This window comes from Dasypus novemcinctus, chromosome 7 (genome assembly GCF_030445035.2).
Source record: "Dasypus novemcinctus isolate mDasNov1 chromosome 7, mDasNov1.1.hap2, whole genome shotgun sequence".
Taxonomy (NCBI): domain Eukaryota; kingdom Metazoa; phylum Chordata; class Mammalia; order Cingulata; family Dasypodidae; genus Dasypus; species Dasypus novemcinctus.
In genome coordinates this window covers 91,720,103-92,008,460 of record NC_080679.1, presented here as the reverse complement: position 1 = coordinate 92,008,460, position 288,358 = coordinate 91,720,103, and the positions used below count along the sequence as shown (strand labels likewise).

Below are 288,358 nucleotides of genomic sequence, written 5' to 3'. Positions count from 1 at the left end.
CTAGACTGAATTAAACACCACATGACCTGGATTGGCTTCTTTCTAAGAAATACCAAACTTTTGAAGGAACAGTGTCGGCGCCTTGAACTCTTCAGGGCCCAATATAATTAATGATGCTCAGTGATGGTAACAGATGCAATGGTACCTGAACCTGGACGCACACATGCCATTTCAAATTCTCCATTTCTCTCTTTTCTCTCTTCAGGAAGTTTGTAAGCACGATCTAGAAAGGCCTCAAGAATCTCAGGAATTTAGGAAGGAAGTTGGAAACATAATTGACAGTCTCTTCCTGCTAAGTTGAACAAACAATGGGCTCATGAAGTTAATTTAAATATTGAAAAGTGATATGGTATTCTTTGTTCTCTATGGTGATAAAGCAGGTCTAACTGATTAAATTCAGAATAGGGAAAAATGTAAAATATTTATAGGCCTGAGGGAAGAAAGTCATAGTAAGCTAAAAAAAATGTATGATAGATGGTAAAAACATGGGTTCTCTTTAGTCACTGCCTTTCCACAGAAACAGGAGCAAGGAGAAAGGGTAGAAATCACTATGGGGTTGGGAAGTGGGGAACTCCTTTCCGGTGGCTTCCATTTCAGTGGAGTAGGAAGCAGGGTCACCTGCTAAAGGCAAGGGGCTGATTGGAAGTGGAAACAATGACGATTTCACACAGCAACCATGGGAAATATAACAGGAAGTTATTAGGAGGTAGCTTTCTTCTGAAGACACTGTTTCTCCCACTTTTTATCATTTTTTTTATTCTCCTTTCCTTACCATTCACAGTTCCAAACCTTTGGCTACCAAAGAAATAATAAACTTCTGTAGTAGTATTTTCAAAGCATAGTTTCTTAGCTACCTGTGGGAGAAGTCCATGGAGTGCTTGTTTAAAATGCAGGTTTCTGAATCTTACCCAGACATGCTCAACAGAATCTCTGGGGCCTAGTGCCTGGGAAGCTGCATTTTAGCAAGTTCCCCAGATGATTCTTCTGCAACAAGGCCAGCATTTGTCTGAAGATTGCTGATTGGGAACCACTAGCTTAGCTCATGTCTAGTCCAGAGAGTCTTACGCGTAACTATTCACCCACATCCTGTTTTTAATCAGTGGTTCTGTCTATAGTTTAAAACTCAAAAGTGTCACACACTGTAGTGAGGAAATGAAAACTGTGTCTTCAAATACAGCTAGTTATAATCAGACCCTTGCTATTATCATCTTCTATTTTTTAATGCATTTTAAAAATTGACTTACGTGTCACTTATTGATGACAAAAAATGATATAGTTAAAATAATTAATCCGTTTTTAGAATAACATGCTTCATTGTCTAGTCAATTGATTTCTTTCTCATTTTTTTCTTTAATTAAAACACTGAAGAGATTTGGAGATATATTGACCCATTAGCTTAAATCTGGCCATTTGAAGACAAGTCTGGACATGTGAAGATAAGGCAAAGTATTTCATCTTCCAAACAGTGCATGTAAAAAAAAAAGAAAGAAAGAAAAACAAGTAGTGCACATACTAACCCTTTTCTTCTTCTCCTCTGACATCACTGGTTCATTAATCTTTAGAGATCTAGGTAAGAAACCGATGTGGCAAGAATGGAAGACATTCTCTTCAACTGATGGTTGGGAAAGTGGGAACCATCTGATCTTGCCTGCTCCTCAATCTGACAACAGGACATTTTCACTAGTAATGTATTAGTAATTAATAATGAATTAGTAATGTGACCAAAATGCTCTAGGGTCACAATCATCAAACTGGCACTGTTGTAGAGAAGAGAAAAGCTTTATTTAAATCCAAGTGATTTCCTGAGATTGACGATTTTATGATTCCCCTTAACATACGTCAGATTTAATTGTCATAACGTAAGTGAAATTCCATGCACTTTTCCCCAGAATGGTTTATGTACAATAATGATCACATTTGTAACTCCAATCTGAGTTAGGTTTTTGTTATATAGACTTTTAAAAGTATTTACATTAGAGTTTATCATACTATAAATATCTGTCTTCTGATTAGATCCTAAATATTGAGCTGAGGGGCTATCTGTTTTAATTGTCTTAAGTTTCTAAAGTAATTTCCACTAATTAGAATTGGCTCTAAAATTGTTCATTAACTTGTTGGATGATTGAATGAAAAAAATGGAGATTGAACACATGGACTATTTTACTAATCAAAAGTCTAGTCCTTTAGTGATTATTTTCTTCATCTTGTAATTGCAGACATAAAAGAAAGAAAAAAAATGATTCTTGTGAAAAAAAGTGGTGAGTTAAAACTATCACAAGGTGGCATTCATTATCATGGGGAACTAACTAGTGCCTAGGTTTCCCCATTGATGTTACAGGTTTAAAACCTTGATTCTATTAACATAATTATTGTTTCTTGTAATCTGTCTTTTCTCTTCGGTTACTTTTAAGATTTTCTCATTAAATTTAGTGTTCCATGGTTCCACCACAATGTGTGAATACGGGTTTATTTTTATTTACCTTACCAAGACTTAAGTTTCTCTGACTCTGAAGATTCATGGGTTTTTATCAGTTTTGGTGATTTGTCAAACATCAGCCCTTTAAATATTTCTTTTCTCTATTTTTATCCTTCCGGAATGCCCATTAAATGTTGTTTGGACTTTTTTTCGGTCCACCATGATTTTAACCTTTTTTTAATACTTTAAATCTCTTTATATCTCTTTCCATTAAGGGTTATTTCCTCCATCTTTCAGTACACAAATTATCGCATTAGCTGTATGGTATATACTGTTTTACCCACCATGAGTAATTACTCTCAATGACAATGTTTAAGAATAAAAATGTGTTTTTATTTTTTAATCTCAATTAATGTTACTAGTTTATTATTTGCTATGGTTTCTATTATTTCTTTTTATTCTCTTTAAAAAACTTAAATTTACTTATTTTTAATAAATTTTATTTTTAAGACAGCTTCAGAATTACCAAAAAACTGTGAAAACAGTGCAGAGAATATCTCCATATCTCACATCCAGTTTACCCTACTGTATTGGTACGGTATATGTATTACAACTAATGAACCAACATTAATACATTATTATTAACTAAAGTCTGCACTTTATTCTTATTTCCTTAGTTTTTATCTAATGTCTTTTTCTGCTCCATGATCCCATCCAGAATACAACGTTACACCTAGTCTTCATGTCTCTTTATGCTCCTCTTGCCTGTGACAGTTTCTCATACTGGCCTTGTTTTTAATGACCTTGACAGTCTTATGGAGTACTGGTGATGTATTTTGTAGAATGTTCCTAGTTTGGGTTTGTCTGATGTTTTTCTCATGATTAGCCTGAAGTTATGGGTTTGGTGGAGGAAGAGCTGAGGTGTAATGTCTAAAATTAAGATAAAATATTAAGTGCTGCCTTGACATTGGGTAAAATCAGGAGGGCCTCAAATAGCCTAATTTCAAGTTCCCATCTCCCTCTGTTCCTGAGGATAAGGTCTGCTAGCCAAACAACCCTCCTTATCACAGGGACCAGATGCAGTGCCTGTTTATCCCTATGTAGTAGGCTCCAGTTCCCTGCCAGCCCATGGAATTATTCAAACAAACTGAGCACTCACCCTCTTGTTACCAAAAAGCCTGCCTCCCATAGCCCCAGCTTGTGCACTCTGCTCCTGATTGCAGCCCACAAGTGGTGCTGCATGACATGCAGTGTCTTGCCCCCAAGTATTGATAAACTGCTGTCAATCTCATCTGTTCAGATGCAACGAACAGATTGGGTGTCATGTGTTTTGCCATCTCTATAACCCCAGAGTAGAAATCCCACACTTATCGTGGGGTGAAGAGGAGGCAAACAAAACAAGACGACAGAGGTACAGTGCCATTCTCATCACATCATATTAAGGGTGCATAGCATCAACATGACTTATCACTGTTGATGTTAGTTGATCACCTGGCTGACATTGTGCTTGTCACATTTCTCCACTGTAAATTTACTTTTTTCCCTCTCTTTCCATACTGTACTCTTAGAAGGAAGTCACTATGCATAGCACATGGTTAAGAAGTGGGGGTTTATGCTCTACTTCCTTGAGGGTGCACAATCTACATAAATTATTTGGAATTCTTATGTACAGGAGAGTTGTCACGTCATCCCATTTATTAAATCATATGTTTATATAAATATGGACTCATGTATGGATATTTATTCTAGACTTTGGATTATTTCTTATATTGTTCCACCTTTGGCTTTCAAGAACTCTAGTCATTTGGCACTTGTGACTCTTTGACATATCCCCATCATTATGGAATACTTTTTAATGCCTCTGCCAATCTCTACCTTCTCCTCCAGCCTTGCTTTCTCCTAAAGCTCAGCTTTGGGTGATCAGGCATATGGCTCGTCCCTCCCCTCTCCCCTGGACTTCATCTCTTTTAACCTCTCAGGGGCCTCTTTCTATGCCTCTGTGCTACTTGGATTCCAACCTTTGGTCTCTGAGACCTCTCTCTCAGCTTCTTAGGGTTCCTCTGTCTCTGCCACTTTTTTCGTGTGTCTCAGGTTTTTATTCCTCCATTTTATAAAGGACTCCAGTAAAGGGATGAAGACCCACCTTGGGTCATGTTCTACTGGGATAATCTAATCATAAGGTCCCACCTAAAAAAAGTTTACATGCACAAGAATGGATTAGCTCTAAGGACATGGTCTTCTAGGGTCCACTTAGCTTCAAACTGCCACATAGCACCCACTGGACTCCAGAAAGACATGGGAAAAACTAGATAAAGAAGAGCAAATGACACCCAATGTTAGCAGAAGGAAGTAAATAACAAAAATTAGAGATAAATGAAATAGAAAACAAATAAACAAACAAAAACAAGGGAAAGAATCAACAAAACCAAAAGTTGGTTCTTTGAAAAGATTAATAATATTGACAAATCTTTAACTAGACTGATGAAGAAAAAAAGAGATGGTACACTAATGATGAAAATCAGAAATGAAAAGGGGGATATTACTACTGACCCCACAGAAATAAATAAGAGGGTACTATGATCAATTGTACACCAACAAGTTAGATAATCTAGATGAAATGGAAAAATTCCTAGACACACACAAACTTTCTACTGACTCATAAAGAAATACATGATCTCAAGTTATTGATAACTAGTAAAGAGATTAAATCAGTGATTAAAAACCTCCCAACAAAGAAAATCCCTGGAACAGTTGACTTCACAAGGGGGATTATACCAAATATTCCAAGAAGAATTGACACCAATCCTGCTCAAGCTCTTCCAAAAAATTGAAGAAGGGGATCACTCCCTAATTCATTCTATGGGGCCAACATCATCCTTATACCAAAGGCAGATAAAAATACCACAAGTAAAGAAAATTACAGAACAAAATCTCCTTTGAATGTAGATGCAAAAACCCTCAGCAAAATACTAGCAAACTCAATCCAACAGCACATTAGAAGAATTATACACCACGATCAAGTTGGATTTATCCCATTTAGGCAACAGTGGCTCAACACAAGAAAATCAATTAATGTAATACAACACACTAACAGAAGGAATGAAAACAAAACAAAAAAACATAATCATCTCAATTGATGCAGAAAAGGCATTTGACAAAATCCAACACACTTTCTTGATAAAAACACTTAGAAAACTGGAAATAGAAGGAAGATTCCTCTATAGGATGAAGGGCACATAAAAAACCCACAGTTAATATCCTCCTTATAGGTGAAAGAATGAAAGCTTTCTTTCTAAGATCAGGAACAGGACAAAGATATCCACTGTGGCAGTTTGAAGCTGGGTGGACCCCAGAAGATCATATCCTTCAATCTAATCCATTCCTGTGTGTGTAAAACCTATTGTAGATGGGACCTTTTTATTAGATCACTTCAGTAGGGCATGACCTGCTAATACATTTCTATGGGTATGGGGCCCTGTAGCAGTTTGATATTATTGATGAATTCCAAAAAGAAATATTGGATTATGTTTATAAACTGATCTTTTCTTCTGGGTATAGTACATTATATTGGATTCAGAGGTTTACTTGATTAAGGGATCAGGTAAACCTCTTGTGCCAGTAGGGCATTCAGTTCCCACCACTTGGTGGGTGGGGACTCATAGATAAAAGGTATGGCAAAGGACAGAGTTGGGGCTTTTGATGCTGGAGTTTTGATGTTTGATGCTGAAACCTTAAGCTGGAGCCCCAGGAAGTAAGCACACAGAGGAGAGAGAAGCAAGACCCTGGAAGGGAGGAACCCAGGAAATCTGAACTCTCATAGACATCAGCAACTATCTTGTTCCAACACATGAAAATAGACTTTGGTGAGGGAAGTAACTTATGCTTTATGGCCTGGTATCTGTAAGCTCCTACCCCAAATAAATACCTTTATAAAAACCAACCAATTTCTGGTATTTTGCATCAGCACTCTTTGACTGACTAATATAGGCCCTTTAATTGCATTAAATTCAGTTAAGGACCCTTTGGTTAGATCACTTGATTAGATTCACTGAGGTATGACCCAGGTTAGGTCTCTACCATCTTACCAGGTCTTGTGAAAACTGAGAGTACACAGAGAGAAAGACATACAGAGAAGGGATTTTTGCCATTTTTGACCTAGCCATGTGAGAGAGGAAATTACAGGTTAGCATTCAGCTGCAGAAAGACAGAGAAATTCCAAGAAGTTCAAAGAGATGAGGCCCAGGGAGAGATGCTGAGCTCCAGGAGAAAGTAGGGAGAGACTGGGAGACCCGCCATCTTGTCTCACCATACAGCAGGATTCCAGGATCTGCTAGCAGCCAACCTTTGGTAAGACAGCATCTCTAATGATGCCTTGATTTGGACATTTTTGCAGCCTCAGAACTGTAAGCTCTTACCCCAAATAAATCCCCTTATTAAAAGCAAGCCCATTTCTGGTATTTTTGCATTGATGGCCTTTAGCAAACTAAAACAATGTCCTAGAGGCATCCTAATGCAGAACTTCCTTCTGCTGTTTGTTATTTATTCTTTGTAAGTCTTATGTCTTTTTTGTCCCTCAATTCTTCTGTTAATGCCTGAATTAATATTTCTTTATTTTTGTGTTGTAACATAGAATCACTTCTCATTTCTATTTGGATGTATTTTTTGTGTATTTTCTTTAGAGTTACTATGGGGTCCTAACATCCAATAAATATACCAATCATATAGATTTGATACCAACTTGACTTCAATAGCATACACTATTATTAAAGCCCTCTGTCCCCCCACATTTTCTGCACTGTTACAATTACATCTTTGTACATTGCAGGTCCAAAACCATACGTTTATCATTACTTTTTATGCATTTGCATTTATCACCTGTAGAAAGTAGAAGTGGAGTTACATACTAATAAATACAGTACAATAGTCATGGCATGTATAATTATCCATATAGTCAACTTTACTGGAGGTCTTCATTTATTTATTTATTCCACTTTGAACCACTTTCCAGTGTCCTTTGCTTTCAGTCTGAAGAAGCCCCTTTAGTATTGTTTTTTAGGGCAGTTCTAGAGGTAATGAACTCCCTCAGATTTTGTTTCTCTGGGAATATCTTAATCTCTCCTTCATTTTTGACACAACACCTCACTAGATATAAAATTCTTGGTTGCTGTTCGTTTTCTCTTAGTGCCTAAATAAGTTCAACCCACTGCTTTCTTTCCTCCATAGTTTCTGATGAAAAATCAGCACTTATTCTAATTGAGATTCCCTTGTACATTACCTTGTACATTGCTTGTCTTTTTCAGCTTTTAGAACTCTCTCCTGTCCTTTGCATTTGACAGATCATCATGTGATGGGGCATATTTCTCTTCAAGTTTATCCTGTTTGGTGTTTTCTGGCCTATTTGGGTACACATAAGTTTGGGAAGTTTTCTGTTATTTCTTAGACTATTCCTTCTTCCCCTTTCTTTCTTCCCTTCTGAGACTCTCATCATGCATATATTGGTATGTTTGATGGTGCACACATTTTTTAGGCTATTTTCACTTTTGATAATTCTTTTTTCTTTCTGCTCCTTAGCCAGGCTCATTACTATTGTCTTTTCTTTGAATTTTCTGATTCTTTCTTCTGCCAGCTGCAGTCTGCTGTGGAAACCCTCCTGGGAATTTTTCATTTTAGTTATTGTGGTCTTCAACTCCAGTAATTATGTTTGTTTCCTTTTTAAAATTTCTATATCTTTATTGCAATTCTCATATTGTTCATTCATTGTTTTCCTGATATCCTTAGTTCTTTCGCTGAATTTTCTTTCATTTCTTGAGCATTTTGTAAATTTTTTTGTAAAAAGTCTTTGGTATATCCGGTCTTTCCTTCTTTGCTGATACTTTCTGGATTTCATCCTCATTCTTTGGATGGGCCATCATTTCCTGTTTCTTGTTTGTCTGGTAATCTTTTGTTGCACTCTATACATTTCAGTATTTTTAAATGTTACCTCTGGAATTTATTCCCTAAGATGTCTGTTTCTTAAGTTGGTATCCAGCTAGAAATAGGACAGAAATTGAGTGTCAGGAGCTAACAAACCCGAACAAAGCTAAATAAAATCTTTTATCATCTTTGCAAATTGTCTGCTTTGTTTGGTGCTCTCCCTAAGAAATCAGTCCTCCTAACAGTAAAGTCAGCCCAAGGTGAGTGCAAAGTACAGCGTCCTCCTTGTCGTATCTGGGTCTGGGTCTAGTCCTGGACTTGTGTTTGCTTGTGACTTTTGGAGTTCCTCTGTTTACAGGAGTTTGAAGGTCAGCTCTACTTCCCAGGAAACAGATCTCTCTCTCTCCTAGGTGTTCTGCTGTAGAACTTCAAGCAGGCCACCTGCATCAGCTTTTTCTTACTGTGCTTTCATTGTCTCAAGCTGCTTTGCCCACAGGGTAACCTGGGGATGGTGGTGGGGGGTGGTGGCAGTTCTTGCCCATGTCAGAGGAGAATTTCCAAAGTCAGTCTTTTCCAGCCAGCACAGAACTAGAAGCCCACAAAGGGTGTGCAAGTCACCTCCAAATTGTCCTGGGGAGGGGGGGTGATATAGGAGCCAGGAAGGACACCAGGAGCTCCTTCCTTAGCTCCCCAAAACTGCACTTCCTTGACTGTGCACCTAATATAACCCTTCAACTGTCCTCTGCAGTTCTGAGGAAGTGTTCTGCCTATAAGTCTCTTCTACTACTTCCTTTGTCCAGGGTGGGTTGGAACAATGGCCTTCCTCAAAGCCCAGCCCCCAGCCATGTGAAGTAGCTAATCAAAAGCGGATTTGGCTCAACTGATAGAGCATTTGCTTACCACATGGGAGGTCCACGGTTCAAACCCAGGACCTCCTGACCCCTGTGGTGAGCTGGTCCACATGCAGTGCTGACGCACGCAAAGAGTGCTGTGCCACACAGGGGGCGTCCCCCATGGAGGGGAGACCTGCGCATAAGGAGTGCACCCCATAAGAAGAGACACCCCATGCAAAAAAAGTGCAGCCTGCCCAGGAATGGCACCCCACACACTGAGAGCTGATGCCGCAAGATGATACAACAAAAAGAGACACAGATTCCCGGTGCCACTGACAAGAATGCAAGCAGACACAGAAGAACACACAGCAAATAGACACAGAGAACAGACAACGGCGGGGGGGGGGGGGGCGGCGGGGGGAAGGGAAGAGAAACAAATAAAAATTAAATCTTAAAAAAAAAGCAGCAGTTATCAGTGATTGGAAACCCCCTCCTCAGATCTTGGGGCCACCAAATTTTATGTCCTTCTCTGGCACCAGCAAGCTATACCAGGGGCTGGTCTCCACTGCTGCTGTGAGTATGGGGGATGCCACCATAACTATTGTGCAGAGAGAGCAATTCACTTTTATGTAGCACAATTTACTAGCCTTTTCCTCCTGCTTTTGCCTGGATGCTATGCAGGGTTCTCCTGGACTTCAAGGTTTCAAAATATTTTATTCAGAAATAGTTCCTACTAGTTTAACACTTGTTCTATGGAGGGACTGATTCCTGGAACTTCCTACTCCCCATTTTCCCACAATTTCTGGATACCTATTACTTTTAAGGATTTCAAAACAAGAAGTATCAAGAAGTCACCTAAGGTTTTAAAAGTCCACTTTTGAAAAACCATTTGACTTAGATAGGTAGGTAGATAGGTGGGTAGATAGATACAGAGTTAGAGAGACAGAAAATAAACAGATGAACACTGAAAACTATCATTCTTTATTTCAGGAATGGTTTAAACTTTGATTTTATAGCCTTAGTCCTCTGAGGAAAATTGACGTAAAGTAACAACACATTTGTGATCTGACGGCTCAATATAGTTGTTTGTATTGTTTATTACACTTAGATTTTATACATCCACAACTATTTATATTTTAATGATCAGGACACAAAAACCATGTCTAAGTTTTAATTTTCTAGTCATATTGGTACTTTCCATATTGTTTGTTTCATACAATGAAGATATAAAAGCATTGGAAAGTAGCAAATGATAAATAAAATTTCATTTCAAAAAATAAAATTCCAGCCTGCTTGACATGGTGTGGCTGCTTCTGCCACATGACAGGATAATTCTCCCATATGTTTGATTTAAATTTGGTATAGCAAGTGCCATTCTAGAAAAAATGCATTTTCATAACAAATTGTCAATTAACACAATTTACCATATTGCATGTTTGATAACTTTGGGTTAAAAAAGAACCACTTCATTTTTGTTCAATTCTTTTCCCAGTAAATTACATCAGAATGAGTCACTGTGACAGAAGATTAGAGAAATGAAATCTTTTAAAACCCCAAGGTCAGACTCAGTCTGAAACACCAAAGTTGCTTGAAACTTACCCATTTCCACTTTACAATAGCAAGAGTTTGTACAGCTTGTGAACACATAAAACATGGCATGCCCTTTCTTCCTGTACCTTGGTTAACCAGTGCTCTTCTTTTCTTTTTCCCACCTATCTAACTAGTTTCTAACTCTTCTTATCACAGACTAAAGTGAGACTTACTATGTCCCTTCCTTGCCCTTATTGCAGCTTTCACCTTTACTGTCATTCTTAAGTAACTGATACACCATTTAGAAATAAAAGTGAGGCTTTTTCATCATCTACGTTATTCTGGAATTAGATACTTCTACATAGTAACAGGGAACATTCCAAAAATTAATTCCTTTCCAAAGAAATGCAAATATACACAGTTTCTTCCTAGATAGACAATGAAGGATCGAGTCTACATTTGTTTTATCAGTTCACTTAATATGTTCTTGTAATGTATTTTACCTGTATACTTCCTCTCCTGAGTGCACAATGGTGGAAAGATGCCTCACTTTGAACTAAATGCACTATGTTTAACACTTAAACCCACAAGAAAAACAAATGACCTATAGTCTGCTTTCTCAGAAAACCTATAGTAGTTCTCAAAGCATTTTTTACACTGTAAAGTCATCTTTCCTCAAAAAATATGATATTTCTTTCCCCAGGACTTTGGAGAAACAGGATTAACAGGGAATGTTGCATTCATATAAAGCAGGTGTTTAACATAATAATTCTAATCTATGATGAGAAATAAGCAAAACCAGTAGAATCACAACTGGTTTGAAAACCCTAGTTGAAAACAAATGGGTATCTAGCCATGCATTTGTTAATGCGCCTATATCTATAAATTAGCTAGTGCAGGCCAGGAAGAAAAAAGTTTTCCTATTTAACAAAGACAAGATACCTATCCATGTAGTACATACCATTGTGCATTTTAAGTCTTCCTATTGAGGAAAAAAAAGTTCTGTGGTCAAAACTACAGAGTACCAGTAAAAAAGTTATATCTAGAGAAATGAATAAGAGAAAAAGCTAGAGCCAGGAGACTGGCGTCTGTTTATAGCTCTACCACTACCTGTGTGCCTTTAGGAACTGTGGGTTCCTGCTTTCTTATCTATGCACAAATATCTCTACCTACAGGGTTATTGTGGGGATAGCATGTAAAGAACCTTTAACTTACTATACATTCAGTAAGTGAGAGACATAATTGCTGATGTTCCTGTGAGAGGCACTTCCACTACCTTTCATTTAGATAACTCTCAGAGCCCACTGGATATTTCTGAGTCCAAAGAATTAACAGAAAGTAGGTCCCAATTTTAAACTTTTCACCCTTTATTTCCTATATCATAAGCTTCCTCACCCTACCTTCTATGAAAACTATGGATTTTTCCCTCAAAATAAGTAATTCTTTAGAGTACTCCAAAGTGTACTTAAGTATAGCAGTTCCACTCGAAGTCAATAGCCTCTCCTCCCAACCATAAACACACACACGGCTAAAATCAGTACAGATTATTTATTGCATAGTCCAAATTATCTACTCTCAGGCTTAGGTAATGAGCAGCTACATCACTAGAATGGAGAAATTGGTTTTAATGAATACTGAAAAAAAATATGATTTAAAGTGTAGAAGTAATGTGAAACAACTAACAGCAAAAGAAAGCCGAGGCAATAACTATTTAAATTATATAATACAAAGTGGAGTGATGTGAAAAAAAAAAAATTACAGAAGGAAAATCATTTTCCAAACTAACTTTTCAGATATTAGGTATTTGTGGCAAAAAAATAATAATAATAAATTAAAAAAGAAAACAAAACTGTAAGACTCTGAGAGGTCCTCTAGACTTGTCATCAATGTTCAGGCAGGAGAAAAGTTGAATCAGACAAGAAAAATGAGATTCTCACCGATTTTGTTTGGACCACTTATTAAATAAAACTTATTACAATCTCCCTTAGCACCCATGTATTAGGTTGGTACAAAAGGAACTGTGGTTTCAGACTGTGAATTTTAAATCATTATAACTAGGCTCGAAAACATCTTTATTAATCAAAATAGGAACCATTACAATCAACACATTTTTGCCAATGAGAAATAACTTTATTCCTGTAGAATAAAAATCCGTGCTTTGGGATTCAATGAACTCATGGAAAGCATTTTCTGCATCCTGCTGGTTGTAGAAGCTTTTTCCCTACAAAAAGTTATTGAGATGCTTGAAGAAGTGGTCGTCAGTTGGTGAGAGGTCAGGTGAATATGGCGGATGAGGCAAAACTTCATAGCCCAATTCATTCAACCATTGAAGCATTGGTTGTGCAAAATGCAGTCGGGCATTGTTGTGAAGAAGAATTGGGCCCTTTCTGTTGATCAGTGCCGGCTGCAGGCACTGCAGTTTTCAGTGCAACTCATCGATTTGCTGAGCATCCTTCTCAGATGTAATGGTTTTGCTGGAATTCAGAAAGCTATAGTGGATTAAACTGGCAGCAGACCACCAAACAGTGACCGTGACCTTTTTTCGGTGCAAGTTTGGCTTTGGGAAGTGTTTGGAGCTTCTTCTTAGTCCAACCATTAAGCTGGCCATCACTGGTTGTCATATAAAATATACTTTTCATCACACGTCACAATCCGATTGAGAAATTGTTCATTGTTGTGTAGAATAAGAGAAGATGACAATTCAAAATGACGATTATTTTTTATTTTGGGTCAGCTCATGAGGGACCCACTTATCGAGCTTTTTCACCTTTCCAATTTGCTTCAAATGGCAAATGACCATAGAATGGTCGCCACTGACTTCTTCAGCAACCTCTCAGGTAGTTTTAAGAGGATCAGCTTCGATGATTGCTCTCAGTTGTTCATTGTCAACTTCTGAAGGCCGGCTATACGCTCCTCATCTTCAAGGCTCTTGTCTCCTTCACAAAACTTCTTGAACCACCACTGCGCTGTACATTAGTTAGCAGTTCCTGTGCCAAATACGTTGTCAATGTCGCTAGTTGTCTGCTGCTTTACAACTCATTTTGAACTCATATAAGAAAATAGCTCAAATTTGCTTTTTGTCTAACATCATTTCCATAGTCTAAAACAAATATAAAATAAGCAGCAAGTAATAAGTCATTAGCAAAAAAACATAAAGCAAGAAATGCACATTAAAATGATGTATAACATAACCACTTTTATTTAAGACTGTGTGCCAGTATCAAAAGGCAAATTACAATAATGCAAAACCGTAATTACTTTCGCACCAACTTAGTAAGACCATCCAGTTTCCACAGCTCTCATGAAGCACAGACCCTCACAATAAATCTGACTCTCCCTCCTTTCCTGTCACCTGTGGGTGTAGGAAATGGCCGACGGCCATCATTGCTTTTACCCTTTCATAGATTTGACCAAGGATATTCAAAATTGCATATTCTAAAGCCTCCGCCAAACTACCGAGCTTAAGCAAGCGAGAGCCTTTGTAAGCTACCAATTACCCCATGGAAGATATTCCAAATAGTTACATCCTTTCAGTTCCTTCTTCACATTTGACTCCAAAAAGTTCTGTTTTCACATGGATAACCTAGAAAATAAATATGACCCTTGCCTTCACAGGCAGCGTTCGGAAGGGCAGGCACTTGTGTTTTTATATTATCTAACAATTACGAATTACCCTAATATCTGCTTAGAACTTCAGCTGTTCTGGGTGAAAATGATTTAAGAAGCAAAACCAAAGGTACAAAAATTTAAATAAATGTCACTAGTGCTGCGAAATGGGATGTCAGATTCCCAATCCAACTGCCCTTTCCCACATAGCCGGGTGGAGTTCATCGAGAAAAGTCTAGAAGTATTTGAGAGATATGCTAATACAATAGGGCACCACAACCCCTCAAAAGCGACTTTCTTCCTCTTCTACCGGACGATGAAGGCCAGGGATGAATTTCAAGAGTTGTTTCCGGACACTTCCCCTTCTGCTCTTCCGGGGCAGGGTCCCAAACATGCTGGAGAAGTTGCTCTCGCACAAAGGAGACATGGACCCGCTGCTGGTGGTGCTGACGCTCCGGTTCCTCCACCTCAGAAACTCGTCCCCGTCCTTGGGGACGAAGCACTCATCATCGGTGCTGGTCTGCCGGCTGAGGGCGCCCCTGCCGGAGTCCTCAGAGGCGCATATCTGGTAGCAGTCCTCGCTGTCGACGGTCATGGAGCTCAGCCAGCTCTTACAGCTGCTCGCGCTGGATAATCGAGTGCGGTCGGTGAGGGCAGGACCTGGCCCAGGCAGTGCGCCCAACAAAGAGGATTCATCCATGTCCATGTTTTCCAAACTCAGGCAGTTAGCAGCATCACCTAGAGGGCAGAAAAGAGAGAAGTCTACTGCGGAGAGAACTCTACTGTGGAAAGCACCCTCAAAGTAAGTACACACAATTTCTTTTAGGTTACCTGGAAGAGTAGAATGAATAGTATTTTTCACTCAGCTTTTACTTACATGAATAAGTGACTGTTTGAAGCCATTTGATATACTTTATAGTAAGATTTCCCAAACTATTTTTTAGGACCTGACTTCCATGTAAAAGGGTTCTGCCGTCAAGAGAATTATATTGCTAGAAACTGACTTAAGTAAATTTAAACAAGGATCTTCATGTGAATAGTTCACCCTAATCCACAGTATGCCAATATGACTTGTGAATCTCCAAAAGGATCATTTCCCAACTTAAGTGACTTTTATTAGAATGTGCATGGAAATGGGATTCCAAAGACTCTACCTTGGGGTGTCCTGCCTTATGGATTTTTTCCATTCAATTCCTCTGATTCTTAGTTATTGTCCTTTAAAATAATCATAAAATTCTTTTTTAAAAAATGATTCGACATGTATGGGAAACACAGTCCTAAAACCTGCAGCTATAGACCAATTATAGAATTTAAAGATGTTTAAAACTGAAAGGATTTATGAATTCAGGTATATCTTTCAGCCTAAATATTCCAAGTTTCATCAATATATAAATATCTGGAAGGTTACTGTACCCAGAAAACATCCCTGCTCTCATGTAAGTAGTAATGTACTTTGTGTAAATTGGATTTTATCCACTTGGCTGAATTTTTCATAAACCTTTCATAACCTACATCTGGACTCTCCAAACTCAAATTTTAATTGCACGCCAACTTCCTGTCCATATCCTACCTGTTTCTGTGCACTGGGTGGTTGATATGCTGCTTAAATAAAGGAAACTAACTGTAATCCCAGCCCAGGAAAATATAATTAGAAGGTGACTCTGATTCAGGAAAAGTAATAGAACACTGTACGCTCAAAACTGTTTTTTAGCTTATGCTAATTATCTCTATTGCTTCTCCCCTTTGTCTTGGTTCACAATATAAAAAGAGACTGTTTGCTTTTCCATCTGATCTGCAAGACTGAATATGATCAGCCCTGCAGTGACTAATTATATTCCTTTTTATTAATACATCCTACTTTATTTCATCTTGCAATAAGCTGATGAATTTCTTTTGATTGGAGAAAAATTGCCTTGTAGAATACCATGCTTTGGATGCTTAGACTAGATGTAGAAAAAGTAGACCAAAGAAGAGCTCTCCCAATCTCGAAAAAAGAAAAAGGTATAAAGTAGTGGCTTTACGATCAGCCAGTCCTCCTTGGTCCTGACCTAAGGGTTAGTGTGTAGACAAAGTGATTCCCATAAAACCCAAGGACTGCCTCAGGTCACACCTCATCTCCATTCCAGACTGTGCCGAAAGTGGAGGCATACGCTCCCCAAACACCCTTATGTTTACAGAAATCCAGTAGGTAGCTGGGAAAGAGAGACTGCAAAGTTTTTATATCTCTGTTACACTTACAAACTTCAGGCCCAAACAAAATCTAGTATGAATTAAATGTATGTGTATATATAGACTAAAACAAATAAAAAAGAGAAGCAACTAATATATAAATTTCCAGCACTTCTTTTTTTCATTTTTTACAAAACAGAACTTCAAAACAAACCTCTAAGCCATAAATTAGTGGCTCATTAAGGATTAAATTGCATATTTTTCTGTAAACAAGTGGATTATCAGTTTTAACAGATATCCTAGGTTATAAATAAACACTTTAGCACTGCGTTATGTGAAGAAGATAGAACCTATATTTCACACCCACATAACTGATGGTATCAGGGAATCATTTTTACATGGAAGTTCATTCCTCAGGTTATGCCAGTCACATAGTAAATGTCAAATCAGAATTTTAAACTCAATCCTTCCCTTCAGAGTGTACACAGTGGCAAGAGTCATGCTTTTGTTGTGCTCATGATCTTATTATACCTTTCTGCTTTGGTCACGGGGGCCATGAAGAAAGATTTCTCTGGCTAAAGGTAATTTACACAATTTGAATAAATGTTAACAGCTCTACCCAAGCAGTAAGTTCACAATCATTCCATCCACAATAGCTTACGAAAACAGCATAGCTCGTAGTGTCACAAGTTTTTTCAGGAATTTAACTCATCCACTGTAGCAGTAGGAAGGCCACGCAATTTTTCGTCCTGCTCTTCTAAAATCTCTAGGTGAGCATGTGCCTCTTGTAAGCATGTGCAAGCATGTACGTGAGTGTGTCTGTTCACAGCATAGGTGTTACAGTTACAGGAGGGAGCGTGGCTGAGCTCACCCCTCTTCCAACTACACAGGTTCCTCCAAAAGTCATGCCAAAGAAACAGACTATTATCTTTGATCAGCACTTGACCAATTTTTCTTGTAATGATGAAAATCTTAAAACAATTTAGAGGTAGAAATATAAAAGGGTGAAATGCTACTGTGGTTTTTCAGCAGGAAATCGCATTTACCGTGAAGCAGGCGCTGTTCCTGTAACTGCAGAGATCTGAACTCCACCCATTTTTTCTTCAAAGTTTGCTGCAATTAAGAAGAAAAAAATGGTATCATTTAGGAAATCTGAGTAAAGATAGCAATTTACTTTTAGGTTTTGAGATTTGTCATTACTTTTATCCCCCCTTTTTCTAGCACTAACAACCCTACTCCAATGATTTGAAAGATTTTTGCTATACAAAAGCAGAGTATTGTGAATATTACTTTCTCCAGAAATAATCTAGTAGCCTCTATACGTTTTCTTTTTAAAAAACAATATCAACAATTAGATATTTTTATTTTTATTTTTTTTAATACTATAGACCCGATTGTTTAGCTTCAAAACCACTTGCTGGCTGTTTAGGCAAGTATTTACACTCTAGGTTTCCCTAACCTGTAGGATGAAGATAATAACAGAAACTAAACTGCGAGATTGTCTTGATGGTTAAATGGGTTAAATGGATTAATACATGTTATATGTTTAGAAGGGGGGCTAGCACCTAGTAAATGTTAAATAAATATCATCATCAATCTATGTGCTGAGGCACTAAAATATTTTTTCTGCAAAACATTTATTTATTTTCCATATCAGAAAGGGGAAGGAGACGTGTTATGAATTCTTCCTTGGAAGGCTAACTTAGAACACTTTCAAGCATGCTGACTTCTCTGCTTCCATCCTTGACTGCCCCACACATGAAAGCAGGGATCCAGGGTGGGAATGAGGTGGCTGCCGGAGCATTTAAGACTGCATGGCCCGGCCTAGGCTGTGGGAGGCAGGGAGCGGGGACAGAGAAGGTGGAAGCCTGAAGGAAAGGAAATGGAAAACAAACCAGGCAGCAGGCATCTGGCAAGGTACAGTCAGGGCCCATTCTCCTGCCTGGTCCTTGTCCTTGTCTCCCTGCCTTCCTTTGTCATTTCAGGTCCCAGGGCAAGCCCAGGAGACTGGTACAGCTGAGATTTGCCTGTAGACACTCATCCCAAAGAGACAACCTAATTGTAAACAAGCAGTCCTTTACACAGAGTAATCTGGAAAGGGGTAGATGAGGGTTAAAAAGAAAGAAAAGTACATTTGTAAGAGGAAGGTCTAACAGAAAGGAAATAGTAAAACTACAAGAACGTCATTAAATGAACACGGCTCATTCCTCAGTCTACAACGACTGAACAATCACTGGGCAGGATTTTCCAGCTCTGATAACAGTCATATTTAGTGGCAATTTTGGGGGTTGCCAAGAAAATTTGCAAATGATAAATCAAAGGAATAAGCTAGCTGACTGAGTTACTTTCTTTTTCGTTCTGGACTCTAATAAAGGTTGTAACCCTGCTGAGCTGCCTCAATCACAGCTCTTGTTACCTGAGCAAACCTGAAGTCAAGTGAAGGTCAGAGTCAGAGGCTGAGGGAGCATAGGACTAACAAGGAGCTGCCATATATATCAACCCTTTTCTCCTTTCTTAAAGAGGTTTATCTCCTGCAAGAAAATATAGAGTCCAGCAAGGGAGCACTTTCTATATTCAGTCACAGATTCCCATGCCGCTGACAACAGAAGCAGACAAAGACGCAGCAAATAGACACAGAGAACAGACAACTGGGGTAGGGGGGGGAAGGAGAGAGAAATAAATAAATAAATCTTTAAAAACAAACAAACAAACAAACAAAAAAACTATATCTAAAAAGAAGAGGAAGTTGTATTTCTGCATTTACTGTTCAGAAACACAGTCAGGTCTTGCCAAGTAGTTATTTTGTGTGTGAAAATAAAGGTTTTAAACTACCTTATCTGTTGATTTGGTCCAATAATCCACAAATGTCATCACTTAAACCAAGAAAATACCAGTGTAAAGAGCAGATGTGTCAAAGTGACTTAGACTTTTTAGCCAGTTGCTAAGGTTCTATAACTAAGCTTTCCTATTTTCCTCAGAGTGTTTCTGCCTGGTTCTATAACTAAGCTTTCCTCTTTTCCTCAGAGTGTTTCTGCCTGTACTATTGACATCACAACTGTATTTTTGGATCACATCTGAACTCTCGCAATTAGAATAGAATGAAAGTAAATGTGAGTTCCAACCTCATTGTGTCTAGCTCAATGCCTGGCACATAACAGCTGCTCAATAAATGCCGACTGAATGAATACATGAAAGAATGGCTTACTGAAACGACACTCAACTATCACATTGGAGTGGTTTCCAATACATTTTCAATGTTTTCAATCCACATGAGAAATACAACTAAACACATTCAGGGTAATTTACTGCTTTTGTACAGTTTTCACAGATAATATGTTATTGAATTTTCATAACAGCACTGAGAAGTCACAGATTAGAAAATAAATGTTCAAAGTAAAAGAGTATTTCCCAAAGGCTACAATCCTAGTAAATAGCAGAGCTAGATTAAAATCTAGCTCCCCCAGCTAGTCCATCGAATGTGCTGTTTTCATGTAAAAGATCTAAATTATAGGTCAGGAGAAAGGGAATTCCTGAAATCATGACTCAGAAGGGACCATTGTTTCTAAAGAATACTTGTGAGTCCTTGAGGACACACAAAGTAAATGCCGCGGTCTGGAGGGGAATCCAACCTGACCCTAGCTATAGGTCACACCCAGACATTTCTGACTCAAGATGAACTGGAAATCTCATAATTTCAAGAACAGAAATGGGACAGAAATGTAAAAAGGTAGGCAGAACTGAACCCAAAGGCATTTGGGACCTGTAGAAGCAGGAAGTGGTAGCCAAGAATTTTGATCTTAGTGCAAAATATGGCTTAAATACACCTCTCTGAAGCACAAGACAGAGCCAGGCTTAGGACTTGAAACAAGAACTTGGGTTGAAGCTCCACCACTGGTCAAAGGAGGCTCAGGAAAGCATCTTCTTTTTTAAAGATTTATTTATTTATTTATTTATTTATTTATTTATTTATTTCCCCTTCCCCCCCTCCAGTTGTCTGCTCTCTGTCTATTTGCTGCATCTTCTTCTTTGTCCACTTCTGTTGTTGTCAGCAGCACGGGAATCTGTATTTCTTTTTGTTGTGTCATCTTGTGTCAGCTCTCCGTGTGTGCGGAGCCATTCTTGGGCAGGCTGAACTTTCTTTCACACTGGGCAGCTCTCCTTACGGGGCGCATTCCTTGCACGTGGGGCTCCCCTACGCGGGGGACACCCCTGCGTGGCATGGTACTCCTTGCGTGCATCAGCACTGCGCATGGGCCAGCTCCACACCGGTCAAGGAGGCCCGGGGTTTGAACCGTGAACCTCGCATGTGGTAGACAGACGCCCTAACCACTGGGCCTAGTCTGCCGCCAGAAAGCTTATTCTGATTACAGTAGCTCATGTAGGGCTTATACCCACAGAGGCAACAGTAAACAAACACAAACTCACGACCTGAGCCAAGCAGCACACTGACTCCAGCACAGGCCTCCACGTGGCCAGAACCGACTCTGGATTTGAATCACCAAAATGCTGAGACAAGGCAACCGTCCAGCTACCACAGCAAGCTGAAGAGAGGGGCTACTATTCAAGGTCGGAAGGCAAATCAAAATTCCAAAACACCCAATAAGTTTAATAGTAAGAGAGACAATAAAATTGACAATAAGTACATGGGTTTTCTCCAAAAAATATATTAAAATATAAAAGTATCTAAAGAAGACTTTAAAATAAGAATGTTTATAATCCTCAGAGGGATAAACGTCAGATCTATGTTCATAAGAACCAGAAATTTGAAACAAAGACAGAAATAGTTATGGAAAAAGAACTGTTTGAAAATAAAAATATATGAATTAATTTTCAAAACTCAATAGAAAGATATTCTATATAGAACACAGACAACAAGAAAATTACTGAAGATATTATCAAGAAATTTAAAAGAATGATAAAAGAAAAAGTGATATAAAATATGAAAGAGCAGTTAGAAAAGAAGGAAGATAACTGAGAGACTCAAAAACATGTCTAAAAGGATTTCAGAAGATAATACAAAGAGTGGTAAGAAACTATACTCAAAGAAGTCAAAGCTAATTTTCAAAACCAAAGAAATTCCAAAAATCCTTAGATTGAAAGGGCACTGCAAGTTCTAAGCAGTTAAATTTTAAAATGAATCCAGATGTAATCACATTGTGGCAAAAGAACATCTTAAAAACAGCCAGAAAAAGATCTTTTTTAAAAAAATTACTACAAATCCAAATACTGGCTTTTGAAAAGACTCAAAAAAAGAAAATTCTCTAGAGAAAATATTAGTATAAATAAAAAAAGAGGACATAATCACTATTATTACATTAAAAACATGAGAATAGAATTATGATAACATTTATGCCAGTAATTTGAAATTTTGAAGACTTTATAACCAAAACATAACTCATCAAAACTGTCTCAAAAAAACCTGAACAGTCTTACAACTAAGAAACTGATACTATAGTTTAAAAGTCTTCCCACAAAAAACCACCAAGCCCAGATGATTAAGATTATTTTAAAAGAGTTCTAACAGGCCCTTATATATTTTGTCATAGCCTATAAAATTGTGTGGGGCAGAGTGTAACCTGTAATGTAAACTGTAGTCCACGGTTAGTAGCAATGCTTCTATGTGTTCATCAATTGTAACAGATGTACCACACTAGTGAAAGATGTTGTTAATGGGGAAAAGTGTGGGAGGGGTAGGAATGAGGCATATGGGATTCCCCTACATTTTTAATGTAACATTTATGTAAACTAAAGCTTCTATAAAAATTTAAAAAAAATAAAAATAAAGAGTTCTAACAAAAATGAGTGGCAAGGTTTAAAGGAGATACTCCCCAGCTCATGTTAAGATTCCAGTAAATCTGATACCAAAACTAAATAAAGACAGTCTGAGAAAGGACAACTACCAACCAATCTAACTCATGAAGCTACCTTCAAATATCCTAAATAAAATGACTTTAAATTGTCACCAGATTGGGTTTATCCTAGGAATGCAAGGGTTGTTTTGCATTACAAAATCTTTAAATGTTACCCATTATATTGACAGATAAAAAGTAAATAAACCAGAAGATCATCTTAACTGATGCAGAAAAAAATATTTGATAAAATTCAATACACAAGTACTAAACACCACTGGCAAACTTTGAAAAGAAAGGTGTATTCTTAATCTCAAAAGTACATTCATAAAGGCACCTCATTGGAAGGATTCCCTTTAGAATCATGAACAAAAAAAATGCCTACTATTCGTCTACTCATGATTGCATTGGAGGTCCCAGCAGGTGTAGTAAAGCAAGAAAAAGACCTGCATATAAAGGATTGAAACAGTGAAATAAAATTCCCATTATTCACAGATACTTATTATCTTCATAGAAAACCCAAAAGAGCCTACAGTTTATTAGAAATTATAAGACAGTTTTGCAAGGTATTTGAATAAAATATAAGTATAGAAAAAATTGATCTTAGGGACTTAGGGATCTATATAGTAACCTCAATCAAAACATGTCATTTTAATAAAGAAACTATAATAGGAACAAAACTTATAAGACAAAAGGGGCAAAATATGTACATGTCTGCATAAAAATTATAAAACTTTATTGAAAGACAGTTCATTTCTTTATTGAAAATAATTTAAAGTAGTGAGATAGCCCAATATAAGAAAATTTATATTATAATAATGCTGAGTTTCTTCAGACTGCTCTATATATACAAAATGTGATCTCAATCAAAACCCCAACATACCTTTATGGAACTTGACAATCTGATTATAAAATTATATAAACTATCAAAGAGGGGAGTGGTTATAGCTCAGTGGTTGAGAGCCTGCTTCACATGTACAAGGTCCCAGGTTCAATTCCCAGTACCTCCAAAAAAAAAAAAAAAAAAAATCAAAGGATCAGAAAATTACCAAGGGAAGCAGACTTGGCCCAGTGCATCCATCTACCACATGGTTAGGGCAGCCATCTACCACATGGGAAGTCCACGGTTCAAACCCCAGGCCTCCTTGACCCATGTGGAGCTGGCCCATGCACAGAGCTGATGCGCACAAGGAGTGCCGTGCCATGCAGGGGTGTCCCGGTGCAGGGAAGCACCACACACAAGGAGTGCGCCCCATAAGGAGAGCTGCCCAGCGCAAAAGAAAGTGCAGCCTGCCCAGGTATGGCACCGCACACACAGACACAACAAGATGACGCAACAAAAAGAAACACAAATTCCTGTGCTGCTGACAACAACAGAAGCGGACAAAGAACATGCAGCAAATGGACACAGAGAACAGACAACTGGGGCAGGGGGAGAAGGGGAGAGAAATAAATAAATAAATCTTAAAAAAAAAACAAAACCTGAAAGGCCTGACCAAGATTTATAATAAAGGTATGTTAACTGAGCTTAAAATATACAAATTAACCAATGGATCAGAATAGGGAGTTTGGAGTCAATCCATGTATATATGAAACTTGTTTAAAAACAGAGGTTTCACTGCAGGTCATGTGGGTAGAAAAAGAACTATAAAATAAATAGTGCTGGGATAATTGGGTATTGATAAGAAAGAAATAAAATTGGAAACTTATCTTCCATATACACAAAAATTAATTCCAGATGAATTAATTAATTAAGGAGTTAAGAAAGAAAAAGAAAAGCCTTAAAACTTCTAGAAGAATGTCCAGAAAATACAGATTACATATAAAGGCTAAACAATTAAGAGCTCTCTCATCAACAGAAAAATCAAGGGAATGCTATGTTCAAAGAGCTAAGGTAACAAAACATCAACTTAGAATAATTAAATTACCTACCAAAACTGTTTTTCAAAAATAAGGGTGAAATAAAGACATGTTTAGACAAAGAATGATCTACTTACTCTCACTGAAGGATGTACATCAGCAAGAAGAAAAAGTAAACTCAGAGCTAAGGAGCCGAATGCAAGAAATCAACAGTAAGCACATCAATTCAACAGGTTGGTATATTTGTTCACTATCACCTATTTGGAACAGAAATCCAGATTTTGTGATTTTTTAAAACTGGTGAAACTCCCTAATGTAGACGATAATAAGGAAGATAGGGTATTAAATAGACATCTGCAGCATGTTAAAGTCATTATCATGTTAAGGAAGAGGATAGAGACAATTGAAAATTTTATACATTGTTCGAAAAAATAATAAAGTATGTAATTTGAAAGTCCAAGAGAAAACATTTGAACTGAAGAAAGTGTTTTGAGCCTGAAATATATTTGTTCAATATAGCACTTTATTCCACTTATCTTTCACTTATCTTTCTGTGCCCCTTTCCTTTACTACAAAAGGCTAAAAAGCCAGTTTACTGTTCTTTTATGATGTTTACCAAGACTCCACACCTCCTTTTGCAAAAGAAAATTAACTTTTGAAAGTTAAAAAAAAAATTAACATAACATGAAACTCTGTTTACTTTTTCATTAAAAGGTAATGATAAAATATTAGAATCATTCCCTTTAAAGCCAAGAATAAGACAAGATGTCCACTTCATTTATGTGCAACACCATACTGCTGGTCCTAGCCAATGCTTTAAAAGAAGAAAAATTAATTAGCTGGATAATTGGGGTAAAACTCTCATTATCTGAAGATGATATGAAACCAGAGAGAAAAACTGAGAGAATCTGCATACAAATTATTAGAATAAGGAAGTTCATCAAGACTTCTGAATTTACAAATCATGGCAAAAATCAGTAGCCATAAGCAGTTGAAAATTTTAAAGATATTTATTATAGTAAGAAAATAGAGAAGGTCTATAAGAGTAAATCTAATAAAAGATATGGAAAAATGTATATAGAAAATCACAAAATGTTTCTGAAGTACATAAAGATCTGAATAAAAAGAGACAGTTCAAAGTGAGAAAAATGAAAAGTATAAAAATGTCAGTTGATCTCATTTATTTTATAAATTAAATTCAAATCCAATAAAAATCTGAACAGAGGATACTTTTCAAGGAATTTGACACAGGGATAAGCAACAAGATGATAGGGAGCAAAAAAATCACAGAGATAAGCAAAGTGACAAGAGTATCAAAACTAATGTTGACAAAGAAAATAGAGATTTTTAAAACCCTCAAAGAACCTTCCGGGGAAATTTTCACTGAATACCCTGCATTATGTAGTATCTCTTAGAAACTCCAATTTTTTCTCCTTCAAAGCTGATGGTCCATTTGCCAAGGGAAGAAGATTCCAGTAGAGGGAGATGGTCTTTTCCGGTAAGAATGAGGCAGAAGAGAAGGACACAAAGAAAGACCCTGGAAAGGCAAAAATCCCCGGCACTCGAACACACACATTCAGTACTTGGGAAAAAAATAACAAAAAAAGACCAGCTCCTCCTTTTTTTCCCAACCGAAATGTAAATTGAGGGAGATGTCAGGTGCATGAAAAATTCTTCGTGTGATGTGCTTTCCTGTTGGCTTTTTGAGCCTCCTTGATACAAGTATGAAGGAAGGAAGTGATTTGCAGTGGATTGAGGAATGTGATATTCCTGTAGAGGTAATTGTGTGGCTCTTGACAATTCAGCAGCCTAGACTCATCGCTGCATTTCATCGTCAAGGGCTTCCCCAACTCCTCAAACAGATTTTCATTCTACCACTCACACATTCAAGGATGAAAAATGTGCCTTTCTGTATTAAATTAAATTACCTTTAAAACCTGCAGCTTTGCTTCAAGTTCATTTCTTCTGAGAATCATTGTTCCATTAAGAGTCTCTATCCTGTTTTAAGAAAAAAGAGGGGGTAGGAATAGTGTTAGTGATTCTTTTAAACAAGTACCCTCCTTCTGGAGCACTACACTTTGAGCACAGACTATGCTGAAAAAAGCAACGGAAATGTTACATTTCTCATAGCACATCAAGTATCTGGACCTATGCCAAATCTGACAAAATTCAAAGAAAGAAAATGGGAAGGAAAAAAAAAAACACAACTCCCTTTGAGAGGGTAGCTGAAGAAAAGTTCTGGTTAATTTGTGAACTTCAGCTCATTTGACAGAAACCACCATATGGCAATGATGATCGTTCTCTGCTGGAATCTACTACATGGAGACTGGTTGAAACACCTCATTCACTTGGTGAATGTTTATTGGCCATCCACTATAAATCCACTAGACCTATGTAGATACTCTGCTAAACATGGGGAATACAGCAATGGAAAACAGGTGCCAGAGATTTTCAAAACAGTGGAATCAACATGCTGCTACTTGAAACACAGAGAAATCCTTTTCTCCTAGAGATCTTAGACTCTCTAGGATTCTAAGAGCCTTTAACTCTGTGAATTGCATTAATTATATAATAGAATTAGAACCAGAACCACTATAATAACCTTCATATGACTCTTGCATCTCAAAACCTTTTAGGTTTACAAACTTTAATCCTAGAATTATCCATTTAAAAGTGCTCTTTTCTTCCTACCCCAATGACTTTCTAAAAATAAAAAGACCTGTCTCTCCTGAGTGATCTGATTTGTTTCGTGGGCTCTTTCAGGCCTTTATTTTTACTACTAAGCCATCCATCTGCATAAGATAAATTTCATTTGTGCATCATATACCTAAGCACTTTAAAAGTATTACTTCAAATCCCTTATAATAAATAACCTGTGACTCTATTTATAGAGATGCTAGAAATTTTTTATGGCATAATAAATAGCCTTAAATTAATACCGTCATGTCCTAGATAATGAGATTATAGAAAACCAAGGAGTTGTCAGTTTTTTCTTACTAGGGTGGTCTTGACTCTCTGGGCAAGGGCAGAAGGCCCTATAAATCTCTTAGTTGGGTTTCTTCATGCTGTCCTGACCTGCCCCCGCAGGCAAAACCTCAGGTATCAGCTACTCTCTTCAGTATTTGTACAAACTGTCTTCCATTTTCCTGATCTCTGGATTTCCAACTATCGTCTCAACGCTTTACCTCTTAACTTTGGGCCAGCCCACTTCAACCTGTTGAAAGAGGTTAATTTTCTGACTCTAACAACCAGCATTTTCTCTAGATCCAGGACTTCTCTGAGCATGGGTGCCCCTAATTGTTACCCTGAACTCACAGGACCCACACAGAGCTGGACTCAGTCCTCTACCACAGTCAAGTTTCAGCACTCCTCCCACACACGCCCGAAACATCCCTTCTAGTTTTAGACTAGAAATCACTGAAGCACATCCAGAGGATTTCAGCTGGCAGCTTGCAATGAGCAGCTGTGGTGTAGCTGAGAACAGTTCCTAGCATCCAGAGCACATGGCTCAAATCCCAGCCCTGTCACTTACTTGCTGGGTGACCTTAACTAAGCCCTCATTTAAGACTCAGTTACTTCATCCATAAAAAGGAGGGAAAAAAACCCCTAATCTCACGAGGTGACTGTGAAGAACTAATGAGATAACATAGGCTCCTCCACAGTCAGAATAAAACCTTAACTCTTTGTCATGGCTGAGGAAACCCAGGGTGTGCCCCTTCTCTGACTACATTTCTCTATCATACTTCCCCCTCACGCACCGACCTCCAGTCCACTGGTGGTGTCTCATTTTGAGAGCGTGGAGTCCTCTCTCTATCTGAAAGGTTCTTACCAGGTTTTCCCATGCCTGTCCTGTCTCTTCAAATTTCTCAGCTCAAATTTCACCTCCTCAGAGCGGACCTCCTTGCACACCTAAGCTAAAGTAGCAGCCCTCTTACTCAATTTTCTATCCCATTGCCCTGTTTTATTTTCTTCATAGCAGTTATTGATAATTGAAATATTATAATTACTTATTTGTACAAGCCCTTCTTATACATTTCCTTCAATTATTAGAGCACTGGGAGAGTCTTTATCTTTATTGTCCCCCAGCCTATCACAGAGCTGGAAACATAGTATTTGCTAAATAAACATCATTTTAATTAATGGGTGAATTCCATCTTTAACTACTTATGAGGGTCTCATCAGATACTGGGAATATTATGGTGAGTCAGTCAGATCTCCAGTTGAGGAGACCAATGTTCTAGTAACGAGTTGAGGATATGAACAGGCATGAGTGTGCACTGGGGAAAGGGGGTGAGAAAACACTAGAAGAGAAAAACAATTGGCTTGTGGCATAAAAGGAAAAACTCAGTCCTTCTGACCTTTTATTTTTTCTAGACACAAGATTATATCAACCATGCAAACTGAATTCATCCAAAGAGAATGTGTGCCAGGTTAATTAAATTTGACATAAAAATAGATTTTTAAATGTTATCCCTCCCACAGAGACATTTGAGCTATTGATATCTTCTGACTTCAGATGCTGACAATACATTCAAGTTTGAGGAAACCTTGAGAAACAAAGGAACTGATAAAAATGTCCAAACCCAATCACAAAACTGTAGTACGCTGCCTCCCTTTTTGTGATCCTTGAACAAAAAGCCTCTTCGTTCACTCAAAGGCATTATGAGAGACCGTAACATTTTTGAAGCCCCAGGAAAATAAAAAGGATAGTTACGTTAGCAGGTTTCCTGACGATCTGATCAGGTCAACCACTTGTTTGTGCGTAAAGCCTTCTGTGCTTACACCATTGATATTTGCAAGGACATCACCTGGGAGATGCCAAGAAAAATGAGTGTTACAGTAGTTAAATAATCCATCCTGATTTGTGCTGCCAATGAAACAAAACAAACAAGCCCCAAAACTTAGCAACATAAAGGAGCTAAGGACATTCAAAGCAACAGTCACATCCTGACCTTCACTATCAAAAAGTGTTCCTCTCTTGCTATTTAAATGATTCCTAACAAGAGTGAAGTTATAAGTTACCGGTTTTCAGGCCAGCCTGGTGAGCTGGGCTGTCCTCCTGTATTTTGCAGATCAGGGTGCACATGTCTGAGGAGTAGGCATTCTGGTTCAGAAGCTTGTAGGTCTGGGAGAATTGAGGTGATACATAGTTACTATTCAAAAAACTCAAAATCTATTTGTCAAAAAGTAGACTTGTGGCACTTATCTTAAATGTTATAGTAGGTAAATGAAAAGAATAATTTGGAAGGACTTCCCTGCCTTTAAACTGAATCATTGGTATCAATTTTGCAATTCTTCCAGGCAAGCGGCAGCTAACCCCATTCACACACACAACAAAAATGGCTTAGAAAAGAAAATGGGTGAAGAGTAGTTCAAGATTTTAGACTTTCAGAAACCACTTGATGCTATCATCATTGCCAATTTATTAAGAAAAATAATGTTTCTCATTTCCCGATGGAATAAAACAATGGTGGCCAAGTGCAAAGAGAAAAATCCCTCTGTGGCTCTTTTCATTTATTACAGGAAAGTATGAAACAGTACACATCCTGGAAGGGAGATATGCCAACAATGATTATTTTAAATCAGAGTTTGGCAAATAATGACAATATGCCCTGCATTTATTCAAAAGCAGTATAATTGACTCAATCGTCTTCATTTCTGAGCACTCTTTCACATGCCTGCTCAGAATATTCACCAGTTCATTAGCCACCCAACTAAATTAGAGGTTGTGCTTCACTGCTTGCCTCAATTTGACAAAAATAGTGGTATCTATTTGTTTTTTTCCCCAAAATTTTCACGAACACTGAATAATGTTTTGCTAGATATAGATTTCCAATGTCCTATAATAAGCATGTTTTTCTTTTTCACACATGTGAGTTATGAAGTCTACTTTCAATTAGAACCAAAATCAGCATTTTAAGTTAAATCTTCTGAACATCTGATTCTTAAAATTAAGGCACATCACAATACGACTTGATGGAGATAAGGTCTAGCATTCATTCCTCCTTACTTAATAATCCATTAGGCACCACAAGTCAGTTATTTGTAAGCAACTTCTAGAAACTGGGGTTTATCAGTTTTTCTATTTATTCAATTTTTATTTAATGTATAAAGTACTTAGAATCTCCAAATTCTAAACATGAAAGGGACTTTAAAAGATTAATACACTTCCCATCTATGTCAGAAATCCCTTAAACAGCTTTATTACCAGAGAGTCTTCTGACTATAGCCCCACTCTTCCAGAGATGGATAGTTTAGTTCATATGGCATGTGAACAAAAGAGATAGCTGACATATTTTTTTAAGATCACTATGCTAACAATTCTCATTAGCAGTGAGAATCTATCCTTAATCCCCAGTGATCTAAGTAGGTTCAGAAGGAGGGAAAGATGTTCACTTATGTAGTCAGCACCTGCTTACATCTTCATAGCAGGTATCAAACTTGGGATCAGAGATAGGGAAAAGCAGAAGTCCAGAAGTATGGGAAGAAATAATTAGTTACTTCTCTCTCTTTTTACCCAGTCTTTTAGCTCCCATATTTAGGGCCAGTGACAGAATGGACACCTGTACTTCTTTGAGACAGACAGGTCACATTGCCCCTTCTCAGACCCAAGGATCTCCATTCCAACACCGGTGCTTTGCTGAGCTTCCGCTGACACCTTGTAATTAAGAACTTCATGTGTCTTCTTTCACTTAAAACCTCTAAGAACCCCATCAGGCAGGTATCAAGAAAATTTGAATCCATATGAGCATGAGTCTAAAGCCTGTGTTCTTTTTTTTTTTTAAGATTTATTTTTTATTTATTTCTCTTCCCTCCCTCCAACCCCAGTTGTTTGCTCTCTGTGTCCAATCGCTGTGTGTTCTTCTGTGACCGCTTCTATCCTTATCAGCAGCACAGGGGATCTGTGTTTCTTCTTGTTGCATCATCTTGCTGTGTCAGCTCTCCGTGTGTGCGGTGCCATTCCTGGGCAGGCTGCACTTTCTTGCGCGCTGGGCGGCTCTTCTTACAGGGCGCACTCCTTGCGCGTGGGGCTCCCCTACGCGGGGGACACCCCTGTGCGGGGGACACCCCTGCATGGCAGGGCACTCCTTGCATGCATCAGCACTGCGCGTGGGCCAGCTGCACATGGGTCAAGGAGGCCCGGGGTTTGAACCTTGGACCTCCCATGTGGTAGGCAAATGCCCTAACCACTGGGCTAAGTCCACTTCCCTAAAGCCTGTGTTCTTATACCGCAGCAGATTCTCATTAACAGGGAAAGACCAGAGAGGAGGGGAGACCTGTTGTCTTCCACAGTGTCTTTCACCTGGGAAGCCAGCACACACACGTGTTCACAGCAGGCGCACAGTAGAGGTGAGGGGTATATCTGGTCTTCAGAGACTTCCCGGAAGCACTTCTATTTGTTCACTGCAGCAAATTATATGAGGCCTAGAGAGTAGATTACAGTATGGAGCTTGCGTACACAAGAAGGAAATTTGGGGGGAGTGGGTATCTGTATCACTGAGGTAATACATCCCTGTTGCAGCCCAGAGTTAAGGCCATCAGCTCATGGTGATCTAGGAAGTGGTGAGCTTACGGCAGTATCAGTGGTGCTCTAGCCCATTGTCTACTTATGGCAGTTTTGACTCTGTGGAATAAATGTTTATAAAATGGGAGGAAACGTAGGGAAACAAGGACATTTGGGATAGTAGAATGAGAACATATGTAAACATTTTTGTAGTTTTCAGTAGCAATTGCTGCACATCCTTGTGGATAATTCTTATTTCAAAGAAGCAGTCACACAAAGCAGTGTTTCTTCAACAGAATAGGGAGTGTTTTATGTGACCGGGAAATAAGAGAGGGCATTATGCTTTAAAAACCTCCTGTAAGAAACATGGTGCCTTCTTTTCTACTGTAGCCTTCTCCTGTTCATTGCAGCTAGAGTTCCACTTTATTTCTTTACACATAAAATGTGTTTTGCTTAGCAGCTTTCTGCTCCTAATCTTAAAATATGCACTGACTTTCCAATTCTAGGGCTGATATTTAGTTGTCCAAGCTTATTCTTAAAGCACTATCAAAGCTAAGACCAAAAATTTGATGTGTAGTGTAAGAGTATAATTATACAGAACATATCTAAAAGAAATGCAAAGTGCTATGGAAAAGAATTTGCAATGCATAAGCTACGACTGCTGTACTTAATTGGGCTACGTTTAATTTGACCTAAGTTATCAAATTTACAAATATGGCCATTACAAAGCAGACAGAAAATTAGAAATTAAATTCTTGGGCAATTTCATTGAAACCTATACAGACTGTTTATTTTCTACAGCATGAGACAGTCTACAAGTAGAGGCAAACCTTCTTAAGTGTTTCAAAAAATAATTATAAACTATTGTGATCAGTCAAAATAAAAGTACAAATTTTTCATTATACATAATATGAACTCCTTAGTATTTTCAAAATGTAACAGGAACTATACATGAACATATGAATTATATATACATATACATAATCTTTCATCTATTTCTTGAATACCAAATTGAAGATTTAAAATACAATACATAGTATGAGCATGATTATGCAAAAAAAATCAAAATTGAAAATATATACATATCAATATCATCTATAAAAAATACTTCACTCTTTTATCTAAAACCTGTGATATGAAGCATTCTTGATCAACCTCTAATTTACAGGAAAACAGAAGCAGCTAAGAACAAAGACCAAGTACGTCTCACAGGTTTCATTCCCTCTGCTTCAGTGTTTTCCTTCCTTGGTGGTACACAATACGCAACTACCAAAAACAATCACACGCCAAATAAAAGTCACAGTTCCCATCATTCTCTGATCCTAACTTCATTCTTTCTTTGCAAATATCATGGCGTTTATCAGTGTCATTTTCTTCCTTAAAATTCTGGAAAATTTGAAAATTGCTCACCTGAATTTCGAATCCAAACATTCCATTATCCTGCTTTTCCACAGTAAGCAACTTTCTGTAATTAAAAAAAAAAAAAAACTACACATGAAGACCACAGCAACACAGTTGACACATATTTATCATTAAAAATAACTGTCACAATTAAAATGGCTGACCTTTACCCTTTACCCAAATTGTTGTATGTATGAGTGTGTGTGTCTGTGTTAACAGTCTGGAGAGCTGGAGAGCTGTGTTACTAAATATCTCTATAAGAGAACAAAAAAATAAATGTCTTTACCTCTGAGGCCAAGAAAATTCACCTAGAGAACTTGATCTGGTCAAAGCAAGCTGAAAAATAAAATAATAATAGTAATAAACATAATTATCTAAAATCCTTAAAACACATCTGTGAAATGTTCTAAATCACAAAAAACTTTGTTCTTTATCACCTTCTTTGGCCTAGCTTCTAGGAAATTGTTACCTAAGGCAATTCGGTTCTCTAGTGATAACAAAGGGAGCTAGGAAACAGGAGTTTTAAAGATTCTGTTTAAAAGATTAAGTGAGGCTTCAAAAACAACAACCGAGTAAAAGAATTAATGTAATGTAGCAAACTCCAAAGCTTCCAAAATGAACTTCCTATCTGATCTCTAAAATAGTCTCTGAAAGATTAGCCATAACACCAGTCTCGAAGCCAAACTCAGCATGTAAATGCAATGCCTTCCCCCCAGCGTGGGACATGACACCCGGGGATGAGCCTCCCTGGCACCGAGGGACCACTATCAACTACCAACTGATGATGCAACTGGAAAATGACCTTATACGGAAGGTTCAATGCGAATCAGCAGAATATCCCTGTCTACATAAAATAACATGACTTTAAAATGCTGTTTGACCTAAAGTAAGGGGGAAATGGAAAGGAGAAATGAGTTTATATGGCTACGAGTCTCTAAAAAAGAGTCTGGAGGCTGGCAGAAGGATTGCCCTCATGCACAACTGAGCAGAGTCAGAGAGACAGATAAAGCAGATACAACCCCCAGATATTGGTTCCTTTGAGGGCTAAAGAGACCCATGGGAGTTATGGTCATGGCTGATGGGGTTAACTACCAGGTCAGATGGCCCCTCTTTGGAAATGGTGTTTATGTGTGATGAATCTGGACTCAGATGGGATCTTCCTTCATAAGACTTTCATGCTAATGTGCTGGAGGTGCAGTTAATGTTGGGGTTTAAGATATATTTAGGGGATTTGAATCTCTGGACTGACAATGTGATAGCCAGGTCCTGAGCCTCAACAGACTCCAGCACCTACAATCTGATTTATTGGACTTACCACACTCAGCTAAGATGGAGTTGAAGAAGGACAACCACCACACCATGGAGCCTAGAGTGATTACAACTGAAAGTGGGAGGATTGCATCCAGCATCCCTGTGGAATCTGAACCTCCTCTTGACATAGAGGTGCAATGGACACAACCAATCCAATGTCCACATAGAAGAGGTGGCATTGGATTGGGAAAAGTGGACATGGTGGATGATGGGTATGGGGAAAGGCAGGAAGAGATCAGAGGTGGAGGCGTCTTTGGGACATGGAGCTGCCCTGGATGGTGCTTCAGAGGCAATCACTGGACATTGTAAATCCTCACAGGGCCCACTGGATGGAATGGAGGAGAGTATGGGCCATGATGTGGACCATTGACTATGAGGTGCAGAGGTGCCCAAAGATGTACTTACCAAATCCAATGGATGTGTCATGATGATGGGAACGAGGGTTGCTGGTGGGGGGGAGAGGTGGGGTGGGGTGGTGGGGTTGAATGGGACCTCACATATATATTTTTAATGTAATATTATTACAAAGTCAATAAAAAAAAATAAAATTAAAAAAAAAAAAAAAGATTAGCCATAACAATTTATAGTCACACTGACATCCAAAGTAAAATGATACCCATAGAACAGCACATGAAATCTAAATACTTGATAGATTTTGGCAATGTTGATGAAAGGACTGTATTTATTCTAACAGATCAATATGAGTTACTGCTTTTAACAGGATAAAATAATCTCTAAAGGACTAACTCGTATACAGAGACACAATTCAGATAAAACCAGAGACTCAGATCCTCAATTATCTTTACGATTTATTTTTGCAATAGTTTTAGAAGAATGCAGTGAGATTTCCAGCCAAGAAAGTAAAGGAAACCTCAGAATAGTATAAATGATATAAATAACATCACCTTCACTCCTCTGCACATTTTGAGAAAAGAGCATATAAATTTAGGTGCCAAGATACATTCAACCATTGTAAACAGAGGAATAGTCAGCAAAAGGTAGCACCTTATTTTTTACAGGATTGCAATTTTTGTTCGCTAATTTGCTTTAGGAATTACTAAACATTGATTAGCCTTTTCAGAAGTGTTGGCCCCAGGGCCCAAAACATAAGTTTATGTTATTAGGTAACTCATGATGTTTAATTGTCAACCTGATATAGTCATCATACAGCAGTGATTACATAACCTATCAGGAGATCAATGTATAGTCAGTGCAAACCAATAAAAATTAAAATAAAATATATAAAAGATGAAAATGAGAGGGAGAATAAAACATAGATGAAATTAATGCACATGGGACAAGTTACAGACAAATGAAGTTCTAATTAGGGCATTCTTCAGGACAGGAGATTACATCATTGTGAGGAATTTGAATTACCAAATACCAAAGGCCAGAATTCTCACAAATATTCCAGAATGGCTCAATATTCAGAGTTTGGCTAGCAGTCAATAAAATTAATGTAATGGAAAGGTGATCTCTTGATACTGATTTGGTGTGAACAAATTACATTTTCCTGTCTTGTCAAATTCTGGATCTCAACTCACATCATCCTAAATACAAAAATGAGAAGGCTCAAATCCAAAAAAAATCTGTAGATTTGATAAATATTATCTATTTTCTACTTAGAATGCAATGCTTACAATAGTTTGTATCATATGATATAGCCTAATTTTATACCTGTTTCAAATCATTAACAAAGATAGGGAACATTCAGCTATGTAGTAGGCTGTCTTTTTATGGAAGACCACAATACTACTCATCAGATTATTCATACACATATATATATATAAGATTGGTGTATATTCACTGGTTCATACATACATAAAGAGGATGTAATCAAATGCATTGAACTCCTTTATGTGTATTACTGCAATTGACATTTTTCACATTTGATAATTTATACAATTTTTATGTCTTGGAGCAAAAAAAGGGGTGGGGGACCCAGCAAGGCTTAGGAATTAGGGGGATATGTACTCCGCAGCAGAAAATTCATTTCTGAGTTCCAAAAACTTCTTCTTTGACCTCATGATTTCCAAATGAAGAGGTATTAACATGCCCAAATAATATGTCAAGATGGATTTCAATCCATCTAGTTCTGACATAAAGGCTGTGATTTGAAATAAAATATTTAGGTCTAGAGCAGGTTGGGGAATAAAGACATAAATTTTGTTTTCTTCCATTCCCCAAACCTAAGGAATATATATTTTACTTCTTTGAAGGAGAGAAAGAGAAAAAAATGGTTTAGGGTGCAAAGGAAATTTTAATTGACCTTAAGAGAATCAAAAAATAGTTGTTTTTTTCCATCATGCTTCATTATATTGACCTAACATGCCCCAAATCATCATTTTTCAAATTTTTATGAAGTATATACTGGCTCAAATGTCTCACTTCTACAATAATTATCTATATGCTTTGGGCCTCTTGGGGACTGTATTTGTTTGATTTTTTGTCCCAAAGCAGTTTTGGAATATATGGAAACTTAAAAGTAGAGAATTAGACAAAGAAATAAACAACAAGATAACAGTACAAGCAAGTATTTGGTGGTGAGAGATCCAAATTACTGTATTCTAAAATGTCTTACATTGTTCAAGAGAAACATGTTAAGGTAGTCATCAACTTTGTCCTTCTTTAACTTAAATATTCAGGGAAAAACTCAAGAGTAATCACTAATAATATATAAATAAGGTATGTAAGACCTGAACATGTAGCAAAATTAAAAATAAAAGAAAATGAACAAGAAGGACAAAAATCTTAGTCCAAAAAAAGCATAAAAGGACTAATGGAAAACAAAGTAAAATTGTAATATCTCAATACATAATTGCTGAATAAATAAATGAAGGTGAGAATTAATGAATTATTAAAATTCCAAGTCTTTCTTTGGTAATTTTAAATGCCCTTTTGCCAAACAATCACAGCATTAATGGGAACCTCAAGATTTCATCTGGTCTACCCCTACCAGCCTTCTAAATCAAAAATCATTCTGGATAGATTCAGACCTAAAATACTTTAAGTCCATAAGACAGATCCTAGACATTGAGAGAGAAGGAAATTTCCCCACTTAGCTCCTATTAATCATTCTTTCTAGTTGATTGAGTGCTTGAAAATATTTGCCTAGCACAAGGTGAGATGCGTACCAAATACTCAATTCCTATGGACTGACTGATTTGGTTTACAAGTGACACACACAAAAAATCAGACTAAGTCAAACTGTAAAATAATTCTATTCTGGGTTAGCAATGGGCCTGTCCTAGGCGCCTAATATTTAACTAAAACACAATTTAAATAAATTAGGCAACATCAAATTCCCTGACACAAAGCCTACATGTTTTTTATCTGGGCTGTCAGACTAAGGCAATATGGAAAGGACTGTTCTCAAGGTTCAACCTTGTTTGTTCCTGAAACTATCTGCCTAAATGAAATGAAGTGTGTCTAAGGTCTTTTCAAAGGTCTTATGCTTTGGAAAAAGTTTCCTTTACAGCCCACTCCCACATGGGAGCAGCCCTATTCTGGGATCGAAGCCGTTGGATTCCTAGGCTCCCCAGCCTGCCCTCGCCAGCCAGAGTGTTTTCTCGGGGTTGTAGCTATGGCATCAGCAGTCATGGACGAGGAATTGGTGTGCAGGGCCCAGCATATGCTGGCAACAGCTGTCTGTTATTACACATTATCTAATATGAGAAATCCAGGCTTAGCAATTTGGCAGGCCTGCAAACTACACATTCAATCACCACAGTTGAACACGCGAAGCTCCTTAACTCCTTGCAGGCTGCTAGTATCATTCTTTTGTTTTAAATCAGATAACTTAAATGATCAGGTATCAATATTCAAACTGGCATTTTTTGCTCCTGTGCAGTGATCCCTCTTAACCGGGAAACCAAAACCAAACATTTTGGCTGTCGGTTTGCAAAAGATATGGGGAATCTGCAGCTCAGCCAAACAGGTAGCAGGCCTCCTCGGAGGAGCTCAAAGTTCAGTGATGGAGCCGCTTCTGCCGCTAAGTTACAGACTGTAACTTCCTGGTCTGCCCTCTGGGTTCTCATTTCCTGAAAGTGTTGGAGGGGGTGGGGGAAGGATACTTATTCACGGTGGTTTTTTATTTGTTTGTTTGCTGTTGCTTATTTCAAAAGTCCCACAGTTATGAGGTCTGCTCCCTTTCCAGCCTCCTGCCTCAGTCCCCAGTTCTTCCAGGAACATAGCCGTTTTTTTACCTTTTAAATTAAGAGCAGCAGGATATCAGGGCTCTGCAGACTAGCCAAAGACATGAACGTAATGGAGCTGCACTCAATTTCCTAAGTTCTAAATGCCTTCTAGGACCTAAATACAATGTTGCAGCCTCCCAAGAAGGTCTGACTGTGGGCTCCTGGGCCACTTTTTCAAGTAAAATGGTCAGATGTTGACTCCAGGCATGTCACAATATGGATCAAGAATATGTTCAAATCCTTTTGTAGTGAAATTCATACAGTTTTCTATCTAAAAGTATTCACTTAAATGATCAAATTCCTTGGTGCAGCTAGAAACACTTGGGAGTTGGAAGAAGGGATGGGTGTGTTGCCAGGAATAATGTGAAAGCTCCTGAAATATATGCAACCCAGAAATAGCCATACTACAGAGTTTAGCACAATATTCCATATCTGAACTTGTAAGTGAAATCACCATCCCAGAAGCTGCCTAATTAGGAAGAGTTCGATAAGCTGAAAGAATTTTAGGCAAAGATGGCCCGTTGGGGTACCACAAATGCACATTTAAGCTTTTTGCCTCTTTGTCAGGTCCACTTTCTCACAACAGCATTTGTGAAAATTGCCTTTCAAAGGCAATCTACAGAATTTGGAGAGTGGGTAAAAATGGACAACCAGTACACCTCTGGCATTGCCACATTTATTAAAATTATCCTGTTTCCTCCTATCTCCTTCTAACAGAGTTCTCCAATGCAGGAATTTTTTTTTTCCCTAAAACAATGTACAGAAGTAGGAGTCACACTGAGGTGTCTGACACCTCCTGCAAGTATAGGTATTGAGATAAATGCATGCACAGAAATCTATTTTAAACAATTCTGAGTGATTCTAAAGATTAATCTGAAACTACAGGGTAACCGGATACAGCTTTGCAGAAACCAAAGCCAACAATAACAAGAAGTATGAATTGTTGACGTCAGCCCTGAAAGTGTTGGAGATAACATGGGCAGAGAAACACCTGCTCATTTTAAGGCCTCACAAGGATCTTGTTGCCTGCAATTCAGTCAGTGCCAAATTAGTGATTATCTCTTTAAAAACAGTGCAAGGGAATGACCATCCATTTTGGTAAATTCTGAAATTCAATGATAAATTTGCATCAGGTCCCACCAATGGCAATTGCATAGGATCAGAAGTATCATGTATGAGGTTTTCTTTTGCTTTTTTTTTTTAAAGCAATTTCGTAACGATAAGAAAAAGCTGTTTGGACAGTGGAAGTCTGCCACTGGAAAGAAAATTTAAAAGCAAATTTTAAATTTCTTTTAAAGAAAATTTAAAAGGTCAGAACATATGGATAAACTGATCAGGATGTGTGTGTATGCATTTTCTATGCATTTCACACACCTAAATCTCTCTCATTAGCTTTGTCTTTCTCCTATAACCAGGCTTTCTGGCTGAGTGCCTTTTTTCAGTTCATGCTATCTTTACTCAGGCTTAAAACTAGAGATTCCCTCATTTTCTCTTTCCCCAGTTAATACAAGAGTTGCTTTTGCCATTAGTCTCCACCCATGGACTTTTCTAGAACAAGGTCCTTCAGTCTCTCCACTGCTCAAAATCCTTCAGTGACGTGCTATGATGGCCAAACTACTACTTCCTCGGGGCAAGTGTTCAAGAGTTCTGTGAGGCAGCCTGGCTCCAAAGCCTCCCCTACCTCCCACACAGACCCAGGCAGAAAGCTCCTGACACACAATAGCTTGCTGTTACCCAAACATGCCAAAAGTCCCTGGGATCTGTGCCTCAGCATTAATTCTTCTCTGCCTTTGGATTACCCTCCAATGTCTGGAATACCGATCCTTCTAGGTTGTATTCAAAGACCAGTACTTGGATTAGACCACTGACTTTGTTTTACTTTGTATAATGCCTTTTCGTTCTGCTTACTGAATTGTAAACCCTTTAAGGGCAGGAAACACCCTCCTTTGTACCTCCTACCCTCAGCATCATGTCCATCCTCTAGTAAGTACTCAGAAGCTCTCTGTTGCCAGGAAATACCTTGACATGGGCTGAAGAGAAGATAAGACAATTGAGACTGCAGATGTGGAGGACATGAAGAGTGAAAAGTTCCGACTCTAACTAAAAAAATTGCTGTTATTGTTTAGCAATAAATATTCTACCAAAAAGTGAAATCAAAGCCTTGCCAAGTGAACTATATTTTGTCTAATAGATGTGTGGCAAACAGAAAGGACAACAGAATGCTCTGAATACTGAATAAAGATGTTGGTACTTGCCTCAGTTGCTTTCTTTTCAAACAGGATATAAATTGATAGAAATGTTCATAATCACAGTAAACTTGATATCATAAAAGCACTTTGGATTGAGAACAACCAATAACCCAAACCATGGCAAATTATGTCCTTATCTTTGTTTTGAAAGCACTAAGGACATCACCCAAAAATACCATGACTCTCCCATCATATTGTACCTTTCTAATCCTGCAGTTAGAAGGCATATGATGTAGATGCAAGATTTAAGTGCAAAAATTCATGCAATAAAGTCGTTCTAAATATTTTCTCTGTGAGTGCTATGTCTAAGTTCAAGCCGGTACTTGGAGCCTTACAGCAAGTTCTGTAACCAAAACCTGAAGGGGTGTAATGCTTAATTTTTTTTTACATTTCTAAGTTGGAAAATGAAAAAAATAATCAGATTAAATTCAGTTGGACATGTATTTTTCCAAATGAGTTTTCACCCCTAGAGTAATACTTTGCAGTAAAAATAGTAGTGTCAGTCATTGAGTTAAGCACTGAACATTTCCTCCCTTAAGCAGCATGAGAGACCAATACAGGGATATTATTTATAATATATCTTGATTTTATAAAATAGAAAACTGTGGTTTAGAAAGGCAAAGGGCTTGCTCAGGATCCCGCTAGTGAGAGGTGGCACTGGTGTTCTACCTCGCACTCACTAAGCTGTCTCGTGTCTCTTACCCAAGGAAAGTCCTAATTCCTCACAGCATGAGGCACGTGGCAGCACCCCAGAGCTGAAGAAAATATATTTAGCCAACAAAACTTGTTTTCACAAAAAAAGTATTCCCGTTTGATTATGAACCGAAATGACTATCCAAGGCTGGGAGTGAGGACGGGAGGGAAAGATCAATAACTCTCATACTGGTTTTGTCTGTATAACCTCCAAGTTTGACCTGCTTACTGATTTTCATTTTCATTTTTTCTGAACATCTCTTCAAATGAGAGAAACAATCTGCTTTTCTGTTTTGCCTTGAAAAAACCATTTTGATTTTGCCTGGTCCACTATTCAACCTTTTGACTGGTCCACTAGTTCACTGAGCTCCTTGCCTCCTTCCTCCCTCATGCTCTTCGTCACTAATTCCAAAGCCTCTAAGATATCATTCTACTCTCAAGAGCACATGGCACTTTCAAAGTACAAAATAGCCATCATACCTGCTTTCGTCCCCGAGGCAAAGTAGCCACAGTGTCTGCCAGCATTTGTAGCCTTCTATTATCATCCACCTGCAGGTTGTCTGGAAGTGGAGAGTAAGAGCCATACGCTGGACCAATACAGCAGTCCCCCAAATTGCCATTGCTGCTCTGTTGCATGAGCCTCCGTAAAGACATCGTGAATAAAAATTAGTCCAGCTAGTACATGGTTGAGTGGCCTTACAGGATGGGGGAAGCTAAAAGTATAACCTTCTGACAAGTAATCAAAAGTAGCAAAGCAGAAAGAGCCCATGTGACTTCTGTGGTTTGAGGTACTTGTTACACAAACCCTATCTTGAAGTTCACTCCCATTTCTCTTTTTTTTTTTTCCCTTTAAGCCCCTGGGAGAACTTAAAGCTAGCTTTCACAATGAAAGAAAATCAGTTTATTCTTTTTTCCATCAAACAGCCAGAACTCTTAAGCTTTCATGTTCTATGGCAAGTTGTGTTCAAAACACCATCTGCCAACTTTTTTTAAAGAGGAAAGAAAAACTTCCCCAAGTTCTGCCATTTGTTTTTCCTCCATTCTCTTAATATTAGCAGTGCAATGTAAAAGTCACTGTGCAGACATTCAGTTCTTATGAGCATAAGCAAGGATTTCAGGTTCCGGTCATAACGTCTCTCACAAAGCATTTGTAATGTATCTTCCCTGAAGTACACCATATCTCGTTAATGTTCATTGAAGACACATTATATGTGCCACTTGGGTTGTAACCATTTAGCATTCTTCTGGTTTCCCTGCTACTCTGACCTGATTAAAGTTAACCATGACTTCAACAAGGTGCAATGGGAAGGGAAGGCCAGCACAATTAGGGCACAAATTTGACCAGATGGTCATCTGGACTTTGCTGCAACCTCAGCAAGTTGTCCTGGAAAAGGAATGGAGCCAGCAGGGAGGGGAACAGGCAAACCACGGTGGCACAATGATGTCAACAGTGGGTCACCACCTGCACATATGGGCCAAGGGTGCCATCAAAACTCCCTCAAGGGTAGCGGCTGTGGCTCAATCGGTTGGGCAACTGGCTACCACACAGGATGTCCTGGATTCAGATCCCAGTGCCTCCTAAAAGAAGATGAGCAGACACCACCCCTGCCACAACAAGCAGATGCCACAAGCCAGCAGACACCACAGCCCGCGGGGAGCGGATGTGGCTCAGGCCCATGGGCAGTCTCTCATGTGGGAGGCCCTGGGTTTGGTCCCTGGTGCCTCAGACGAGAGGCCCTTCTGGGTGGGGAATAAAGAAAAATAAAGGTAAATAAACAAATCTTTTTTTAAGAAAAAGCGTTCAAGACCACGGAGTTTGTTCATACAGGCTTTGTTCAGGGGAGAAGGAAGAAGTAGGGTGTTTTGAGAGAATCAGTTTCAGGGGAGGGCCAGGGGAGGCAAGTAACAGGAAGAATCAAAGCAAAAATCAAAAAGAGAAGTTTGATGTAGCACGAAAAGTCAAGTATGATGTTCAAATTCATTTTGAAGGTCAACAGTGGAATTTTAAAAAGAATTAGAAAGTCTTTGAGCTAAAATGGAATGTGAGTGCATTGGAAGTCAAGGTGAATTCAACTGAAGTAGAGCTTGCCAAACCTAAGTAGAAAAATCTTCTCAAGTTAACAGTTCTTCAAAGGATGGAGCCAATTCAGAAATTTTTAAAACCCTGCCACACCATAGCTCATTATTTCTGAACTGGATTATGACACGGCAAAATGACGTTCCCCAAAACATACGAAGATCTGAATCAGGGATTACAAACATATATGCCTTCAGGAGCTAGATGGGTAACATATATGTGTAAGACAATGGGAAGACTTTGGCAATGAATAATACGCCAATTATAAAAACATCTATATACAATTCATAGATTAGATAGTACTTAAATCAATTAAGCCCTTTTACTTGAAGACAGCCGTCCTCTGTCACCTAAGGAATTTTATAAAGTTAAGTAAATATGTTTAATGCTTTAAAATACCAAATGGAAATTATACATTTGCCTAATATAAGGTAGCATAGGCCAATGGATGCATCACATTTTATACACGGAGCTAAAATTATGTCAATTTTGTGTGTCATGCTGGCTTTAAGATGATGTTAAAGAAATCTATCATTAAATTAAGAAATTGGAAAACAAATTATTTATGATTTATTTTATGAAATGTGTGCAGCAAGTATGATCTTTCAAATCATGGGATCCATGGGGGGAAAACAGAGCCTAAGTCAAGACTCACATTCAACCAGAACATACTAGATGGTCACACCTGTTGATTATATATTTATACCCTGGTCTATGTTGATTGATCAGTTCTCTGTTCTGATTGTCATGCCTCTGCTAGACCAGTTATTAAATATTTTGAATAACATCCCTGCTCCAAAGCATCATTTGTGACAAAATATGGGGAAAAAACCTATCTTTCAGTCTGAATGTGGCTTCTGATCTTGACTGACAATGGTGTTCTACTATTTTCAAATTCTCCTTATGATTTGTCTTAGGAAAATTACAGGAGCTGTAGTGTCTTCATTCCCCTTCATCCTCCCCATTGCTTCAGAAAACTGATTCTGGAAAGAGTCAGATCAAGCCGTGCTGTTTTCAATCTGAATGTGACTTCTGAACCTCAAACCCTTGACTTACAATGGAGTTCTATTGTTTTCAATTTCTTGTGATTTGTCTTAGGAAAATTATGACACCTGGACAGTTTTTATATCACCTCTTTCAGAAAGGTGCTTCTGGAAATGAATCAGATCAAGCCATGCTCCCTACTCAAAAGATTCAGAAATACTTCACTATCCAGAAAATGAAATTAAATCAAATGAATTCTAGGTTCTTTTTGGAGGGCTTTATTATCTGAAATATCATAGAACTTGATTCAGAGTTCTCTTTTAAGAGTTAACACATTATACTCAGATTTACAGCTATTTGTATACAAGTCTGTTTCTCCACTAATGTCTAATTTCCTCTAATTTCCTTGAGAGCAAGGGTCATCTCTTATCTTATTATGTCCTACATATCATGTCCTACTTATAGAAAATTTTCAATAAATGTTTAATAAAAAGGAAAAGAGCTAAACATATGATAAAATAAATTAAACATTATTGTTCTGAAGCATCAAAGAAGAAAAACTAAACTGGCAAGAAACATACAAACTACAAACCATAGTCAAAAGTGCTACAACCTTCCTTCTGGGTTAGTGTGAGAAGGTTGACAGAATCTCTTTCTAAATAGGTCTGCAACCTGCTCCAAAGACTGACATTCCATTTTTGGGGGTGGGAGGGGGTGGAGGGGAGGCATTCTTTTTATTTGGGCTCTTTTGTTCGTAAATATGCAAATGCCCTAGGAAGGAATTGATCTTTACTAGCAGTGAGATGAAACTTCAGGCTCAGGAACACGGGGATGATTTGTTAGAAGGTGAAAGGTGCATGTCCAAATAATGGACCATAGAAATAAAGGTAGGAAGGCCTGAAAAACAAACTTAAGCCAATTTACCGATGTTCTGACACTGCCAGGCAGCCTCTAAGCAGGTAAAATAGTCCATGCAGAGTGAATGGTACAAAGTAAGTTATTACTATAGAATTTTAAGTAATAAGAATTCAAAAGGAAAAAGCTTCAAAGAAACCCAGTTTAATTCCATACGCATTGCCCTACCCATTACCAAATGCTCATAAATGCAGCAAGAATGCCCTCGGCACTTTCTCTTTCAGCTGTAAGGTTTGTTGATGAAACATTTGTATAACTAAAAGTTCCGAGACAATCTACTGAAAAATAGACTTAATTAAATAGTTCTCCTAGGTATCGGATTCAAAAATGCAATGCAAAAGTAACTTTCTTAGGCAGCAGCAGTGAATGATAAGGACTCGTACTAATAGAAGATACACTATCAAACCAACAAATCATCAAACAGGAATGAGCTAGCAAGCATTTTCTTAAAGATTTTTTGAAAAAAATTACAAAGTCCTGACTAAGGGAAAGGAATACGATGTTCCTAGATGAGAAGAGTCCTTCTTTCATAGATGTTGATTATCCCAAATTTTCTAAAATATTCAATGCACTGCAAATCGAAACCCTGGCAAGTTCCATTTATTTGTTTGTTAGCACATTTTCACACTCATCAAAAATGAATAGAGAATCCTGGAACATTGTCATGCATATATGGAAATTTAATACATTATTGAGTTATTTCATTTCATTAGCAAAAGACTAGATCTTCCAATAAATGGGTTTAGGGCCCTTTCGGGGGAAAAAAAAGGTCACAGACTTTTATTACAATTAAAAATAAATTCCAGATGGATTAAAAAGCTAACCGTAAAAATAATATTAAAAACATAAAAATAGAGATGAAAATATAGTCTACTTGAATAATATGTTAGGAATAGCTTTTCTAATCAGTACAAAAAACCCAAAGAGCATTAGTGACATAAGATTGGGAACTTCTGTTTAATGAAAGCTTAAATGTACGTGGGTCGGGAAAGCTAAGTGACAGATCGCAAGAAATTATTTATGATAGACAATTGGTTAATGGCCATACTGTATAAAGAGTGCTTAAAATTATACTTCCCAGAAAGTCATCTTTAAATGAGCAAAGTCTATGAACAGATAATGTCGAGAAGAAATACAAATGGTCAGTCCATTTATTAAAGAATGCTCAACCTCATTATTAATAAGGAAAGTGAAAATTGAAACAATAGTCGGATACTGATCTTTGTTCTTCAGATGAACAAAACGTAAAGATTGGTGATATCCAGTCAATGGTGATGTTCAGCATTTACTTGCAATTGGTGAAGTTGCAAGTAATTGGGTACTTAAACACTTCTGAAAGGAATATATATTGATAAACTTATTAATAAGGCAATTAGCAGTATCAAAACTCAAAAGATACAAGCCAGTAATTCTACTTTTAAGAATTTACCCAGTAGAAATACTCAGCGTGTACAGAAGGTTAGTAAAATAATGTTTTTTGCAGCACTGTTTGTAATTGTGCAAAGTAGAAGTTTTAAATGTATAGCAATGGAATGGAAAAGTGACTAATTTATGGTAATTTAACTCAGTGGAATGCTCTCACACATTCAAAGTATAAGATAAGCATTAACACACTGACAGGGATCTTCAAGACAAACAAAATGGGGGAAAAGTAGAAGAAAAATTCCTGTGGTGTGATTCCATTTATGCCTTTTTCTTAAGGAAAGATCACATATGCATATGTATATGTATATTAACGATATGTATGTATATATACCAACCTGTTAGTGGATACATCTAGAGTAGTTGTAGGGGAAAGTAGGGGAGGAAGGTGAAGAAGAATTTTCATAATTTATTCTACCATTTGAATCTCTACAGTAAGTATGCCTCCATATAGTATTAGATCAACTGTGAAAAAAACAATAATTCAGAAAGAGTTTTATAAAGCCGTTCATATTTCGTTAATAATATCTTAGGGTTTTACAGATTTTCATACTTCTGTTTGTGTTTACTGTTGAGAATTATTGGTACATATCAACTGGGTGTTCATTCAGGATTTATTGACAGGATACGAGTTCATTTTGTTTAATGGGACTTCTTTTTTAGCTTTATGGATAATTCCTTCATATTTCTCTCTCATTTTCTTCTAACCAAATAAAATTTCTTCTCAAAAACTCTGCTGAAGTCTCCACAAAATAGTGTAGTGAAGGAAGGTAGCACAATCACAGGCCACCAATATTTATGGAAGCAAGAGCATTGCGTTTTGTTTGGTTTGGTTTGGTCTGTTGAAATCCATTGTTCCTAAGGTCACAGTTTTCTCCTGCCTAATACATTTCTCATTAGTCATTTATGACTCATATGCTTTCTCCTCACATACCACACCCAGTTCCATTTCAAAATTGAATCTTTTATCCAACTGCAAAGTAAACAAGTAACAGTGTTCGGTCTTCTTCCCTTAGCTAACACCCGCACAGCCCTCTGTGCTCAACTTCTGCATAATCTAACCCTTCCCACTGGGTGTGGGCAATCAACCCTACAGAATTGGGAAGGGCTTCAAGACTTTAGAATGTAACTTCTTGGAAAGCAAGAAATCTGTTTGGGCACTCGAATTTTGTGTAATACCTAAACTAACAAAAGACGCACACAACATCTAGAATAGATGATTTCTCTTTGGCCTTTGAGTAAAAACCAAACTCCTTAGCCCAGCCAGCGAGACCGGGCACGTTCTAGGAGCTGCTATGGCCTTGTGCCATACTACACTCTCTGCCACACTGGCCTTCCTTCCATCCCTGCAACAGAAAGCAGCTCCTCCTCGTGGCTTTTGCACTCAATATTCCCTTGCCTTGTTCCCCCCTCTCACCATTCAAATCCTAGCTCAAATATTATGATGAGAAAGGCCTTCTCTGGCCATCTCAGTTAAAGTAGCCCCTCTTTCTGTTCCGTTGCCTGGTTTCATTTTCTTAATAGCACTTAACTATGGCTAGTATTAGTCTGTTTACATATTTGCTTGCTTGTTGTCTGACCTTCCCCACTGGCGCATAGAATCCACGAGAACAGAGAACTGTTCATCTGAATCCTTAGCTCTAGAATAGTGCCCAAACCTCAGTAAATAATGAATGAATTTGCTGAGTGTTAAATGAGGTGCAGGCAAGAAAAAGGCATCAGTGAACATTCCTAAATTTTACTTAATTAAATTAATAAAGTTACACAGATAACAAAATATCTCTCCTTGGTAAATTGGTGTGTTTGCTAAAAACTTCAAGTTAGAATTGTCTATACAAAGAGCATATATTGAGCATATAATCATAATAACAGAGAGACAATGTGCTAAACATGTTCAATCTCAGACAATCCATGATAATGGTATTATATTTATCATTCTATTTTTCCAGATAAGGATTTTACCTAAGATCACATAGCTAGTATCTAGGACAGCCAAGCTTAGAATCCACAGCATTCTTTCAAGTGTCAACAAGGCTCACCACTCTGCAGTACTCTTTCCCATGACTGTGCTAACAGTGTGGGGGTGTAAAAGTGAGCCACATGGTCTCAAAGAGATCAGAATGCAGTAAGGAAGATAGAGTTAAATAAATGACTGAGGGAATGAGTGAATGAAGTCTCAGCATGATAGCAGTTAAAACAATGATTCTAACACATACAGTGAATTTACCAAAGAGGAATAAAGTATTTCCTGTACAATATCTCAGTCCATATCCCTAAATCATTTACAATATTATATGCATATAAAGAACCATAATACAAGGAAGAGTGTCAATTACTGGTTACTAACCATTCTTCCTTACATTTAAGATATTTAAGGCAATTGTAAAAAGTAGAAGGTGCTACTAATTCCAGGAACAGGTGGCTACCCAGAACCTCCTTGGGTTGGTCATTGACTCGAAACACAATGGAGGCCTGTGACATAGCAAGTATTGAACTGTATACAGGTGTATGACAAAGAATTGTGCTGAATTCAGAAACAGTGGTACTTTCTCTTTAGCCAAGCATTGTGAACATTCTGTTACTAAAATCTCAGGGGCAAGAAGGTGGGGGATGAAGGATTTAATCTAAGATGGTTGGATAAGTGAACTAGTTCCCAAAACCAAAGCCTGTGAAAATTGCCACAAAGTCCATACACTGGGTTTCCAGGGGCAGCTAGCTAGGACTGCTTCCTCCTCACTGATGGAAAAGTACAGAAGCTAGTCCTTCCCCTGTGCTGGCCTGAGCACATCCATTTCTCCTGTCTGGTAAAGATACTATCTATTCCTTGGGGGCATTGATTTCTACTGTTGAGCAAATCTATCTACTACTATGTGTATGTCCATTTCCACCTCTGATTTTAAAGAGGGAGTTGGTGAGATTAAGCCAGGCAATACAAGAGAAACAGTAGAATATAGCAGCAATTGTCTAGGCTCCAGAAGATTTTGTTTCCTTCCTGGCTCTACCACCTGCCAGCCATAGGGCTTTGACAAAGTTCATGCCAGTTTGGGATATGTTTCCCATATACCTATCACCGATTAAAATACAACAGTAGCCAGCAAATAGTAATTGCTCATTAAATGCTTCCTACAATCATTATTACTATTATTCCTAGTTTGCATTCCAGGTTCCCTGTTCTGTGTTCCCTGAACACACATGGTTCTTTCCAACTTCTCACCTTTGTTCACAACACATTGTTCACCTGAATTTCCATACTCCACCTCTACCATTCTCCAAGGCCCAAATTAAATGCCACATCTTTCAAGAAGCCTTGCCAAATATTCCCAAACAGATCTGAGCATCTCCTCCTCAGAGCACCCAAAGCTCACCTGGGGAAGCTCTCTTATGATTAATTACATTTTGTCTTGTTAAAATTATGTATACTTGTCTTTTCATCCCTAATAAGTTGTGTGCTCTGCGTGCCCCCTGCCCCATAGCAGAGTCCATATCTCATTAATCTTTATATCCCTCTGGCATGTAGAAGAGTGACTTTCTTACAAGAGCTGCTCAGTAAGCATTTGATGAATACCTACATAATCTGCCCAAAGCTCTGGCAGTTGATTTATTTTTCCAGTGTGATTCTTTACTTTGGGCAATGGAGGTGTGTGATGAATAATATTCAGTGTGCTTTTAATATTTAAACATAATTTATGTTTACTGGGTTGTTTGACTTAATTGCAGTATGAAATACTTTAGAAGTTTGAAGGAAAACCGAATACAGTAATAATATACATTTTACACTTTATTTTTTTGATGATAAAGAAATAATCATCAACAAAGAATAATGCACCAGTGATTTATAACTGCTTATCAAGAGAAAGCTCTGCACTAAATGTACCCGTAAATGGTAAGAAGCATCCTGATTTCAGAAATGTAAAGTGTGGAGAAGCTGTACCTCAGAACTGAAGAAGTGTAGTTTGGGCTCTGATCTCCCAGCATCGCTCCCTCCACGCCCCAACATGTACACGCATTAATCTAGGGAAAAAACAAGACTTCGGCTCTCCTGAACCTATCTCGCAGGGCAGAAGACAGCCTTTCTTCTCAGTTGTCTCAGACTCCTCCTCTTTCTGTTTACTTGGGCCTCACGTTCTGTCAGAACTTCTGGACGGTCTGATCTCTGTCTACTCCTTTCAGCCGTCCATCTACTTAGTTCAAGCCTGGGGTTCAGTCCTCAACACTTAACAACACGAAAGCCTGCGGCTGGTCCCCGACACACGGTCTGCCCGGTGGAGTTGCTCAGTCATAGCACATGCCCAGCCTTACTGAATTAACTTTAAATTTCTTCCCCTCGCATTCAAAAACACCCAATCTAATTCCTACTTAAATTTCCAGTCGTAACTTTTTTTTATGTAAATAAACTAACTGCCTCGTGATGCCTTTCTCCCTGACAATATACCTAGCATTGTCTTACCTCGGTATCTTTGTTTAAACTATACTATCTTCCTAAAATTCCCTCCCCATTTCTACTCATTGAAATTCCACCCACTGTTAAGAGCTGAGCTCAAATGCTACCTCCTCGGTGAAGCGTCCCCTGATGACAGCAGCGAGCTCTTTTATGGCTGCTACTGAACTCCTATAATATGTCGTATTTGTCCCACTCACACAGCCCACTCAATACATTCTCATATATCACAGATATTTATCTGCATGCCATGCTCTTATTAGGATAAGAACATCATTTTACGTATATTTACAACACCCCTGGTCTAAAATAATATTTTGGTTTAGTGAGAAAAAAAAAGAACGAATTTATGTCAAATGAATAAATAAGAATTTTGGAGCAGAGAATTTGTGTGATTGAATGTCAGCATGGAGGTTTGGTGGTCACATGGCAGGAGTCAGAGCAGATGAAAATAACTGAGAAGAAAAGAAAATCATTTCAAGCACTCTCACATCTCACATCCTGATTTGGTAGGAGACTCATACGCTTGGTGGGAGAGGAGCGGGCATGTTGAAGGACACACTAAGATATGAAAGAGACATTATCTTATCCCTGACCAATTTTCTCTGTTTAGACCATGTAGAGCAAGTGCAAAGTGGAAATGATGAAATGCTAAATATTCTTTTTTTTAATATAAAGGATATTTATTTGTGGTAGAAGCTTACAGTTACTCCGCCATAAAGCATAAGTTACTTTCTTTACCAAAGTTTGTTGCCACATGTTGAAGCTGATGTCTACAAGTGTTCAGGCTTCCTCTTCCTCTTGAAGTTAGGGAGGAAGGGATAGTAGAGTATCTGCAATGACCAAAATACCTGCTTTTTCTATTAGCGGTGTCATTTAAAGGTGTCATTATCCATAGGACCAGGAAAAGAGAATGAAGTATCATTTGTTTTCCTGCTGGTACAACTTCAGCCTATAAACTCTTTAACACAGAATTACAGCAACATCCTTCTCCATAATACTGGAGAAGAATGAAAATTAAGTCTATATAAGAGATGCATCTGGAGAGAGACAATAATTACTGCCCAGGACTGATTAAAATTCTTACTAGAACCTCAAAGAAGTACACTTATTGTGGTTAAGCGAAGAAAGGGAAACATAACAACTGCTTACCAGAGCAGGTGTGCGGTGAGGAACAAAGACAGCAAAATATACCACTGGCTTCTAGCCACGAACTAAGACATGGCATGAAGGAAAAGCCAGATTGTATCGATCTGTTGCTCATATCTATGATGATACTCAATTCCTTAATCAGCGTGTGGAACAATAATTTCACTCATTGGTAAGCAGATTGTCAGTATTGCTAGTTTTTCTGATGCTGCTATATTTCATCTTCCTAAATAATAACTGTCTTAAAGGAAAAGGGCATTTGTATCACATACTTTGTCCCATTCATAACACCAAGAATGAAATTCTGTATACGATATACCCAGTTTCAAAACTAAATAGGGACTGATTCCTTCCTTTTTTGCTCTGGGAAACAGACCTGAGGTTTGAGCCTCAGAATCAGGCTATTTACCCCCGACTTTCTCTGGCATAGAGAGTCATTTTGCTAGCTAGCTTTTGCAGAAGATTTTTAAATATATTAATAGATGCTTTTGAAATATTCTTTCTAAAATGCAAGGTTAACATGAGAAATGGTGTTCCCTATAATGAGTTTTGATTTGTTTTCCAATTACTGCTATCTGATGACTTTATTATACTTATGGCTTTGGAATTTTTCTAAGGGGAAACTTTAATCAATACTTCACAAGTACTTACCATTATAGATTTTTTACTGTCTACTGTAGCCCTCTCTTAACTGTTTGCTATTATTATTGTAATACCTTAGCTTGTAGAATATGGTTCAGTCTTCCAGGCAAATCATGTAAACTGGTGACCTCTCCAGAAAAACATACATAGAGTACTAGGGGTGTTTAGGGACACACTCAGAGGTAAAATAACTTTTGTCATTTTTCAAGTAAGCACTTTGGCTTCGTCTAGATTTCGCTTTTTCCCTGAGGAGAGGGATCTTGTCATGGAAACTTTGAACTTCTTGTGACTTTGAAGATCATCTAGTCCTTGCTCAACAAACCCTGAGGCCCACTTTGCCATTCTCCAGTGAGTAGTGGTTAATTATTTATTCCAGTCCATGTGCTCCTGAAGGACTTGGGAGCAGAGGGGGATACAACTCTCTGTTATTTAGCTTTTAAGTACTGGTAGTCTTGTGGTTTTACTTAGTATTGCTATTGTTCTGTCCACCACTACCACCCCCTTTTTTTCCCCTCTTTTTTTTTCTGTTTTGTTTTCCTAACTTATTTGCAAAAACTCTAACAAGGATTGCACAGAAACACACCAAATGGTCAAGGAAGGTAGGTGTGATAAAAAGTAGGGTAGGCTAAGAGGAAAACAGCAGATTCCCCAGGAGAAAGTGTACTTGTGTGAATTTTTCTATTTCCAGTCTTTTTCTTTTCTTTTTTGAGACAATAGGTTTTGCAAAGAAAAGGAAAAGGAGTCAAGCATTTAATTCAAATGCCACCTTTATAGATTCAATAAAATCCCCGAAATTCTATGAATATGTAGAAAACTTGCTGTGTTTTTTGTTTTTGTTTTTTCGTAATGAGGCTAACTCCTTACACACTGCTCATTTTCTCTTGTTATATGCTGCTGATAAATGGGAAGCTATTATAAAGTTCGAGTTGGGAGACAATTTAAAAATCACGCATTGCAATGCCCTCATTTTACTGATATGGACAATTTGACACAAAGAGCTGAAGCACCTTACCTTCACTTGGAAATGCTAAAGAATCCTCATGGGCCTCCTATTCCCACGGGAAGATCGTCACTGGCACCCACTTTGCCCTCCCCTCACCTTTCTTCACCACCTTTCAAACTTTCAATCATTTTTTTATACTCTTTCAATTAAACTCTAAGATTTCAACATGGCACAAGATAACAGGTAACTTTTCAGTAAAATATAGAATGATCAGTTCCTTTGTTCCTAATAGTATTGAAAGTTCCAGCTCTCTAATCTTACTATTTTTCAATTCCCCTAGTAAAAATAATTCTTTGCTATTTTCTGATTTAAAACAAAATTCTCATGCATATTTCTGATTTTGCTCTTTTCCTACTCCTTTTCTTGTGCTGCCGAGCAGATCGCTAAATTTCTGAAGCCTGACACAGGAATCGTTTAGTACTCAATCCTGCTGCCTACTGCCTGTCATCCATCCATCAATTAAAACATGAATATGTACGAATGCATTTCTTAGTCTTGGCAGTGCATTAAAAAAAAAAAAGACTGATTGATTTTACAGAATCATCAACTTTCTAGAAATCTACTCTGACCAAAAAATAAAAAATAAAAAAAATTAAAAAAAACCTCAATTCTAAAACATAAAAAATAAAAAACTCAATTCTAAAACATAATTATAGGAAAGAAAAAAAACGTTTTACTCCTCAGACACCTAGAAAAAGTCTGAAAGGAAAAAGTATGAAATGAAATATTTTCTTTTTCTTTTCTTTTTTTGCATTAAAGAAATCTGAAACCCGTTCTTGCTGTTGCTAGTTTGGGGTGGGAGCAGGAAAAGGAAGAAGATAGGATATAGAGTCAATCATGGCACCTGTGTTTTCATTGGAAAATAAAATAAATATATCAAAGCAATAAAAATCCATTTTACTAAATGTCTACATTGAATTAACATCCTTTTTCATGAGGAAGAATCATTATAGCATATAGAAGAGATCTCACATTTTAATAAATATTTTTTCACCTGTATTCTTGTTGTCTGAGGTGGGAAACTGAGGAAATGCAAGTTTACTTAAAAATAGTAAAGTTAAGAAAACACATGTGGCCTTTGCCACAGTTTATTTCTGCTCACCATTAGTCTATTTAAAAGGAGGAATTTAGGAAAGACATTAGGAACATTTCCTAAGTATGCCACCTAATAAGAATATAACTTTTTTATTCCAGAAGATTAAAAAGAAAAGGAAGGAAAAGAAAGAAGAGCATTGAGGAGAGGGAGGAGGAAAAAGAAAGAAGAAAAAAATGAGAAAAAAATATATAGAAGGTTAAAGGTTCTAAATAAGTTCAAATGAAGACTCTTCTCAAAGGGAGAAAATGATCCAATATGACTCCCAGGTCATTTTTAATGCCATAACTCATATCTTTGTGTCCAACTGTCCCTTCCTAATCATCTTTCTATCCACACTATGTTCATCTAGAATCATACACGTAACTATGTATATACACATATATATATGATTATAATTAGAAATATCCTTAGGGACAATCATCTTCCTCTGCTTCATTTCACAGATGAGAAAATTTAGGAAAAACAGATTATTCAATTTGCCCAAGAATGCATAGAAAATTATTCAAATGATATAGAAAACATAAATTGACTCCAAAACAAAATTACTCTGAGGAAAAAAAAATCAGTTCAGTTTAACAGTAATTTAGAACTGAGTATTTAGAAAACGTTTATAGTCTGTCTTCAAGTATTCAAACCCTTGCATTCAAACCCATTCACCTGAGTTGGGGGAATAAGAATTTCCACTTTTTAAAAGCTGTTACAGAAGTATCTCTTCCAGATACTTGAGTTCCTTTACTTAAAAAAAGCATACTTCCACTACTGAATGTATTTCATGTAGGAGAAACATAAAGTATGGAAAATAATTTTAGAGCTAAAGAAAGCTCAAATTTTAGCCCTTCATAGGTTGCAATGACATGGAAGAAGATTCAGAGAAGAACTCAAGAAGAAGCTATGACATGAATTACAGGGTCTGGGTAAAGCATGCGACTGAGCAAATGTTATTCTTTAGATTATTTGAAGGAAGACATGACTGACTTGGCTCTCCTGAGAAGTCCAAACAAGAAAAAACAGATCATATATAATCATGTCAGTACCTTAGGTTGGACTTTCTTAAAAGAGATGTCCATTCAACATTGGCATGGGTTGTAAAAGAAGTTTGTGAAATGTCTTTTTCCAAAGTTTTGTAAGGTTAGACAAGACATTCAGGGAAGAGGGTTGGATGAAATCCAGTGACTGCATATAAAAACTGACTGTATCATCAAGCATACTTCTAGAGCTAACAAGTCTAGTTAAGGATCAAAAAAGTGAAGAAAAGAAAATACAACATACTCCCTTTTTTAAAAAGGGCATGTGTGTAGGGGGGATAAGAACTTCAAATTGACCAAGAGAGTGGCATAAGACACTTCAGGGTTTCTTCCTCCCCCAAATTTTTGAACAGCCAGCAAAAACTGTCAAAGTAATCTTCCTTAGAGCTCTGAAAAACAGTTAAAGGATTCAGTAACTGGGTGAGTACTGAATCAAGAATATGCAACTTAAAAACAGTAGAACCTTTTCCTTAGTCCAAAAGAAAAAATCACACACCCCCTATTATTGACCCTTAGTGCTGATATAGTACCTTCTTTGACATTGATGCAAGAATATTACAATATTGCTGTTAACAATAGTCCGTAAGTTACATTAATTGTATTTTTTCCCATACATCATGATATTCTTACCTCCTTGTAATAGTTATGTACATTTGTTCTGGTTCATAAAAGAACATTCTTGTATTTGCACTGGGACGATGATGACACAACTTCATGACAGAAGTGAGAGCCACTAAATGTACTCTCTGGATAGAATGTACAAGGCATGTGACTGTATTACACAGTGAACCATGTGGCAGAAGATGGACTGTGGTTAACAGTACAAATATGAGAGTATTCTCTCATGAACTGTAGCAAACGTACAATACTACGTTAATAATAGGGGGTGTATGGCAACAATATACCAAGTGTACACTATGGACCATGGTTAGTGGTAATAGTCTGATCATATTCTTTTGGTTTTGGTGGAGGGGCAATGTACGGGAATTCTGCGCATTATACATGATTGTTTTGTGGGTGCACAACTTCTCTAATTTAAAAAAATGAAAAAAAATACATACAAAATTCAAAATTCAAATAAAACAGAAATAAGTAAGCAGAAAAAAACAAAAACAGAAACAGAAGAAGCTCATGGCACACTTGCTAGGCCCCTCCTCCATCCTCTGCCCAAGCCAGTTTTGCAGCAGCCATTGCTCTCATTTTGGTTCCTGGCCTTATTCCAGAGGAAGCAGCAGGACCTCTATGCACGTACTGGGTTGCCCGTGTGCCAGTGCCAGTCTATCAGGTGGCAGCTTGAAAGACTGAAGCAGGGCACTTGTCTCTGGCTTGCCATCTCAGAGCTTGCCACACACAAAAGCATAAATATTGTGTGATCTTACTTGTATAAAATAATTATAATATACAAATTTATAGAGTTAGCAACTGTAGTACAGGTTACCAGGGACTGTGGTAGTAGTGGGGAATAATTGGTACAGAGTTTCATCGAATGTAATGATGTCAAATATTCCATAAACCCAAGGAGAGAAAATGTAGCTCTTACTTTTGCTACTTTTTGTTTGTTTGTTTGTTTGTTTTTTCTGTGCCTCAGGATGGAGTTATTTAAAACCAGGACTTTATACATATATATTTTTTAAAGAACTCAGCAGCTTCTCAGCTGAAGCCTTGATGTGATTTTGGATCCCCAGTTCCAGTCCCACTCTTTGCACTTGGGATGGATCTCAAGGATTCAGTACATTGCCTTGGGTGCCTGCCTTTTACAGAATCTCCCCAAGGACATTAGAAACCAGTCTGTCTTCTTTCACCTCAGGGGACCCCTCCCTCGTTCCCTAGAGTGGCAGAGGGCTACCTACACTGGGAACAGCTATCGTGTCACCCAACTTGCACCGCTGCCACGCCAGAGACCAGAAGTATGGTTAATATGTCACCTGTCTTTGATACACATTTTCAAAAATGATGAATTCTTGCTGACAACTTGTAACTTGTCATATTTTATATTAATGGCCTTTAATAAAGCCATGTAAAAGTTTTTAAAATGAAATGTTATAATGTAGAAAACTGTGTATGTGTTGTGTGTGTGAGAGGGGAAGTACATTGGAACTCTGTACTTTATACATGACTTTTCTGTAAACCTAAAAATGTGTTAATAAAAAAAGGAGCCAAAAAAAGAAACTGCCTTAGTCTATCTCCCAGCCTTTGCAAAAGATAGCATGTTGTATATATCTGGAGAACTGAAAGACTATAAAAAAATCATCAGTTTGTGGGTTACAGTTCCTGCCAGAATAACCTAATTGTCTTTGAGTCACTTCTAATCTGGGTGGATGTGGTGAGAAGAGCTGATGTAGCTTAATAGCATTTAGTCTTGATGTTAAATATAGAAAATTTACAAAAAGATTCTTATCTTCAGAGAAGTGGGAAACTTTGTTACATGGTGATGGAAGAGTCGGCAAGAGGAAGGCAGGAAATGCCTGTTCCCCCTTCTTGCCACCTATTTTATCTGTGCACAAAGATCCTTCAAAGGAAGAGCAGAGCCCAGAAGAAACGGCCAAGTGTGTGGGGACTAAAAAACAGACCCATTCTGAATAGCATGACCAAAAGAAAAACTATATATTACTAGAAGTTTTGGTGGAAAAATGACAGGTTATTCAAAACTGAAAATAGGATAACTAAAATATTATTACAAGGTGCAAAGAGAATCAATTCTGAATCAGAGTAATTACAGGCCTCAACTAAATAAGTTAAAACATCTTCAGAAGTTATACAAAGCCTTCAAATCCATGTTACCCATGTAACAAATATCTTTTGTTAACAGAAAGCACCCAAAATTTTTCTACGAAGCAGTTAGCTAATTATGAATTATTGTTACTTTCTTCTTCTTTCATTATAATACATTGGTGCAATGTTCTTAATCTAGCAACTCTATACTCCTTACTCAATGGAAAAGCTTGCCATGACTGGGTTTCTGTTATAAAGATACAACAAATTAAGAGAGAGTTTTTCTTTAAAAATACCAGTTTTATGACTTAACACAATTTTCTACAATCTTAGTTTTCAGACCGGCTTGCACATCAGTTAGTTCTTGTTATGGCAGAAGACAGAAAAAAAAAAACATGGGTGTCTCTGTTTCATGAACATATCACAAGCTAGAGCTCCCCTCTAAAAAGAGATGAATAAAATAAAGGCTTAAGATGTATACACCAAAATATCTGAAGGTTTCCTACACCAGGATATTGGGTAAACAGTCATTGGCATGACTATATATAAGAGAGCTCTTGATAAACTCTAATACAGAAGAGCAGTCATCATATGTCCAAATTTTAAGGAATCAGCCCTATTGTCATTTGACATAGCTATATCTTCTAAACATCATTTAAGCTATGTTGTAATTTTTTTGACATAGAAAATATAATCACAGTAATTAGAGGGCAAATCAATCATATATTTTGATCACTTGCTTTACACATTTTATATACAGAAAAACATGAGTTGATGTTCTGTACTAAACGTAACTTTTTACCAGAGAGAAATCTGTAAAAATTAGATTCACTACCACAACATTTAGCAAAAGCCCATTGTGTGTCTGGCACTAAGCTAGGGGAAGAGGTGCTGAGGTTTGTGAGGCCTGATCTCTTCCCTGTAGGAGCATAACACCTTGTAAAAGGGACCAACTCACCCTCTGTAGTGTCAAAAAAAAAAAAAAAAAAAAACAGAAATGACACAAAACACTTTAGGAGGTCAGGGAGAGAGAGATTTCTTCTTGGGATGGGGGCTAGTGTTGCCTCTAAATGAGAAAGAAAAATGTAATGAATCAATATAATTTCAACAGTTAGAGATGGTGGCTAGAGAAGAACCAGCTTTTTACATTTGAATGAGAGAATAAAAAGTGTCATCAAACACAGAGAGAGAACTAACCAGAAATCAGTAAGGGAATTGTGTGCCAGGAGCATGGGCTTCTTGGTAGGAGATAACTACCAAGCACCACATCAGGATTTGATAGGGGAAGGCCCTCATGTACTACACTAAACACTTTAGACTTGATTCGATAATCAAAGGGAAATCACTAGTTTTTTTAGGTAAGGCCTAAGTTGGCCAAATAGAAATTTTAGGAAAAATAACTTGTCAATGGATTATGAGGTAACTGGAGAGGAGAGCTGCAGACCAGTTCAATTACCACCATAATCTTAGAAACAGGCAATGCAGGCTTGAGCCAGAGCAGTGTCCATGGGGAGAGGAGAGAGTAGAAGCAAGCAGCATTGCAGGGGAATGAGCAATAGGACCTTGTGGCCCTTAAGCATAAGGAGCAATGGGCAAGGGGCTTGAGGATTCCGAACCATCCTGAGGAACAGAAAGGATGATGATATCACGAACAGCGATGGCAGGGAGCTGCATCTGACCCTGGTTTCACTTCCACTGCTGCAGTCAAGCTCCAGCAAGCCGTGCTCAACCTCTGATATCCATAAATTAATCATGAAAGCCTTCCCACATTGGGAAATGTTATCCACACTATGGATAACATTTACAGTAGAAGGTAGCAAGTATGAAGATTCTGCAGCTTTCCCAAAAGCAATAATTGGAGAAGACACACTAAATACACTCCTTGAACTTAACTAGATAAGCAAGTCGCTGACCATCTGTTAAGACCAATGCCCTGTCAGGCATCCGACGCACATCAAAAAGCAGTCATGAAATCCATGTTTCAGTTGACCCCTCTTCCTATGCCAGACAATTTCCGTTGTTTACCATGAAGTTACACTCCAAGGCTGGAGCTAATTGGAAAAAGAAGCACATGGACAGGGTTTAGTAGTGGATAGGCAGCTGCAGGTTGGCCTTCAAGGACCTACTAAAAGTAATGGTGGGGAGCAGATGTGGCTCAGGCAGTTGAGTGCCTGCCTCCCACATGGGAGGTCCCAGGAACAGTTCCCCGTGCTTCCTGGGGGAAAAAAACACAAAAACAATAAACTAGCAAAACAAATGAAAAGTCAACTCAGGGGACCTGATGTGGCTCAGTGCTTGAGTGCCAGTTTCCCACATAATGGGTCTTGAGCTCAATTCCCAGTACCCAGTACCTAAAAAAAAAAAAAGTAATGATTAGTTTAGGGAAGTGGCCCAGTGGTTAGGGTTTCTGTCTACCACATGGGAGGTCTGGGGTTCAAACCCCGGGCCTCCTTGACCCGTGTGGAGCTGGCCCATGTGCAGTGCTGATGCGCGCAAGGAGTGCTGTGCCACGCAGGGGTGTCCCCCACAGAGGGGATCCCCACGCGCAAGGAGTGCGCCCCGTAAGGAGAGCCACCCAGCACAAAAGAAAGTTCAGCCTGCCCAGGAATGGCTCCACCCACACGGAGAGCTGACACAACAAGATGACTCAACAAAAAGAAACACAGACCCTGTGCCGCTGACAACAACAGAAGCGGACAAAGAAGAACACACAGCAAATAGACGCAGAGAACAGACAACCAGGGTGAGGGGGGAAGGGGAGAGAAATAAATAAATAAATCTAAAAAAAAATAAAGTAGTTTAAAGTTTTAAAATGACATTAAATTAAATTAAATGGAAAATTGAGTCAGTCAATTACTGCAGATAAGATATCCACTTGAGTGGAGATACTAGTATAGGCAGCATGATAGTTCCTAGAGGCAGCCAAAAATATTTATCCAAAAATATTGACCTTGTCTCCTTGATAGATGTTTTCCAAATACACTTAAATACAAGTAAATCATGCCCTTTTTCAATGGTATCACTGAATTTAAGACCTCATAATCACATTATCACACAACATTAATGATTATTTGCTCTCATTTAATTGGGGCCAAACTGGGAAGCAGAGCAGAACCTTTAGATCTTGACAGCCCAAGTCAAGATCCCTGTGAGGAAAACTCTAAGTATTGGTGTGTGGACACGGACGTGTGTGTGTGTGTGTGTGTGTGTGTGTGTTTGGTGGTAGTGAGGGTTCCCAGGAACCAAGTTTGCCTGATTCAGGGTTGTCAGTTCAGGCAATGTGATACGAGGACAGAACAAACAAGTGTATGTCTAGATAGCAGGGCGGGTTAAGGACTGACTGAGGACACTGGGTGGGAGGGTATGAGTGACAGTGCAGGAGAGAAGACAAAGAAACAAAAGGTAATGAATAAGACATCAGGGATGGGTTCTGGAACAGATTCTTTGAAAACCACCTTCTACCCTATCCCCACATTACTTATTCACAGCTTCCATTTCTTTGTTTGGTCAGATGTACTCTCAAATACCAGACCTGAGCTTGTGTTAACAGACTTACCTAGTCCCACTACCAGAGGACCAACATAGTTATTACCAGTTGCTCAGGCCCTGCCCTGCTAGGTGACTATAGTGTTTACCCACATCAAATCTAAGAACAAACAAGACACACCCTTCACACTCAGCCCTCATCTCATGTACCGAATGTTTCACTGCCGTGCTAGTTTACTGCTCACCAAACATGCGAGGCCGCCGAGCCGTTCAGGTGAGCTTCGCTGGAGGTGGGCAGGGCTTCACACATTGACCATAGTTCCTAGAGCAGGGGTTCTTAACAAGGGGTCCATGAGCTTGAGTTTGAATTTTAAAAAGACGTTATAACAGTATACTTGTGGGGACATGTTGGTGCAGGTGTGATATATTTATTAAATAACACACAGTACAGTGTGGACTTAGTAAGGGGTACGTGTTTTTCACCTGACTGGCAAAGGGGTCTGTGGAACAAAACAGGCTAAGAAGCCCTGTCCTAGATTGCGTAGTTTTACTCTGCTGGATCGCAGGAAGGGCAGAAAAGCACTAGCTCCCATTTCCCCTTCATCATCAAAATAGCCCAGCTGGGCAATGTCCTGAATAAGAAAGGAGCTCAGAGAAATCCTCTAGTCACCCCTGGGAATCATTTCAATCCCCAGAAACTGCCACTTGTGGGATTTTATACCCTGGATCCAAATCTTGGGATAATGGGTAGGAGCCACCACCTCCATTTCCTTGTCAGCCCTAGTTCAGTGTAGAGAGCTGCCTCCTCTGTAATCGTGATTCAACAATTCACTTTCACGGACATTAATTGAATGTATACAAAGCTGTGAGATAAAGGTTGGGCAGCAGGAAGAAGGGGCCTAAGATGAAACGATACCTATGGTACATTGTATTTTCCAAAGATGGCCTCACCCATCCAACACATTCTTCTTAACAAGGTGATTGTTGAGAGGTGGGGTCTGTACTCCCTCCTCTTGGTTATAGATAAGCCTGTGACCATGGAAGAAATGATGCTATGTGACTTCCAAGTTGAAGCTATAAAAGGCAATTTAGCATCTGCCTGGTTCTTTTGGATACTTGCCCTTGGAAGCCAGTTCCCATGCTATGAGGACACCAAGCCACTACATGAAAAGGCCACGTGAAGGTGTTCATCCACCATTTCAGTCAAGTTCCTGAGAACCAGCATCAGATACCAACATGTGTGAACACAACTGAGCCTTCAGGTGGTTCCAGCAACCCCAGTGAAGGCCGAGTGGAGCCGCTTGAGCTGCTCTCACTGAACCCTGCCCAAAATGGTGATTAGTGAGCAGAATAAATGTTGTTGTTGGTTTAAGGCACTAAGTCATGGGCCATTTGATAATTAGAATAACATACAGACAATACCCTCAGAGAACTTACATTCAATCCAGGTTGACAAGCATGTTCACAAATGACCATATGCCGAGCCATAACACAAGTACCTGAAGAGAAATACAAACACAAATGGATGTGTGTGTGTGTGTGTATGTGTGTATATCCTAGTTTATGCATACAAAATGTCTAAATACAAGGGGAGACTTCTTTGTGTTTCTATATCCTCTGTATTCTTACATTATACATGAGCGTAATTACTGTTGTAATTTAAAAACCAGTTTAAAATTTTTAAATAACAATTTAATAAATTAAGGGGGAAAAAGTTAACAAGTGCTGCAGGTACCCCATGAGGACTGCACTGCAACTGAGCTATTGAAAACAGTTGCATTTTATCTCTCTGTCCCTCAGTTTTCACACCTGTATAAAAATAGTACCAACTTCAGGGATTGTGTGGAAAAGTACTATAGCGGTACCTGCGAAGAGTAAGCACTCAGTAAATATTAGTGAAAATATCTCAGAAACCCTGAGCTGCTGAGCACTGGCCTGCAGAATTAGACTGTTGATTAAGGAAGAAAGACATTCTTTCTATCTTATATCAGAAGAAGAAGAAGAAAAAAAAAAAAGGAACCCGCATCCTTATGCACTATTGCAAGGCAAGGGTATATGACAGCTTTGACAACAATGTGATAATTTCTGCAAATGCCACATTTACTCACACTTTCCAAAATGTTAAAAGAGGCCAGTAAATTAAAACCTCCCATCCCACTTCTCCATTCTGCTTCCCCTCCTTCACAGAGCTCATTGGGTGTGACAAGTTGTCTGCGTAATTCAGATGACTGTCATCCACAGGTCGAGGAGATTCATGTTTACGATAGTTTTGCATCTAACTTTTAGGTCCTTGTACTTTGAGAAACTAGATATTGTTTCAATTTTAAAAGGAGCACCGATCTTTCCATGTGTTTTCATATGTAGTTTTTCTATTCAAGTTATATGCGAGAGGGGGGGGGATAGGACACCCAAAAGATCAAGTGGAATAAATTTTTAAAAGTTTGTTACAGCACGATCTTGTTCCAGAGGTATGAAGTGTTGCAGTCATTTAAGAGGATTGAAGAAGGTGGAGTTGCCCCTTAGAAGACATGATGCAAGAGCATTATCATGGTGTTTTCAAAATTGACAGTGAGTTATCTTACAAGTTTATAGATTTCAGGGTAATGGCATCATCATTCTGCTCGCAAAGGCAAATGAGTAATGAGTAGTTCCTCTCTGACTCAGGAACTTCGGTTGTTGTTTCCTGTTTGGTTTAACTTACCCAATTATCTTAGAAACAGAAGAAATGTTATTTCAACTCCTTACAAGAGGCATGGCTTGACTTTTCCCCCCCTATGAACCACGTATTTCAACTCATTCAAAATGTGGGCATTTCCTTTCTTTAACTTACAACAGATACCACCTACTCAAATTGCAAGAAACTCTCTACACCAACAATGAATTTTTTAAAAAGTAAACCTTTCCAAAGAATAGAGAAATCTCACAGAAATCTGTGTGGTCATGAGCCAACCCATTAGATTTTACTAATTTAGCCACTTTAAATCCCACTAGATATAAAGTGAGGTGAGATTAAATAAACCAAGAAATCGGTTACTTAGGTTGACTTTACTTTAAAACAACCAGAAATACAGCCCCAGTAACTCACAGTCTGTTGTTAAGCACAAATAACACATCTTCTACCCTTAACCTCACAAGCTATATATGTTTCTCTATCACTGAAAGAGCCCTTTCAATAATCTGATCAGAACCAATGTGATAACTGTTCTAAACTTTATCTCCTCTAAGGTAAGGAATTTCTACACTATCTTAGCCATGCCACAAAACATGCTGGGATCTGCATATGCATGCACATACGCATACACACACACAGCCCCACACCTAGTACAGAGAGTAAGCATTCAAACCTGGCTGGTATGTGTTTGTTTTACTTGTCTATATGGTTATCAGTTAGTCTACTTTCTAGAGCCTGGGATGCAGTGGAAAGTTTGAGCTGTCTCTAACTTGCTTTCCATAACAGTATCTACCCACACAATAGGAGCTTATTAGTGCCTGAAAACAAAGTTTATTCAGAATCCAAACAGTTAGAACAATAAAATGAGCAATTCTAGTTTTATGGCAAAGAGGGAAACTATAAGTAAAAAAAAATTTTTTTCATAAAAAAAGTTTGTTTTGAATGCCAAAGGGTCAGTATATTCGCAGGCTACAGAAGTGATACCTGATGTTAATAATGTCTGATGTTTGAATGTTGGCCCCATAATCCAGGCACCTCTCTCCCTACCCCTAAGAGGGATGGTTTCAACCACAGTACTTCAGAAATTTTATTGCCAAGAATTAACAGCTGTAAGCCAAAAACACCCAAAATGCCATAGGCAGGTACAAACGAAAACAAAAAGTAAACAAAGCAACAGAGAAAGCCAGTACCTAGTGACATCTCTGCCCTCCGAAGGAGTTCACGTGTCCTCACTGCACCCTGACTCTGGAGTCTGACAAACTATTTTTCCTCTAGTAGTGCCCCCTTGCCCTCAAGAAGACCCTTTGCTTGCCTTGATCTTATCTGCACCGCCAGGCCCATCTGGCTATTCCGGTTGTGCTGCTTCCAGTGCTCCCTGTACCAGGAAGCACTGCTGGAATTCAAGAGACTTTCAAATCAAGGGACTTGTAAACAGCACTCAGTAGCCATTTGGCTTTGAATATTGTATATTAATTTTAATGTGTAAGACAGGCTGAGAAAAATAATCAAAGAATCAAAGTCTCTTAAATTCTTTGAGCCTCAGTAACCTCACCTGCAAAATGAAGATAATACTTTTTTCAGGGTTGTCCTGAAAATATGAAAAAATGCCCAGTGCTGTGCCTAGCATATAGTAACTTAAAGAAGAAAAAAAGAAGCCCAGTTGCTTTAGTAGTAGTAGTAATAATAGTAGGAGTAATAGCTGTAATAGGAAGAGTAATGGTAGCACTAACTTTAATAAAGAGATTTGGAATGCTATGAGAACAAACAGTGGTGAGAAGGACACCCAGCACATCATGGGCTGATCCAGCTAAAGAGCACTTGTGGCAAACACTGGGATCCCAAAGTTCAAGAAGTCTGAGTCAGTGAAGTCTGCACCCTAGCACAGCAAGATGAACCTGCAAAGGCATCCTGGAGAAATGGCAGCCTCGCCTCAGCCTTATCCGTGCAGGTCTTCTTTAATGAGGCTATCCACAGGTGGGATCCATTCCATGAGGTCTCTCTATGAACCTCAAACCAAGCTCTAGAGAAGTTGGCCCTGCAGCCAGACCCCAGATGAGGCCTTGGATCCAGCAACAGACACCCAAGGCTTTTGTTCAGGAAAAAAAATCGTTTATAGATTTTTCTTTTGAACATATGTTAGATAACACTGAGAAAAGACCGCAAAATTTAAAGAGGCCATCATCACCATAAATAAACAGAGAATAAAGTGTTTCATTTTCCCATTGCTTCCCAGAACCTGGCCAAGCTTGGCTCAGAGGATTTACTGCTCGGTCATCCTGGTACTTCTGGAATCCCAGTGTGTATCTGACCCATGCATCGTAACACATGTGTCCACGGGACTGGGCAGCCTCAGCCATACACAGCTTTGGCCTCTCTCTCCTTCAGGCTCTAAACCACTGCTCTAGGCTAATCTGAGTGCCCTTTCTGTGTACTATGTTATGCCCTGTACAACAACCAGAATTTTTCTCCCCCCACCATATTGTAACTGCCCTTTCTCATCAATATTTTTCATGAGACTGTGTGGCAGTTTGAAATTATTTTATGAATCCCTGAAAGAAGAAAATTATGTTTGTGGACTGGTCTATTCTGATGGGTGTGAGACCTTTTCAATTGGACTACAGCAGTGAGTTTACCACATAGATAGGTGGCTGACCTCTAGGATCAACCAGGGAGACTGCCATCAGCAATGAGCGATGTTTTATCTAATCAGTTGAATGCCTTAAAAGGGAAGTGATTTTAGCATTCAGAGAGAATTTCCCAGCTTGTCTTTGTACAGCCAGCATCTCCCGGAAACTCATCCAGGACCTTCATTGGACTTTCATTGGAGTACCTGGTTTGCTACCTGTCTGCAGAAGCTGGACTTGTGCATCCCCATGGTCATGTGAGAGACTCTTATAAAATCTCATACTGTTTACAGATACCTCCTGTTGATTCTGTTCCCTAGAGGACCCAGACTAATACAGTTACATTACATTTTCCCCATGTATATCCATATTCTTAACCTTGTAATAGAGGAACCATCTTGTATTGGTACTATTGACCACCACTGAAATCACTGTAATACAGTCCCCGGATTTCCCTCTAGTCTTCTTTCAATTGACATTAACCTCATTGGACTACAATCACATGTATAAATCAGCAATGTTGATTATGTGATTATGCTCACTATAATGTGTTACCATCAACTCTAACCATTTCCCCATATGTACAATCCCCCTTATTAAGCATTAAACATACATTCAGCATCAGCTCCCCCTTTCCAACCCCCATTCTATCTCCTAATAACCTGTACTTTATATAGTTTAATTTCATGAGTTTACTCATCATATTTAGTTCATATATATACACTGAATTTTTTAACCCAGGTAGCCAATTTCAGCAAATAACGTTATAAAACAACCCATTTCATTAATTATGGTGCCTCATTTATATTAATCTTTTCTATATTCTAGTTTCCATTTCCAGCTTTTTTTAAAAGATTTATTTTATTTATTTATTTCTGCCACCCCCTTGTTGTTTACACTTGTAACAACAAGTGTCTGTTGTCTTACTTGTCTCTTTAGGAGGCACCAGGAATTGAACCCAGGACCTCCACTGTGGGAGAGAGGTACCTAATCACTTGAGCCACCTTTGTTCCCTGCTGTGTTGTATCTCTCATTATGTTTTTTCTTCTTGTGTCTCTTGTTGCATCAGCTCACTGCACCTGCCCATCATGTCAGTTCGCTGTCTTGCTCATTTTCTTTAGGAAGCACCAGGAACCTCTGTTCCCTGCTTTGTTGTGTCCCTCATTATGTTTTTATTCTTGTGTCTCTTGTTGCGTCATCTTGTTCTGTCAGCTTGCCGTGCCTGCCCATCATGCCAGCTTCCTGTCTTCTTTAGGAGGCACCAGGAACTGAACCGCAACCTCCCATGTGGTAGGCAGGAGTGCAATCACTTGATCCACATCTGTTTCCTTTATTTATTTTTATTATATAATAGCTCTGATCTTTAACCAGTACTATAATAGTTATTAATATTGTTGTTTTTTTTTCATTTTTAGCAGATTTATGGAGCTATAATTCACATACCATACAATTCACACTTTTAAGGTATACAACAAAATGATTTTTAGTATATTGACAAGGTTTTACATCTATCACCATAATCAATTTTAGTACATTTCACTACCCAAAAAAGCCCACTCTCTTAGCCATCAACCCCCAATTTCCCCATCCTCCCAGTGCCTGCATATCAGTGGGATCATACAATATTTGTCCTTTCGTGTCTGGCTTCTTTCACACAACATGATGTCTTCAATGTTTGCCCATGTTGTAGCATGTGTCAGAAATGCATTCCTTTTTATGGCCAAATAGTATGCCATTGTATGGCTATAACACAAATTGTTTATCCATTCATCAGTTGATGGACATCTGGGGACCTTTTGGCTATTGCAAATGGGCCTGCTTTTTTAAGTTGACAGTGGGTGGCCTGCCAGCACCCTTAGGCTTATCCCTTTCCTTTCACAGGGCATGTTCCTTCTCATCACCACATTTACAAACTATTTTCTCCACAAGGGTCTGTCTGACAAGAGGGCTTTGTGAAAGGACTGCTTCCAGGAGGGCTCTTTGCTTATGGCCCTGGCATACTTAATTCCATAACCAATGGGATGCTTTTTCCTCACTTGAGCCTCCTGTTAGGCCACATTGAGACTTCATGGAAAGCAGTCTCTGCCTCTCTGAGCCTTCTGGATTCCCCCCTGAACTCCCATTCTCATTCCTGGCTGTACCCCACCTCCTCAACTCCCTGGATTCATTTGCTTATTGTATGGATAAGTTAGGATGCTTGAGGCTGTATCAGCAAAACTTATTAGCAATGGCTTAAGTGACAAAGATGCTTATTACTCTTATATACTGAGTTTGGAGATTGGCAGTTCTAAGTTTGCTGCCGAAGATCACCAACATTGTAAGGAGCTGAGCCCTTTCTGTCTGTCTACTTCCTGGTATACTTGCCGTTCACTCTATGTATAGGACCTCATAGTTGCAAGACAGCTTCCATGGTCCAGGCAGCACAAACTCACCCCACCACATTCAAGGCAGGAACAAGGGGCAAGTTCCTTGCTGATGCCTTATTTATTATGGTGCAGTATCCATCCGAGACACCTCCTCCCCTTATGATCCATGGGCCAGAAGTGGTCACATGGCCTCACCTCCTAAACCAATTACTAGACGAGGGGAATAGGCTCACCGTGTTTGGCTAAGACATAGGAGGTTTATCCCAGAAGGTGGCTGAAAGTCCCACCTTCCTAGAGCAAACTGGGTCTCAGCAAAAGCAGCACTGGGAAGTTGAGCTCACCACGAACTTTCCCCTCTGTCTCTTGTCCCTGCCTCTCTCTATTTCAGTTTCATTCTCTTACCAAAGATGGGCTTTCTGACACATGGTGAGCTTCTGGGTTTTTACATTTATTTCTTCTATCACCATAGAGGGGTCTAAACTTCTCTCTCTCTTTTATTGTCTTTTATTAGAGAGGTTGTAGGTTTACAGAGAAATCACACAGAAAATAGAGTTTCCATCTACCACTCCACCTCCCAATTATTAACACTTTATATTAGTGTGGTATCAGCCTGTTATTAACACCTTGCATTTGGTGTGGTATATTTGTTACAATTGATGAAGGAATATTTTTATAATTGTGCTATTAACTATAGTTCATAGTTTACCTTAGGGTTAACTGTTTATGTTAAACATGCTTAAAGATTTTTTTAAAAATTTTATTCCAGTAACATATGCAACCTAAAATGTCCTCTTTTAACTGTATCTCATATATATATATGCAACACAATTAGAATGCTTAAAAACACAACTCTGGAGCTAAAGTGCTTATACTCAGATTTCAACTCTACCATTTACCAGCTTTTAACTAGTGGGCTAGCTATAACTGCTCTGTGACTCAGTTTTCTTACATGTAAAATGGGTGTGCTATTATGATATCCCTCATAGGGTTGTTAAGATTAGTTAATAAAATTAATAACTTAGAGTAGTGTCTGACATATGGAAAGTGCTACAGAAGTGTTGGCTGCTGTCGTTACTCTATGTTAGTAGAGCAAGTCCTTGTAACCCTTATATTTCAAACACCTAGCTAGGAAATGTCCAAATATTAGCTTTCCTTCACTTCATTAATGGTACAAAATGTCTTATTTTGAAAGAGGGATATTTGAAAGACCAGGGCACAAAATTGGTGTCTGTAGGTAAAGGTGACAGAAAAGCACAACAGGTTGCTGCCAGTTTTGTCAAAGTGGTTACATTTCTGAGAACTATACCATGTCTACCTTGCCAGCTTCAATTTTGTCTTTCTCTGCTTCTTATTACCTGATATAAAGACTAACTAATACTGTGAACACATAAAAGAGTGTTCTAAGAATACAGAATCCCCCAACTTTTTGGACTGCTGGTTTTCTAGGTAATAAAGAGTCACTATAGAATTATACCATTCAGAACAATAACTATGATGCCAATTTCTGTGCAGTATTTGAAGTAGATTCACCATCAAGGAGAATTGGTGTTGCTCCCTAAACATCACAGGATATGGGTATCAAATGCAGAGAAGGGGTGGAAAGACTGAGCTGCATCTATGGCTTGTTAGTCATTCTCTGTTCAAGGGATGGAGTCATGTAGTAAATTATCACTCTCTCAATTTTAGTTTCCTTGATTGTTCAAGCAAATGCCAGCAAAAGGTGTTGGATTAAATGGGAATTTATTGGATCACGGTTTAGGGGCTGTTTTTCTGGGGCTGGCTGCTGGTGATCCTTGATCCTTGGCACCTCTGTCACATGGTAAAGCACATGGAGGCCTCTCCCGGTCACTCTGTCTTCTTTCAGGTTCTGTTGAATTTTGGCTTCTTGTTTCTGTGGCTTTCAGTCCATCTGTCTGAATTTCATTCCACTTATAAAGAACTCGAGTAATAAGATTAAGACCCATCCTAATTGAGGTGAGCCACATCTTAACTGCAGTAACCTCATCAAAAAAGTCCTACTGAACATCTTTCAAGATCTTGTGGTAGGTGCTAGTTTCTGAAACGTTATACCCAAAACACAAGCAACAAAAGAAAAAATAGATAAATGGGACCTCTTCAAAATTAAACACTTTTGCACCTCAAAGGACTTTGTCAAAAGGCTGAAATGGCAGCCAACTCAAAGAGAGAAAATACTTGGCAAGCACATATCCAATAAGAGTATAGCAGTTTGATATTATTGATGATTCCAAAAAGAAATATTGGATTATGTTTGTAAACTGATCTTTTTCTCTGGGCATATTAGATTACATTGGATTCAGAGGTTTACTTGATAAAGTAATTATTGTAAACCTCTTTTGCCAGTAGGTTGTTGAGTCCCCACCCACCAAAGGGTAGAAGGCATGGCAAAGGACAGAGCTGGGGTTTTTGATGTTGGAGTTTTGATGTTGGAGTTTGATGCTGAAGGCCCAGGAAGAGAGGAACCCTGAACCCAGAGAGATGGAGAACCCTAGAAGGGAGGAACCCAGGAAGCCTGAACCCTTGCAGATGTCAGCAGCCATCTTGCTCCAACATGTGAAAACAGACTCTGATGAGGGAAGTAACTTGTGCTTTATGGCCTGGTATCTGTAAGCTCCCACCCCAAATATATACCCATTATAAAAACCAACCAATTTTTGGTATTTTGCATCAGCACCCCTTTGGTTGACTTATACAAAGGGCTATTACCCATGATATACAGAAAGATCATATAACTCAACAATAAAAAGACAAACTACTCAATTTAAAAATGGGCAAAAGACTTGAAAAGACAAGTGTCCAAAGAAGCAATAAAAATGGTGAAGAAGTACATGAAAAAATGTTCAACATCACAAGCGATTAGGGAAATGCAAATCAAAATGACAAAGAGATATCATTTCATACCTTTTAAAGTGGCCACTATTAAAAAGTTGGAAAACCGTAAATGTTGGAAAGGATGTGGAGAGATAGGAGTGCATATTCAATGTTGGTGGGAATGTAGATTGGTATAGCCACTGTAGAGGACCGTTTAGCAGTTCCTAAAGAAGTCAAATATAGACTTGCTATGTGACCCAGCATACTGTAACTAGGTATATATCCAGAGCAGTGACATTAACAGACATCTGTACACTGATGTTCATAGCGCATTATTCATGATTGCCAAAAGTTGGAAACAACCCAGGTGTCCATCAACTGATGAATGGATAAACAAATTGTGGTATGTACACATGATGGAATTTTATTCAGCTGTAAGAAGAAATTAAGTCATGAAGCTTATGACAACATGGATGCACCTGGAAGACATTATGTTAAGTGAAACAAGCCAGACACAAAAGACACGATATGATTGTGCTATTACGAATTAAATATATTGTGTAAACTCATGGAATTAATACTTAGAATATAGGTTACCAGAAAATAGGATGGTAGAGAATGGAAAGCTAAAGGTTAATCTGTGCAGAATTGGTAAAAAAGGTTGTTTATAAATCTTTGGAAATGAATAGAAATGGTTAAAGTATATCATGTTGTTTGTAACTAGCAATGCTATTGTTTGAGTATGACAGTGATTGAAAGAGAAAGTGTAAGGTCATGTATATAACTAGAAGAAAAGCTAAAATCTGTAACATAGGACTGTGTAAAATAGTAAAACCTCATGTAAAACATGGATCGGAGGAATATTGCACATATAAGACTGATTTTACAAAATATAAATACAAATATACTAGAAAGAAGGAAAAAGAATAGCAGCTATGTACAGCAGGCGAGGCATAGAGAGAGAGGTGATGAATTTTGTTTGTTGGTTGGTTATTACTATTATTGGAATAATGAAAGTGCTCTGGGAATGATTGGGGTGATGAATACACAAATATGTGATTACACTGAATATCATTGATTGTACTCTTTGGGTGGAGTTATGCTTTATTAATTTGTAACAATAAAATGGACCTGTTAAAAAAAAAATCCTACTTAAAATCCACACCTACGGGAATGGATTAAGTTTAAGAATATGTTTTCCTGGAGTATATACAGCTCCCAAACCACCATACTGCCCCTGCAAAGTGAAGAAGTAATCTGCCACCCATTTAGAAAGATTTCCCTGCTTTCATTACCTGTGACTCTTTATAATAATATTTTACTATCAATTAATTAATATAAATTAGTTTTGCCCCCAAAAGTTCCCAAGTGCAAGTTTTCCTATTACCCAGAATTGGCAATTAGGGCCCCTACATCAGGAAAAAGGCTGGAGAACTGATAACACCTGGAGCCAGTCACCCCATTCAGAGCTAAGGGACAGATAAATGGCTCTGCTGCTGCCAACTGATACCCTAAATCGTACCTCTCCCTGTTAAGTCTAAAGGGAAGACTGGGGTGGGGCAAGAGAAGGTGGGAATCACCATGGTTGTAAGGTGGCCTTAGTAGAGGTGGGAAGGAAATGATGCAGCCATTTTTCCCAACCATTTCCCCGAAAGCATGCCTCTCACCACTAAGCCAAGTGCAGGCACAGCCAACAGTGTCCTTCTTAAAGCGGGGGAGGTTATGCCTGCTGGAGAGGAGTCGGCACTTCATTTCTAGGTTGGACATCTGCCCAAGCAGTCTCCTTGCCAATCTGCTCTCTGTACCCATTTGAACTGAGGCAGAAAGTGATTTGGAGAAGAGAGAGGGCACAGCCCTGGGGGAACCCACAGGCCTGCATTCACAGGCCAACTGGACTTGGGAGAAGCAGCCTCAAGCGTGTTCTCTGCCGTGCTGCATCCTAGCGGGCTGAAGAGGGCGCTGCCAACAGCAGCTGACTGGGGGCTGTTTACATGGCTTATTGCAGGGAGATCTCCCATATCAAAGGCTGTGCAGTTGGGGCCCTCTGGAGACTCACGTGTGGGCGCCTACCACACAAATGGCCTTAGCCTGTTGCTTGTCTGCATTAATGAGAGAAATGGAAAAAAAAAAAAAATTTACATGAAGGAAGGACCACCACTGTACTTGTCCTTTTCTCCTTCCTCCCCACCCAGATGACCAAAGATGTAGAAGTCCAGAAGAGAGAGAAGGAGATGGGCTCCCAGAGGCAGACCATATCCCTTTTCTTCTGATCCCCAAACCTTATGGCTGATCTGTGAGATTGGTTGGAGGGTATGCTTTTAAATAGAATTCAGGTCAATGCTTTGTAACACTAAATTGTTGGGAGCGGTGGTGTTTTCTTTTAATAGACAAAACTGACGAAAAAATTATCTCTGCCCAAGGAAAAAGAAAATTTGACAGAGCTGGAGTAAAGAGACAAAGAAAAAAGTATTACTTTCATATATATGACTGAGGCAAGTTCAGAGTATTCAGGAACCCCACTGCTCAAAGTAAACAAAAAAATATATGATATGGCCGTTAGGACCAGAGCGGTCCACTAACGTGGTCACCTGTTAAAAGAGAGGTGGTGGGGCACTAAATATACAACCCAGGTTGTATTTCTGAATAATATTTAGGAAACTCTGAATCAAAGAGTAAACTATCAATTAGGCCAGTACTAAATATGGTAGACTTATAGTTTATTATAGGAACGGAAACAAGAGTTTTAAAATTAGAAAGACCTATATTCAAATACCGATGTTGCCAGATGCTACCTGTGAGACATCTCTGAACTCCTGTAGAAAATGGGCACAAAAACACTTCCTAGAGGGATTATTGTAAAACTTAAGGATGAAATGTGACAGGCGCAACCCCTGGCAGATGACCGGAACTCGAAAAGTGATAGCTACTGTTATCAGCATTTTTGTCTCCATCATTTGTTTATCATCATCATTTCTTTCCAAGATTAATTATTGAGAAAGCACCAATAATATCTAGAGAAGTAGCAGCACTGGTCCAAAAAAAAATTTTAGCTGAAATTTTGACTTACTGAAATATCACCATAAGAATTATAGTTGAGTGCAGTAAAGTCCTCAAAATTGCAAGCAAAACTTAAGACACCCTGGTTTGTGAATACTGTCTGGATAAGAAAAATATAAAGTGTTGGGATTCACCCACCATCTATGCCTTGTCACTTTATATCAGGACTAGAAGGGCCCTTAAAGAGGAAACTAAGGTCCAAAGAAGCTAAATTGTTTAAGATTTGCCCAGAAACAATCTGATGACACCCTCAGCCCCACCCACCCTTCTTATGCCCCATCTATTAATTTGTCATCTCTGTTTCATACGTGTTTCAGTAATCTCTTACATTTAGGTGCCACCAAATTTCATCTTTTCTCTAAGAAAAGCTCCTAACTAAGATACCAGCACTGTTGCCTCTACTTGCGGTGCTGCATTCTGGGGAGCGTGCCTGGCTTGAGCGCATACCAGCCAGTGCAACCGGACATGGCCCTGTATTACCGGATAGGTATCTGATTTAATTAGAGTCGATTTGATTTGTGACCTCAGTTCTCTTCCTCCCCTGGGAAGTTTTCTGTTCATTCATTACTCCTTCAGTGCAGGGTGCATGTCAGATACAAACAAATCATAGAATTTGATCCATTTGACATTGTCCGTTTTAGAAGTTCTGATAAAAGTTTTCCTGAGGGAACTCAATTAAACTATTGGCTTAAACACTGTTTGGGGATCGATTATAAATCTGGGTTGCTCCTTAGCACCATTGGGAAAAATTTGTGAAGGTGAGAAAGTTTGCCTTCCACCCCCACCCTTATGCATCTTCCTGTCTGGGATCTGCCTTCACACAGTCCACACTCCCCAGAATCTGAGAACTTGCCTCCTGGTGGGTCATACGCTTAGCTCTGTCTGCTCCAAACCATTTTCCTAGAGACAAAGGGCTTATCATGACATTCATCTTCTCTCCCCACCCCAAGAGCTAACATTTACTGATTGCTTTATTATGCGCTAGTCACTCCTCTAAGGGCTTTACATGCATTATGTTTTTTAATTGCATGAGGTAAATCATATTACTCTCCTCTTTTAAAGAGGAAGAACATGGGTGTCAAAAAAAGAAAATCACCTTGCCCAAAGCCAGAGGGGATTCAAACGCGGGTCTGCGTGACTCCGGCACCGCCTTTTCATCAAAGCTGCTCTGAGTGCCTTGCAGACAATAGTGTGGGAGAAATGTTTTTGTCCGTGAGGAGAACAAGCTACAGAAACCCCAGGAAGTCTTCTTAAAAGTGAGATCCTCCAACACTTGCATCTTTTACAAAATAAAGATTTTGGGGGCCCCCTCCCACACTTTCTGATTCAAAATCACTGGAGGCAAGACCAGAAACCAATACTTAAACCTTCACTGGGTTGTTGTTTTTCCGTTTTGTTTTAATATATATAAAAGTTTGCGACCCACTGCTCTGTGTCTTTCTCCTTAGACACCGAAGTGTACTTTAACAAAGACAGGGCCCTGACCCCTGGTGGTCTGACGTAAAAGTGTGACTCTAACGTGCCGGGGACTTGAGGAAATACTGTGTGAAATGCTCAGAGAGCTCACCTTGTGGCTGGTTACTGATCTGGTTAAGTTTCAGCTGCCTCTGACTTGGCTCTAATTGAGACTTATGAAAGAGAAGGCACATAAAAGTAACTAGTATGCTGACCTTTTGGTAGTAGCTTCAAAAAGAGATACCCCAATTTTATCAATAAACGTTTATTGGTTGTCTATTTTTTGTTGATGATAAAAAGCTGAAAGGATAGCGTTCCTGCCCCCAGAAAGGCTAGGCTGCTGCTGGATACGGCTTTTTAAAAATAATAATAAATTAGGTCTCTCTCTCTCTCTCTCTCTGTCTCTTTCTCTCTCTCATACACACACACACACACACAGAAACACTGGGTAAATTTCCATGAGCTGTCTTCATAGTGCTTAACCAGTTTAAACTTAGCCTCTCACCAGCTCCCTCTTTTCTTTTCTTAATAAGAACTTTCAACTTTCTAGTCCAGTTTCTTTAATCTTTCTCTTTTCCTTGAAATGAAGTCGTACTCCTGTATTTATTGGACATTCCCGGCTATTACCAAAAATTATCAAGATTTCACAAACTCAGTATTTGCCTTGGTAGAATACATCCTCATTGCAAAAACTACTGACCCTATGGTGAAAGAAAGAACAAGAAGAGACCAACCTAGCAACGACAAGCAGAATTCCAAAATATTTAGAAAAGAAACCCCCCATGAGTCAACCAGCTTACTCATTAAACACTTGGATTAAAATTCCCAGCACTAAATCCCTCACTATTTTGTGGGTCTAAATCATAAAAACTTTATTAAATCTTGTTCAATGCCTTCTCCCAAAGCAAAGAAAATAGTGCATAATTAGTATCAGCCCACACTTAAAAGTCAAAACGGTTAATTTATCATAGAAATTTAGTTAGCAAATCTCAGTCCAGTGATTCCTCCTAGTCTCCAAGCCAGAGCAAATGAGTTTCATCTACTCTGCTCTACATAAATCTATAGCCCCCTGCAACGCAACAGGACACTAACATATTGTAAAGGAAATACCCTTACCCTAATTTATAACGGCCACCTTATCTTTCCTAAAGCAAATTCTCATCTATTTATTACCTGACATGGACAGACTGTCTAGTATCAAATAGCTTACAATTAAAGAGAGAAACAGCAGCATAACTGATTCTTAAGCCAAGTATAAATGAAAAATCAGTGTTCTTCATTTTATAATGAATCAAGTAAAGAAATAAACTATTTATCTGTAGTCACTGCCAAACAAATGTTTCACATGTGGCTGTTTAAGAGACCCTCATCTTCCAGCATTTAAATGCTACTTCTAAAATCTAACTACAAATTTTACTTTACTTGCTTTTATTTTTAGGTTAACAATGAGTGTAATGTAATTATAAACAAGGTACCTTCTGTAATTTTTTTTTAAGAACAGAACTTAAGCCATACTTTTGGTTAACTTACTTTGGCTCTGCAAAGAAAAAACTTACCTGAGTTTTTTCTTTGAAGGAGAACAGACATTTACATGGACTATTCTTTTTAACAGAAAACCATGTTAGTTTTTGTCCATACGACATTCACTTACAGTCCCTAGAAACAATTTATAGAGGTAGTAAATTTGCTACATGCACAGCAACTAGCACATAATGTCATATCATGGAAATTTTCCACACACAGATATAGCCTCGTGATATGGTTTGGAAAACCAATTACTTTCGAGTTGTGGAAAATAGAACCTGTTCTTGCCTTTAAGGCATGATCTTCCACCTATAGTCATTGACGTTATCCTGAACCTTTACCCACTCTCCCTAGATTACTTTGAGTTATTTATTATGCATGATCAGTTGAAAGTTAATATGTTGTAACCTCATAAAGAAAAAAAAACTTTTTCTTGAATTTGTTCTTTCTTAATGGCAAATGCCGCTTTTGTTTACCAAATCACATTTGAACTATTTAATTACTGAGCTACTAAAAATAAAGGCGATTTTTATAATAACAAACATGTTGGAAAACATTGCAGCCTTGACCAACCATATGTGAGATAGCTGTCATCAAATATAAAACAATTATAGGGAAAGAAATGGTAACAGTTGAAAATTTCACCCACCCCTGTAAAAGAAATCAAGTTTGTCTTACAGGTTGCCTCTAACAGAACTATCATGTTTTCCTGCCCATTCCTAGTCAAAGCTTTGTAGTTTGTGTATAAAAGGATACATCATTAAGAAACCGCCACTTTAGCACATACTCCCAATCCCCTGTCTGAAACCCTCTATCTCCTCTTAGGAATCCAGCTTAATGTGTGTCCTCATAGCTCAGTCTGTCTGCTCCAATGGCTTCTTCCCAGGCTGGTTAAGAGGTGCATTCCTCTACCCAAATTGTTCTAAAAGGCTTCAGGATCAAACCAACCTTTGGCTCAGGGTCTCCTGAGAGACCTCAATGCAATCTTGCCCCCTTTGCTCTACCCCTACCTTTCCTGTAGTGCTGGGACTGGCTGGAGGAAGGCAGTAAAGGCAGCGCGCTGCACTGGGGGAGATCCGGGCCGGGCACATAGCCTGGGGAGCGGCACTGAGTGAGCAGCTGGAAGAAGAGAAAGAGTAACTCATGTGCCTCTGCAAACATGATATGGTGCCAACAAAAACATCATTCTTTTTTTCCCAAGAAGTTCAAAGTGCTTTGCAAATATTAACTCATGAGCTCAAGTAGTCAAGGAGCAATGATTCCATTTTCATACCCTTAAAATAATCCCCTGCTAGCAAAGTCACAAGGGCATTCCATTCATTGCTTAGTTTTCCTGAAATATTTATGGAGCACCTACTATATACTAGGCACTGGAGACAGGAACAGACAGACCAGTTCGGAGCTCCTATGGGACTCTTTCGAGTCCATGGCCCAGTCTGTACACCAAGGACCCAGCCACACTGCTTACTACGCTGAATACACTTTATTTTGACCCAAATTGTTTAATGGATTGTGCTCCATTTCTCAGCATGACTATAATGTGCTAAGTGCTGAGCAAACACTAAAAGAAACTTTTTAAGTGACCTGTAAATCTCATTATGATTATAGGAACTCGGAAATATCAATTCAAAGTACTTTCTTTTAAGATGCCATAAACAACTCTTTACAGTGAGCAATCCTTGTCTCTTTTAATGTTCGTGGAATTGCTAAAGGGGGACAAGGAATTAAGGTCAGTAATATGCCAAGCAGTTTACATAAATAAACTACATTTTTGAAATGATTAATCAGATGAGCAAGCATAGTTGGTGAATCAGAGTGCCTTTATCCATAGGTTTTCTTCTGACTCTCTTTTGATTTTATGCAACAAAATGTCAGGTTGGCTGTAGAGAGGGATTGATGCCCTTCTTAAATGCGTCTTCTTAAGCAATGAATTCCAGATATTTGAGAGTATAGATTATCTAAAAAGAAGGCATGGCTACTTTTTAAAAATACGTGGATTTCTGATGAATCAGAAGGGATTCAAGCTGTTGTCCTTTAAAGATGCTAGGTAAGCTTACTAGTGTGTTCAGGGAGTCACTAACCCAAGCCAGGTCGTGTTCTTTAGGCTGAACATAATGTTGTTGCAGCTATCACTCAGAAACTTACGCATGTTAATAGTCAGAGGCTATTATAACACCACTTAAAACACAACTCCCCTCCCTAATAAATGCATCCCTGACTAAACAGAACATAATCAAGGTGCGATATTGATCCACCATTCCAGTGTATTAGTTAACACATGCCCAGTGGAATTCAATCTCCACATTTTCACAGTTAAATACCATCTACATTTGGCCCCAAATTACCCTTCCAGCTTCACTTCCATCCTCCCTATTCTCTCTGCATAACCCTAGTATGTATTTTCATAATATTGTACTTGCTTATCTGGTTCCCTTTGCCTTAAAGCCTACTTACCATACCTTAATATACACATCTCCACACATACATACACTTGGCCCACCTGGAAACACAGACATCCTTCTGTCTTTCCCATTTTCTTACAATCAGCTTATAGTGTATTTATTTACCTATATTCACACTTAAAGCCTGAATACATTTTGTATATGGATCACATCTTATTCCTTTTTATCTTCAGCAATTAGTGATTAAATCCTTTGTTGAATTTGAATTTCCTATCACATATCAATAGAGCACTTACTGAGCCTGCCAAGGTGATCAATTACACTTGGGTTTACTCTTCAGCTGGAAGCACAAATGGGATTTTAAAAAACCTTTTATTAGGGAGAGCTGATAATAAAGAAAATAAAATCAATTAAATAAATTAAGTTAAAAGCAGAGCTAGTATTTTCAGTTAGAGAGCAAGTGCACTGATATCAACACCACTGTCACTCAGTTTTTCACTTCTTGGATGGTCAACAACTTAAGAGCTGGGACTATGCTCTACTCCGTTTATGATAAAAGCATCGAATGGAAAGCAGTAGATTCGGTGGGCACTCAGAGGCGGCTAACTACTTGTGACAATAACAGTGCTAGCTGAAGCTACTTGTTTCTAGTTTCAAATAAAACAGGAGGAGAGCAGAAGGGAGGGGTAGAGAAAGGTCCAGAATGAAAAGAATAAAATGAAAAGGAGGGATTGGATTGCTGTAAAAGATTATCCATTGAATTAATTTTTTGCCATTTTTTTCCTCTTCATTAAAATGAGAAATACAGACATTCTCATACAAAACTTAATGATAGGCACTCAAAGATAAATACTGCTTAGTGAAAAAGTTTCTATCTCTAGAGCTCCTTAAAAATTATTTTGAGGGCCTCCTAACTTCTTTCAATATATTTGGAAAGGTTCCTTCATTCCCTATATTTGAAACATTAATATCTGTCTTCCAATTTTTTCCAAAATAAATTTCAAGAACTCAATAATTTAACGATGTTGCTAACTTGTAATAGTTTGTACTCCTGTGTGAGGCTGTGAATAACATGTATGTTTAAAGCCTCACACTTTTAATGGGAACCGTAAAGTGCTCTTAAATGCATCATTAGCTCCTTCCTATCCTCACAGCAACCTTTTAAGGTCCATAGGACGTCTTTTTATGGACGAAGATACTGAGTATCAGAGAAGTTGATTTATCTTGCAGAATTAGTATATAAAACCACGAAGTCTGACAATTCTCCCAGAGTTCTTTCTAACACATCATACTATGTGAACACTTTTAAAAAGTTATTGGAGATGCAGCTTTGAGTCTTTACTTTTTTTAAGAATGCTGGCCCTGGGTTTTTTGGTTTTTGTGGGGTTTTTTGTAATCATTTACTCAGCAAAAGATGTACATGTGATATGCGATGATGTTCCCTGGATACCTGGAAATTCTGTAAGAATCCAGACGTCATTTTATTGATGTAGTCCATGATTAATTAGACCCTATCAACATGCAAGAAAATACTAGTTTTCAGACAAGACCAAAAACTTCCAACCTAAATTCTTGAACCGACCATGTTCGTTCAGTTTTTCCTGCCATGTCCAGCAGAGGGCAGGATGCAACCACCAACTGCCAACTAGCTGTAGCCGTTAGCCCAGCTGGTGGGGAGTTTTGGGGCTGTAGAGCAATCATTTTCTAGCCTGGATCTTTAAAGAGGTGTGGGCTTGAGCTGAGAAAAGGGGCTGTGGGGTACAGCCTTGGAAATGTCAGGAAAAACTGTGCTCTGGAGCCTGCCCACAGTGCTATTAATACTTATCTTCTTAAAAAATCTTGCTGAAGAGGCTACACTGGGGGAATAATTTTTAAAATACCATGATAATTCCTGCTTCTGGCTTTAGGCTGTCTCAGGTCACAACTGAGCTTCTACACTCATATACCCTGATCCGGGTCCCCCATCTCGGACCATCCCTCTCTTTGTCCTTCTGTCCTTGAGAACTCCTCATGGTTCTTCATTGCATGGCCTCCTCTGTCTGTTATCACAGCTCAGCCCCTCCTGTGTGGGCATAATGTCCTCCTGCCCACTTATGCAATCCTCTCTCTCCTTAGACCTGACTCAGGGTGCACATCATCCGAGAGGTTTCTAGAGACATTCACCAAGTGAATTACTAGGTGATGGTTTTGCGCCAGACCTTGGGTTCTAAAAGGACATGAACTAGTTCCCTGGCCTAGAAAGTTTTTCCTTCTAGACAGGGATTACCATATAACAACACAGTAAATGCAAAATGGAAATGAGTAAGGATAAATTCAACAGTTCACAGGAAAAACCAATGCCTCTGAAGGTGGCAGAAAAATTATAACAAATCTTCTATCCCAGTGTTTTCAAAGTATGGCCTTAACGTTTGTCACTGGTACCTCAAAGACTTCCAGGGGAGGGTGGGGGAGGAGGGAAGGATGGCACCCCATTCCCCTCCCTTCACTTCCCCCCAACCAAATAGCAGCAATTCCATTTTCACCTGTGTTTGCAATACATTATCTGGATACCATATAAAGATATCCTTTAAAGAAAAGAGAATACTAAGTAAATCAACAATCCATCTATCAATAATAACAAAATAGATTTTAAAAGCAGTTTATCATGGGTCTAAAACCCAAAGGCCTTTCTTTACAGTTAAGGATAACAAGTCTGGAGAAGATGAAAGCCCTGCAGGAGGCTGCAGGCTGGTGGGGGAGGGAACAGGGACTTGAATCCTTGTCTCTAGCCTAGACCCAGCCTGGGAAAAGTTGGGCACGGTTTCCTTAGGCAGGTGATATTTGAGTTGAACTTTAGCTGATGACTACAAATGAACCTGGTGAAGCACAGGAAGGTGAAGGAAGACACTCCAGGCAAAGAAAACAGGATACACAAAGACCGGGAATAGGACAAGAAGACGAGTGTGATGACACATGGAGGTGATGGGGGAATATGGAGAGGCAGACCTGAGGCCTGATCATCCAGGTCCTTTTAGATCTAAGGATTTTGATCTTACTCTTCAAAGAGGTGGAAACCCACTGAAAAAAAATTTAAGTGCTGGATTAGAGGAGGTAACTGGGGCTACGGGACATGATCAGATTTATTGAGAAAAGTTCTCTGTGACCAAGAAAATAGAATGGCAAGGGTTACTAGAGGACCAATTAAAAATATTGCTTTGAAAAGGGGACAAATGATTTTTTTAAAATTTGCGTGGTGACTGAAATGGTGATATTGAGAAGAGCAATAGATTGACAGGACTCAATGATTGGTTGACTCTGGGGGCTGAAAAAGAGAGATGTATCAAGGATGACTCAAGATAACAGACTATACCACCCACTTCTCCTCCTATTGCAGTCATCCAGTGCCCTCCCCCATTCCTCCTCCTCATTCTTTTGGAGTTTTCAGCTCCTAACTCTCTGTCAGCTCTCCATCTTACCATAATTTTTGATGATTTAAATATTAGCAGATATCCTTCCATTATCTTAGTGGCTCGGTTGCTTGATTTCCTCTCCTTTAATCACTTTTTATGTTGTTTTACTTTATCCATCACTTCCAATAGACATATCCTTGAACTTTCATTACCATTAAGTGAAATTCTCCATAATCTCATTTGCAAACACCCCCTTTTAGTAACCACAACTCCGATAATCCTTTGACTTTACCAGGTTCTATATTCCATTGATTCCGCTGCATTTTCTCTGTCCCTCACTTCCACTACTAAAGAGCTTAAATTCCAGGTCAATCGATGCTATCATTTTCCCATATAACTCCAACTCACTTAGCCCTCTCTCATTTCACAGAATCTCTTGGCCAAGCCACAACTGTGGTTAAATCCATTCTCCATCAAATCCATACCTACATCCAAGTACCTGGGCATGGCTAAAGAAAGCACAAATTGTGTTGACTGCTCACACATTTAATTTATGATAGCAAACTTCAAATGGACCTTGGATGTTGCTGGCAATTATAATGTAGTTCCCTAGTCAAGTCTCTCCTCCTTTTTCCTAGAGAGCTATTTATATCTTGTCTCAAAATTCCAACACCTCTCTCCCCATTATTAGTCTCGTTTCTGCCACCTTGCACAACTTAAGGGAAAACCATTTGTATAGATGGCAATAAAAATGGTGATCCATGGAGTTGCCAAATAAATGAATACATACATACATACATAAATAATTAAAGATGTGTGCCAGATATCTCATGTTTGCTCCTTAAGTTTCACTCTCCATTGTTCTCCCTGCTCAATGCCCTAAGAGGCTGACCTATGAAGGCTACATCAGCAGGGCTCTCATGGCCTCTATCTTTCTTTTTTTTTAAAAAGTTTTTTAAAAATTTATTTTATTTATTTCTCTCCCTTTCCCCCCCTCCCCAGTTGTATGTTCTCTGTGTCTATTTTGCTGCATGTTCTTCTTTGTCTGCTTCTGTTGTCAGTGGCATGCAAATCTGTGTTTCTTTTTGTTTCATCATCTTGTTGTGTCAGCTCTCTGTGTGGGCGGCACCATTCCTGGGCATGCTGCACTTTCTTTCACACTGGGCGGCTCTCCTTATGGGGTGCACTCCTTGCATGTGGGGCTCCCCTACGCAGGGGACATACCTGAGTGGCAGGGCACTCCTTGCACGCATCAGCACTGCGCGTGGGCCAGCTCCACACGGGTCAAGGAGGCCTGGGGTTTGAACCGCGGACCTCCCATGTGGTAGACGGACGCCCTAACCACTGGGCCAAGTCCACTTCCCCCCTCTATCTTTCAATATGCAATCTATGGAGAAACCTAGAGGGAAATATGAGGAATAAAGGAGAATTGCTTTCTAGGTATTTATTTTACTGGTTCCATCTCTGCAAGTTCGTCAAAGCCTGTCTACGTCCCTCAACTGAAGTCAGTTCACTGGCCTGCAGTATAGGCCTCATTCTCCTAATGGGCTTTGATGCCCTCTTCTCCCACCCAGGCACTTCTTGTCTAGTGATATTAGCAACTCCATTGCTGATGAACCTAGGTTCCTGCGTTATAACAATTGTTTGACTACACCTCTCCTACATTTGCTGTACATTTAATTAATACATAATGGACACAGTGAAGAGCACATGACCTTTGACTAAAGTATATACCTGGAATCTCACATTCCAAACAAGATATTGAACATTTCCATCACCCCAGAAAGTTTCTCATGCAAGTTTTTGGTCAGTACACTGCCACACAAGGCAAGCACTGTTCTACTGTTCTGATTTCTATTACCATAGATTACACTTGCCTGTTTTAAGCTGTTGTAAATCAAATCATATAGTTTTTTAATTAGGTTTCTTGCTTTAGTTCTCAACATCATCTGTGACATTCATCACACTTTTATGTCAGTAGTATCTCCCTTTTTACTATAAAGTTGTATTCCATTTTTATGGATATAACACAATTTATTTCTTCTCCAAATGACAGATAATTAATTGTATGATTTTAGTTATTGACTTTTATACATAAAAATGTTATGGACACTTAGGCAATATTTTTGTGTGTATCATTGTCATTTGTCTTGGATAAACAAATAGGAGTGGAAAAAAATGGGCCATCAGAAAAATGTATGTTTGTCTTTGTAAAGAAATTCCAAACAGATTTTCAAAGTGGTTGAACCATTTTACATTTCACAGGCAAAACATGATTGCTCCAATTGCTCCAGATTTTCCCAGCATTTGAGATTGTTATACAGTCTTTATAACTTTAACATTTTAGTCAGTGTGTAGTAGCATTTCATTGTGATTTTAGCCTGAATTTCTAATACTAAGTACTTTCTTATGTGCATATTGACCATTTGTTGACCTTCTTTTGTGACATGCCCAAGTATTTGGACCAAAGGAGTGGGTGCCATTTATCTTTTCATAATTGAATCATGAGTTATTTTTGTATTCTTGATGCAAGGCCTTTGCAGACATATATATATTTTGCCAATATTTTCTCTTGTGGTGCCTTGCCTTTTCATTTCCAATAGATTGGAAACATTATTTTATCAATGTTAATTTCCTAATTTGATCATTATACTGTTGTCATCTAAGACAATGTCCTTGTGTTTAGCAGATACACACTGAGGTAGGTAGCATTAAGGAGCATCATGTCTGATATATAATAGATTATATATAAGGTGAGAGAAAACAATATAGTAAATGTGGTAAAATGTTAATTTTGAGGAATCTGAATGAAGGGTAAACAGGAATACTTTTTACTAGCAAATTTTCTGTAAATTTGAAATTATTTCAAAATGAAGTTTTAAAAATGTATGCTTTCAAAGAAATCATAAGAAGAAATCATTTTAACAAAAAGGAAAGGGTTCATCAAATTTGTGTGCTGATGATTAGTCAAGGTAGATAAGGACTGAAGTATGTTGAAAATATATGTAGAGGTTGAACTGTAGAAACTGCAAATGTGAGGCTGAAGATGCTTGATTGTATTCTGAGGGAAACAGGGAGAAATGAACAGAGCGTGAACATTTATTCAACATGTACAACCTTCTTAGAATAGGAAGAACTCTGGGGCCAAAATTTTCTCTCACTAAATCTATTAATTAGAGATTCAAAGTAGTTAATGAGCTGTTCTTTTAAAGTACAAAGTTATCACAGGGTTAGGCATCATTCACATCTGAATGTCATTAAACAAAAACAATCAGATTTAGCTAAAATTCAAGGTAGGAAATCTTGTGGTAGGAGAAGAAGTAAGGTGTCTTTTGGATGAGTAGAGGGAGTGGCAGTCTCCTGTTTGCCAGAGACCCTGAGGGCAGTGAATAGCTGAAGGAGGGGAAGAGATGGCAAGTGGCAGTAGGGTTTCCAAAGGAGATGGGCAATGGCCAAGTTCACATTGACATTTTGTTCAGAGGTCAGTAAGCAATGAGTGTGTGTCACTGCCATATTCCAGCAGGGCTTTCAGATGGCTAAATTAAGATATTCAGACTAGTAATGATAGTTCCCCCTATTTCCACACAAAAGTTATAATTCATGCTACAATCTTGCAGGGTTGACATTATATCCTTATTTCCCAGGTGAGGAAATGTGCACACAGAGAAATAATACACCTTACTCAAAATCACTCCAAGGATCACAATATAAGGACAGATTTGACCATCAATTTTTTTTTACAGTAAAACTTGTGCCTTGGTTTCTGGGAAAGCCCCTATATTTGGGAGTTTACAAATCTTGTCTTCCTTCTACTAGGCTCAATCAAACTTCTCAGGCCAGAACATAACGAACTTTCTAGTTCAACCCAATGTCTCTCTGTTTAATCTCTGCCCTCTTATAAGAGTGGGTCAAAGAGGAGAAAGAGCTCAGATTGCATTCAGACACACCTGTGTTTACAGCTCAGTTGTGCCACTTACTAGCTATGTGAACATCAACATATTTCACCTGTTAAGTTAGATAAACACACTTAGCTTATAATACTCTTGGGTGATGTTCAGATTACCTATTGCTGTGTAACAAATCATACAATGACTTGGTGGCTTAAAAATTGATATTTTGCAGTCGACCAGGGCTTGGTGGGTAGCTCATCTCTGCTCCACTCCGTGTTAGCTGGGGTAGCTCAAAGCCTGAATCACCTGATGGCTCAGTCACTCACAAGTCAGGTCATTGATTCTGTCTCTTGTTTGGGACCTTAGCTGGTGCTGGCAGCCAAAACATCTAAAGTTGCCACTCTGTTGCTTGGACTTCCTCACAGCATGTGCCTAGGATCCAAGGAGAACATTCTGAGAGAAAGAATATTTAGATGGAAGCTCTATTTCTTTTCCTGACCTGGCCTCTGAAGTGACACAGCATCACTTTTGCAGCATTCTATTTTTTGAGGCAGCCACAGACGCCTACCCAGGTTCTAGGGGATGGGATGGATATTCCATTGCTGGGCAAGTGGCAACGTTTTGGATAAGAATTTGAGACCAAAAAGTATTGTTGTGGTTATTGGAAACCACAATCTGCCACAATCCCCTTCCAGGAAGCAACAATTCACTTCTCTCTCACACGGAATACATTCATTCCCTTTCTCCAATATCTCTCTCCTAAATACATCAGGCTCAGCCATGAGGGTCAGGATCTTGTTATCTAAATCAAACGATGTCTTTAGGTTTTTGGTTCCTTGAGTTTAGCACCTTGAGTATCCTTCCTTCTGATCTGATAATCTGTGAACTAAACAGATGATTCACGTACTGCCCCCGAACTCCCACATGCCTGACAAAAATGATGTGATAAGCAGAAGAAAACCATTAAATGTACTAACATTCAAAAGGGGGAAAATAGAAAGCACACAGCAGTCACTGGTCCATTCTGAAATATAAGTCTGAAATACAACCAGGCACATACAACTAAATCCTTGATTAGGGCTCAGTCTTAACTGCCTAGAAATACTCCACAGCTCTTTGCTTTGCCTTTTGAACTTTTTTCATCCCATTGACGTGTCTTTCTTTTTCTGTAAAATGCAGGACATCTTTTCAGCTAAATAGTTTTCTTAGGCTGCTTTCTGCCTATAAAACTTTGAGGGTTCCAAGGCTTCTTTCATTTCATACTGTCTCCATCCTTTTCAGTACAAAGTGATAAAATTCCTTTAAACACTTGGTGGATTTCTTATGAATCAATTTTTATTCCATCCTAGTAGACAAAAGCCACATGCCCAAATCTTACTGGGATAATCCTTTCTCTACCTTGCACTCTCTTTAAGGACCTATCCCGGAAGTTCCTAATAAATTCCATTGTTTTATGGAAAGAACCTGCAAGGTACCCCTTAAGATCCATACAGGACCTTTTATCTGTTTGAAATGGTCTACAAGATACTATCTCAAAACTTTCTGAAGCCTTAACAAAAGGTTTATCTTTAGCCTATATTTTCCTGACGAACACCCTGGATTTGATCTCTGCTCAGAAGCCACATCTTAATTTTAGCATCATTTGCCATCTGGAGAGGCTGGGAATGAGAAACAGTTTTATTTTCCAACCCAACAAGTCCTGGAGACTTTATATATAGCTGTGCTTTCTTTGGCTCATCTCTCTTTCTTGCATTTTACTACAGGCAGCTAAAAGCAGCCAGAAATCAAGGCACTTTCAACCCCTAAAAATCTCCTTAGCTAGAAGATAGATATATTTCCTGTTTTCCACCTTACTGCTACACTTTCTGTCACTACATAACAAGAGTCCCATTTCCTCCATCCTCCAATAACATTTTCTTCCCTTTTCTTTTTAAGTCTTCACCAGTAGCCTTTTTCAAGGGCCATCAGGCTACCTCTATTAGTCTCTTTGAGACCTTTTCGTCTTTCACCAACTCTTTCCCAAAGATGATTCCCACTTCCATGTACCTCTCAGTCATAATTCTACTGCCACTTATATCAGATTTTGTCTTGGCTGCAGTGCAGTGTATTGAAGTAAAATGTATTCTAGCTATCTACTGCTGCCTATAAAACCATGCTAAAATGTAAAGACTTACAATAATGATCTTTATTTTGCTCAGAAATCTGAAATTTAAGCAAGGTTTCTGGGAATTGCTCATCTCTGCTCCACCTACACGTAGCAGGGCAGCTCAAAAGCTGAAGACTAAATTCATATTTTGTTTCTGCTCCATGATGTTTGGGACCTCACCTAGTAGACTTGAAGCTGATGGATGACTTGTAGGCTGGAGGCTGGAGTCATCTGAAGGCTTGATCACTCACATGTCTGATGGTTGACACTGGCTGTTGGCTGAGATATGTACTGGGGCTGTTGGCCAAAACATTACATGTAATCTTTCCATGTATCTTGGGCTTCCTCCCAGCATGGTGGCTGAGTTCCAAGAATGAACATTCTGAGAGAAATAGAGAGCTGGGGAAAAGTTGCACTGCCTTTTATGACCTAGCCTCAGATGCCACGTATGTTATTTCTGCTGCATTCTAGTCAATGAGACAGTCACACAGGCACTATAAGTTCATGAGAAAGGAAATAGATTTCATGGGTAGGGGAATAGCATGTTTCTGGAAGAGCATGTGAGACCAAAAAGATTGTTGTACTCATTTTTGGAAGATACAATCTGCCTCAGCAGGGTTAAATGAAATAAATTGCTTAAAAAATAAGTGTTCAACACAAATCAGTTCCCTGCCTCAAGCAAAACATACATTTCTCCTCCACCTTCCTCCAAAATACTACCTTACCATGGGATACATGGATGGTCTTTTAGGACTTCTTGGATTGAATGTAAAATTTTGTGAGTGTATATGGTATGTGATTTTTTAATGTGGAGAGGACCAATGAATTTCAGATTCTTAAAATATCATTGACCAGGAAAAAATGTTCAAGAAATATTGCTATGTTTTGTATCATTGAGTACAATATTTTAAAAAATATACTTTTAAGGACCTAGTTCCTGTAATTCTGAAGGCCCATTTTAAAGATTTTTCTTTCAGAGAAAATAGCAGGAGAAAAAAGGGGCATTGATACAAAAGAGTTAAATTGTATCCCTTTTTATAATCTGATAGAAATGCATCCTGTGAGTGGGACTTTGTCTTCTACTGCTCTCTATGACATTATAACAAAGTGAGTTGTTTATTGAGTTTCAATGTTCCCAAATAAATACATATTGTCTCACTGCTCCATTCAGCACTTAAATAACCTCTCTCAAATGAAACTGAAATCAATTTGCAGTAATTCAGCATTCCTATTTTATTAGAGTGAGCATCAAAGAAGGTACATTTTGATAGAACTGAAAGCCACTGAGGACTGGTCAACTTGCCCTTAGACTTGTTCTCACTCAAATTTCAATAAATAAGTCTGGTTTCATAAAGCTATACTCAAGAGACTTTAAGCTATATTTATGTGGTTCAGGATTCAGAAGTGACCAAGCCATGTGAAGATGAAAGTATTGAAGAAAAATTATTTTTTCCCTTCTTAATCAGTCCTTACTACTATAATCCCCATTATCTACTGCTTATTGAGTAACAAAGCTTGGGAAATGAAAGTACCATGAAATCAGAAAAGGAAAGTGGGAGGAAGAAGGGGGAGCATTAGTGTCACACTAGGGGACGTGTCAGACACCTGCCACTCCAACCCCCAACATTCCAGAGGGGAAAAAACTGTAGCTGTCAGAAAAATGAGAGAAGTGTCAAAAGTATATGTCATTACTACAATCATTTATAATAATAATCAATGGTTCTGTTCTAGAGTTCTGTAAAAATTGCAAAGTTCAATTCTTACACCAAAGATCCAAGTAATATAGGCATGATACAAAATATTTTGTTCAAGCTATGCCTATATGAGATTGAACATTGCAGGGAAGTTTTTGAGATGTTTACACTAGTTGCAAGTAGTCTGTCCTTCAAAATTTATTGTCGCTCACCACCTCTCACCATCTGGCTGGTCCAACCCCTCATTATGAACAAATGATTGTGTAGCTCTTGTGATCTTTCTCTTTTATCCTTCATTTCTCTCGGACTCTCCCCCTCCCAATCTCTAATATAAACACATTTTAATGGATTGGATATGTCTAAATTCTATTTGAGAAACTTACCATTCTACTGCACTAGACTTCTCAAAAGAACTAGTCCATTGAATAAATAATCTTTGTGATAAATAATTGGAAATATATATACTACCTTAATAATTTTTAAATAGAAAGAGAATTTTGTTTTCAGACACAACAGACCATCTTGTACTATAATTAAAATACAAAATTGTAAATATGTATGAATTACATGTATGAAATATGTATTCAAGTTTTGAAATGAAATATATATATACGTGTGTGTGTGTGTAGCAAACAACTGTTTCAGACATTCAACAGCAGGTAGTCCAGGACTGTAATCCCTAAGAGAAGGGAAACACATTCTAAGGAAAGAGGAGAAACCAATTTAAGCATGGCAATCTCACCGAGTTGAGGAGACAGAGACTGAAGTATGAGAATGCTACAACGACTGGTATTTGCAGAAAGGGAACTACACAGATTTTTTTAAATGTCAAAAAATTGCATGTGGGTCCCCTTGAGTTTTCTACTGAACGCTTAAGTAGTACATATTTAGGGTGAATTTCCATAAGAACAGGCAAAGAACAACTAATGAGACTTCCCAGAGCTCACTCAAGGCTAGGAGATGTTTGAATGCAGACCAGGAAGATTGGAAAGAGTATGTTGAATTCTGGAGCATCCAGTTGAAATTCAAGGAGGGTAACACCTTCATAGTAAGATTAAACTAGCCCTAAAGTGAAAGCTTCTTTAGACCTACCCTAAAATGCCTTCCAAATCAAACTTCAACTCTCCTGAAATAATCACAATACATAACATTTAAAATGTTCAACATCTAACAAAAAATTATTAGACACACAAAAAAGGAAAATATGATCTATAAGAAAGACAAAAATAAGTTGATAAAAATATACCCAGAAGAGACAAAGACTTTAAAACAACCTAGAAGTCAACATGAAAATAAAGAGGAAAAAAAGAAAGATATGAAAGGAGCCAAATTTTATTCCTAGAGCTAAATGTATACACACACACACATATTTGGTGAGATTTTCCCTGGAAAGATATAATGAGAGATTAGAAAATGAAAAAGAGAGGAGTAGTGAACTTGAAAGAAAGTATAAGTAAAAGAAATGTGCCAAATTGCAACACAGAGAAAAAAAAAGACTTTGGAAGAATGAATAGAATCTCACTTGCCTATAGAACAAAATCAAGTTGTCAAATACTCATGTATTTGAACCCCTAGAAAAAGAGAAGATAATTTATGAGATAGAAATAATATTTTAAGAAATACTGGGGGCAGAAAAATCCCGAATTTTGTGAAAACTATAAACACCCAAATCCAAGAAATTCAATGTAACAAAAGTAAGATAAATGGAAAGAAAATTATACCTAGACCCACCATAATCACACTGCTGAAAAACAGTGAAAAGAGAAAATCTTAAGATAGTCCAAAAGCTAGTACAAGCACAGGATGTTATGAACTTCTTGCCAGAAACAATGCAAATTAGAAGATAATGAAACAACAACAAAAAATGCCTGTTAATTTAAATTCTATGTCCAGTGAAAATATCCTTTGAAAATGAAAAGCATTTTCAGATTAACAGAAGCTGAGATAATTCTGCGCTGTGTAAGGATTGTTAAAGGAAGACCTTCTGAAAGAAGAAAATAAGAACAGATTAAAACTCAGATCTACACAAAGAAATGATGAGCACCAGAAATAGTAAAAATGAGGAAAAATAGCCCTCATTTAAAAATTTTTATTTGATCTTGTTATTGGAGATGGTGTCTAGGTTTTTGGCTTCTTTGTGAGAAAGAATTCAAGGACGAGTCACAGTTAATTAGGCAAGCAGAGAATTTATTGTGGGGTAGAGTAAGAGAACAGAAATATGCCTATAGAGTATAAAGCGGGCATTTTCAAGGGAGAAAATATGAAGTTCTGCCCTCGGGTCCCCTATTTTATGGGGGGGGGGGGGCGAATACAGGGCACCAGCATCTGCACTGATTGGCGTATGTGAGACAAAGCAGAAAAGCTCTATTGCGTGATTTGATTCTCTTAACGGGGAAGGGGTTGCTCTCCCAGCGGCTATTGGCTCCTGGCTATTGCTCCCAAGAAGGACTTATGAAAATAGATGGTTAGTGTGGGAATAACCTGTTTTTCTCCTTTTCCTCTGCTGGTGTAAAGCTGCATTCCCATAATTAGTTTGTACAGTCAGTAGGGCACACATTGCTGGTGCTGTTTCCACAGCTATTGGGTGAATGGTATAAACGGCATTTTCACCATGTCAGTAGGTACCAGGTACCTACTGATAACCTGCCTTACGTGAGTCCAGCAGGATGCTGTTCAAGTTTTTTTCTTCTTCTACTGGGTGGTGTGGAAATTTATTACATTTTCTGCTCTTCCTCCTTAGGTGCCTATTCTATCCAGGTTCAATCTAATTATTTAAATATAATTGAGGAAAGCAGATGTGGCTCAAGTGATTGCATTCCCACCTACCATTTGGAAGGTCCTGGGTTTGGTTCCCGGTGCCAACTGGAGAAGACAAGCAAAACAGCAAGCTAGGACAATGAGCCTGCATAACAGGCTCATGCAGCAAGCTGACACAATAAGATGACACAAGGAGACACAAAGAGGAAACACAATGAGAGATACAACAAAGCAGGGAGCAGAGGTGTCTCAAGCAGTTGAGTGCCTCTCTGCCATGTGGAAGGGCCCAGGTTCGGTTCCTGGTGCCTCCTAAATAGAAGACAAGCAGACACAGAGAGCGCACAGTGAATGGACACAGAGAGCAGACAGCAAGCACAAACAACAAGGGAATGGTAATAAATAAATAAAATAAATCTTAAAATAAATAAATATAATCGACTGGTTAAAGAAAAATTATATTCATGTATTGTGGGATATATATATATATATATATATATGAGACAAAAAAAGCACAAAGGACCAGACGGAGAAAATGGAAATATACTGTGATAAAGTGTAACAGTATTTGAAGGTAGAATGTGATAAGTTAGAGCTGCATATTGTGAACCTTAGGACGTCCCCCCCCCCCAAAATTAAAGTGATATCAATAGTAAGTTGTAAAGGAAATAAATGGGAATACTAAAAATACAGAACTAAACCAAAATTAGACAAGTAAAAAGTAAAATTGAACTGATGAGACAAATAGAAGAAACATATAGCAACATAAAAATTAAAATCAATCATATTGATAATTACATTGCATATAAAGTCTGAGCTTATCAGACTGGATAAAAAAATAAGACCCAAACATAAGCTGTCTTCAAAAAATCCATTTTAAATATAAAAGCACAGATAGGGTAAAGTGAAAGGATGGAAAAATATGTAACATGCAAATACTAATCATAAAGAAAGCTGCACTGGCTATATTAACATACAAGGTATATTATCAGAAATAAAGACATTTTTATGAAAGAAAAAGTAACATCTAATGATAAAGGGATTAACCAAGAAGACATACTAATCCAAATATGTATGCAACTAAAAACAAAAAATCAAAAATGAAACAGCAGCTGACAGAGTGAAAGGAGAAAAATCCACAACTGTAGTTGGAAATTTCAACACCTTTCTTTCAGTAACTGACAGACTAAGTAGAAATCAGATAGGATATAGAAGACTTGAACTCCATCAAATGAGGTGAATTAATTTTACAGAACGCTATACACAAAAATGGCAGAATACATATTCTTTTCAAGTGCACACAGAACTTTTACCAATATGAACCATATTTGGGGCCATAAAACAACTTTTAACTAAATTGAAAAAGATGGAAACATTCAAAGTATAGATGACTCAAGGCAAAACTATCCATTACAGGGAAGTGGGTGTGGCTCAACCAGTTGGTCACCCATTTACGACATGGGAGATCCCAGGTTTGGGTCCCAGTGCCTCCTAAAAAAAGAAGAGTAGATGATGCACTCACCACAACAAGCTAGATGCTGCACCTCCACAACAAGCAGACACCTAAATGAATAGATGCTGCAGGACTGGGGAGAAGATGCGGCTCAGGTTATTGGGCACTTGCCTCCCATGTGGGAGGTCCCAAGTTCAGCTACCAGTGCCTCCTGGAGAAGGTGAACAAACAATGAGCAGACAGATTAGAAACCATCTGGGGAAGGGAAAAGGGGAAAAAGTAAATAAGTAAATCTTAAATGAAAAAAAAAAACACAACAGCTATCAGTTATAGGAGGAACTAAAACTGATTTCAGTAGCCAGGCCTATTATAGCATGCTATTAATAACCTGCAAAGGGAAAACACAGTCAACTTTTGGGAAGGTTTTCTTTTTCCAAGGATCTATTAATGAAAGTATATAGGAGACAGAATTCTGACATGTAGAACTTGCTCATCCCTCTTTGATTGGTAGAAAAAAGGAGAATAAGGTATTGTCCCTCCCCCCACCCTATTTTTGTCCACTACAATTTAGGCTCTGGAGTTTTAATATTATTATTTATTTAATATTATTCTCTGGCTTCCTTGGAGTTCTAGAAGGAATGACTGGTTGTAAAATCCAAAGCAGAGCACATCCCTTTTTCCATCCTATTTATGTCCCCGTGCTTACAGCCACCACTACAACTACATGTGGAAAATTATTTTATATTTATTCTCCAGTTTTCTCACCTGCAAATGGAAGCCTTTTATTGTTTATTTTATTCCTGAATTTGTCCAATATTTCACCACAAGATTTTTTAAGTTTTTAATGGGACAGAAAGAATCCCCTGAGTTCAGGGGCAGGAACTAGTTGAAAGAGGAAGGACCTTTGCTGGGCCCTTGATATTGATGACTGTACTTATGAACCTGTACATTTGAAATTGAAACTTAGCCAGTAGTATAGGTTGCCTAAGAGTTACCTCCTGAAAGCCTCCTTGTTGCTCAAATGTGGCCTCTCTCTAAACCAAACTCAGCATATAAATGCATTACATTCCTTCCATCATGGGACATGACTCCCAGGGATGAGCCTCCCTAACACTGAGGGATTACTACCAAGCACAAGTTAGCAATGCAATTGTAAAAAGACCTTGACCCAAAGGTGGAAAGGGTAAAGAAATATGAGTTTATATGGCTAAGAGACTTCAAAGTGAGTCAGAAGGTCATTCCAGAGGTTATGTTTATGCATGTCTCAGCAGGATATCATTGACTGCCAAAGTAAATATTGCCTCAAAGAGGGCTCCTGAGGGCTCTGGAGACATCTCAACACTATAAGCAGGACAGACAGCTCAGAAGTTTGGCACCCTGCCAGTGGACCCTACTTGGGTCTTTATGCTGCCCAGTGTGACAGAATTGGACTCAGTTGTGGTTTCCCTACATATGGCTCTTCTGCCCCTTCTATTGGAGCCTATAGTTAGTACTAGACTTGATAGGTGTATGTCCAAGAGACTTAAATCTTTGGGCTGTCCTTATACCAGCTGGGCCTTGAATCTCAACAGAGTTGCAACACCTATTCTCCAGTCCATTGGACTCACTCAGGACAATTAATAAGGAGATGATGGACAACTACCATCCCAAGATACAGAGAGTCTGTAACTGCAAGCAAGATAGTCCCATCCATCTGTCCCATGGGATCTAAGCCCCGTTTCAATTTGATATGGAGTAGGCATCACAAGCCCAGAATTCTCAGGATTGGGAAATGAACAGTGGACTAGCATAGATTTACTGTTATTCAACTACAAACTTACTGTGATTCTAACAATGGAAGAACTTTTATCATTGATTTGAAGACAGTGGTCACAGGATGTTCTGAGGGAAGGAGGAGGGAAAAACAGGTGTAATATGGGGAAATTTTCAGGACAGGGAATAGTCTTGAATGACAATGCCTTGACAGATACAAGCCTTTATGTATCTTTTCATAACTCACAAATTTGTGCAGGAGAGAGGGTAAACTACAATGTAAACTGTAATCCACACTTAGTGGCAATGCTCCAAAATGTGTTCATCAGTTGTAGCAAATGTACCAAATTAATGAAGGATGTTGTTAATGTGGGAAAATGTGGGAGGGGTAGGGAGCAGGGCATATGGGAATCCCTTATATTTTTTATGTAACATTTATGTAATCTAAGTATTTTTTTTAATTTAAAAAGCATATTTAAAATATATGGCATCCCGATATAGTTCTCTCCTGGATTAAAACTTAACCCTTCATTGGTTAAATTTAGACTTAGAGCTAAAATGATTCTCAAACATAAATTCATTAAATTCAATTCAACAGATTTTTGCAAATTGCTTACTGTATCTAGAGCACTGTTCCTGATACTGTGGGTAAAAGAAAGGAAGTCAATGTAAAGTCTTTGCTCCTGAGGCACTGACCTAGTAAGAACAACTGTATTTGCAAAATTAACACATAGAAAAGACTAGAAAATGACATTTTATAAAACATCACTTACAATAACACTTGCAATATTTAGGGATAAATTAAACAAAATATATGGCAATAGACTGGAAAGAGAAAATATTGCTAAGAGAAATTAAAGAAGACAAATGGAGAGATAAATAATGTTCATGAATTAGAAAACTCAATACTTTTAAGGAAACAATTCTCTCCAAACTGATCTATGATGTCAGTGGAATTCCAATCAACATCTCAGCAGGCTTGTTTGTAGAAAAGGACAACCTGATTTTAAAATGTAAATGGAACTTCAAAGACCTAGAATAGAAAAATGATTTCAAAACAGAACAAAGTTGGAGGGCTTACACTGCCTCCCTTCAAGACTACTATAAAGTTAGAATAATCCAGATAGCATATACAATTGACGGAAGCATAGATGTATAGATCAAAGACACAGAACAGAGAATACAGAAACAGACCCACAAATAGATGTCAATCAAATTTTGGCAAAATGGTGAGGTATTTAAATGTGAAAATATAGTCTCTTTAACAAATGGTGCTAGAGCAACTGGACATCCATATGGATATGATCCTTACCTCACCGTGCACAAAGATTAAATCAAAATAGAGCATAGAAATAAACATAAAGCTAAAACTGTAAAATTTAAAGAAGAAAACATAAGATAAATTCTTCATTATCTTAGAGTAGACAAAGATTTCTTAAATAGAACAAAAAAGCGCAAGTCACAAAGGAAAAACTTGGCAAATTGGTTTTCATTGTATTAAAAAAAAAGACTTCTATTCTCTGAAAGACACCATTAAGTCAGCTAAAAGGCAAATCATCAGCTGGGAAAAAATATTTGCAATACTTTTACTTGACAGAGTACATAATGTATAATTTGGTTCATATGAAATTAAATTTTGAATGTCAACCTTGTATTTTGTGACCTTGCTAAGTTAATTTATTAGATCTAGTAGCCTTTTAGTAGACTCATTAGAATTTTTTGTATAGTTGTAGCACCTGATTGTTTCACTTTTTCCTTTCCAATCTGATATCTCCTATCTCTTTATCTTGCTTAACTACACAGGTCAGACCTCCAGTATAATGTTTAATAGAAGTTGTGAGAGTAGAAATTCCTAGCTTCTTCCTGATCTTAGGAGGAAAGTATTTAGTCATTAACTATTAACTATGATAGCCAGAGGTTTTTCTTAGATACCTTTATGGATTAAAGAAGTTGCCTTTAATTCCTAGTTTGCTGCAATTTACAGAAACCAATGTGAGGATTCTAAAACACACATAAGTGCATGTACACATACATATATACACATATACACATAAATATACATATCTACATACATATGATTAATTGAACCCAATTATATATCTGGGGCTCAGAAAAATAATCAATGCGGCCCCTCTTTTTTGCTGCACTGGATTTGCACCTTACTGTTTTCTAAAGAGCCCAGATTTAGATGGGTATGTACCTCAGAATACATAACTGGGGAATATTCAAGAGAATATGCTCAAGTTATGCCTCATCAAAAAATATAGAATTCAGTTAGGTGAGTTAGAGAGGAGGAAGAGTACAGACAAATGGAAATATAATTACATAAACTCCCAGAATTGTAGATAGGCATACAGTATTCATTTATCTGCCAGTAGTTTGGGTTGATAGATTCATGAGAGATGAGTCTAAGGAGGAGTAGAAGAAGGGAATTGAATGTTGTGTAATGTTCCTTTTATCTTGAAGTTAGTAGAAAGCTACTGAGAGATTGCAAATAGGAAAATAACATTTCAATAGAAAATAAAAATTGCTAATGGTTGCTGAAAGGAAGTAAAGGTATATGTGTGGAAATGGAGAGGTGATATGGGAAAAGACCTTTTTGACAAAGAGCTTGTATCTGGAATGTCTAAAATACACTTACAACACAATGATAGAAAATTTTAAAAATATATAGTGGGTGCCATATCATTTTGGAGATGCAAATAAAAACAAAGCACATAGTGAAATAAAAAAATAGAAAAATGGGCAAAATATTTTAACACAATTCACAAAGGACAATATACGCATAGCCAATAGACTTATGAAAGTAATCTAAATATCATTAATCATCATGGAAGTGCAACTTAAAATAACAAGGTGATATCATTACATCCATCTAGAAAAACTAAAATGAAAAAGTCTGAAGCAAATAGTGCTCCCAGACATTTATATTGGGAATATAAAATGGTAAAACCATTTTAGAAAATAATTTCCACTTTCCATTTGATCCAGCAAATATACTCCTAGGTATTATCCAAGAGAAATAAAAGCACAGATCCAGGAAAAGACTTGTAATGAATGTTCATAGCAGATTTATTCATTATAACCAAAAGTTGGAAACTATCCCCATATCCATTGACAGGTGAATGGATAAACAAATTGAGATATGTTGATACGATAGAATAGCACTCAGAAAGAAGCTAACAACATGGATGAATCTCAAAAACATAGTGCTAAGCAAAGAAATCAGACCCTGAAGAGTATATTTTGACATTTGAGTGGATCCAAGTGGATATGTGAGAAAGTAGCTGGACATTTGGGTCTGGGTCTTAGAAGAGAAATTTGGGAAATATATGTAGGATTGGGACTCACCAGCTAGTTAAGACAGAGGAGTAGATGAGATCACCAAGGAGGAGTTTTTAGGATGAAGAGACCCAAAGCCAGAATCCTGGTTAACTATTAGTATTTTAGGAACACACAGAGAATGGAAAGTATGTGAAGAAAACTAAGAAAGAGAAGGAAGAAATTGGTATTTTAGAAGGAAAATTCTGGGAAAGGATATTCTGTGTCAAAGGTCATGTTGGGACTAAGAAAGTAAAGGGTAAATGTTCTTTGCACTAGGCTATTACAAAATCACTAGTGAGTATAGTGAAGGCCATGTTAAAAGAAAAGCAAGGGGAAGTACTCTATTGTGGTGAGTCCAAGAGTGTGCATGCATGTAGGAGATAGGGACTGAGAATGTACCCTACTTCTAGAGAAGTCTGTTTCCAAGGGTAGAAGAATCAAAGACAGCAAAGTCTATATATTTCTGAACGCCATCTTCCTACCTGATTGTAGATATTCGGTATTTAATAAATATCTCATAGTTAGATTCTCAGTAAGATGTTTGTGGATAGGACTTCATGATATCACCAGAGTATTTCTGGTAAAGAAAATGCTGGCATAGAGGAAATTGCAGTTTATGAACTAGTTTGTGTATTATACAAAAGCAAAGATCCAGATTGCAGTATAGAATTGAAACGTGTTTTGCAAAGTATTGCTTTTGCTCTGTTTAAAACAACCTAGACTGTATTTCCCTGTTCTGGTTCACTTATATCTCATGTGACTGTGTCACCTTGTGTTTTTTCCATTTAAAATAAAAGGCAAACTCAGCAGTTCTTTTTTTCTTAAACTGCTTCAGTAACCAGCAGTTGCCACAATAAAAGCTTTAGCTATAAGGCTATAAAAATAGTCTAACGCTCCATAGCAGGTAACTACATTTGAAGCAATTCTCCTTTCAGGGATGTCGTCAGATAAAATCAAATGACCAGGGAAGGACAGACTGAGAGAAGGAGAAAGTCAGTTGCATTCAAAGGGCAAAAGTGCATTGTGTTTGGAATGTTTTTGTATAAATGTTAAAGAGTGCCCACATTTAACCACCTGCTTCTTGTTTCGGAGGGTTCAAATGAACAATTTCAGGCACAACTGAGTAACACTCAGAAGAAAATAAAGTGTAATTTCCTAAGTTGCTGAAGCAAGCGTTCTTCTACGAAATTGCTGTTAGTATTTCTAAACCCAATTTGATTATATTTGAAATTTACTGCACACAGTTCAGTGGCATCTGGAAATTACTTCAGGCAGAGGTGAAATTAAGAGGTAGACCTTTTTAAATGATTACTTCTCTGTATGTGTGTAGGTATTTTTAATTCCCTGGGTCATATTTGTGATACAACTAAATTATTAAAAGATGAACTCTTTCATTTCTTTTCTCTTCTTGTGACTGTTTTGCTTTACTTTAAGATGCATTATGAAGGGAGAAAAAAGCATCACATAAAGACACCCATATCATATCAACTATTTATCCCTTCTTGTAATTCTTCACTTGTCTGTTATCTCTAAATATGCACCAAGTAGGGAGGAAAAGGTATGATGGAATCTCTAGGTTACTTTGATAGATTTCTTGTGCTGCCTTTATTAAATACCAAATTCACTTTATCACTGCTGCTCAAAAACCTTCAGAATCTTCTTCAAAAGGTACTAGGTAGGGTGGCTGGGAAGGTCTTTTTGGTATGATGTCATTGTAACAGAGACCTATTGTACAAACACCTGGAGGAAGAACATTGCAGGCAGAGTCAGGGCAAAATCACTGGGATGTGCCTGCCTAGCCAAAGACGAGCAAGAAGCTGGAGTCTGGAGAACAGCTGGGGAGGGAGGTGGGCGATGTGGGAAATGAAGGCAGAGAGGCAGTCAGGTTCCAATTCCTGGGGGGTCTTGTAGACTGTGTGAGTGTTTTGGATTTTATCCCAAGTGTGATGGAAGCCACCTGAGGCTTGAGAGTGGGCCACACAGTGGTCTGTCCGTAAATGCTTATATACAAAAAGAAAAATGGTTTCTCAACAGGCAAAATACAAGAAAGAATATTCCAAGTATCTTGTAGAGAATTGGTTGCTTCTTCCATCTCTGAAATTCTAGAATTCTATAACTCTCTGGTAGGAAAGAAGGAAGAAAGCAAATTTCCGGTACCCACTGAAGCCATCATTTAAATTTCCAATATCCTTCCATAAGTTACATAGAAATATAAATACAATTTTTAAATAATAGAACATAATTGTATAGAAACCATAGTATGTCACATTTTCTTTTTATTTAAAATAAAATCCTGTATGCTTCACAGGCAAGTTCAAGGAGCGCTTGGTTTATTATCTTTGCCACTTTACAAAACAATACATTTTTTGAAAATGCATACATAAAAATATAACATTTAGGCAGATAAGATATCTGGAGGCAGCTGAAAGTTAGCCAACAATATTAAAAAGCTTTAAAATAAAAATTTTTATGACTAGCTATTGATAAACATTTGGTATGAAGGCTATCACTGAGTTCTTACTAAATTCTAAAATACTATTGTTTTTAAATAAGATAAGTGTATATATCACTATAAAAACTGCCCACCATTTTCACAGACTAGAAATCAACGAAGCATCTGAATATCATTCATTTGTCTTTGGAATTTGTGTTTCTCCTCACCTTAAACAATTCAATTACAACTGTAAAAGTCCCATGACATATTTTGTGGATACAATATTTTATGTAATTCTCATTTCAAAATCTAATTTTTTTTCATATTCCTTGTATACATTCATTCAAACCTAACTATTAAAAGGCAATATCTTTTTTACATACTAGCTTTTTTACAGCTAGCTTACAAAACAGTCTTTACAATAGTGATTCTTTTCACAGTAGTTCAAGAGTTCAAGGCATGTTTTGCAATGTCAAAATGCAAAATTCTGACATTTGTAATATGTTCTTAGGTATGAGAAAAGTCACGCTACCAAAAGTATAATTAGTATTAGTACTTTGAAAGTCAACCCGAAATTCTTTTTTGAGATCTGAATCTAATTTTCTGGTTTTAGAGCATTTTAAAACCTGAAACACAAATTAAGTTTGAATAACCTTCTCCAATCTAGGATCAGAAGAATGCAAGATCTTGACACCACTCACTCTGGAAATGAACTAAAATGTAGTATTTTGGGTCAGATGTCATTCCTTTACATAAAGAGAAAAAAAGAGCTGGGTTTTTTGATGTTTTAGTATTCAGCCCATTGGAGAAAATAAATATACTGGTAAATCTCATTCTAGCTTGCATTAGTTTGGCAGAATTTAAGTACATAATTCCCTCTTTACAGACAAAATCAATGAGTAGGTTTGGGCATGGAATGAAACTCAATGGAGATTCCAAAATCAGGGTCCCTGTGCCTTGCTGCAGATAACCTGGGTTGGAAAATTTAATCAACAGGATAAACATACTCTTTTGCTCTCATGGGAAAGCTAAGATAAAAATCCAAATAATTTTTCCCCTAAATTCTCTGTTCAATTTGCAGATGTCAAGAACCATTTTGAATAATTTTAATTTTAATTTTCTGAAAATGTATAAGCAGAGCCATTTCAGGCAAAGTGCTTCTTTGCAAAATAAAAAAAAATATTTCTGGGTTGATAAGCCAATGGCAGGCTGGATTTCAGCTCCCACCTGCCCCTGTGCTGGGAGGGTTTGTGCAGAGCACAATCAGCCCAACCAGATCTGGTGCACCAAATATAGGGCTAATTTCCTAATAATTTCAGATTCTTAGTAAACAGGTTCATGTAGGCCAGGGTAAAAATCTTACAATTAATATGATTAGATCTGGAGAGAGAAACTTCTGATTAGACAGCATGGACGATGATCAGAAAATATAAATCACATCTGAAAATATTAAAATCTAGGGTGAGAAAGAACTTATATTCTCCCAACTGTTGTATTTACCTACAACTGACATAGACAAATATCCTGGTATGTCTCTGATAGAAGGATTTCAAAATAGGTATTATTACCTAATTTCAATATAAGGTTATATTCCAAACTATATGGCATAATGACTTAGTTTAAAACAATGGCAAAAGCAAAACAAAACAATGGTATGAAACATAGCATAAATAAAATTAGAAATCACATTATGGAACATAATATTTCGCATTCTCTAACAAAGTCATTGCCTCTTGAGTGGAACTGAGCATTAAAACAAAAGTAGAAACTTCTTATACATTAGTGAAAAATTAGACTGAAACTATACTGAGAGTCCTCTTAAAGTTGAAAAGAAATTCATCTCTGCCCTTAACAAATAACCTCTTTATAGTGCCAAATAAAAAACTACTGGAGAAGACAAGAGGTAAAACCTCTCATACATGGTTACGGGAAATCTAAATCTTGTTAAAATTTTCAGTGTGTAGGAAACTGGACAGGGCTTGGGACCTAACTGAAAGAAGGACGGGAATTTTAAAAAGATAATTTTTAATGATTAAAAAAAAGATGCCAAAGATAAACTAATGATAAACTAAGAAAAGTAAAAGAGAGAAGTAAGATAATATGCTGCTGGACATGATCCCAAATTCATCTAACAAAATCAGCCTTTATCCCTGACCCAATGCATGAAAAGAAAGCAATCCTCACAAAAAAGGGGGAAAACGTGCTATGAAGAGTATTCTGGTGATTGCCTACCTAACTCAACAACTCTTCTATACCTCTTCTTTGACTTAGTTTGGTTTTACTCACTGAGCTCATTATGGGTGAACAAATTATTTTAGAAGAAATACTGACTGGCAAATTATGCTAGTGTAAAATTCAAGGTAAGGCTTAGCTGCATGCTAATTAAAATTTTAATTAGTAAAATTTGAGATATAGTGGGGCATTGCAGTGGATGTCACCACTGGGTTTTCCTGCCAATTTTGCTGACAACTAGCAAGTCACTTGAACTCTGACCTTTGGTTTCTTCATCTACAAAATATGGGTATTGAAGTATAAAGTTTCTTAGGTCCTTTCCAACTTCCTGATTTTGGTTTTCATTTTTGGCTATGACACATCTGAAATAATACTTGCCACAGTTTCCCTTTCATTATGAGGTTAAATTCTAGAATGATTACATTGAAGAATAATTAGAATTCTTTCAATTAAGGGCAAATGATGACTTTGGAATGCAGCAAGGGAATACATTTTTTAAAGGAGATGAGAAAAATAATGAAACAAAAGAAAAGCTGAGGAAAAATGACTGTCAAATATCTGACAATTTACACGAAAGCACTTTGAAAAATGCCTGGATCATAGAAATACAACTTAATACTAAAATTTCAATGAACATTTTATATTCCAATTGACTTCTACTTAGAAGAAGCCTTCAATAAAATGGCAGATAAAGTCCACATAGGTATTAGGAACCAACAGGGAGCTGGAACAGGGTTGTCAAACACAGGAGAGGTAGGTTCCACAAAAGAAAAGGTGCTTGGAATATCTTAAAAAACCACAACACAATTTTAAGACAGTAATAACTAAACATTTCCAAAAGTTTATAATGTTCTGTTGTTTATAATGACTTTATTAAACGACTAATTACTGAAGACATCAACTACCAATTTTTATTCATTTTCCACTGTTCTTTCCTAATGGGAAATAACATTTCCATATTCTAAATAAATTTATTTAAATTCTTAAAATTTCCATATTCGTTTGAAATAATCAGTCAAAAACGATTCCCTGCCAAGCACTTTTAAGTTCACTAGAACTCTGTATAATGACAGACTTTTCAGATGATTTGCTATAAAATGTTTCCCTGGTACTTTGCAACGACTCCAAGAAAGCCCTGAGTTTTTCTCTGCCCCAAAACGTCCCATGGTGGCAAGATTCCAGCATAGTAGAAATTGTTTTGTTTTGTTTAATAATTCTAGAGTAGTAAATGTATTAAAAATAATAAATTATTATGAGACTCCTAGCCTAATGTATCTACTGTAGATTTTCATTTTTAAATAAAAGCTGATTTTGAATTTTTCATACAGTGCAACCAGGTTACTATTTTCGTACAATCATGGAATGTTAAAATGCAAATTTAATTGAAAGTATAAAGATGAAAAGAAAGTGTTAGGCCTAAAATAGCTGTGCACAACACAGTTATGTTTCACTTAACTTTCAAGTCAGAACATAAATTAAGAATTCTAGATGTGACATGCCAAATATTTTAGACAGAAAAAAAGCATGTAACAGAATCTGTACCAATTACAGACTTAAACGCATAGCTTATAAGGAAACAAGTTCATGCTGAAATATTGACAACAAATAATGTTTCCCTTATTTTAAGAAAGTGATCCTGCATGTAAATCCCACTGCCATTTTTTATACAGTAGAGAACATTCGTAAATAATATATTCCCAAGCTTTGTATTGTACCCTGATCCAAAACCTCTGAAAGGAGCAAAGAACACTGATAAGTTGAGCCTAAGAAAAAAATTCTTGGCTTATAAAAGAATTTAAAAGAAATAAATATTACAAAATGGGACTCTGTTAAAAACAAATAATATAAAATTTAACATCATAGGTATATACAGTTAATCTGCCTTATGCGCTAAACTTGTTCCTATTTTAATAAGTGATTATTTCATTTATAATAATGTTGAGAGTTAAGTTTTTTAAATTAGAACTTTAAAATTTTTACTTATCATTTTTCTTAACCTACCTCCTTTCTTCAAAAATGTACTTTGTAATTGATATTTAAGACTGTTTAGTTAGGAGTTTTACTTAACCAACACAAAAACAAGAAAAAAATATCTCCAAATGTACAAATGTGCAGATTTCTCTGAGTGAAAGCTGAACCAATAAAAATATGGAATTATATTTGGACATCCTTAAATAAATTACAAAGCATAATGACAAGAAACATGAAAATGTTAAAACATCCTCTTAAATAATTAAATAAGTGCATTCACCCAACATAAGTGAATAAAACAGGAACTAATATGCTTATTTACTTGAGACTAGAGTACATGATAGCAAACATAATTTCATTCTCATTTATGAAGAAATAATATGTGACAAATCAAGGTTACAAGCACAAGTTAAGATTTTCCTTCACATAAGCACTCTTTAAAACTGATGATATAATTTAGATAATTTGTAACATAAAAATAAAGATACTCTCTAAATATGTTGTTGATTGAAAGTGATTTTTAGATATGTTCTAGAAACCACTGTCACACAGGACTCAAGACATTCTTTGTATTATATTTCTTTGTCAAGTTACTTTCTTCCCCTACTTCACTCACATCCCTGTTCCCGTTCCCAATTTAGATTTTAAATTCCTTGAGGGGAGGACCTCTCCATCTTTTTATTTCTCAGTGGCACCCAGCATTAGTAGCAAAGAAGATATGGTGTGCTCCATGATTATTTAATGAACAGATGAATGAATGAGAGTGAAAGTATATGCTCTTGGGTGTTTTTTGTTTTTTTGTTTTTTTTGCCTTCCTTGTCTCAACCTAGTCACATGAAGATGGGGTCATTAACATATTTCCATAGTGAAATGAAGCAAAATCTCGAAACTGTGCTCTCTGTGAAGCAGAGAGGTATATCCTTTAGAACACTGTTTTCTAAGTTATGTTTTGTAGAACATTAAATTTTGGGATAGTAAAAGTTTCTCCCTGCCCTTATAAAAAGGGTTCTTTATCAAATAATTTGGGAGATCCAGTTTAAAGATATCCCAAATAACATTTCTTTACTGTGAGAACCCTCAAAGTACATGATATGCTAATAATGTACAGTATCACTTTCTAAGAGGTTTTCAAAAAACACTTTTTATTATAGAGCATCTCTGAAGAATGTTCTAAGAGAAAGTGTTTCAGAAACAATGTCTAGAATAATAATAACATCACGTTAAATCTTCCTCACCAAAGCAGCATTGTAGATTTGAACATAGCATTTAATATCCCATGTATTATTCAGAATGCACAGGAAGTAGAGGAAAGATAAAACTATGTGGAGCTTTCTGCACCCACTTATTCATTTTGAAAAGATGGAAAGTATCTATTTACAGTTGCTGACACCCTCTGTAGGATTTGGTTGTGAATTTCGTTTAAGAGTTTTCTTCGTTTTTCTCAAAAGATTTCCTAGTTTCTTCTTTCTTTTCTGCTCTTTTCTTTCTAAATGTGTATGCACAAAAGTAGTCAGGACTTAGATATCTCGCAGTGGATTTTTTATGCATGATTAATCTCTGAAAGTGTTCAAAGAACATTAAATACTCATCTAACAAATGTAATGTCTACTATATTTCTATGGGGAAAATGGCAATAGATATTGCCATAAGCTATCATGCAGGTCCATTACGGTTCTGCAAAATAACTCAATTTGCTTTCTGTGTGACTAAACTACAAATACTGTAACGAACGATATTGTTTTTGCCTAGGATGAAAAATACCACAGGAATTCAAAGGAAACTGAGAACTCTATATCGTCGACTATCCGATATGGACTAACTGCCAGTGGTCTGACTTTGGGACATTTCTCAATGTCTTCAGATGCCACATGACTCATTTATAAGTGAAAGTAAATAAAAATTGGAATGATTTTCAAACTGTTTGCCTCAGGGTCTGCTGTGGTAGTAGATTTTGAAGAATTGCGTAACAGTGGTGAGGGAGACCAAAGTAGTGAGAATCTGACCTCAATTTTATATATTAAAATGAGTAACGTTAAATTTTTAAAGGATACTGATGAATTTAAAAATAAGAAAAACCTTAGACTGCATGTTCTAAAGTTTTGTTTAGATACAACATACTGTAACTCACATTTTTAATGACCATGTTTTCATCTTAGAAAAAAGTATTTTGACATATTTTTCTATTCATTCATGTGCTCTTGGTTCAAGTAAAATAAAAATCATGACTTTTGATACTTTTTATGTAGCTTACTTTACCATGTTTTCTAATAGCTTTCTTTCTTATTAAAGAAAAAGATGAGTAGATGCGTTGCTTGTTAAAACAAAATTAAAGACAGCATGGAGATTGGATCAAGTCAACTCTTGCCCATGTCTTAACTTTAGAGTTGTCTTATCATGCTGCCTTTGGGCACTTAAATACTGTACTATATTATCTTTGAGGTAGAACAAAAAAAAAAAAAGCAGAAACATTCACAAAAAGAGGAAAATCAAAAGAAAGCTGTGAGAGACTTCTGTTTAACACTATTGTCATGATTAGGCTTTGCAGTCTTCCTTGATACAAAGTTGAGAAATAGTCTTCTTAATACGAAGAGCAGTCAGTCGGGCTGCGCCATTAGCATACCAACATTCACGCATTATTCTCCCCAGGACTCGGAGTGCCTTTAAGAGAGAAAAATATAAAAAACTTTAGGCACTCGCACAAAACAAATGACCATAGAACCAGGGGTTGATGCTAAACTTTGAGGAAAAAATAGTAAACTTAAAACCATATGAAAAGAATTAGGGCCAAACTTCAAAAAGATCCTGTCAAAACACACGTATTAACCTTGTAGGGGTTAACTTCTCACTGAAAATTTAATCTTCTCCTGATCCAGAAGCTATGCATTGAGATGGCAACATCACAGTATCAAAGCAGCCCAAATAACTGAGTCACCACAGAGGACTAACCTGTACAGGACAATGTATCAGCAAGAAATAAAAGTGAGATTTCAGGGTTTGTTTGTCACTGCCACATAAATTAACACTTACGTGTCTATACTGCTAAAGGAATAAAATTCTTCTAAAGACTTATAAAAAGACATATACCAATTTCACAGAATGAATTGGATACCCAGATTGAGAGATGCAATATATGGTATTTGAAAATCCTCCTAGTTACACACTTCAAAAATATAACAGGAAAAATGTGCATAAAAAATAAAACCTTACTTCGCAGCTTTGCCATTGATTTGGAATACTTGGTCGAAATTTCTGGTCACAAACAACCTTCCTCATTTCCTCTATTGAGGGATCTGAAGGCACCATGTCATAATAAGGTAACTGGTAGTCCTCAACAATTCCTATAAGAAATTCACATAATAAATTTCCCTGTGTGAATAATCAACAAAGATGCCTTTTTCAAAATATACCAATTAAATCTCTGAAGCATAGGTAGCACTCTGGGAAACTGGAAAGTCAGGTTTATTAAAATAATATATCTATAAAACCAAGGATATAGTTTAAGGCACTCAGTTGAATGGTTGGAATTTTGATTTACATAAAATGCCATTATTCAATTGAAAAAATAATGCCTATTTCTCCTAATTATGGAAATTACCCCATAGCTTCAGTGCTCTGTGAATGAAGCATATTTCTCCATCAAATAATCCTTTCAAATCAAAATAGCTTTCTCTCTTTGAAAATTGTTGGGCAATTTTTTAAAAGCTGAGTTTCTTACTGTTGGATTTTTGCATTACTACACTTCAGAATGTTCCTGAGATGTAGCCAAGGATGGACAATTCAACATGAAGATGAATGTTTAAAAGGTCTCAAATTTAAACTCAAAGACTTGATCTTAATTATCAGAAGAGAACTTGGATTCCAAAAATTTCCCTTAAAATCTTTTTTTATTTTATTTTTTATTTATCCCCCCTTCCCCCCTCCAGTTGTCTGCTCTCTGTGTCCATTCCCTGTGTGTTCTTCTGTGACCGCTTCTATCCTTATCAGCAGCACCAGGAATCTGTGTTTCTTTTTGTTGTGTCATCTTGTTGTATCAGCTCTCCGTGTATGTGATGCCATTCCTGGGCAGGCTGCACCTTCTTTCACGCTGGGTGCCTCTCCTTACGGGGTGCACTCCTTGTGTGTGGGGCTTCCCTACGTGGGGGACACCCCTGCGTGGCTCGGCACTCCTAGTGGGCATCAGCACTGCACATGGGCCAGCTCCACACAGGGTCAAGGAGGCCCGGGGTTTGAACCGCGGACCTCCCATGTAGTAGATGGATGCCCTATCCATTGGGCCAAGTCGGCTTCCCCCCTAAAATCTTTTAAGTCCTTTTAAATCTTAAATTAACTATAAAATCACCTTAAATTTAAAATATTTCACATGTACCATAATATTAGAAAGGTAAATAAAAACACATTAATACATTACTATTTTTATATTTTAAGAAAATTTAAGGACAAAAACTTAAAAGCAAATCTAAACAAATATCAATATGAATTAAGGAATAATGTTAATGAAGATATCTGTAGTTTCAACCACATACCTGCAAATCCCCAGTGCTCACCTGCTCCTTGTCCCAACCCTCCCCCACAGTTCCACTGACTGTCTAACCCACCCTCCCTACCCTAGCCCCAACAAACCAGCACCACCCAACCCAATAATATCATTGCACCACTGTTATGACCCTCCACTGCACAACTACGTACTTTCACCTAATCATAGATTTTTCCCATATGAGTATTGGCTCACAACCCTCTTCTCCCTTTCTATCTCCTGTAATCCCATCTTCCAGACTCTAGTTCTGTGAGTTTGCTCAATTTGCTTAATTCATATCAGTGAGGTTATATAATACTTGTCCTCAAGTGCCTGGCTTGCTTCACACAACATAAGGTTTTCAAAACACATCCATGTTATCCCGTGTGTTAATACTGCATTCTTTCTTACAGCTAAGTAATGTGTATACCACAATTTGTTTATCCATTCATCTGTTGATGGGCATTTGGGTTGTTTCCAACTTTGGCAATAGGGAATAATGCCGCTATGAACATTGGTGTACATATTTCTGTTTGTGTCCTTGCTTTCAATTCTTCTGGGTATATACCCAGCAGTGAAATTGCTGGATTGCTGGCAGTTCTATAGTTGTATTCCTGAAGAACCACCAAACTGTCTGCCTCAATGGCTACACCATTCTGCATTCCCACCAGCAATGGATGAGAATTCCCATTCCTCTACATCCTCTCCAACACTTGGAGTCCTCTGTTTTTTTAATAGCTGCCAGTCTAATGCATGTAAGTTGATGTCTCATTGTAGTTTCAATTTGCATTTCCCTAATAGCTAATGATGCTGAGCATTATTTCAAGTGCTTTTTAGTCATTTGTATTTCTTCTTTGGAGAAGTGTCTATTCAAATCACTTGCCCATTTTTTTTTTCTTTATTTTCTTTTAAAGGTTACATTCAAAAAATATGAGGTCCCCATACACCCCCCACCCCACCCACGCCACTCCTCCCACATCAACAAACTCTTTCATCATTGTGGCACATCCACTGCACCCAGCAAATACATTCTGGAGAACCGCTGCAACATATAGACAGTGGTCCACATTGTAGTCCACACTCTCCCCCAGTCCACCCATTGGGCCACGACAGGACACACAATGTCCAGCATCCATCCCTGCAGCACCACCTAGGACAACTCCAAATCCTGAAAATGCCCCCACACCATATCTCTTCTTCCCTCTCCCAACCATCAGCAGCCACCATGGCCACCCTCCCCACATCACTACTACAATTTCTTCCCTTACTAATCACAATAGTTCCCCAACAAAACACCAGTCCACTCTAATCCATACTCTATTCCTCCATCTTGTGGACCTGGGATGGCTATGTCCAGTCCCCCTCTACATCAAGAGGGGGTTTAGATTCCACATGGATGATGGATACAATTCTCCTGCTTGCAGGTGTAGGCACTCTTGGCTCCCTGCTGTGGTGGTTGACCCTCTTCACCTCCCTGTCAGCTGGCCAGGGTAAGTCCAAGAAACCAGAGGGTAAGAGCTGCAAGTCTGCTGAGGCCCAGGGCCTGGCCGTCACATGGACAGTTCAGAGATTCAGGTCTCCTGAGTATACACCAATCCAAATGCCGACCACAGGTCCAGTAAAGTAACAGAAGAGGCATGTGTAGAAAGGTTATATCTGAGTCCAACTCCATCACACTCAGGAACACAAACTCCAAAGTAGGGCCAACTGACATGGCCCTGAACTCCAGAGCCATTTGCCTTGACCATAGAACCTGTGGGTCGCTGCAGCCCTCGGGAGAACCAGCACCTGGGTTTCTTTCTACCTTGGCTGTCTCTGGTACCCTGCTGAGGCACGCATAAGCATCACCCCCTGATGACCTCCGGTCTCCTTTTTGGAGACTCTTAGCCATATAAATTCATTTGTCCTTTCCATTTCCCCCTTTTAATCCAAAGTCAAAAAGCAGTTTTTAACACCTGATATTACATGTAGGCTGAGATATTCTGCCGGTCTGAGATGACCTCTTTGTTCATGGTGCTTGGTAGTAATCCCTCGGTGCCAGGGAGGCTCATCCCCCATGCTGGGGGGAAACACTTGCCCATTTTTTAAATGATGTTTGTCTTCTTATTTGGAGGTGCAAGACCTCTATCAGATATATGGTTACCAAATATTTTCTCCCATTGAGTAGGCTGCCTTTTCACTTTCTTGACAAACTCCTTTGAGGTGCAAAAGCATTTAATTTTGAGGAGGTTCAATTTATCTATTTTTCTTTGCTTTGCTCATGCTATGGGTATAAATTTCATGAAATCTTTTCCTAATACAAGATCCTGTAGATGCTTCCCTACATTATTATCTTCCAAGATTTTTATGTTCTTGGCTCTTATATTTAGATCTTTCAACCATCTTGAGTTAATTTTTTAGAGTGTGAGATCGTGTTCTTTTCTCATTCTTTTGGATATGCATATCCAGTTCTCCAAGCCCCATATCTTGAAGAGGGCATTTTCTCCCAATTGAATAGTCTTTGTGGCCTTGTCTACTATCAGTTGACTGAAACTACAATGTTGGGAATGTTCTTTTGGGAATATAGCAGGGGAGGGTTACTGGTTTAGGTGTTTGATGTGGGTGGGGGGAAGGCTTCTAGGGAGTGTGTGAGTATTCATCTTGTCAAAGTGTGTTGTTTCAGTGGGTGGAGATTCACAAAATGAGTGGGAAGGTGTTGAACTGCCATCCTGGGGAGTCCTGCTATGCTCTCAAATAGAGGGACAGGAGTTTCTCAAGAGCATAAGCAGTGCCTAATAGAGGAGGACAGACCAGTATATCAAGGCCTCAATGTTGTTGCAAGTAACTATGAAGCTTGTTCTTCAAGGAGTGAAGCCTGGTGGTTGCCATGGACCCCAAGGGGAGGGGGAGTGAGGAATAGAATAGATGGAACATGGGGCATTTTGGGGGTAATGGAAGTGTTCTACATGATCTTGCAATGATGGATACAGGCCATGTTGAATTTCATCAAAATTCATAAAAGTGTATGGTCCAAAATGTAAACCATAATGTAAACCATTGACCATGGTTAGTAACTATGTTTCAATATCTGTACATCAATTGTAACAAATGTACCATCCATATATAAAATGTCATTAATAGGGAAAAGGGGAAAATGGGGAGGATATTGTGTATATGGGACCCTCCTATATTCCGTACATGACTTTTCTGTAACCTAAAACTTCATTGAAAACAAAATGAAAAAAGCAAGACAGGAGGAAACAAATGGAGGAAAATGTCACTGTACATACAAGACAACAGATCTTACAGTGATGAAAGACATAATGTCAAAAAATTTTTTTAAATATTTTTTCATTATTTTCTATTATTCCCAATTGTTGTTTCATTATTTATTTTTAAATTTTTTGTATTTTATTTCTTATTTTTAAAACTTTCATTTCATTGTCTTAATAAATGAATTTGGATATTTTGCTGACCTCATTTTTTAAGAAGTTTTGGATCACAGAAGGTTTGCAACTATGACAGAGGAGGACCATTGGTGCAGGGTGTCAGTGAAGGGGAATATATAAGAGGAGGTTCACCTGGGGCATATATATAAGGCATATAAATGTGTTCATGTGTTCATGGGGCATTGTCATGGTGGGAGAAATGGCACACAATAACTGAAAGAATATCGGATTCCCATCCTGGGGAGCTCTGCCACATTCTCTAATGGAACACCAAGAATCCCCTGAGAACAGGGGCAATGACTAGTGAAGGAGGATGGTCCATTCCTGGTCCATTGATATTGATGACTATATTTATGAACCTTTACTTTTGAAATGGAAACCAGGCCTAGTATTATATGGTACCACAGTGTTGCCTCCTGAAAGCCTCCTTGTTGCTCAAATGTGGCCTCTCTCTAAGCTAAACTCAGCATATAAATGCATTACCTTCCCCCCATCATGGGACATGTCTCCTGGGGATGTGCCTTTCTGGCACCAAGGGATTACTACTAAGCACCAATTACAGTGCAACTGGAGAAAGACCCTGACCAAAAGGGGGGAAAGGTAAAGACAAATGAGTTTATATGACTAAGAGACTACAAAGTGAGTCAGGAGGTCATCCCAGAGGTTATGCTTATGCATATCTCATCAGGATCTTGTTGACTGCCAAATAACAGGGTTCCTGATGGCTCTGAAATCATCCCAGACACTATAGTCAGGACAGATAGCTCAGGAGTTTGGTGCCTTGCCAGTGGGCCCTACATTGGAATTTGTGCTCCCCAGTGTGACAGAGTTGGACTCAGTTATGGTTTCCCTATAGATGGCTCTTCTGATTCTTCTATTTGAACCTATAATTAGTACTAGAGTTGATAGGTCCAACTGTAGAGTTGAAAGGACAATCTTTGGGTTGTCCTTGTACCAGCTGGGCCCTGAATGTTAATGAAGTTGCAACATCTACTCTCGAGTTCATTGGATACACCCAGGACAACTAACAAGGAGATGATGATAGACAATGACCATCCCAAGAAACAGAGAAAGTCTACAACTACAAGCAAGAGAGTCCCATCCATATGCCTATGGAATTGAAGCCCCTTCTCAGTTAGTGGTGGAGTGGGTATCACCATCCCAGAATCCTCAAGACTGGTGAATGAACTATGGCCTAAAGTAGACGTACTGGTATTGTACTATAGACTTACTGTGATTCTAGCAGTAGAAGAAATTATATAATTGATGTGGAGAGGCAGTGGCCACTGGAGGTGCTGAGGGCAGGGAGAAGGAAAAACAGGTGTAATATGGGGGCATTTTTGGGACTTGGGAATTGTCCTGAATGACATTGCAACAACAGATACAGGCCATTATAATATCTTGCCATAACGTACAAAATTGTATGGATGAATGTGTAAACTACAATGTAAACTATAATCCATGCTTAGTGGCAATGTTCCAAAATGTGTTCATTAATTGTGACGAATGTACCACACTAAAGAAGAATGTTGTTAATGTGGGAAAATGTGGGAGGTGTAGGCAGAGAGGCATATGGGAATCCCTTCCATTTTTATATAATATTTATGTAATCTAAGTATCTTTTAAAATAAAATATTTTTTTAAAAAATGAATGTTTGAAATCTTGCTAATTTCCAGGAACTATCCTAAGTCCTTTAGATGTTTTAACTAATGATGCTTCAAAACCAATGACTAAAGAAGGAATCATATTGTTCCTGTTTTACAGATGAAGAAACTGAGGCACATAGAGTGTCTTGATCCTCCCCAAGGTCACACAGGTACTAAGTGGCAGATCTGGGGATCAAACCCAGGTTTGGGATTCCAATGTCCACATTCTGCACCACTATAATTCTACTCCTTCTAAGAATAGTTTAAGCTTCCTGAATGTTTCATTATCTCATCTGTGAATAAAAGAGAAAAAGCATGTTTTCTCATTTAAACATAATTTTAATCCTGTGAACATTTTATAAATCTCCAAGCATTTTTTTTAAATGAGATTGATGTCATGCAAATAAAAAGTGGTTTAGGGAAGCAGACTTTGCCCAATGGATAGGGCGTCCATCTAACACATGGGAGGTCCGCGGTTCAAACCCCAGGTGTCCTTGACCCGTGTGCAGCTGACCCATGTGTAGTGCTGATGCGCGCAAGGAGTGCCATGCCATGCAGGTGTGTCCCCCATATAGGGGAGCCCCATGCGCAAGGAGTGCACCCCATAAGGAGAGCTGCCCAGTGCGAAAGAAAGTGCAGCCTGCCCAGGAATGGTGCCATGCACACGGAGAGCTGACACAACAAGATGACGCAACAAAAAGAAACACAGATTCCCGGTGCTGCTGATAAGGATAGAAGCGGTCACAGATGAACACGCAGTGAATGGACACAGAGAGCAGACCGGCGGGGGGGGAGGGGGGGGAGGGAAATAAATTTTTAAAAAAGTTAATCTTTAAAAAAAAAAAAGTGGTTTAATGATGACAGCTCTTCTGTTGAAAGCTTACTGAGAACTTCACATGAATTCATCAAAGCCTTGCAGCCCCACTGGTCAGTTTTACTATTGTTTTCATTGTACAGATGAGGAAAGGGTGACCAAGGAACTTTCCTAAGATCCAGCTCTCAGGAAATTGCTAAACTAAGACTTAACCCAAGTCTGTCTCACTTGAAAGTGCAAACGCTAAACCATTTTCTACCAGCACTTAACTTGTCTCCCTTGATACAACAATTTCTTCAGACTGCGTTTTAAAGGTTTCATCCTCCCAACATCTTCCTTTTGTTATGAATCTTTTAACTGCTGGGATCAGTAGAGGGGTAGGAAGCCTATCTTTGATCACTTCCCCCCTCCACTTCACTCTCCCAACATCCATCCCAGAAAGAAGAGAACAAATAGAGCCTTAGAAACAGAAGACCTCAAGTCCTGGCCTTGGCAAATCACTTAACTTTTCAGCATTCAGTTTCTTGTATAAAATAAGATAAAGCTCCATGCAAATTCAGATAAGATCAATTTCAAATGCTTTACAAAACGTCATGTGAATCAGAATTATTGGAAGAAATTGTCACCCCCACCCAAGCAGCAATTACACTATAAAATCTCCATTCTACGTGGGATGCTCTACTTTTGCCACTGAAAGGAAATCACCAAAAGTTAGTCTCTCTTTCTCCATTTATTCAGAAGTTTTTATTTAGCACATACTACTATTTACAAAATAGAATCAATACATGGTGACTCTTTGGAAGCTGGGATGGAGAAGTAATCCAGGATGACTCCCAGGCTCTTGGCTGGAGGCAACAGTGTGGTGAATGGAAATGCAAACACACATAAGGAGGAACAGTTTGGAGGCAGGAACGCACGCCAGTTTTCGTATGTTTGTGGCTACACCTCTAACTGACCTCCATGACTCCAGACTCTCTCCCGTGCATAAACTTGTGAAACTTGCAAAAACCACTCCTGTGCTTAGACTGCCTTTACCATTTATTTCTAAGCACATTAAATCGACATTCCTTGGCCTGACTTTAAAGATCTCCAAGGCCTACCCACTCCAACTCTTAACAGCTTACTTCTTACCATGGAACTCCTCAATATTCCCCGCCTCTACTCTGGTCATCTAGCTGACCTCTTCCCTGTTCCATGCATCCACCATGCTCATTTCCATGTTGGCCTCTGTTGCCCAGTCGCTGCAATGGCTTTCCTTCTAGTCAAAAGATATTCTCTTAAATAGTTACAAAAGAGTCAATGCTGCTGCTTAGGGGAAAAAGTCACAGCTTATATGCAGAGCACCAAAGAAAGGCAGACAGAATATTTCCAAAGTCTTAAAAAGTGAGTCTTACCTCTAACTGAACACCTTCGGGCTATTTCCCAGTAAACCAAACCAAGAGAATAGATGTCAGCACGTTTGAAGGACTCAAAGATATTCATATTCATTGTATCATCAAGCATTTCAGGAGCCATATACCTTTTTAAAAAATGTACATTTCAGATTCTGAGTGGATTCTAGTACTTCAGTAAAATGCAATTTTATTAAAACCTGATAAAAAATTATAAATTAAGATAGCTTACATCTATTTTACAGGTACATTTTATCCTATTATAATAGAATAAAATTAAATAATATCATTATTAATTCACACATCAATTAGAAACTATTTTAAACAGAACTAGAGGTCATGCTACTCTGTGTTAAAGCAGGTGTACCAGTAGCCAAATACTTGGAAAGTACAATCCAGAGGGAAAATCAGTAGCAAAGCACTCAGTGGGCAGGTAGAACTCAGTCTCCACACTGCCATGGAAAGTTTCTTGAGGGCAGAGAGTGCATTTCCCAAGACTCCACTGCTGCTCAGCCCACAGGAGGCAGTATTCTACAAATACTAGCTCTGATTGAAGGACTTTATTATTCATTGGTGCCAAGAAAATTACAGCATTGTTTGCACAGGGCTTAATGGGAAAAATCTATAGTCCATGGGGCCTGGCTGTGCTCAGTTGTCCAAGGGAGATTTTGAGGATTTCCTAGAATACTGAAGTGAGGATGGAATGGCCTCCCAAGCCTCTTAAAAAGTTTTAGAACTTCTGAGGGAATCCGTCATCCCAGGCCTCCCTGAGGTCCCTCAAGCAGGACAAACAGATGTGCTGGTAAGGCTTTCTTTTTAACAGGGAAAAGAAGCAAGATCCTTTAGGGCTTCCCAGTCTGAATAAACTGCCCTGGATTGTTTCTGGGATCTCATTAATGTCTCCCAGGGAAGTGAACTACTCACAGGGACTGCCCTGCCATCTTAAATAAGGCTCCTCAGACGCCAGCTACACCAGCTTAGAAATTCTCTACTTAAAAGGGCTTTTAATAATTCCAGGGAAATGTTTTGGATGTATCTGATTTCAAGGTCAAGAACCCTGGGATTATACCAAGAATAGCACAGAGCTTGGGCCTCAAACAGAAGGAAATGGGGTCAGCAGCCCCACAGGCTGGCTCTAACAAGAGAACCAGCAGAAATCCCATTACCAATGGGCCTGCCCTGATATATATGTGGTATGCTCTGTTTATATCATGCTTGCTTTTAACTTTAAGAGATTCTGTTCCTTAACAGTGGTGGGAAGTAAAAAAAAAAAGTGGGAAGTGTGTCTAAACTCATATCATCTTAATACATATCAATCTTAGAGACTTATGGATAAGTAAAAATTTAAGTGAGTACATAAATTGTTATATAATATTTTAAAATATTAAATATTTAAGCAATAGCACATACATGTATTTATTATATAGAATTCCCAAACTATCTATCCCACTATATTGATTCTGTGTCTGTTGTTCAGAACCTGAAGAGAGAATTAGGTCTATGTTTTAATAGCCTGAGTTTTAGCTCAATGGTGAGGTTTAAAGGTTTTGGTAAGGAGCGACACACTGCTGACATGTGTTTTCCTATCCGTAGGGAAATGCACTCTCAGAACGTGGCAATGTAAAAGTAATACATCACTATTTCTTCCATCTTCCTCTCCACTGGATTCCCCACCCAAGTGGCTACTGTCCATAGAGCCAAAATGCCATCTCTTCATTGTGCCCACTGACTTCCTAGAGACCCATGGAAGACTTCTTGCTTTCTTGGGCTTGACGACTTACCATTTGAAACCAAGTCCCCTCGACACATAGCCCAGGCAGTCATAAGCCTTAGTGTGCTACGTAAGTAAATCATCTTACCTCTTAGTTCCTACTTTAGGATTCTGAGGTATGTCGATTGTGTTCAGTACTGAATCATGCTTCACAGCCAACCCTAAGTCTGCTATGGCACAAGTTTCACATTTTTTCACTAAGATATTCTTTGATTTTATGTCACGATGAGCAATAGCAGGTTTACCTATGAAGTGCAGGAAAAACATATTCATATTTTTTGTTATTTATAATTGAGTCTCCCCAAGAGAAATCATTTTGAAGATAACTCAAGCATTAAATCCTCAGAGAGGTCTTCCCTGACCATCTATTCTGCACACCAAGTCATTCACAATTACAGTACCCCATTGTTCATTCTTCATAGGTCCTTTTACCATTTAAACTATCTGGTTTATTCATGTGTGTGTTTACCATCTATATCCTGCAACTAGACTAGAAGCTGAATGAGGGCAGTGACTCTGTCTTGTTCATCACCATGATGCCAATGTTTGGAGCACTACCTTGCATTTGGCAGGCACTAATAAACATTTGTCGAATGAATGCAAACTTAATTTGCATTACCATATCCACATAAGAACATAGCAAATATTCCCTTACAAAACAAAATTTCAAACCTACTCCCTAGACCAACCATCTTTAAATGTGACCCAATGACCCCTGGGTTATTTGAATCCTTTTTTTCTAACTACATGCCTGTATATATAGGCCAGCTGATTTTCATACACTAAAACCAAAACAATGTATTGGAAGAAATTGAATGAAGAAAAAAAAAATGAAAATCCAGACACTAAAAAGATTTGCAAAAATGTAAAACAAAACCATTATTTTTTGCAAATTAGTGTTTTGCATTAGAAAAGGATTTAAACAACCATGTCAATACTAATTGGGTTTTTAAAAATAAATTAATAAATATATTTAAATTTCTCAGTTATAATTTCTAATCTGGTAAATATGGACAGACATAACACACATACAGAAAAACTTTGGGGGCTCCTCTATTTTTTTTAAAGTAGTTTTATTGAGATATATTCACATACTATACAATCCATCCAAAGTGTACAATCAATGGCTTTTAGTATAATCATAGTTTTGCATTTACCAACAAAATCAATTTCAGAACATTTTCATTACTCCAAAAAGAAAATCCCAATAACCCTTACCAGTCACCTCTCAATTCCTCTATCCTTCCCCAGCCCTATTTAACCACAAATATATTTGTGTCCCTATAGATTTATTTATATTCACTTTTTATACAAATAGAATCATAGGATATGTAGTACTCTATGTCTTGTTGCTTTCACTTAACATAATATTTTTTATCATTAGCAAATGATTTTTTTTAATTAGAAAATTTATAGGTTTACAGAGAAGTCGTGTGAAAAATACATTCCCAGATACTTCCCTATTGTTGACATTTTACATTAGTGTGGTACTTTTGTTACAACTGATGAAAAAATATTAAAATATTACTCTTAACTAAAGACGATAGTTTACATCATGTGTATTTTCCCTATATACCTCCCTATTATTAACACCTCATAATAGTCTTGTACATTTGTTATAATTTATGAAAGAACATTCTTGTACTACTAACCACAACAAAGTTCACTGTGTTATACAGTCCCACATTTTGACTTCTTTCTTTCATTCTAATAACATATATGGTCCAAAACTTCCCCCTTTCAACAACATTCACAAACATAATTGGGCACTGTTAATTACACTCACAGTAATATTCTACCATCACACTATCCGTTTCCAAACATGTACAATCGACTTAAATAGAAATTCTGGACAAATTAAGCATCAGCTCCCTAATCTCTACCCCCATTCTATCACCTGGCAACCTATATTCTAAATTTGAACTCTGAGTTTGCTTATTATAATCAGTTCCTATCAGTGAGATCATACAATAGTTGTCTTTTTGCATCTGGCTTATTTCACTCACCATAATGTCCTCAAAGTTCATCTGTGTTGTCACATGCATCAGGACTTTATTCTTTTTACAGCTGAATAATATTCTATCATACATATATATCGCATTTTATTTATCCATTCATTGATTGATGGACAATTGGGTTGCTTCCATCTTTTGGCAACTGTGAATAATGCCACTATGAAAATCAGTGTGCAAATGTCTGTTTGTGTCCCTGCTTTCAGTTCTTCTGGGCATATACCTAGTAGTGGGATTGTGGGATGATATGGCAATCTGATCCTTTTAAGGATCTCCAAACTTTCTTCCACAGTGGTTGCTCCATTTCACATTCCCACCAGCAGTGAATGAGTGTTCCTATTTCTCCACATCCTCTCCAACACTTGCAGTTTTGGGTTTTTGTTTTTTTAATAGTGGCCATTCTAGTAAGTATGAAACGAAATCTCTCAGTTTTGCTTTCCATTTTCCTAATACCAGAGATGTTGAGCATCTTTTCATGTGCTTTTCAGCCCATTGTATTTCCTCTTTGGAAAAATGTCTCCATTTGGACAAACGTCTATTCAAGTCTTTGCTCATTTTTTAAATTGGATTACTTGTCTTTTTATTATTAAGTTGTAGGATTTCTTTTTATATTCTAGATATTAAATCCTCACTGGTTATGTGGTTTCTAATTATTTTCTTCCATGGAGTAGGTAACCTTTTTAATTTCATGACAAAGTCATTTGAAGCATAAATGTTTTAATTTTCAGAACTTCCAATTATCTATTTTTTCTTTTATTGCTTGTGCTTTGTGTGTAAAGTTTAATAAACCATCACCTACCACAAGATCTTGAAGATACTTCCCTACATTTTCTTCTAGAAGTTTTATGATCCTGGTTCTTATATTTAGGTTTTTGATCCATTTTGATTTTTTGTGTATAAAGTATGAGACAGGAATATTCTTTCATTCTTTTAAATATGGATATATAGTTCTCCCAGCACTGTTTCTTGAAGAGACTATTTTATCTCAGTTAAATGGACTTAGCAAGCTTTCAAATATCAATTGACCATAGATGTGAGGGTATATTTCTGAGCTCTCAATTTGAGTCCATTGTTCGGCACAGCTCTTTATGCCAGTACCATGCTGTTTTGACCCTTGTAGCTTTGTAATATGCTTTAAAGTCAGGAAGTGTGAGTCCTCCAACTTCGTTTTTATTTTTCAAGATGCTTTTGGCTATTTGGGGCCCCTTACCCTACCAAATAAATTTAATGATTGACTTTTCCATTTCTTCAATGTAAGCCATTAGAATTTTGATTGGGATTGATTGCATTGAATCTGTAAACCATTTTGGGTAGAACTGACACCTTAAAGATATTTAGTCTTCCAATTCATGCACACAGAATGTCCTTCCATTTATTTAGGTCTTCTTTGATTTCCTTTAGCAATGTTCTGCATTTTTCTGTGTACAAGTCCTTTACATCCTTGGTCAAATTTATTTATTTAGTTCCTATTGTAAATGGAATTTTTTCCTTGAATACCTCCTCAACTTTCTCAATACTGATATATAGAATCAGTACTGAGAGTACCCGAGGAATTGGTCTATATATAGAATCATGTTATCAGCAAATAGTGGAAGTTTTACTTCTTCCTTTCCCATTTGGATTCCTTTTATTTCTTTTTCTTGCCTAACAGTTCTAACTAGAACTTCTAGCACAATGTTGAATATCACTGGACATCCTTGTCTAGAGGGAAAGCTTTCAGCCTTTCACTTTTTTTTTAGGCTGGGAAGGAAAAGACACTTTATTGCCAGTGGAGGACAGGAGAGCCAATCTGCCTCCCATCAAGGAGTTTTTCTACAGCTTTTATACAAGTTTAAAACAAAGAGAAGGAACTGAGGTGGCACAATTGACAGGGAACCTTATCCCAGTGAATCCTAGAGGAGAAAGATGAGAAGACCAAAAAATGAACAAACAAAAAACTTATAAAAGGGAAGCTGATATGGCTCAGAGGTTGAGTGTTGGCTTCTCACATAGGAGATTCCAGGTTCAATCCCCAGCCCCAGTACCTCAAAAATATATATATAAAATAAAGAGAATTAATTATAAATATGTTCTAAAACAAAGAAAATTAATCATAGACTCAACATTTCTTTGAAGGCATTGAGGAGTATTTTTAGTTTTCTTCTCTGGTTAACATGTAAAATACATATTGTACCTGGTGCCTCCAAGTTCTGTGGAAAGTAAAGTAAAAGGTCTAGTTAATTTTACACTCTACAGGGTTATGTGCTTTTCTATAGAAATGTTATGCCTATTCTAAGGTGCTTGCTAGGTTACAAGTGCATTGTGTTCTGCTCATGCTACAAATCCCTCCTGATTATATTTGAGCTACAAGGGTATCACACGTAAGTGCGCACACACGCACACACACTCCACAGTCACACACAGGCATATTCAATTGCTCCCAAGGATGACTGTTTATGACCAATCCTTAGAAACTGGGAGAGGAGTAAACAAGCAAATTGGAAAGTCATAACTCCCAACTCTGCCCCAATGGAGTGTATGCAGTCTGTCAGTAAAGTAGAAAAAATCCACTTTGTGGCTACCAGATGTTAAATGAAAAAGAGCTGGGCATTTAATGGGATAGGTAGCATGTTTCAACTTCTGATCTGCTTAGGTATAAAAGGACTCCAGGGAGTATGGGTCCAGTGTAGCTTCTGATATCCTGATGACTTGTGGGTTGGCATGCAAAATGTGTGGCATGAGAAGGCAATGCAAGGTGCTTTTCATGAGAGAGTGAAACTTTCCCTGCCTGGTCTAGGTCAGTATGGAGAGACAAACACTCGACCCCTCTATGCCTGGGAATACTGATACCAATTTGGAGGAATAAGGAGCACAGAAGGGATTTCAGGTTGCCTCCACATGGATTTGGGACATATTTACAGCCAGAAGTGTAAACTGGCTGACAGGAAATTTTGGATTTATGCAAAGCTGGTGATCTATTTTGGATACCCTACAATGAAAAATATACATAAAATATATCCCTTCAATGCAGCATTCCCTTGACAAGTTATAGAAATATCACTGCCAAACTCGGCAACCATTAATACATTGTATTTACCACTGTAACAGTAATTTTGATAATTTCCCAAATGGCCTTGTAACCTGCCCTCTCCCTTTCTCTACCTTCTCTGTACACCAGAGACCACCAATCCATCTTGATTAGATGTTGCAGCTCTGCCCAGCACAGGAGACAATGTGAAGACAGAGGGAAAAATCTGATTGAGTTCAGGGCCTAGGGATTAGAAATTGAAGGACTGGGCTGATGCACTATTGAAAGGAAATATTAGGGAAGGAAGATACTTTTTTAAATTCCTTAAGATGTTTCCCCATATGTTCAAGTGTTCATGGGGCATTCACTTGGTGGGTGAAGACCCACACAATAACAGAAAGAATATTGAATTCCTATCATGGGGAGTTCTGCTAAATTCTCTAATGGAATGGCAAGAATCCCCCAAGTACATGGGCAATGTCTAGTGAAGAAAGACAGACCATTACATGAAGCCCTTGATATTGATAATTGTACTTATGAACCTTTTCTTGTGAAATTGAAACTTAGCCTAGTATTATATATTGCCTAAGAGTTACCTCTGGAAAGCCTCCTTGTTGTTCAAATGTGACCTCTCTCTAAGCTAAACTCAGCTTATAAACATACTATATTCCCCCTGACATGGGACATGATTCCCAGGGATGAGCCTCCCTGGCACTGAGGGATTATTGCCAAGCACCGACTAGCAATGCATCTGGAAATAGACCTTTACCCAAAGGGGGAAATATTAAATTCAAATGAGTTTTTATGGCTAAGAGATTTCAAAGTGAGCCAGGAAGTCATTCCAGTGGTTACCCTTATGCATGTCTCAGCAGAATCTCATTGACTGCCACAGTCAACAGAGCCTCAAACAGCAGGGCTCCTAAGGACTCTAGAGACATCTAGACACTATAAGCAGGGCAGACAAGCTCAGGAATTCAGCACCCTGTCAGAGGGACTTACTTTGGAATTTATGCTCCCCAGTGTAATAGAGTTAGACTAATTTATACTTTCCGTAGGCATGGCTCTTCCACCACTTTTATTTGAGCTTATAATTAGCATTACACTTGTTAAATATATGTCCTGGAAACTTAAATCTTTGGACTGTTCATGTGCTGGCTGGGCCCTGAATCTCAGCAGAGTTGCAACACCTACTTTCCAATTCATTGGACTCAATCAGGACAACTAACAAGAACATGATGATGTACAATGCCCACCCAAGAAATAGTGTCTGTAACTGCAAGCAAGATAATTCCATCAATCTGTCCCATGGGATCTAAGTCCTCTATCAATTAGAAACAGAGTGATCACATTCCCAAATCCTCAAGACTGGGGAATGAACAATGGACTAAAGTTAGACATTATATTCTATTACATACTTATTATTATTCTAGTAGTGGAAGAACTTGTAGCACTGCGATAAAGGCTGTGGTCACCAGAGGTTCTGAGGGGAGAGGGAAAAATAGGTATAACATGTGGGCATTTTGGGGACATTGGAATTATCCTGCATGACATTGCAATGACAGATACAGACAATTATACATTTGTCATAACCTTCAAAATTGTGTGGGGCAGAAAATAAACTATAGTCCATGGTTAGTAGCAATGCTTCAGTATGTGTTCACCAATTGTAACAAATGTACCACATTAATGACGTTGATGTGGGAAAGTGTGGGAAGAGGAAAGGGTGGGAAATATGGGAATTCCCTACTTTTTAATGTAACATTTATGTAACCTAAAGCTTCTAAAAATATAAATTTTTAAAAAGATATTTCTCCCAGAGTTTAAATACAATAGGAAACTAGCTTCCAAAATGGACAATTGTGCCACTTCAAATCCCTATCTCCATCATCTTTCTCTGACTGATTCACTAGACTAATTTTTTCTTCCTATTCTGGGGTTCTACTAGGTGTAGTTCTAAAGGAAATGCTGCTGAAATCCCAAGATTTTTAGCCTTTGTAATAACAATTCAATCTGATGGATCCAATTTTTGGGGTACTCTTAGTTGTGAGGGAATAGTGTCCATACTATGGTAGGAATTGCCTTTTACAATTCCTATTATAAAAGCTTGTTATTAACCTTGCTTTGGCTGCTAAGAAAAATTAAATTGAGAGAAATGGAGTAGTCTGTCAAAGATAGAGTTGATGATGTACTGGAGAGGGAAACTAAGGTTCCAAGGGAAGAGAAAGAGGGAGACTGAGAAGATGTTCTGATGAAATTTGGGCCCATTTAGGATTCTCAAGTTCCTTCTGACTTCATCTGAGTTCAAGAGATCATGCTTCAATGCACATGGCAATCTCTCCTGGTTTCTCTTTTTTCTTATGGATATGTTGATCAACTTCTCACTGCTCCCTCTAGCTTTCTCTCTCTGTGGCCTTCCCTACAAGGCTTTCAACCCATACTGATTCAGTTGAACCACACCTAAACTGCAGCAACCTCATCCAAATAGCCTACATAAGAGTTCACTCCCCAGGAATAGATTAAGTTTAAGAGCCAGACGCTTTTCAATTCTGTTATATACATGATGTTTGATGGTCACAACACTTCTGATAGACAAGTTCCCTCTACTTTTACAGAGGAGGTTTGGAGCCATGTACTCCAGAAAAAACATCTCAGTTGTCTAATTTGTTGGCATACAATTGTTCATGGCATCCTTTTATTATCATTTCTATTTCTGTGGGGTCAGAAGTAATGGTCTTCCACTCATTTATGATTTTATTTATTTTCATTCTCTCTTTTTTTTTTTATCAGTCTAGCTATGGGTTTGTCAATTTTATTGATCTTCTCAAAGAGCCACTTTTTGGTTTTGGTAATTCTCTCTATTGTTTTTTACTCTCAATTTCATTTATTTCTGTTCTAATCTTTTTCCTTTTTTTCCCTCTGCTTGCTTTGGGTTTACCTTGCCGTTGTTTTTCTAGTTCTTTCTTGTGTGCAGTTAGGTCTTTGATGCTAGATCTTTCTTCTTCTTTAATGTAGGCATTTAGGGCTATAAATTTTCCTCTGAGCACTGCCTTCACTATATCCTGTGAGTTTTGAAATGTTGTGTTCCAATTTTCATTCATCTTGTGATATTTACTGATTTCTCTTGCAAGTTCATCTTTGATTTACTGATTAAGAGTGTTATTTACCTTATGGATATGTGGATTTTCTAGTTCTTTGACTGTGTTTTATTTTCTGCTTCATTCCATTATGATCTAAGATGCTTTGTATGATTTCAATCATTGTAAATTTATGGAGACTTGCTTTGTGACTCAACGTGTGGTGTATCTTGGAGAGTGATCTATGAACAATGTATAATCTGCTGTCTTCAGGTGCAATGTTCTGTATATGTCTGTTATATCTTTCTATTGATAATAGTGGCATATTGAAGTTTTCAACTCTTATTATTTTCAACTATTATTGCAGAGTCATCTATTTCGCCCTTCAGTTTTGCCAGAGTTTGCCTCATGTATTTTGGACAAGGTGGTTATTTTTGTTTGATTGTTATTTTTTCTTGATTGATTGCCCCTTTTATTAATATATAGTATCCTTCTTTGTCTCTTACAACAGTTTTGCATTTAAAGTTTATTTTATCCAATATCTGTATAGCCACCCCAGCTCTTTATTGGTTACTGTTGGCAAGGAATTTCTTTTTCCAACCTTTCACTTTCAACCTATTTGTGTCTTTATGTCTAAGATAAGTCTCTTGTAGACAACATATAGTTGGATGATACTTTTTTATCCATTCTGACAATCTGTGATTTTGATTGGGGAATTTAATCCATTAATATTCAATGATATTACTGTAAAGGTAGTACCTATTTAAAATATTTCATCCTTTGGTTTTCATATGTCATATCATGGTTTTTGCCTCTCTTTTTACCCTTTTAGTTATCCTTACTGATAATATACATTTCTACACTCTACTCCAAGCTCTTCTCTCCTGTCTTTTCTTTTTTCCCTGCAGAATTCTCTTTAGTATTTCTTGTAGGGCATATCTCTTGTTGATGAACTCTCTCAGTTTCTGTTTATATGTGAGTACTTTTAACTCTGCCTCATTTTTGTAAGACAGTTTTGCCAGGTAAAGTATTTTGCAGTCTTTCTCCTTTAATACCTTAAATATATCATACTACTGCCTTCTCACTTCTAGGTTTCTGCTGAGAAAGCAGCACTTAGTCTTACTGTGGTTCCCTTGTATGTGAAGAGTCGTTTTCAAGATTCTCTCTTTATCTTTGGCATTTGACATTCTAATTAATGTGTGTCTCAGAGCAGGTCTATTAGGATTTGTTTTGTTTTTTGTGCTTCTTATTCTGTATGATGTGCTTCTTAGACATGTATATTTGTGTCTTCCATAAGAGTTGGGAAAGTTTAGGCCATTAATTCCTCAAATATTCTTTCTGCCCCTTTCCCCTTCTCTTCTTCTTCTGGGACACCCATGACACATATGTTTGTGTGCTTCTGGCTGTCATTCAAACCCCTGAGAACCTGCTCAATTTTGTTTTATTCTTTGCTCTGTCTGTTCTTCTGTATATAAGATTTTGGTTGTCCTCTCTTCTAGTTCACTGATTTTTTTCTTCTGTCTGTTCTTATCTAATATATACCTCTAGTGTATTTTTAATCACTTATATTGTGCCTTTCATTCACATAGGTTATGTTATATTTCTTTTATACTTTATATATAATTCTTCATGCCCACCCAGTGTCTTCATAACATCCTTTATCTATTTAGCCATATTTTCCTTCATCTCCTTGAATTGGTTTAGGAAATTTGTTTAAACATCATCAATAAGTTGTTTCAAATTATGTGTGCCCTCTGAAGTTTTATTTTGTTCCTTTCACTTCCTTTTCTTAGTATGGCTTGTAATTTTTTGCAGATCTAGGCATCTGATTATCTTGATTAGTTTACTCTGAAAGTACATTTCTGCCTGTACAGTGCTCCCCTGGACTCCAGAGTCCCAGAACAGTTGTATCAGATAGTCCTTACCTGTCCACTAGCTGTTTTGGAAGAGGAGTGTGTCCTGGAGCTCCCTACTTGCTATCTTCCCAGAAGTGCCCATTCAATAATTTTTGAGAGTCTAAAGTGATCATAAGTCGAAATTTGATAATTATTGCCCACCTATAATAATAAGTTTCTACAGCCAACTCTGTATTAACCTCAATAAATAGAAAAATCAGTGGGTTTTATTTGGCTTTCACATACAAGATAATTTTATGTACATATTTCCAAGATCACATTACCGTTTCCAATGATTCTTCTAATTATCCAAGGTAAACACTTAAATTATTTGTGTTTTCTGAATATAGAGCATTTGCCACCAAAGCAAGATCTGACAGCATATTCGGTGTCAAAGACGAAGCCACTAAGAATACAATTGTTATTACTGATAACATTCAAAATAACTAGATATACATGAGAGATGACTATATCGTGATAAAATCTTTAGTTTTATTAAGTATCTTTAATGTTTCTTTACACTGATAATTGTTTGTAATAAACTAAAATAAAATTAAACACTAAAAGACAACTTAGTGTATTTATACAAATATTCGATGAGAAAACAACTAGAAAGGAAATACATACCTTGTGTTCCAACAATCTCCATGTGAAGGTGGGCCAGACCACTAGCTATTGAAAGTGCCAATTTGGTCATTCCAGTCACTGTCACAATGTTTCTATTCAAATAGTCATATAAGGAGCCCTGTTCATGATACTCAGATACAAGCCAAAGTTGAGTCCAAGTTCCATTATCTAAAAGGAAAAAACAATAACTTTATTGTTTTACCATATGTCTGAGAAAGAAGTCAAAAGCTTTTAACAAATGTCAGAGTTTAAAATTAATCTATATTGTTAATAAAGTTAATTCCTTCCGTGATAATGCTGACAATCCAAATTAATAAAGTAAAAATTCTCAAAGAATTCCTGAAGATGATAATAAATTAGAACTTATCCTACAAGCATTTGTGAGAAATGAGTCTAACAAATGATCAAGTTCTTTCTTATCTTATATTATATTAGTTCCCATTGGTAATAATAACCACATTATAGGAGAAACCACTGAGAATGCATATAGGCCCAGTGCTGTGTTACAAATAGCACTGAGCTTTTAAAAAGATTGTACTAATAAAAACAAGAAATATAACAAATTTACAAAGCAAATCATTACTACCTTAAGAGTCTAAGATTTCAAGAATGTTCATGTTATTCACCTTTCAAAATATGAAGTTGGTAATTTTCCCCAATAGCTTATATTTATAGCCAAGCATAATTACTAGACATTTTCAAATAATTTACCTCATTTAAACAAAAATTAATCCCACGTATAAAATCCTTGTGTCAGAAGAGAAGTTAGTTTAATATTTCTCTAGGTACTAGAGTCCCTAAAGTTAGCTTTAGCCTTTGGAATAAAGTGTCTGCAATAGCCCTGGGCAGCCCTAACCAGTCTAATACACAGGGAAAAACTATAATGAACATTTGCTAAGAACATTTTCTGCCAGGTGCTTTATGTACAAGAGCTCCTTGTTATCCAAATATTTAATTTCCAAGCCCGGATAGTGATAAAATTTTGGAGGAATGCAAAAGTCAACATTACATGATAAAGTTCACTAATGAACTGACCACATATAAAACTAATCCTTACTCACACCTCTCTCCCTGCTGGACACTAATGGCTATCTTTGCTCACATATCAATGTTTTTGCCAGGCAGCCTCTAAAACATGTGGAACTTCAAATGTTGGGAAAGACACAGGAATTCTTGAAGATGAAAATGTTATTAGAGACTGGAAACATACACAAAGGCAATGACAGGTAAGAGTCAGACAGATGTAGACCAGTTAAACTGAAGAAAAAATAAGGGATGATATTTCTTGTGCATATTGTTTATAATAAAATAAACATTGTGATTAATTTTACCATGTAAAGATTATCCATAAAGCTACAGTCACTTTGACATAATTGCAGATTAATCTTTGCCATACAATCTTCCTTAGGTCATTAGGTAAATCAACCCAAGAGAAGAAGAAAAAAAAAATGTTCTTAACAGTTGAATGAAAAATGTCTCAATTCAATAGAGTGGATATATTTTCAAAATATATATATAGTTAATATTTTGGAAATGAACTATTTTTAGCTCTACTTGGTTTTCCTCAGTTTCTATCTAATGCTTAGCAAATCAGAAATGATAAATCAACTTCAAAAAATAATTATGGCCAAAATGTAAAATAACATTATGCCTCTCTTTTGCCATCTAATTATTAATAAATACTTTCATGTTCAGGTTTACACTAGATAAAATTAATCATAGATTTTTTTTCCACAGGTAATGATGGATCCATGATATCCACTGATAATTTGTTTTCACTCTTTTTGGATAGAGGCTACAACCTCCACCCCTCCAAAGTTTTACTTAAGTAAAACTTAAGTGAAATCTACTGATTCGAGTAGGAAAAAAAATTAACTGGATTAAGCTCTTCTTTCTTTAGTTTCCTGTTTCCCTCTGGAAAAAGCACTACTGCATGGTTAAATGAGTAAAATCTATGTAAAAAGAAGAAAGAAGCATAGGTAATCCACAAACTTTATATCCTGCCTCTGACTACTGAGGAATAAATCACATATTTTATGAATACTGTTTCATGAAACTCAAAAAGGAATACAGCTTGGGATTGTTTATGTTAAGCCTTGTTAAATCTCAAGATATAAACCATGTACAAAGTAGCATTAAAAGAAAATTTCACTTTGCCTTGATTCCTGCTGCTCTAAATCAATGAAAAGAGAAAATGCTCATTGAAAATTTGAGTTCTGGAGATGCATTTGTACGTATGACAAAAAAAAAAAAATACAGTTCTAGCAAGGGTAAATGTTCAGCTGGCATTCACTAGTATGTCTGTGCCAGTTATTAAAATCTTGACATATTTCTGTCCTGGTAGGTAAACAGCTCTTCATCCAACTCCGCCCCCTGAATCACAACCCCACCAAGATGCCTCCAGGTCTCTTCACGACCCAGCAACTAAAGGGTAAAAACCCATCACGGCCCAGGTCTCCAGGGCTCTCTTGGGTAAGGTTTCTGTTTTGTTTTGTTTTTTTTATTTTATTTTTATTATGTATTATTTATTTCTCTCCCCTCCCCCTCCCCACTGTCTGCTCTCTGTGTCCATTCGCTGTGTGTTCCTCTGTGTCCACTTATATTCTTGTCAGCGGCACCAAGAATCTGTGTCTCTGTTGCATCATCTTGCTGCGTCAGCTCTCGGTGTGCGGCACCACTCCTGGGCAGGCTGCACTTTTTTCACATGGGGCAGCTCTCCTTATGGGGCACACTCCTTGTGTGTGGGGCTCCCCTATGCAGGGGATACCCCTGCTTGACAGGGTACTCCTTGCGTGCATCAGCACTGCGTGTGGGCCAGCTCACCACACAGGTCAGGAGGCCCTGGGTTTGAACCCTGGACCTCCCATGTGGTAGGCGGACGCCCTATCTGTTGAGCCAAATCTGCTTCCCAGGTTTCTGTTCTGATGAGCTGGTTCCTGTGACACACGAGTCATCAAATATTTAAATATCATCTGGCTATTATGTCATTGGAATTTCTTATCACTCATTTGCCCTACTTTATTTTGTGGTTATGTACATTTATCTGTGCTGAAGAGGAAAGCACTTTCTCTCTTTAATCAAGAAATTAGACTTTTATGTAGATTTTACTAAAACAAAGAGGCTATTTTACTCTTATCTGATAATAGATGTAACATTTTTACTTGCTGAAACCAATTAGAGTGAAAATACCTTTGTTGTCAGCAGCAATGAAACCAAGGATGTTTTCATGTCGCAACATAACCGTCTGATAAATTTCTGCCTCGCGAAACCAAGATCTTTCATCTCTGGAGGAGAATATTTTCACAGCCACATCTTCCCCGCACCATCTTCCATGCCACACCTCACCAAATCTACCTTTTCCTACTATTTCTTGAAGTACAATCGTCCTTGCAATTGTTCTTTGAACCAATAAAGGTAGACCTAACCAAAAGAAGTGGGATTGATGATAAAAATAAGTAACTGCCAGAAAGAATTGTATGATGACCACCATTTTCACATAAAAAGCGAACATTTAAGCACATTAATAATTTTACTGATTTTGAAGAAACAAGTGCCTTTTTTACCAAACTGTCATCTAATGTTTAAGTGTGCTTGAAAAAAAAAACACACCAAATTTTTAATGTGAATTTTTCTTCTCATATTCAAAAGTAAAACTTCCTTGAACATAAACTGCTGATGAAATATCTAATTTCCCAGAATTGCTGTAAACCTCTCTGAGTTACCCATCAAAAATTGTCCGGTTAGTAAATACAAAAGGATAAAAAATATTTCAATAACCTCTAAAATAAAATGTATGGTTTCTAATACTACTGGGAAGGCAAAGGAATACCTTGTGAGTTTTGGAAAATGAAAAATCAAATGTGCTAGTCAAGTAAGCTAATGATATGACGCGAAAAGCAAGATATAGCCATAAAAAATGGCAAACAGTTGATTACCCTAGAACAAAAAAAGTTCAAAAAACTTTATTCTGAGTTTATATAAAATTCTTGAAACCAATAACACAACTCCTAGAATTCTACCCTAAAATTTTAGTGCAAAATGCAGAAAAACATATAGCAAAAATGTCTAGTATATTATTAGTTATACAGAAAAAATGAAGAAAAGGGTCTAATAATAGAAATACTATGAAATATAGTGCAGAGATTAAAATCCCAGATAAGAAAGACCTGGGTTCAATTTTCAGCTGTGCCACTTAGTAGCGGGAACTATGGGCAAGTTATTGTGCCTCTCTGGGCTTCAGCTTCCTTGTCTGGAAAAAAATGGGAATATGAGCATCACATCTCCCAAAGGGATAGTAGGAGAATTAATAAGACCACAGTGAGAATGAAATTGTGCAGGGTAAGCAACTAGTGCTGTACCTGGCATATTACCTGCTCAAACACAGATATCCCTTAAAATTATGGGATAGTCATAGAATGGCTTACTTGGAGAGCCAATAATAATAATGATGCTTATGAAGAGGTATTTTTTAATGACATGGGAAAGTACATTGGCTATAATAGTATATGAGAACATTCTGGTAAATTTTATTCATATAAATAAGTATATCTAGCGATTTAAAATACACACAGAAAAAAGGCTGACAAGGAAATATGCTGAATGATTAGATGGTTATTTCTGTCTGCTGGAATCTGGGTGAACTGTGATCTTCTCTTTATTTTTCTCTGTTTCCTTTTTTTATTTTTAAAGAAACTTTAGATTACATAAATGTTGCATCAAAAATATAGCAGATTCCTATATACCCCACTCCCTCACCCTCCCACATTTTCCTCCATTAGCAATTTCTTTCATTAGTGTGGTAGACTTGTTACAATTGATACAATTCTGTTTTCTTAATTTCTACAATGGGCTTTTATTATTCTTATAATCAGAGAAAAATAAGAAGGGTATAGTATAAATTTATTATGGAAAGTCATGTTCAATTATTGTCGTTATATTCATTTGGCTAGGAAAACTTCATGCCACCAACCTGTAGCTCCTACTTTTGCCAATGTTGCTAAGTCCATTCAGATGTTCCATAGCCATGAGAACCATGCACTGTGGCTAAAAAAGCTGCACGTGCTATAAAGTTTGCTAGTCACAAAGTCCAACAGTCAGAAAGTTCTTTTGAGGTCATCTGTTCCAACTATATTATTTTAGAGATGAGAAAACTGAGGCCCTCCAGTGACAGTGGCTCACCCAAGAGTGTGCGCCCAACAGTCTAAACCCAACTAAAGTGCCGGGCTTCAGTCCTAACTCCTGCTCTCTCGCCATTCAGTGGGAATGTCCGCAGCCTTCTGCTGGGAAGAGGTCTAGCAGCAAATCATAAGACCTGTTTCTGTAAGTTACAGTCAATTTTACCAATTAACCACACATTAAAAGTTATACCAACAATCCTCAATAAGTTGGTTACCAACAAATGTTGATGTAATCTCTCCCCGTCTCTCTCTTAACCTCTCAATCTTTCTCTCTCATATACACACACACCACACACACACACACACAGAGTCACACAGCATCACCACTACTGACAATAACAACTGGACGGAGAACTGGCAATGGCACTATTTCCAAACCTCAAACTAATCAAGCATGAGATCAATGGTGCACACCAGGGACAAAGACAGGCAGCATCGTAAAAACATAGTGAAACTCAACGGGAAGTTGCTTCAATATCTTAAAAAGCAACCACCAGAAATAATATGATTAATTCTTGTGTTACACATTTAGAGGTTTCAGTTAAAGATGACAGACTTTGTCTGCCCCGTAGCTGCACTTTACTCTTTTTACCGGGGCTTGCAGAAGGTGATGCCCATCCTATGGAAAAGCACTTTTCTAACACCATCCATCAGAACTGCTTCACATGAGAAGCAGCAACCTGCCAGTTTCTTGGAAACCACACGAGACACAACCCACTCTCAAAGATGAACCAATAAAAATTCTATTTTCCTCTCTTGCAGGCATTAAATCTCTTTGAAATTTGTCCCTGACCAGTCCCTGACCTTTACAATTTTTGCTTGTCAACATCTGACAAAGCTGCCTCACTTTTAAGGGCACATCCAATTAAGGGAAATGGAGGGGAAGCAGAACTGCCTGATTCCTCCTACGTGTGAGTTTTTTTGACACAACCTTGCTGCAGATGGACCCACTCTCTCTAATGATCAAACACAGGGAGAGCCTTTACATTTAGCTGATGGTCACATATGCTGCTGGCTTTGGGGGAAATGCCTAAAATTATAACAGCTTGATCACTAAAGAAATTATCTGTGCTTGGGGACATTTACTATTCCCTTTTTATGAGCGATAGTAGAGTAACAGTCAAGAGAGTTCCATACAGTCAATAAATCTGGATTTAGGTCTAAAGATGTATACACAAAAAACTTAACATTTAATTTTTAGAATTTTATGCCCTGGTTCATGACTGCTCTCTTAAGTTTCAAACTCCACTACTTTTATCTGAAAGGGAAAGCCCTGGTCATCTCCAATCTATTTAAGGAATAGCTACAAAATATACATTTCTACTGAATATCACCATGCGAACTAAAATATTTTGAGAGGGATAAAATAGGTGGTTATTTAATCACTTGGACCTTCAGAAGAAATTATAGAAGGCATAGATCACAGCTAATCGTGCTCTTGTGCCATGTCTACAATGTTGCCAGTACTCAAGAAATTAGAGAATAATATATTAATATTCAAAGAAGGAAAGAGTATTGAATCCTAGCAAGGCTTACTATTCAAGAAAGAGTGCCAGCTTTCTATCTGATTTAATTAGGATTCCAGTTTTATAAACTTCATAGTTTGGAGATTTTATTTCTAGTATCCTTACTTTGAAAATACGTCACCTGATTTGTGCAGTGATGGCTTAAACCTTTAGATTTTGGTCCCTGAGAGGACAGGTGCCTTTGCCCTGAGAAGTAGCAAAAATTCTGAGATTCTCTAGATTCCATAATTTTTCTTTTATTTACTGATGAATGTTGTTGAGTCCAAAGCTGCTCCATGTTGAATATGGATGTTCATAGAGATGTGGTCCTAATATACTGAGGTAAAGAGCTTCCCCCCCTCTGTTGTCTATCTCGATTAATTGTACCTGCTTTGATGCTCCTACTGGCAGGTAAGTGCCTCAAAATCCTTTTGGGGTAATACTCCTTAATGATCCTTCCAAAGCTCCTGCCTCAGGGGATTCTGGAGGGACTCATCTAGGTTCACAATAGTTCACATTTCTGCAATGCCGTGTGCTGATGGGATTTCTGGAAATATGTAAAAGCAGAGAATCTCCTGCCAACTTAGGGGAGTTTGCTATTATAGGGAAATCCCTGCTCCGGAACCTGAAGCCCAAAAATACCCTCAAATGCCCTTGCTAGGAGAGAGACTCATTTTGACCATAACAAAGCCCTTATTTTTCATTGCCTCACCAGGCACGAATATCATATAACCCCAAAGCAGGAAAAGCCAGCCTGAAAAGCTGGGCTGCCCCCCTTGATCTTCCTTTCTATGCTTTAAGAACATGTTCTTGATTTCAACTGCAGGTCAGTTCCTGGTAAGCTACACATCCCAGGTATTGCCTGCAGATTCCAAAGAGCGTCATGACCATAACCAAAGGTGTTCTGTTTCCCAGAACTCAACTCTTTAAATACATTAATTCCTTTGGGCTGCTGGACCTGATCAGGACAATTCTGATCTAACTATTATGGGGAGGGGATGAAAAGAGGAACCCCCTTCTTGCTTCAGGAATAAATTCTGAAAGAATGTGAAATGAGACTCTGAAGACCTCTGACAAAAAGTCAACAAGGATTCACAGAAGACTGGATCGTTCAGTCCATGACAGTCTTTTCTCTTCATCAAGTCCTAAATGAAATTTCTATATCATAACTAGCCATGTTCCATATCAAGCACTTAATAAAGTACAGTTCATGGTATATGGGTCCTTTGTCATTAAACCCAAACTTCTGATTTATTTTTCAATAAGAGCTTTCTTACTAAAGAAACAGAGGATGGACACATACCAGAGCCAGAGCCAGAGGCTGTCACATCATAAATCAGATCTTTAAGGGTTTTTCCAGCGTTTACCAGATTGCACTCAGAGAGCGGTTCCTCCACATTCTGTCTCTTTTTCTTTCTGTGTGTGCAATGTCGATCTTGCCATGCCCATATGGTCAGTATTGCAGCTAAGGACAGGAGGCAAACCGGCACAGTAATAACAATGGTCATTTCCATGGGTCCGAGTTTTGGGGCATTTGGTGATGCTGCAGTTAGAAAAGAAAGAATGTAGAACATAACCACAGATCAACCCTCTTTAAATATTTTAGAAGTTGGCAATATCATCACCATGTGTTACATTCTAAGATACAACTTACACATTATGCACTTAGGTTAATTGGTAAAAAGCCTCTGCCGTATAAGCAAAGATGGAGAAAGGGAGTTGAGGTTAGATGTCAACAAGGAATCATTATGCCAGGTGAAAAATGGGAAACACAATGGGCATCATGGAAAAACACTAGCATGTAGAATTTTTTTAAAAACCTCTAAAGCATTTGACATTTTTCTCTGTGATTTTCTCCGCATTATTCAGCAGTCCATTTTTGAAGCTCATTCATCTCTTCATTCATTCTCGCCACAAATAATTCTCGAGCCCTTGCAATTCACTGCCACTGTTTCAGATGCTGCAGATAGAGTGGTGCGTGAAAGGGCCTAGCGCTCTCATGGCACTTAGGTTCTCACACACGCTAAAAAGGTAGATACATAACACAGAGGCAAAAGAGGATAAGTGCTATGAAAAAATAATGTGGGGGGAAACGGACTTTGGCCCAGTGGTTAGGGCTTCCGTTTACCATATGGGAGGTCCGCGGTTCAAACCCTGGGCCTCCTTGACCCGTGTGGAGCTGGCCGATGCGCAGCGCTGATGCGCGCAAGGAGTGCCGTGCCACGCAGGGGTGTCCCCCGCGTGGGGGAGCCCCACGCGCAAGGAGTGCACCCATAAGGAGAGCCGCCCAGCATGAAAGAAAGTGCAGCCTGCCCAGGAATGGCGCCACCCACGCTTCCCGTGCCGCTGACGACAACAGAAGCGGACAAAGAAACAAGACGCAACAAATAGACAACAAGAACAGACAACCAGGGGAGAGGGGGAAAATAAATAAATAAATAAATCTTTAAAAAAAAAAAGAAAAAATAATGTGGGGGAAAAGAGGTAAGAGTACTGGAGGGATGCTACTTTAGATAGTGCAGTCATGCAAGGCTACTAAGTGGAGATGTCAAACGGACCTCAGAGAAGCAAGGAAACAACAAACAAAGGTTTCACAGGGAACACTGTGCAGAGGGGGAGCAAGGGTAAGTAGCACTCAGGTGAAGTCTGCGTGGTATATTCAGGAGCAGCACAGAGTCCAGGGTGCCCAGAGAGTCAGAGAGCACTAAGTGAGGGGTCAGTAGAAGAAAATGGGGTACTGAAGGTAAAAAGAGAAAGATCATGTGGGGCCCTGTAGGCTTACAGAAGGACTTCAGGTCTTATTCTAAGTAGAAGGAGCTGTAGAGTTTAGAGCAAGGAGAGATGATGTAGCTTTCATTTGGAGTAGCTGCTGTGTGGCAGACACCAGGCGGCCAGAGTAAAAGCAGAGGCCACTTAGAAACCTAAGGCAGTTGCCCAGAGGAGGGTCTCTGCCGACAAGCCTGTCCAAAACAGCATTCCTTCCATTCCCTGCTCTCTTTCTATACCCTTCTCCTGCTCTATTCTAATTCCTCTCTCTTAGCATATATTCTGGCACATCATATATTCATTTATTTCTTCTCTGATTCCCTCCGAAGAGAGTGTGCTTCATGGGAGTAAGAACTGTCAGCTTTGTTCACAACTGTATTCCCAATGTTTACAACAGTGTCTCACATATAGTAGATAATAAATAGTTTTTTAAAAAATATTTTTAAAGCAGCTCTAGATTACATAAAGGTTACATCAAAAATATAGGGGGTTCCCACATGCCTCACCCTTTCCCCTCCCACACTTTTCACACTAAAAACATCTTTCAATAAATTGTTCTTGAATGGTAGAATCACTAGTTTACTAGTTTATTTCTTAATAAGGGGCCAGATATTTAGTTTTAGAAAAACAAATTGATAACTGAAACCAAATAACATAAGAATATAATTAAATTTGTGACTATAATTTTAAAATCCATGTAGCCATTTTTTAAGTTAAACTTCATCCTACATTTAACAACTCTTTTTCTAATTTAGGGGAAAAAGGGGTAAATGAAAAATCTATCATGATAACTACTTCCTGTGCCTTTCAAAGAAGCTATTTTGACATATTGTTTAATGGCAAGAGTGTCTCTCATCAATAATGGCATCTGAAAGTGGCACATTATTTCCTTTTCATTCATTAAAGACAACCTCAGCATCCCTGCATCAGGGATGCTGATTTTTGTTTCTAATAAAGTTGGTAGTGTATTTAATAGACTATGAACAGAATTCCAGAGGCTTGAGTTCTTAACCACCAAGGAGTAGGAGAAGAACGCAGACCTAGGAGAGAGGGAAGCCATGTTTTAATCCTGTGCTGCCACTTTCTTGCTGTGTGACCTTGAGCAAACTGACACTCAGCTGGCTCTCCATAGGCCAGTGTGAGGATTAAAGAATTAGAGACCCTAAAAAATTTGTACCTCGCTGTCTAAACAAATGATAATGAAAATGGACCCGTGTACTGATCGGGGGAGCTCATTATACTAGATGCACTTGCATTTTACTTATAATGTGTCAACTGAAATATATGAATGCAGCTTGAAAACAAATATTATTTAATTCTAAAGGAAAAGGAATCAAATTCCTCAAAAACGTATTCATAGAAGTTACACTATAATCCTAAAATGAGTCATCTACCTACTATCAATAAGTAAGATTTAAACTGTTAAGTGAACTTTAGAAGCATTCATAATCCATGCATTTCTCCTTTGCTTGGCGAATTCTGGCAGGTCACCAACTCTCCTTGCCCGGAGTGTTTCAGACTTCCTCTGAAATCGTTAGGATCTGTGCAGGTGCACAGGAGGAGCACCTCAAGTGTTCTTAAGAGAGGCACTAAAAGAGTTCTCTAAATTTACTTTGCATTAGAAATTATTAACCATAGTACTTTTGACTTCTAATTTTTGCTGTTATAAAAGAGTTGTATTTTCCATTTCACAATGACCTTTGAAATCTATTATATCACGTTATACCTATATTTCTATGTCCTCACAAAGGCACTCCAGAAGTCTAAGAAAGCTACAGAATTCACTTGGCAAGCTACAGAAACATCTATTGAAATGTGGTTTTTTTAAATAAAATTCAACCATTGTGTATATTTATTTACAAGGCTAAATTTTATTTTCATATATTGAGTGTTACTGGAAAATATCGATATAAGCCTTAGAGTTAGAAAGCTTATTGACTGTCTCCATTTTAGCAAAGCTCTATTAAACAGAGCTCAGATCATCACTATGGTAACTAATAAAGAGGCAAAAGGTCAGCAACCCTGAAAATAAAGCTTATTAGTGATGTCTACTGCTCTTGGGAGTATTTGTTACAGGTGGGCAATGGCTCTACTTATCTGAACAAATTTACTGATGTGAGTTAGTAAGGAAAATAAAGATTACTTAGCTAGGAAAAGGCTGGCAACACCAACAGAAGAGTTTCTTAATCACTGAACAATTTTAACAGCAAATATTTGTGAAACTATGGTTTAAACAAGTATTTATTATAATCTTCACTGGAGATAAATAAAGAAAAACTGTAGTCTACACCCATTTATTAATAGTAGAGGGAGATGGTAGTATAGCTAAGAAGATATTTCCATAATGCTTATCTTTGATAAGCATGTTACGTTTTCTAGCAGGTTTTATAGGAGAATGCTTATGTTTTGATAATTTCCAATTTTTGAGATTTTCTGTGCTCACAACGAATGTAGGGATGAGATGCCAGGGAATAAGCAGTCATGGGGGACATCTTCAAAGTGAGGTCTAGGGAGTGCTGCATTGCTAATCCAAGTTATTTCATTCCCTAGCAAATTAAATAAAAGATGAGGTGAAAGGGGGGGGGGGGGGGAAACTAGCCCAAAGGGCAGAGTCAAGCTCACAAATATCTCCCTTACATATAAAATCTCTACAATAAAACAAACCAATACAACCTAGAGAAAGGGAATTCTAGTAAAACAGGGAGAAGGAGGGAAAGTTGATTAAAATGGAGGGGGGTTGGAAGATTCTGGACTGCTCAAGACTATCACATGAAAAAAGGAAGAATATAAGAAGGTAAGAGAAGACCAAAAAACAAAGCAAAAACAAAAGGAAAAATAATAAAGAAATGAAAGGAGAGAAAGATAGAAAAAGAGATAGAGAAAAAGGAAGGAAGGAAAGAAGGAAGGGAGGGAGGGAGGGAGGAAGGAAGGAAGGAAGGAAGGAAGGAAGGAAGGAAGGAAGGAAGGAAGGAAGGAAGGAAGGAAGGAAGGAGAAAGGGACTGGGGGAGGGAGAAAACACTTTTAAAAATTTATATTTGTGTAATTTGCAATTTCCCTAGAACTTGGGTGGACATGGAGAAGGTAAAAGTCAAGGTGGTTGCCACTGCCCAAGTTTAGATGTCTCAGCTTTCCCCAGGAGAGTTCATTACTCCTATAGCCTCCTAGCTACTTCCTATTTCTTGCTTTAGGAGGAAAACTCAGCAAAGATGAAAACAAAAGTGAGAAAATGTGAGCACAATCCTCACATTTCCTCTTCTGCCAACTGCTTCTCTTTTGTAAAGTATAAAAAAGTATTCATATTTATGAGAATTATATGGTTTTCAAATTAATTAATTAGGTTGGTGCAAAAGGAATTGTGGTTTCGGACTGTGAATTTTAAATCATTATAACTAGGCTCAAACACATCTTTATTAATCAAAATAGGAACCATTACAATCAACACATTTTTGCCATTGGGAAATAAGTTTGTTTATTCCTGTAGCATAAAAATCCATGCTTCGGGATTCAACAAACTCTTGGAAAGCATTTTCTGCATCCTGCTGGTTGTGGAAGCATTTTATGTTCAAAAAGTTGTCGAGATGCTTGAAGAAGTGGCAGTCAGTTGTCATGAGGTTAGGTGTATATGGCAGAGGAGGCAAAACTTTGTAGCCCAATTTGTTCAACTTTTGAAGTGTTGGTTGTGTGATGTGCAGTCAGGTGTTGTCATGGAGAAGAATTGGGCCCTTTCTGTTGATCAATGCCGGCTGCAGGTGTTGCAGTTTTCAGTGCATCTCATCAATTTGCTGAGCATCCTTCTCAGATGTAATGGTTTTGCCGGAATTCAGAAAGCTGTAGTGGATCAGACCGGCAGCAGACCACCAACCAGTGACCATGACCATTTTTGGTGCAAGTTTGGCTTTGGGAAGTGCTTTGAGGTTTCTTCTTGGTCCAACCACTGAGCTGGTCATCGCCAGTTGTCACATAAAATCCACTTTCCGTCACATGTCATGATCTGATCAAGAAATGGTTCACTGTTGTTGTGTAGAATAAAAGATGACACTTCAAAACGATGATTTTTAAAATTTTTGGTCAGCTCATGAGGCACCCACTTACTGAGCTTTTCACCTTTCCAATTTGCTTTAAATGCCAAATGACCATAGAATGGTCAACGCTGAGTTCTTCGGAAACTTCTTATGTAGTTTAAGAGAATCAGCTTCGATGATTACTCTCAATTGGTTGTTGTCAACTTCTGATGGCCGGTCACTATTCTCCCATCTTAAAGGCTCTCATCTCCTTTGCAAAACTTCTTGAACCACCACTGCACTGTAGGTTTGTTAGTAGTTCCTGGCCAAATGCGTTTTTGATGTTGTGAGCTGTCTCTGATGCTTTACAACCCATTTTGAACTCAAATAAGAAATTCACTCAAATTTGCTTTTTGTCTAACATGATTTCCATAGTCCAAAATAAGTATAAAATAAACAGCAAGTAATAAGTCATTAGCAAAAAAATCATAAAGCAAGAAATGCACATTAAAATTATATATAACATAACCACATTTATTTAAGAATGTATTCCAATATCAAATGCCAAATTTCAACAGTGAAAAACTGCAATTACTTTTGCACCAATCTAACACATTCCTTTAGCATATGCTATTAGGAGGGAAGGATTTCAAACTAAGTGCAGGTACATAATTAATCACTTGCTGCCAATAATTCAAACTGGCGTGGATGCTTTGTAGTATAATATGTATATTCCATTTACAGGTACGTTGTCCCACTATACTTGAATAGCATTCTACTGAACTAAAAGTAACACATCACAATGGAGTGATGGCTAAAAAGCTTTGAGGATAGAGGAACTGAAAAGATATGTACTGACTAGACACCTGTTTAAAAACAAATCCAGGCTAAGAAAACAGATCTTTATCCAGGCACAATGATTTTTGTGAAAGCTTTCAAGACTAGTGCTTCCTTTCCCAAAATCACTACAGCAAGTAGCTACAGAAATAAAAATTAAAAAAAAAACAAAGTACCTCCAAAAGAATCCACAGACTAATTTGAGTATCCAATCCACTTCTCCTTTTACTAAAGATTTATCCCAAGTGAAAAGATACCATACTGCAAGGTTCAAACCATCAATGTAAAATAAGTCTTTAACTGCCCCTATCCCTCAAAAAAGGGAAGCATTTTTCTCCCAGGTTTGGCTTTGAAATGCCCTGAGGCAATGAATCGAATAAAAAGACAGTGGTGCTAGAGATGCCTTCTGTTGGGTCTCTTTCTGCCTTGGCATCTGGAAAATCTGTTAAGTAATACAAGACCCTTCTAGAGAACAATTTCAAAGCAACTGTGCAAGTAAAAATGTGTGGAAAACTTTATGTAAGAGCATGGTGAGGGGACGGGGGAGGGTAAAATTTAAAAATTATGAAGTATCCATTCATGGTGAATCAATCTGATGCAAAAGAATATGTAACCACAGTCTGGAAAGGAATATGAAGTAGAACGGGCCCATGGAACTAAGTCACAAACACTTCTTTTATTTGTCTAACAATGTAATTCTGTACTCACTGGTGGCAGGCTGGCCCAAGACGCAGTCCTAGCCTACTACTTCTTACCGTTATAGGTGTTATCTGGAATAATGCAGTTACAAGTTTAGATGCTTCCAACATGCTCCACTGTAGGTAGCAGCAAATGGTCTCCCTTCTACACAGAGCAAGAATAATCAGGCCACAGGTTGTTTCTGTTTCAACATGAACTTCAGGAACTGAAGGAGTACACAGTAGTTCTAATCTAGGGTTTCAACCAAGCCATGACAATGACAGAAATAACTTGAGATTATTTCTGCCTTTTATTTATTTATTTTTTATTGACTTTGTAATAATATTACATTAAAAATATATATATGAGGTCCCATTCAACCCCACCCCCCCACCCCACCTCTCCCCCCCCCCAGCAACACTCGTTCCCATCATCATAACACATCCATTGCATTTGGCAAGTACATCCTTGGGCACCTCTGCACCCCATGGTCAATGGTCCACACCATGGCCCATACTCTCCCCCATTCCATCCAGTGGGCCCCGTGAGGACCCACAACGTCCGGTGATTGCCCCTGAAGCACCATCCAGGGCAGCTCCATGTCCCAAAGACGCCTCCACCTCTCATCTCTTCCTGTATTTCCCCATACCCATCAGCCACCCTGTCCACTTTTCCCAATCCAATGCCACCTCTTCTATGTGGACATTGGATTGGTTGTGTCCATTGCACCTCTATGTCAAGAGGAGGCTCAGATTCCACATGGATGCTGGATGCAATCCTCCCACTTTCAGTTGTAATCACTCTAGGCTCCATGGTATGGTGGTTGTCCTTCTTCAACTCCATCTTAGCTGAGTGTGGTAAGTCCAATAAATCAGATTGTAGGTGCTGGAGTCTGTTGAGGCTCAGGACTTGGCTATCACATTGTTAGTCCAGAGATTCAAATCCCCTAAATATATCTTAAACCCCAACACTAACTGCACCTCCAGCACATTGGCATGAAAGTCTTATGAAGAGAGATCCCATCTGAGTCCAGATTCATCACACATAAACACCATTTCCAAAGAGGGGCCATCTGACCTGGTAGTTAACCCCATCGGCCATGACCATAATAACTCCCATGGGTCTCATTAGCCCTCAAAGGAACCAATATCTGGGGGTTGTATCTGCTTTATCTGTCTCTCAGACTCTGCTCAGTTGTTCAGTTGTGCATAAGGGCAATCTTTCTGCCAGCCTCCAGACTCTTTTTTAGAGACTCGTAGCCATATAAACTCATTTCTCCTTTCCATTTCCCCCTTACATTAGGTCAAACAGCATTTTAAAGTCTTGTTATTTTATGTAGACAGGGATATTCTGCTGATTCGCATTGAACCTTCCGTATAAGGTCATTTTCCAGTTGCATCATCAGTTGGTAGTTGATAGTGGTCCCTCGGTGCCAGGGAGGCTCATCCCCGGGTGTCATGTCCCACGCTGGGGGGAAGGCATTGCATTTACATGCTGAGTTTGGCTTCGAGACTGGCCACATTTGAGTAACATGAAGGCTGACAGGAGGAAATTCCCAGGCACAATGCTGCTCTAGGCCTTGTTCTTATTTTAGGCTTATCAGCTCACAAGCATAGTCATTAGCGTCAGGGGCTCACTGTTGAACCCTCACTCCCTCCCGGTCCCCGCTGCTGCACCTGGGAGACTGTCGCTGCTCCCCTAGGGACCACGACAGAGCACCACTGGCCAGGAACCCAGTACCCCCCCTGCTGTGGTTTTTAATTGTTGCCACTATGAGTATATCCAAACATTACCATGCACCCTGGACATATGTTCTGTACAGCTCCCTGTCAGCCATATATCATCTGTCAATGGTATCCTATGCCAGTATCCCTCCATTGCCATTGTTGAAACACTCTGTGATCCAGAACTCCCTGAAATTTGAAGCCCAATATAATGTCAGGGTCCCTTACTAGGGAATGGCATATAGCGATGGGTTTAAAGGTTAGATAAAGAATACGTGTTGACTTGGAAAAAATTCTACATCCTATCTTTTTCTTTTTTTTTTTTTTTTCCCCTAATTATTGAGCTTCTCTTCACCGGAGCCCTAGACCACAGCAATGCATATATATAATATACAGCACTCCCACACATCCACCACAAAACCTTTTCCCTTTCACAGCGATACCCTTACACCCTATTCACATCATATTTATTTAACGTGTTGTACAGCGTCTAAGACAATAGCTTTCTAACAAGGTGACATCTGTGCTTACATTGTGGTGCATACTTTAGGATACACAGTTTTTTACATTCTTAGTTATCCTATGTTTTACATTATGGTTTACATTATCAGTCTGTCATCTCCTATATGTTATGGTGTAATATTACATGTTTTATATCCATCCTTGTGTACTCTCACGAAACTCCTCTCTTACCCCCCATTTACCTTGGTTCCACACATTTAACATCCATTTTCCCTTCCACCTTGGTGCCCACAGTGACAGCCAACCTCTGTTTCCCAAGGAGCCACTTCCAGAGATAGATGGAATAGTGTTCAGGGCCTAACTTGCTCAACTGCCCCAATGCCCTGGGAGCCACCCTTTCTCTCAAGAGATACAGTTCCCTCTATTTGATGGCATTAGTCCTCCCCAGGATGTGGGTCCACCCCCACTCTCACTACTTGGGTTTCTACCCCATGGTGTCACCCACTCTGGCAGAATGAGCATTTAGAGACTGCCCAGAAGCCCGTCCTGAATCAGACGAACCATTGAAAGGCCATGGCACTGTCTGGCACTCAGTTTATATAATGGCTATTGGCGGGTACTGTCTTCCCCTGCCCTGATTTCATAACTCTACAGCACACAGGGAGCACCACACACACAAATACTTCCTGGACAGGTGCTCCCTGGGTGCTGGTTTTTTGGGAGCAGGTGAGGAATACTGAGAAGCTGCAAGTCTTTTCACCATTAGCATCTGAATTTAGGATCATAATGTTTTTATGTTTTAAGGTGAATGGAATATGGGCTTAATGAACATAATCATAGGCATAAGGAATATAAAGAACTTTCACTCCAGCAGAGGTGAGTAATAAAATGTAGGAGGGACAATTTAACTAAGCTCCACAATTGGTTTTCTTTGATTTCTGGGTAAATTCCCAACAAAAATATAAGACAGTACAGCTTCCTAATCTGTCATCAAAAACATATTCTCAAATGATATGTTTGTAAAGGAATTGATAGTAATTATTCAACAAGTATTTTGGTTTTAAAAAAAAAATCAATCCTTTGCATGGGAAAAATGAAAGTTCCTTCGAAGCAGCCTCCATATCTTGTTTCTCTCATAGCACAGAGCCTTGCTCAGAAAAAGCATTCAAAAATATTGATGACAAAGAAAAGTTATACTATCTGTCCCACAGGTCATACTAGTGTAACTTCTCTCACTGCTAGTATACTCACACACAGCAACTTGTTCCCTTGGAAAAGATTATTGTGTTTGGCCTAGCTCAATGTCCTGTATGCAATAATCACCCAATAAATATTTGACTAAATAGGTTATTGTATTTACATGACAGCAAGAATTAGGAGTTTATATTTAATGTAAAATCTTCAAATTAGAATTGGTTATAAATTTTATTTTCCATTGTCCACTAGATCCATATGAACAAAATTTCATAAATTAAATCAAACTGTACTTGTCCTTTGAGACAAGAAATGCTTCCTATATCAAACTTTTAAAATACAAGTTTGACTTCTTTGTATGCTTATATTTCATAGTATTTCCACAATATAAAAATCATAACGTCTTTTACTTTACGAAGGGGCAAAAAATATCCGACACACCTATCAGATGAACACTGTATTCTAGAGAGTGAAATATAAATGGATTTGTTCAAGCGATGGCATTACAATTCCACAAGAAGTACTACACATATTTTGTAGCATGTACATGCCACTGACCCTGAAAATGGCAATGAGTTTATGTTTAAAATAGAAAACCAGAGGGAAGAAACAGCAGCATTTTTTAAAGGAATAATGATAACAAGACTCCTAAACTCCCAAAAGAACAATATTCACTTCCTAAGTCTGTAATTTTTATAATTTTAACATGCTAACATGCTTTAAAATGATTATTTTTGGTAAATTTGATTCTAAGGTCATGGCCATTGATCTTCCTTCAGGAAAAATCCTTTGGTTTGATTTAAAGTCTAACTTAATATGGACGTCGATTTCAATATACATTGTACACACCTATTGAAACTTACATAATCAATTTGGAAAGGAAAATGATACTGAAATTAATAAAACACATTTTAATGCTGCACATGATTTTATTTACTGAAATGAATTATTTGAATTAGCAAAAATATGTCATTATTAAAATAGCATATTGAAATATGAAAGGAGAGATCAGAAATTATTAATACATATACCCTTTCAAGCACTGTATATTTCGGCAGCTAAACGGGAACATAGATACTTGGAAGTCTTGGTTGAATAGTCTATTTCCATATGAAGGGTTGTAATTAGTGCAGACATGACCTAAATAGCAATTCCTATCAAAATTACCTCTAAAATAACTAGCTTCTCTAACTCAGATTTCCTCACCTTATCCTGGATCAATTTCCATGGACAGTTTGAGAGTGCCCTTGATGCTATTTGACATCACAGCTATTTCTCTGAGCATTTCTCTAATGTCTCCTAGAGTCACCAGAAATCGTTTTTGTTTCAAACTGAAATGCTATCCAGTCATGGAAGAATTAAGTAAGAAAATTAAGATATAAAATTGAATTAAACAGAATAATCTCAACTATTTTATAAAAAGAAAGTATATTTACTGCTAATAGAGGGAATTCTAGACTAATGAATATAACTTAAAATACATATTGAATGAATAAAACGAACTGGGATGGCTCATGTACCATGAAAACAGAAGCAGTCAATACTAAGCTTCAGCCAGCTGATACCAGGAGGGAGACCTCAAGGATGCCAAATCTTTTGATTTATCAGGAAAAATCAGGAATTTGGACTTTTATATTAAGACTTTTTTTTTTTATACTATAAGTTCATTTTTCTTTCCCAGAAACAGTGTAGATCAAACAATATATGTCTGCGAGCCAGATACAACCAACTTGCAGGTAGAATTCTGGATAACTTGCTTTCCTTCTATGTTAAAATAGGATTGGGTATGGCAACAAATGAAAGAGTAAATCCAGTAAAAGTTTCCTTTCCTCTCTCTGTAAAAGAAATTGGGTAGTCCAGGGTTAGCAGGGTGACTCAAGGACTTTTTCAGAGTCTCAGGCTCCTTCTAGCTTCCTTCTTGACCCCCGCTACAGTGTAGTCATCATCCTATGGCCCATCATCCTTATGGCCCAAGGCAGCTGCTTGAATTCCAGTCATTACATCTATGTTCCAGACAGCAAGATGGAGGCTGGCAGAATAATGTGCCAATTTTGTTTTAGTGAGTCTTCTCAGTAGTTCTTCAAAGCCCTGCCAATCATCTCATTAGCCAGAACACAGTCACATGGTCACACACAGATGCAAGAAGAGCTGAAAATACTGTCTGTTTGCCAGGCAGCCCTAGGACCAGCTAAAAGTCTAGGTTTCACTGTAAAATGAATATTGGAGGAAACAAGATGTCTTTGCAACATGTATTTATAGTCATATTGGCCTGTGCCGCATTGGATGTTTTTATTAGCAAAAGAATATATGTACAACAAAATAAGTCAGGCAGTAGGAAATTTGTAAGAAAAGAGTTAAGTAATGGCCTTATCTTGTCAGATTTCTCCAATACCAATCTCAGATATTAAAAGTAGAATACATAACCTTCCATAAATTTACCAATATACAAACCTTACATTAAAACTTGTTTTGTTCTTCTTTGTGAAATATAATGAATATGCAAGAGTGCAAACAGCACATATGTAGAGTATAAGAAATAATTAATTATAAATACTATGCAACTGCACTTAGATATCCCTACATGATCACAACCTTCTCCCTTCTCCTCGAGTAACTATTATCCTGCTTTGGGGTATAATAATTTCCTTCCCCTTTAAAAAAAACAATTTTACCATTGTGTTTGATCATTCTCATGCCAATTCATCCTCTTTCCTATATGGTACAGATTAAAGTTGGAATATCTGTATCAATGTTCACGAATGAGAATAGCTGTGATGTCAAATAAAGAAGTTATGCATAATATGAGTTAAGGAACATTTCCTCTTCATCTATGCTTTGGACATTTGTGTAAGAATTATCTGTTCCTGGAAGTTCAGGAGAACTTTCTGGTAGAGCCTTCTGGACTTTGAAATTTCCTTTATGGGAAGACTTTTTTACTACCTTTTTTTAAACTGCAGATTTAATGTCTTTAACATTATAAGATGATTAAAGTTTGGTAAATTATATTTTTCTAGCAATTACATTATTCATAAATCATATGGTTTCAGTGCTGTCTATTCTCACTATTTTAAATTTACTTATTTTCTGAATTACTGAAAGAGTGGTGTATCAAAATTTCCCTCTGAGATTACAGGCATCTCTATTTCTCATTAAAGATTAGTAAATATGTTCTTCATTTTGACACCATGTTCTTAAATATACATTAACTTAAATTTATTGAGAATCCCTGGTAAATTAAAACTTTAGCCATTATAAAGTGACCCTTTTTAACACTAGCAATGTTTTGCATTTAAGTTTATTTTGTCTGGTATTACTATAAGCAAACAAATTTTTTGTTTAATATATGCAAGGTATATCTTTTCTATCATAATTTCAACATTTCTGTAAACTTCCATTTTAGAAATATTTTTCAAACAACATGGGCAATCTTTGTTTTCTAACTGGAATGTTCATTCTATTTACATTAAATTTTTTAACATTTAATTATTACTGATACATGAGTGTTTTCTTTTTGTCACACCTGTTGTATGCTTCCTTTCCTCTCATTTCTTGACTTCTTTTGGATTTTTAAGTCATTCCATTTTCTCCCAATTATAGACAAGAAGGAACATATTCACTTTCTATTCTTTCAAAAGTCATTTAGAAGACAACAGGCATATTTCAAAACATAATATTTAACAATATCTTAACCCTTCTCCCTTAGACAAAACAAGACCCTTAGGACATTTTAATTCTATATTCCCCTCTTCTGACATCTATAATGTTATTTTTATGTAGAATGATCATTTACCCTTTTTTAAAAAAACTCTACAAGACATTACTCTTATTGTTTTGGATTAATGTTCTTTAGAATTAGTCATATTTTTATATCTTTCTTTGCTTTTCATTTCTCCTTGTATGTCAGAACTTTGAGATTATTTCCTTGCTGCCAGAAGTACACCCCATTATTAAGTGATCTGCTAATGGCAAATTTACTCTGTTTCTCCTGCTCTGAACATGTCATTTTCATTCCCTCATTCTTGAAAGATATTTTCCTTGGTATAGAATTCTGGATTATCAAATATTTTCTCTTAGAATATTGAACATGTAATTCCATTTTTTCCTCCCTTCACTTTTTGCTGATGAGAAGGCAATGTCAGTCCTACTACAGCAACTTTGAAGTTACTTTACCTATTTTCTCTGTCAAGTTTTAGGATTTTCCTGTCTTTGGTGTTCTGTAATTTGCTATGATGTATCAAACTCTGAATTTCTTTATATTTGTCCTTTTGATATTCATTGAATTTGTTGGATTTGTGGATTGGTGTCTGTAGCAGTTTGAGATTATTTATGAATCCCCAAAAGAGGAAGATTATGTTTGTAAACTGATCTATTCCTCTGGGTGTGATACCCTTTGATTGTATTAAATCAAAGGTTTTAAGTTTACTTAATAAACTCAGTTTAGGGCTTTTGATCTAACCATGTCAGTAAGGCATGACTTGGGTTGAGTCCTGCCCCCTTGGTGGGTTGATATAAACAGGCACTCACTCAAGAAGGTATCAAGAAGAGAGAGAGAGAGCTTGTCATGTTTGATCCTGGGGCCCCAGGGAGAGACGAGCCATTCACTTGATAGTTTGTAGCTGAAGAGAACAGAGCAGGTGAGCAACTGAAAAGGCCCAGAAAGAAATGAGCCCTATGCTAGAGACTGATACAGGAACAGGTAGCGATCATCTGCCATCTTGCTTCAACACGTGGTAGCCGACTTTAGTGAGAAAGTATCTCTTATGGTACCTCAAGTTGGACTTTCCAAACCTTGGGACTGTAAGCTTTTACCCTAAATAAATACCCTTTATAAAATCCAACAGAATTCTGGTACTTTGCATCAGCACCCCTTTGTCAGACTAATATAGAATTTGGTACCAGGAGTGGGGTACAATCTGATGCAATTACCAAAATGCTGGAACAGTTTTATAAATGGGTAAGGGGTATTTTTTGAGGAATTGTGAGATGCTTGATAGAAAAGGCCTAGATTGCTTTGATGAAACTCTTGATAGGAATATGGAGCCTAAAGTTATTTCTGATAAGGCCTTTGCATCAGCACCCCTTTAGCAGACTAATATAGTGTCCTTCAACATTTCTAAAAATTCTCAGTTATTATTCCTTCAAGACACTGCTTTTTCCCAGTTCTTCCTCTCCTCAGCTTAGGGACCACTATGTAAAATCACGTTAAACTTTCTCACACTTTCTACTATTTGCCATCCTGTCTTCAATAGTTTCCATTATATATTTTCTGTGTACTGCACACAAAACAATTTCTTCTGACCCTAGTCAGAAGAATTAAACTCCTAATTCTTTAATTATGTTTAATCTGCTGTTATGCCTATTTATTGAATTTAATTTTAGTTATTATATTTTTAAATTTAAAACCTTTCTTTCTGTTACTGTTCAAATCTTCCAGGTCACTTTTTCATAGTTTCCTGTTCTCTACAAATATTTTTAAACTCACCTTTTGTTTCTTTAAACTTTGAAAAATATTTGGACTATAATTTTTGTCTGATAATTCCAACATATGAAACCTTCATGATCTGTTTTTGGTGTGAGTTTTTTTCCTGCTAGTTCATCAAATGCTGTCTTGCATCATCCTTGTGTGCTTGTTTATTCTTAATTTCACACTATTCACGTCCTTGAAAAAGGGTTCGTTGTGTCTTTTTGAGGCTCAATATTAAATTGCTTTTCTCCAGAGAGAATTTATACTTTCCTCTAGCAGGCAGCAGGGGCGCAAGCATTCTGGGACTACCTTAAAGGAACTTTTTATCTGGTAAATCCCTGGACTACTCAGGGAAGAAAATCTCAGGGCTAAAATCCATGAGATGGCCAGTGTTCAAAGTGTTTCAGGACCGGGTTTCTTTGCTTATTATTGTTTATTTTATTTCTTTTCTTTTTTCTCCCATTCTGCTTAGTGGTAAGTCCAAGCTTCCTACCTGAGGTTAGAAGAACAGGTTTGTACCTGGTTTAAACTTCCAATAAGGAAAGAGACCTTTGATATCTCAGCTAATATGAGGGATTGCTATTAGATTTCCCAACCTGAGGTTTCCTTAGCTTTTGTCTTCCTTAACCCTTGAGATCCCTAAAAACAAAGTCCAAGGTTTTTTTCATTATTAAAAACAGACACACATAAGGAAAAAGGATCAGATAAAAGTATGAGAAACTTAGACAATAATGTCTTAAGCAGTAGGGAGTAGTTCACTGACTCACATGATAAAAATTTGGAAGTGAACTGAGGTCACTGTTGAGTCTCTTTTACTCATAAACCAGGGAACCAACCTACTTCCAGATATCTTATCATGTGGGTCAATGAACTTCCTTTGCATTTAAGACATTATTCTCTAAGTTTACGATCCTTTTAGCTGAAATATACTGACCAATATATCACTTTTTAATTTTTGCCAATGGAATAAACATGTTGTTTTAATTCGTATGTCTTCAAGTATTGGTGAAGTTTAACACCTTTTTCAATAGTTGACTGCTTTGGAAATTGTCTTCTGTAAACCTTTTGTGTCTTTTGCCCATTTTTCCATTTAGTTCTTGGTCTCTGTCATCCTCTTTCTCTCAGCTTCTCTCTTCTGCCAAACATACCTCACACGCATGCACACATGAACACACATACAGGAGCTCTTTATCTTTTAAATTGTTACCTTCTTCCAGTTATATATGCTGCAAAATGTCTACCTATTATTTAATTATTTTTTGGGTTTATTTATGTGATGTTTTATCATTCGTTTTTATTCTAATTTTCATGTAGTCAATTATATTTGTCTTTTTTAGTGCCTGGGTTTCCTGTCTTATTTAAGAACAACTTCCATACTATAAAGTCATAAAAATCTTTTTTTCTAAAATTTTCACTGACATTTAAATTGTTTCATATTTCACAATTAGATACTTAATCAAGCTATAATTTATTTTTGTATAAGATGTGACACTATGGTACAACTCTTTCTTCCAGATGGATAGTTAATTATGCCAGCATTATTTCAAAAATAAACTATCCTGGAATTTCCATTTCTGTCAAATTACCTGTTAGATATCCATAGAAATCCTTCTTGATACAGCACAAAAAATGCTGTATATAATATAAATGAACAATATTTTTCTATTATATGACTAAGCCGGTGGGAAAATAAATTAATTTCTCAGCAACCAAAAATAAAGTGCAAATCCAGAGAGGTACTTGAGCACTAGGGTTGTCATTTGCCCTGGGGGCACCTGACAATTCCCAACAGCCAATTACAGACTGCATTGCAAGGTGAGGAGATAAAATGTGGTGCCTGAAAGAGTGAGAGGTCATATCTGAGACACGGGTAAATAAGGGATCTGTGAATGGCATTACCTTGAAAACATAACAAAAGTAAAAATGTTTCACAATGGTTCCCAAAAGAGTACAAAGTCATATCTGAGATGCTCACATAAATCAGGCAAGTGTGAATGGCATTACCTTGAAAAGAAAACAAAATTTAAAATGTTTTGCAGAGTGAAACAGAGGGTATACTTCTCTCTGTCATCTTTGGCTTTGAGTAGAGCAGAAAAAAGAAAAGTGAAGTCTCTCCAAGAACTCCTCACCACAAGTATGTACCCCTGTGGGCAGTTAGGACCAGAATTGACTCTAGATATGTTGGTCCCAAAAGTCCAAACTATTGAGTAGATTTGGGATGGTAGGGCCCCCAGGCATCTGGCAGACAAGAATGTAAATCTTCTCTGTAGGAATACATTTTCAATACAGACAAAAGATTCTTCCAGGTAAGGTCCCCAAAAATATGAGCTCATAACCAGAAATCACAAAACACAGAAGGAAAGAAGCCACAAAAGTCAGAGATGGCAGAAAGAAGAAAAAAATCACAGAATCAATTCCATAGACTGTGTAAAAATGGAAATTAACAGACTCAAATATATGAAAAATAAGAAAAAAGTTTAAAAGATGTGTTGGAGAGAGCAGGAAGGCCCAATCTACATCAAATCAAGGACTGAAAAGGAGTGAAGAAATTGTGAAAATAATTGAAAAGAACTAATTAAAGGGTTCAGAGGAAAATCCATTGAAGGGATACACTCTCAAAATAACTTCAATGTCATTGGAACTTCTTCACTTGTTGTTTCTTTGCTAACCATTTCTGGACTTCTCCCTCACTGCACATTAATTATGTAAATAAGTCTTTTTTTTTAAAGGGAAATATTCTTGAATAATTAAGGATGTACCATTTACTTCTAATAATGAATATTTTTTCCTAACTGGCTCTTCTCTTAACCTCAGAGGAAGCTGAGGCCAGGAAATTCTTGTTTGGATTGTTACTATAGAGGAAACCATGAAGTCTGTGAGTCCTGGATCAAAGGGCACTGCAGTCAAAGGAAGAAAAGTAACATCCAGAAAGGTGGGCAGATATTTTGGAATTTTATAAAAGCTATCCTTATCTGGTCTAAAGATTAATAGGAAGAAGAAATTAGAAGGGTAATTTGCATAAAGTATGTGTTTCTCCTCTTTAACTGATTTGCATGGCCTATATTTAATTTTGAAATATTCAATAACACACTTTTTTGTGATAATAACAACATATTCACTGTTAGTAAAGACATGAACTCAAGGCACTAGTCAAATCAATGACTGTTTCTGGAAATGGTTGCTGCCTTCCAAGTTTTATGTGATGAAAAACAAATCCTTCTAAATAGTTTTGCTAATTCAGTTGAACTCAAAAGATCATTTCCCCGGTGACATCAAAAATATCTACTTCAATAAGCTTCAGGAAAGGAGGAAAGTTTTCAAAATATTATATTTCCACCAAATTATAAAATTACTTCTATAAAATATAAAATAACTCCTGAAAATTAAACCAATGTGTAATGGCAAACAAGAAGAAGGTATTTTTGATAAGGGCAAGTGATTAAATTCAATGTGATCCAAATCAAATTTCACTTACAATGATCTAAGTTAATTTGACAAATCTAATCCATTTTAGTATTAAAAACAAATAGGCAAGGGTACTTTTTAAGAGCCATTTAAAAGGAAAGCATTTGAAATTAAAATAACTAGACTTTTAATAGCTTTTGTACTCATGAATTAAAATTAAAAATGTCCTTGCTTCATTAAATCCCAGTGACTCCTAGAGGAGAAAGATGAGAAATGAAGACAAAAAGAGAAATAGATATAGAAGATCACACAGCAAATGGATACAGACAGCAAAAACAGCAGGGCGGGAGAGGAAGAGGGGGAGGGGATAAAAAAAAGATTAGGACTCTGATCCAACCATGTCATTAGAGTGACTCGCCATTGAGTCCCAGTCCCCTTGGTCTGATAAAACAGACTCTCACATGAAAGTAAACACACAGAAGCAGATATGCAGAAAGAGAGAATGCTCCATAGACAGAACCCTGAGAAGAGAGAGAAGCATGATAGTCTACAACTGACATTTGTGAAGAGAACAGAGCAGCTGAACCAAAAGAAATGAGCCCTGGGGAGAGTAACCAGCTTTAAGCCAGCCTAGAGCTGAGATTGGAAGAACTTGGGACCATGGAACCTTAAGAAGGAGGAAGACTGAACCCTCGCAGACATGGCCCGCCATTTTGCATCAACATGGGGCAACAGACTTTGGGCAAGAAAGAACCTCTTATGATACTTGAGTTGGACTCTTTAGGGTCTGGTAACTGTAAGCTTCTATCCCAAATAAATACCCTTTATAAAAGCCAGCAGAGTTCTGGTACTTTGCATCAGTATCTCTTTGGCTGACTAATACAGGAGGGAAAGGAATAGCAATCATTGATGGAGACAGAATATATAAAGAACTCTCACAATTCAACCATAAGAAGATATGTGACCCAAGTTTTTAATGCACAAAAGATTTGAATAGGTGCTTTATAAAGGATGATATACAAATGGGGCATATGCACATGAAAAGATAACAACATCATTAGTCATGAGGGAAAATGCAAATTAAAGTCACAGTGAAATACCCCTGCACAACCATGTGAATTGCTAAAATAATAAAGACTGATTATAGCAAGTGCTGGCAAGAACATGAAGCAAATTGAAGTACAATAAATTTCTGGTGGGAATGTTAAATAGTACAACTAGTTTGAAAACTGTTTGGGAGATTTTATAAAATTAAACATACACTTATATGACTCTGCAATTCCATGCCTAGAGAAATGAAAACATATATACAGACAAATATTTGTACATGAATTTTCATAGGAGTTTGTTAATAATATCTCCAAAATGGAAATAAAATGAATGCTCATTAATGGGTGAATGGATGAAAAACTGTACTATATTCACACAAAAGGATGTTACCCAGCAATAAAAAGGAACAACTGATGCCTCTAACAACATAACTGAATCTCAAAAACATTATGCTGACAGAAAGAAGTCAAACATGAAATAATACATCCCATGTGATTCCTTTTATATGAACCTCTAGGAAAATTAAATCTAATCTGCAATGACAGAAAAGAGATCAGTTGTCCATTCCTGAGGGAAGTGGGATTGACTAAGAACAGTTAGAGGTGACAGAAATGGAAACGTGGAGGTGGTTACTTGGAGAATAGATATATATGTGTGTGTCAAAACTCATCAGACCATACATGTGAAATGTGGACATTTTATTATATATAAATTTTATCTAATTGAAGTTGGTGTTCTAAGAAGAAAACCGGCTCTTGATGGGACTAGGGAGTAGAATCACAGGCTTCTCAGTACTTAGGGCAAGTTTATAGTCAGTGTGGAAAGGACTTTCATTCTAGCTGCACTAAATACCTTCAATTTGCCCAACTGTATATAAAGAATCTTGTGCATAAAGACCTTTTGTTATTGTCAAAGTAGTGTCTTGTATTTCTAATGACTGACAAATTGTGGTGTTCTAGAAAATTCATTATTGAGAAGGCTCATTAAATAGGCCACTGCCACAGCCTGAAACTCTCCCCCTCGCCTCCTTAAACGTCTGGATCTTCGTCATGTGTAAGCTTCATCATGTGAAGAGAGGGAGCCTTCACTTCAGTGTTTCTGGTTCACAGAAAAACCCGGAGAGGAAATGTAAGGAAAGTAGAGTACACAAAATAGGTTCTAGATCACTATCAAACCAAGGAAATCTATGGAATCTGAGCAAGAGAGACAATAAATGGGATCTAAAAATCAAGACTGCAAGTAGCTTTTGGGGATGGAATACCTCAGGTATGTCCTTTGGGGTTGTAAGATTTAGGTTTATGCCTTAGAAAGGTGTTTCTCAAAGAGTGGGACAAGTACCAGTGGTGACCCATACAATTATTTTAGGGGTTCTTGAGACAAATTGAGCTGGCAAACAATCATGGTATTAAATAACAACGAGTCCAATGATTTCTTATCTTGTTTTCTTTTAGTTTTTCTGATACTTATCAAAATGCTCAGTTCATGTTTGTATTTTTAACATGCTTTCTTCTCTCTGTTAAAGAGAAAACACAAAATATCTACCTAGAATGGAATAGTGCTGCTTTTTTGTTGTTTATTTACATAATTACCTTCTATTTATGGCAAGTTTTTCATTTGTGTTAGTGACACTAAGTTTCTGTTAAAAATGTTTTTAAGTAAAGAAAAAAATGTAGTTTATTTATTTAAAAAATACTAGTTTAAAAAAATATATTGTAATAGTGTACTGATAGAGGAATGCCTGAACGCTGGATAATACTACCTTAAAATACAATTCATAAATAAGTGTGCATACTTGTGATTAGATATCAACAAGCATGAAATAATTACTATATTAATAAGTATTAAATAACATCCACCAACAGGACTGTTTTCAAGTTATAAACAAGTTTTAACTCAGAATTACATGCCCCTTAACATCCCCTAAAGTTTCAAACTCTTATTTGCCTCTTAGCAAGTTAAGATTTTCAGTAACATTGTAAATTAGGATAAAAGACCATGAAATTGAGGAAAAGACAGGAAGATATGTGAACAATATGAATAATGAAGGGACAAATTCCTTCTGCCTCTCTCTCTCTCTCAGTCATTGAGTGCTTCTGCTTGAGTATGGGCAGTAAAGGAAATACATAGAAGGTAACCATGCAAAAAGAAACGTCTCTACAAAAGTTGTCAATCTACTGCTTTTAGCTTCATTCTTTTCCCTATCTTTCTTAATATCTAGCTCAATTTCTTTCCTTCAAAAGACTCTGAAAATATAGATTTTACCTTAAGTTTATTAGTCATTTTCAAAAATAAAATTCACAGAGATTTCATAATTGTTGTCGTCAATGTTTTGACAGTGTTGTGCAATTTTCTTTTAAAAAAATCAACCTCTGTGAGTCTCTAGAGAATTATACCGGCCCAAAACAAACATAACTGTGAAAAACATTTTCTTATTTAAAGAAACATAAGATAATTTGAATGGTAGTTTGAATGAAAGATAAGCCCCTTACCTGTTGGAAGGTGAAGTGTTATGTTGTTACAAAAGTCTGTGAAGCAGCATTCTGTTTTGGTAACATTGTTGGAACTATGACAGAAGACTTGCGCATTTAATTCAGGGAGAGAGACACAGGACTTGATCACCTGCTCTTTTCCGTTGGTGAGCATAACTGAAGCCCAGCATGCTCCTTCTGTTTGGCAGGTAAAGTTTGAAGAGTCACACAAAAGACATACACACTTCAATCCTGTAAAGTGTAGGGCGTAAAAACTTTAAAATATAAAAAGGCATCATGAAAAAATTATTCCATAATATAAAATAAGAACACAGATATTCAAGTTTAATGAAAACTGAAGAAGGGCTTAAATAAACAGAACTTGATAAATATATAGTAATGCTGTTATTCCCTCTTCAGTCACGTGTTTCATTAAAGAGGCTGCCCCATTAGCATTTATTATTGATTGCAATTTTGTAAATTCACTCAGTTGCTATTGCAGTTTAAAACATTTACCTCATCCCTGTTCTAAATCTCTCCTTCTAAAACCCAAATCGGCACATTCCTGGACCAATAGCTCCTAAGAGACGCTGTGAAACAGTGTCAGCATTTCACGACAATGCAAGGTGTTGGTGGAGGGTTGATGTATGGGACCCCTGTATGATGTTATGCATGTTTGCTTTGTAAGTTCACAACTTTTACTATTGTTTATGTATGCTCATATATAAATGATATAAAGATAATAATAATAATAACAGGGAGATTGGGGGAAAATACTTTGGTTAGTAGTAATATTTTGACAATGTTCTTTAATCATTAGTTAAAAAGGTTTAACAACAATGCAAGGTATTAGTGGTAGGGTGAGGTGGAAGAGTCCTGTATGATGTTATATTTGTTTGTTTTGTAAGTTCACAACTATTACTGTACACTTATTGTTTATGTATGTTTATGTATAGGTGATACACGTCAATAAATTTCAAAAATAAATAAATAAATAAACAAATACAACAGTACCGCAGCACCCAGGGCGAGCTGTCCCGCCTCACGGGTCAACATGAGAACATGGTCGCAGCAGCCTTGTAACCCAAGTCCAGGGTAGTTTGTTGATTTAACTTTTTCCTTTAAACTTTTAAGCAAATGTGCTAAACACAAAACTCACCATAGATATTTATAGCCCTCAAAATCAGTTGTGATCCTTTACATTTATATTCTGTGGTATTTTAACATTATTGTTGTTGTAGTAACTCTGAAATACTGAGGAGCCTTTATACTTCCCCCTCTTCACTAGGAACACATCTTAAAATGAAAATCATCTGAAGGACCATGACCTTCATGTAATTTTCTTTATTGAATTCATCCATTCCTTATTAAAGCAAACAACATCAGTAACAGAATTTAATGTTATCTACACAAATAAAATTTCAAATATTAGACTTTGTTAAGTTAATTTGTTCCCATCTCCTTCAAATGCGCCACTTATGACCACCCATCACACCCACAGACACACACATTACACATAAACTCACACACTTAAAGTGGTGCAGTCTTTCTCTGTTTTGACTTAAAATATTTGCCAGCATGTGTCAAATGCTGTCAGTGGTGGTGAATAATTTATTTAAATTTTATTTACACTGTGTTTGAATACTACAATACTAAATAAACCTTTTGTATTATTACTTTTATGAATTTTCATTAATTTATAACTTCTCCCTCCACAATTATCTGACTATCCAGTTTTACCACTCATTTTACCAAAGCCAAAGCCTTCAAACAGCTAACCACTCAAATTAGAAATGATTTTATACCTACAAAATATGTGACACATAAATGGTAATGTTTATGTTCAACTCAAACACCAATATAGGAACAAAAACAGAGACTATTCCTATATAACTGGGTGGGTAAAGAAGAACAAATTGCATACTAATCAGAAAGAAAGTTTTCTTTGGATTATTTTTCTTGGCTGGTAAAGTACATTCCTATAAACATTTTTATTAAAACCAGCTAACAGCAATATAATCAGAAAATGGAATACTATTTTGTTATCGACATTGGACTAAACAAATAGCACAGCCCCTTTCCACTAACAATCAACATAAATGAATGACCTCTTTGATTAATATTTAGGTACCAAAGTAGAACCTTATATTCTAACTGATTGGAATTCAGTAGACTTACCAAAATCTATGTGATTTTTTTTTTTAGATTTATTTTACTTATTCCCCACCCCCTTGTTGTTTGTGTTCACTGTCTGCTCTCTGTGTCCATTCACTGTGTGCTCTCTGTGTCTACTCGTCTTCTCCTTAGGAGACACCAAAAACTGAACCTGAGACCTTCCTTGTGGGAGAGAAGCACTCAATTGCCTGAGCCACCTCAGCTCCCTGCTTTGTTGTGTCCTCTTTATGTCTCCTTGTTGCATCATCTTGTTGCATCAGCTCACTGTCTTGCTCGTCTTCTCCAGGAGGCACTGGAAACCGAACCCAGGACCTCCCATGTGGTAGGCGGGAGCTGAATCATTTGAGCCACATCTGTTTCCCATTTTTAAAATTTGTGTTTTCAGGTCTTTCCTTCCATGAAAGAGAACTAACAGGGAGGATACATTTGACCAGGTTTCTTCTCACAGGAGAATCTCTTTCTCTAGCATTTCTCAGTTCTACTTTCACAAAGGCCTAGGAATCCTTGTTGACTAGCTTTGTAATCTTGGACTTTACTTGGCCCATCTATGTATCCATTTCCTTATATGAAAGATAAAAATAAGAATAAAACTATACATCCTTGTAGTGTTGTTCTGCAGAATAAATTAGTTATGTTAAACCCTTAGAAAAATGCCTAACACACAGAAAGCACGAAGTAAACATTAGTGAAGATGTTTTCTCTTATTACTGTAAGAGTTAATGCTAATTCTCTTATGCAAACAATTTAAATAGGTTTGTAACCCATAAAGGAATGGCTGGATGAACTGGTGTGCAAAGATCACTTTAAAGGCCTAACAATGAAATGCATCTCTTTCTCCTCTACCAGGAAGCATTAAATTGTTTTAATAATTTGGGCTAGATCCTAGACAGTCATACACTAGGGTGGTATCTGGAGAGGGCTCCAGAAAGAGAATTCAGGATAGACAAAGTTCCCAGTCCTAGCTCTGTCACTAACTCACTGATTGACCTTGGAGAAGACGTTTAACGTTACAGGACCTCAAGTGCCTTCCTCTGAAAATGGGAAAGGAACCAGGCAGTGCATCTAGAAATCTTGAAGTCTTGTATAGAACCAACATTTTATGACTCTATGAATTTAAAATTTAAGTACATGGGTTTTACAAAAAATTGGTTATTCTTCACCCTCACATTTTAAGGAGCTTATGCTGGGAAGATGAATAACCCTCCAGACACAAAATCTCAATCCATTTATTACTAAACTCCTCGCCTGGAGACTTCTTGAATTTTTCATTTCCCAGAGAAGCTTAACCAGGAGGTCGAGGGAAGTGAATAAGGAATAGGGAGTTAAGTGAAAGCAACTGTAAAGTACTCAACGATTAAACATATGTTAGTTTCACATGCTTTTATCATTATACCTTATTCAATGCAAATGTGGGAATTAGTTATTGCTCCCTCCGTTTTATAAGGAAATGAAGTTCAGAAAGATCAAATAACAATCTTTAGACAAAATCAGCATTGTTTCTACTCCATCAAAGCCTCCATTAAAAAAAATTACCGGTACAGAAACTATTCTCCTGCCTCACTAATAATTTCTTGCAGTTGTGAATAAAATATAATTCTAATGTAACAGAAACAAGTCAGTAATTAATTAACAATTGAACATTGAGATTTTGGTTTTTATTGCCCTAGTAACCTTTCAAAACACAGTTGGCATTTTTAAAACAAATTCTATCTACCTATTTTCTGAGGAGACAGGTGGTCAAATAATATTAACTTCTTGTACCTTTCTTCTAGCATAAATAATCTTACCTTTCACCTTGTCTAAATATTTTATTAAGTGTAAGCCTCCAAGTAGCTAACCTAATACTTTTTCTTTCTTAGAAGCACTATTGGCTCCTCATAAAAATGATTACATAATAGTTATTATCAAGGAATCGACGTGGACACTCACTGAATGTTTAACTGGCTACAGAAATCACTTCAGTTTAAAGAAAAGGTAACAGAAGAAGATTATAAACCTTGGTGATATATTTAAGACAGAAAAGTCACACGTTAGTTTTTTGGGTTTTTTTTTTTTTAGGAGGTACGAGGGATTGAACCTAGGAGCTGTACATAGAAAGCAGGCACTCAACAACTAGCTACACTCACTCCCCACACCTTAGTTTAAAACTTGCACGATGGGAAACACTAAAGACCTTGAGGATTTGTTAATGATAATGACTTCAACAGCTGCTAAAAGTTCCCATTTATTCCAGATCAAGTGGTAGTACTTTAGCACCTAAAAAGAACAAACAGCAGAAAACAAAAGGGACCTACAATGTATAACTAACAGACATATTCATTCTCTCATTTTTCATTTCCCACTCATCCACTATATGGTCACATTTGGTATGTAACTAAACTATGTATCAACCATTTTCAACATAGAATACTTGTGCTATCAATTAAAATATGTTTTCATTAGTAATTAAACTTTGCTTTCCTATTTCATCTTTGAAAAACCGAAACTAATTGAGTCAATTATACTAGGATATTCTATGACAGGATAAATCTGGTTGTTAGCAGACAGTAGTACAGCTCTATATTTATTCTATATTTTCCCATTATACTGTACTTGAATTACAAGGAAGGGGACAGCAAATAAATTTAAAGAAGGAGGCAATTACCCATAATAAGGAGGTATGTTAGATTTTTTCCCCCATAAGGAAGATTACACTCATCTTATGTCCCTCCCACCCCTTTAATTACCTCCTTTTCTCCCTCTTTACCAAATAGCCTGTAAAAGTGCAGATAACTTCTACCTACATGAAAACAAAGGACATACACATCCCTGATCAACCAGAAAATAAGTTTTCACACATATTTACATGTGATGGCAAGTGTGCCCTAAATGTAAAAACGATTGGAATCTATAGCCAAAATATCTATTAGTCAAGGCTTTATATAAATATCTGATAAGTACCTTTTCCTTTTCCCAGATTTTAGTCTCCTCTATTGTATTTCTCTTATTTTAGGCAGGCTATTAAACCCAAATTTTTTTTTTCAATTCAGAAAAAAAGTCTCAAATTTGACCTGCTGTATGTAATCTTTTCATCATGCGCAGGCTTCTGAGTTGACGAAAAGAACAATTCAAGCTCATCAGTGCTGAATAAGGAAAGGATAGCAACAAGAAAGAAGCCAGAACAACAAGCCCTAGTGTGTCTTAAAGAGTGCCAGACACAGTTAGAAGAAATCAGGCAAAGACCTATCTTCCCTTTCTATTCCTTTTTAAAATTTTATTTTCTTCTAATGTGATCATTGCAAACCATTGCCTTTCCTGGTGATAAGGAAAAGCATGATTAGAGGAAGAAAGCAGCATTAATAAAAATGCAAAATTTTAGGCTAAATGAGCTTTCACGAGAGATTCAGTTTGGTCTGTCAGTCTTAATCCAAGAGAATCAAGAACTCCAAAAATATATGAATATACCTTGCACAAAGGAAAATACTTTTCCTGCTCAAGAAAAGTCTCACCCTTACAGAAGAGAAGGAATGGAACCATCATAATGGGAGGGTTCTCTCCAGGAGAACTGCTTTAACTTCCAGTTGCAGCCCTCAACTTTAATAAAGGAAGAATCCAGCATATTTTGAATTCCAGTACTCACTATTCTGAATGGCTTCAGTATAAAGGCAACACTAAATGAAATCTGAGGTTTCAGTCCACCTTTACTGCAAACCACCTAAGATTTTAGACAAGTTTCTCAATTTTCCCAGATCTTAAGATTCCTCACCTGAAAAAGAATGAGGTCAGTAACTGGCCTCAGTGATTTCTATAGACCCCTCCTATTTTATAGCTGTGAGCCTATGAGCTTATATCACAATTCTCAAAATAGGTAATTTTAGGATTACCTTATCTATGATAGATAAGAAGTAAGAGCTGGGGTTAGAAATATGAGTGTCCACAGAAGATAGGCTTGTACGCTGATTTATTTCAGTGGATGAAAGAACCCTACTGGTTTCTAATGCAGCAAACCTTCTCCAGTCAATGTTAAAGATTATCTTGTCCTATATTTAAGATGTGAGACTCTAAGGCTCTTTCAAATATCAGCATGAACTTCTGAAGGAATTGGGGGGAATGATGTGAGCCTGAAAATTTTCATAGCCTCTCTGAAATATGGTCAGTATTGAGAAAATGGTGCACAATCTTTCAATCCGAACACATTGCCACACACTCAATACAAAAGCAGGCAACACAAGATTAAAAGTACTCCAGAGAGCACCATACCTTAACCATCTGATTCACTACATTCTACTACTAAAATGAAAACCTTTCCCAATAACGTCTGACTGGCTAACTAAAGAGTAGAGTTTAAAACTGGCCAGGATTGTTATTAGCCTCAAAGTTATGAAAAAATACAGAAAGGATATGTACAGTGCCCTAATATCACATGGGTTTTAGTGCAATTAAACAACTTTTTAATTGTCATTTAACATAATAGTTTAACACTTTTGCTTATTAGCATAGTTATTGACTGAAAGGTTCACTTTTCAAGGGCGTTTTCCAAGAATATTACTTAATGCATTGCCCCTAAGCTCTTATAGTATAGTACAAATATAAATCAGTCAACCAAATCGAAAATGCTTAATGACAAAATTACTTGTGTGGATTCCCTTAAAATATCCCTATGAAAGGACAAACATGAAGCAGAATTCTGAGAGTGGGAAACAGCCCTTTTCCTTCCTGCCTTTGGAAGTCAAGACATCTGTGGACATCAGGAGGCTGTCTGTGGGTAGTCGGAGATTGGCAGGGGTGGCGGTTGTATGGTAACAGCTTGAAGGGACAGTGCAGCCGCCCCTAGTCTAAGTCCTGGATTCCTTAAGGAAATCACAGATTACCTGGACTCCTCAAGTCAAGCTTAGACTTTGTAGCCATGTGTCTTGGTTTGCCAGACTGCTGTGACACATACCACAGAGTGATTTGGCTTAAACAATGGGAATTTATTGGCTCATGGTTTTGATGCCTCCCAATTTGAGGCATCAGCAAGATGAAGCTTGCTCCCCCCAAAGTCTATAATATCCAGGTGCTGGCTGCCCGTGATCCTTGGGGGTTCTTGGCTTGTATGCCTACAAGGCGTCACTTGGCCATTTCCTCTCCTTTCACTTGTGGGTTCTGTTGACCTCTGGCTTTCTTTTACCATGTCTGAACTTCCGTTAATAAGGTCTCCAGTACGCTGGATTAAGGCCCACCCTCACTCAGTTGGCCTGCACCTTAACTAAAATAACATCTTCAAGAGATCCTATTTACAAGGGGTCACACCCACAGGAATGTAGATTAAGACTCAGAACAAGTCTAAATTGGGATATATAATTCAATCTACCATACCAAGTAAGGAGAAAAAAAGGTCCCAATTGGGGGTCTTTTGACTCAAAGCATCATTTTAAAGAAAAGTGCTCATAATCACAGGGCCCATTTCCTCTGCTACCCTTCCCATAGAATTCTTACACAAACAGAGGGATTATTTTCTTTTAGGCTGGAAGCCTAAATGGTTCCTTAACAAAACACTGCCTCAGTCTTGGGGTTTTTGAATTTGTGTCTTTTGATTTGTAGAATAGTGATGCTCAGGGGATTCTGTTACATTTAGAATAGAATAAAACCCACAATTGTTACCATGGCCTAATAAGCCTTGTATGGCCTGGCTTCTCTTCGTGATTGAACCCCATCTTTTGTAAGTCACTGCTCCAGACACACTGATCTCCTTTCTGTGGCTCTAATTCAACAAGTTCTTGCCCACCTCAGGGTCTTTGCTTTTGCTGTACCCTCTGCTTGTGATTCTTTTCTCCTTCTTTCTCTCAATTTGAATGTCACCTCCTTAATGAAATCATCACTGACTCTTCCTTAATAAAATATCTGCCCCCCGCCCCATCCTTCTTGGTACATACCACAACCTTTAATTAGCTCATTTCTTTTCTTTTTTATCTTGTTTTTTTTCGTTCTTTTTAAAGATACTTAGATTACATAAATGCTATAAAAAATGTAGGGGATTCCCATAAGCCCCACTCCTACACCTCACACACTTTCCCACATTAACAATATCCTTCATTAACGTGGTACATTTGTTACAATGGATGAACACATATTGGAGCATTGCCACTAAGTGTGGATTATTGTTTACATTGTAGTTTAAATTCTCTCCTGCACAATTTTGTAAGTTATGACAAGATATATAATGGCCTGTATCTGTCATTGCAATGTCATTCAGGACAATGCCAATGTCCCCAAAATTCTCCCATATTACACCTATTTTCCCCTCTCCCTCCATTCAGAAACTCTGGAGGTCACTGCCTCCACTGAATTCTTCCATTGCAAGAATACAATAAGTCTATAGTTGAATAACATTAAGTCTACTTTAGTCCATCCTTCATTCCCCAATCCTGAGGATTCTGGGGTGGTAAATGCCCACTCCACCTCTAACTGAGAGAGAGCTTAGATCTCATGGGGCACATGGATGAAACTATCTTGCTTGCAGTTGCAAACTGTCTCTGTTCCTTGGGATGGTCATTGTCTATCATCATCTCCTTGTTAGTTGTCCTAGGTGAGTCCAATGAATTGGAGAATAGGTGTTGCAACTCTGTTGAGATTCAGGGTCTGAATAGAACATGGGAAACCCAAAGATTTAATTCTCTTGGACATAAACCTATCAACTCTAGTACTAACTATAGGTTCAAATAAAAGGGGTAGAAGAGCCATGTGTAGGGAAACCATGACCGCATCCAACTCTGTCACTGGAGAACATAAATTCCAAAGTAGGGCCCACTGGCAGGCTGCCAAACTCCCGAGCTCTCAGAGCCCTCAGTAGCCCCACTATTTGAGGCAATATTTACTGTGGCAGTCGATGGGATCCTGCTGAGATGCACATTTCTTTTATGTCAGCCCCACTAGAACGAGCACTATGGAAGCAGAGACCTTTTCCTGTCTTATTTATCTTCACTCCCCCAATATCTAGAATAAGGCTTGACATATTAAAGTAGTAAATTGTAGAAACTGCTAAGTCCAGAAGAATGCAAAATAGTCACACACATAAAAACACTACCTAATCTTATTTTGGTATGTTTCCTTCTAGTCTTTTTTTTCTATCTGGATTTTTCATAGTTGAGTTCTACCTGTAAACACAATTTTAAGTGTTGTTTTTTAATTCTTTCAGAAATATATTGTGACATTTATAATATCTTCTTTATAACCATTCAGTGGCATTTATGATCCTGTCATTAATGTAAATGGAGGGCACCTAGTATTTCCTTACCTTTAGGCATTTTGGATGTTTCCATTTTTTACAATTAAGTAACACTGTGTTGAATACTTTTATGGATTAATCTTTACTACCAAATTTCATTTCCTAGTCTAGAGTTCCAGGAGTGGAATTACAACACCAAAGGTTCTTGATAAGTACTGTCATATAGCTTTCCAGAAGAGTTGTACCAATTAACATTTCCACTGGCCCTGTGTGAAAGTACCCTTTACACAGTCCTTGTAAGCATTAGATATTCTCATTAAATCTTAATAATATGATAGATAGAAATTGTATCTTATTTTAATTTGCGTTCTTTTATTAAAAAGATTGAACCTTTTTCAAGTCTGTAATCTGATTTTCCTCTTTGAGGAATTTTCTGTCCATGTCCTTTCGGCATTTTTCTCTTGGATGAAACTTCTCAATTTGAAAGAGCTCTTTATAAAGGAAAGATGGAAATCCTTTACCTTTGTGTTACATATAACTTTTCCCACATTCATATTTGTTTAACTGCTTTTTCCTAACCATTTTGGTATTTGAAAAAAATACCATTTTGGTATTTGAAAAAAATACCATTTTGGTATTTGAAAAAAAAATCTTTCCCCTTTACCAAAAAGAAGTCAATAATACACAGATAATACAAAGAAAGGAGTAAAACAAAACAAATCACTCCTAATCCCATTACCCAAAGATGACTGTTAACAGCATTTGTTAACTAATATCTCTCTATGGAGTTTTACATGCAGACATGCAGAGTGATATTCTCATTAAGGCCCAATAATCTGATAGATGGAAATTGTATCTCTATTAATCTTTTACTTTGCAATTTCTTCTTTTGCTTTCAAGCATAGAGAATTGCCCCATCTAGCTATTTTCTAAATGTTCAATATTGTCTTCCAGGTTATGATCTGTGTTTTTACACATTTAACTCTGAAGTCCATATGGGATTTCACTGGGGTAGGGGTATGACATAAAACACAAACCTCTTTGACAGGTGGTAAGTGAATTACTTTATGGTAAGTTTCTAAGTGTTAATTTTTAAAATTTTATTTTATCATTCTTTAAACAGTATTTATTTTTTTTTAGATTTATTTTATTTATTTCTCTCCCCTTCCACCCCCAACTCCCCCCCCCACCCAGTTGTCTGTTCTCTGTGTCCATTTGCTGCATGTTCTTCTTTGTCTGCTTCTGTTGCTGTCAGTGGCATGGGAATTTGTGTTTCTTTTTGTTGCATCATCTTGTGTCAGCTCTCCATGTGTGCAGAGCCATTCTTGGGCAGGCTGCACTTTCTTTCGTGCTGGGCGGCTCTCCTTATGGGGCGCACTCCTTGCGTGTGGGGCTCCCCTATGGACACCTCTGCATGGCAGGGCCCTCCTTGCGCACATCAGCACTGTGCATGGGCCAGCTCCACACGGGTCAGGGAGGCCCGGGGTTTGAACCAGGGACCTCCCATGTGGTAGACAGATGCTCTATCCATTGGGCCAAGTCCGCTTCCCTTTAAACAGTATTTAAACACTGTGGTAAGAGCTAAGGAAGGGAGGGAAGGAAGGAGGACAGAGAAAAGTCATGCCCTAAAGGAACAGAGCCCAATGAGGTTAAAAGATATTACCACGCTGTGGTAGCCTCACCAGGCATGTGTCCAAGGATGCTGGGGTTTGGGGTGAGTCTTCAGGTGCACGCCAGTTCTCTACCATCCTAGCCCCCTCCCTCCCCCATTCGAAGTATCAGTCCTACCCCACCTTCTCAGCGGTCCTCAAAGACCTTCCTGCTAGCAGCCACCAGCCTGGGGAACTGCGGCAGTCTTCACCCAACGGGCAGTGTGAAATATTTCCTGTCGTAGGGTTGAAACCTATGAGCAGTAAACTGTCCCACTTTGTCAACATGTTCTTGCCGCAAACATTCCCCAGATGGTACTCCATTCCAGGTCCCCAGCCCTTCTACCCCCAACAATCATCTGGGCCTCTACAGCCCCGCCTCTGCGGACCCTGGACTCTGCCGAGGCTTGGGCCACCTTCCTTGGGCCCTCCCTGGGGTCACCGTGATCCCACCACCATCTGACTTTCAACCAGGTTTTGGCGCGAGTACACTCTGGACCCCGACAGGTCCTGTCTGGGCTTTGCCACCTGCCCTGGGGTAGCTCATCCAGTAAGGGGGTCTCGCTCCTGGGACTGACGCGGCGAACCAGGATGCCATCTAGTGGCAGCAGAGAGGACGCAAGTTATTTTTCACAGAATCACAACTCCAGATGAGCGTTTCTCAAACACTTTTTTTTTTTTTGCAAGAGGAGATATTTTTTTCTTTTAATAACCAATTGAATAACAGATAACAGAGGGAACTCCAGTCATAGTGTATTTGTCTTTCTGTTAAAATTAAATGTCTTTCTGTTAAAACATGTGCACATACACACAAATCCATAGGATCTAGGAAAATATTCTGAAATATAAAACACAAGACTTAAAACATAGCATAATAAAAGGAGATAAAGACGATACTAATTGACAAAATAAATGCTAAAGGGAATTGAAGTAAATTATTTTTTTTTTTACATGATTGGGATGGTTACTTTTTTTTTCTTTTTTTTTTTTAAATTATTTATTTATTTTTTTAAATTACATTATGAAAAATATGAGGTCCCATTCAACCCCACCGCCCCCGCCCCCCACTCCCCCCACAGCAACACTCTCTCCCATCATCATGACACATCCATTGCACCTGGTAAGTTCATCTCTGAGCATCACTGCACCCCATAGTCAATGGTCCACATCATAGCCCAGACTCTCTCACGTTCCATCCAGTGGGCCCTGGGGGGATCTATAATGTCCCGTAATTGTCCGTGAAGCACTATCCAGGACAACTCCACGTCCCGAAAACGCCTCCACATCTCATCTCTTCCTCCCGTTCCCCACACCCAGCAGCCACCATGGCTACCGTTCCCACACCCATTCCACATTTTCTCTGTGGACATTGGATTGGTTGTGTCCATTGCACTTTTAAAACCCGTGTCTCCTTGAAATAAACATAAAAATTTCACACCCTCAGTTTTCTGTTGTTTGACATTTGAAAATAAAATGCATAACTTCTCAAGAAGCAAATCAAAGCAACGGTGATTGGAATGTGCTCTTTTCATTTGGAAAGGGGCACTCCATTCTTTCACCTGCTTGAATATCCCACTCTAGCCTAAGGAAATGGCTTTAAAAGCCTCTGCTTGCTAGACCAGAATTTATTAAGAAAAATTTCCTCCTTGCACCAAGAGATTCCAGCTATCCAAATATTGTCGCAATATTTCTTTCAAATATGAAAGAAAAGAAAAACTGGTAATCAAACACTCAATATTTATTACAATTTGCACAGTAATTTAGGTCCAATTGGTCAAACAGCTGGTATGGTTACATTCACATGAAATAATATCTGATGGCAGGAGTTTCCAGATTTAGGGTTTCACTGACCAATAAAATTTCAAAAATAATTTTGAATCAACCAAGAGTTGTACCAAATTTTTGCCTTGCCAAGGAGGAACACTGAAAAAGGAGAAGAAGAAAAAAAAGTCCCTCTATTATCATAATTTCCAAACAGAAAGGATACTATAATACCAAAGAAGTAAAGAAGGGCATAATGTCAGAATTAAGAACTTACTTTACCAAGATCAAGAGAATCTTTTAAAACTTTCAAACACCAAAAATCACAATTATATTTTATGATTTTATATTTCATTTAATTGATTTCTCCTGATATAAACTGTAAATCTAGGGCATGGTCTGCACATCAGTAAATAGAGCTTTTGTGTCCAACCTCTTCCTGTGCTTTTTTTCGACCATAATCAATGGCCTAAATCCATGTAGGAATGTTGTATAAAATGGACGCAGCTATCTTTCATAGTGATGCTTTCACTTAATATGAAATATTCTGGAAAACTGGAAAAAGCCAAGAAATAATAACAACTCACCACAAGCTACATAGAAAGTTAGTAGTGGCAGGGAAGGTGTCTACCTAACAAGGGGCTTCATTGCTCAGAAGATAGAGTTGTTGGGCTCTGGCTGCTCACAGTGGGCGAGTGGGATTTCACCTGGTAAAGCCTCTGCCAGTGCTGGGGCACAGATCTGAACTCCGTATATGATCAGCTTGCACATTTAGGTCCATTTCCCAGGACGTGGAGGATGATTTATATTTTCTAAATTATTACAGATTTGTGTTGGATATATTGCTCATCCAATCTGTGATCTACTTGATGATAAACTTTTCATCAGGAATACATACAATTTTAATACTGTTTAATGTTGTTTCCTTGGGAAATGACTACAAATTTTGAAGGATACAATTTCCAGTAACATTTTGTAGTGATAAGCAGGTGCTGTCACTCTGATAAGATGAAGAAGGAACCCATGAAAAGAAAAGAATGCTGCAGGAATCCCAGTCCAGCCCAGTGCATTTAGAGCTCATTTTAGGAGAACAGGAGTACTAATCCTAGTTCTGCTAACATGGCCTTTAAGGCTTCCACATGCTCATCTGATCTATCCAAGGAAGAATTCAATTATTGATTTCTAATGTCTCTTCTGGTTCTAATGTTCTATGACCATAATTGCTGAATGCATCAATGGCCAAGGTGAAACATCAGAAATAGCAGTATGAGTGACTGCACACCCAGAGAGCCAAGAAGGTTATGTCCTAGAATCATAATTTAGAGAGAAAACTATTTAGGAGGATACTTTACCCTGATAAAGACTGAAGTGAATAATCGGTGTTCATACTTTGGAAGTCATTTGGGTCATAGAAGCCCAGTTTTGTGTATTCAATTTCCATGAAGTGGAGAAGATGGAAACCAAATGGGAGAGGGTCACAGAGAGACTGGTGATGAAAAGAGCAGAAGAGCATGACATATGTAATCTATTTGGGAAATATGGATAAAATCCAAAAGGTTAATAATAGAAATTTAGGTTTTAACAGGTAAGATCTTACTTATTTAAAAGAGTTGGTTGAAAAACAATCAGTAAATTGTTTGAAAGAAAAAGTTCATGTGAAACTTCAAAAAAATAATCAGGAAAGAAAAAGTTAAGTGTGTTAGTTGGCCAGAAGGGGTACTGATGCAAAGTACCAGAAATCTGTTGGCTTTTATAAACTGTATTAATTTGGGGTAAAACTTGCAGTTACAAGGCCCTAAAGAATCCAACTCAAGGTACCATAAGAGGTACTTCCTCACCCAAAGTCTGTTGCCACGCGTTGAAGCAAGATGGTGGACGATGTCTGCAAGGGTTCAGCCTTCCTCTTTCCTTTTTTTTTTTTTTTTTTTTAAAGATTTATTTATTTATTTAATTTCCCCCCCTCCCCTGGTTGTCTGTTCTTGGTGTCTATTTGCTGCGTCTTGTTTCTTTGTCCGCTTCTGTTGTCGTCAGCGGCACAGGAAGTGTGGGCGGCGCCATTCCTGGGCAGGCTGCACTTTCTTTTCACGCTGGGCGGCTTTCCTCACGGGCACACTCCTTGCGCGTGGGGACTCCCCCACGCGGGGGACACCCTTGCGTGGCACGGCACTCCTTGCGCGCATCAGCGCTGCGCATGGCCAGCTCCACACGGGTCAAGGAGGCCCGGGGTTTGAACCGCGGACCTCCCATATGGTAGACAGACGCCCTAACCACTGGGCCAAAGTCCGTTTCCCCCTCTTTCCTTTTAAGGCTCCGTGGTCCTGGCTTTTTCTGATGTCAATTGTAGGTTGGCATAGGGTTCATCTCTTCCTCTGGGGCTCATTTCTTTCTGGGCCCAGTTGTCCTGGTTTCTTCACAAGGTCAGTTGTAAACTATCAGGCTCATCTCTTTTCCTGGGGCCCCAGGATCCTCTGTCTATCTTCTCTGAGAATCTACTTCTCTGTGTTTTTGATTGAGCATTTGTTTACATAGCCCACAGGGAGGCAGGGACTCAACTCTGAGTTGCCCTAATTATGTGGTCAAATCAAAGCCCTACTCTTAACATAATTTAATTAAGGCATCTCAGTTGAATCCAATACAATCTCAAATGGTAACACGCTCAGAAAACAGACCAGTTTACAAACACAATTCATATCTCTTTTGGAAATTCATAAATAATATCAAACTGCCATACTCCACCCTCTGAATTTCAAAAAGACATTACAATATTCATAAACCTTATTTCAGTAACAATGCTAAGTACAAAATCATATCACAATCAGTTTAAAGAAATACAGTTTGTCTTGGGGCAAAGTCCCCTCTGGCTTTAGACCTGTGAAACCAACAAAAACATTTGTCTGCTTCCAATATACAGAGGCACAGACAAAGGATAAACATTTGCATTACCTTAAGGAGAATTTTGGAATAACACATGACTCACGAATCCCCTACAGTTCTGAAAACCTGCAGGGCATACTTCATTAGATTTCAAAGTCTGACAGTCATTCCTATTTTTTTATTTTTTTTATTTTTTTATTTCTCTCCCCTTCCTCCCCTCCCTCCCCAGTTGTCTGCTCTGTGTCCATTCGCTGTGTGTTCTTTTGTGACTGTTTCTATCCTTATCAGTGGCACCAGGAATCTGTGTTTCTTTTTGTTGTTTTATCTTGTGTCAGCTCTCCGTGTGTGTGGCGCCATTCTTGGGCAGGCTGCACTTTCTTTACGCTGGGCGGCTCTTCTCACAGGGCACACTCCTTGCACGTGGGGCTCCCCTACACAAGGGACACCCCTGTGTGGCACAGTACTCCTTGCGCACATCAGCACTGCACGTGGGCCAGCTCCACACGGGTCAAGGAGGCCGGGGGTTAGAACCACAGGCCTCCCATGTGGTAGGTGGATGCCCTATCCATTGGGCCAAGTCCACTTCCCTGACAGTCATTCTTAACATGATGGTTTCATCTCATCCTTGGGGCCTCATGGGACCCACCCTTTCTGCAGGCTTGCCCAACAACCATTTTCTTGGATTCTCATCAAGCATCTGGGTGGCAATCAAGCTCCAAACCTCACCCTCCCCAATGCTTGGGAATGTGCTCCACCCTCTTTGTAGCCTGGGGCAGCAAAATTCTCCCTGAACAGCGGGCTGGAACAACCACCCTCTTCAACTGCCGGGGCAAACTCACCTTCTCTGTACACATGAATGGGATTCCTCTCTTGACCCAAGGAGATGTCTTAATTCCAGCCTCAGCTTCCATGGTTTTCCTCTTAAAAGAGTCCAATTTGAGGTACCATAAGAGAGCCTTCCTCACCCAAAGTCTGCTGTCATGTGTTGAAGCAAGATGGCAGGTGATGTCTGCAAGGGTTCAGCCTTCCTCTTTTCTCTTAAGGATCTCTGGTCCCAGGTTTTTCTGCTCTCAGCTATAGGCTGGCATGGGGCCCATTTCTCTTCCTCTGGGACTCATTTCTTTCTGGGTTCTGCTGCTCTATTCTCTTCACAAGGTCAGCTGTAAACTATCAGGCTCATCTCTCTTCCTAGGGCCCGAGGATCCTCTGTCAATCATCTCTGTATCTTCTTCTCTGTGTTCTTGATTAAGCATTCATTTATATAGCCCATAAAGGGAGCAGGGACTCAACTCCAAGGCACCCTAATGGCACGGTCAAATCAAAGCCTTAATCTTAACATAATTTAATCAAAGGCATATCAGCTGAATCTAATGCAATCAAAGGATAGCATGCCCAGAGGAACAGACCAGTTTACAAATAGAATCTATATCTCTTTTTGGAATTCATAAATAATATCAAACTGCCACAGTAAGTAATCAATAATTTATAGTTAGTCAAATCACAGGGATGTACACAAGTAAGACTTGTAAAAGAATAAACAGATAAATAAGAGAAAGGACTGTCTCTAGGTTAGAAGTAGCAAAGGAAATTTAAAAATTGAATCACTCACAAGTTCTCAGGGTTCACTCTTCAGAAAATTTATCATAATCCACAGTTATTCAATTATATGATCTGATATTATAAAGAACAGACAATTCCCAATCTTGTAATAGAAGAAAACTATCAAAAAAGAGAAGCTAATCTAAAAAAGTGAAGAATGAGGAATGAAAGGAGAGAGCATGAAAAGTGATTTAGAAGGAAAGGTTTCCAGTTTGTTTGTTTGTTTGTTTGTTTTAAGGTCAATACCAACTAGTCCTCTTCCCATCACAAACTCTGAAGTTCAAAAGTTTATATTGATAATGTGAAGAACTCACAAAGTGTAGGCATAAAAAGGATACCATCACATGTACCCATCTTCACAGAAGATGGGTGTGAGTGGTAGGGGATGAATGGGAGAATACAGATTTTAAATCCATAATAGTTTATAAAAAGATATAATTCTCAGACCGCTACAGATTATCATAGATGCTTTACAAGGTGGATTATAAAGCTGGCCCTTGTTCCTTTTGTCTATCAGAGCATTATTAAACAAAATAACTGCCTTTGTTACCTACAAAAACACACTTCAAGACGTAAAAGTGAAGAAATATAAGAAAGAAATTAGAGGACCTTAAAGATGTCTCAAAAACCCATATTAGCCAGAACAAAAGGAAAGCCTAAAACAGTTAGTTCATCCCATTTGAATTTTGCAGCATCTTTTGTGACAAGCTCATATAAAACAAAACAATGCAAAAGATCTATAACAAAGATACAAAGAAAAACCTTATCATTTTTGCTATGTTTAAGCTTAACATTATAGAAACAGTACAGGGAAGTGGACTTGGCCTAATGGATAGGGTGTCTGCCTACCACATGGGAGGTCCGTGGTTCAAACCCCGGGCCTTCTTGACCCGTGTGGAGCTGGCCCATGCACAAGGCTGATGTGCACAAGGAGTGCCATGCCATGCAGGGGTGTTCCCTGCATAGGGGAGCCCCACACTCAAGGAGTGCGCCCTGTAAGGAGACCTGCCCAGTGTGAAAGAAAGTGCAGCCTGCCCAGGAATGGCGCTGCACACACGGAGAGCTGACACAGCAAGATGATGCAACAAAAAGAAACACAGATTCCTGGTGCCGCTGATAAGGATAGAAGTGGTCACAGAAGAACATATAGCAAACGGACACAGAGAGCAGACAACTGGAGTGGGGTGAAGGGGAGAGAAATAAGTTTTAAAAAATAAAAAAATAAATAATACAAGGTGTAATGAAAGGATCCTGTGCTTTGGAAGAAACAGTCTCTGTAGTTAACTCCCTGCATCACAACTAGACCAACCATGTGACCTGAAAGTTACTAACCTTCTCAAAATTGGTCTAGGTGTTGGTGAAGCATGAATAATAATTCCTATCTCACAGGGGTTTTTGAGATTAAAAATCTTTCAGAGTGATGTCATTAATAAAGTGAGATAAGACATCCTCTGAAAAAAGTCTCTCCAGAGATTTAGTGAATAAAAGGACAAATTCCACTTGCTTAGAACACTGGATGATGATAGAGACTGGAAATTACTACAGAATGACTTCGACTCTCTGAATTGAAGAAACAGAAAATTTTCAGGTAGGAGAATTCCATCCTGGACTGCTGGTCAGTTTGCATTTCCCTCCCCCTCACTCAGTCCCATACTGCTTGGAATTCACAGAGGGGAAGCATGGCTCAGTTTCCTTCAACTGTGGACAGACTGTAGACAAATTCGTATCAGTGAGTGAAAACTCCACACATGTCCAGGCACAGGGACCGAAGTCTGCAAAGACACAGGACTGAACTCAAGAGGCTAAAGAATACTGCATTCAAAAGGGCCCCCATGGGTTCACCTAGGGCATGTCTATAAGGCACATGAAAGTGTCAAGTGTTCATGGGCATTGTCACAGTGGGTGAAGATCCATACAATTTATCAAAAGAATATCAAATTCCCATTCTAGGGAGCTCTGCCACATTCTCTATTGAGACATCAAGAATCCCCCAAGTACAGGGGCAGTGACTAGTGAAGGAGGATGGACTAGTGAAGGATTGATGGGCCCTTGATATTGATGACTGTAGTTATGAACCTTTACTTTTGAAATTAGAATTTAGTCTAATATTAAAGGTTGCCTAAGAGTTGCCTCCTGAGAGCTTCCTTGTTGCTCAAATGTGGCCTCTTTCTAAGCCAAACTCAGTGTATAAATGTATTACCTTCCCCCCCGCATGGGACATGACTTCCAGTGATGAGCCTTCCTGGCACCAAGGGATTACTATTAAATACCAAGCACAAACCAGCAGTGCAACTGGAAAAAGACCTTCACCAAAAAGGGGAAAGGGTAAAAACAAATGAGTTTATAAGGCTAAGAGACCTCAAAATGAGTCAGGTGGTCACTCCAGAGCTTACACTTATGCACATCTCAGCAGAATCTCATTAACTACCACTGTAAATATTGCCTCAAATAGCAGGGCTGCTGAGGGTTCTGGAGACATCTAGACACTATAGGTGGGGTAGATAGATCTGGAGTTTGGCACCCTTCCAGTGGAATTTATGCTCCCCAGTGTGACAGAGTTGGACTCAGTTGTGGTTTCCCTACACATGGCTCTTCTGCCCCTTCTATTTGAACCTACATTTAGTACTAGAGTTGATAGGTGTATGTCCAAGGGACTTAAAGGCTTTTCATGTGCCAGTTGGGCCCTGAATCTCGACAGAGTTGTAACACCTACTCTCCAGTTCACTGGACTCACCCAGCACAACTAACAAGGAAAGGATGATGGGCAAGGACCATCCCAAGGAACAGAGAAAGTCTGCAACTGCAAGCAAGATAGTCCCATGCATCTGCCCCATGGGATCCAGGCCCCCTCTCAATTAGAGACAAGAGTGGGCATCACCATCCCAGAATCCTCAGGATTGAGGAATGAATGATGGACTAGAGTATACTTACTGTTATTCAACCATAGGCTTATTGTGATTCTAGCAATGGAAGAACTTTTATCCTTGATGTGGAGACAGTGCCTCTGGAGGTTCTGAGGGGAAGAAGAGGGAAAAATAGGTGCAATATGGGGGCATTTTCAGGACATTGGAATTATCCTGAATGATGTTGCAATGACAGATACAGGCCACTATATATCTTTTCATAACTTACAAAATTGTGTAGGAGAGAGTTTAACTATAACGTAAACTACAATCCATGCTCAGTGCCAATGCTCCAATAGGTATTCATCAATTGTAACATTGTACCATACTAATGAAAGATGCTGTTATTGTGGGAAAATGTGTGAGGGATAGAGAGTGGGGCATATGGGAATCTCCTATATTTTTTATGTAATATTTATGTAATTGAAGTATCTTTTTAAAAAAATTTTAAAGTATATTTTTAAAATGGAAAAAGATATGTGCCTGGCACAGGTAGAAAGAAAAGATTCTTTAACTGAAAAAAGGGGGGAGGGGCTTCCATGGTGGGGGTTGGGGAGGGAGAAACTGCCAGAGAAAGGTTGATAAGAACTATTGTGACCTCACTCTATCCAGTTTCAGTGATTTGAAACACCTGAAGGCAAAATGTACCTGTCTGAAGTGACCCATCTTTGTGAATTAACCACATCTGGCTCCCCAGGGTGGGATACCCTAAGGGGGAAGAAACCAGAGGCAGGAAAGCCTCACAGGAAAATAAAAGGTGGAGGGGATTAAGCTAAACTATTGTAAGATAGGATGGGACCCACAGCTGAAAAGTGCAAGGAAAATGGGGCACTGAGTGAGGGAAAGAATTTAAACAAATCACAGGAGTGGGAGCTGGGAAGTAAAGTTTGCACAAAAACAAACAGAACAGATCATGATTCCTGGAGAAGGAATAGAGGAAAGGAAGTTCTTGCTCAGAGGTGAAACAATTGCACAAAAAGTGCAATTTCAAAAATTGTACCATATATTCAGGAAAAGAATCACAGGATGGAGGTGAGCAAACCTGAATAGGTAAACATGGACTATTCCAAAGGTCTAGAATAAGTTAGAACACGTTTCAAAGAAGAGCCTTAACACAAAGCCAACCAACAATAAAACCCTAGACAAGAGGGAGAAACTGACCTTCTGAGTTAACTCATCAAGATAATCAGATTCCTAGATAGCAGCAAAAAAATTATAGGCTTTACTAAGTACCAGGAAAGTATGGCTCAGTCAAGCAAATAAATTAAAATTTCAGAGGCAATTCAGAAATTGGAACAACTAATAAAAGATATTCAAGCAAATCTCCTAAACTAATTCAAGGAGATGAAGGAAAATATGCATAAAGAGATAAAAGATATTAAGAAGACAATGTATGAGCATAAAAAAGAAAGTATAAAAAAGAAGCATAATGAAAATTATGGGAATGAAAGGCACAATAATAGAGATTAAAAATACACTGACACATACAATAGCAGATTAGAACAGGCAGAATAAAGAATCCGCAAGCTAGAAGGCAGTACCATCAAAATCACACAGTCAGAAGATCCAACAGAAAAAAGAATAGAAAAAATTGAACACTGTCTCAGGAATTTGAATGAAAGCATGACACACACAAATATATGCATCTGTGCTCTGGAAGAAGAAGAAAATGGAAAAAGGACAGAAAGAATATTTGAGGAAACAGTGGCCAAAAACATCCTGACTTATATGAAAGACATAAATATACATGTCGGAGAAGCACAACACACTCCATAAAGAATGAATCATAATAAACCTACCCTGAGACACATTCTAATCAGAATGTCAAATGTCAGGAAATAGACTTGGCCCAGTGGTTAGGCATCCATCTACCACATGGGAGGTCCGCTGTTCAAACCCTGGGCCTCCTTGACCCGTGTGCAGCTGGCCCATGCACAGTACTGATGCACACAAGGAGTGCCATGCCATGCAGGGGTGTCCCCTGCATAGGAGAGCCCCAAGTGCAAGGAGTGGGCACCATAAGGAGAGCTGTCCAGCATGAAAGAAAGTGCAGCCTGCCTAAGAATGGTACCACCCACACGGAGAACTGACACAACAAGATGACACAACAAAAAGAAACACAGATTGCTGTGCCTCTGACAACAGAAGCAGACAAAGAAGACAGCAAATAGACACAGAGAACAGACAACCAGGGTGGGGCATGGGGGGGAAGGGGAGAGAAATAAATAAACAAATAAATCTTTAAAAAAAAAAAAGAATGTCAAATATCAATGATAAAGAGAAAATGCTGAAAGCAACACAAAAGTGATATGTCACATACAAGGGATTCTCAGTAAGACTAAGTGCTGATTTCTCAGCAGAAACCATGGAGGCAAGAAGGCAGTGATTTGATATATTTAAGGTAATGAAAGCAAAAGACTGCCAAATATTTTACCCAGCAAAGCTGTCCTTCAAAAATGAGGGAGAATTAAAAGTATCCACAGATAAACAAAAATTGAGAGAATTTGTCAACAACTGAACAATTGAAACTAAGTTGGTCTTTTCAGATTGGTACATTATATGCATAGGTTGTGTAATATGAACCCCAAGGTAACCACAAAGAAAGTATTTTTTTAAAATACAGAAACAGAAATGAGAATGGGATCAGTCAGATACATCACAAAAGATCAACCATAAAGAAAAAGAGTATGCAATAAAGGAAAAGAGAGACAAAAATATATACATATGACATAAAAACCAAAGGACAAAAGAGCTGAAGTAAATAAACTTCCTAATCAAAAGACACAGGGAGACAGAATGGGGAAAATGCTTGATCCAACTAAATATTGTCTATAAATACTCACCTTAAACTAAAAGACATACACACGTTGAAAGTGAAAGGAAGGAAAAATATATTCCATGCAAGCAAACCATGTAACAAAAAAAAAAACTTGATATATCTATATTCATATTGGACAAAATAGACTTTACATCAAAATAGACTTTACATTAAAAGAGACAAAGAAGGATATAATATATATTAATAAAAGGAGCAATCCTCCAAAAAAAATAACAATCATAAATATTTATGCACCAAAGTGCCTCAAAATACATGAAGCAAACACTGGCAAAAATGAAGGGAGAAAAAGACACCTTTACAATAACAGTTAGAGACTTCAATATACTGCTTTCATCAATAGAAAGAACATGCAGATGGAAGATAATTAAGGAAACAGAGAAAATGAATAAAATGATAAATGAGCTAACAGACATATACATAACATTGTACCCTCAAATAGAATTCACATTCTTCTCAAGTGCACCTGGAGCATTCTCCAGGATAGACCACATGTTGGGACATAAAACAAGTCTCAATAAATTTAAAACAACTGACATCATACAAAGCCTCTTCTCTGACCATAACAAAAGAATCAGGAAATCAGTAACAGAGAACTGGAAAACTCACAAGTACACAGAAGTTAAATAACACTCTCTTAAACCATCAGCGGGTCAAAGAAGAAATTGCAAGGGAAATCAGTAAACATCTTGAGATGAATGAAAACAAGAGCACAACATGTAAATACTTAACATGATGCAGTGAAGGCAGTGCTGAGAGGAAAATTTATAGCCTTAAAAGCTTACTTTAAAAAAAGAAGAAAACTCCCAAGAAATAAAAGCCCAGGACCAGATAGCTACACGAGTGAATTCCACCAATCATTCCCAGACAAATTACTACTAATCCCACTCAAACATTGCAAAAAAAAAAAAATTGAAAAGAAGGGAATAATGCCTAACTTATTTGATGATGCCACATGACCCTAATACCAAAGTTAGAGGGTGGCGGACTTGACCCGGTGGTTAGGGCATCCGTCTACCACATGGGAGGTCCGTGGGTCAAACCCCGGCCCTCCTTGACCCGTGTGCAGCTGGCCCATGTGCAGTGCTGATGCACACAAGGAGTGCCGTGCCATACAGGGGTGTCCCTGCGGGAGCCCCACATGCAAGGAGCGGGCCCCGTAAAGAGAGCCGCCCAACATGAAAGAAAGTGCAGCCTGCCCAGGAATGGTGCCACACACACAGAGAGCTGACACAAGATGACACAACAAAAACAAACACAGATTCCCATGCTGCTGACAACAACAGAAGCGGACAAAGAAGAAGATGCAGCAAATAGACACAGAGAACAGACAACCGGCGGGGGGGGGGGGGGGGGAGGCGGGCAGGGGAAGGGGAGAGAAGGAAGGAAGGAAGGAAGGACAAAGTTAGATAAAGATACTACAAGCAAAGAATTCCTCTTATGAACATAGCTGGAAGAAAGCCTCAATGAAATTCTTGCAAATCGAATCCAACAGCACATCAAAATAATTATAAACCATGATCAAGTGAGTTTTAACCCAGGTAGGCAAGTGTGGTTCACCATTTAAAAAATCAATTAATGTAACACATCACATCAACAAAAATGAAGGGAAAAAACAATATGATAATCTCAATTAATGCAGAAATGGCATTTGACAAAATTCAGTGTCCTTTCTTGATTTAAAAAAAATTTAGGAAAACAGGACTAGGAGGAAACTTCTTCAACATGATACAAGGCATTTATGAAAAACTCAAAGTTAACATCATACTCAATGGTGAAAGATAGAAAGTGTTCCCTCTAAAATCTAGAACAGACAACGATGCCCACTGTAACCACTGTTACTCAACATAGCACTGGAAGTTTTAGGTAGATCAATTAGTGAAGAAACTTTCCCAATTTGCAGATGATATGATCCTATAAATTGAAAGTCCAGAAAAATCAACAACAAAACTAGTAGAAAATAAATTAGTCTACCCAAGTGATGGGGCACAAGATCAACACCCCAAAATCTGTAGTGTATCTATACACTAGAAATGAGCAAGCTGGGAAAGAAATTTTTAAAAATCCATTTACAATAGCAACAAAAAGAATCAACTACCTAGGAATAAATTTGACCAATGATGTAAAGACATGTACACAAAAAACTATAAAACATTGCTAAGAAATCAGAGAATAATGGAATAAATGTAAAGACATTCTGTGTTCAAGTATTAGAAGACTAAATAATGTTAAGATGTCAATTCTACCCAAAATGATTTACAGATTCAACATAATTCCCATCAAAATTCCAACAGCAGAAATGAAAAAGCCAATTGTCAAATTTCTTTGGACAGGTAAGGGGCCCCAAATTTGCAAAAAACATCTTGAAAAAGAAGAACAAATTTGGATGACTCAGTCTTCCTGACTTTAAAGCACATTACAAAGCTATGGTGGTCAAACAGCATGGTATTGGCACGAGGATAGATATATCAAGAAATTAAATTGGCTAGAGAATTCGGAAATAGAACCTCACATCTTTGGCCAATTGATTTTTGACAAGGCTGCCAAGTCCACTCAACTGGAACTGAATAGTCTCTTCAACAAATGGTACTGGGACAACTGGATATCCATATACAAAAGAATGAAAGTGGACCACTATCACACATCATCTACAAAAATTAAATAAATCAACATGGATCAAAGATGTAAATATAAAAAGTCAGGATTATAAAACTCCTAGAAGAAAATGTAGGGAAGCATCTTCAGGATCTCGTGTAGGCAATGGTCTTAGACTTTATACCTAAAGCACAAAACAAGTGAAAAAAAAAGAGAGAGAGATAAATGGGAACTTCTCACAATTAAAAAATTTTGTGCATCAAAGGACTTTGTCACAAAAGTAAAAAGACAAACTTACTCAAAGGGAGAAAATATTTGAAAACCATATATCCAGTAAGGGGTCAACATCCAGAATACCTAGGAAATCCTAAAACTCTACCAAAAAAAGAAATACACACCAACTAAAAATGGGCAAAAAGTCTTTTGGCCAGAACCAGCATCTTACAGTAATTCACCAAAATGATGAAAACAAAGGTAAAGAGGAGAGGAACCCTCTATATGTTTTCTCATCCTTTTAGAAAACATGGAATTGTTCCTTTAGTGACATATATAAAACTACAAGAAAGGTGATATCATAGACATAAAGGGAATAGAGATTGTTCAAAAAGAATGACCCACAAATGTCACCACGGCAAAACCTGAAGAGTCTACAATGTTACCCAGCATGCCGCTGGCATAGCGGTAAACCAGGTTAAGGGCAAGATCCCTGCCAAGAGAAGTAATGTACGTACTGAGCATGTTAAGCCCGCTAAGAGCCAAGATAGCTCCTAAAATGTGTGAAGGAAAATGATCAGAACAAGGAGAAAGTCAAAAAGAGAAAGGTACCTGGGTCCAATTGAAGTGCCAGAAAAAAGCCTGAGCTACTGGAACCTATTCTCTACGAATTCATAGCATAAGACATGTAAAAAAATAATAATGATAATAAAAGATTTGTGGGATTGTAAAAAGGGGTGGGTGCAAAAGACTGGAATATACATTTCTCTAAAAAAGATATACAAATGACTAAAAAAGAACATGAAAAGATGCTCAACATCACTAGCAATTAGGGAAATGCAAATCAAAACCACAATGAGATATCATTGCACACCCACCAGAATGTCTGTATTACAACTGAAAATTAGTGCTGGGAAGGATATAGAGAAATAGTAACACTCATTCATTACTGCAGGTATTGCAAAATGGTGCAGCCACTGTGGAAGACAGTTTGACAGTTCTTCCAGAAGATAAATATAGAATTATCATATGACCTGACAATCCTGCTACTGTGTATAAACCAGAATTTAAAGCAGGGCCTGAAAAGGTATTTGTATCAATGTTCACAGCAGCACTAATCACACTGGCAAAAGATGAAAGCAACCAAATGTCCGTCACGGTGAATGGATAGACAAAATGTGGCACATACATACAATGTAATATTGAATTCAACTATAAAAAGGAATGATGTCCTGATGCATATGAAAATATGGATGAACCTTGAGGACATTACACTGAATGAAATAAACAAGATGCAAAAGGTCAAATATTGTATTATCTCACTGATATGAACTGATTATAATAAGCAAATGCATAGAGGTCAAATCTAGAATATAAGTTGCCAGGGGATAGAATGGGGGTAGAGAATGGGGAGCTGATATTTAATTTGCCCAGAATTTATATTTACATTGATTGTAAATGTTTGGAAATGGATGGTGGTGATGGTAGCACATTATTGTGAGCATAATCAACAGTGCTGAATTATGTTTGTGAATGTGCCTGAAAGGGGAAGTTTTGGGTCATGTAAGTTACTAGAATGAAAGTTAGAAGTCAACACATGGGACTGGATAACACAGTGAACCCTGTTGCAGCTGTGATTAATAGTACAAATATAAGAATGTTCTGTCATGAATTATAACAAATGTATGACTCTATTACAAAGTGTTAATAATAAGATGGTATATGGGGAAAATACACCTAATGTAAACTACGGACTATAGTTAACAGTAATATTTTAATATTCTTTCATTAATAGTAACAAAAGTACTACACAAATGCGAAGTGTCAACAATAGGAGGGTATATGGGAATATAATTTTTACATGACTTTTCTATCAACCTACAATTTCTCTAATTTCAAAAACAACAATAATTTTTTAAATCCATCATGCTAAATAAAAAAAAACAAACACAAAGTACTATATATTCTATGATTCCATTTGTACAAAATGTAAATATAAATAAATCTATAGGGACATAAATAGATTAGTGGTTAAGTAGGGCTGGGGAAGGATAAAGGGATTGAGAGTTGACTGCTAAGGGATACGGGGTTTTTCTTTATGGAGTAATGGAAATATTTTAAAATTGATTGTGTTGATAAATGCACAACTGTGATTATAATAAAAGTCATTGACTGTATACTTTGGATATATTGAATGGTACAAGAATATATTCCAATAAAACTGCTCTAAAAAGAAATCTTTCCAATAATATATTTGACACAAAAAGATTTTTAAAAGAAACAAAAATTATTAATCTCTTCTATCTCAAGTTATGAGCTATTAAAAGTTCAACATTCAATTCACCAACCACATTCCCTAAAAATAACTTTCAGCATTTCTGAGAAACCTTTCTCAGTTCCATTCACCTTTTCCTTGATAGTGATACTGCCACACTAACCAGTAGTTCCAAAACAAGACTAACATGTTAGCTAAAAAAGAAAAAAAAAATCTGTGACATCTGAGCATGATCGAAGAGCACAAACATCTAAAACTTCTGAATCCCATATTTTGTTACTGCACTAATTTTTCCCTTGTCATTCAATCATTTCTTGGGTCTGATAAATAAATATGGAATAGAAAAATATGTCAATAGAAAAATGGACAAAGAAGATGAACAGAGAAAAACTGTCAATAAACTTGGAATGGTTTAATCCCAAGAATAATCAGAACAGGAAATTAAGACAGAGAGATAATTTTCATTTGCCAAACTGAAAGTAATTTTGTAAATTAAAACACCCAGAAAGAGTCAGGGTCAGTAAAACTGCATCACCATATGCAGCTGGTAGAGTATCAAGTGATACAAACTTCTGAGGATACAATCTGAAATATTTTGTCTCAAAAGCCCCCCAAATTTTTATGATCTTTATTGCCATATTTTTACCTTCTATTGATGAAATAATTAGAAGCAAAAGTTTACTTAACACTTCCACTGCAGTTATTATTCACAAAATTTTTAAAATGGAAAAAACCTAAATATCCCCAAATCAAAATGTTTAATTAAATTTTGTCAATATGTATGACGGGCCTATATCCTGTTTCTATAATATTTAATTGGAGTGGAAGTCACTAGCTATAAAATATTAACTGAATAGAATCACAAAACTTATAGAATATATCATCCCAAGTTACATATATATGCATAGAAATAAAGACTATCAATATATATTTCAAAATATTAATAGTGGTTATCTCTCAAGTACAGGATTAAGATTTTTACTTTTTCAACACCCTTATGTATTTTCCTAATTTTCTATAATGAACACATATTAATGCTATAATCAGAAACTAACATTATTTTGTTAAAATCATTTCTTGGTCTGTTAAACCATATGGTTCACAGAGAGTTGCTAAAGGAATCGTGGGAATATCTTCAATAAGCTGTTCTGCTTAGGTCTTCAAAATAACACAGATGGTGAAATCTGAGTGAACACACATATACCCTGGTGCTTTGTTATGTCACAGCTACAGCAACTATATTTCAAACTCCAATAATTGGAATTTTTGCTCTGAAAATAAGCTAGTATGCCTGAAATCAGAGCTCTGCCTTCAAGTTCAGACACATGATTGTCATGGAATGACTTCCTCTCTACACTGGAAACTTACCTGATCTCTGGCAAATAAACCAATGCCCTAACCCATCCTGATGATTTCTCCATAACATTTTCAATTTGTCTTAGAAGAAGGTCAGAACAGGCATAGTGGCTTTCCCTGACTTCGGAGAAGACAATCAAGAATGTGCTGACTGTTCACTATGTGTATGGCACTATACTGAACAAGGGGTATCCCAACCTGACTCAACAAAATGATGTTTGTTAAACACCACATTAGTAAGCCTGTGTAGAGAATGCAGATGCAAGCAAAATTCTCCACGAGCAAGCTTAATGCTATAGTAAACTGAAAAAAGGAACCCAAGCAGCTCCATAAGTGCTCTGGTATAGGTGACAAATGACCTTTCAAATTGAACCAGACACATTTACCTAAAAGATCAGTGAGCAATGCTGCATTTAGAATGGGCTGTATCTATGTATGGATGATGTCCCTGAAATGCTATTTCCTTTGCTAAGAGAAGAAATCACTATACCATGCTAATGAATCAATTACTTTGATTGCATCTCTATTTTATGCCATTTTACAGAATGAAGACAATATACAAAAAAACACTTTAATATGTACAGAAATCCAATACTTACAAAGTTACTTAACAAAAGTGAATCAGTTATTTGAGCTTTAAAGTTTTTGTTTGTTTAATCAATATTACAGATGCACATGGTAAAAACAAAATAGTACAAGAAAACTTCAAATAAAAAGCATCCACCCCATGAACAATACCTCTCCAGTCTCACTTCCAAGAGGCACCCACTTTTAAATAATCTTATCATTCTCTAGGATATTATCTCAGATTCTTAACTCTAAGTAATATACTTATACTGCTGTTCTTGATTAACCATTTGATATATTATCTACTGACTTCCTGATTTATACAAGACTTCACATACTTGTCCTTCAATTTGGAGGAAAGGGGTGTCAGATTTATTGAGATGTAGTTTTTATATAGTAAAATCCATCCTTTTAGTGTACAATTTTATGAGTTTTGATGATTGCTTACAGTTATTTAACCACCAAAATCAAGATTTAGAACAGTTCACACCCCGTGCAGTTTGAGATTATTTTATGAATCCCCAAAAGAGAAAGATTGTTTGTAAACTAATCTATTCCTGTTGGTGTGATACCCTTTGATTGCATTAAATTCTGTTGACAATCCTTTGATTAGATTACTTGATAAGATCGTTTTAGGGCTTTTGATTGGTCTAGTCAATGAGGTATGAACCAACTTGGGTCTCCACCTTCTGGCTGGGTCTGATATAAACAGAGACCCAGAAGAGAGACAGACACCCATAAAGGATAACATCATCCTGCCACATGATAGAAACGACTCCAGTTTCACCCACAACTGAGCTGGACTCCAGTTTTACCCACAACTGAGCTGCAATAAGAGAAGCCCCCAAAAGGCTCAAAGAACTGAGAGATCAGGGAAAAATGAACAATATGTCTCATAGTTTGTAGTTGAACTTGGGGGAAAAAGCCGAGGAGCAGAATCTGAGAGAGGAGGCTGAAAAATATAAGCCATATCTATGCCTGGTTGCCCACAACTGAGCTCCAGGAGAAAACGGTAGATTCTGGAGGGAAAGGCACAGACCTCAGTAGAGATTGGCAGCCATCTTGCTTCACTATATGGCAATGACTTTGGTGCCAAAGTACCTCTGATGATCCCTCAATTTGGACATTTCACTGCCTAGGTACTGTAAACTTTTACCCCAAATAAATTCCCTTGATAAAAGCCAACTCATTTCTGGTACTTTGCATCAGTAGCCCTTTAGCAAACTAAAACTTCCTCATTCACCTTCCTAGAAAACTTCTCCCCCAACCCCAGCCCGTGGCAATCACTGATCTGTTTTCCAGTACTATCCTTTTGCCTTCTCCACAATGTCAAATGAATGTAGACTTTTGAGTCGGGCTTCTTTCATTTGGCTTAAGGCATCTGAGATTCATTCACATTGCTGTGTACATCAGTATTTCATTGAATGAATATACCAGTTTGTTTATCCATTCTCGATTTGAAAGATTTTTGGGGTTTTCCTATTTTTTGCTGATTACAAGTAAACCTATTATAAATATTCAAATATAGATTTTTCTGCATGCAATAAATTTCCTTTCTCTTCATTAACAAAAATATCTAGGAATGGGATCACTATCTTTTATGGAAAATATATGTTAATTTCATATCAAATTGCCAGTGTTTTCCAAAGTGGCTGTATTATTTCACTCTCCCACAAGTAATGTATGAGAGTTCTGGTTACTTTCTATTTTTAACCCTTGGTACTGTGAGCTTTATTTTTTGGGTTTATTTGTGTGGTTTATTTATTTATTTATTTATTTAACCTTTCAAATAGACATGCTGTGGCATTCACTGTGGTTTTAATTACCATTTCTCTGATGACTAATGATATTGAGCATTTTTGCATACTTACTTCCATTTCCTTCCATATGTTTTTTAAAAATTATTTTTAGGTGTAAATTGAACAAAGTATGTGGAAGGACCAGGACCTTGTACATGAAAAGCAAGCACTCAACTACCGAACTACACCTATTCCCCAATGTATCTTTTTCATATCTGTTCAAATTTTTTGCACATTTCCTATTGGATTGCTTGTTTTCTACAACTGAGTTCTCAGAATTCTTAAAATATATTTTTGATACAAAGTGTTTTATCAGATAAGTGTTTTGAAAATGTTATCTTCCATCTTTTCTTTTCATTCTCTCTAAAGGAACAGAAAATTTTAATGTTTATGAAGTCCAGTTTATCAATTTGGCTTTTTTTATTTCATGCTGCATACTTTTGGTGCTTTTTTCTAAGAAATGTTACCTAACTCAAGATCACAAAGATTTTTTCCTATGGTTTCTTCTAGAAGTTTTTTATAGTTTTATTTTTAGGCATATAATCCATTCTGAGTTAACACTTAACATAAGACGCAATGTGTGTTTTGTTTGTTTGTTTTGGGGTGGGTGGCTGGTTTTGTTTTATTCTTTTTGCACATGGATGTCCAAGTATTTCAGCACCATTTGTCAAAATGACCATTCTTTCTTCACTGGATTGCCTTTATACCTTTGCTGAAAAATCAATTGTCTAAATATATGCAGTCTGTTCCTGGTTTCTCCATTTTATTCCATTAATCAGTGGGCCTCTCTTTTGTCAATACTACATTGTCTTAATTATGGTAATTTATAATAAGTCTTGAAATCAAGTATGGTGAGTATTCAAACATGCTTCTTTTATTCCAAAATGTTTTGGTTATTCTAGTTCCTTTGCCTTTCTATATAAATTTTAGAATCACAGTGGTAAAAAATCTCCAAAAATTCCCACTAGGATTTTGACTAGGATTACACTGGATCTACATTCAATTTGGGGTAATTGGCATAATTAACAATATTGAACCCTTGGAACTATGAATACAGTATATCAATCAATCCTTTTATTTAGCTTTTACTTATATTCTTTCAACTATTTTTGTAGTTTTAAAATACATTTCTTCCACGTAGTTTGTTCAATTTAGACCTAAATGTTTCATGGATTTTTTGGTACTATTGTAAATCGTATTTTTTTTAATTTCCTATTTTTCACTACTAGTATGTAGAAATACAATTAATTTTTATATTTACCTGTATGTACCAAACTTTCATATACATTTACTAGTTCTAATACCTTTTTTTGGAGTTCTTTGGTACTTTCTATATAAAAAATCAAGTCATCTGTGAGTAGAGAAAGTTTGGGTTATCCCTGCCCAATTCATGTGACTTTGTAAAATTTTCTTACCTTATTGCAGTGGCCGGGACTTCCAATGTAGCACTGAGAAGATGTAGTAAGAGCAGATATCCTCGCCTTGTTCCAAGTCTTAGGAGAAAGGACCCAGTCTTTCACAAGTATGATGTTAGCTATAAGTGTGTGTTTTTTAAGATATTCTTTACCAGATTAAAGAAATTCACGTCTATATATAGTTTGATGAGAGTTTTATCACGAATAGATGATACATATTGTCATCTTATTTTTATGCACCCATTGATATGATCATGTTTTTTTTCTCCTTGAATCTATTGAAATGGTGAATTGAAATATTAGATTTTTGAGTGTTGAACCAGTCTTCTATTTCAAGGATAAATCTCACTTGGTCATAATGTATTGTCCTGTCATTATATTGTTGGAGTCAAACTTACATTTTGAGGATTTCTGTACCTCTATGAGGATATAGATCTGCAGCTTTCTTTCTTTGTGATGTCTTTCTCAAATTTTGGTATAGATGTAATGCTGGATTCATAAAATAAGTTGGAAAGTGTTCCCTCTACTTCAATATTCTGAAAGAGTTGGCATGGAATAGACATTATTTATTCCTAAAGTGTTTGGTAGAATTCACCACTGAGACATCTGGGATTGGAGACTTCTTTGTTTTGAGCAATGAGTTGAATTTCTTTAGTATTATAGGACTATTCATGCTATTTCTTTTTCTAGTGACTTTTGGTAGTATCTTTCAACAAATTCATACATTTCACCTAAATTTTCAAATTGTGGGAAAAATATGTTGGTAATATTCTCTTATTTTCACTTTTGGGTCTGTAATTATGTGGATGGTATTTTAAGTATGTTATTGGTAATTTGAGTATTCCCCCTTTTCTTTGATAAGTCTTGCTAGAGGTTCATCAATTTTATTAATCTTTTTTAAAAACCAGTTTTGGTTTCCTTTATTTTCTTTAATGTTTTTCTGCTTTCAATTCCATTGATTTTTCTTACCTTTTCTTTCCTTCCTTCTTTTTGATTTGGATTTATTTGCTATTCCTATAAATTTAACTATAAGCACTGTTTTTGGTACATTCCACAAATTTTGACAGGTTGTGTTTTCATTTTCACTCAATTCAAAATATTTTCTAATTTTTCATGTGACTTCCACTCTGAATAATGAATATTTAAAAGTGTGATGCTTAAAAATATTTGGGGATTCTTCAGGTAAGTTCCTGTTGTAGATATCTAGTTTGTTTCTATATTGTCAGAGGACATACTCTATATAGTTTAAGCTTTTAAAAAAACTCATTAAGATTTCTTCTACAGGATTGGGAGCGGAGGCAAGATGGTGGCTGCGTGAGCTTGCCTGGTAATGTCTCTGCAGGGGGCGGCTGGGCAGCGTTGAAGGCTCTTTGGGACCGCGCTGTTTCGGGGATTTTTGCTGGTTGGAAGGTGTCTGGACGTCAATTCGGTGGGAAGGTAACAGAGAGGATACGTCTATAATATATAAACGGAGGTCCCAGCTGGGTGCTGGAAGTTCCCTCCTTGGGTGGGCGGAGCCGCGGTAGCAGGCGCTCCTGCAGCTCCGGAGCTGCGGCGGCCAGGGTTTTGGTTTTTTTTTTCCTTTTTCTGGAGGCTTTGCGGTGCTGAGAAATTCGCGGATACTGGGCTGGCTGGTGAGGGGTTGTTGGGACAAGACTCCTTTGCAGATCGATTTGGGGAGACAGACGGTGTTTTGTTGTGAAGCGGGGGACGTTTTGGTCGCCGGACAGGGGGGGTAGCGCTTCCGCCTGGAGCCCCATCCCCACAGGTCCGGCTGCCGATCTGCAACGGAATTGGATTTTGGGCAATAAGGGGACACAATTGGGAGACTGTTGTAGGGTGCAGTGAGGGAGGAGGACACGTCTGGAAGCTGATTGGGGAATATTTTGTGAAGTTTGGGATTTCGGATCTTAGAGTCTGTTTTCGGCGTTTCCAGCTGAAGCCCACCCCACCCGGCGGGGCTTGGGATCTGGGTCATTGAACTGGCTGTGGTGTAGAGGCGCCCTCAAGTGGCTGTTGCGTGAGAGCACAGGGAGGGAGCTGTCTAAAGGCTGAAACCCTGAGAAGTAGGTGAATTGCAGGGATCAGACATTCAATATAGAATTCGCGGACCTGGCTTCCCCCACGGGGCTGGCACCCAGCTACGGGGATCCCTGAGGGCTGTGTTGCACTGCGGGGCTCCTAAGCTTTCTGTGGACCAGATCTGAGGTTGCCAGGTCTGGGTCCCCTGGACTCTGGCGGTCCACACCCCAGACTCACACCTCTTGAGTCTTCAGTGTCTCAGACTTTCCACCCCTGAATCCATCACGCCCTGGGGTCTACCTGGGGTCCTTCAGTGCCCTGGACCTTAACGTTTGCGTTTTATCTTTATTGGTTCATATTGTTTTGTTTTTATTTTCACCTTATCTTATTTTTTACTCTTTTTGATGCCCTGATTGCTAATATTGCATTATCCCCTAGTCTTTTCTCCTAGCGTGTCCCCCAAAGTCCTTTTTTTTTAATACAGTTATTTAGGGGGTTTTTTGGTTGTTGTTTTAGATAGTGTTGCAATTGTGACACATGTATACCTGTATCTCTCTTCCCCCTATCTGTTCCCCACCGTTTGCCCATCCTCTTTTTCTTTCTTCCTTTCTTCTTGTCTTTCTTTTTTTCTTTATTATAATTAGTTTTTTTTTTTTCGGTTTTCTCTTTCCCTCTTGTCCCTCATTTTCCACTTATTTTATTTTAATTCAAGTACACAATAGGTGCTACAGGGAACACCTCACATTTGCTGGGTTTTCCCATCCTCCACTGCCTCATTTCTGTGTGAACTGATTTAGGCTACCTACACTATCCCCCTTCCCCTGCATCTTGATATCCACTATCATCTACTGTCTCTCCTATATTCCACCCCCCACCTCCCGTTCTTTGATCCACAAAGTGTCTAACTCTTAATTTCTAATACCTTTGTTCTGTTTTCTGTGTTATCCACTCTTGAAACTATTACCTTTCTTTTCTTTTTCCCTCTCTCATGAAAACAATAGCTTTGTAGTTCATACCATATTCCTCCCATATTCAGTCATCTACTTCATAAAAGGTACTCTACCTACAGCTATAACTCTATACAATCTACATGAATCTAACCTCCATCCTACCAGATCTCATATTCTTGCTTTGTTAACATACATCACCAATACTACTTTACACTTTTCCCTTGCTTACACAATTGCCTTTCCCCAACACTAAAACTTTCCTCTAAAGTGAACTTAACCAACAACAAGTAACTAGAATAAGAAGAAAAAAGTGACAAAGAGAAGATATAACACCTATGCAAAAATAACAACTAATTAACCTCCAAGAACAGACAAAGAAGCTAAGGAACTGATTAAATTCGTCAAAATAAAGAGATGACCAGAAAGCAACAAAAATCTACAAACAAACCAATAATCAGGAAAACATGACTGAATCCAATGAACAAACCAATAAGCACGAAGGGGAGCAAAACTTGGCACAAGCAATGAAAGATCTCAGAACATTTATCACCGACAAATTTGATGCAGTAATGAAAGAGGTTAACAACATGAAGACATCACTTGGAGGGGAAATTGCAGACATACGCAAAAACATAACAGATATGATGGGAATGAACACCACAGTTCAAGAAATCAAAAATACTCTTGCAGCAAATATCAGCAGACTAGAAGAGACAGAGCAGAGAATTAGTGATGTGGAAGACAGTACATCAGAAATCAAACAGATAGTAGAAGGGGTCAATAAGAAGATAGAAAAAATCCAATTAGGATTTAGGGACCTGAATGACAATGCAAAACGCTCAAACATACGTATTATAGGCATTCCAGAAGGTGAAGAGAAGGGAAAGGGGTCAGAAGGAGTGTTGCAGGAAATAATGGCTGAAAACTTCCCAAATCTACTGAAAGAGACAGATGTACATATCCAAGAAGCACAGCGCACTCCACAAGTCATAAACCCCAACAGGCCCACCCCAAGACATATACTTATCAAATTATACAATGCTCACGACAAAGAGAAAATCCTAAAAGCAGCAAGAGAAAAGAAAACCATCACATACAAGGGAAGCTCAATTAGATTAAGTGCTGACTTCTCTTCTGAAACCATGGAGGCAAGAAGACAGTGGTATGATATAGTCAAGGTACTAAAGGAAAAAAATTTCCAACCAAGAATACTCTATCCAGCTAAACTAGCATTCAAACATGATGGAGAGTTCAAAATATTCGCAGACAAACAGAAACTGAAAGAGTATACCAACAAGAAACCTCCCCTTCAAGAAATTCTAAAGGGAGTTCTGTAGGAAGAAAGGAAAAAACAGGAAAGGCAAAGTTGGAGGAGAGTATAAGACCAACAACAACAACAAAAAAGACAAAAAAAATATACAAACAAAATATGACAAACACAAATCCAATCAAAATATGGCTAACACAAATAATTCCTTGATAGTAATAACACTGAATGTCAACGGATTAAACTCACCTATCAAAAGATTCAGACTGGGACATTGGATAAGGAACTATGACCCATCCATATGCTGTCTACAAGAGACACATCTTAGACCCAGAGACGCATGGAGATTGAAAGTGAATGGCTGGAAAACAATCATACAAGCTAACAATAACCAAAAAAAAGGCAGGAGTAGCTATATTAATATCAGACAAAATAGACTTTAAATGTGAAACAACTGTGAGAGACAAAGAAGGATACTACATTTTAGTCAAAGGGAAAATCTGTCAAGAAGATCGAACAATCATAAATATCTATGCCCCTAACAAGGGTGCCTCTAAATACGTCAGGCAAACGCTGGAAAAACTAAGTGAAAGAATAGATACATCTACAATTATAGTGGGGGATTTTAATACACCACTATCAACTCTGGACAGAACATCTCAAAAGAGAATCACCAAAGAAACAAAACATCTGAATAGTATATTAGAGGAGCTCGATCTAATAGACATATATAGATCGCTACACCCAAACACAGCAGGATATACATTTTTCTCAAGCGCACATGGATCATTCTCCAAGATAGATCATATGCTAGGCCACAAAGAAAGGCTGAACGAATTCAGAAAGATTGAAATCATACAAAACATTATCTCTGACCACAGTGGAGTCAAGCTGGAGATTTGCAAGGGACAGAAGCCCAGATTTCACACCACGATTTGGAAATTAAACAGCACACTCTTAGAAAAACAGTGGGTCAAAGAGGAAATCTCAAAAGAAATCAATGACTACCTTGAAACAAATGATAATGATAACACAACATACCAAAATTTATGGGATGCAGCAAAAGCAGTACTGAGAGGGAAGTTTATAGCCATAAATTCATATATCAAAAAAGAAGAAAGAGCAAAAATTGAAGAACTAACTGCACATTTGAAGGAATTAGAAAAACAACAACAAAGTAACCCAACAGGAAGAAGAAGGAAGGAAATAACAAAGATAAGAGCAGAACTAAATGAAATAGAAAATAAGAAAGCACTTGAACAGATAAACAAGACCAAGAGCTGGTTTTTTGAGAAGATTAACAAAATTGACAAACCTTTAGCAACACTAACAAAGAAAAAAAGAGAGAAGATGCAAATACACAAAATAAGAAATGAGAAAGGCGATATCACCACTGACCCCACAGAAATAAAGACTATCATAAGAGGATATTTTGAAAAACTATATTCCAACAAAAATGACAATCTAGAGGAAATGGACAAATTCCTAGAAACACATAAGCAGCCCATATTGACAAAAGAAGAAATTGATGATCTTAACAAACCAATCACAAGCAGAGAGATAGAATCAGTTATTAAAAATCTCCCAACTAAGAAGAGCCCAGGGCCAGATGGCTTCACAGGTGAATTCTACAAAACATTCCGGAAAGAACTGACACCAATCCTGCTGAAACTATTCCAAAACATCGAAACAGAAAGAACATTACCCAACTCCTTCTATGATGCCAACATTACCCTAGTACCAAAGCCAAACAAAGACATCACAAGAAAGGAAAATTACAGACCAATTTCTCTAATGAACCTAGACGCAAAAATACTTAACAAAATACTTGCTAATCGTATTCAACAACACATTAAACATATTATACACCACGACCAAGTGGGATTCATCCCAGGTATGCAAGGATGGTTCAACATAAGAAAATCAATCAACATAATACACCATATAAACAGATTGAAGGAAAAAAATCACATGATTATATCTATTGATGCAGAAAAAGCATTTGACAAAATACAGCACCCTTTCTTGATAAAAACACTCCAAAAGATTGGAATACAAGGGAATTTTTTGAACATGATAAAGAGTATATATGAAAAACCTAAAGCCAATATTGTTTACAATGGAGAAATCCTAGACTCCTTCCCTCTAAACTCAGGAACAAGACAAGGATGCCCACTGTCTCCGCTCCTATTTAACATTGTCTTAGAAGTACTTGCACGAGCACTGAGGCAAGAACCAAAAATAAAAGGCATTCAAATTGGAAAGGAAGAAGTCAAAATTTCATTATTTGCAGATGACATGATCCTATACATAGAAAACCCTGAGAGATCTACAACGAAGATTCTAGAACTCATAAATGAGTTTAGTAAAGTCGCAGGTTATAAGATCAATGCGCAAAAATCAGTAGCATTTCTGTACACCAATAATGAGCAAGATCAGGAGGAAATCAAGAAACAAATACCATTCACAATAGTAAATAAAAAAATCAAATACTTAGGAATAAATTTAACTAAAGAGGTAAAGAACTTATACAACGAGAACTATACAAGATTGTTCAAGGAAATCAAAGAAGACCTAAATAAATGGAAGACTATTCCTTGTTCATGGATAGGAAGACTGAACATTATTAAGATGTCTATCCTACCAAAACTGATCTACACATTCAATGCAATCCCAATAAAAATCAACGCAGCCTTCTTTAAGGAACTAGAAAAACTAACTATGAAATTTATTTGGAAAGGAAAGAGACCCCGAATAGCCAAAGACATACTGAAAAAGAAAAACGAAATTGGAGGAATCACACTACCTGACTTCAAAACATACTATAAAGCTACGGTGGTGAAAAAGCATGGTATTGGCATAAGGAGAGACACATAGACCAATGGAATCGAATTGAAAGCTCTGATACAGAACCTCACATATACAGTCACATAATATTCGATAAAGCCACCAAACCCTCTCAATTGGGAGAGAGTGGCCTATTCAACAAATGGTGTCTGGAGAACTGGATAGCCATATGTAGAAGAATGAAAGAGGATTACCATCTCACACCTTATACAAAGATCAACTCAAGATGGATCAAAGACCTAAATATAAGAGCCAAGACCATAAAAACCTTAGAAAGCAGTGTAGGGAAACACCTACAGGACCTTGTAATAGGAAATGGATTTATGAATATCTCACCAAAAGCACGAGCAGCAAAAGAACTAATAGATAAATGGGACTTCCTCAAAATTAAAGCCTTCTGCACCTCAAAGGAGTTTGTCAAGAAAGTAAAAAGGGAGCCCACACAGTGGGAGAAAATATTTGGCAATCATATATCTGATAAGAAACTTATAACTTGCATATATAAAGAACTCCTATATCTTGAAAATAAAAAGATAAACAACCCATTTTAAAAATGGGAAAAAGACTTAAACAGACACTTCTCCGAAGAAGAAATACAAATGGCAAGAAAGCACATGAAAAAATGTTCCAAATCTCTAGCTATCAGGGAAATGCAAATCAAAACTACAATGAGATACCATCTTACACCCATAAGATTGGCAGCTATGAAAAAAACAGAAGAATACAAGTGCTGGAGAGGATGTGAAGGAAGGGGAACACTCATCCACTGCTGGTGGGAATGCAGAAGGATCCAACCATTCTGGAGGACAGTATGGCGGTTTCTCAAAAAACTAGCCATAGATTTGCCATATGACCCAGCAATACCACTGCTGGGTATATACCCAGCAGAACTGAAAACAAGGACACAAACCGATATATGTACACCAATGTTCATAGCAGCATTGTTCACTATTGCCAAAAGTTGGAATCAACCCAAATGCCCATCAACAGATGAGTGGATCAATAAAATGTGGTATATACACACAATGGAATACTACTCGGCTGTAAGAACAAACACACTACAAACACATGTGATAACATGGATGAATCTTGAGAACCTTATGTTCAGTGAAGCAACCCAGACATTGAAGGACAAATACTACATGACCTCAATGATATGAAATAAACAAGCTGCCCTAGATAGCAAGAGACTGAACGATAGGCTTACAGGAAATCGGAGGGTGGAGGAAGGATATGAGCCGATGTCTGCAGGGGTGGAATTTAAGACGAGATGGTGGTAAGTATGAACACAAAGAAGAGATAAAAGGGGGGCAAGGGGTTGCCTTTGATTGGGGCTTTACGGGTTTGAGGGTGGCTGGGGAGGGACGGATGGGTAACGTTGCCCAAAAGTGGGGGGAGGGAGGGGTAGCATACGAACACAGGAGAGGGTCAGGAGTTGGTGGAGAGTAAAATGCCGAGAAAATCATATCAAAATAAAATAAAGAGGGTTACCTGTTTAGAATGCTCGGAGGGGAGGGTCTGATGCAGGACGGGCTCCTGGGGAATGTCTAAATGCTCATTCTGCCAGAGTGGGTGACACCATGGGGTAGAATCCCAAGTAGTGAGAGTGGGGGTGGACCAACATCCTGGGGAGGACTAATGCCATCAAATAGAGGGAACTGTATCCCTCGAGAGAAAGGGTGGCTCCCAGGGCATTGGGGCAGTTGAGCAAGTTAGGCCCTGAACACTATTCCATCTATCTCTGGAAGTGGCTCCTCAGGAAACGGAGGTTGGCTGTCACTGTGGGCACCATGGTGGAAGGGAAAATGGACGTTAAATGTGTGGAACCAAAGTAAATGGGGGGTAAGAGAGGAGTTTCTTGAGAGTACACAAGGATGGATATAAAACATGTAATATTACACCATAACATATAGGAGATGACAGACTGATAATGTAAACCATAATGTAAAACATAGGATAACTAAAAATGTAAAGAACTATGTATCCTAAAGTATGCACCATAATGTAAGCACTGATGTTACCTTGTAAGAAAGCTAATGTCTCAGACTCTGTACATCACTTTAAGTAAATATGATATGAATAGGGTGTAAGAGTATCACTGTGGAAGGGAAAAGGTTTTCTGGTGGATGTGTGGGAGTGCTGTATATTATATATATGCATTGCTGTGGTCTAGGACTCCTGTGAAGAAAAGCTGAATAACTAGGGGGGGGGGAAAAAAAAAAAGATAGGATGTGGAATTTTTTCAAATCAACATTCTTTATCTAAGTTCTTTATCTAACTTTATCCAAGTTCTTTATCTATCCTTTAAACCCATCGCTATATGCCATTCCCTAGTAAGGGACCATGACATTATATTGGGCTTCAAATTTCGGGGAGTTCTGGATCACAGAGTGTTTCAACAATGGCAATGGAGGGATACTGGTATGGGATACCAATGACAGGTGATATATGGCTGACAGGGAGCTGTACAGAACATATGTCCAGGGTGCATGGTAATGTTTGGATATACTCATAGTGGCAACAATTAAAAACCACAGCAGGGGGGGTACTGGGTTCCTGGCCAGTGGTGCTCTGTCGTAGTCCCTAGGGGAGCAGCGACAGTCTCCCAGGTACAGCGGCGGGGACCGGGAGGGAGTGAGGGTTCAACAGTGAGCCCCTGATGCTAATGACTATGCTTGTGAGCTGATAAACCTAAAATAAGAACAAGGCCTAGAACAACATTGTGCCTGGGAATTTCCTCCTGTCAGCCTTCATGTTACTCAAATGTGGCCAGTCTCGAAGCCAAACTCAGCATGTAAATGCAATGCCTTCCCCCCAGCATGGGACATGACACCCGGGGATGAGCCTCCCTGGCAACGAGGGACCACTATCAACTACCAACTGATGATGCAACTGGAAAAGGACCTTATACGGAAGGTTCAATGCGGATCAGCAGAATATCCATGTCTACATAAAATAACATGACTTTAAAATGCTGTTTGACCTAAAGTAAGGGGGAAATGGAAAGGAGAAATGAGTTTATATGGCTACGAGTTTCTAAAAAAGAGTCTGGAGGCTGGCAGAAGGATTGCCCTCATGCACAACTGAGCAGAGTCAGAGAGACAGATAAAGCAGATACAACCCCCAGATATTGGTTCCTCTGAAGGCTAAAGAGACCCATGGGAGTTATGGTCATGACCGATAGGGTTAACTACCAGGGTAGATGGCCCCTCTTTGGAAATGGTGTTTATGTGTGATGAATCTGGACTCAGATGGGATCTCCCTTCATAAGACTTTCATGCTAATGTGCTGGAGGTGCAGTTAATGTTGGGGTTTAAGATATATTTAGGAGATTTGAATCTCTGGACTGACAATGTGATAGCCAGGTCCTGAGCCTCAACAGACTCCAGCACCTACAATCTGATTTACTGGACTTACCACACTCAGCTAAGATGGAGTTGAAGAAGGACAACCACCACACCATGGAGCCTAGAGTGATTACAACTGAAAATGGGAGGATTGCATCCAGCATCCATGTGGAATCTGAGCCTCCTCTTGACATAGAGGTGCAATGGACACAACCAATCCAATGTCCACATAGAAGAGGTGGCATTGGATTTGGAAAAGTGGACATGGTGGACGATGGGTATGGGGAAAGGCAGGAAGAGATGAGAGGTGGAGGCGTCTTTGGGACATGGAGCTGCCCTGGATGGTGCTTCAGAGGTAATCACCGGACATTGTAAATCCTCACAGGGCCCACTGGATGGAATGGAGGAGAGTATGGGCCATGATGTGGACCATTGTCTATGAGGTGCAGAGGTGCCCAAAGATGTACTTACCAAATCCAATGGATGTGTCATGATGATGGGAACGAGTGTTGTTGGGGGGGGGAGAGGGGGGTTGGGGGGGTGGGGTTGAATGGGACCTCACATATATATTTTTAATGTAATATTATTACAAAGTCAATAAAAAATAAATAAAAAAATAAAAAATGAAAAAAAAAGATTTCTTCTATGACACACAATAGGTTCTATCTGGGTTAAAGTTCTATGTAGACTTGAAAATAATGTGTATTCTGTTGCTGTTAATTCAAGTGTTCCAGAAATATCAAGTAGATTAAAAGCAAGTAGATTAAAAGTCAAGTAGATTAAGTCAAGTAGATTAAAAGCAAATTTAAATCTTACATATCCTTACTCAATTTTGGTCTACTTCTGTCAGTTACCGAAAGAGGAGCCCTGAAGATTCCAAATGTAATTGTGAATTTGTCTATTTCTCCATTTAGGTCTGGCAATTGTTGTTTCATGCATTTTTTATTAGAGAAGTTGTAAGATTACAGAAGAACATGAATAAACTAGAGTTCCTATATATTACCCTATTATAAGACTTTGCATTAATGTGGTATATATGTTACAATTTATAAAAGAACATTTTCATAAATAAACCATTAACTATCATCCTTCAAATAATATTACAACACTTCACATGAAACATAAGAAAGTTACATTAATATACTCCCAAATCCTCCTTCTCATTCTTTGTGCTAAGGTGGTCAAACATTTTACTTATACATATATTATAAGCCCAGGAAACACTGTGTAGCAATTTGACATGGTTATGAATTCCAAAGATAGATATTGGGTTATGTTTGTAATCTGGTCTGTACCTGGGCATGATTAAGTTATGATTAGGGCTTTGATTGGGCCATGTCATTAGGGCATTGAGTCCCCACCCCTTGGTGGGTGGGGGCTCACAGATAAAAGGCATGGGTAAAGGACAGAGTTGGAGGGGTGTTGATGCTGGGGTTTTTGATTTGTAGTTTTTGATGTTGGAGTTTGATGCTGAAGACTTAAGCTGGAGCCCTGGGAAATAAGCTTACAGAGGAAAGAGAAGCAAGCCCCAAAAAGAGAGGAAATCTGAGCCCAGGAAGAAGCAAGCCCTGGGAAGAGAGGAACCCTGAACTCAGAGAGTAGTGAGAACCTAAAAGAGAAGAATGTAGGAAGCCTGAACCCTTACAGACGTCAGCAGCCTTCTTGCTCCAAAACATGAAAATAGACTTTGGTGAGGGAAGTAAACTATGCTTTATGTCCTGGTATCTGTAAGTTTCTACCTCAAATAAATACCCTTTATAAAAACCAACCAATTTCTGGTATTTTTGCATTGGCACCCCTTTGGCTGACTAATACAGAATTTGGAACCAGGAATGGGGTAGTGCTTTTGCAATTACCAAAATGCTAGAATGGTTTTATAAATGGATAAGGGGTATTTTTTTTGGAGGAATTGTGAGATGCTTGAAAGAAAAGACCTACAGTGCTTTGAAGAGACTGATGATAGAAATATGGGTGCTAAAGAGACTTTTTATGATGCCTTAGAAGTAAATGATAAAACTATTATTGGAAACTGGAGGAAAAGTGGTCTGTGTTTTGAACTGAGCAAGATTAACTCCTTGTGTTTTATGGAAGGCAGAATTTGAAAATGGTGAGCCTGGGTATTTAGCTGAAGAAATTTCCAAAGTAAACCCAGAGAACATGGCTTGAATTCTGCTTGCAGCTTATAGCAAAATGCTAGACAAGAGATATATACTGAGGACTGAACTGTCAGGCACAAAGAAAACAGAAACTAATTCTGGAAATTCCAAGCTTCTGGAAATCAAGCGCTCAGAAGAAAGTGCCCAATTGGAGATTTAACTAAACTTGAAACTTGTAAATCAGAATTGAAGATGCAGTTATCTTGGAAAGATTTCTGGAGAGTCTTACTATTTGATGGCTTGGGCCCCTGCTTCTTGCATGCTAAACCAACAAGGTTTTTCAGAGAACTGTATGAACAAAACTAATGTCAGCTTAGACTAAAAGGAACATGGAAAAAAAAGAATTGAAGGAGAAACAACTTTAAGAGGAAACCCATGGAAGCTGAAATCTGGAATTAAGACATCACCTAGGGCTAAGAGAAGAACCCCACTCATGAGTACAGAGAGGGTGAGTTGCTCCAACAGTTGAAGAGGGTGATTGTTTCCACCCGATGTTCTCAGAGAGTTTTGCCATGCTATGGTACAGAGAGAGTAGAGCACATTCCCCCAGGATTACAGTGGTTAAAGTCAGCACCTCACAGGTCCAAGAGGGGTGGACCTGTCCCCAGTGGATTAGGAAAGGCCAGGTGGTCCACTTGTTGCTCTGAGAGGGTTGAACCTGCATGCCAATGGTTAATGAAGGCCAGTTGGTAAACTTGTTGCTCTGAATGAGTTGAGCCTGTTTGTCAAAGGTGAGGGGGAATGTTGTCTTCACGTCACTGTACTAGGGGGGTTAAGACTCTAACCCAAAGATTGGATAAGGTGTGGCAATCACCCCAACACTCTTGGAGGGTGAAGTCTGGAACTTGGTCAACACCCAGATGCTTGATGAGGGTGGAAGCAAAAAAAGGGGGGCCTTTGGACAAGCATGTGGAAAGGGTGGGTTCCCATAAAGCACCAATTTAAATAAGATAAAATTATTAAATAAGATAAAATTATAATTATTTAGAATTTTTAAACGGAGGTACTTATCCTGCCTTTCTTCTATGAACTTCTGGGATTAGTGATTTGATATTTTCATTATATTTTGGAAACTGTTGAGCAATATCGCTTCAATTATTTCTTCTGTTCTATTCTTCCTCTTTTCCTTCTTGGATTCAATTTACAGATATGTTATACTATTTCATATTGTCCCACACCTCTTGATTGCTTTCTTTTGGTTCTTTTAAATTTTCTCTCTTTATTCCCTAACACCTCCCACTTCAGTGTAATAACTTTATAATAATATAGTTACACTATTACAAGTAATTTTTATTCATCTATCTTCAAGTTCATGATTCTTTGGCTTTGTTAAGTCTATTGATGAGCCCAAAAGGGCATTCTTCATTTCTGTTACCATGTTTTTCATTTCTAACATTCCTACCTGCCATTTTCTTATACTTTGTATCTTCTGATGATATGCCTTATCTGTTCATTATCTAGCTTTTCCACTATAGCATTTAAGTATAGTTATTTTAAATTCCCTGTATGAATGTTCCAAGATCTGTATCATATCTGAATCTGATTCTATTGACTACTCTTTCTCTTGAGAGTTAGTTAGGGTTTTCTTTCTTTACTCGTTTTTTGTGGGTCTCATAATTTTTGGCTGATGTAAATATAATTATATAATTGGTAAATATAATTAGTAAATGCACATTATTGTAAGTTCTAAACTGAAGTGGTAGGTGGCACGGGGTAAAGGGAAATGGGACATAAGAAGAGTGAAGTGCCAGGTGTGAAGAGTAAAGTGCAAAATAGTACAACATTGATTCAAAATCAACATTCTTTATATTAAGGAAGACTACAGCTGGGCCTAGAGCAACCACTGCAAAATAATAATGAAAAGAAATAGAGTTAAGAGAACAATAAAGAAAGTAAAATGAGATTCTACAAAAAAAAAAGTAAAATTATCCAAAAAGAAGACAGATAAGGAGAAACGGGAATAAAAAAAAAAAAAAAAAGAGACAAACAGCAAGATAAGAGCCTTAAAACCATGTCTATGATTACAATAAATGTTAGTTGACAAAATACTCCAATTAAAAGGTAGATATTGTCAAATTGTTAAAGGATAAAAATCAAGAGCCAACCATAAGCTCTCTACAAGAAGTGCACTTCAAATTCAAAGATAGCGGTAGGTGGGTTAGAAGTAAAAGGATGGGGAAAATATACATGTAAATATTAAGCTTAAGAAAGTTGACAATTGTTTTATTAATATTAGATAAAATGGGCTTAAGGTAAAGAATATTACAGAGATAAAGAGCAACATTTCATAATAATTAAATAGCAATTACATGAGGAAGACATGACAATTTTAAATATGTATTATCTAAATAAGAGTTTCAGAATAAATCATCCAAAAGTGGGCAAACTAAAGGGAGATCCGGATAAATCCACAAGTATAGTGAGAGATTTTAGCATATCCCTGTCAATAAAAATACAGATCTGAGCAACACTATCAACAAACCTGATGTATTTGGCAATTACAAGACAATACACCCAACAGCCAAAACTAATCTGTTATGGAAAAGTTCAGGACAGTGGATGCCTATGGAGGTACAGCATTAAGGATTGACAGGGTTGAGACATGAGGTACCTTCTGTGGTGATATTAAGTTCAATACCTTGATAAAAATCAGGTTTATACAGATGTATGCACTTGTCAAAATTCAGTACACATAAGATTTGTAAAAGACTATATATGTAAATGTTTCATCAAGATATAAAAATGTTAGCGAATACTGAACACTGAGTAATAATAAACACAGTAAAAAATTTAAGGGGAAGTATACTGCCATCTATAGTTTATTTAGAAATGCTTCAAAATATAAGAAGATAGAAGAGTAGATAAATAGATTATGTGATAAAGCACAGGTATAAATAAAATGGCAAGCATATAAGCTAGGTGGTCAGTATGTGGATATTAACTGTAAAATTCTGTCAGTTCTGGTGTTCCAAAACTTTCCTAATACAATTTGAGGAACATAATGAGTGAATGTTTTAATTTCCTGGCTACTTAAACAAACACCATACAATGTGTTGGCTTAAAAAACAAACAAACAGGAATTTATTGGCTTTGAGGCATTGAGCTCATGGTTTTGAGGCTAGGAGAAGTCCAAAACAGAGGTAACACCAAGGTGATGCTTTCTCCCTGAAGACTGTGTCATTCTGAGGCTGGCAGCCACAAATCCTTCATCTTGGCTTTCCTGTCACATGGTGGCATCTTTTCCTTTCTCTTCCAGATTCTGTTGACTTCAGCTTCTGGCTGCTCCCCATGGCTATCTCTCTACCTGACTTTCCCTCTGCTGACAAAGGACTCTGGGAAACTGGATTATTAAAGCCTGTGACATTTCTGAAGCTGTATGTATCCCAAGAAAAGCATGTTCTTAAATGTAATCCATTCCTGTGGGTGTGGACCCATTGTAAGTAGGACTTTTTGATGAAGTTACTTCAGTTAAGGTGCAGCCCACCACTATCAGGATGGGTCTTAATCCTTTTACTGGAGTCCTTTATAAGAGAATGAAAATCAGACAGAGAAAGCCACAGACACAAGAAACTGAAATCAACAACACCTAGAAGGGAGAGACCAGGAGATGCTGCCATATGCTTTGACATGTAACAAAGGAGCCAAGAATCACTAGCATCTAATCTTCAGGAAGAAAGTATCTCCTTGATGATGCCTTGATTTGTACATTTTTCTGGCCTCAAAACCATGAGTGGAATAAATTCCCATTACTTACCAACACATTTCATGATATTTGCTTTGAGCAGCCTAGGAAACTAAAACATAGCCCAACTTGATTCAGTTGGGGCACACCTTAAATGAAGTAAAAATCTTGAAGAGATCTTATTTACAATAGGTTCACACCCACCAGAATGCAGACCAAGACCAAGAACCTCCAAACTGAAGTACAAAATTCAATGCACCACAATGAAATAAACTTTTTCAGAAAACAAAAACTGATTTGAGGAAAGCAAATGTGGCTCAAGTGATTGGGCTCCCATCTACCATATGAGGGATCCTGGGTTTGGTTCCCAGAGCCTTCTGATGAAGGAGAGCTGGCCCACGTGGAGAGCTGACAAAACAGAATGATGCAACAAAAAAGAGACACAGCAGAGGAGACAATGAGAGATACAGCAGGTCAGGGAGCTGAAGTGGCTCAAGCAATTGAGTGCCCCTGTCCCACATTGGAGGGTCCCAGGATTGGTTCCTGGTGCTTCCTAAAAAGAAGATGAAAAAACAAACAGACACAGAAGAACATGCAGCAAATGGACACAGAGAGCATACAGCAAGTGCAAGCAGCAAGGGACAAGGTGGGGGGGGGAGGATTAAATAAAATAAATCTTAAAAAAAAAAAACGATTTGAATTCATTGCCATCAGAACTGAATTATGAGAAATCTTTTTAAAAGTTCTTCAAAGGAAGTGGATGTGGCTCAAATGCTTGGGCTCCTGTCTACCACATAGGAGCTACCTGGTTAGGTTCCCAGGGCCTCTTAAAGGAGACAGCAAGCCGGTGCGATGGGTGGATGCAATAAACTGATACAGCAAAAGACACAAGAAGAAAAACATAATGAGAGACACAACAAAACAGGGAGCAGAGGCAGTTCAGGTTATTGGGTGCTTCCCTCCCGTGTCAGAGGTCCTGGGTTCGGTTCCTGGTGGCTCCTAAAAAAACAAGGAAGATGAACAAATACAGTAAGTGCAAACAATGAGGGGGTGAGGAGAAATAAATAAACAATAATAAATCTTTTTTAAAAAGTTCTTCAACTTGAAGGAAAAGAATGCTAGATGTAAACTCAGACCTATACAAAAGAATGAAAAGATCCCAAAATGTCACAAAGAAAACTACAAAATATTTGAACTCGATGACAGTGAGAACACAACATATCACAATTTATGAATGGAACTAGCACATTACTTAGAGGGAAATTTATTAGCTTTAAATTCTTATATTGGGGGTTGGGGGTAGGTCTTTAAATCAATGATATAAGAAAGGGTCTGAAAACTATAGCCCATAAACTGGGCACCTGTTTTTTTGTAAATAAAGTTTTGCTGAAACACAGCAAAACCTATTTGTTTATGTATTTCCTATGTCTACTTTTGTACTCAATGGCAGTTAAGTAGTTGTGACAGAGAAGCATGAGCTGCAAGTCTAAAATATGTACTATCAGGCCCTTTAAGTAAATGTTTACCAACTCCTGATCTAAGGTACCACCTTAAGAAGCTAAAATAAAAAAGAGTAAATAATTCCAAAATTAAGTAGAGGAAGAAAATAATTAAGAAAAAAGCAGAAACCACTAAAATAGAAAACAAAAACAACAGAGAAAAGCAATAAAACAAAAGACACTTATTTGAAAGAAATGCATAAAACATAAAATCCAGCTAGGCTGTTCAAGGTAAAAGAGATATTTTGAATTCCCAGTGTCAGCATATAAGAGAAAAATCACTAAAAATCCTATAAACATTATAAGAACACTAAAGGAATAGTATGAAAACTTTATGGCAATAAACTTGACCACTTAGATGAAAAGAACAATCTCCTTAAAAGAAACATATTACCAAAACTAGCTCAAGATAAAACAGGAACTCTAAATAATCTGCTCACTGTTAAAGAAGTTTAATTTATAATTAAAAACATTCCTTCAAAGGGACCAAGTGGTTTCATGATAAATTTGACCAAACGTTTAAGGAAAAGTTAGTATCAATCATACACAACCTCTTTCAGATCATAAAGGAGAACACTTCTCAATCCACTTTGAGACTAGCAATACCCTGACACCAAAACCAATGACATCAAAAAGAAAACTACAGACCAATATTCGTCATGTATAAAGTTGTGAAAATCCTTGATAAAATATTATCAAATTAAATCTATAAACATAAAATGTATAGTATAACCAAGTGGGGTTTATGCTAGTAATGAAAGGATGATTTAACGCTAAAGAATCAATTATTGTAACTCATGTACAAAACCAGGAAGAAAATCTATTTTATGATCTCAATAGATGTGGAAATACCATCAAACAAAAGTTCAATACCCATTTCTTATGAAAACTCTCAGCAAACTAGACAGAGGAGGGAAGTATCATAATCTATTAAAAGGCATCTATGAAAAAATCAGTTCACAACATATCTATTGAGCAATGTAGTAGAGATCCTAGCCTGGCAATTAAAAGAAATACAAAACATAAGGATTGGAATGGAAGAAGTAACAGATGACATGATTGTATATACACAACAGAATCTACAAATAATGGAACTAATAAGCTAATTTATTAAGGTCACAGTTATAAAGGTATAAAAATCAATTTAGGTCCTGGCAAGATGGTGTCGGCTGAGGTGGGCACTCCCGAGCTCTCTAGCAGAGAAATGGCTGAGAAGGGGCAAAATACTACCCAAGTAAGTTGTTTTGAGAACCCACAGAGCAGGAGGCTTCAGGGCATCTATCTGGAGGGAGCTGGACAAAGAAATAAAGAGCCCAAGGGAAAACCATGAGTTTCTCACCCCTGTGGCTGGAAATGGTGGGCAGCTAAGCCCCACTCTCAAGGCAAAATGTCTCCATGAACTCCCTGACTCCCACCAGCCACCAAGTGGGAAGAAGCTTTCTCTGGGAAGAAGAGGGTTCTGGTGAAGGGTGGAGAAGGGTTTCCTTTCTGTGAGATTGGTTAACTGGGTCCACTTTGAACTTTGGGGAACATACCAGCCAGCACAGAGGTGGTCCCAGGAAGAGGGGAGAGGAGTGTCTGCTCAGGCAGCCTGATGCACCCAGCTTCCCTGGGAGAGAGGAACGTGAGTGGGCAGAGGGTGGAGACAGGCAATTGACCAGTCCAGCACTGAAGAATATAAAAATTCCAACTCCCCTAAGGCAGGTCAGCAGTAAGAAGCTTCAATAAGCCTGCAAAGGCCTATTTAGGGTTCCATAGGAGGAGGAGGGGTCTGGAAGAGGGTCTAGAGTGTTTTCTTTGTGGTGAGTTCAGTCACCAAGGTCCTCTTTGCGGGTCCCTAGCAGAGGAGAAAGAGGATCTGCTCACACAGGCTGTCGTGCACAGCTATCCTGGGAGAGAACGCAATTAGAATAGAAAGGGGGCAGGGACAGACAGCTGCCTAATCAGCAGGACTCTGACTAACTGCAAAGATTCTAACCTGCCCGAGAGAAAGTAAGCAGATAGCTTTCAAAGGTTAACTAAACCAAGGAGAAAGGTTAGCTCGGTGGAGGAGTTCCCACCTTGAATATATGAGGTCCCTGGTTTGATTACCAGATCTTCCTAGTGAAGTGATCCACTGGGTTATCAATCATCCAGCTGATACTTTAGGACAGGGAACATACAGACATTCTTTTGTATTAGCTTTTCTAGGATCTCTTATTTTTCTTTTAAAAAGGTTCCCTTTTTTCAATTTAACTTAGTTTACTCATTAAAGCTCAGTTCAAATTGTGCAGAGGGCAGGCTGTAGGGTAATTGATTGATGAACATCGGCAGCCTGAGAAACTCTTTAGGGGCCTAAGAGGGAAGGCTGTTTTTCCATGGTTTTGTTTGTTGCATGTTTTTTGTTCTTTTTTTCCCCCTTTTTATACTTTTTCTTCCCCTGCCCTTTTGTTGTTAATTAGTTACTGCTACTCCAAGACATATACTTGTCAAATGGTTCGATGTTCAAGACAAAGAGAGAATACTGAAATCAGCAAGAGAAAAGAGAAGCATCGCATACAAGGGAAGCTCAATAAGATTAAATGCTGATTTCTCATCTGAAACCATGGAGGCAAGAAGGCAGTGGTATGACATAGTTAAGGTGCTAAAAGAAAAACCTCCCAGGCAAGAATTCTCTATCCAGCAAAACTGGCATTCAAAAATGAGGGAGAGTTCTAAATATTCACAGATAAACAGAAATTAAGAGAATGTCAGTAAGAAAACTGCACTTCAAGAAATACTGAAGGGGAGAGGCAGGGCAAGATGATGTCGAAGTAAGTGTACCCACATCATCTCTCCTGCAAAAAAGTGGCTGAGTGGGGACAAAATCCTGCCTGAGTGATGTTTTAGGAACCCACAAAGTGGGAGGCTTCAGGACATCCATCTAGTGAGATGCAAAAGGAGGAGTGATTGCTCAAGTTAAAACCATGAGTTTCTGGCACTTGAGGCTGGAACTGTGGGATGGCTGAGCCCCTCCCTTAGGCCAGGAAGCCACGGGGTTCCTGAACCTGGCCGATTGCACAGCTGGAGGAGAAAGTGGGAGGGTTCAGGTGAAGGGTGGAGAAGGTCCCATGAGTGCGGGTTCAATTGTCTGCAGCCTGATTTGCCTAACCTCCCTGGGATTGGGAAAATTGGTCCCGGAGAAAAGGAAGCCAGGCAATTGGCTGGTCCTGTGCAGCACACCTGGGGGAAGAGGACAGTGGGAAGTGCTTGGTAGGCTTCCAGAGCATGTTGGGGTTCCCAGCAAAGTGTGGGTGCTCTCTCTTAGGGAGACTGAGTGTCATTGTTTTCTGTGGTGAGTTGGTTCACCAGGATCCCATTTGAATTTCAGAGGGGAGCTCTCGTGCAAGCTTCATGCTGCCCTGGGAGAGAGGGATGTGGGGAAGGGAGAAAGGGGGAAGGACAGATTCCTAATCAGTTTGTTCAATTGCAAGGAGTCGATCCTGCCCCAGGAAGGGGACTCTTTTTAAGGAGCAGGTCAACCCAGAGGTAGGGTGTATCAGCCAAAGGGGTGCTAATGCAAAATACCAGAAATTGGTTGATTTTTATAAAGGGTATTTATTTAGGGTAGGACCTTACAGATACCAGGTCATAAAGCATAAGTTACTTCCCTCACCAAAGTCTATTTCCACGTTTTGGAGCAAGATGCCAATGGCTGTGAGGGTTCAGGCTTTCTGGGTTCCTCCCTTCCAGGGTCTTGCTTCTCTCTGGGTTCAAGGTTTCTTCCTTCCCAGGGCTTGCTTCTTCCTAGGCTCAGGGCTAGTCTCTTCCTCAGCTTGCTTCTCTTTCCTCTGTGAGCTTACTTGCTGGGGCTCCAGCTTAAGGCTCCAGCATCAAACTCCAACATCAAAACTCCAACATTAAAAACCCTCAACTCTGTCCTTCACAATGTCTTTTATCTGTGAGTCCCCACCCACCAAGGGGTGGAGACTCAATGCCCTAATGATGTCGCCCAATCAAAGCCCTGATCATAACTTAATCATGCCCAGGTACAGACCAAATTACAAACATAATTCAATATCTTTTGGAATTTTGGAATTCATAACCATATCAAACTGCTACAGAGGGTTTGGCACAATGGAGGAGTTTCAGCCTTGAATGTGCAAGGTCTCTGGTTCGGTTCCCAGCTCCTCTTAGAGTAGTGAGACACTGACATATTAAACATCTAGCTGATACTTTGGGACAGGGAAAACAGGCATTGTCCTTGTATTAGCTTCCCTTGGGTCTCCTATATTTTTCCTAAAAAAAAAAAAATTTACTTTTGTTACGTAATTTAACTTAGTTTACTTACTAAAACCAACTTTAAAATCTGCAGTGAGAAAAATGCAGGGTAATCCATTGATAAACACCAGCAGCCTGACAAACTCCACAGGGGCTTAAGAGAGAAGTCTGGTTTTTCTTAATGTTTGGTTGATTCCTTGCTTGAGGTCTTGTCTGGTTTTTTGGTTGTTGTTCTCTTGTTCTCTTCCTCTTTATTCTCCCACCCTTTTTTTTTTCTTTTTTTCTTTTTCTTTCAGTTAGGTGCTGCCAGCTTGTTTCCTGTTTGCTGTGCTTTCTCTTCTCTGATCTACTCTTTTCTGTGTGTACTGATTTTTGTTACCAACTCTATCTCTGTTCCTTCCTACATCCTCCTACCTTACACCTCCTGTTGTTACTCTTACATTCCACTTCATTGTTTGGCCCCCAATTCTTCTGGCTTTTTATTTCTAACACTTCTATTCTGTTTTCTATCTTTTATTAACTCTTTTTGTTATTGTCCTTTCTTTTCTCTTTTCTTCGCTCTTCATCACACTGTCTTTTAATTCATAACATATTATTCTCCATATGCAGTTTCTCATTTCATTGTAGGTACTTCACTTTTTTATTCCTATAACTCTACACTCCTTACGTGTGTTTAATATTCACTCTCCTAGGTTTTGTACAGTTCTTCTGCTAACATTTACTATCAATACTACTATTATACTTTTTCTTTTCTTACCTCTTTTCCTTTCCCTGGTCCTAATCTTTTTCCTTCAAGGGAGCTTAGACAACAACAAGGAAATAGAATAAGAAGAACAAAGTGTCAAAGAGAAAGCTTAACACACACACAAAAAGAGCATCTAAATAAAACCTGAGACTATAGGGAGAAGCTAATCAACTGAACAAATCCATCAAGACAAAATGATGACCAGACAGCAACAAAAAATGACAAACCATACCAATAATTGGGAAGACATGGTCCAGTCCAATGAAAAACAAAAAAAAAAAACAAAAACAAAAAAAAACAGGAAGAGGAGCAGAGCAATGAACAACTAATCAAAGCTCTCCAAACAAATATCATGGACCAATTTAATGAAGTGAAGGAAGAGATTAACGATATTAAGAAAACACTTGGAGAGCATACTGAAGAGATTATAAACATACACAAAAAGATAATGGATATGATAGTGATAATGGCACAATCAAAGAAATAAAAAATACACTGTCAGCAAATAACAGCAGATTTGAACAGGCAGAGGAAAGAATTAGTGATGTGTAAGACAGCACATCTGAAATCAAACAGATAGTAGAATTAATAGATAAAAAGACAGAAAAAATCCGGGAGGGACTCAGGGATTTGATGACAACACAAAACATACAAACACAGCTTTATAGGCATCCCAGAAGGAGAAGAAAAGGGAAAGGGGAGAGAAGGGGTGTTGGAGGAAATAATGACTGAAAATTCCCAAACCCATTGAGGGAAATGGATGTACATGTCCAAGAAGCACACCATACCCCAAACAGTATAAATCCCAACAGGCTTACTTCAAGACTTATACTTCTCAAATTATCCAATGCTCAAGACAAAGAGAAAAGACTGAAGGCAGCAAGAGAAAAGAAAACCATTACCTACAAGGGAAGCTCAATAAGATTAAGTGCTGATTTCTCATCTAAAACCATGGAGGCAAGAAGGCAGTGGTATGACATTGTCAAAATACTAAAAGAAAAAAATGTCCAGCAAAGCTGGACTCTAGACTATTTTATCCAGCAAGGCTGGCATCAAAAATGATGGAGAGTTCAAAATATTCACAGATAAACAGAAACTAAGAGATTATGCCAATAAGAAACCTGCCCTTCAAGAAATACTAAAGGGGGAAGTGGACTTGGCCCAGTAGTTAGGGCGTCCTTCTACCACATGGGAGGTCCACGGTTCAAACCCCAGGCCTCCTTGACCCTTGTGGAGCTGGCCCATGCACAGTGCTGATGTGCACAAGGAGTGCCCTGCCACGCAGGGGTGTCCCTGCGTAGGGGACCCCACGCGCAAGGAACGCACTCCATAAGGAGAGCCACCCAGCACAAAAGAAAGTGCAGCCTGCTCAGGAATGGCACCGCACACATGGAAAGCTGACACAACAAGATGACACAACTAAAAAAGACACAGATTCCCATGCCACTGACAACAACAGAAGTGGACAAAGAAGAACACACACCAAATAGACACAGAGAATGATAGCTGGGGTGGGGGGGGAGGGGAGAGAAATAAAAATAAATAAATAAATAAATAAATTTTTTAAAAAAAGAAATACTAAAGGCAGTTCTGCAAGATGAAAGGAAAAAAAAACAGGAGAGACAGAGTTGGAGGAGAGTGTAAGAACAACTAAAAAGAAAAAAGAGAAATAAAAACAACATATGACATACACAAATTCAAAGAAAATATGACTAATATAAGTATTTCCTTGAAAGTAATAACACTGAATGTTAATGGATTAAACTAACCTGTCAAGAGACATAGATTGGCAGAATGGATAAGGAAATATGACCCATCTAGATGCTGTCTACAAGAAATCTCCCTTAGACACACGGATTCAAGGAGGTTGAAAGTAAACAGCTGGAAAACAATCATAAAAGTAAACAATTACCAAAAAGGACAGGAGTAGGTATATTAATATCGGACAAAATAGACTTTAAATGCAAAACTACGGTGAGAGACAAACATGGACACTACGTATTAGTAAAAGGGATAATCTTTAAAGAAGAAAGAACAATCATAAACATTCATGCACCTAGCCACGGTGCCTCAAAATACATTAGGTAAATGCTGTAAAAACTAAATGGAGGAATAGATGCCTCTACAATTATAGTAGGGAACTTAAATACACCATTATTACCATTAGACAGAATTTCTCAACAGAGAATCAATAAAGAAACAAAGATTTTGAATAATATTAGATGATCTGGACCTAATAGACATGTGCAGAACACTACACCAAAATATAGCAGGATATATATTCTTTTCATATACACGGATCATTCTCCAAGAGAGACCATATGCTAGGTCACAGAGGAAGTTTCAATGAATTAAAAAAGACTGAAATCATACAAAGTAATTTCTCTGACCACAGTGGAATGAAACTGGAAATCTACAAGGCCAGAGAACCAGATTAGTGCAGCCAAATTAGGCATAAAGATATGGACGTTAAGCAACACACTATTAGACAAACAGTGGGTCAAAAGGAAATCTCAAAAGGAATCAACGTCAAATTTTTGAGAGAATGGGTGCCTCTCAATGGGGAGCACAGACTAGTGTGTCAAGCCCTCAGCATTGTTGCAATTATCTACGAACATTGCCCTTCAAGCAGTGAAGCTTGGTTGTCACTGTGGGCCCCGGGGGGTGGGGGAGTGGGTAAGAGGAATAGAATAGATGGAAAAGGGGGTAACTGGGGGGCAACGGAAGTGTTCTGCAAGATCGTACAAAGTTAGATACAGGTCATGTTAAATTTCACCAAAAATTTGTAAAAGTGTATAGTGTAAAATGTAAACCATAATGGTACCATGGTTAGTAGCCATGTTTCAATATCTGTGCATCAGTTGCAGCACATATAACATTCACATGTAAAAAGATCATTGCTGGGGAAGGGGGAAAAGGGTTTGATGTCGAGTATATGGGAGGGCCTTATATTCTATATGTGACTTTACTGTGACCTAAAGCTTTTTGAAGACATAATATTTAAAAAAAAGGATGTAGACCCAGAGGAAAAAATGGAAAAGATTGCCTTGCCTGTACATACAGGGCAACATCTATTACAGCAATGAAAGGCAAAACATCAAAAAAAATTTTTATGATATTTTTCATTTTTTAAAACCCCAATTTATTTTTTACTTTATTTTAGTTTTTCTAAATTATTATGTATTCTATTTCTAATCTTTAAACCTATCATTACTATTTCATTTTCCCATTAATTGAATTTGACAATATATTAGACTTCATTTTTGAAGAAGTTTTGGATTATAGAGGGGTTCGACTATGGCAGGGGAGGAGCACTGATGTAGGGTTTCGTTGATGGGGGATGCATGGGTGGGAGGGAGTTCTCCAGGGCATACATATAAGGTGTATAGATATGTTCAAATGTTCATTGGGTATTGACATAGTGGGCAGAGTTTCACATGACAACTGAGGGAGTGCTGACTTCCCATTCAGGGCAACTCTGTCACACTACCTAATGGAGCAGCAACAATGCCCCAAGTGCAAGGGCAAAGACCAGTGAAGAAGGATGGTCCAATGAGGACTATTCTTCCGAACCTCTGTGCTTGAAATTTCAACTAGGCCTAGGGCTGCAGGGTGCCTAAGAGTTACCTCCTGAGAGCCTCCATATCTCTCAAATGTGGCCACTCTCTAAGCCAAACTCAACATGTAAATGCATTACCTTCCCCCCAGTGTGGGACATGACTCCTGGGGATGGACCTCCCTGGCACTGAGGGATTATTACCAAGCACCAACTGGTGATGCAACTGAAAAAGACTTTGAATAAAGAGGGGAAATGGTAAAAAACAAATAAGTTTATATGGCTAAGAGACTTCAAAATGAGTCAGGAGGTCATCAGAGGGGTTGCACTTACACACATCTCAGCAGGATCTCAGAGACAGCCAATTAGATACAACCCAAGGTAACAGTGCTCCTGAGGGCTACAGAGCCACAATGGTCCTACAGTCATGACAGATGGCTCTGAGGTTCAGTGCCTTGCCATTGGGCCCTACTTTAGAACTTGTGCTCCTGAGTGTGATGGAGTGGGACTCAAATGTGACCTCTCTACACATGTCTCTTCTATCACTTTTACTGAACCTGTGGTTGGCACTGGGATTAGGTGTATGCTCAGAAGACTTGACTATCTGGACTGTCCATGTGCCAGCTGGGCCCTGAGTCTCAGGAGGGTTGCAATACCTGCTCTCTGGTTCATGGGACTTATCCAGGTCAGCTAACAGGGAGGTAAGAATGGTCAACCACCACACCAGGGAACTGAGAGAGTCTACAACTGCAAGCAGGAGAATCCCATCCATCAGCCATGTGGGATCTAAGCCCCTCTCGATTTAGAGGTGGAATGAACATTGCCATCCCAGGGTCATCAGGAAGGAGGAATAAAATATGGATTAGAGTGGACTTATTGGTATTCTACTATAGAATTATTGTGACTCTAGCAATGGAAGAAACTGTATCACTGATGTGACAACAGTGGCCATGGGAATTGCGAAGGGCAGGGAAAGGGAAGAAGAGATGTGATATGGGGACATTTTGGGGTCTTGGGAGTCATCATGAATGATATTGCAGGGACAGATGCAGGACATTATATATCCTGCCATATAATGGACTGCAGGAGAGTGTAAACTACAATGTAAACTACAATCCATGTGGTATAGCAGTGCACAAAAATGTATTCATCAAATGCAATGAATGTGCCACACTTTTGAAAGAGGTTGTTGGTGTGGGAGGAGTGGGGGAGGTGTGGGAAGTGAGGTATATTTTTTAATGTAACATTTTGTGTGATCTATGTATCTTTTTTTAAAAAGATAAGAAAAAAATTAAAAAGAGCATTAAAAAAAACACTAAAGAGAGTTCTGCAGATCAAAAGTAAAAAAGAGGAGAGAGAGATGAAGGAGAGTGTAAGAACAACTAAATAGATAAGAAGAGAAATAAAAACAATGTATAGCATACAAACACTAAAAAATAATAATGCTAATGTAAATAATTCATTAAGAATACTGAATGTTGATGGAGTAAATTCATCAGTCAAGAGACACAGATTGACAGAATGGATAAGGAAATATGATCTATCCATATGCTGTCTACAAGAAACCCACCTCAGAGCCAGGGACATAAGGAGGTTGAAAGTAAATGGTTGGAAAACAATTTTACAAGCAAACAATAACCAAAAGTTGTGGGAGTAATTATACAGATATCAAACAAAACAGACTTTAAATGCAAAACTATTGTAAGAGACAAAGAGGGACACTATATAGTAATAAAAGGGTAATTTATCAAGAAGAAAGAACAATTGTAAAGATTTATGCACCTAACGAGGGCACCTCAAAATACATGAGGCAAACACTGGAAAAACTAAGTGGAGAAAGAGATGCCTCCACAATTATAGTGGGGAACTTTAATACACCTTTAGACAGAATATCTCAACAGAGAATAAAGAACTAAAGACTTGGAATAATACATTAGAGGAGCTGGACCTAGTAGGCACATACAGAACATTACACCCAAATACAATGGGATATACATTCTTCTCGAGTGCACATCATTCTCCAGGATAGACCACATACTAGGCCACAGATCAACTCTCATGAATATAGAAAGATTGAAATTATACGAAATAATTTCTCTGACCTCAATAGAATGAAGTTGGAAATCAGTAAGAGACAGAGAACCAGATTAGGCACAAGGATATGGAAGCTGAACAACCACACTGTTGGACAAACAGTAGATCAAGGAGGAAATCACAAAAGAAATCAGTAACTACCTTAAAATGAATGAGAATGACAACACAGCATACCAAAACCTATGGGATGCAGCAAAAGGTGTACTGAGAGGAAAATTCATACCCATAAATGTCTATATTAAAAAAGAAGAAAGCACTAAAATGAATGACCTAACTGCACACCTGGAGGAATTAGAAAAAGAACAACAAACTAACCCCAAAGAAAGAAGGAAATAACAAAGATTAGAGCAGAACTAAATGAAATTGAAAATAAGAAAGGACTAAAAAAAATAAAACCAAAAGCTGGTTCTTTGAGAAGATCAATAGAATTGACAAAACCTTAGCTAGACCAACAAAGAAAAAAGAGAGAAGATGCAAATACATAAAATAAGAAATGAGGAAGGAGATATCACCACTGACCCCACAGAAATAAAGAGTATCATAAGAGGATAACTTGAAAAATTATATGCCAACAAGATGGATAATTTAGAGGAAATGAACACATTCCTAGAAACACACAGGCAGCCTACATTGATGAAAGGAGAAATTGATGAACTCAACAGACCAATCACAAGTAATAAGATAGAATTAGTCATCAAAAACCTCCCAACTAAGAATAGCCCAGGACCAGAAGAGCCCAGACTTCACAAGTGAATTCTACCAAACACTCCAGAAAGAACTAACACCAATTCTGCTTAAACTCTTCCAAAAAAATAGAAGTGGAGGGATGTATTAGTCAGTGTTCTCTAGGGAAACAGAATCAACAGGAGCTATCTGTCAATAGTATGTGATTTCATAAGAGTCTTTCATGTGACCGTGGTGATGCACAATCCAGGTTCCACAGGCAGGCTGCAAATCAAGGCTCTGATGAAAGTCGAATGAAGGTCTTTGATGAGTTGCTGGGAGATGTTGGCTGACCAAAGACAAGCTGGGAAATTCTATCTGAATGCTGAAATCACTTCCCTTTTAAGGCATTCAACTGGATAAAGTATCACTCATTGCTGATGGCAATCTCCCTGAATGATGTAAATATAACCAGCTATCTATGCTGTAAAGTCACTGGTGACTGAAGTCCATAAATGTCCTTGTATTACAATTAGCCCAGTGCTTGCTTGACCAAAGAACTGGGCACAATTACCTGGCTGAGTTGACACATTAGCCTAACCATCACAAGGGAACATTGCTGAACTCATTCTATGATGCCAACACCACCCTAATACCAAAGTCAAACAAAGATGCCACAAGAAAATAAAACTACAGACAAATCTCTCTAATAAACTTAGATGCTAAAATCCTTAACAAAATGCTTGCTAATCATATTCAACAACACATCAAATGAATTATACACCATGACCAATTGAGTTTCATCTCTGGTATACAAGGATAATTTAACATAAGAAAATCAGTCAATATACTACACCACATAAAGAGACCAAAAGAAAAAAATCAAATAATCATCTCTACAGATTTAGAAAAAGCATTCAACAAAATACAACACCATACAACACCCTTTCCTGTTAAAAACACTATAAAAGATAGGAATAGAAGGGAACTTCTTCAACATGATAGAGGGCATATATGAAAACCCACAGCTAATATCATATTCAATGGAGAAATCCTAAAGCTTTCCTTCTAATATCAGGAACAAGACAAGGATGCCCTCTTTCACTGCTCCTATTTAACATAGTGTTAGAAGTATTTGCTCAAGCATTTAGAGAAGAAAAATATCTAAAAGACATCCAAATAGGAAAGGAAGAAGTAAAAATTTCACTATTTGCAGACAACATGATCCTATACTTAAAAAGCCCTGAGAAATCTGCAACAAAGCTTCTAGAGCTTATGAATGAATCAGTAAAGTCACAGGTTATAAGACCAATGTGCATAAATCAGTAGTATTTCTGTACACTAATAATGTGCAATCTGAGGAGAAATCAAGAAAAAAAATCATATTTAAAATAGCAACTAAAAGAATCAAATACCTAGGAATAAATTTAACTAAAGATGTAAATGACTTATACAAAAAAAACTACACAACACTGTTAAGGAAATCAAAGAACACTTAAATAAATGGAAGAACATTCCCTGTTCATGGGTAGAACAACTAAACATCATTAAGATGTCTATCCTATCCAAACTGATCTACAGATTTAAAGCAATCCCAATAAAAATCACCACAGCATTTTTTACTGAGCTGTAAAAACTAACCATGAAATTTATCTGGAAGGGCAAGAGGTCCTGAATGTCCAAAGAATATTGAAAAAGAAAAATGAAATCGGAGGGATCACACTACCTGACTTTAAAACATACTACAAAGCTACAGTGGTCAAAAATGCATGATATTGGCACAATAATAGATATACTGACCAATTGAACCAAATTAAGAGGTCCAATAGAGATCCTCACATATACAGTCAACTGATCTTCAACAAGGCAATGAAGTCCATTCAACTGGGAGAGAATGGCCTCTTTAACAAGTGGTGCTTGGAAAACTGGATATCCATATCCAAAAGAATGAGAGAGGAACACCATTTCATACCATATACAAAAATTAACTCAAGATGGACAAAAGAGCCAAGACCATAAAGACCTTGGAAGATCATAGGGACGCATCTACAGGATCTTATAATAGGAAATGGTTTCATGAACATCACACCCAAGCACGAGAAATGAAAGAAAAAAATAGATAAATGGACCACCTCAAAATTTAAACTTTTGCACCTTAAAGGAGTTTGTCAAGAAAGTGAAAAGGCAGCCTACTCAGTGGGAGAAAATATTTAGTAAGCATATATCTGATAGGGGTCTGGTATCCTGCATACATAAAGAAATACTACACTTCAAAAATGAAAAGGCAAACAACCCATTTTAAAAATGGGCAAGTGATTTCAGCAGTCTCTTCTCCAAAAAAGAGATACAAAGGGCTAAAAAGCACATGAAAAGATGCACATCATCCTTAGTTATTAGGGAAATGCAAATCAAAACTACAATGAGATATCAACTTACACCCATTAGACTGGCAGCTATTAAAAAAACAGAACACAACAAGTATTGGAGAAGATGTAGAGGAATGGGAACCCTCATCCACTGCTAGTAGAAATGTAGAATGGTGCAGTTATTGTGAAGGACAGTTTGGCAGTTTCTCAGAAAACTAACTATAGAACTGCCATATAATCCAGCAATTCCACTGCTGGGTATATTCACAGAAAAATTGAAAGTAAGGATACAGATAGGCACACCAATGTTCATAGCGGTATTATTCACTATTGCCAAAAGTTGGAATCAACCCAAATGCCCTTCAACAGATGAATGGATAAACAAACTGTGGTATATGCATACAATGGAATATTACTGTAAGAAGGAATACAGTATTAATACACAGGATAACATGGATGAATCTTGAGAACATCATATGTGAAGCAAGCCAGGCACTGAAGGACAAATATTACATGACACATGACTTCACTGATATGAATTAAGCAATTTGAGCAGACTCACAGAGCTAGAGTCTGGACAATAGGTTTACAGGAAATAGAAAGGGATCAGAAGGTTGTGAGCCAATGCCCATACAGGCAAAATCTATAAGGTGGAAGTGAGTAGTCGTACAATGGAGGGTCATGACAGTGGTGTAATGATACTGTTGAGTTGGGTGGTGCTGGTTTGTCAAGGGGGTGTTGTGGTGAGGGTGGGTTGCACTGTCCATGGAAGTGGGGGAGAGCTGGGAGAGGGAGCAGGTGAACACGGGGGATTGGTGGGTACATGGTTGAAACTACAATGTTGGAAATGCTCTTTTGGCAATATGGCACATGAGGGTTGCTGGTTTGGGGTTTTGGATGTGGGGGGCATTCAGGACAGAGCACACCTGGGGCAGTCTTCTAGGGAGTGTGTGAGTGTTCATCTTGCCCAGTACATTGTGTCAGTGGGTGAATACCCACATAATGAACGGCAAGATGGTGGACTCCCATCCTGGGTAGGCTAGCTATATTCTCAAATAGAGGGGCGAGAGTCTCTCGAGAGCATGGGCGGTACCCTTAGGGGAGGACAGACCAATGTGTCAAGCCCTCAATATTATTACAAGTAACAAGATTCATCTTGTTCTTCAAGGAATAAAGCCTGGTGTTTGCCATAGGTCCCAAGGGGAAGAAGAGGGAGGAATAGAATAGATGGAACAGTGGACATTTTAGGGGCGATGGAAGTGTTCTACATGATCTTGCTATAATGGATACAGGCCATGTTAAATTACATGCACAAGAGTGCATTGTCCAAAATGTAAACCATAATGTAAACCATTGACCATGGTAGGTAGCTGTGTTTCAATATTTGTACATCAGTTGTAACAAATGTACCATCCACATATAAAATATTAATAATAGGGGAATGGGGGAAAGTAAGAAGATGTTGGATACATGGGAGTCCCCTGTTTTCAGTATGTGACTTTTCTGTAACATAAAACTTCTTTCAAGACAAAATGAAAAAATAAGACACTGTGAGAATAAACAGAAGAAAATGTCACTGTACATATAGGACAACAGATTTTACTGTGATGAAAGACAGAATGTCAAAGAAATTTAATATTTTTTCATTAGTTTCTATTATCCCAAATTTTTTATTTTTTAAATTTTTTTGTATTTTATTACTTATTTTTAAAACTATCATTATTTCATTTTCTTATTGTATTTAGCTATTTTATTGGCTTCATTTTTTAAGAAGTTTTGGATCACAGAAGGGTTACAACTGTGGCAGGGGAGGATCACTGGTGAGAAGTATCAGTGATGGGGGAATACATGGGAGGAACCTCACCTGGGCATACATATAAGACATACAAATGTGTTCAAATGTTCTGGGGTATTGTCACAGTGTGTGGAGATTCACACAATAATTGAAGGAATATCAAATTCTCATTCTGGGGAGCTCTGCCACATTCTCTAATGGAACACCAAAAATCCCCCGAGTACAGGGGCAATGACTAGTGAAAGAGGATGGTCCATTGATGGGCCCTTTATATCAATGACTGTGCTTATGAACCCTTACTCTTGAAACGGAAACTTAGCCTAGTATTATAGGGTGCAGAAGAGTTGCCTCCTGGGAGCCTCCTTGTTCTTTAAATGTGGCTTCTCACTAAATTGAACTCAGCATATAAATACATTGCCTTGCCCCCAGAATAGGATTTAACTCCCAGGGATGTGCCTCCCTGGAACCAAGGGATTACTACCAAGTACCAACTAGCAAAGTAACTGGAAAAAGACCTTGACCAAAACGGAGAAAATGTAAAGACAAATGAGTTTATATGGCTAAGAGACTTCAAGGTGAGTCAGGAGGTCATTCCAGAGGTTATGCTTATACATGTCACAGCAGGATCTCACTGACTGCCAAAGTAGATACTATACCAAATAGTGGGGCTCATGAGGGCTCTGGAGACATCCAGATACTATAGTCAGAGCAGACAGCTCAGGAGTCTGGTGCCTTGCCAGAGGACCCTATTTTAGAATTTATGCTCCCCAGTGTGACAGAGTTAGACTCAACTGTGGTTTCCCTACACATGCATCTTCTGACCCTTCTATTTGAACATATAATTAGTATTAGAGTTGGTAGGTGTATATCCAAGAGACTTAACTCTTTGGGCTGTCCATGTGCCAGCTGGTCCCTGAATCTCAACAGAGTTGCAACACCTAGTTCATTGGTCTCACTCAGGACAACTAATATGGAGGTGATGGTGGATAACTACCATCCTAAGGAACCGAGAAAGTCTACCACTGCAAGCAAGAGAATCCCATCCATTGGCCCTAATCAGATTTTGGGAAAATACATAAGAGAATGTCATCATAACCTTAGAGTAACCAGACACAAAAACCACTAACAATAAAAAAAACGAAACATAAATTAGACTTTATCAAATTTTAAAACTTCTGTTTATAAAATAACATATTAAGGAGATAAAAATGCAAGACACAGATTCACTGAATATATGCAATATATCACATATATAAGTGATTTATAAGATTATGTAATTACAATGCAATAATTAAAATATTAAAATAAAAAATGACAAAATGACTAAAAAACCAATAAAAAAGACTAACTCCTACCCACTTCACCCACCAAAAAACGAACAAACAAAAAATACTTCACAGAGGATAGAGGACATCTTAATGGGCCAATAAAGATAAGAAAAGTGTTCACCACATTATTCCTCATTAAAGAAATACAAATTAAAACCACAATGGAATAACAGTATACACCCATAGACTAACATTAAAAAGACTGACAATACCAAATGTTAACAAGGATGTCAAGTAACAGAAACTCCATACATTGCTCATGGGCATATCAAATGTTACCATTTTGGAGAATTATTTTTCAATTTCTACTCAGACTAAACATAAATACATCATGACTCAGCAATTCAACTCCTACATACACACCCAAGACTATGTGTGTCAAAAAAGACAAGAATAAAAATGTTTACTGAAACTATATTCATATTAGCTCCAACCTAGAAGTGACCCAAATACCCATAAAAGGAGAATGGATAAGATGTGCTATATTCATACAATGGAAGTAGTAATGGTATGCATCATTGAATGAGAGAATACAGACACAAAAAATTACTTAAGGTTCCATGTCTATGAAATTCAAGAAAAGACAAGCTTCCCAGGGAATAATCAAACAGATCTGTCACCCTGACCCAGTCTGGTAGTTCTTTCACTGCTGTGAAAACAAGCAGGTAGGAGATGGGGGCTCAGAGAGGAGGGGGGGAAGACTTCCTATCTGGTACAGGTTTCTACAGTAATGTCTATGGAGATTGCTAGGCTTATTTTTCTCTTTCTTTCACTTTTCATTCATTCAGAAATATGTATTGAACACCTAACAAAAAAAACAACAACAAAAAAAAGGAAACAAAGCTACTCAGTGTTGACAGCAGTCAGAGGAATGGACCCCTAGTGAGGGCAATGGGTGATACAGACTGAAAATGGGCAGAAAGTATCTTATGGGGCACTGATATGGGTGGGGGTGACATGGATGGATGTATTTGTAAAAATTTAAGCAATACACTCAAGTAGGTCACTTTCCACACTTAGTGTATATATGCTCTATCTCAATTTTAAAATGGAAAAGGAAAGAAAAAGTCAGGAATGAAGGATGGAGCAAGAGTGAGATTAGTGCATGTGTATCAAGACTATACATTTACAAAAAAGAGTGTATTCTGGTACATGTAAGAGAGAAACATGATTGCTAAAAGATCCAGTGTCTATAAGGCTCAGAGAAAGCACAATTATTCTTATAATAAAAACAGAGAAAAACAGTTTGCCTTGGGTCCTTAAAAACAGTTTATTTTATAGTATAGTAAAAGCAAGAGTGAGTTGCACAATTCTTATAGCATCTGAGGTGACTTGGAGTTATGTATCCGAGAAAAACATGTCCTTAATCTTAACCCATTCCTGTATGTGTAAACCCATTGTAAATAGGAATTCTGAATGAATTTACTTCAGTTAATGTGTGGCCCAACTGAATCAGGATGGGTCTTAATCCTATTATTAGAGGCCTATAAATACCACCAAGATCAGCCAGAAGCTGGAAGTCAGCAGACTTGAAAGAGGAAGAAGATGCCACCATGCACATCTCCTTGAAATAGAAAAGTCAAGAACTCCAAAGATTGCCAGGCTGTCAAAAGATACCAACATCAGAAGGAAGCAAACTTTTAGCCTCTGAAACAGTGAGCCAATAAATTCCTATTGTTAACCTTGGATACTAAAACAGCATCTATTCATACTAACCAATAGTAATATCCAAAGCACACTTAAGTAAAAGTAATTCTATGGGAGAATTTTCATCTTGATTTGACATAATTCTTTTAAAAAGTTATTGTTGTAACAAAGTCAACTTCCTTCTCTCTGTAAAAAGCAATGCCTTTAATGTAACATAGCTAGAGAAGAGCTGTAAGAAAGAAAGATAAAAAGAGAGGCTCATTCTATTGTTCACTTATTATCCTATTAGAAATCTTCTGCTCATCATATAATTATTCTTTATTCAGTGTTTCAAATTTACAGTGCATTGTCTATTTCCTGGAAATACACACTACAGATTATAAGTGGAATTTCACTGAGAACACACACTCACTATAACTAGCAGAGCAGGCAAATGTTCACAGAGTAGATCTTTACTCCTGGAGAGTGATAATGGAGATGGTATAGAAGAAAAAACACACATTTTCTAGGGTAACAGGCCAGGAAAATGTCATCAGATAAAGTATGTGAGATGTGATGAATTAATACTCTTTCATATATTTTGGCTCTATTTTAAAACAATCTGGTTTCTTTAAAGCTGTGCTAATCTGGATTACCATCCTCTGAGCAAACATCTCTTGGATAAGCATGCATTTATAAAGCTAAACATTTTACATTAAAATGATCATTATCCATATCTTGATAGGATTGAATTTCTTTCACCCATGAAGTTGAACGAAAAATGTATAAAGAACTTAATACACAGACATATGGCTTCTACACTGTCATTCTTACCTTATTATGAGATAAGGTTGACACACTAGATTAGGAAAAAAATGCATGTATTCACTTTTGAAATTAAAGCAGCTTAATCATTTTCTTCATTTTCTTGATGTGAAAAGTTTATTGAAAAAAGTAGATGGATCTAATTTGGGATGTTTAAGTCATTGGCAAATTGAAATGGTTTAAAAAAATAATAAGCCAAGCTCTTGAGTCACACTGGGTGATTCACCCATAGAATTCTTGAGGGGATTAATTTAAAAGACTTCCAAAGAAACAGTATCTTCACATGCCCACTCTTTAGAAGACAGAAGAGAACAACAGACAGGGCAAGTTTTTCTGGAGGAGAAAAAGTGATGAATTAGGACAGAGCAGAACCTTGTAGCCTGGCTCGCCCATCAGAGCAGGCGAATTCAAGAAGTACATGATGAGGTGAGGAGGGGGGGGTTACCTTAATTAACAGCAAAATGTTGGCTTTTTTGGAAATAAAGCCTTTCTTGCTTGTGCCACGCTCCTACTCCCTTTAACTTTTTACTGTGGATCCCTAAGTGGGAGGAATAGTGATCTGTATTATTCAGATTTCAGAGAACCAAGTGTTCCACATGCTTCAGGGATCCAGCTTTCAAAGAACATAAAAGGCACAGAGTTCATGCTCATAGCTCTGTCTTCTACCTTTTATCCCTAACAAGTGTGGGAAGCGTAGGACCGGCTTCCTCGTAGAAGAAACTGTCACCTCTCTCCACAGACCCTCTGCCTTTTTTTCATAGAGAAGTCGCCCCTGAGATTATGACCTGGAACTCTTGCTAGAGTTCCCATGAAGACTGGACAGATGCAAGGTTTAGTGAATAAAGGTCCCTTGTTCTGCATCTCTGGTTTTATTTCCCTTGTTGCTAGGCAATGGGCATCCTTTCAATGGTATCATAGTAAGGATACAGCATTCTGGATTATCACAGCTCCCTCTTCTATATACTCAAGCTACTTCATCATTGAGCTTTTTAAAAAGGGTATATTAGAGCTCCACCTTGCAATCTGGGGTCAAAGCACCAGGTAATAAGAAAAAAATTACTTTGCCACTTTCTTCTAAATGTTTTCCTTAGTGGCCCCTTTTAGATGGGGGTAAAGCACGGTTGAACTAGGAAAATACTATAGTATTTCTGGGTTCCTATAGAAAAAGTATTACTTCTATATCACTTACAAACATATCCCAATATTACCCCAATTTTTTAAATGATGTAGAGGTAAACCTTGAGATTTTGACTATTGGCTGTGAAAATTTAAAGATAGAAAAAGTCAAAACAATAAAAAATCAAGAAGAAAGCTCACAGGAGTGTTGAGGTATGGCATATAGCATACTCTTTGTGATGACAACTTTTCCTTTGCTTTTTTATGCTTATTTCTGATTACTTATACTTAAAGATCAATTCTCTACTCTTTTATTATTATTAAACTCTTTATATACATGTAAAAATATCTGTTTAAGCCTTTTTAATGGTGCATGCCTACAGTTGTCCATTTCTAGGGAACTTTCCACTACAAATCTTAAAATGAAGTCAGCACTAATCATTTGGTAGCAGCAACAGCAGGTCAAGATTTAGGAAGAGGAACTAAATAATCTTTAACGGGTAATAATGTATCCCTGCCCCTTCCCTGAAGGACTTGCCAAAGTTTTTTTAGGAATGTACTCCAAAACCCTAAACTGTGTTGGATTAATATTCCACCCTAATTCTAAATCAGTCCAGTCTCCTCTTCTCATTTACAGTAAGAGATGCAAGGACTCCCAAGAAAAATAAAACAAGCCTGATCTGGGCTACTGCCTGGAAGCATTTCCTCCAAAAGAGAAATGGATGAAAGTTTATTCAAAAGGTAAATACTCTAAAAATTCATCCAAAAACAACAATCACATTCAAAAGACAGCAAATTTGGGGAAAACCAGTTGTTTTTCACATGACAAGAACTTCCAGTTAGTCCTGAAAGTTATTCTTATCTTTTTTACACATACTTTCATGTCAAGATACTTGTGTAAGATTGGTAAAAAAGGGTGTGTGATAATGAAAATGTTCTGTAATTGATTGTGGTGATGAATGCACAACTCTTACCATTAGACTATAAGCCTGTGATTGTATACCTTGGATGGATTGTATGATACATGAAAAGACTTTAAAAAACTGCTTTTTTAAAAAAGAGAATGTGAACTTCCCTGTTCGCACAAAAGCAGTGGAGATCTCTTGTGCAAAGAACTTGGAGTAACCTATTCAGAGATGCCTATGGAGATGATAGCAGAGCTAGAACAGGAGAAATTTGAAGAGACATGGTTTAGAAAATAGGTCCGCACTTCTGATTTTAGTAAAAAAGCCAGGGATACTTGTATCATGAGCCAATTATTTTTGCATAATACTTCTTTAACATTGGGTTGCCAGATAAAATACAGAATGCCCAGTAAAATTTCAGCTAAACAGCAAGTCATTTTTAACTTAAGTATGTCCCATGTACTGTGACACACATTATCTGTTGTTTATCTGAAATACAATTTAACTGGTGTCATGTACTTTATTTGCTAAATCTGTGACCCTATTATACCTTTATACCTTTACCTTTATAAATTACCTGCAAATGCCCTTGATTCTCAATTTTTTTGTCTTCAGCCTAGACTTATCTCCTGAATTTCAGACCCAAAAAACCATCTGCTTACCTGACATCTCTCCTTCGATGTCAAATAGGCATGTTACACTCAAAACTAAGCTCCTAATCCACACTTAGTGGCAATGCTCCAAAATGTGTTCATCAATTGTTAACAAATGTACCACACTAATGAAGGATGTTGTTAATGTTGGAAAATGTGGGAGGGGTAGGGAGTGGGGCATATAGGAATCCCCCATATTTTTAAAGTAGCATTTATGTAATTTTTAAAAATTAAAAATACACATTTTTTAAAAATTTTAATTAAAAAAAAAACTAAGCTCCTGATATCTATTGCTGATCCCCTCACCTTCCTAGACCACTTCCTCTGCCCAACCCAGGCCCATTCTTACATTGCTCAGGCCAAAAATTGGTGTCATCCTTTTACTCCTCTTTTTCTCATACCCCAAGCCCTGGTCCTTTCGTGTTTTTGTTTTTATGATGTTAGCCATTCAGGAGAACTCTTATATTTCCCTAAGTTTGAGACTAGATAACAGCTTTTACTGCCAACAAAGAAATAAGCCCCAGAGGGTTTCTGCACAGAGAACTCCCTAGTGCAGAGATCTCTCTTCTTAAAAACCAAACACCCCCTGCCACACTTGTGTCAATCAATTAATAAAGGACTGCTTTAAAAAGGGCAAAGGTAGCAACATCTTTTGCATTTATAAACTCAGTGAGCCCAAGGCTTTCACTTTCACTTCCCAGACAAGAACAACTTTTAATTTAAGGGTACCCCTACTGTGGGGGTGGGAGTGGGGGTTGGAAGCGCACTATATACCCACTCACCCAGATTATGAAATGAAACAATTATCTTTTCCCTTTTTAGAGTAATATCATATATCTTTCTAGAATCACAATAATCCTTTCCCAAACAGGGGTCAAAGGCACTTCATGAAACTAGAAGAAAATGCATAATGTGAAAATCTATACAACATCCAAATCACAATTTCAAAAGAACTGTAGGACATTTTCTGCCATTATTTGGTATGCATGATGATTGCATGTCAAATCTTTCTTACCAAGCATCAATAAACCCAGAAATAATCAGATAATCAATAAACCAAATAATCAGAGCAACTCAGAACAGCCTAATTTTTTATCTAGTCTAGACCAATAAAATTTTTTTCCAAGTTTCTAACAGCAGTGACCCTATGAGTTTCTCAACATGCCAATGCATGATGAGCCTGAGATAATAGAGGAATTAGGGAAGAACAAAGCAAAAAGCGTCTATTAATCTATCAATGTTTTTAGATAATGTCCTAGCCAAGTTGGGAACTGGTCCTTTCTGTCATGCAGATTCTCCGGCCACATCATCATTCCAAGAGCAAATCTCATACAATATGCCAACATGTCAAATACATTTTCTTAAATGATACGATGAATAATGTAATTTGCAAAAGTGACCAGGTCATAAATAATCTGGGGAAGCATATGAGAAAATCATTTTTAAAGTAAAATTAACTTGAGGACCTCTACTAAATAGCCAAAGATGTATATAAAAATTAAGAATCAAAAAATGTAGATAGTAACAGCCACTGTTTCTATGGGGAACAAAGAAGGGTAAAATTTCCCTAAAGAGATTTGAAAACGATTGCATCTGACATAAAAAATGTTCATGTAAAAGCTTAACTTTAATAAATAATTCTCTAAAATATTGATACATTATTTCTATGCCAGGCATTTTTCTTAGGGTTCAACTTTGTTGTTGTTGTTGTTTTGCCTTCACATTTTGAAGAAATCAAATTTGAATGGATAATCTATCCATTCATATATACATATGTAAATGTTGTGTACGTTTTGATTTCAAAAGATAAAAATTGCCCTTCCAAGAACATATGGGACATGTTTTCTTAGAAGGCCATGCCCAGGGTCTCTGAAAATTTTCTCAACTTTCTGTCACATAACAACATATACCTTTCAAACTAGGTGAGAGAGAATTAAGAGTCTGCTTTTTAAAATGTCTGCAGTGAAGTCATTAGCTCCCAAAATAAAAAAGATTGTACAGAGAAACTGCAAAAACATTTTCACAGGTGTTGCATCAAACTGGGATATCTGGGGGACAATTTTGTTGTTGTTAAATTCTATTAAGTCATCAAGAGCACTCTGAGTGTCCCAAGTTAGTAGATTTCAACCTATTTCCTATAAAGACTTTTCTATAGTAAACTTCCTTCCCATTGATTAATTTACTAACTTTTAACACAAATATTTCATTTTATCATCTCACTGACAGTCAAGTCAGTACTCTCTGGGCTACTCTTCTTAAAAGGCTATGCCTTTTCAAAGACAAATGGAAATGTTAAATCCTTACAGTTTATAAATTAATCCTTTCCAATAATCAAAATTTTACTTGAGTATTGTAGTTAGTGATATTCTCAGGCCATCTGAAATCACTAAAATCTGTAAATGACAGCAATTATGCTATTCAAAACATTCTCCTGCACATGTCACTAAGAGAAAAACTACCCACTTTCAAACATAGCTACTAAGGTTAGACTGTCATCTAAGAAACAAAAATGCTTCCAACAAAGTACAACTCTAAGGAAAAGCACCAGGGTTTTATGAACAAATGTCTTAAATGTTTTGACTGAAATGACCGAAGAGGTGAGTTACCAAGATCTGTTTCTGGTCTAGGTAACACAGGCTAATATTGTAATGAGAATAGTTTTAGAGTTAAAGGATTTTTTAACCATATCGCTATGATTTTACCAAAGATGCCTTTGCCCCAGATTCTAGTAAACATTTTAAAGAAACGTTTCTAGCTTGGGCTGAGGGCTTTATTTAGCCTAGCAAGGCACAGACCTGTTACAAACGTTGGCGCGCTTGCCAGAATTTTTTTTTTCCGTGCAACTCTCAGTAAAGATCATACCTCGAAAGCAACTTGCACTACAAACCACGCAAATTTAAGATCCCACTCCCGCCTCCACAGCTTGGCACTAGCGGCTTTTGGAGTATCTTTCGCCTCCCAAAATTCATACTGAAACCATCATACTGCCACCAGCAGCCGTCCCACCACCACCAGCACCAGCACCACGCCGCCATCCCTGCGCAGCCCTCAGGCTCGGCACACTGTGTCCCCAAAGTGCACCCGCAGCCCTCCCCTCTCCTACAGTAACTCCTGGGGCCGCCTACTTCCCAGGCCTGCGTATACCCCAAAACACACTCTCCTACTCCCTGCGGAGCAAACTGCCCCTAAATTTCCGTCACCCACCTTACCCCTACCACCCATACCCCCCTATCGCTGTCGCTTGCTCCTTCCTCCTGGTGGCTTCGTCCCCAATACACCTGTCTACCTGTACGCCCGCCAGGCGTCAGATGCCCACGCTGCGCCCTATCCCGCCCTCCCTCAATGCGCCCGGCGCTTCCCCCTCCGCCCCACGGAAGACCAGGTTGCTCGGGGCACGGCCTTCCTTCACTCCCATGCCCACCGGCAGACCGCCCCAACTTCCGCCCTCGCTGGCGCTGGGGAGAAAACCCGCGCCGTACCTGCCGAGGGCGAGGCGGCCGCGGCGAGCAGCAGAACCTGGAGGAGAGCGGGGAGGAGCGCTCGGGTCATGGCCACCAGGAGGGCGCGCTGGGGCTGCGGGGCGCAGAGCCGAGCCAGGCGGCCGGGCCAGCGCCGACCGCTCGAAAGTTCCCGGGAGCGCAGCCCCACACCCCTTCCAAGGGTGCTGCTGTTGCCTCTGATCAGAGCGGGCGCCCCTTCCCTCTGCCTCCCCCATCCCACACCCCCCCGCCGCTGGCGGCGCGCGGAGCTCCTGCCGCTGGCCCCCGCAGGCGGGCTCGGTGGGTGGAGGGGACAGAGCCCGCCCCTGCCGCGCCTCCGCCCCCTGCGCCCTCTGGCAGCCGCCGGGGCCTCCAGCTGCGGGGCAAGCGGGCAAAGGTGGCCGGGGTGGCGGGGCAGCGGGATCCGCGAGAGCCGGGACCGGGAAAGCGTGGATGGAGACTGCACGGAGCCCCCAAGACTGAAAACGCTGTGAGGGGCGTTGGGACAGGAGGGACTTCACGTAAACTAAAACCCCGCAGCAAAGGCTTCCTGCTGGTCCGCTGTACAGGCTCCTAGAAAATATGCACCCGCCCAGGTCTTGTGACATTTCATTTCCTCTCCAGTGCCTTAAAGGTTTTCTAACTGAGCAGCCCATGGGACACACGCGCCTCACCCCAGCTCCTCCCGCCACCAACCGTGGTATTCCTGCCCCAAGTGTCCCAAAGCGAAGTCCCGGCTGTTCTCGCGTCTGTGGAAGGGCGCCCTCTCTGTCCAGACCTGGAAATAACCAGTTGCCCGACTGCCTTCAGCCCAAGGCTTTGGTTTAACAGACTTCATCTCTTACCTGGTGCCTTCTGTATAAGATCCGCTCTATGAATGGCGACTAAAGCCAGAGCACCTGTGCCAGGTGACGTGACCATCTGCAATCTGTAATCCAGGTTTAGAGATAGAGGACCTGCTCTATGGAAGGTATCCCGGTAGCTGTCATTTCACCAGTTGACATTTTTTCACTGAAAAAAACATCACACACACGGATTAAGAGGAGGGCAGGGGGAAGATTATTTAAAGTAGCATATTAGAAACGTTTCTGAGTATTGTTTAAATCCCTAGAGCCTTATTATCGAATGCGTGTGCTTCCCATGTGGATTGTGATCGAAAATATAAGGGCAGCAATGCCATTTAATAGAAATTAGCCTAAATTCAATCTATCAACGTAGCCTGTGAACTTACAGGGAGCTAATAGAATCATTTTAACTTGAACTACTCAAAAAGCCACGGATCCCTTACGCATGGTATTACTACTTTCAGGGGTTTCCTTGAAAAGTGACTTAGTCATATAAATTAATTGCTTTAGAGTAAGAGATAGTACTTCTTTTTCACCTAGCTCAGCATTAAGTAAACCCTTATTCTTTCTAGGGCTATGAAAGACTTATGGTGAAATGATGTGTCTAATTGACTTAGCTACCAGAGAATGACAGTACTGTGGGTGGGTTCATTGTTGGACTTGGAGGCATGAGCCTCACAGTCAGGAGGGTCTCCCCAGCACCACCTTGGATGAATCAAAAGATTCCTAAGCATAAAAAGACTTTTTTTTTCTCTCATTTTATTCTGGATAAAAACAAACAAAAAATTGGAGATGTGGGACAAGTCTGAGCCCTTCTAGACACCCACAAAACAGATGTCTTTGTTTAAAAAAAAAAAAAAAGGCAAGAAAATGCTAGGACATATTATATTTTGGCTTACTTGGTTTGCTCATTATCTGGTAACTGTACCCTAGCTTGTGATCTATGGCTGGATCCCACAAATTGGAGTCTAAAGAGCAGGATTTAGTGTATTCCCTGGGCCTGCCTTCTCAAAACTAAACAGGACTCCTCATCCCTCCCTATTTCTCAGCCATAACTGTGGTTGAAATCAAAAAGGCTACCATATATGAAAGCATTGTTCAATTCCAAGGCATTGTTCTGTCAGGTATTCACTCCCCCACATTTCTTTTGTCCCTTGAATACAGTAATCAACATTCTCTGCAAGTTGGAAAGCTCTCCTGGTCTAAGAAAGCAAAGTTTTTATCCCCAGAAGTCCAATATTGAATAACTTCAATATTCTAAAAAAACCCAAAGTTCTTCTCCTCTTCGTCTAATGACTCATTGTCCAATACAGTAGACACTAGCCTTATGTGGCTATGGAGTACTTGAAATGTGGTTAGTCCAAATTGAGATGAGCTGTAAGTATTAAATACATGTGAAATTTTGGAAAGACTTGGTACAAAAACAAAAAAAGAAAATATATCATTAATGATTTTATATTGCAACATTAAAATGATAATATTTTGGGAAACGGATGTGGCTCAACCAATTGGGCTCCCGTCTACCATATAGGAGATCCAAGGCCTCCTGGTGAGGGCAAGCTAGCCCACACGGCAAGCTGGCCCAGGAGGAGTGCCACCCCATACAGGAGTGCCCCCCTGAGTAGGAATACTGCCCAGCACGGGAAAGTCATTCCATGTTGTAGTGCCAGCCAGCACAGAGAGCTGGCACAGCAAGATCATGTAACAAGAAACACAGAGGAGAGGAAATAAGAAGGTGTAGCAGAACAGGGATTTGAGGTGGTGCAAGAGAGTGATCACCTCTCTCCCACTCCGGAAGGTCCTAGGATCGGTTCCCAGAGCTGCCTAATGAGAATACAAGCAGACACAGAAGAACACACAGTGAATGGACACAGAGAGCACACAAGGGGGGTAATGGGGAGGTGGGGAGAAATAAATAAAATAAATCTTTAAAAAAAGATAAATAAGGGTAACTGTGTGTGTGTGTGTACACACAATAAACTTTTTTAAAAATGATAATATTTTGGATATATTGGGCTAAATAAAATATTATAACAGTTAATTTCACCTTTTTTTTAACTTTTTGATGTTGCTACTAGAAATTTTAAAGTTTTATATTTCAAAGCTCCTTTTATAACTATTGAACAATGTTGGTCTAATGAGTCCTCATTAGATGGCAGGGATCACTTCCTTTATCTTAAGCAGAGTATAAGAAAACCAGAAGAGCAGTTAGTACCTTGTCAGTCATCCTAAACCCATACAAGGAAGAAGAAATCAGAATCTTTTGAATTCTTTGTGTAAAGTTCTGTGACATAGCAACAAAGATGAATACATCAAAAATCTAAGTACTGGGTTTGTGAGAGTATTTCAGATTAGGTTTTCAAATACCATTTCCCCCCATCTTCATGTGCATGTTCTTCTTGCAAGGTCAAAACTACAGCAACTTTGAAATAAGGAGTTAACTACTCTCGGTATATTGAATCCCAATAGCTGGCAAAGTATATTCTCAAGCAAGCATAAACATTTCTGATTAGCTTGTGTCCTTAATACCACCTTAATGGCAACCAATTTTATTCTGAAAATGTGTCCCAACTCTCACTTAAAAGAGCATATTTTATTTACCCATACGTATACAAGTACACATACAGAAACTAATCCAGTCTTAATCCTACATCTTTTTAAATAAGCTATTATTAAGAAAATAACCTTTGGAGAATATTGATTTGTTCCTGTTATTTAAGAGAAGTAATAGAAATGTATTGTTCAAAATGTGATATGCATGGCTCTTCTGCCCCTTCTATTTGAACCTATAGTTAGTACTAGAGTTCAGAGGTATATGCCCAAGAGACTTACATCTTTGGGCTGTCCATGTGCCATTTGGGTCCTGAATCTCAACAGACTTGGAACACCCACTTTCCAGTTCATTGGACTTACCCACGACAACTAACAAAGAGATGATGACTGACAACAACCTTCTCAAGGAACAGAGAGAGACCGCAACTACAAGCTGCGGTCACCCCTCCGGCTGAAGTGTGGTTTGCTGGCCTGGCGAGGGGAGCGGCCGCGGTAGGCCTAATTCCACTGCCCCCATAATAGGGTGGTTGGTCGCGCCCACCGCCACCCCTGAAGGAAGCTCGGCATGGGCGCAGAGTGCCCTCTGGTCTCCCCTTCTCGGCAGCCATGCTTCCGCGGCCGCCCCTCCTCCCGGATGGCGCCACCCGATGCCTTGTGGGGCGGCACCCTTCTTCTTTCTCCCTGCGCAGGCGCAGGGCGGAAAATTCCAGTCTGCCCTTTTCCCCTCCCCCGACAGCAGCAACAGCCAGGCGTGGGCAGAAAAATCCAGTCTGCCCTTTTCCCTTCCCCCGACAGCAGCAACAGCCAGGCGTGGGCGGAAAAATCCAGTCTGCCCTTTTCCCTCCCCCCCGACAGCAGCAACAGTCAGGCGTGGGCGGGAAACTCAAGTCTGCCCTCCACCCCAGCAACAGCAGCCACCAATCCCTAAACCCTGCCCCTTCCCCCAGCAACAGCGACAGCCAATCCCTAATCACCACCCCTCCCCCGTCCAGTACCACCCACTGACCTTTCTCCGGCAACCAATCAGAACAGGGCGTGGCTTCGACCAATCAGCCTTCCCCAGCCCCTATAAAACTGTTGCCTCTCCCTCAATAAAGTGGACTTGCGTGTTTACCTTGTCTCCACGGTAGTTCTGCTGTGCGCCCTCCAGTCCTGAGAGCCCCCGACAAGGGCCTGGCCTCCCTTGTCCCCAGTTCGTCACCTGCTTCTCCGGGCGACCCCCTCGTCGCCGGCTTCGCCGGGTGACCCCGTCAACCAAACCGCGCAACCCCTTGTGAGACCGATCCCTCGTCTGCTGCCGGACCGACCCCTCGTCCTGAGCTGGACCGACCCCTCGTCCGCAGCCAGACCCCACCTCTACCGACCAAGCAAGCCACCGCACAAGCCATGAAGTCCCATCCATCCCATGCCCCTTGGGATCTAAGCCCCCTTTAAAATAGAGGTGGAGTTGGTGTCACCATCACAGGATCCTCAGGAGTGGGGGATGGATGATGGACTAGAGTACACTTACAGTTGTTCTACTAGTAGACTTGTTGTGATCCTAACAATGGAAGAACTTTTATCATGGATGTGGAGGCAGTGGTCCCTGGAGGTTCTGAGGGGAGGAAGAGGGAAAAAGAGGGGCAATTTGGGGGCATTTTTAGAACGTGGGAATGAATCCGAATGACACTGAAATGATAGATATAGGCCATTGTATGTCTTGTAATAACTTGCAAAAATGTGTGGGAGAGATTGTAAACTACAATGTAAACTATAATCATCGCTTAGTGGCAATGCTCCAAGATGTGTTCATTAATTGTGGCAAATGCACCACACTAATGAAGGATGTTGTTGATGTGGGAAAACATGGGAGGGCTGGGGAGTGGGGCATATGGGAATCCCCTATATTTTTTGTGTAAATTTATGTAATCTAAATTTCTTTTGAAAAACAAAAATAAAAAGGTATACATTCTTTTAAATGTGATACAGCACATTTTTCTTTGATAGTTTTTGCACATACCAGAAAAAAAGTTTTATATGTCAGATTTGTTAATTCACTGGAAATAAATTTATGTGCAAAATGTATTTCTCAAGATTTAACCTTTCCCCACCCTTAATCATCCCTATTTGTACATATTCATTGTCATAGCAACATTACATCATGACTCCTGGATTCTTGTAATCAAAGGAAAACCATCAGCAAAATAAAATTTGGATGAGCAAACCTTTTATAAGCAAGGGAAGCAAATATAGGGACTATAAATTGTTAAAGTGGGTAATAACTGAACATTAAAAGTGACTATTTGTTGAGTATGTGTGGTTGTTTCTGGACTTCTTATCATACACATTTATTTTATTATGCTTCCCAGAATCTCCAATGGCATGCATCTTAATTTCATCTCAGAACATGAATGTATCATGGAATGAGCATATGGTGAGGAGGCATACTATAATTTGCTATACACTATCAAGGTCTAATCTTTTCTTATTTTATTGCATTTTCCATTCTCTGAACTCGCATTCTCTAAGAAGTGCATGACACACTCATTTCCATTCATCTCATTTCTTCATCCCAAAAGTCTTCCCATTGGGGAATCTTGAGAGAATCATCTTGGTTTCACATATATTGTTGGGTTTGCTTGTTTTTTTCATTCCATGGAAAGAGTAATGTGCTTTATGATATTTATTGTGATTTCCACATTTACCCATGATGTGTCTGCCTCATGGAACAGCTAGGTCTCATAAAGAAGAAACACAACGATCCTTTTGTGGACCTTGATAACTGGAGGATGTCAGTGTCTTAGTGCAAACCCCGCTGCCAAAGGCGTTCAGTCTGTTCTCAGTACTTGTGTTATTTGTTTTACCACCTTCTAAAATGACTACACCCTTCTCTGTTTTACATATCCCTTCAATACCATTGATTTGGTCTTTCCAACATAAATCAAACTTTGTTTTCCCTTCCATTGATCAATGTCTGTGTGCTGGTCTTACTAGTTGCATTCAAAACAGACCCTTTTCAGGAATTGGAATTGTCCTGGGTGGTACCGTAGGGACAGATGCTAGACATTGTAGTCCTGCCATGGCCCACTGGGTGGACTGGGGAAGAGTGTAAACTACAATGTAAACCATTATCCATGTGGTGCAGCAGTGCTCCAAAATGTATTCACTAAATGCAGTGAATGTCCCACAATGATAAAAGAGGTTGTTGATGTGGAAGGAGTGGGGTGAGGGAGATGGGGGATATATGGGGACCTCTTATTTTTTTAATGTAACATTTTAAAAAAGTAGAGAAAAAATTTTTTAAATTTAAAATAAAATAAAATAAAGACAGATCAGGGATTCATTTCCAAGTAAGCAAACCACCAATGCTTGTATCATTTCTGAAAAGTGACCTTATAGCTTACCAGATTGAGATCATAAGAAAGTAAGAGAGAGATGATTCTGAACAAAGCCATCCCTTTCTGGGAAAATTGCTCAAAAAGGGTGGAGTTATCATCAACCCAGGCAAAAAAAAAAAAAAAAAAATCAGGGTTTTGATGAACTTGCCTGAGATAAAAGAGTAGTCAAAAGCTGCTGTATGGAAGATGGTAGCCACTAGCCAGTTATAGTCATTGCATACTTATAATATGACTAGTCTGAATGAATATGAGCTGTAAGTACAAATATACATTGGATTTCAAAGACTTAGCACCAAAAAATTTAATATTTTATATTACTTACATGTTGAAATAATATTTTGATACATTTGGATTAAATAAAATATATTATTAAAATTATTTTACCTTTTTACAATGCATTGTTCCAACTCCAGTTATCTTTTACTCTTTCATTTCCTCAACAGTACCTCCATATTCAGTCAATAATCAAGTCACATCTATTTTCTTTTTGTGTTGTCTATTGTCTTTCTCACTACTATTTCCATAGCCAAGCCTTAGTAATTTCATACCTTAATTGTTGTAATTACCAACTAAATGGCCTCAACTTCAAGTTATCTCCATCTTATTGTATCCTCAAGGCTGCTATCAAAACAACTTTCTTTTAAAGGAACTCTCATTATGGTTTCTCTGCCCTCAATTCTTCAATTATGACCCTTGCCTAGAGGATCGAGGCTAAATTTTCTAACACACTAGTTCTCAAACTCTATGTATCATGACCCCTTTACAGTCTTCAAAATTTTGAAGACCCCAAAGAACATATTTACCATATTAGAAATTAAGAAACTTTTAAAACGGGAATACAAAAGCACAAATTCCAATTAGCGTTCAAAGCAATATATCATTATACATCAGGTATCCACACTCTTCACTTGTGCAATAACAAGGGTGAAAAGGGCAAATAACATGTATTATTTTTGGAAGTAGTTTGATCTTGTGGGTTACCAAAAAAGTCTTAGGAACCCACATGGGTCACTGGAATCAGCGGCTCATTTCTATACACTCTCCCTAGGTGATCTCATAAATTCCCAAGACTTCAGCCTTTATTTCGATGTTCTGTTCTCATGATTCCCAATCTCTATCTTCAGGCCTCTAGCCCTGATCTCACTCCCAAACTCTAACTTTATAAATACAATCCAGCATCTGTACCTAAATAACCAAAGGTGGTCAAAACCAAAATATCTAAAACAGAACCTTCTTCTCAAACCTGCTTCTCCTACTGCTCTCTACTTAAGCCAGAGACCTTGATTTTTCCTTCACGTCTTTCCTCTTCCTTATCATTTGTATTCTATTAATCAGCAGTTTCTATAGATTCTTTTTTAAAAAAACTTTCAAATTATTTTACTTCTCTTTACCCCCACTACCATCATTCTCCTTCAGATCACCATCTTCTTTTACTCAAAATAGAAAACCATCTAACTGGTCTCCCTTCCTTGAGACTCTGCCCCACCCTCAATTTCATTCTCAACATTTTAGCCACAAGGATCTTTTCATAGCATAAATGTAATCATATCACGGACAGCTCTCCAAGACATAATGCCAGTTCTAACATTTGCATTATTTATTATTTAACCTCTCTAAACTCCCATTTCCTTAACTGTAAAATGAAGGTAATACTTGTTGTGAGGACTACATGACATAAGACAGTAAGTGTCAAGGAGTATCTGGCACATAAAAAGCCTCAATAAATATCAGTGTCTTGGATTATGAGGGTGATGATCATGATCTTTGGACTATTATACCCAAATTAAAATCTTTCAATAGATCAACATTACCTTCAGGTTAAATCCTAAATGTCTTTCTTTTGTTTAAAGGCCCTTAAACATCCAAGCAGTGCTTATCAATCCAAACTCATTTCATTTTTCTCCCCTCCCTCCTCCCCCACCAAGCAGCTTCTTGCCTCCTTGTCTTTGCAGATGTGGCTTATATTTTTCTGTATGGGACACTGCTTTCCTGCCACACCCTCACCCCCTTTCTCTTGGCTGAATTCTATTCATTCCTAAGTTCTTAACCCAGAAGTCACAATTTGAGGAAATTTTCTGGCCTCTCCCCCATCAAAAGTTTCTGCATTTTGGGTGCCCCTTCCAATTTACTACCAAAACACTAACTTAATATCTATTATACTGCTAATTATGATATATGATAATTACCTTTCTTTGTCTGCTAATTTAGACTGTAAGATTCTTGAGGGCAGGAACTGTGTCTTCTTCACTGTCTTATTCTTGGTATTTGAAATCTGCTTGGCACATAATGGGCACAATAAATATTTGTTGAATGAATGAGTAAATGGCATTTAAGACCCTCAGCCATATTACCCCAAACCTGCTTTCAGCTTAACGTCTGTCTTTCCCTCTCTTTCCCACATATTAGCACTATATTTGTTGAATAAATTAGTTAGCTCAACAATAATAGGACCTTTATAACTAAAAATACATCCCCTCTCTATCTACATTACCAAACTAGAGGCAATCATTTAAGTAAAAGAAGTATAGATAGAGTGAATGCTAAAGATGAGAGTACCCAAATCTCAAAGTGATTAAGGAGTGTCTGTTGAGTAACTTTCTGGCTTGGGGACTAAGCCATCCTGTAAAGCAAACTATAGCTCTATATCAGGCAAAGTTCTAACTTGTAAATAACAGAAACAAACTTTAATAAGTTTAAGCAGAAATTGAGTTTATTAAAGAATATTAAATAGCTCATTTGTTCTCCAGAAGATCTAAGAACTAGGATTAGAGGCTTCACAACCAGGCACAACATGCCACATTCCTTCACTGAACAGCCTCAGATGTTACTGTCCTTGCCCCCCCCACACACACACACACACACACGGCACAGACAGTGCAGCTTGTACCACCAACACCCTATGCCAGACAGTGGTGATTCTGCTGGAACCTCTACAACTGCTGCATCTCCACACCGGGTGAAGCTTTCCTCACCTTTGCTGTACTTTCAAGGGAGGCTGGAGAGCTGAGAATCAAGCTTGCACAGAAAGAGGTAGGGATTCATAATGTGGTGAATGAATTCCCTCAAAAAAGGATGATGTTCAAAGGTGCAGAGGGTCCAAAAGGAATGACAAGCTGGGACCCAGAAGCCCAGGATTCAAGTCTCACTTTTCCAGAACTTAAGGCAAGTAACTTTATCTTTCCAAAGTTTTATAGTCAGAAATTGAGGGTTCAGACTCCCTACAACTCTTATCTAACCACAACTTTACCCTGTTTTATATTATTCATCTATAAAATGGAGAGATGTATCTGTAAGGTTTGTTTTGGAATAGAATGCTTTTTTAATATTATGCAAATGTGTGAATTTTTTTATTAGTATCACAAAATGAGAATAATACTTTCCTATTCACAAAGCCTTTGATAATAAGATAAAAGTATGTGAAAACCTTTTATTTTCTTTATTAGAGAAGGTATGACTTTACAGAAAAATCATGCATAAAATACAGGATTCCCATATCCCACCCAATTATTAATACCTTGCATTGGTGTGGCACATTCGTTACAAGTGATGAAAGCACATTTTTTACAATTGTACTATTAACTATAGTCTATGGTTTAATTTAGGGTTCACTATTATGAAAGTCTTTTGAATTTTAAAAAGTCATCAGATAAAGGAACATATTCCTAATCATTTGTGTGAGCGAGAAAAAAAGTAGAATATTTAACTATAATTAAAATTTACAAGTATTTATTTATGCTGTTGGTAAAATTCTGCTGTAGGTGAAATTCTTTGAAAAGTACTGGAGTTTTGTTTTCCTTCTCTGTTATGATGATAAATTAAGTTATATTTCCAAATACTCGTTGCCATGAGTGACCTGTTTCCAAATGAAGTATCATATTAATTGTGTTTGTTCCCTTCTATTTTTTTTTTTCAGTTTATTTGTATGTTAGGGCCTTGGCTCTCCATGTTTTTTCAAAACAAACTGCTCCAAAAAATTAAATTAATTTTTAAATGACAAATTCCCTAAAAAAATTTTTTTAAGAATAATCAGTTTTTACCCTCTTAGAGACACCCAACATATCCCTAAATTCAAAAGTGAGGAATTCTTCTAGAATTTAACAGGAAAAGAAACAGGAAAAGAATGATAGAAAATGGTACTGCCAGAGGCTCTAGAGGTACCAACTTGGAGTACTGAGAAGGAAGCTGGGAGAGCACATAAAACCTGAATTCAATTATTTCCTGTTGGATTGTCCATGTGACCCAATAGCTTTTCCTATCCTGCTGCCTAGTGGTAAGCATGTCTTCTGATTAAGGGCATCAAAATGTGTTTCTAAGTGTTCTTCAAAGTTCATAATAAATCATTATCAAACCACCCATTTCCTTTATGATTATTCCTGTGTTAGAATTATTGACTGCTCAAAAAAAACTGTGATGTTTTGGAAAACAGGGTGTATTATATTCTTTGTGCTCCCCATCTCCTTATCTATTGTGTAAAGTTGTAAAATACACTGATACCTCGATTCATGGAATTCTCTGGGAATCCATTATAAGAAGCTCTGCTGTGGTTGGAGGAGAAAGTCACCCAATACTTGGTCTCTCTACTCAAAGCAAAGCCCAGTTGGCCCACAGCTTATCACACCACACCTCTTATCACACCCCCACACACACACCTCTTCACTACACATGGAAAAGTACCCAGCAGAGTATTTTGGCCCAAATCCAGTTGAAATTAAATATGCCTCACCCCAGACAAAAAGATAAAGTAACTTACCTTGTCTTTGATATTTCTAGCCTCTCTTATTTCCCCCACTTTTGCTCACTCTCTCTAATACAATCATTTCTTAAGCTCTCTCTCAAGAATCCTTCGATTCAAACAAAATAAATACAAAACTCGTATGTTTGTTGGTTGACCAATTATATTTCAGAATAAACAAGATTCCACTAGGCCACTACTATAGCCAGATATTTATGTATTGTGCCTTTGAGCTTTTTTTCTCTTAGAAGAAAGAAAATTTTTCTTTCCCTAAAAAATAATAATCAGAAAATGACAATCTGATTAGAAAGAAATCTGAAGGCTATGAAGAAACTTGAGATTTCTCTATGAAGAAGACTCTAAGCATTTTCCTGTAAGGGGATCAGAATCTGCCAAAATAAGTCAAGTATAAAATCTTCTAAGGCTTCAAAGGAGGCAGAATAATTATGTGGAGGAGACAGATTGACTTCTCTGTAATCAACGCTGTCACAACCACATGGGCCCACAGAGTGGTGACTGGAGGGGCCACAAGTAGAAGAGGTTCATAAGAGATAAAAATTTGGGAAGCGGACTTGACCCAGTGGTTAGGGTGCCCGTCTACCACATGGGAGGTCCGCGGTTCAAACCTTGGGTCTCCTTGACCCATGTGGAGCTGGCCCACGCGCTAGTGCTGACGTGCGCAAGGAGTGCCGTGCCACGCATGCGTGTCGCCTTGCAGGGAAGCCCCACGCACAAGGAGTGCGCCCCGCAAGGAGAGCCGCCCAGCACAAAAGAAAGTGCAGCCTTCCCAGGAATGGTGCCAGTACACACGGAGAGCTGACACAAGATGACGCAACAAAAAGAAACACAGATTCCCGTGCCGCTGACAACAACAGAAGTGGACAAAGAAGACGACGAAGCAAATAGGCACAGAGAACAGACAGCCAGGTGGGGGGGGAAGGAAGAGAAATAAATAAATAAATAAATCTTTTTTAAAAATTTGAGAGTTTCTTGGAATACAGGGGTTAATTAAAACCAAGGTGGTGGATAAGATGAACTGGATGCATGTTTTCAGACCAGGCTGCCAAAGAAATGTCTTGAGGTTCTTCCTGAATTTTTGAGTCCCTCAGAACAGCCTGTAATTAGTTCAGCCTGCCTTGAAATGTTTTCACTAGCCACGCTATATGGCAGCAAGGCTTAGACTGTTAACCAATTACCTATTGTAACTGCTTAAGACCATCCAAAGCTCCTTCCTGAGAAAAAGGTTGACTCTTGGCAGATAGCCCTATGTTGGTCAACTGGTTTGATGCTGTGTTTTACTGGAATAGAATTCAAATTCATGTACTCAAGTGTGCACAACTTGAACTTGAAAAGGACTTTGCCCCTTCAAATCAGGGGTTTAAACCATATGGCTTTCATGTGATCCACAACACAAAATAGCTACACTATAGCCACTTCTTTAAAAATCCAATTATGAGTGAAAGGAGCCATTTTTGCCTGGTACAAGTATTTTTTGAGAAGAGGTGAGTAGGATCTATTCCTCTTTGAGTTAAATAGAATAAGGAGTATGCTTGTCACAGAGAGTGTGTGATTTTAGTCTGCTATATTACCTGAACTGGAGGTCAAATTCTGTTTTGGTAAAGGTTAAGGTATTAAAGCACATGTTCTCAAGGTTTCAAAGTTCTGCGTCTTTTTAGGGATGGGTAGTAGAAAAGGAAGAAGGAGCAAAAGTTAAAATTCTAAATTATATTATTCTTTGCTCCACAAAGAATTTGAGGTGACCTACAAGAATGCATGGGATGTTATATATCAGAATCAGGGAAAATATAAATTGGAATAGATGGCTGTGATTGGGGGAAAGGGAAGTTAAATGCAAATAAGCAGACTGAAGCTTCCTACATAGGTACTAGATTTGGACTGCAATTTTTTTTTTAGGAGAAAAGTCTATATTAAGCACTCATTAAATTGAGGATCATAATTAATACATATACATATATAATTTCAAAATGAATCTATTGGACAGTATCCTCACTATAAGCAAATCAGGCCCTTTATGAGTGTCTACTATGCAGAGTTGATACTAAGTACAGTGCTTACTATATGCTAGTGGCTGTGCTCAGATGCTCTCATAGATCATCTCATTTTATCTTTACCATGCACTTGTAAGAAGAGTTAACCCTCCCATTTTATAGATGATGCAAGTTAAGGCTCAGATACTTTAAGTGACTAGCCCTTGTTCAGTTAGTTTAAAGTTGTGATTTTAAACTCAAGTTTGCCTGAGCCCTGGCTCCTCTGATGAGAAGGAATCCAATTGGTTTCATTGGAAACAATAAAGGTACTTAATGAAATTGTATACTTTTGAGGCCCTGAAGCTTCTGGTTCAGTAGATCTGGGTGGAACCTGGTAAACAAGTAAAGGCTCAATTAATTGCATCTATTGTTAGCTATTAATGATGTTACTTCAGTTTTTATAATAAGACCAAGAACACAGGAGAGAAAAGGTATTAATATGCAAAGCAGCCTGTAAATATGCAAATCTGCATCTCTCTGGAAAGTATTCCATAAACTTACTCAGATTCTCAATGAGGCCCTTGAACAAAGAAGGCTAAAAAATCACTGGAAAGGGGCAAACACAAATTTGTTCATTTCATTTCTTTCTAAAGATTTCTACTCACACCCAATTTCTCCCTACTCATCATTTCAGAACACCAATGTGCTCAGGACAGGTGTGTTTCTTTTCCATATTGTAACTCTCAGCTCTATAGGTCACTAAATGTCCAAAGTTTTTTTATCATTCAAATTACAAATACCTTTCAGGTCATTCCAGTTTTCACACTAATTCCCTTCATGCTCCCCATACCCTCCTGGGGTTTTTAAAACCCATGTGATGCAGATCCACAGACAGGTTTGGGAAGAACTAGAATTCACTGAAATTCCCAGGTAATCCTATTTGTTAACTAGTTTATATATTTATTAACTAGCACCACTTATTGTCCTGAAATAATGGAAGTTTTTCTAAATACATCTAATTTTTGCACAAAGAGTAAACTCATCTTTAAATAGGCTCCATCTTACCACCATAACTAAATTAATAATAGTTATTGCTTTTTCATAGCTATTATCTTCCAAGTTTTTTATGAAAAAGGATCTCTGATCACCAGGAATGTTGTCCTTGCCGTGAGATGACAATTATCAGCCTCACACTAAAACCTGTTCTTTGAATTAATTTCTAAGTTTAGCATACATCATTGGTCACTTCCCCATCATGCATTACCTCCTTTCTTCTGTTTCATTCATCGCTATGTGTCCAGCCCCATAGGATGAATTCATTGATTCAAGTCATTGGTTTCCTTTGCCAACGATTGGTCTAGTGGTGAGCATATGACACAGTTCTGCCCAGTAAGACATAGGGGAGGACTGCTGGGGCTTTAGCAAGACCCTTTCCTCCTTCGTACAAGAAGGATACTCAGGAGAAAGGTCCATGTTGCCTCTGCCCCTGTTTGTTTGCTAGAGACAGTCTCTGATGAAGAAGTGACACGTGGAGCTGAGAAGACATACTGAAGGAGAGACAATACTGACCCACTGAGTATGGCAGAAGCAAACAGAAGAGAAAAAGTGTTGGTTCCTTTTGACATTATTGATCTGCCAAGCCAACACTGAGACTGCCCACCTCCAGTTTCTTGTTAGTGAACATTAAATAGTTATATGGTTTTAGCTGCCTGCTTTAAACCAAGAGCATCTTAACCAATACAAACTGATTAACTATTTTTGACTATGAACAGAGTTATTCACAACATACTACCCCTCCCCAAAATTATAAACAACAAGAGAACCTGAATTCAGGATACCAGCATATGGATGAAAATCAACTGGTCTTAAGGAAGGATGGAATTGGTAGCCCAGAGAAATAGTGCTTTTTGCTTCCTAGACAAAGATTAAATTAGACCAATTTTTGCTGAAGAAAAACTGAGGATAATCAATTCCTGAAAAGTTCCTTGAAATCCAAGTTTGGAAATCTAGAAGTAATGTTTCTGAGTTCTACTTTCAAACATAATTCTTTGTATGTGTTCCTGTCTCTCTCCCTTTCTCTCTTTCAATAAACACACACACACAACAATATACTTAAAATTGTGCAGAGAACAATAAGAAAATTCCTTTGCTTGACATTGCCAAATACAAAAATAGATTCATGGCAGCCTCAGACATGTATAACTAACATACTGTTTTTTAAAAAGGACCCAAGTTCCTTCTATACATTAATCTAAATCTAAAATTATTATAATCAACAAATATAGAACAATTTCTGTCAGCTTCAAAGTTGGACTTATCCAAAGACACTTGATCATATCTATTTTAATTTTTCTCACCCATTTATGTAATCAGATTAGCCAGTTTCCAGTGAGTACAGTAGGAAATGAAATAATGTCTAGAAGCCATGATTGAAGATATTATAGGGAAGGGAAGGAAATCGAAGCCAGACATGACAACACACAGAACATTTTATGTAAAGCTATAGAAATCTATAATTAGCTACTTTACTGGAATGGTAAAATTTCCTTTTGTTTCTTCAGATTACTGAGAATCCTTGATTGAAATTTGACTGTAAAGCATGTACTTCTGCAGTAAGAAATGCTATGGACAATGCTTAGAAAATCCGTTTTTTTTGTACTATCCACAATGACTATGAAGCTCAAATAATTGGTCATGATTTTAGCAAATGCTCACAATTTTATAAGCACAGTGTCCTTGAGAGGACACAACCAAGCACTTTAGGTGATTTTTTTAAAGTGACTGTTGACAAACTTAATTCAAAATGTATCTCGAAGCTTATGTATATTGTTGCATAATAAATTACGTGTGAGAAAAAGAATTCCTTTATTCACTAGGGTCCAAATTTTGCTGTTTTTGCTCTGTTTTGTTTGGGATTTGTTAAAGAACAGTTCTCCCCTACCTAGCATTTACTTTAAAAGCTCTATCAAAAAGCCCTCATGAGAGAAAACATGCCACCTATTAGGGGTTTAGAGGCCAGGCCAGTGTGAGAACTTTGACACACCTTATACCTTCCATAGAAGGAAAGGATCCATTAAACCGATGAAGCCACTGCAATAAAACCAGAATATATATATTGTCCTTCTGGCTCTGTCATGAACCCTGATGCACTTAGAAGTCTAATTATTTAGCCTGTTATGAATAACTAACATTTCTTTAGTGCTTACAATATGATAAGGACATTAACTAAGCTTTTAAAATTAGATTTCTCATTGAAACTTTTCGGTCCCTTATATTATTGGCCCCATTCTCATATAAGGGAATGAAAAGTCAGAAATTGCTTCTTCTGGGAAGCGGACTTGGCCCAGTGGTTAGGGCGTCCGTCTACCACATGGGAGGTCCGCGGTTCAAGCCCCGGGCCTCCTTGACCCGTGTGGAGCTGGCCCGTGCGCAGTGCTGATGCGCGCAAGGAGTGCCCTGCCACGCAGGGGTGTCCCCCGCGTAGGGGAGCCCCACATACAAGGAGTGCGCCCCGTAAGGAGAGCTGCCCAGCGCGAAAGAAAGTGCAGCCTGCCCAGGAATGGTGCCGCACACCTGGAGAGCTGATACAACAAGATGATGCAGCAAAAAGAAACACAGATTCCCGTGCCACTGACAATAACAGAAGCAGACAAAGAAGACGCAGCAAATAGACACAGAGAACAGACAACAGGGGTGAGGGAGAAGGGGAGAGAAATAAATAAATAAATCTTTTTTAAAAAAATAAAAAAAAAGAAATTGCTTCTTCTAAGTTCACACAGCTAGGAAGTTGTAGAATCAGGATTTGAACCAAGTCTGATTCCAGAAACTAAGTTTAACCAGTGCCTCCCTCCTCTCTTAAACTAGCTCTCCTCTTGTATATAACTGGGAGTTTAAATATGATGGTTTCTGTTTTAGTTTCCTGGTCTTCTCAAGCAAATACCATGAAATGGATAAAGTTAAACAATGGGCATTTATTCACTCACAGTTTGAGGCCAGGAAAAAGTCCAAATCACGGTGTCGTCAAGGCAGTGCTTCCTTCCCAAACTGTGGTGTTATGGGGCTGGCTGCCGGCAATCCTTGGTCTTTAGTTTGTCACATGGCAAGGCACAGGACGGTGTCTCCTGGCCTCTGTCTTCTCTTCTGGGTTCTGCTGATGTTCAGCCTCTGGCTGCCCTCTCTGGCCTTTTGTCACTCTGTTTGAATTTCATTCTGCTTATAAATGACTGTAGTAATAGGATTAAGACCCTTTGTAATTGAGATGGGTCACACCTTAACCGATATAACATCATCAAAAGGTCCTCCTGACATTACGTTCACATCCACAGGAATGGATTAAAATTTTTTTTTAAGATTTATTTATTTATTTCCCCCCACCCCAGTTGTCTGCTCCTGTATTCTTCTGTGACTGCTTCTATCCTTATCAGTGGCACCAGGAATCTGTTTTTCTTTTTGTTGCATCATCTTGTTGTGTCAACTCTCCGTGTGTGCGGCGCCATTCTTGGGCAGGCTGCACTTTCTTTCGCACTGGGTGGCTTTCCTTACGGGGCGCACTCCTTGCCCATGGGGCTCCCCTACGCGAGGGACACCCCTGCATGGCAGGGCACTCCTTGCATGCATCAGCACTGAGCATGGGCCACCTCCACACAGGTCAAGGAGGCCCGGGATTTGAACCATGGACCTCCCATGTGGTAGGCGGACTCCCTATCCATTGGGCCAAGTCAGCTTCCCAGGATTAAATTTTAAAACATGTTTTTGGGGGTACATATACACCATTAAAACACCATAGTTTCTAAAGGCCTCGTTCTGCTTTAGCATCTTTTTAACATCCAGGTTTTGAGATACCTTGCCCTTAAGCAATTTATAATCTAATAAGAGATAAATATTAAATAATAGAAATGGCAAAGTTCAATATCATAAACACCAATTTAGCTCCATGGATGTAACAGGATTGTATTAGTTATATAAAACATATTCCATTGTGCATTAATACTTACATAAATAAAATATTTAAGGGGAGAAAACTTTCAGTTTAATGAAGAAATGAGAAAGGTAAATTGATCATTTTAATAAGAAGAAATGTACACTATGATGAAGATATTCTTAGGGTATGTTTGAGAAGAAGCACAAAGGACTTAATCCAACCTGAAATCAAAGGGGAAAGATGCCAGAAAAATATTTCTTGGGAAGGTGATGTCCAAGCTAAGCCTTAAACAGTAAGTAAAAATATCCCCAGAAAGCAGGGAGCAGACACTGTAGGAAGAAAGGCACAGAGTAGGAGAATAGAATCACACATGTAGGAACAACTAAGAGTTTGATGTTGCTAGAGCCTTACATATGAGGCAGGATGTAGTGGACAGATGATGAGACTAAAGAGGAAGGAGGGTTATATCATGGAAAGATTTAATATTGTTTTCAAAAGCATCTATTCTACCTTATGGATCATTGTCAGCAAAGAAACTGCACATGTCCCGCTCTTCCCTTCACTGACACCCATGACAGACGTAAATAAAAGCTCACCAATCTCAAAGAAAAGCAACAACCTATAAAACAGGAGAAAATAGCTACAAACCATATACCAGAAAAGGCTTTAATATTCAGAAAATATAAAGAACTTTTACAATGCAACAACTCAAAGACAAACGAACAAATTCTGTAAAAAAATGGGCAATTACTCCAAAGAAGATATACAAATGGCTAATAAGCACGTAAAAAGATGCTCAACATTATCAGCCATTAGGGCAATGAAAATCAAAACCACAATGCAATACCACTTCAACCCACAAGGATGGCTATCATTAAAAAATGGAGGCAGCTGACTTGGCCCAGTGGTTAGAGCATCTGTCTACCACATGGTAGGTCTGCAGTTTAACCCTGGGCCTCCTTGACCCGTGTGGAGCTGGCCCATGCAAGTGCTGATGCGCGCAAGGAGTGCCCTGCCACTCAGGGGTGTCCCACGCACAAGGAGTGCGCCCCATAAGGAGAACCACCCAGTGCAAAAGAAAGTATAGCCTGCCCAGGAATGGTGCTGCACACCATTCACACGGAGAGCTGACACAACAAGATGACGCAACAAAAAGAAACACAGATTCCTTTGCCACTGACAACAACAGAAGCAGACAAAGAAAACACAGCAAATAGACACAGAGAACAGACAACCTGGGGGGAGGAGAGGAGAAGGTGAGAGAAATAAATAAATAAATAAATAAATAAATAAATCTTTTTTAAAAAAAAGGAAAATAATCACTACTGGAGAAGATGTAGAGAAACTGGAATGCTAGTGCATTTTCAGTGGGAATGTAAAATGGTGCAATCACTGTGGGAAGCTATATTACAGTTCCTCAAATAATTAAATACAGAATTACCATGTGATCCAGCAGTTCCTTTTCTAGGTATATGCCTGTTTTGGTTTGCCACACTGCTATAAAAAATACCATGCAATGGGTTGGCTTAAACAATGGGCACAGTTTCAGAATCCAGATGTCCATATCAAAGCATTGGCTAGAAGGCTTGCTTCCTCCAAGGCATTCTGGCTGGACTGCAATCCTTGGGTTCCTTGGCTTTCCTGTTACCTGGCAATGTCCTCTCCTTTCTCTTCCAGGCTCCCTGACTTCCCGATTCTGACTTCTCCCGTTGCTTTCTCTAACCATTTAAACTTATTTGCTTATGAATAACTCTAATAATCCGGGTGAAGACCCAATCTCATTCAGTTGGACCAAACCATTCTTAAAATAATAACTTCAAGAGGTCTTATGTGCAATGGTTTCACAACCAAAGGAATGTAGATTAAGAACAAGAACATGTCTATAATTAGAGTACAAAATTCAATACACCACAAATAGAAAGTTAAAATAGGGTCTAAAACAGATACTTGTAAACTAACAAGCATAGCAATATTATTCACAATGGCTAAAAGGTGGAGACAACCCAAGTACCATCAACAAATGAATGGATAAACAAAACATGGTGCATACAAGCAATGGAATATTATTCAGCCATAAGGAAGAAGTTATGATACATGCTGCAACATGGAAGAACCTTGAAAACATGTTCAGTGAAATAAGCAAGATACATAAGAACAAATATTGTATGATATCACTTGTAAGAGATGACTAGATACAGCAACTTCACACAGAGAGAAAACAGATTAAATGTTACCAGGGGATGAAAAACAGGAGGGAAGTTAGAGTGTTTGTCTGGAAAAAATTTTTAGGTAAATAGATTAAGATGAGTTGAGAAGTGGAAAAAGCCCAAAAGAATCTATAGACAAATAATTACAATTAATGAGAGAGCCCAGCAAAGTTGCAAAATCAAAACACAGATCAATCTTTTCCCCCACTGAACCTGGTCACAGTCTGACAGTCTTTCTCAAATCAGTGCTCCAGGCAGCCAACACTAATGGATCCGAGTTTGCATTAAAGATGAATGCCATCTGTCATCCCAATTATAGCTGATGGGCAGCTAGCCAGGTGCTGTTATTGGATTGGCAGTATACAATCAACGGGGGAACTTGTTAAATATGTAACTTCAAAATTTAGTATATCTGAGTCGGGGCTGAGAGTCTGTCTTTTATTAAGTTCCACAGGTAGTCCTGATACTCTGCCAGCTTTAGAAACCCATGATGCAGAGCATTCAGGACAGAAGGAATGACATAAATCAGAAGTTACAAAGTTGTGGCCCATGAGTTAAAGTTGGCTTTCAGGTAAGTTGCATAGCGTTGGTTAAGTCATTTTTGTATTTCATTTCACAGTGGTTACCAATATTTAAAATTTGGAGAAAAACGCATAAAATCAGCATTTCTTGCTTCTCTTAATAATTAGAAAATCTTGCAGCAATGGACCTCCTCCATTCCAACATCCCAACAGCTACTGGAGCTGACCAGCACTGGCCCCTTTTGATGGAACATGGGCTTACTATTTTGTCACAGTCCTCTTCATTCCCTGACATCTCTCTGCTACTACAGATGAAGATTACTGCTTTTTACCATCGAGAAGGTATGGTTGTTTTTCTTATACAGATATTTTGTACAAATAAGAGGAAAGTCATATATTTGTTGGACCCATATCGTTGTCACAAATAAAACAAATGTGAGACCAGATAGACTATTGTTTCGAGAAAAATGGGTGGCCCAATATAAACAGTTTTATTTTAATTTTTTAATTTTTTTAATTTTTTTTTATTTTTTATAAACAGTTTTAGAGCCACAAAATTCAGTGATATCAGAGCATCAAATTCTTTTTCACAAAATTTCAAAACAGATTAATGAGGTCCTTGTGCAACAGCTTTGCCAAACAACTGTAAGTCGGTTTCACAATTTTAACGATGCCAGGGAACTTTCATTCTGCCACTGTTTTTCTTATATGTTAAAGAGCAAAATTTCAGTAGGATTGCAGCAGAGAAAGAAAGTCCATCCCAGAATCTGACACTACTTCCTGCAAAGCAGAATTAGTACGGTGGTGCTAGATGCAGTTTGTCAGCAAAATCACCTCGTTATTACAGGACTTCAGCTCTAATGAGAAACTTGGCATTATCCAAAACACACTTGGGTGGGGCCAATCCTATGTTAAGTAGGTTTTGAGCAATTCTGTTATTCACTCTGACTATTTGTGATCTCATAATTGGTACTCCAGCTGTAATCTAAATATGTAAATTACCTTTAGCTAAGTTTTAGAAGTAATTTCTCTGTTTTACCTCATGGCAAGCAGTACTGTGTAAAAACAATCATGATATATATTTTTTAAGTTTTAGCTATACAAGAATATATGAACTCATTCTAGTTACAAACATTTTAAACAACAAAAATTTATGAAGAATAAAGCGTTTACTCCCTTTCCAACTCCATCCCACCCCAACACACAATTCCCCCTCCCCTACACACACACACACACACACACTAATCTCACCCTCCTTTTCGGAAGCACTCTAAAATAAAATTTAGGTGTGTACTTTTTCCATCATTTTTCTACATCTTTATACATACAATATATAATTGTAGGGACAGACTTCTCCTCACTTAAATGAATCACACTATACATTTTGTTCTGCCATTTGCATTTTCATGTAACAATATGATTGGGGAATCTTTCCAGGTCAGAATTTATCATACACATTTTAACTGCTATTTAGCATTCTTTGTAAACCATTCCTCTACTGGTGAATATTTAGATCATTTCCTGTTTTTCTCTACTATGAACCATGCTGAAATTAACTTCCTTGAATACATCTTTGTGCATACACCTATCAGAAAGTGATATTTGCCAGGTCAAAATTCATGTATCATATAATTTTTAAGTACACCCAAATTGTGTACTGCTTGAAGTGTATGAGTACCTAATTTCCTATGCTATGAGCTTTTATCAATCTTTTAAATATTTGTCTAGCTGAGTGCCAAAAATATATGACTTAATTTATATTTTGAACATTTTTCATGTTTTTTTGAGCCATTTGTATTTCTTCTTAGGCTTTTTAGATTGTATCTTCCTTCTTAATTTTCATGAAATCTTTAGATATTAAGGCTGTTACCATTATTAAATTTTTACCTGTCTGACAATTGCTTTTTTTTTTTTAGGAGATACTGGGGTTTGAAAATGGGATCTTATACATGTGAAGCAGACGTTCAGCCACTGAGCTATACCCACTCCACTGACAATTGCCTTTTAACATTGTTTTTGGCATCTATTGCCCAGAAATTCTGAAATTATAAGTACTGAAATCAGTCAGTGTTTTCCTTTACGGCTTTTGAGCTTTGTGAGTACTTATGAATGTTTCATTTATACAAATATACTCTCCTTTATTTTCTATACTTGCTACTCACCAGAACCATGGACCAGGTTTTGGGTCCCCTAATTAGATGAATGTAGGTTTACAACTCTTTTTCACCTTTAATATAATCCAGCCCAAAAATCTGGTGGTTTTGGGAGAGTGGAGTGACTATGGAAAGCACCTCAGACAATGCTATTCTCACTAAGTACACCTCCAATATCCGTGGGACTCCTCTCCAGATCAGGAGATCTTGTTGTGATTCTACCTGACAAACTGACTTTAATGATCATAATAATTATTATTGCTATTATTATTAATAATAACAGTATTTCGATTAATAACAACACTAAAAATGATACCTAACACTAACCAAGTACTGATTGTGTACCAGGCACTTACACGCATGGTCTCATTTACTCCTCACAGAGCCTCCGATGTGGGCATTGCTACAGTATGACTATCACCATCTACTCACATCTTCTGAAGGTGCCATACTAATAAATAGCAGAGTCAGAATTTAAATCGAAGTCTGTCTAACCTCAGAAGCCAATATTCAAACCACATAATCACTCTGCCTCATATTTGGATGGTTTGTGAAGTACCCATTTGGGAATACCCAAAAAAGAACTGAGAGAGACTAATGGAGTGGCAGACATCCTCAACTCTGGTGAATAAGGTTTTCTGTCATGTAAGTTGAGCATTAAATCAGTATAAGTAGATTCAAAAATTGTTATGGAAAAATACATGAAAATACCAAAATCATTTTAACATCTACATAAGAAAAATGTAAGCTGCAGAGATACTAGAAACATCAAGAGATTTTTTTAAAGCAACTTGGAAGAGGAAATAAACTTTCTGAAGAACAAATAAAACTCAAACACCATTAAAAACAGATGATAAATTTACTTTGTAAAAATCAAAACCTTCTAATGAACACAAAGTGAAAAGACAAATGATAAATTTGGAAAAAAAATTACATCTAATATTAATAATAACAGCTCAGTGGTCTTATATGTAAAGAGTTCACATAATTCAACATAAAAGATCAAAGTAAAATTGGAAAAAATGGAAGATGAAAATTAATAGAAAAATATATAAATTGTTCTTAAGCACATGAATTCTTGTTCAGCCTCACTCAATCTAATAAATATAAAATAAAATCATAATGAGATATTATTTCACCTACTAGTTTGGTAAAGATTTTAAGAATATACACTAAACCATGTTCAACAGATTTGGGGGCAAAATGCCCTCTTAAACATTGGTGGTAGAAGAATACATTGATACAACCTACATAAAGGATAATTTTACAATATTTTTTCCAAATAAAACTGTACATACTCTTTGATCCAGCAAATCATGCCTTAGTATGAGGCTACAGATAATATAAACCCCTGTGAAAATGACATATATACAAAGAAATTCACTTTACTATGATAGCAAAGTTGGGAAACAACTTCATAGGGGACTATTTAGTAAGGTTAAATAAATCAAAGTATATCCATACAAGGAAATATTTCTTAGCCAGTAAAAAGAAATAGGCAGCTCAAATAAACTGATCTAATATTAAGTTAAAAAGAAAGGTACAGAAGTGCATAGATTATAGTAGCTTGGTGGGAGGAAATTTGTACACATACACATATACATATAGAAAATCTCTTGAAGAATTCATAAGAAAATGGTAATATTAGTTCTCTTTAGGGCAGAAAACTGAGTGGTTGGGAAATTAGAGTGGTAAGGAGATTTATTTTTCACCATATATGTGTGTGTACCTTTTGAATTTTTAATCAAATGCATATGTTACTTATTAAAATTTTAATGACTTAAATGTTAAATGGCTATTTTGGGGGAAATTTCCAGGATAATTTCACTAGGAATTTGGGAATATGGCAGATGGGTCATATTCTTTATTTGAAAGAAGCTGCGATTTCTGACAAGGGGCTGATTGTCTCCCTATACTAGAGTATTTTTAAGTTCTGCTTTTCACATTGGTATTTTTTTTGGCATGGGGTGTTCACAATGTTGTGAAGAGGATTGTGGGAAGATGGAAGAATAGGAAGTTCCAGTAAATCAATCTGTCCAGCAGAACAACTAACACAGGCAGGATCTGTCAGAATCAACTACATGCATATCTCATTTTCTTGTGCCTTACATTACTAAGTTTCAAAGACAGGGATTTTTTACAAACTGAAGGTTTGTGGCAACCCTGTGTCAAACAACTCTCTCAGTGCTATTTTTTCAACAGCATGTGCTCACTTCACGTCTCTGTGTTACATTTTAATTAAGGCATGGACATTGTGTTTGTTTTTTAGACATAATGTTATTGCACACACAATAGACTATCAGCAGAGTGTAAACATAACTTTTAGATGCATTGGGAAACCAAAAAAAATCATGTGACAAGCTTTACTGTGATATTTGCTTTATTGTAAAGGTTTTGAACTGAACCTACAATATCTCTGAGTTATGTTTATATTTCAAAACTTAAGTTTTGAATACTCTATAGTGTCGAGGATAAAATGGGATGAAGAGGCTGGTAAACTATGGTAAATACTAGTAAATTGCTCACGCCATGCAGCAGTTACCATCACCCAGCACCACTCTTGTGGCAGGCAGCAGTGTGGTCTGGCCCCTGGTGTAGCTTGCTGTTACCAGAAAGGGACATAAAAATCCCTTTCTATGTCTTGAAGACATAAAAATTCCCCAAGATCCAGGGTGAGCACAGATCATTTGCTAATCACAGCTTTTGATTAGCTATTTTGGATCACTAGGGTCACAGTTCTGAGGGCAGCCATTATTCTAACCCATCCTGGGCAAAGGCAGCAGAGGAAACTTAAAAATCATACATTTCCACAGAGCTGCAGAGGACAGTTATAGGGCTGCATTTGCTGGACAGGTCAAGAAAGAGCAGCTTCTTGGGAGCCATGGAAGAAGCTCCTGGCACCCTTCCCCTCAGCCCCTGACCAGGGCAATTTGAAGCTGGCCAGAGCTCCAGTTGTGGGTCACTGCCCTTATTTTGCCTGAGAAAAACTGACTTGAGGAAGTCTTCTCTGGCATGCCTCTCCTCCCATAAATTTCCCTCCAGGCAAAAGCAGCTTGAGTCAAGGAAAGCAATGTAAGAAACAATTGAAATGGGTGGCCTGGGGCAAATGGTTTACCTGCTTTAAGCCCGCAGTGGAATACTCAGGAAAGGGAGATAGTTTCTCTCCTGGGAAGAACAGAGGACATTCAAACTTCTATAGAAAGGGGAGCCCCTAAAGCTAATAGCAAACACAAGACCAGAAAAGACAAGGAGGCTCCAGCACTTTGCATCTACCTTAGGTGGACCTTTCTAGTAGAAGGGTTGATGCTCAAGAAAATCTCTGTCATATCATCAGCTGGTTACAATATCAAGAAATAGACATCTTAGGGAATGAATCCCAGAGTTAATATTTTAAAATATTAAAATGTACTGTGTGCAATAAAATATTATAAGACAAACAAAGAAACTGGAAATGAAGGTCCATCCAAAGGAAGAGGAAAAAATTCCAGAAAACTTCAATGTAGTAGACAAGACTGTGGACAAACTGGATGAAGATTTTTAAAATAATGATTTTCAGTGTGCTCAATGAGATGAAGGAAAATACAGAAAAGAAACTAAAGAAAATCAAGAAAACAATGAATGAAAAATATCAGACTCTCAACAAGCAGATAGAAGTTATAAAAACAAAACAAAACAGAACTACTGGAGTTGAAGACCACAATAACTGAAATGAAAAATTCCCAGGAGGGTTTCAAGAGCAGATTGGAACTGGTAGAAGAAAGAATTAGTGAACCTGAAAACAAGAAAATTAACTTGAGTCAGGCTGAGGAGCAGAAAGAAAAAGGAATTATAAAAAGCCAAAATAGCCTAGAAGACCTCTAGGACATCATCAAGCATACAAATATATGCACTGTGGGAGTTCCAGAAGAAGACAGAAGGACAAGAGAGAGAGAAAGAGGCAGAGAGAAAATTCAGGGAGATGATGACAGAAGACTTCCCAAACTTGGCAAAAGTCATAAATATACAAATCAAAGAAGCCCAGAGAAGCCAACCAGGTTAAATGTGAAGAGAAATAAGCCCCATCACACACCAATCAGTCAAATGCAAGGAGGAGAAACTTTGAAACACTGAAATTAGATTGTGTTGATTTCTCATCAGAAGCTACAGAGGGAAAGAGGCAATTGGGTTGAAATTCTTAAAAGTGCTGAAAGAAAACAATGGTAGCCAAGAATTATGTATCCAGAAAGATTTTTTTTCAAAAAATGGAGAGTCACTCTGCTTCTCTTTGCATCTTAGAAGATGGCAGTACAGGAGCACAAGTCAGTGCTGTTTGTATGTCTGGGTAACTTTTGCCAATCACTCACTGCAGAAGCAGTTTTCAGAACAGTTGTAATGTTGCAGCAAAGCCAGGATTTCTGAATGACAGAGAAACCCAAAATGGCACTCAGAGAGGCAAAGGAACAGATTTATTATGTGCAGGCCCAGAGGAGAGACAATCTCCAAATTCTGAGCCCCATTTTTCAATTTTCATTGGTTTACACAGGATTTCATGTGGGGTCAGAATGACTTTTGCTCATTGGCTAACATGTTGCTAGGCAAAATTTTGGAAGTGGGGTTACAGAAGCAGAATGTAGATGCAAGGTTGCAGGCTGATTTACAGAAGTGGGGGGCCAGAGTGGTTTGTTAGATTACAGAATAAGGGGAAGCATATTTGGTTCAACTGATAGAGCATCTGCCTACCATATAGGAGGTCCAGGGTTCAAGTCCCTGGCCTCCTGACCCATGTGGTGAGCTGGCCCACATGCAGTGTTGATGCATGCAAGGAGCCCTGCCACACAGGGGTGTCCCCCACATAGGGGAGCCCCATGTGCAAGGAGTGTGCCCCATAAGAAAAGCCACCCTGCATGAAAAATAAAAGCGCAGCCTGCCCAGGAGTGGCAACACACACATCGAGAGCTGACACAGCAAGATGATGCAACAAAAAGAAACTTAGATTCCCAGTGCCACTCACAAGAATGCAAGCAGACACAGAAGAACACACAGCGAAGAGACACAGAGTGCAGTTGGGGGGAAAAGGGGAGAGAAATAAATAAAATTAAATCTTTAAAAAAAAAACTACAGAAGTAGGGGGAAGGAGTCATTTGTTTGATATTCTCCTGCAAGGCCATGTTCTCATGGGCTAATTTATGGAAGCAGGGGCAGGAGTGGCTCATTAGATATTTTTTCTGCAAGTTTATGCTTTTTATTTCTCAATAGTAAGTGATCAAAATATTTCAGATAACTGGAGGATAGATAGTGTGGCAATATCTACATACAAGACAGGAAACCCTCTTCGTTAATTGAGGGCAAAATAGCATGAAGAAGCATGATAGTCCTGTGAATTATTGCCCAGGGGGTAGCCAAAGAAGACTTTGCCATATTTGATTATATACTATGCATGGAGGAAAGCAATCTGAGAGATCTGAATAGAAAAGTAATCCAGTTTAAAACTACAAAACTAAAATTGAACTACTTGAGAGCTGTGATACACAAAAACAAATTATTATTGCAAATCCCTATTATGGGAATGATTCCAATTTTGAAACTGTATACCAGCAGTGTGTAAGTCGCTGAAAAGCATTTTTGAAGAAGTCACAGTAAAGCTGCATTCATTCCTTGCTGAAGGCCAACAATGACTAACATCTTTATAGTAATGTTGTTTTAGTTTGCCACAGACTGCCAATGCAAAAATACCAGAAATAGATCAACTTTTATAGTGGGAATTTATTAGGGTAAAACTTACATTTCCAAGACTGAAAATGTCCATATTAAGGCATCATCAGAGCTACTGTTTCGCCAAAGGTCAGCTACTGGCAGATCCCGGAGTCCTGCCATGTGGCAAGGCAAAATGGCAGCTGGTCTGTGCCTTCTCCCCAGGCTCATTTTCTCTCTGAGCTCAGCTGTGGATGATCAGGCATATGGCTTATCTCTTCCCAAGCCTCACCTCCTCAGCTTTGGGCTGCTCCAACAGTTCCAGCCTCCAGCCTCTCTCTCAGCCTCTCAGGGTTTTTTGGTCTTTCTGTGGCTGTAGGCAATTCTGGCATCCTTTCTCACAAGGTAGGGTAAAACAGGAGCTCCCTTTCTCTGTGTGTGTTTCTCTCATGGTTCTTCCCCTTATAAGGGGCTCCAGCAAGAAGGTGGAGATGCACTGGGCCCTGCCTCATTGAAGTACTCCAGTCAAAGACTCTCAACTGAATTCAATCCAATGAAAATGTCCCATACCCATAGAAATGGGTCAACTCTAAGAACATGATCTTTTTTGTGATTCACAAAAAATTCACAAATGGTCTAGGTTTTTCAAATAATCAGTGTGTTAAAGTGTAATATTTCATAGCTCAAGGCCACAACTGTTTTTTCAAATGACTTACTATTACTTATCTTAAAAAATAATTAAAGATGGGAATCAGTGTTGTGTTTGGCAGAAGAATTAATTTAAAAATCTTTCAGTCAGTTTATGCGGTACATTAAATGTTCTTAAACAAATTAGATCTAGTGTCTTTGCCCAGTTACAAAAATAGTGGAACATACATATAGTAGAACCATAAAATGTAATGTGTGTGTTTTGTGACACAATAGTTTCTTTCTAGTGTTTAACCTTAAAGATTAGTCCAGTGATGGCTAGCATTCTAATATGCTTAATTATGATCTTAATGAATAATGAAATAAAACATCATTTTAAGGCCTAAGTCAATATCTGAGCCCATTGTGACTTTTAAATAATCTACCTCTTCAGTAAGTTGATATGGATAACTTGACAGACAAATGTCCTCTATTCACCTATACTACCCCAGCGCATTTTATTGCATTATGTATCTCCTAGTTATAGGAATTCACAATCTTGGTTGGAAGTATTCTAATTTATGCACATCTACAGTGCACACGTGTATGTTATAAATTCAGGAAAGAGAGAATGATTTATGGGATTAATCTTTAGCCTTTTGATTATTCTTAATTTTTGTGTTTATCTAATTTATTTCATAAGTAAGTCAGCTTTTTTGCTCCATTTGGACCAGTTTGCCTCTATTAATGATATCCAGAAAGACATTGAATGTTGTTTTATCTTATGCTCATTCTGACAATTGGTCTGTTTTTAAGTGCACATAACCCAATGTCAAATATATATTGACCTAGATGAGAAAAAAATCAATCTATAACCTCTGGAGAAAGAGAATTCTATTATGTTGAAGTTGTTAAATAATGATATGTTAAGTGTTCTTTTATTAGTGTTTCATTTACAGGAGAATATAAGTAATGTCTGTGTACTTTGAGATAAAGAATCTCAAATTCACTTGAATATAGAACAGAAAAGAATGTTTACAAAATACATTTTAAAAACAATTTTTAGTTGTAAAAAATACAATTAAGATTTTTTTTTTAATGACAGAGAGATTAAAGCATTCCCAAAGAAACAAAAGCTGAGGGAATTCAAAACCACTAGACCTTACTTACAAGCAATTCTAAAGGGAGTTCTTCAGATTAAAAGAAAAGAACACTGGGCAGTGGTTCAAAGCAGCATAAAGAAATAAAGACCTCCAGTAATTATAAATGCCAGTATTATTGTATTGTATTTTTTGGGATGTAACTACACTTCTTCCTATGGGTGCTAAAATGGAAATGCAGAACAAGTCATGCTAAATCTATAGTTTAGGACATACAATATATAATGATATAAATTGTACCAATTACAAAAAATGATGTGGGGATGGAAGTTTATAGGAAAAGTGTGTGGATATGCTATTCAAGATGAGTTGGCTTCAAATCAAACATGATTGTTTTTTATTTTGGATATTAAATATTAACTCCACAGACACCACAAGGAAAATATATGGAAAAATACATGCAGATAGAAATGAGAAGAGACTCAATATGGTAAATACAAAAAATCAAATAAATATGGAAGAACTGAAGGACTAAAAAGATATAAGACTTACAAAGACTAAATAGCAAAATGGCAGGAAAAAGTCCTTCTTAATCAATAGTGACTTTAAATGTAAATAGATTTAAACTCTCCAATCAAAATTCAGAGATTAGCAGAATGGGATGAAAAAAAATGACACAACTATATGTTATCTACAAGTAACTCACCTAAATTCAAAGGCATGAGTAGGTTGAAAGGGATAGAATAGAAAAAATCTATACCATGAAAGAGATAACCAAAAGACAGCTGGGTAGCTGGATATTAATATCAGATAAAATAGATTTTAAGTCAAAAACAGTTGTAAGCACAGAGAAAATGTGGAATGGGTGTGGGAACGGTAGCCATGGTGGCTGCTGGGTGTGGGGAACGGGAGGAAGAGATGAGATGTGGAGGCGTTTTCGGGACGTGGAGTTGTCCTGGATAGTGCTTCACGGACAATTACGGGACATTATAGATCCCCCCAGGGCCCACTGGATGGAACGTGAGAGAGTCTGGGCTATTGTGGACCATTGACTATGGGGTGCAGTGATGCTCAGAGATGAACTTACCAGGTGCAATGGATGTGTCATGATGATGGGAGAGAGTGTTGCTGTGGGGGGAGTGGGGGGCGGGGGCGGTGGGGTTGAATGGGACCTCATATTTTTCATAATGTAATTTAAAAAAAAATAAATAATTAAAAAACAAAACAAAACAGTTGTAAGGTTAATATGTACCAATAAAATTGATTTGTTTATTTTTATTTAAAAAAACAGTTATAAGGACTGTCATTATATACTAATATAGAGGTCAATTCAACAAGAAGTAACAATTTTAAATACATATGCACCTAACAGAGGAGCCCCAAAATATATGAAGCAACTACTGACAGATTTGAAGGGAGAAACTGACAGTTCCACGTTAATAGTAGGAGAATTTAATACACAACTTTCAATAATAAATAGAACATCAAGTCAGAAGATCAAAAAGGAAATAAAAGGCTTGAATGATAGTCTAAACTGGGGGTTCTTAATCTTCTTTGTTCCACAGACCCCTTTGCCAGACAGGTGAAAACCACGGACCCTTTACTAAGTCCCCACTATACTGTATATTATTTAATAAACATATCACGCCCTCACCAACACCTCCCTATGAGAACAATATTTCTTTGAATTTCAATTCAAGCTCATGGACCCCTTGTTAAGATCCCATGTTCTAAACCAACTAGACCTAATAGACATATCTAGGATACTTCACCCAACAAAAACAGAATGCATATTTTTCGAGAGTGCACATGCATCATTCTCCAGGATAGACCACATGTTGGGTCACCAAAAAAAAGTCTCAATAAATTCAAAAATATTAGAAAATGACCTTGAATTAAAGGTTCAATGCGGACCAGCAGAATATCCCTGTCTACATATAATAACAGGAGTTAAAAATGCTGTTTGACCTAAATTAAGGGGGAAATGGAAAGGAGAAATGAGTTTATATGGCTATGAGTCTCTAAAAAAGAGTCTGGAGGTTGTCAGAAGGATTGCCCTTATGCACACCTGAGCAGAGTCTCAGAGACAGATAAAGTAGATACAACCCCAGGTATTGGTCCTTTTGGGGGCTAAAGAGACCCACAGGTTCTATGGTCATGGCAGATGGGGTTCACTGCCATGTCAGTTGGCCCTTCTTTGGAGTTGGTGTTTCTGCATGATGGAGCTGGACTCAGATGGGATGTCTTTTCACAAGCCTTTCATGCTACTTTACTGGAATTGTAGTTGGTCCTGGGGCTTAAGATATATCTAGGGGATTTGAATCTCTGGACTGACAATATGATAGCCAGGCCCTAACCTCAACAGACTTCAGCTCCTACACTCTGATTTACTGGACTTACTCCACTCAGCTAACATGGAGTTGAAGAATGTCAACCACCATACCATGGAGCCTAGAGTGCCTACAACTGAAAGCAGGAGGATTACATCCAATATCCATGTGGAATCTAAACCCCCTCTTGACATAGATGTGGAATGGACACAACCAAGCTAAGGTCCACAGGAAGGAGGAATACAGTAAGGATCAGAGTGGACTTAATGATATTCTGTTCATGAACTATTGTGGTTAATATTCGAGAAAATGTGGCATTGATGTGGAAAAAGTGGCCATGGTGGCTGCTGGGTGCGGGGAAGGGGAGGAAGAGAAGAGATGTGGAGGCATTCTCGGGACTTGGAGTTGTCCTGGGTGGTGCCCTAGGGACAATTGCTGGATGTAGTATGTCCTCCCATGGCCCACTGGATGGAACGTGGGAAAGTGTGGGCTATGGTGTAGAACACGGGACATGGGGTGCAGCGATGTCCGGAGATGTACTCACTAGATGCAATGGATGTGACATGATCATGGGGGAGAGTGTTATTGGGGGGGGAATAGTGGGGTGGGGGCGAATGGGGACCTCATTTTTTTTAATGTAATATATTTTTTAAAAATGAATAAATTGCGTATTGGGAAAAAATAAATAAATAAATAAATTCAAAAATATCGAAATCATACAATGTATCTTCTTTGACCACAAAGGAATGAAGCTAGAAATCAATGGACAGAGGAAGAAAGGGAAAATACACAAACACATGGAAAACAAAAAATATATTCTTAAACAACTAATGGGTTAAAAGGCAATCACAAGGGAAATTAGGAAATAACTTGAGGCAAATGAAAGCACAATATACCAAAACTTATGGCATGCAGCAAAGGCAACGCTGAGAGAGAACGTTATAGCTCTAAATGCTTATATTGAAAAAAGAAGAAAGACCTCAAAATTGGAAGAACTAGAAAAAAGAAGAGCAAACTAAATCCACAGCAAACAGAAGGAAGGAAATAACAAAAATTAGAGCAGTGATAAAAGAAACAGAATTTAAAAGAGAAAATAGAATCAGCAAAACCAAGAGTTGGTTAATTGAAGGAATTAGCAAAATTGGCAAACGTTAGGTAGAGTGACAAAAAATGAAAGAGAGAAGACACAAAAGAATAAAGTCATAAGTATATAAGTGGACATTACTACTGGCCACACAAAAATAAAAAGCACAATAAGAGGATACAATAAACAATTGTATGCCAACAAATTAGATAACTTAGATGAAAAGGACAAATCCTAGAAACACACAAGCTACCTACACTGACTCAGAAAGAAATAGATCTCAATAAACTAATAACTAGAAAAGAGGTTGAATCATTCATCAAAAACCTTTCATCAAAGAAAAGGCCAGAAGCAAATGGCTTCACAGGAGAATTTTACCAACCATTCCAAAAAAGAATTAACATGAATACCACTCAAACTCTTAGAAAAAATTTGAAAGAAGGGAATGCTCCCTAACTTACTCTATGAAGCCAACCACACTCTCATACCAAAGCCAAATAAAGAAAGGAAAGCAAAACTACAGATTGATGAATACAATTGCAAAAATCCTCAACAAAATACTAGCAAGCAAAACCAACAGCACATAAAAGATTTATAGAACATGACCAAGTGAACTTTCTCCCAGGCATGAAAGGGTTGTTCAATATAAGAAGATCAGTTAATGCAATACAACACATTAACAGAATGAAGGGGGGAAAAAACACATGATCATCACAAGCAATGCAGAAAAAGCACTTGACAAAATCTAGCACCCCTTCTTTTTTCTTTTTTTTTTTTTGCCTTTTGTTTGTTTGCTTGTTTTTTCTTTATTTTCTTTTAAATGTTACATTCAAAAAATATGAGGTCCCCATATACTCCCCACCCCACCCACACCACCCCTCCCCCATTAACAAACTCTTCCATCATTGTGGCACATACACTGTATCCAGAGAATACATTCTGGAGAACCCTTCTTGATGAAAATATTTAGAACCAAGGAATACAAAGAAAGTTCCTCCACGTGACAAAGGGCATATATGAAAACCCCACAGCTAACATCAAACTCAGTGGTGAAAGACTGAGAGCTTTCTTCTAAGACCTGGAGTAAAACAAGAATGTCCAATGTCAACACTATTATTCAACACTGTACTAGAAGTTCTGACCAGACAGATTCCATACAATCACAATAAAAATTCCAACAACCTTCCTGGAAATGGAAAGATAAATCAACAAATTTATATGGAATAGTAAGGGGTCCTGAATAGCCAAAACCATCCAGAAAAAGAAGAACAAAATTGGAGGGCTCACACTCACCCATCTTGAAAAGTATCACAAAGCTACAGTAATCAAAACAGCACGGTACTGGCGCAAACACAGGCATATAGGTGAATAGAATCAAACTGAGAATTCAGAAATAGGCCATCACATTCTTGGCCAACTGATATTTGACAAGGGTATCAAGTCCTCTCAAGTGGGAATGAATAGCCTCTTCAAGAGGGCTGGAAAACTGGATACCCATATGCAAAAGAAAAAAGGTGAACTCACACTGATGCAAATATGACACAAAATGGATCAAAAACCTATATATTAGAACTAGAACTATAAAGGTCCTAGAAGAAAATGTAGAGAAGCACCTTCAGGAACTTGTGTTAGGCAATGGTTTATTGACTTTATATCCAAAGCACCAGAAACAAAAAAGAAAAAAAAAAGGGGGGGGACCTCATCAAAATTTAAAACTTTTGTGCCTCAAAGAACTTTATCATGAAAGTAAAACAACAGGTGCCCTTGCAGAGCTGGCGGCATGTGGGGCGCACGAAGCCCTGCTGGGTGTTCCGGGGGCGCCGCCCGGGACCCCAAGGGCGGGAGGGCGTGTCGTCGGCGGGGGTGGGGGCTGCGGGAGCGCTCAGCCGGCACCAAGGGACCCTGCCCTCATCCTCGCCCGGGGTAGCAAGGTCTGCAGGTGTGGCTCCTCCTGCTCTCAGGCATTTGCATTCTTTGGATCACAGCCCTGGACTGGATGTTGATCCTGGGACCTTATTGTGAGAAGCTGGCACTGACCTGTTGAGTCATGTAGTCAACTCCCGATGTGGAACCAGAATGATTCTTCAGACAAAGCCAGCAAGCGTGTTCTGATCTTCTTATGCAGATTTTTCCTCAAAACTGAAAACTAAGGGAATTTCCAACTTGGTGTTCTAATCCTGAATGAAGCCCATTGCCCAGGAAGTGCCAGTTCACCAGGATCATCTGACGAGCGAATGAGTGCCAATCATTGAACAGCTTGGAATGTGTCTTCAGACAAAGCTAAGTGTCTGTTGCAATTTCTCTCTAAAGATAAATAACTGAAAAAGAATATACATGCTGTTCCCACCAGCTTTTAAGAAGGAGTGACATCTTTCTAATCACCTGACCTTGTCTGCCTCTGTGGTCCAGTGTCTGTTCTTTTAGAAATGGGTATTCGAGATTTTTTATTAAGTTTGTTTCTTTCAGAATGAACATCTTATTAACCATATGAAGACTTCATCCAACTTCATACAGAATGCCAGATCCATCGTCCTCCACTTAAAATAAGAGTTTTACACCTTATTAGGCAATGACTACAGCCCATGGCCAGCACGAAGCAGTTACATTAAAGAGATCATCTCCCTTCAGCACCCCTTTTAAATTAAAGGTGTAAACTCTTTAAGGGTAAAATAAAATTAATAGATGGATCTGGAACCTGACTGGAAATCCACGTGAACACCAGTGGCTGCAGGATGAATGCAGGAGGCCCCTGCTCCAAGATTCTGCTGTCCAGAATGGAAAGTTCTAAACTTCTAAAAACAGTCCTGGATGCTACACTAAAGATTGATAATCAATCAATCAAAACAACAAACAGCCATCCACCTCATAGCTCCAACAATAATTATGCCAAAGCTTAGCAAGTTAAACTTTGGCAAAGGGAGGAAATGATGTGGGCTATGGGTGGGAGGCTCTTTGTCTCTTCAGAGATAGCCTAAGCTCTGTAGACTTGTGGGTGTGATGGTAAGAGGCTGCAGTCCTGCCCTTGGTAACAATGGCAAGGACTCCAGTCCCAGCAAACAGTTTAACAATGCAAGGTCTATAAACTTTAAGTATTTAGGGGAAATGCAAACAAAATATGGTAAAAGCTTATCTAGAATGTATGAAGTCCTTGCTAAAAGCTTGCCTACGATGTGAAAGATATATATGCTAATTGAAGCCTATTGAGAACTGAAACAAAGGGACTATTTGGCCTTTCCTCTCTGTATAAAAGGGATTCAAAAATCTTATTTGGGGCTCGGGATTGAAACAGAAAGCTCCCGAGTCCGGCCAGCCGTCAATAAACCATTTTTCCTTCTCAAAATCGAAAAGAAAAAAAAAAAAAAAAGAAAGTAAAACAACAATCTACACAAAAGGAAAAAATATTTTGAAACCACATGTGTAATAATATAATCCAGAATATGCAATTTTCCAGAATATATGAGGATGTCCTTCAACTCAACAACAAAAAGAAAAATACCCAATTTAAAAATGGGCAAAGCTTGAAAAGACATTTCTCCAAAGAAGATATACAAATAGCCAAAAATCACATTAGCCATTAGAGAAATGCAAGTCAAAACCTCAATGAGATACCATTTCACATCCACTAGAATGGCTACTATTTTTTTAAAAAAAAAACAGAAAATTACAAGTGTTGGAGAAGATATGAAGAAATAGGAACACTCATTCATTGCTAGTAACAATATAAAATGGAACAGCTACTGTGGAAAATGGTTTGGCAGTTCCTCAGAAAATTAAGTATAGAATTACCATATGACCCAGCAATCCCACTTGTAGATATATGTACCCAAAAAATTGAAATCAGAGACTTGAGCAGATATTTTCACACCAGTGTTCCTCACAGCACTATTCACAATTGCCAAAAGATGGAAGCAACCCAGTGTTCATCAATTTATGAATGGAAAAACAAAATGTGGTATATATACACAATGGAATATTATTCAGCTGTAAAAAGGAATGAAGTTCTGATACATGTGATAACATGGATGAACCTTGAAGACATCATTTTGAGTGAAATAAGCCAGGTAGAAAAGAAAAATATGGTATGATCTCACTTAGATAAAATAATTAGAATAAGCAAACTCATAAATTCAGAATCTGGAATATAAGTTATCAGGGAATGGAGTGGTGGTAGGGAACTAAAATTTAAAGTTTAAAATGTACAGAGTTTCTATTTGGAATAATAGAGAAGGTTTGGTAATGGATGGTGGCTAGTTTGCAAAAGGCTGCCAATGTGGTATACTAGAAAGGAGTAGGTTTTTAAAATGGAAATTTATTAGGACAAAAGCTTATAGTTCTTAGGCTGTGAAAATGTCCAAATCAAGGCATCAAGCAAATCTCTCTCCCCAAAGACCGGCTGTGGCAATCCCAGACCCCTGCCATGGGACAAGGCATAATGGCAGCTCTGCCAGTCTCTGCCTTCTCCTCCAAGCTCCCTTCCTGAGCTCAGCTATGAGCAATCATGCACAACCATGGCGCTCTGGTCTCTGCCTTCTCCTCCAAGCCTTTGTTGCTTTAGCTTCAGGCTGCTGCATTTGTGGCTTTTCTCTCTCCCAGGTTTGTCAACTAATAAAGGCTTCTCTCTGTCACTGCCACTTTTTTATCCACAGCTTTTTATTCCTCTGTTTATAAAGAATTCCAGTAAGATTAAGACCCACCCTGTGTCTTTCAATCTAATCAAAGGCCTTTAACCTGAGTGATCTATTCAAAAGGCCCTTTAAATGAATGTAATTAAAAGGGCCCATCTACAGCGGGTTTCCAGGCTGAGGAATGGGTTCACATTAAGAACAGGATTTTCTGGAGTCCACAAAAGACTCACATTGTAAATGTAATTAGTAGCACTGTATTATATATTCGAATGTGGTTAAAAGGGAAATTTTAGGTTATATATATGTTACTAGGATTTAAAAAATTTTCAACAATTCTTGGAACTATAGAACGCAAGTGGTGAACACTAATTTAAACCATGAACTATATTAATAGTACAATTATAAAAATGTGCTTTCGTCAATTGTAGCAAGTAGACAACACCAATCAAAGTGTTAGTAGTAGGGTGGTATATGAGAAGCCTGTCTTTTATGCATGGCTGTTCTGTAAACCCACAGATACTCTAAATAAATAAATAAAATTTTGAAAACAACTTAAAGTCTAGCAGTAAGGAATTTTTAAAAATACATCATGGTGTTTTGGTTTTTTGTTTGTTTGTTTTGTTTTGTTTTGTTTTTGAGGTACCAGGGGCTGGGAATTGAACCAGGGAGCTTGTATGTGGGAAGCTATTGCTCAATCACTGAGCCACATCAGCTTCCCTGAGTTGGTTTTTTATCATTTGTTTTGCTTATTGTTTGTTTGTTTGTTTGTTTGTTTTTTCAGGAGGCATCAGGAATTGAACCTGGGTGTGGGTGAAGGTGGGAGGCAGGCACTCAAATGTTTAAGCCACATCCGCTCCCAGGAATTTATTTTAAATGTTCATTCATAGAATATGTGCAGTTGTTAAATTATTAATTTAACCATTGGGCATAGATATACATTTTAACATAAAATGGGTTACTGTGTAATATGTATAATCCCATCTCAATGTTTGTAAAACAAAATTGCATAGATGTATGTTTATGCATGCATGAAAGTATGTTTGCACAAGGCAGTCTGGGATTTCCCACACTTTGAACACCTGAGAAATAGTATATGGAAAGTGGGTAATCTCTCTCATTTTTTATTCACTTCTGTATTGTTTCGATTTTTGTAAGATCATGTGTTACCTTTGTGATTAAAAATATATACTCTTTGAATGTTCTCTCAAGAACTATAACAAGTATGGACTACTAATACATGGTGTTAATAATAGGATGGTTTGTGGGAAAAATACACCAAATATAAGCTATATGTACCATTGATAGCAGTAATATTATGATGATGTTCTTTCATCAATTGTAACAAATGTGTCACAACAATGTAAGGTGTTGTTGGTGGGGCAATGTATGAGAATCCTGTATGGTATGCATGATTGCTTTGTAATCTCACAACTTCCCAAATTAAAAAATGCAAAAAAATGATACGCTCTTCACAATTTAAGTCACTGAGACCTTATTTGTGTTCAGGCACTGAAGATGTCACGGAACTGGCAGTTATTTAATACGTTACTTTAGTTATTTTTCTCTGAGTTTCCCAGAAGTCTATGTTTTTCACCGTGTTATCTACTGAATAAACGCAAACGTTAGGAAATACATATTCAATAATGAAGAATTTTTTTTTTGTATGTTAAAGTTCATATGTTGAAATTAATCCACAGTTTTAGACCTCAGGGAAAAGGAATGCTTGAGAGAAGGCTTAAAATAAATGTCACTTGTGGGTTAAAAAACAACTGGAATTTCAAATTAAGTTAAGCAAACAGCCTCAATTCTGATATATGCACACCAATGTTCATAGCAGCATTGTTCGCTATTGCCAAAAGTTGGAATCAACTCAAATGCCCATCAACAGAAGAATGGATAAATAAAAAATGGATAAATAAATAAAATAACCCAGAATTTTAAAACCATATATTCATTCTTCTGAAGCCCTGTCAGGCTGTTATACAGGTGGTCTGGTAAGCCACAGGAAAATAGCCCTGTTTAGCTTATGAATCATAAATAGTTACTCAAAATAGTTATTAATGCAATTCTCAAGATATCTGCCTTACCCCAAGGGAGTATTTCACCCATAGGTTTGAATTTTGCTCAGAAGCAAAATAGGTAGGTTGATGTCCTACCTATAAATGAAACTGCCTTATAATGAAATTCTATGGATACTTAATATTCTCATTCTCTCATCCCAGAGAAGCTTTGAAACAAATTCACTTAAACCAAGTTCTATTCTGTAATTAATAGAATTTATTTGAAGGGTCATGTTCTATAGCTTTCACTATTGAGTACCACTAAGCATCAGAAAAATACTAGGAGACTTTCACTTGCAGATTTTTTAAAATGCCAGCTATTAATGGGGAGAAAGCATTCTTTAGTAAGACTGAATCTTGCATATGCCTAAGGGACTACTCATAGCTAGGAATGAAATCATCCAAGTACTGTAGAAGGCAAGTCAAGTGGGATTAAAGTGGGATTAAAGTTATTTAAATACTGTTATTTAAATACTGTTCAACTTGTTCCAGGGATATGGGTATTTAAATGTATTGTTGTTAGATACTGAGAATAAGCCATGTGTTTTTGCAATTTAAGTCAATAAAGGCAATGGATGTAAAAATACCAGACTACAACCCTTCAATACTAAGGATATTGGAGTTAAAATGTTTTCTTTAAAAAGCTAAACTTGTATGAGATCCTACACTTTTTGGAAATATCTAGGTTGACAGGACTTCACAGGTAGCAATGAACATACAAATAATTCTGGTATCTTATTTTTAGTCAATAGTCTCAGTCTTCACCTATAAAATATCTTATTTCTGAAATACTGAAAAGCTTCTACTCCCCACCCCCACCCCCGCCCCATCTCCTCACCCATCACCCATGAAGTGGAAATTTTGGTGGAGATTGAGTTGCCTAGAAAACAAGGTCAAAGTATAATATTAGAACAATCACTGGACTTGAAGTCAGGAAATGTGGATTCTACTCAGAAGTCTGTCAAGAAGTAACTGAATGACCAAAGGAAAGTCAGTTGCTCTCTGGTCCTTAGCTCCCCCACTGTGCAAAATGATGGGCTAGAATTAAATTTTCTCTAAGGTTTCACCAGGTATAAAGCAATACAGAATAGTGTATAAGAGACAGTCCTCAGTGATATACACTAGCTGTGCAAACTTAAGCAAATTACTACATTTCTGTACCTCAGTTTCCTTATCAGGAAAATCATAATAACATGAACGACCTCATTGGGTTATTGGGAGTTATCAGTGAGTTAATATGTGTCAAGAACTTAATACATGCTCAATAATAATGATTGTAACAATGAAAATAAGGATGATAATGGCAGTGACAATGATGATGTTATGAATTGGGCATGAGAGAAGAAAGCAAGGTAAACATATTTGGATACTCTACAAACTATATAGAATCCTAAAAACACGCATAGTTTGGTTACAAAGAGCAGTAAATATATTTTGAGTATGTTTATCATTAAGGCTCATATGCCATAGAGTAGACAACTTTCATTGGACAAATAAATACCTGATTCTATTAATTGCTTTAACCACCAATATTACACTGAACTTAAAACATTTGGTTTCAAGGATAAGCACTAAAAGCAGTCAAATGTATATTTTTATTAGAAACACAAACAAGCGATGCTGAATATATTTTTCTTCATACCATGCTTCTCTCACCATCTTCACTCAGAGACAGGTGCTTCAGTTATTTGGTCAGTAAACATTAATCTCTGAAGGGTGAGCTTCTCATCCAGATGAATTATGAAAACATAAGACCGGCATGTAGAGTATGTAAACATGAGTCAAGAGATCTACATCATATCTCCAGCTCTCCCCATTTTGCCTTACTCTGCTACCTTGGTCAAGTCTGTGTCAAATGGGTGATTCTTAAAAGTGACATATCATCAAAGGAAAATATATCTACAATTGCTGTGTCATCTTCAGACTCAAAAGGTCTTCCTTCCCTTAGGTAACTAACATGCTAAGATTCTTCAGGGAACGGATAAGCCTCAAGCAGTTGAGTGCCTGCTTCCCACATGGGAGGTCTCGGGTTCAGTCCCTAGTGCCTCTAAAAAAACAACAACAACCAAAATACACACACACAGACAAGCAAACAAATGGAAAAAAAGTAACTCAGGGAAGCTGATGTGGCTCAGTGGTTGAGCACCAGCTTCCCACATACAAGGTCCCAGGTTCAATCCCTGACACCTTAAAAAAAAAAAAAGATAAAGAAAAAATTCTTCAAAATGTCAAATAAGTCCTCCTATTACCTTTCTTATACTTCCTCTTCATCCCTCTAGAATAGAGCCACCATTGGATACTATTTTTTACATCTACTCTAAAAAATATTTGGATACATATTCCTGCAAAAGAACCTCAATGGGTTGATGAAGGAGCCCATGTACCACCTGAAAATGGAAGTCCTTAACACTGGGGTGGACAGTTCCTCTGCCCAGATGGCTAGCAACTTCACCCCTGAGTTCAATGTGTCCATTGATTCCCTTTCCAATTCAGAGTGTCCTTTCTCATTAGTATAGCCATTTCCTGGAGAAGCCTCGTCTAGTGACAAACAATGTGAAGCAACTAGGCAGGCATTTTTCCAAAAGATGGTGAAACTCCAGCTTGATGTGTTTTACCTCAAGTCCATGTCCCCTTGGGATTGTGGGGATTTAAGATTAAAGGCCACTGCCTTTTGTTTCCAGGAACTCTGTAGCGAATCATGGACTGGAGTTGTTAGCAACACACTAGAGTCATGTCTGCACACAAATCAATGGAAGTGAGAGGTTAGGGAGCAAGATGAGTAAAAGATACAGTTATAGTCAATCAAAATTATGGTGATTTTAAAAGTAGGATGTAAAATTCAATCACAAAATTCTTAGGAATAACAAACTGCATGTATTTGTTTCAAATTCTGTGTTCCCACAAACACTTCTAGATTATGCCCCAGTTCAGGTGAGTAAAACCAACCCCCAGCAAAATTAGTAGGTTATTTGGCTCAAAGTGAAGGCTTGAATTGTTTTCCTGTAAATAAAGTATGTGAGCTTTAGTTAGTAGATTCAGTGACTTCTATTTTGAATGTTCAGAGCCTCATTTTTGCTTGTTGGTTGGATGTTGTTTTTCAAAAAATTTACCTTGTTGAATTAGTGAGCAACTCTAGCTAATGGGCATATTTGTCATTTCCCATACAGTTGTTTAATCATCCCCAAGTCTACTATATCTGTCACAAAGTATAAACTTCCAAAGAGCAAAGATTGCCTAAACCACTTCATACAGTTTCTCCCCGGCATGGGGCATATAGCAATAAAAGAACTGTCTTGTAATGAAAAATAAAATCCATACCACCCACTTGACATAGAGCCCCATGAAGGTACAAACACCAATTCATTTGCATTTGTACCCCCAACACTGAACATGGTGACTGCCTGGCATATTATATACTAATTTCCTTAATAAACATTTTTTAATGATGAATATATTAATGAGGACTTTTAAACCCACTCATTTAACAGAGAAGCATGGTATAGTATGTAAAGCCCTTACCCACTCAGAGTCCTGTTCTGGCATCTGTAAAGTGAATGTAATAATTGCTGTCCTACGTGGTAACTATAAATGTAAGTGAAACAGAATGTATTGATGCAGGGCTGGCCCAGAGCAGATACCTCTGGATGTGTGCTGAACTGGAGTCTTAGAGACTTTTGACTGAGTTAATAGGGAAGGAAATTGAGTTCTATGCATTCACAGTTTCATTTGGATCAGAACAGCTTGCTGCAGAAGGTGGACGTGAAATTGCCCTAAATATGGAGAACCCACCACATTTATAACAGCAAAGGATTTTGACAAGAGAGCAACTTGCAACAATCCAAAATCTTAAATCCAGGTACTTGTTGTCCTTGCCCTGTCATCTTGAGCTATGGCACACCCAGTTACTCAAGAATACTAAGTAGCACAACTGGAATTTAAGTTTGTAAATCTCTCTGGGCCATCATCTTCCCTGGCCAGCCAAGAGACTGCTATAATGAATCCATGTAACCAGCTTCATGTTTCAAGCACCTGAATATCAATTTTAGGATTACCCAAATCCTTCTGTTTCTTTCTCTCTCTTTTAATTTTTACATTAACTGGTTCATTTAAACCTACATCATGGAAATGGTAAAGTGAGAGAAAGGAAATTAAATCAAAAGCAATCAAATTCAGGAATTCCGGGGAAGATGGCAGAGTAGGGTGCTCCAGGACTCGGTCTTTCCAACATAACTACTATTTAATAGACAAGAATTGTCTGAAGAAAACTATTTTGAAACTCCAGAGGCCAGAAAAACATCATACAGCATCCAGAGAAGAGTGGGGGAGGAGGCAGATAAATTGTGTTAAAGACCTAAAAATCGCTCTCTCGGCAACACCCATCCCCCATACCTGAGGCAGGCCACGACAGGGCTCATCCCTGGCTAGGCGCTACTGACAGAAAGGGACATAATAATCCTCTTCCGCAAGAACAGGGATGTGCACGACCAATCACTGATCACAGCTTTTTTTTTTAAGATTTATTTATTTATTTATTTCTCTCCCCTTCCCTCCTCCCCACCCCCGCCCCCGCCCCGTTGTCTGTTCTCTGTGTCTATTTGCTGTGTCTTCTTCTTTGTCCGCTTTTGTTGTTGTCAGCAGCCCGGGAATCTGTGTTTCTTTTTGTTGCGTCATCTTGTTGTATCAGCTCTCCGTGTGTGCGGTGCCATTCCTGGGCAGGCTGCACTTTCTTTCGCACTGGGCGGCTCTCCTTCTGGGGTGCACTCCTTGCACGTGGGGTTCCCCTTTGCGAGGGACACCCCTGCATGGCACAGCACTCCTTGAGCGCATCAGCACTGCGCATGGGCCAGCTCCACACGGGTCAAGGAGGCCAGGGGTATGAACCATAGACCTCCCATGTGGTAGACAGATACCCTAACCGCTGGGCCAATTCCACTTTCCTGATCACAACTTTTGATTAGTGAATTCTGATTCTGGGTCCAGGCTCTGAAGGCAGCTATTGTTTTAACCCTACCTAGACAGGGGCAGAGATGGTGGAGACTGAAAGACACAGAGCATCGTTCGAGGTGAGGGAAAATTAGCTGAATAGCTGCATTTGCTGGGTAAGCCAGGAAAACTCAGCTTTCAGAGGCTCTAGGAGAAGTTTTTGGTGCCCTTCCTGACCACCCCCACAGGGCACTTTGGAGCCAGTCTGTGCCCCCATTGTGGGTCCCTAGCCTTGATGTGGCTGGGAAAAAACAAATTGGGGAAGTTGTCCCTGGGTGACCTTTCTCTCAGAATTTGCCCTCTAGGCAAAAGCAGCATCAGACAACAAAAGGAATGTAAAAGAACTACAGAGGCCTATGGTCTGGGACAAAGGCCTGCTGTCTTCATATACCTGTGAGAGGGTAAATCAAACTTCTGTAAATAAGGGAACTCCAAACTAACAAGCATAAGCCCAAGACACCATACAAGACCAGTTAGACAGGGAAAACCAAGCACAGTGCATCCTGCATTCGATTTAGGCAGACCTTCCTGATAAGAGGGCTGAAACTGAAGAAAATCTCTGTCTTATCATCAGTTGGTTACCAAACCAAGAAACCTATATCTCAGGGAGTAAATCCCAGAGTTTACATTTTAAAATATTAAAATGTATGATGTACAGAAAAAGAGTACAAGACAAACAAACAGGAAATGATGGCCTATCCAAAGGAAGAGAATAAAAATACAGAAAACACCAACAAAGAAGATGAAACTGGACATACTGAACAAAGCCTTTTAAAAATGATCTTTAAAACACTTAAGAAAATGAAGGGAAGTGAAGAGAAAAAAATTAAAGAATATTGGAAAACAATGAATGACTAGTATTAGAGTCTAAGTAAAGAGAGAAATTTTAAAATGGAACCAAACAGAACTAGAATTGAAGACCACAATAACTGAAATAAAAGCATGCCCAGAAGGCTTTCAAGAGCTGATTGAACATGAAGACTAGACACTTGAAACAAGTCTGGCTGAGAAGCAGAAAGAAAAAAAGAATTATTAAAAGTAAAAAGAGCCTAAGACAGCTATGTGCATTATGGGAGTCCAAGAAGAATAAGAAAGAGAGAAGGGGACAGAAGGAAGAATCATAATTATTATTTATTAATAATGACAGAAAACTTCCCAAACATAGCAAAAGATGTGAATATCCATATCCAAGAAACTCAGAGATACAAACAATAGGGTAAAAATGAAGAAATATGTACCCAGCCATATACTGATTGCACTATCAAATGCAAAAGACAAGGACAGAGTTCTGGAAGCTGCAAGAGAAAAGCAACATATTGCATATAAGGAAGTCCCAGTTAGATCGAGTGGAGATTTCTCATTACAATTCATGGAGGCAAGAAGGCAGTGGATTGACATTCTTGAAGAGATGAAGAAAGATAGCTGCCAGCCAAGAATTTTATATTTAACAAGACTCTCTTTCACAAGTGAGGGAGAGAACAAGATATTCTCAGATAGATGAGAGCTGAGGGAGTTCATCACCATTACACTTGCTCTATAAGCAGTGCTAAAGGGAGTTCTTCAGACTGAAACAAAAAGACACTAGGCAGGGTTGGGGGCAAGATGACAGCTGAGTAAAACATTCCAAGAGTCAGCTCACCCTAACAGGGCAGTTAGTAATTTAATCAAAACAGAGCTATATAAAGCAACTGTTTTGAAGGGGCCAGGAGACCAGTAATGTATCCTGCAACATCCTTGAAAGAATGAATGGAGGAGACTGCCTATCTGCAGAGAAGCTGCATGAGTAGAGCACTCCATGCTGCAGAGGCTAGTGCCCATCCTCCACTGGCAGCACAAGCCCCCACAGGAGCTATTCCATGGCTGGAGGTGATAGCTCCATTTCTCAAAAATGGGGGAGGAAGAGATGGTTCGGCACTGACTTCAGCTGTTGATTAGTAAACTCAGCTGGCTAAAGTATAATCCTAAGAACAGCTAAAATTTGAACTTGTCCAATGGAAAGAGGCTGGTAGTTGCCATTTTTACTCTGCCCCTAGCATGAGGGGAAATGGGATTGATTGAAAATCTCAGTAATGATAGAGAATGGCATCTTTCTTCCCAGATCAGACTGCAGCCCTAACCTAGGCTCCAGTCCCATTTCTGGCGGGGAAAAAGCTGGGGGAACTTGCACCAGCATCTCAGGGCAACTGAAGGCACTTTTGCCTAGCACAGACCAAATAATTGGACACCTGGGACTCCATCCCTGCACTCCAATAGGATTGGAGAGGAGCTGTGTCTCAAACTCTCTGGGCAACTGCAGGCACTTTCAGTCTGCACAAACTGGTTCATTGAGTGCCTTTGATTCCATCTCTACCCGCCACATTCCCCCATAGGATAGGAGGGGGCTGGTGTTTCCTCAGCAGCTCAGGGCAAATGCAGGTGATTTTGGCTGCACAAACTCAACTCTTGGGTGCCTATGGTTCTACTCCCACCCATGATAGGACAAGAGGGAGGTGGTGTTTCCCCAGCCTTTCTGGTACCCACACAGACTGAATAGTCAGACACCTGTAGCTCCATCCCCAATTCCAAGTAGGATAGGAGGGGAGTTGTGTTTCCCCAGCCTTTCTGGGCAATGGCAGGCACTTTTGGCCTGCACTGTTGGACTCCTGTGGATCTCCCTCACCCCCTAACAGGATAGGAAGGGGCTAGGGTTTCCTCAGCCTCTCTGGCCACAGCAGGCACTTCCAGCCTACATGGACTGAACTTTTGAGTACCTGTGGTTACATTCACACACACCCCCAAAGGAAAGAAAGGACAGTACTCCCTCAGTCTCTTGGGACAACTGCAGGTGCATTCAGCCCACATGGATTAGATTTTTGGGCTCTC

General features: G+C 38.1%; 2 protein-coding genes and 1 long non-coding RNA gene across 10 annotated transcripts; 1 reads left to right on the top strand and 2 right to left on the bottom strand.

The window, feature by feature from the left end:
- Positions 1-13,868: 13,868 nt before the first annotated feature.
- Positions 13,869-80,131, bottom strand: CYTIP (cytohesin 1 interacting protein). Of its 5 annotated transcripts, XM_071216430.1 has the most exons (10): positions 80,016-80,039; positions 63,917-63,978; positions 42,011-42,090; positions 33,368-33,417; positions 33,091-33,145; positions 29,199-29,301; positions 28,891-28,984; positions 26,105-26,174; positions 17,514-17,580; positions 13,869-15,036 (listed from the first exon to the last, which is right to left on the bottom strand). In XM_071216430.1, the coding sequence occupies exons 3-10, from the start codon at positions 42,053-42,055 to the stop codon at positions 14,582-14,584; spliced, it is 939 nt and encodes a 312-aa protein (XP_071072531.1). In that variant the 5' UTR covers positions 42,056-42,090; positions 63,917-63,978; positions 80,016-80,039; the 3' UTR covers positions 13,869-14,581. The 5 variants fall into 5 exon arrangements, with proteins under 5 accessions (XP_071072531.1, XP_058156879.1, XP_071072530.1 ...); XM_058300896.2 differs by lacking the exons at positions 42,011-42,090; positions 80,016-80,039 and adding an exon at positions 79,038-79,094; XM_071216429.1 differs by lacking the exons at positions 42,011-42,090; positions 80,016-80,039 and adding an exon at positions 66,341-66,365.
- Positions 80,132-104,067: 23,936 nt separating this feature from the next.
- Positions 104,068-240,731, bottom strand: ACVR1C (activin A receptor type 1C). 3 transcript variants are annotated; one of them, XM_058300894.1, is made up of 9 exons: positions 240,566-240,731; positions 163,379-163,609; positions 140,611-140,850; positions 135,815-136,045; positions 132,626-132,793; positions 122,099-122,255; positions 120,243-120,367; positions 111,654-111,784; positions 104,068-111,104 (listed from the first exon to the last, which is right to left on the bottom strand). In XM_058300894.1, exons 1-9 carry the CDS (start codon positions 240,639-240,641, stop codon positions 110,979-110,981), a joined length of 1,485 nt encoding a protein of 494 aa, XP_058156877.1. In that variant the 5' UTR covers positions 240,642-240,731; the 3' UTR covers positions 104,068-110,978. The 3 variants fall into 3 exon arrangements, with proteins under 3 accessions (XP_058156877.1, XP_058156878.1, XP_071072529.1); XM_058300895.1 differs by lacking the exon at positions 240,566-240,731 and adding an exon at positions 239,721-240,029; XM_071216428.1 differs by lacking the exon at positions 240,566-240,731 and adding an exon at positions 239,725-239,994.
- Positions 133,692-140,321, top strand: LOC131279207 (uncharacterized). Of its 2 annotated transcripts, none has more exons than XR_009186586.1 (3): positions 133,692-133,851; positions 134,970-135,097; positions 140,134-140,321. It is a non-coding gene; the product is annotated as an uncharacterized lncRNA (long non-coding RNA). The 2 variants fall into 2 exon arrangements; XR_009186585.2 differs by lacking the exon at positions 140,134-140,321 and adding an exon at positions 135,830-135,964.
- Positions 240,732-288,358: the final 47,627 nt, after the last annotated feature.

What these genes read in the sequence shown, in the direction of transcription:
- CYTIP (XM_004453923.5), bottom strand. Translation starts at nt 42,184, where the DNA reads ATGTCTTTACGGAGGCTCATGCAACAGAGCAGCAATGGCAATTTGGGG. An exon ending in TGCCTCGGGGACGAAAGCAG is followed by an intron (nt 33,418 to 42,010) that starts GTATGATGGCTA and finishes TTTATTTTTCAG; the next exon opens with CTTGCTTTGACCAGATCAAG. An exon ending in GAATTTTCTTGGCCTCAGAG is followed by an intron (nt 33,146 to 33,367) that starts GTAAAGACATTT and finishes TTTTAATTACAG; the next exon opens with AAAGTTGCTTACTGTGGAAA.
- ACVR1C (XM_071216428.1), bottom strand. Translation starts at nt 239,956, where the DNA reads ATGGGGGAGGCAGAGGGAAGGGGCGCCCGCTCTGATCAGAGGCAACAG. An exon ending in AACACTTCACCTTCCAACAG is followed by an intron (nt 140,851 to 163,378) that starts GTAAGGGGCTTA and finishes TTCTAACTGCAG; the next exon opens with CATCACCAAATGCCCCAAAA. An exon ending in CATTGCTGCTGACAACAAAG is followed by an intron (nt 132,794 to 135,814) that starts GTATTTTCACTC and finishes TTTTCCTTTTAG; the next exon opens with ATAATGGAACTTGGACTCAA.